The sequence below is a fragment of the Pogona vitticeps genome, chromosome 4, assembly GCF_051106095.1.
Source record: "Pogona vitticeps strain Pit_001003342236 chromosome 4, PviZW2.1, whole genome shotgun sequence".
NCBI lineage: Eukaryota > Metazoa > Chordata > Lepidosauria > Squamata > Agamidae > Pogona > Pogona vitticeps.
In genome coordinates, this window is record NC_135786.1 from 230727890 (window position 1) to 231016247 (window position 288358).

Below are 288358 nucleotides of genomic sequence, written 5' to 3' on the forward strand. Positions count from 1 at the left end.
TTAACAGGTGTTCTCACTTTATTTAGAGCCGCCATCACCTGGTCCTTTATTTCAGACTCTCCTCCTGTTTCTTCAACAACAGACAAGAGAATTCCAACACATGAAACTGTTCTGCATCCTTTTCACTTCTCCGGAGAGGGAAAAAATGTTCACCTTTCTGAAATTCAGCCCATTAGGCTGCTGGGGAAGGACAAGACATTGGCCTAGGAAATAAATAAATGGATGGATGGATGGAAGGAAGGAAGGAAGGAAGGAAGGAAGGAAGGAAGGAAGGAAGGAAGGAAGGAAGGAAGGAAGGAAGGAAGGAAGGAAGGAAGGAAGGAAGGAAGGAAGGAAGAACAAGATAAGATGCCAACCCTCTTTGTTCTAAAGGAGAAGAACGGGCAGCAACTGGTGCTTTTTGGCAAGAACTTTCCCTTGGAAGAATTTGCTCATTATCAAGTTCACGATGAAGTTGCCAGAGTGTGCCTTGAAAACAATTAGGCATGTGAGCTGGCGTTTGGAAGGCTTTTTCTTCCTAAGAAGGAGACGTGCAGAAGGTCACACAAGGCATTCCCCCTCTGCCTTCCCTCCCTCTTGCGTACACCCCACACCCACCCACCCACACACCCACAAGGCAATCCACCGCAGGTTGTGACTCATGCTCGAATTTGGTTTTGAAGCGGGAGAGAAGGCACCCACAAGAAAACCCAAGCTTTTGGGGCAGAAGAACCGGTTGGCACAAAGGCAAAGCGGTGGGGCCACTGAGTATTTGCTCAGTACTGTATCTGCAGAGTCCTTTGGCCATTTGTCTCTCTCCTCCTCCTTTACTGTATGATGGTTTTAAAAACCCAGACTTTGCTGTTTGCTTTTCCAAGTTCAGCAGGCCTTGCAAACTGGTTGGGTAAGCTTTATCTTGAGAATTTTGCAGGATTGCCTATGCCAAACAATGGCTTGCAAGGAGAGTGAGAAAAGGAGGGGAAAGTGTATGCAGGTTTGAGGACGGGGCAGGGGCCCAAACGATTTGCTTCCCAGAAGCAGCTTGCTTTGCAAAAATCAGCAGGAGCAGGCCACAACATGGTGTTTTTTTTAAGTACAGTGGGGTCTCTACTTAAGAACGTCCCTACTTAAGAACAATCCAACTTAAGAACAGCTCCATTTGCTAAATTTTGCTTCTACTTGAGAACAGAAATCCAAGATAAGAACAGGAAAAAAACCTTTCCTGCTCTTTTTTTAAGGTCATCTTAGGTTAAAAAAAAATTCTCCTGCTAGTGGTAGAGTACGTATTAACCAGCTTTGCATTAGTTCCTATGGGAACTAATGCTTCAATGTACGAACGCACCTCTACATAACAAAAAAACAGCCAGAACGGATTAATTGGTTTTCAGTCCATTCCTATGGGAAATCTTGCTTCAACTTAAGAACGTTTCAACTTAAGAACACCATTCCAAAACGGATTAAGTTCTTAAGTAGAGGTTCCACTGTAGTTTCTCTGGACGGAAAAGAGCAGATACGGATTAAATGGTTTTCAATGCATTCCTATGGGAAATGCAGATTCAACATAAGAACTTTTCAACTTGAGAACCACCTTCCAATATGGATTAAGTTCTTAAGTAGAGACCCCACTGTATCTGATTCCTCACTTTTAGCCCTTCAAGGTATTGATTCCCTTTGATGTTCCTGTCCATTCTTCACAAGGTCAACGTCATGTGTGTATTTTCTTAAATTGCTGTTGCCGATTTCTGTCCCTGTATGAGGAGAAACACAGCGTCTGGACTGGTTATGAGAAATGGAGCTGTTATATTATCTGTTCCTGCTTCCCTGCTAGTTCGGATAGGACGATGGTGCTGATGGCTGCAAGGAGAACAAATGGAAAATAAAAGAGTGGAGATAATGTTGCTTTTGATTCACAATGGCTCCTGAGCCTCAAATTCAAGAAATGGCATTTAATCCCACCACCGCAGAGAGTGACTTTCCCAGTGAAGGCTCAGCCTGTTGAACATTATATGAATGGTTTTGCTTCTTTGAAGAGCCATGGTGGGAAAATCAGGTGGATTTGCTACCTTCCAAGTTTGCACAATGTCTCTGTGGAAATATCGGAGTGCCATTTGCTAAGAATTATTTTTTGGGGGTCTGTGGCAAAAGATTTGGATTTCTGAGAGGAACCTGGCTGGTCAAGGCCCGAAAGAGTGAAGAAGCTGTGAGAGGAGCTCCCAAATGCTCATTAACAATACTTTCTTCTTTCTTTCTTCATTCGAATCCAGAGCGTTGCACAATTTAAAATCACGGATGCCTAATGAAATATGTTGCGGCATTTTGGAACTTTTTGGTGAAGTTCCTCTAGCTGCCCAAGAGGGATTCGCAGAGCAAAATAGCTTCCAGTTCCCTAGAGTCATCCACTCCCTTTTTTCTCATCAACTGACACTTACGGTCTCACTCAGAGAATTAGTAGAAGGAATAAAAACCATTTTCTTTACATATAGCTGTGAACAGATCAAACAGCAAACTGACAAACACGTCTGCTTTCAATAACAGACCTCACTGAGCAAAGAACTGGGTCTCTCTTTGAATTCAGAGACAGGAGGGAACAATGGGTTAGTGCTGGATATACTGACAGTCATTCTGGTCGAGAAAAGTCTGTCCCAGCCACAGCTTCTACAGATAGCATGGCATAAGCATCCTTCAGTCTTGAGAGACTATGGCAACGTGCTCTGTATGGAGGACTTCGACGCTGTATGTGAAGCTGGAGTGACCTCTCCAGAGCACAAAGCCTGGGTGAAATAATATGGAGGATAGGCTGTTACCCAACCAGCAAATCCCCCCTCTCCACATCACTGAAATGGTCCAATGGAAAGGCAAGAGCCAATACAACATTCCAAGGATGTCGCAGGAGTTGCCAGAGTGACATGAACTGCCTCCGGTACTCCAGCTCCGGATTTTGCTTCGAGGTTTACTCCTGAAACCTTTTCCATCAGTGGATACAGCCACAAGGCAGTGGGGGTTTGAAGTTGGAGTTTTCCTTCTCCTAGATGGGGCTGCCTTCCCAGGCTGATGAGTCCCATCTACCCAGCCTGCTCGCTCACCGCATGGGTGATGGCGGTTCCTCCTCCTTCTCCTCACAGTGTGGGGGTTCAGGATCAGAGTTTTCCTTCTCTAGATGGGCTGCCTTCCCAGGCTAACGAGTCCCTACCCGGAGGTAGCATGTTAAGGTTGTAAATACCTCCAACTAAATATAGGTAAATTAAAAACAAGTTAAAATGTTAGAATAAATGGACAACTTTTGACCAGAGGTGAGCTACTTCAATAGTGTTATCTCAGCCATTTGCTAGATATCTCCTTTTTTTTGTACATGGTCGGGTGGGGTGGGGAAGAGAAGCCTCCCTACAGGGTGGCGACACCATTGTGAGTACACTCAGGTGTTCCCTGGGCTATGGCACGCAGCTAGCCAATCCCTCTGTTCCAGAACTGTTGCTCTGTCAACGTGCTGAGTAAAAATGACAGTATGGTCAACCAGGAAAAAGTTATTTTTTCCGACTGTGTGCGTTCTGTTCCGTCAGCTCAGAACCGACTTATAGTGACCCTAATAGGGCTTTCAAGGTCAGTGAGATATTTAAGGAGTGGTTTTACCACTTCCATCTCCCCATCGAGTTTCCATGGCCAAGTGAGGATTCGAACCCTGTTCTCCAGAGTCCTAGTCTACCACTTACCCCACTGCCTTACACTGGGAATTTTTGAACTGGTACCCCCAAATTCCCTCCCTATCAGCCAGCATGGACAGTGTGATGAAGGGGTGTAAGGGAGGGTAAGGGCCCAAATGGAGCCCATGGAAGACACGTGGCCCACCTCTAGTTTAACTCATACACACAACTCATAGGTACATAACTTTCCCAAGGTCTGGGATGGCAGAACCGATAACCCTTTGCCTTTTAGCAGTTTTAATCTTGATCAGTCCGACCCCCCAAGCATCCAACGGCTGCTGTTTCCTTTGCAGAAAAACAAATATGACAATGGTAGCTTTCCAGGCAAAGGAAGGAGGAGAGAGAAGCACATTGACTCACTGTATTAATGTTGTTCAGGGAGTCTCATGGTTTGGGCGGACTAAACATTCATCTTTCGACCAGAACAGAGCACTGACTGTCATAATTAGTTTCTTCTTGAACCTCAACATGTCAAATCCTGCCAGGCAGAGGCAGCCTTCAAACGTCTGTTTAACCCCAGCCGTTGGTTATTGCAGAAATTTTAATTTGTGGTTAAATTCCTCTAGCTGTGCAGCAGAAGTGCAGGGATTCCCACACTGGAATAGCTTCAAGTTCCAAAGAGTATTCCACCCCTTTTTCTCATCAGCTGGCACTGACCAGTCACTCTCGAACATAAGTAGGAGAAAGAATAATAAAAAACAATTCTTTGCTTACGGTTATGAACAGATCCAACAGCAAACTGACAAACATGTGTGCTTTCAGCAACAGACCTCAATAGATTCTAGAAATGGGGAAAAAGCACTGAGAAGAGGCAGGTCTCTCTTTAAATTCAGAGCTGGGGAAGGAATGATTGGTTAGTTCGGGATAGATTGACCATCACCCCGGTCCAGGAATGTCTTTCCAGTCACACCAACTAAAGGCAACATGCAAAGTTGCAAAAAACTCCAGCATAAATCAGAAGTTGCTTCACCTCACCCATCCTCCATACCTTGGAGAACACCTACGGCCATGGAAAGTGTTTCCCCTAAACAGGAGATCATGCCCTCCAGAAGTCTCAGAGGGACACTCTTTGCCATTCTTCTGTAATCTTACCCTCGTCAAACCTGCTTTGGCGAGAAAAGGCCTTATATATAAACAAAACAAAACAGGCAATCACAAAACTGTCTTTTAATGAAGGGGTGTAAGGGAGGGTCAGGGGCGACCTGGAATCCATGGAAGACACCTGGCCCATCCTTGGTTTAACTCCTGCAATTTTCTTCAAGGACAGAGAGAGAGAGAGAGAGAGAGAGAGAGAGAGAGAGAGTGACTGGCCAGGTGCTGTGCAAGTTTGGAAAGAGATCAATACAACTTTCGCCTCTACCCAAACCAGGTGGCCCCTCCTTCCCCACCTTTGCTAGAGACTGTCACATGCTTGGCTGCTTTGATTGGAATTAATGGGACCGTCACTGTGGTTTTTCCAGGCCAACCTGATGAGCAATCCTCAGGGGAATAACAAAGAGGCTGGACCTTCCTTTCCAGCCTTTCAGAATGTAGTACCTTTCAGTGACTGCCAGAGCAACCAAGAAAGCTTAGACATTTCATATACACTCACATGGGTGTGTGTCTCTGCGTGCATCTTTTTTACAGTCTGGATTTGGGCATAACTTTTGGCTCAATGTAGTCTTTGCATTTCCCCTGGTGCAGGGATGGCTTAAATCTTTTCAGTGAAGGAAAATAGGCAGGAACCCCCATGATAAATATGATGGGCTTTTAAAAAGCATTCGCATGAGTGACTTATCTGGCTTCCTTGAATCCCCAGCTCCTTGCTCGTTGCTTCAGCATGAACTCCCCCCCCCCCCCCACAATACCACTTGGTCTGTAGGGGAGGAATTTGTGCGGAAGAATACAAGTGCTTTGAATGCAGGACTCGTCAAGTGGTACCTGAGGCAGAACATCTCAGAAAAACATGTCCCCAGTCAAACCCAGTGTCACCACACTAACGCTGCCACATCAACAGTATGGGACTTCACTTGGGCTTCTCACTGCTTGTTGAGCAGCTAACGAGTGGACACCCTTCTCATATGCAGTCCTGGTATTTATCCCCTGCAATTATTTCTCAGTGTCCAAAGTTCAGAGGCAGTTTTTGTCGTTGTTGATCTGTTTGGTTGGTTGCTAGTATGTGTGCAGTAAAAAAAGCAGTATACACAAGTCTGTAACAAAAAGCAGCTGTAAATAAAGAAATGTTTTTTATTCTTTCTCCTCCAAATGTTTCAGAATGAGTTACTGAGACTTAAATGAGAAACGGGTGGGCTCTGGAGAACTTGTGGCTGTTCTCCTCTGTGGATCTCTGTACATTTGCTATGAAGCAAAAGAGAAGTTTCCCAAAAAGTAAAAACTTTGCAACAGTGTATGTGTTGTATGGTGTGTGTGAGAGAGAAGGTGAATGTTTCCCTAACCTTGTGTGCCTCTATCTGTGTGTGTGTGTGTGTGTGTGTGTGTGAAAGACCTATGTGTGTATGAATACCCACTTGCATCCCCAAATTCACTCACCCCATGACCATAGTAGACACCAGCTGCCACTGATGGTACTGTGTCAGACTACAGGGCCACCTATGGGGCCCAACCCATGGGACCTAGAGGCCCTCAACAGCAAATCATTCCGCCGCCACCCACTTCGCCCCATAGCACAGCTGATTATGCTGGCTGCAGGAGAAAAGTTCACTGCTGCAGAGATTGGTGGCGCTTGAATAAGAGGTCTTCTTCAGAGCCAGGCTGGTTGTGGATGATGGGTGATGTAATCCAATCTGAAGAGCATCAGATGGGAGGTTGCTTTTTTTAGCCCTGGCTCTCCAGTCTTGTTCCAAAGAGCCTATAGACAGTTCTCTTTGTGAGCGGGATTCCCCACGCTCGCTCTGTGAAAGATCTCAGCTTGCACATAGAAAACAATACCCATCTAAACAAGAGCATTCCATGAGGATAAAGGTGCTCCTTGCAGTGAAAAATCTGCCAGGAGTATTAACAGTGACCTTTGCACTTTCTTCCTGGCTGACATTTCCTCTCCATGGTGCTAGGAAAACAAGTGCATGCTGGAATGAGCTATTGCCTCTCATTACAGCTTCATTGTTCTTATAGCATGTTTTTAATAAGCAACCAAACTGCAGTTTTCAGCAAAAGGCAGGGTTGGGGCAGGGAGGGCTCACCTTGAGTTAACCCGTACCCTTATCCTGAGTGCTGTGCTTAAAAACACAAGGAGCAAAATCTGGACCCAGAACAAACATGGATATCCCAGAATTTTTTTTTTCAAGCAGGCTAGGGGAGAGTCCCCTGGACTGCGAAGAGAACAAATCTATCCGTTCTGAAGGAAATCAACCCTGAGTGCTCACTGGAAGGACCGATCCCGAAGCTGAAGCTCCAATACTTTGGCCATCTCATGAGAAGAGAAGACTCCCTGGAAAAGCCCCTGATGTTGGGAAAGTGTGAAGGCAAGAGGAGAAGGGGACAACAGAGGACGAGATGGCTGGACAGTGTCACCGAAGCGACCAACATGAATTTGACCCAACTCCGGGAGGCAGTGGAAGACAGGAGGGCCTGGCGTGCTCTGGTCCATGGGGTCACAAAAAGTTGGACATGACTTAAAGACTAAACAACAACAACAAGGGGAGGTTCTAGTGTGGAATAATCTTTTAGATCTTCAGCTAAAAAATAGGAACGGAAACTCTTGACATTATAGACACTAACATCATTCCAAAAGTGGAGCCATAGAATCAGATATCTTTAAAAATAGAAGAAAAACAACAAGAAGATCAACAAGAACAACAACAACCCCCTGTTTGCACATATTTATAACCATCCATCTTGCAGAGGTCAGTTATTTTAGCAAAGGAGGCCTGTCATAACCAGGGGCAACAGGAGGAGATGAGCTTTGGACCAGCCTGGATTTTGTCCAAAGAGCCAACTGGAAATTGAGGGACTTATGGGTAAAGTTTCTTAGCTTTTTTCCCCTTCCTTCAAAGACCCAATTTGCCTCATGAAGGAAGGAAGGAAGGAAGGAAGGAAGGAAGGAAGGAAGGAAGGAAGGAAGGAAGGAAGCCAGCCAGCCAGCCAGCCAGCCAGCCAGCCAGCCAGCCAGCCAGCCAGCCAGCCAGCCAGTGAGCCAGCTAGCCAGCCAGCCAGCCAGCCAGTGAGCCAGCTAGCCAGCCAGCCAGCACCAAAAGCAGATAGCAAAGAGGACAAAGCTTTGCATAAAAGGTGTTTGATGTATGGCCGAGTACCAGCTTCCTTTAAAACATGGGCCTGGCCTTCTGTACTCTCTCTAAAGCAGCCATTCTCAACAGAAGCCATATGGCCACATTGGGGGGCCCTGGCACATTTTAAGAGGGCCACAGACTGGAAACAATTCTTCACCCACCACCCTATAAGGTTCATTATGAGACTTATATAACCCTGTATTTATTTCATATTGTGTTTATAAAAAAGGTTCCCCTTGACATTTTTAGTCCAGCCATGTCCAACTCTAGGGGGCGATGCTCATCCCGTTTTTCAAGCCATAGAGCCAGCGCTTGTCCGAAGACAGTTTCCGTTGTCAAGTGGCCAGCGTGACTAGGGAACGCCGTTTTACCTTTCCACCGCAGTGGTACCTATTTATCTACTTGCATTTTTTACATGCTTTCAAACTGCTAGGTTGGCAAGGAGCTGGGACAAAGCGACGGGAGCTCCCTCCGTCACGTGGATTCGATCTTATGACTGCTGGTCTTCTGACCCTGCAAGCACAGGCTTCTGCGGTTTAGCCCACAGCGCCACCACGTCCCTATTGTGCTTTATAGTGTTTTTTAATTGTTTTTATAGCCATGGCCAAAAAAAAATGGTTGAGAAGAGTTGCTCTAAAAAACCAAGAACAGCCCAAGGACAGGTGACATGTAAACAACATGGGGAGCAAGTGCTACTTCGAATTTACTTGAACATTAGCACCCATCCACCCTAACTGGCATCCCTAACATTGAGGGGATGATGGGAGTTGTAGTCAAACAACATCAAGAGGGTGCACATAAAAAACATAAAATTCAAATGGCTTGTGATGACAAACCTACCTGAAAGAGTTTTTTTTTAAAAATCACCAATGACTAAGATGGGGAATTTTGGGCCTCTGAGTCAGTTGTTCTCAATGTTGGTATTGTTTGTTTCACCAATTTTTCTACCAAAGAACCTATGCCCCCTGCCCCGCACAGCCCTGGACTTTTCCAAGAAGGATATAGATGTGTTTACAAGCATTATATGACTGTATTTATCATTCAGCTTATCTCCAATCGCGGAGTCGCCTCTTACCAGTTGCCGACTAGAGATAAGGACAGTGACCTCTCTGAGCCCAGATTTGGTGGTGGTGGGAAATTTCCTGGGGGCCATAATGTCACCTATGGACTAAAAGTTGACGGTGAAATGTCCATGGGCAGGTAAACAGAAAATTCAGTGGTGGGGGAGCATGGAGGATGAATTGGACGCCACTATGTTTTCTCCCAATTTCAGCCTTTTGTCTGGTGCATAATCATTCTTGGAGTAAACAAACCACACCTTGGGAGTCATAATTCTTCTTTTCGGCCAAAGAAGGAGTCTGCGGTGTGTGCACATGTGCGCGCGCACAGAGAGAGCCAGTGGCATGTGACTGGTGCCGCAGCCCAAGAATGGCATGCCTGAGTGGGTGTGTAGACACTTTTTTTTTTCCTAGAGCCTAAAAGCAAGATACGCCTTGGGAAGAGGACTAACAAAGGGATTACTGAAGGGTGGGGTTTCAAGCCCTTTTCCTTCCTCCTTTGAATGCCCCCCACGGTCTTATTTCCCCCTCCTCAGGGAAAGTTACAGGTACCCTTCTGGGAGGTAGAAAAGACTGGATAAAAATGGTCCAGTGACTGGCAAGATGTCTGTGTGGGGGTGCATCTGAGCTTAGGAAAAATTCCTTTTTCCGAACACAACTCTCAGAATCCATAACTGGGGATTATGGGATGTGCAGTAAAAAGGTAAATCCTACTCCTCCTCCTCAAGTTCCACTGTGTAATCATCATCATCACCTTAGCAGAGCTCAGAGGGACCCCTCTGGATCCACCAGTTCAGTTCCTGTCAAGGGGCTGCCAACCTCCGGCTCCGCTCTATGTACTTTGGCTTGCCCCCGAGGTGTCCCCATGTCTCTGCAGTTCTTCCCATGGCTGACACCCACCCCACAAGTTTTCTGCATCTGGAAGGTTGCAGAGTGTGTCTGGCTCTTTCCTTGGCTGGTTACAACTCAAGAGACAGAGTCAAATCTCAAGGGGTCCTTGGCACAAAAATTTTTTTAATACATCTCCAAGAGGGAAGACAAAAGAGATCGCCCAAAAGAAGGGGAAAGATCCTCAACTGGGAGGTTTTCTGGGAGGAAATGTGGAAGGCCATCAGGAGAAGAGGAAGATCTAACATGAGATGGATGGACTCAGTAAAAGAAGCCATGGCCTTATGCTTGCATGACCTGAACAGACCTTACATGACAGAAGGTCACAAATTCATAGGATCCGCATAGGTTGGAAGCCATTTGAGGCATGTAGCAACAATAGTAAAGGAGAACGTCTAAACCTCCCGGGCTCTCTTACATGTCCAAGAAGCTCTCTGACCAAGCTTTTGAAAATCCGGAGAGCCTGGGTGGGTCGTTTGGCAGCCTTATCTTGGGAGGCTTTACTGTTCTCAGCTCATGGAAGTCCAAGCTAGATGATAACACAGAATCTAAATGTTTATAGTCACTCGTAAATCAATGACCTGCTCCTGAGCTGAAACAGAAACAAAGAAAAAGCAGCATGATCTTGAGAAGCATGCATATAGTGAAAATCTGTTCCTTTTTAACGGTTTAAAATACTTTCAACCCATTTAATCCTCTTTTAAAAATCTTTCGTATTTTTTGCTTTTCTTTGGTAGCAAAATAGAAAAGTAGGATTCTTTACCCTCCTTGTGAGGAAATGTGGAATGATCAGAGCTGGGGGAGGTGGGGAAGCTTGCTTTCCCTTTCTCTGTACTACAACTCCCAGAACTACCCCCATGGTGGCTGGAGGGTTTTGGGAGTTGTAGTTTGGGGGAAAAAATGCTTCTCAGCTCTGAAAGCTGAAGGACCTTTTAATCCTTCTGCCATAAATCTGTGGCAGAAGAATCAGAGGGGAATGAAAGGCAAAGGATAAGAAGAAGAGCTTCAGTGGGGTTTGGTTTGGTTTGGCTTGAACTTTGAGTCTGTTTTTCTTATGGCTTTGGAATTAATATAATAGGCAGGAATTGTTGCAAACCGAATACGAGTTTAGCTCTCAGTTTTTCTTCTTCCCCATCACAGTTGAAGGGATGATGTGTGGCTGGATGAAGGGCAGCCCTCCTCAACCTGGTGATCTTCCAATATCCTCACCTGCCAGCCAGGATGCATAATGGTCAGGAATGGTGGGAGATATAGCTCAAAACATCTGGAGGGGATCAGAAGGGATGGGACTGCTGCAATCATGGTGGGAAAAACAAGCTCTTTATTTATTCATATCTTTATGTCAGAACATTGCACAAACTAAAATAATAGATGTATATGAATATACATCTATAAATAAAGGGACAATTAAAAACAAATATAGGGACATTTTAAAACTAACTAAAAGGAAATATAGGGACAATTAAAAGCAAACTAATATGTTACGATAATTGTCCTGTTTTTGACCAGAAGCAGATTTCTTCAATAGCATCATATTAGCCATTTGCAAGATCTTCTTTTGTACACACGGTGGGTCATAAATGGCATGTACATAAATGCTGCATTGATTGAATGTGTGCTAAACACCAGTTCAGTAATTTTATTTCACTGTTATAAAAGGAAGAAGTTGCTGTGTTGCCTCTCAGTCAAATCAGAAAGGTTATATTTTAACGCATTATGATCCATGTCGTTGTCGTTGTCGTTGTCGTTGTCGTTGTCGTTATTGTTATTGTTATTGTTGTTATTGTTGTTATTGTTGTTGTTGTTATTGTTATTGTTATTGTTATTATTATTATTATTATTATTATTATTATTATTATTATTATTATTATTATTATTATTATTATTATTATTATTATTATTATTATTATTATTATTATTATTATTATTATTATATACATTTTGATGGATTACTCATGGTAGTTAGTGAAGTTGGAGTGCGAGCTTGTAGTTACCCTAACAGGGCTTTCAGGATGAGATATTTAAGGTGTGGTTTCACCAGTTCCACCCCGCCAACCCCAGCAAGTTTCCATGGCAGAGCCTGGGAATCGAACCCAGGCCTCCAGAATCCTAACCTCTCATTCTGTCCCTTACACCACACCGAATCAAAAAGACACAAAAACCTAGAGGAATTTGCAATACACTTTTCTCCATTAGGATTTTATCAAAATTAACCAGAAGGGAGGAAAGAGGGGTGGGAAACCTTACATTTTAAGTCAGGTCATCTGCACCTTCTTGTCTTAAGATGTGCTAAAGAGAAAGGGTCTATAGGCATTCTAGGGGGCTTATCAGAACCCAAGCTATATATTCCATATAACCTGTTATTGGAAGCCAAAATCTACTAGTAGTCTAGAGAGATATAATTCAGGGACACCTTTATGGCTGGAACAGTATACTTACTAATACAGCTTCTGCTTACCTGCTGAGGCACAGTTGCAAGACCAAACAGCTGATTTATATGGAAGGCTTCTACCATGACAGTCAGTCATCTTTCAACATTCAAGGCATTCCCTCTTCTAATGACATGCTGTTTGTATAATACAAATCGCCCCAGTGATGTGATGCTAGGGGAGTTTCATTCACAGAAATACAGTGTATTCATTGATAGTAGAAATATTAGTAAAGCTGTAATGTCCATTTTGAAAATGTAAAATCCTTTCATCCCCCCCTGTTTGGATTCCCCAGGGGCATGCCATTTAATAAACTGTTTGGAAGAATCTTGTCTTGTTCCTGAAACACATTACTGTATTTTTTCCATGTATAAGACTATACTTTTGTCTAAAATCTTTAGACTAAAAATTGAGGGTTGTCTTATACACAGAAGTAAGCTGAGGAGAGAACAAAAACAAGTGCAGGGGAAAGCAGGGATCAAAGTGATCCTGAAGCATTTTGATCCCTTTCCCCCTACATTTGCTAAGCCCCACTTAGATTTCTTAATTTTGGGTTAGAAAAGGGGGTGGGCGTCTTTTACGTGGGGGTGTCTTATACATGGAAAAATATGGTATTTTACTTACCTATGGCTAGCCAGCTGGTGGTGACCAAATGTCCCCAATCAGATAGCTGATGGAATGATGTCTTAGGAAAGCAATCTCATGACACAGTGGTTGAACTGCTGTACTGCAGTCAAGACTCTGCTTGTGACGTGAATTCAATCCCTGGTTCAGGTGGCCAGTTCAAGGCTAACTCAGCCTTCCTTCCTCCGGAGGCTGGTAAATGGAGTACCCAGCTCATGGAGGGAGGGCAATGTGTAGCCTGGATACATGAATTGTAAACAGCCCGGAGTGCTTTAAGTACAATGGGATGTATATAAACAGCACCCTTTCCTTTTTCTCCTCCCAATTCAAGGTTGAAAAGAACTGGGTTTTCTCATCCCCTGGTATTCACAGACAAGCAAATAAATCTGGAATATAAACACTGTGATCGTGTATTAGTAACGCTGGGTTAATGCTCTATAATTCCGCCAAGGCAATACTTTGGAGATGAGCCAGGAGGATCTTAATGTAGGAAGCGAAGGAGTGATGATGGTTGGGATGGAAGCTGAATGAATTGCCAGCCGAGGGATGGCAGATGTTCAGGATTGTCCTAGAAGGCACATGGGAATTGACGGCTAAGCCCAGCGACCTTCCTCCCAGATCTATCATACCCCACACTGAAATAGCAAGCAATATTCTGGATCGGTAAGACGCGAGCCTAAAATAGCATGCAATTTCCTGGCCCTGTAAGGCACAAGGCTGAAATCTGACGACGGAGGGGCTCCAAAGCTTTCGCTCATTGTTCGTGCTTTTTTGGATCAGGATGGTTTTGTTTTAAAGCTGGGGTGGGCAACTTCTGAGACGTCGCCTCTCCGAAGTTGTGCACCCCTGTGTCTCTCGCAGGGTTGTATCCCCGGCACTGACCCTTCCTAGAACAAACCTGCCGGGCTGGAATTTATTTTATTTATTTATTCTTTGTTTATTTATTTAAAATATCTTCTCTTTAAAAAGGACCCCAGCTTAAATCACAATAGCTTCAATCACAGCTTGAAAGACCACATTTAAAGCTGAGAACAATGTGTATACATAACAGTGGTTTACATCCTTAAAACACAGTATTTAAAGCTAAGAATAATGAGTATAAAAAGGCAGTTTACAACATTAAAAGACAGTACTGTATTAAAGCTAAAAATAATAGGTATACAAATATTTAAAGGGAACAAACAAATATCGCTCTGAGAAATGGTAAACACAAGTAAGACTAAAAACTCAGTCAAAGCAGTAATGCATAATCATTGATCTAAAAATCACACTCAGTTAGTGGGGGGAAGCTTGCCTGAAGAGAAAGGTCTTTGCCTGCTTGTGGATGAACAGCAAAGATGGGGCTAGCCTAGTTTCCAGTGGGAGGGAGTTCCACAGTCTTGAAACATCCACAGAGAATTAGCCATACACATGGGAAACATTGCTGGGTAGCATGGTTTGCCATTTATGGTCTAAATATGGGAATTGGGGGGGAATTTCAGGGAGACAAATTAGTGATCCCAATCCAAATTATCCTAATAATAATAATAATAATAATAATAATAATAATAATAATAATAATAATAATAATAATAATAATAATAATAATAATAATAATAATAATAATAATAATAATAATAATAATAATAATAATAGGAATGGTTGGGGCAATAGTCCCATGTTCCTCTCTATTTTCTTTTCATTTATTTATTTGATTTATTTATTTTATTTATATACCACCCCAACCGGGTAGGTGGGGCTCATCAGCCATGGAAGGCAACCCATCTAGGAGAAGGAAAACTCCAATTTCAAACCTCCACTGCCTTGTGGCTATATCCACTGATGGAAAAGGCTTCAGGAGTTAACCTCGAGGCAAAATCCGGAGCTGGAGTCCCGAAGGCAGTTCGTGTCGTTCTGGCAACTCCTGCGACATTGCTGGAACCAGTTGTATTGGCTCTTGCCTTTCCATTGGACCATTTCAGCAATGTAGAGAGGGGGGATCTGCTGCTTGGGTAACAGCCTATCCTCCATATTACCTTACCCGGGCTTTATGCTCTGGAGAGGACACTCCTCGATTTAGAGCATGTTACCATAGTCTCTCGAGACTGAAGGATGCCTATGATACCACCCCATTAGTGTAAGCACTATTCTGGGCGGTTTCCAGGTTAAAAGTTAAAACTCTACACACATTCAGCAATCTAGCAATTTGCAACTACAGTATAGGTCTATAATTCATATAAAAAGAGGGGGGAACTAAAATTAACATTACAGTTAACAGCATTTGGAAAAATCAGTTGTTGAAGTCAGCTTTGAATAATTCTGTTTTCACCAATTTCATGAACATGCGGATGGAAGGAGCCTGGCATACCTCAATTGGGTGACTTATTCCAGAGACTGGGGGCCACCACCGAAAAGGCCTTGTTCCTTGAAGTGTGTAAAATGAGTCGCTTTAATTCTTATGCTTTGACCTCTTGCTTTCTTCTCCGCTGTCTTGCTCTTGGTCAGACCGTGGAAATTTCATTTGCTGGAGAATTCTGAGGGCTTTAATCCCCCCCAAAGTATTTTTACCAAGCTTAGTATACAATGTTGTGCTGATCCCTTCTTAACTGGATTTCAAACAAAATCTGGCACTTGAAGGGAGATGTTAATGAAACAAGAGGCGGGACCAGTAGATTGCTTTAAAAGGGTGATTTGTGATTCCTAGAGGATTCCAGAATCACTTTTCCCCTCTTTTTTCTGCTGTTTTTGGTGGTTCAAAGGCATCTTGGAAGTACAAACATGGGCAGGCGGGCACTCCAGCTGTGTATTGCTGGTGAGGTCTCAAGACCTCAGCTCCCTTTGGGCTCAACAAGGTTCTGAAGGATTTCTGCCTTATCGTCCTTGTTTCCTGGTTCCAGCTTTTGAACCTGAGCAGATGAATTGTCCTCCTCTGTCACTCTCACCAGATCTCCAGACTCTTGAGAAGATGCCAGGAGTCATCTCCCATAAACCAAAATGCCATTGTTTAGGAGAGAAAACAGAACACAATGTTTTTATTTGTGACATATCCCTTCCGAGGCCAGTCATGTGCTGGACCAAACAGCTGGACCAACAGCAGGGAACACCAAACCACAAATGGATTTCGGATTACTTTCTTGTAATGAATTTCTTATATCCGCGAAAGGACAGAGCAGTGAAGCTTCCTCTGCCTATTTCAGAAAAAATCCTTGAAAATTATATCCTTGGAGCAATTTTGTACTCTGCCGTTTGATTCTTCTACCCATTGACATTTTTTCCTGATTTAGGCACATGCTCGTGTAATATATTAGACCAGAAAGCACTTAGAAGTGTAAAAATAGAACCAACTAGTCCAAATCTCTACCAAAGCAGGAAATCCACAGCTAAAGCAGTCATGACAGATGGCCATCCAAACTCTGCTTGAAATCTCCAGTGAAGGAGTGGCCACTACCTTGTGCACTTACCAGCAGAAAGTTCTTCTTAATGTTTAGTCACACTCTCCTTTCTTACGTTTTTAATCCAGTGGTTGTGATTCTACGGCCTGGAGCAGACAAAAGAAGCCGGGGTTCAAGTCTTCCTTCTGAAAAGCTATTTGCATATTTAGAAATGACGAGGAAATGCAGCAAGGAAAGAATTAGAAAAGATCATCAAGTGTAAGGCTGTGTTATCAGAGACCAAGATCAAAATCATCCACATTCTTGTATCTCCAATCATCGTGTATGACTGAAAGCTGGACTGTTATGAAAACTGACAGGAAAAAAACAACTGTGGAGCTGAAGGAGAGCTTTGTGGATATAACAGTCTGTCAGAAAGACAAGCAAATGGGCCCTAGATCAAATCAAGCCTGAACTATCTCTGGAGACAAACATGTTGAAACCGAGGCTTTCCTACTTTGGGCACATCATGAGAAGGCAGGATTCTCTGGAAAAGACAATAATGTTGGGAAAAGTGGAAGGCAGCAGGAAAAGAGGAAGACCCAACACGACATGGACTGACTCGCTAAAGGAAGCCACAGGCTTGAGTTTGTAAGAGCTGAGCAGAACAGCTGTGGACAGGGCATTTTGGAGAGCATTCATTCGTAGGGTTGCCATAAGCTGGAGGTGATTTGACAGCACATAACAACAAAAAGCTGGGCTCCACTCACTGTTTCCACAGGGCTTGGTTTCCAGACTCATTGTGGCTCTCCCAGCTTTCTAAACAACCAAACAGCCTTTACAGTGCCCAGAAATGACCTAGAACGCCAAATGATTTAATAGATATACCCTATTTTCCAGAAAATAAGACCTAACCTGAAAATAAGCCCTAATATGATTTTTTTTTCAAGGAGGCTCGTCATATACGGTAAGCCCTGCCCCACAAAATAAGCCCCAGTTAAGTGAAACCCTGCCCTCCACCCTTGTGCAGCAACCAGAAGAAGGTGACATGATTGCATTTGAATAAATGTAGATTTTTGTACATGAAAAAATAAAATAAAACATCCCCTGAAAATAAGCCCTAATGCATTTTTGGAGCAAGAAATTAATATAAGACCCCGTCTTATCTTGGGGGAAACATGGCTGATGAACATTTGAAAGTAACTATTTTACTTTATGATGCAACTATTTTGGAGCCCTGTGGAGCAGCAGAGAGGAGGCACACAATGATTTTGAATAATGCTTCTTACCATAACAGGTGTTGATCGGGTGTTTGCCTAGACAGTTTGCTGCCCTCAATCTGTGGATAGGCAATTTCAAGTAGCCTTGCAAATGGTTCAGGGGAAACCAGCTTGGAGAGATGGGATGATGGGTTAATATGCCTGCTGGGCACTTTATGTGTGTGTGTGTGTGTGGGGGGAAGACCTATCCCTTTAGGCTGCAAAAATGCAAATATGTGCATTTATGTGGGAACACATTTACCAGGTTTTTAGGGTCTCCTGCTGTGTTGCAGGTCTGGAGGAAACTTAAACAAAACAAACCCCCCAACCACAAACTGAATATGACCAGCCATAGAAATGGAACCACCCCCCTTTCTCAAATGATGAACCAGAAAAAACGACAAATCAGGCTGGCTTGTCGTTCATTTGGTGAAGCTGTTCGGTGATCCCATTTTGCCAAAGCAAAAGGAATCAGCGAACTCCCCCCCCCCCGGTGCTTTGTTTTGTTCTGCAAAAGGGGATGCCCGCCCACCCATGTGCCACGACCCCCAATACCTCCCTAACTGGTCCTGTCGCAGCTGCCATCCACAGAGGCCACGGATCCAGCCTTCTTTCCCGGAGTTCACCTGCTGCCTCTCTGCATGCGTTCCCCCCCCCCCCCCCAGGCAGAAACAAAACGAAACAAAATGGGGAAAAAAACCACAAACTGTGATCTGGTTTGTTTTTCTGGGCGATCATGGTGGTTCGTGGTCTGTGGTTAAGCACAAATCATGAACCAGCCCAAATTTGTCATTTTTTTCTGGTTCACGCCCGTCTATAACCAGCAATCATATCCAACTATAAGCAGAAAAGCAAAACAAAGTAATCCTCTCCCAGGCCTATAACAAGTTTGGCCAGGAATATTATTTATTTATTTATTTGTTTATTTATTTATTTATTTATTTATTTATTTATTTATTTATTTATTTATTTATTTATTTATTTAACTTATATGCCACCCACTCTACCCAAAGGTCTCTGGGCGGCTTACAACAATTAAAATTCAATTAAAATACAATAAAAGATAAAATGATTAAAACACAATTCAAATTGCCATCATCAGGACCCACAGTTGATGTTATTTCAATTAAACGCCTTCTGGAACAGGAAGGTTTTGACCTGGCGCCGAAATGTCATCACAGTGGTCCTCACACGACCAGATAGGCGGGATATAAATAAATAAATAAATAAATAAATAAATAAATAAATAAATAAATAAATAAATAAACAAACAAACAAACAAACAAACAAACAAACAAACAAACAAACAAACGTCAGCGCCAGACGAATTTCAGTCGGGAGGGCGTTCCATAGCCTGGTGGCAGCTGCCATATATCTTACCGTGGAGAAATAAAATAAAATAAAATAAAATAAAATTGGGGATAGTCAGGGTATGGGTTTTCTTTGCATCTTACAGCTTTTGGGTTTCTATGTTATTCCACCACCTCCATCCCTGCCAGTCCTTGTGCTGCACTGCCATAAACTTAGCATGGCAGTTAATCCAGTCTTTCTTAAAACCAGCAAGTCTACCCACCAGTATTAGAGTGATGGCACATCTTCGTCCAGGGTTTGGAAATGATATTTGATATTTGTTTTTTTCACTGTCCGCTTCCAGAATCCTCCAGAGAGCAAATATGGTGGCTGGCCTGGCCAGAGGATTGTGGGAATTGTAACCCAAGAAAGTAACTTCTCTAGCGTCTCCCTTTGTCACTTTGGATATGTTTGTAGTATTCTGGAATTTTGAAATTTTGTAGTTAACTTTCTCCCAGCTGTACAGCAGAAATGCACAGAGTATAATTGTTACTAGCTCCCAGATAATCCACACCTTTCCTCATCTACCCACTTACATTCTCAATGCCTCACTCTGAGATGTTAATAGTATAAAGAATAAAAATGTCCCATTTGCCTAAAATAGTGAATATATCAACAGTGAACCAGTTAATGACATGGCTGCTTTTTAATAACTCTGCTTCAGTGTACTTTGATGGGTATTTTCTGTCAACCAACATCATTCAGCAGAGAGAGGGAGGTTTTTTTTTGAATACTGACACGATGGAGAAAGCTATTGGTAAATCCTGGCAGATTGACAATCCTTCCCAGTGAAACAAGCTAGAAGGCAGCGCGCGACAGTGTAATAAAGTCCAACATACAGTCCATAACAGCTATGCTATATTTGCTTGCGCACTCACAGGAAGGACAGATCCTGAAGCTGAGGCTCCAATACTTTGGCCATCTCATGAGAAGAGAAGACTCCCTGGAAAAGACCCTGATTTTGGGAAAGTGTGAAGGCAAGAGGAGAAGGGGACGAGATGGATGGACATTGTCACTGAAGCGACCAGCATGAATTTGATCCAACTCTGGGAGGCAGTAGAAGACTGGAGGGCCTGGTGTGCTCTGGTCCATGGGGTCATGAAGAGTCAGACACGACTTGACGACTAAACAACAATATTTGCTTGCAGAGCGTTTCTCTCCCTCCCTCTTGCTCTCAGTCTCCAGTAGAATCACAACACCACAGAGGCGCCGGTCTGAAATCTCTTTCTTTTCATTTGCAGTGGCAGATAAACAGCCTCTGAAACGCCTTACAACAGGATTTCTCTCCAAAAAGAAAGATCCGCCTCGGCGAAAAGGAAGTATTACTTCCCTTCATGTTTTTTTTTTTTTTACCACTCCATAATAGGCATTGTTATGCCCATGCTTAGCCGTTTGGAGCATGTGTGGGTCTAAAGCTGGAGTCACAAGCTTTCCTCATTAGCCGGCTTGTTGAATGCCTCTTTTGATCCTCCTCAAACGAATGCAGCGTGGGAGCACACAAGCGAATTGTTATCCCTCAGGCGGACTTGACTCTGCTTGGTGGTAAGGAGTCTGTTGTGGGAATCCTGAGGAGACCAAGACATCACCTGCTTTAAAGTTCCCTCAAGTTTGTTGCTTTTTAAAAGAACCCACCTCCTCCTCTTTTCTATTTCAAGTGCTGGCTGAGTTGCCAGGCAGTGACTGCCAATCTAGACTCAACATCCTCCCACTCCCATTCTCTTACATTGTCTTAACACAGTCTCTGAAGCAACGCCTGGGGTACCTGAGGCTTGACCCACATTCTGTGGGAGCCTCTTGGTTCCACCACAGCCTTGCACGACCGCAGTGTGAGGTCAAAAATGCAACCGATTGAGAAACCCAAGTATCTTTGCCTCTTATCAGTCTTTGCCCGGAAAAGATCAGGATGTTCCAGTTAAGAGGCCAGAAAGAACTGTGTCTTCACATGAGAGGTAAAATAAGATTCCGGGATGTTTTAAAAGAAGGTGTTTCTCCACGAAGCCCTGTGCCACTCAACTCTGGCTACAGGAAGCTATTCAGGAGTCTGAACTACGTAGAATTTTACCTCAGCCAAGATTGGACTAAACTGAGTCTTTTGAAAGTGTAGTCTGAGGCTTGGAATGCCTTTGGATGCAAGAGTTCTGTGGTTTCACGACAGGAAAGTACCTCAAAGGGACTTAGCCCGTTACTCCCTTGGAGACTCCATAGTTCTCTCCTCAACGGAGAGCACGGAAAAGCTAGATTCTTTTTTCATTTACTGAAAAGGGGGAAAAAAGAGGACCGTTTTCTATGACGTCCTCCTATCACTCCTCTGTGAGGAACAGGAGAAAACTGGAATTCTGCCCCTCATTCATTGATAAGTGACCTATCACTTCATTGTTATGTCAATCAGGTAGCACTGAACTGTTTTTTTTGGGGGGGGAATATATGCAAAATACATCATGCGAAAGGCTGGACTGGAGGAATCCCAAGCTAGAATTAAGATTGCCAGAAGAAATATTTGTCAGCATATCCGTTCTCCTAAAAGAAACAGACAGTGCTGGAGGAGGCTCTTGAGAGTCCCCTGGACTGCAAGGAGAACAAACCTATCAGTTCTAAAGGAAATCAACCCTGAGTGCTCACTGGAAGGACAGATCCTGAAGCTGAGGCTCCAATACTTTGGCCATCTCACGAGAAGAGAAGACTCCCTGGGAAAGACCCTGATGTTGGGAAAGTGTCAAGGCAAGAGGAGAAGGGGACGACAGAGGATGAGATGGTTGGGCAGTGTCATCGAAGCTACCAAGATGAATTTGAGAGGCAGTGGAAGACAGGAGGGCCTGGCGTGCTCTGATCCATGGGGTCACGAAGAGTCGGACACGACTAAACGACTAAACGACAATGACAATCCTACCAGTCAATACCAGTGCTTACACATAGAGATGGACACTTCACACTTTGTACACCTTCGTACAAAACACAAAGCACTGTACCACCGGTTCCATCTCCCTCCCTCCCCAGGCTGGCTGCTCCACTAACCAGGATCTGCATGCTGCTGGGGTCCTTCCTTGGCAGCATTGCAAGAGTCTAGGCAGGAGCCCATCCAGCCTTTCACCGCCTCCTCAGGCAGCCAACCACTCTGGCAAGGAGGTGGGATGGGGAGCACAAAGTGCCTGCCTCTAATTAGAGATGTCAAAACCAGAACTAAAACGGACTGATCCTACCTGCACGAAACCCCCAAAAGAAAACAGTAGCACCTGCCAGGTGACCCCAAAAGGTGCAGACAGACATGTGGTTGCTTAAGAGTTCAGTTCGTTTGCAGTTGCCTTTATATCATGTGGTACCGACTTACCAGATGGGCAGGATATAAATCAAATAAATAAATAAATAAATAAATAAATTGCTGGAAAAAGGAGCAAACAAGCCCATCTCCTAACCAGACCAAGCTGTGGGACAAATCCTCACCAGATCACACCCCAGGTCTTAGATCCTGACAATGTTTCCTGCTTCCCCTGTCAAGTGCCTGGAAATAGGCATTGTCTTTACAGCTGAACCCCCAGGATTTTTTTTAATGCCACGAAGTTGCAGCTAAGCAGAAAACGACAACGTTAAATGTCTAAGTTGGAGATAAGTCTAAAGATCTCAGCAGAACTGTTTTGCTTACAAGTGGGATTGTGGCAGACGATTTCAACAAATGGACAAAGACACACACACACACCCATCTTTTTTTCATCATCCTTGCTACTCTGTTTCCTAGTATAGGGGAAAGTGTAGTGGTTATGTTTCTAGTTGCTGGCAGATGCCATTTTATTAACATGCATGGTTATAACCACCACCACCGCCTTTGAACTGCAGAGTTGGAAGGGACCCTATGGATCACTGAGTCCAGACCTTCTCAAGGAGGCAGAGCAGGGAACTGAACTCCCAATGCCTGGCTGTGCAGCCAGAGACCTAAGCCACTGAGATATGCAGCAGTTCTATAGTAGGGATGGGCACAAACCACGGGTTCAGCAGTTCATGCTAGTTGGTTTATTGGATGAACAAGTGTTCAGTGTTTCAAAGCCCTGCCTCCTCCAGCAGGCACCCACTAAGAGGCAGTGACTGGAGGAGGCAGAGCAGGGAAGCTGCAAGTGGGTATCTACCAGAGGAGGTGGATCTGGGAAATGTCAAACACCTGTTAAGCCAATAAACAAACTGGCATGATCCCCCAAAGTGGCCATTAGTACCCATCTGTATTCAAGAGCAGCATTGCCCTCACTCTGACTTGGCTTTATGATGTCACATCCTCATAGCATTCTGCTCCAGCTGTCAGTGTTAGAGTAATGCTTTCAGCCCTTCCTTTGGATTAGAGCTAAGAGAAGTTTCTTTTTTGTACTGGAACACTCAGAATCCCCAGACTAGCACGGGCAGCTGGGGAATTCTGGAGTTACACTCCTGAACATAACTTTGTCCAAACAGTGAATGTCTGCTACGGAACATGAATGCTTCATCTTATCCTGCATTCTGTTTCATTTGGGGGCCATAAGAACCTTCAAAAGGAAGGACTGGATATTTCCAAGATTTTGGAGAGAAAAACGACCTTCAAACTGAGCAAAGGCTGTTGATTTTCTGGGAGTGGAAGTAATCCCCGCTGGAAGTAAAACAGTTGGTGAATATGGTATTATTTAGAAGGGATGACAGGAAGGCTGGGGAGGGTTATCACATTTCATTCATTCATTCATTCATTCATTCATTCATTCATTCATTCATTCATTCATTCATTCATTCATTCATTCATCCATCACACCATAAGAGCACGGCACTGTTCTAGACAGTGTATATGTAAAATTTTGAACAGAAAAACATAACAGTGTGATCAAACCTGATAACAATCAAAGAATAAACAAGCAAAAACAGACAATATGTTCAGCCCAGATGGCACGGTGAAATGAGCAGCAATAGAAGATGGGCAAGTTCGAGGGAACCACCACCAAAAACGTCTTGGAAGAGATATGTTTTCAGCAGCAACCTAAAATGAGAGAAGGAAGGGGCCAGGCATAACTCCATCAGAAGACAGTTCCAAAGAGTTGGTGTCACCCCCAAGAAGGCCTGGCTTCTTGTCGAAGATTTTCTGGTTCTCTTTGGGGTGGCTATTTGAAGGAGCAGAGCCTGTGAGAGTCTGGTGGTGCAGGCAGATGACCTTGAGGAGAGATGCTCCATCAAGTAACAAGGCTCCAAACCATGAAGGGCTTTATAGGTGAGCGTCAGTACCTTCAGCTTGATCCAGGATGCAACTGGTAGGCAGTGCAGGTGAGCCCAGACAAGGGAGATACGAGCACATCTGCTTACACCTGCCACAAGCCTGTCTGCCACATTCTGGACCCACTGCAGTCTCAAGGGAAGCCCCACCAGGATAGCACTGCAGTAGTCAATCTTGGATATCACCAAAGCATGCACCAACATCCCGAGGGCATCCTTGTCGAAGTAGGGACAGAGCTTGGCCATTAAGTCTTGGTTGATTAAAGGCTGACCAAAACTGCCACCTAGGAATCCTAAGAGAAGCCGGATCCAGGATTATTTCCTGGTTCCAGACTCTTGTCCTGGATTCTCTGCTTTAAGTCCCTCTCTAAACACTTCATATGCGGAGAGAATCCAGAAAACGGCACCTGCCAAAGAGAAAAACATAATCAGATATGATTGCATAGCAGCAATAATGATAATCTTCTTAACACTTTCAATCGGTTTATATTTCTTCTAAATTAAAAGGATTTCCTCTTCTAAACCAAAATGTGTTTAAATGTTGCAAATGAGCTGGGTTTTTGTTTTCAACTGAACCTTTGTTGTGGCTCTTTGCTGGGGTTTAAACGGGTTTACTAAGCAAGATTTTATACGGCTCTGTGAAGGGGCTCATAACAGGGCCTTGATGCGGGTTCCAAATGAGGTGTTATAGACAATATATCATTGGAGCTGAAATCTAGTTAGTGTTCCAGACACGTGAGACAGATTTTCTTGTTTGAGAAATCATGCCTGCAAACAAATCCAGTGTTGAATTCCCCCTAATAAATCCCCTAATAAATCACTGGAAGGACAGATCCTGAAGCCGAGACTCCAATACTTTGGCCATCTCATGAGAAGATGAGAAGACCCTGATGCTGGGAAAGTTTGAAGGCAAGAGAAGGGGACAACAGAAGACGAGATGGTTGGGCAGTGTCACCGAAGTGACCAACATGAATTTGACCCAACTCCGGGAGGCAATGGAAGACAGGAGGGCCTGGCATGCTCTGGTCCATGGGGTCACGAAGAGTTGGACACGACGTAACGACTAAACAACAACAATAAATCACAAAACAAAGCAAGATAACTTGAAAACTGGATGTGGTCCATAAAGCTCCTGCTATGATAATCAGACATTGTCAGTGCTTAAAGGCCGCCCGTCCTCTAAGCATTGATTATATCTGTAGTGTATCTGGCCCCTAAGTAGGCAGAAACTGAGGGCAGTATTCAATAAGAGTGTTTATTGCAAGGGCCATGTCTCCCTATATGAGCCTGTCCAGGTTTTAAGATAACCAGGGAAGGTCTTTCTCTCAGTCCCACCACCTTTACTGGCATGTTTGGTCAGGACACAAGAGAGGGCCTTCTCTTTTGCTCCTTCTAGACTCTGGAACTCTCTCCCACTGGAGGCCAGCCTGGCCCCATCTTGGCTGCCCCTCCACAAGCAGACAACCGCCTTTCTCTTCAGGCAGCCTTTCCCCTAATGACCGGCTACATGGGTGGGGTTTTAAATGCTTGGTTGTGCCTTACTGCTTTGAATGTGTTTTTGATGTTGCTTTTTTTTACAGTATTTCAGTGTAACGTTGGTTTGATTCTTTTAAGGATTTGTATACTTGCTGTTTTTAGCTTTTAACTGTTAATACTGTAAGCCACTTTGGGTCCTTTTTAAGAAGAGAGGTGGGGCAAAAATATAGATAGATAGATAGATAGATAGATAGATAGATAGATAGATAGATAGATAGATAGATAGATAGATAGATAGATAGATAGATAGATAGATAGATAGATAGATAGATAGATAGATAGATAGATAGATAGATAGATAGATAGATAGATAGACAAGCAAGCAAGAAAGCAAGCAAGCAGACAATGCTGTTTATTTGATGCAGCCCATTAAAGCACACATTCTTTCCTTTCTCTATTTCTTTGCTATGATTCAACACAACCAACATTTAGGGACATGTATTCTGCTCAGGATTGTAGTCTTACCTGAGAAAAGCACGTTCGTCAGGTACAAAGCAGAAGGATGATTCTCACCTGACACATTGGCACAGATAATGATACACTCTGATGCAATCAACAGTAAAACAGGCAAACTTTTCTCGTCTGTACAAGTTTTAACTTTGCATGCATCACTGGATTATCTCCCTATATGTCTTTTTTAAAAGTTCAACAACAGGGTTTGCCTTTTTGCTGCTACCTCTTCAGAAGACTTAATCTGGAAATGACAAAGTGCTGATTTGATAAACTCCATTATCTATGTGTAGGCCTGGGGAAATTTTCATTAAGAAGTCATTGAATCGTTCAGTTCAGCTAATCTTCAGCTAGAAATGTTTGCAATAATCCACAGCAAAATATTTACTGCAGGTTAGCTGCAAGCAGGCACGAACCTGCTCACAACACACATACCCCATTTAAAGAGATCCCTAACATTAAAACAATGGATTCTGTGACCTCAGGGTTGGGGTCGACTCTGGCTTTTGAGGGCATGCTCGCTTGACATGGCTGGGAAACAGAGCTGGCAGAGAGGCCTTCCTAGGTAAGAACAGCCAGTGTACAACTACAATAGTGTGATGCATCCTGAGTTTAGAGATGGGCACCAACTGGTTCATCCCAGTGCATCCGGGATCAAGAAGGCATTCCCCTCCTCTGGCTCAATCTGTCACTCGCCAGGCCCAGCATGCTAGCTTTCTCCACCTCTGCAACTGATCTTCCAGTCGTGGCAACTCCCACTTGGACAAAAGGGAGGGGCAGAGGAGTCTGTGCTCTTGCCCATAACTGGGAGATTAGCCGAGGAGGTGGGAAAAACACACACAAACTGGGCCTGGTGAGTGGCTGGATCAGCTGATGAGGTGGGGGAGGGGAATAGCAGTCATCCGGTTCTAGTGCTTTTTGCCTGGTGAGCATAAGAAGCGATTTTCGAAAACCAAAATAAATTAAAAAAAACCAAACCAAATCAAATCTTTTTATTTGTTGCAGTTTCAGGTCATGGACGGGTGCTTCAGGTGAAAAAAAAGCCCCCCCAGCTCTGTCAAAGATTTGTATCCTTCTTTTAGAGGGATCCCAGCCTAGATTTTTTTCAAATAGAGGACACCACCTAAAATCTAAGCTAAATTCTCTGGAATAGCTAATTATGTGTTCGAGGGCTTTGTAAATGGGTTATTCCATTTTTATTGCAGAGAAAAGCATGGTGAGATCAGCCTTGTCTCACTCCTTCCATGGGGGGGGGGGATTAGTTTGGATGTTTCTTGAAACAAAACATTTTTACTTACAGTTTGGTCTAGTTTTTTTGTACATGTAGTGTGATGCTGCTTTCCCACAAGTCTCTCTCTGGGGAGCAGAAAAAAATGGAGGAAAGAGGAAGAGCAACTAATGGCAGATGCATCAGGAAGGACTGGATAGAGAAATGTGCAAGATTGCATTTTCCCAACATTGTGCATGGCCAAATTAGAAGAAAAGGAAAAGGGGAAAAAAAGGAAACACATCATTGAAAGGATATATATTTGCATGTGCTAATTTATAGCCACAGATGCAAATTCAGAAAGAATGACTCATTGAAACAGAAATGAAATAAAATACAAATGCAAAAAAAAAAAAAAAAAAGATTGAGAGAGAAAGAGAGAGAGAGAGAGAGGAGATTTTTATTTTTGATGTTTAGTCGTTAAATCATGTCCGACTCTTCGTGACCCCATGGACCAGAGCACGCCAGGCCCTCATGTCTTCCACTGCCTCCCAGAGTTGGGTCAAATTTATGATGGTCACTTCGGTGACACTGTCCACCCATCTCATCTCATTCTGTTGTCCCCTTCTCCTCCTGCCTTCACACTTTCCCAACATCAGGGTTGTTTCCAGAGAATCTTCTCTTCTCGTGAGATGGCCAAAGTATTGGAGCCTCAGCTTCAGGATCTGTCCTTCCAGTGAACATTCAGGGTTGATTTCCTTTAGAATGGACAGGTTTGTTCTCCTTGCAGTCCATGGGACTCTCAAGAGCCTCCTCCAGCACCACAATTCAAAAGCATCAATTCTTCCAGCGGTCAGCCTTCTTTATGGTCCAGCTCTCATTTCCATACATCGCTACTGGAAAAACCATAGCTTTGACTATGTGGACCTTTGTTGGCAAGGTGATGTCTCTGCGTTTTATAAACTTTTATAGACCACTAAAAATCATCATACAATCCATGAGCTTTCATCAGGTTTGTACAAAGTCCAAATGCTCATGGCATAATGGATCTTGCCAGGCTCTTTGCTCTTGGAGGTAAAGTCCAAAAAATTCTTGGCAAGCTGGAAATAGCCAGGCACGTCCTGAGACTGGTTGCAGTTTTATGGTTACAGCTTCGGCATTTGTGGCTTCATTTTCACAACCCAGTGCTCCGAACAAAGCAGTGCCAGCCATGTGAGTAGCATTATGAGGAAAGCTGCAATGAACACAACTGTATTTCGGTTGCTGTTTAGATGCTAACTTTAGATGCCAAGGTCAATGCCTCTGCGCTCTCCGCTTCTAATTTTCTGTCTTTGTACAACAGTACCATGATATCTGTGGGATCAGTATCTGTGGTTTCAGTTATCTACTACCTGAAACATTAAATCACCCTCCTTGAAGTATGCACTTCCAAGGTGTGTTATCAGGACCGGCCACTAGGGGGAACCAAAGACTGCTATACCCTGTTTCCCTTAAAATAAGACCTAACCTGAAAATAAGACCTAGTATGATTTTTCAGGATATAAGCCCTACCCCCAAAATAATCCCCAATTAAGTGAAGACCCACCCTCTATCATTGTGCAGCATTGTGCAGCAAACGGAAGATGACATGACTGTATAGATTGTTCTACATGAAAAAAAAAATTAAAAATCCCCTGAAAATAAGCCCTAATTCGTTTTTTGGAGCAAAAATTAGTATAAGACCCTGTCTTATTTTCGGGGACACACGGTATATACAGGGTTTGCCCATTCACAGTTTTCTGCATCCCCTGAGGGGGGCATGGAATTGATCCCCCGCATAGACAGCATTCCTTCTGTACCTCCTTTGCTTGAAGTTGGTTCAGCGTCGCCTCCAAGCAGCTGACTATCTCTGTCCATCTTAAATACTGGAGACACCCACTACCAAGCTGGCCACCTTTCCATCCTTCCTTCCCAAGTTCAGATGTAAATCTGGAAGTTGAGTCATGGCAACTGGGCTACTTTCTAGTTAGGTTGAAACATTTTGCTACTCATCCAAGTAGCTTCTTCAGTCTGAAGAGAGTTGGTAGGAGATACTTGATATTTCCTCCACATTGGTTTCCCTTCCCCCTAGTCAGAATAGGCTCATTAGATGGACAAAGGACTGGGGGTGAGGGATAATTCCACTTCTGCTGTCCTTCTAACAAGCTTATTCAGACCAGGGGAAAGTGAAATCAACGAGGGGGATATACCAGGGGTCTCTTACCAACTCTCCTCAGACTGAAGAAGTTACTTGGATGAGGAGCGAAACATTTCAACCTAACGAGACAGAAGCCCAGTTGCCATGACTCCAGATAACCTCTCCTGCATGACTGGGAATCTTCACAGATTCAGATGTAAATGTTCTACCAAGCTGGCCACCTTTCCAGGGCTGCTTCCTAGGATCAGATGTAAGTGTTCTTGGGGAGAAAAGCAAGAAATAAAAAAGAATGTTTAGAGAATCAGAATCCCAACATGAGGTCGTACGTCTCCTCCTACCATATATCTATCTGATGAAGCAAATCCCACTCCAATTCTTAGTAAAGCCAAAGCTTTAAAAAGTTCCTTTTGGAGTTACAACTGCAACAATCCGCTAGCTAGGGCCATGCTGGCTGGGGGATTCAGTGAGCCAAAGTCCCAAATGAGTAGCTTTTCTAGGTAAAGGTTCCCCTTGACATTTAGTCCAATCGTGTCCGACTCAAGGGGGCAGTGCTCATCCCATTTCCAAGCCGTAGAGCCAGCGTTTGTCCATAGACCATTTCCGTGGTCACGTGGCCAGTGTGACTAGACATGGAATGCCGTGACCTTCCCACCGAGGTGGTCTCTATTTATCAACTCTCATTTACATGCTTTTGAACTGCTAGACTGGCAGGCGTTGGGACAAGTGACAGGGTCTCACACCGTTGCATGGATTCGATCTTATGATGGCTGGTCTTCTGACCCTGCAGCACAGAGGCTTCTGCGGTTTAACCTGCAGCGCCACCACGTCCTTTAGCTTTTCTAAGGGGCAGCTAAATTGTATGAACAGGAGTGGAACAAGAGGAAATTGCTACTGGTGGAGGAAAACAATTCTGAAAAAGGAAATAACACGTAATTTATTTCCCATTATGTTCTCTTTTCTGCTTCTATAGTTGCTGATCAGGAAGCCAAATGGATGGGTTACATGACAAAAAAAAAGTGATCTGAAATAATACCCGTGTTTTAAGTTCGTATCCAACCCAACCAAACGCAAAACAACAGTGAATTACCCCACAGCACTGGATCACCTTTTGAAACCTTTGCTTCCCCTCGGATTTAACCCTGCAAACACCAGTTTTTCCAAGCCAAAAGCAGGCACTTTTGGCATCATCATACTTCCCCCATATTTTTAGTGGTCTGCGTGGCAGGAAATTAATTCCATGTCCCACCAACATTTGCCACCTGCAATTTAAATCAAGGCAGGGACATCAGTCATTGGAATTAACGAGGCATATTTTGGGAACTAGCATTTGCATTTCAACTCTAATCTGTGGGAACACACTCTTTTATCCATCTCCATGAATTAAGATAGATCATTCATGTTATAGACCAAAAGTAATTTTTAGCATTATTTGCTTAAAACAGAACTGGTTATTATACCCAATGGATGTCAACAGCCACTGCCTCCAGGAACATAGGCATCCTTCAGTCTCGAGAGACTATGGTAACATGCTCTGAATCAAGGAGTGTCCTCTCCAGAGCATGAAGCCCGGGTAAGGTAATATGGAGGATAGGCTGTTACCCAAGCAGCAGATCCCCCCTCTCCACATTGCTGAAATGGTCCAATGGAAAGGCAAGAGCCAATACAACTGGTTCCAGCAATGTCACAGGAATTGGCAGAATGACACATGCTGCCTTCGGGACTCCAGCTCCGGATTTTGCCTCAAAGTTAACTCCTGAAGCCTTTTCCATGAGTGGATATAGCCACAAGGCAGTGGAGGTTTGAAATTGGAACATATGGTGGGGGTTTAGGGAAACATATGGTGGGGGTTTAGGGAAAGCCCTAAAGTTTGCAGAAGTTTTCGGGGAGTGGGTGATAAACCAGTGAAGGAATGAAGGCTGACAGTGAAGGAATGACGTATAAATAAGGCTTGAGCAAGCTGAAAGCCAAAAGGGTAGTGGATCCTAACTGGGAATTGTGGGGAAAGTGGGAAACTGAGCAGTCCCACACCAGTCCAGAATGCTTGGTTTTGCTAATTGCATGCTAGAAATTGCTCATTAATTCCTCGTCTGACATTTGGCATAGAAGCAGGTCAATTTACTCTCCTCTCATTTAACCTGTTGATGGGGCCCCTTAAAAATTTTGTGTGTGTGTGTGTGTGTGTGTGTGTGTGTGTATTTGTGTATTTAGTGTGTGTGATATAAATTATATATTGCATTATTTTTAAAATTCAGCTCCTAATTGCTCTATCCTGCTTGAAAGTTATTGTTTGCATTTCATGGTGGTTGGAATGATTTCACACAGAATCACACACTGGAACTCTCTGCACAATGTGATTTGCTAGGGGCTAATTTTCAGTGAGAGGGTAAGCCACTTCAGTCTGAAGGCTGCCATTTATGTGATTGAGTGCTTTGGTAAACCAACTAAAAGAAAACAAGTCTGCTGTTCTTCAACATTTCTATTAATGGCTTGGACGAGGGGATGTAGGAAAAGCTTATCAAACTTGTAGATGATACAAAATTGGGTGGAAGAATCAATACCCTGGAAGCCAAAAACTAAATTTGATCTTGATAGGATCAAGATCTTGATAGGATCAAGCCCTGAGCTGAAAACAAAAGAATAAAATTTAAGAAGGATGAGTACAAGTTCTGCATCTAGGGTGGGGGAGGGGAAACACAGTTACAAGAAGAGGAATATTTGGCTCAATAATACTGTGAGCAATAAGTGTCTTGGAATTATTGTAGAACACAAGCTGAATACGAGCCAACAAGTGTGATGTGGCTGCAAAAAAGGCCAATGCTATTTTAGGCTATATTAACAGAAATATACTCTCCAAATCCTGAAAAGTACAAGTTTCCCTCTAATCGGCAGAATATTGTGTCCAGAATATTGTGTCCAGTTCTGGACACCAGACTTTAAGAAGGATGCTGACAAACAAATTCAGAGGAGGGCAAGAAGGATGATCAGGGGATTGGAAACCAAACCCTATGAGGAAAGATTGAAAGAATTGGATGTTTAGCCTTGTGAAAAGAAGACTGGGGGTGGGCGGGGAGAGATATGATAGCACTTTTTAAATATCCGTATTTTTCCATGTATAAGACAACTTGATGTATAAGAGGATCCCCACTTTTCCAACCCTAAATAAGAAAATTTGATCACCGCTTTCCCCTTTCACTTTCTAAGCCCCGTGAAAGCAGGATCAAAGTCTTTGAAAGTAAGGGGGGGAAGGGATCAAAGGATTGCAGGATCGCAGCCCTTTGGTCCTGCATCCCTTTCATGCTGCTTTACTCACTTCCTAAGCCCCGTGGGCTGCACAATCAAAGGGCTGCAATCCCGCAGCCCTTTCATTGCTGCTTTACTTCGGGTGAAAGGGCTGCAGGATCAAAGGGCTGCGATCCTGCAGGTCTTTGATCCCTTCCCCCCTTACTTCCGTGTACAAGACGACCCTCAATTTTTAATCTAACTATTTTAGGAAAAAGCATTGTCTTATACATGGAAAAATACAGTCCTTGGGAGGTAGTCATACAGAGGAAGGACAGGATCTGTCCCCAATCAACCTAGAGTGCAAGACACGCAACAATGGGCTCAAGTTACAGGAAGCTAAATTTAGGCTGAATATCAGATTAAAAAAAATCTTCTTAACTTCCATGTATAAGACAATGCTTTTTCCTAAAATAGTTAGATTAAAATTTGAGGGTCGTCTTGTACACGGAAGTAAGGGGGAAGGGATCAGTATGGCAATGGAACCAATTACCTTGGGAGACGGTGAGCTCTCCAACTCTAGAGACATTGAAGATAAAGTGAGACAACCCTCTGTCAAATCTGCTTTGATTTGGATTCTTGTCTTGAGCAGGGCCCTGGACTTGGCCTCATAGGCCCCTTCCAACTCTATTATTCTATGATTCTATGAAATGATTGCGAATAGATAATACTATGCTAGCATACGCTGAAGTTTTAGTCATAGTCTTGCCCATGGTATGCTAGTCTTATGTATGCTTTATCATTTGTTTGAATGTTTGAAAAGTACCTTTTTCTCCCTAATGCAAAAAACACTAGACAGAAATTGACCATCACTTGAGTATTGACACCATTTGGTGAGACCTAGAGAAGCCAAATGTGGCGTAACTGAAGGCAAGCAGCATAAAGCCACTCATTTTTTGCTCCAAGATTCAGCTTATCTAGCCACAGTCTTCCTCTTTGAATTGCACTATTTCTCTTCAAATGAGAAGAATCATCTCTGAGGATACTTATAGATTTATGTATAGATTAACGCATCCACAGGTTATGCCAAACTATGGATAGTAAAGAAAGCTGAGAAGAGGGGGAAATGATCCGTTTGAGTTGTGGGTGCCGGTCTGCTAGAAAGACAACCCAATCAAGCCTGAACTCTCTGTGGAGACAAAAATGTTGAAACTGAGGTTGTCCTACTTTGGGCACCTCATGAGAAAGCAGGATTCTATGGAAAAGACAATAATGCTGGGCAAAGTGGAAGCCAGCAGGAAAAGAGGAAGACCCCAATACAAGATGGACTGGCCCCCTAAAGGAAGCCATAGGGTGCTGAGCAGGGTTGTTGAGGAGAGGATGTTTTGGGGATTGCTTATCTGGACTACTAGATAGCTCAGGGCTAAGAGTTTGGGAGTTTGATTCCCCCCTGTGTCTCCTTATTTATTTATTGTTATTTATTTATTTATTTTATTTATATCCCGCCTATCTGGTCGGGTGAGGACCACTCTAGGCGGCTAGACAGGGGTTGGACTCTATGATGCATAGGGTCACTTCCAGCTCTGCAGTTTTGGAATGATGATGATTCATGGGTCACCATAAGTTGGGTGTGACTTGATAGCGCATAACAAAATCTTTTTGGGGGGATTTTTCCTTCTTTTTCTTTTTCTGTTTCTTTCGTCTTAATTTTTCTTGCTGCTCATGTCTAAATGGTTGAGCAATACTACAAAAACACACAGGCACAACGTAATTCCAATATAACTCATCGGTTGAATCCCAGAACTGGAAATCAAATACTTTGCTAAAGAAAACTTTCTGAGCCTCTGATGTCCCCACCACCACCACCTTTCAAAAGGAAATACTCTTTGTGCAAAATGGAATCCGTGAATGAAAAAAAAACAACAACGAATGACTGCAAAAGCAGGTGTATTTATTTTCTTCACCAGGAGGTTACTTATTAAAAAAAAAGATAAGGAAAACAGCCCAGCTTTGCAAGATAGGAGCACGTGGCTTAGAGCAGATGATAAGGATCTGAGTTACCGATTAACTCAGCTCTGCCTGTTTCTGAAACTGGTAGGATGATTAATCTGAAATGGAGTCCAAAACAGAGTTCTGTGCCAAAAAAAGGGTTCAGAAGTTTATACTAAGAAGTTGTGTTTGTTAAATGCTTCAGAGAGCGTGGTGTATTGTGGGTGGGTGGCACGCTGCCCTCCATAGAAATGCTGGCCTGTGTCATAATACTTGCTAGTTTAAGGCCAACGACTTGAATTTCAACCTCTGCTTCATTTAAGACCTTCTAGTATGAGCGAAGGAAGATGCTAGGTGGGATCTGTTGGTATGGCAGGCGCCAGGACTTCTGACGTAGGCATTCTGGAGAGGATCTGTGGATCCTCTCTCTTAGGATTGAAACAGCCACTACAGGATATTTTCTGGCACAGAGGAAATTTCTTAACTGCTGAAAAGCATCTGAGTGCAAATCAAGCACTCTTGTTTATGAGCTTGCCTTTATAAAAAAATTGGACTTAAGCCTGGGATCCCTTTGAAATCAGATTTTTCCAAGACAGAAGGACCACCTCCATTACGTCTCTCCAACATTTTGTTTCTGGCCTTAGGGAGAAGTTCCCAGGCTGAAGGTGACAGCACAACAGCATCTCCTCTGTTATGGTACTACTGTTTCTTAAACCAATCTGTCCGTGAGATCTCAGAAACGGATGTCTTTGGTCCACCTATATCCTGACTTGCATCTCCTCCTAAAATGAAGGGAGAGTACAATATACAAACATTCTGTTAAACTAAAAATACAGCAAAGTGAGCCTTAGGTCGTTCAGACTCAGACAATGTGATTAAGGTCACCTAGTGATTTCATGGCCAGGAGACATTGAAACAGGGACCTCCTGAGTCCTACCACACTGGCTGGGTCTGTGCTTTCCTGTGCAGACAATTATCAGAGGACAAGGCACTCTTTGAAAAGGTCCTCTGTTTGAAGGACTTCCAAGTCTGAATGAAGTTAAAAGAGAAAGATCCATAAGGACTTTCTCAGAGCAGGTAGACAGCCTTCCCTGCTATGCCAAGAGATGTATGGCCGTTCAACTATGGCCATTATTTTTAAACTGACACCTACATACATAGACTAGCATGGGCAAAGTTTTAGGAGATCTACGTTTCTTCTGTGGTGACGTGTACGTGGCCACGGGTTTTACAAAACTGATGCTTGAGGATGGCCTCCTCTGTCATGGGTGAAAAGTCTAGCCAGTTGATCATCTCTTTTAAGGTTGCAAATCTGTGACTTCATATCATCCGCTGCTCACTCTTTGGATGCCAGCCTGCTTGCTCGGTGCCTCTTGTTGATTTTTGGGGAGATGTTTGTGCGAAGGGGCATGCCTCCAATGGAAGAACCGCAAGCAGATGCCTCTTTGGAAATCAGAAGGCAATAAGATGCTTTCCCTCCGGTAATTGCTTGGTCAACCAAAAGCCATGCTCTTGATGAGCAATCACAAGATTAAAAAAAAACACATTAATTTGCCATTTGCAGGACTGAAAAATATCACCTAAATTATAAAGCCATGCCGTTAACCTCCCAGTGATCTCCCTTTCTGATGACATGCTAAGCGAATCATGTCTTTTGACCCTTGGTTTCGTCCTGGCCCGTTCTTGCCTGGGTGGCCTCTCCAGACAAAAGTTATATCCTCTGAGTAACCAGCATCATTGTTGGTGACATCAAAGGGGAAACAGGAAAAAGAAGTGAGGAAAAGACGCCACATCCTGGAATCCATCCTGTTGTTACAGGTGTGTTGGGAGGATTTGAATTTAGTATGCTCATTGGATACAGGGAGATTATTTATTTAAACTATTTTCTGCCTTTCTCCTTAAAACGACCCAACACAGCTTGCAACATTTAAAGGACAACAGAGGACAACGATTCAAGGAAAAGTCTATCTTTGCGTGCTTGTAGAAGGACAGCAAAGATGGGGCCAGCCTGGCCTCCAGTGGGAGGGAGTTCCAAAGTCTGGGAGCAGCAACAGAGAAGGCCTTTTCCTGTGTCCCTACCAAGCATGTGAGGATGGCGGGACAGAGAGAAAGGCCTCTCCTGATGATCTTAACACCTGAGCTAACTTATAGTGGGAGATGTAGTCTTTGAGATAGCTTGGACCCAACCCATTTAGGGCTTTATAGGTTTAAACCAGCACTTATCACTGTGCCTGAAGATGGATTGGAATTCAGTGGAGTTGCAGTAATTGGGGGGGGGGTGTTATATCATCCCTGTGCCCAGCCCCATATATATTTTTATTGATATATATTTTTATTGGCATCATGATGATGCTTCTGGATCATCTCCAAAATACTGCAGCCAGATTGCAAACTGGGGGAATACATATATATACAAATATATATATTTTAAAAATCTTGCTGGCTGGGGTGGGATGCAGGAAATTGTAATCTAAAGAATGTTTCCCCAAACTCTGACAAGAAGCCACTGCTCACCACACAGCATAGCTGAAGTCAGTGTCCAGTCTCTATCTAGAAAACCACTTTTAATTCTTCTCTCAATCACCCACCTTCCGCTTCGTGAAGTCACGATGGCCACTTCTTTCCCATCACCAGGACGGCCAAATTCAGCAAACTGGAACACAGTCCTTGTAAATCATGTTTGTTTTGTACTGGTTCAAAGAGAACAACAACAGCCAATTTGGTGTGATGGGTAGAACTTAGGAGTCTAGAATTTAGGAGACCCGGGTTCCAAATCCCTGCTTCACCAAAGGTAAAGTGGTAAACTCCTCAAAGAACATGCATAGCGCAAAAACCCTGTTAGGGTTGCTGTAATTCAGAAGCGATTTGATGGCACATAACAAGAAAGAGGAAATTGATTGTTCTTTCTTTTTAAAAAAGTAGTAGTAAAGTTTACATCTATGTTGGCTTGGGCATGTTGTGAGAATGGCTGATGGTCGGATTCCAAAATATCTCCTGTATGGAGAATTAGTGCAGAGAATCACTCCAGAGGGAGACCACAGCTGCGATACAAGGAGATCTGCAAGCGGGATCTGAACGCCTTAGGAATGGACCTCAACAGATGGGAAACTTTGACTTCTGAGTGTTCAGCCTGGAGGCAGGCAGTGCAACATGGCCTCTCCCAATTTGAAGAGACACTCGTTCAGCAGGCCAAGGCAAAGAGTCCTGAAACCAGGAAAATCAGGGAGCTGGACAGAGGATAGACTCTATTTGTCTTCAGTGTAGAAGGGATTTTTACTCTCGAATTGGCCTTCTCAGCCACACTAGATGCTGTTCCAAGTCCTCCATACAGAGCAAGTGACCATCGTTTCTCGAGACTGAAGGAGGCCTAATCAATCAAGTAAGGTTTAAGTATGTGCCAGTTTTGGACAGTGGGTGGGGCCTAGATACGTGCCTGTAAACACAAGCAAAATAGGTTGGTATTTGATTTCCATCTGCTCCAGCTGTTCTGGAGTGGATTCTGATGTGGTAACTCTCTCAGCATTCCTGTTTTTCCTGCAAATTTCAGTTACTCTTTCCAAACAGCTGGAAATCAGGGACTCTTGGTGAGAGGATTTAAAGAAATTGCAGTCTTTTCTGCTCAGAGCTCAGTAAGGGCGGCCTGCATTTGAAACACACACTAAATAGTCCAGCCCTTAGAGTAACCATAAGGGTGGAACCTTTTGCTATCACCTAGGGTGCACCAATAGAAGAGAAAGTGGTGAACCCGGGGCGGTGAACTGTTAATACTTTCAACATGCAGGTGGGGAAATCAGATTATTGAAATCTATCCCATACAAGGAAGGAAGGAAGGAAGGAAGGAAGGAAGGAAGGAAGGAAGGAAGGAAGGAAGGAAGGAAGGAAGGAAGGAAGGAGGACCAGATGAAGGAAGGAAGGAAGGAGAAAATGGAGGAAGGAAGGAATTTAGCTTTTTAATCCTTGCCTGTTTCCCACTTGAAACAAGTATCACTCTTCTGATATTGTTGGACTACAAAACCCATCTTCCTTCACTATTCTCTATTCGGGCCAGGGCTGCTGGAAGTTTAGAGATGTTCCAGTTTGAGCAGATGGTGAGCCTTATGTACATTTCACTAAACTAAACAAAAATTAATGGTCCCCATTTTTGTCTCCCCTCCCCTCTCATTCTTTTCTTGCTGTTCTTGACTATAAATAAATAAATAAATAAAAAGGTTTGCAGTTGATTCCAATGCATCACTGCTGTGCTGGAGTGGTACAAGAACATCTGGAGGAGGATGAGTTGCCCACCTCTGAGCAAACAAAGAAACAAACAAACAATGAGTAGGTTGAGCACTGCTGACCTGGAGGAAATCAGAAAGTAAAAGCAACACAGTCAGTCATGGGTCGGTCGCTCATTGGTTCTGAAGGTTGGAGAATGGTCGTTTGCATCGAGGAGGAGGGCCGACCGTGTGGCACATGTATTTTGGTCCTCCCAAAATGGGAATGGGAAAGGGCTCAAGAGGAGGAGCCGGAGGAATGCCCCTTCTTCCTTAAATCTGTTGTTCAAGCCTGTTGGTTCACTCAGCCTAATGGTAGGACCAGCCCTTACCATTATACCTGGGCCCCCACATCCCTCATGTAGGGTTGCAGAACCAGGAGCAGTCCATTCTGAGAAATTTCAAGGCCAAAACTGGAGACATAGACTTTGGCTTTTTGACACCAGGAGCAGGTGTAATTCCTATGAAATATTGGTTGTGCCCAAAGGGGGTGGGATTAAGAAAGAGCAAGACTGCGAGTAAGAGATTTGGATCCGAAAGAACGGGAGCTGTTGTCGCCACTCAGACTGCTAAGACTCTTGCCAACATGGTCAAGATATAATTCCTATATGTTTGAGTGGATTCATGTATATACAATTGAATTGATATTTTATTCTAGGGTTTTGAAGACTCTGCATGTGTAGTGGATACTGAACCCAGTTAAGTTATCTTGGTCTTTTGTCTACATATAGACATTCAAAAGGACACTGACACTTTGAAATTCTACAAGCAACTTTTGTGTTGGTGTGGTTGCCAAGGGCCTGGTTGCAAAATTGTAGCATTTTGTTATAATCGCTCATGTTGTCTGCTGTGCAGCCGTAAGAGACTTCATTTTGTGAAATAGTCTTTACAAGGCTCATCAATAGATATCTAAGTAAACCAGTAACCCCATAGAACTTCAAAAATGTTACAACTGCAGCTTGCAATAACAAAGTTGGGCCAGAAGCACATATGGATTTACTGTACTGCAGATCTCTGGTGCATCTGTAGGAGGACGTCTTGACACTCACGTGTTTTCATGAGAGCTCAACAGTTTAAGCATCTGACTGGGAAGCCAGTGGTTGTAAGTTTTATTCCCACTGGGCCTCCTTGGCAGAGACGGGATTCAATTATCTATAGGGTCCTTTACAGCTCTGCAGTTCTAAGGCTCTTATCATTACTAAATGGAAGCCGCATTCTAATACTTGAGAAGGAACCCCTAAACCTGATTTTCTGGGCCAAACCATGAGATCTAAGGAAAAGATTCCAAAACTTGACTCTTAAGATCAAAGACCGGGCCCTCTCGCTCTTGCATCAGAATGCAGAAGCTGAAAGAGCTGTCACTTTTTTCACCAGTGCAGAATGTTGGCACTTTTGAGGGCTGGAAAAAGCAACTTGACGGAAAAAGAAATGCAGCTTTAGTGGGAAAAGGAAATGCTAACACGCCATAGCCAATCAAGAGCAAAGAAGCACTGTGCCCTCTGGTGGCGTATGCCAGCTAGTTTCCTAGTCATTCAATTAAGCCCACTGTGGTGTTGCTGATAGGAAGTGTGCACCAAATAAGGGTGAAGACCTTTTTAAAGAGAGGATGGAGGACTGAAAAGTAATCTATTCTTAGAAGACTGGGGAGGAAAAAAGTCCCAAAGGCTTCTCCAAGAAATTTCAGCTCAGCGCATGTCATTCTTCAAGGTTCTGCACCTTCTCAGATGAAACTGTGGAATCGATCGGTTATACAGTGGTGCCTCGCTTGACGAGGATAATTCGTTCCGTTCAAATCGCTGTTAAGCGAAATCCTCATCAAGCGAAACAAAAAAGCCCATTGAAATGCATTGAAAACCGGTTCAATGTGTTCCAATGGGCTAAATACCTCATCGTAAAGCGAAGATCCTCCATAGGGTGACCATTTTCCGGTGCCTGTATAGCGAGGAATCCGTCCTAAAGCACAACAGGGAGCCATTTTGCACAGCGGGTGGCCATTTTAGAGCCACCAGTCAGCTGTTTTAAAATCGTCGTCTAGCAAAAAATCGGTTCCCAAAGCAGGGAACCGATCATAGTGAAGCTAATTTTTCCTATTAGAACATCGTTTTGCGATCGCAAAAGCGATCACAAAAACCTCATCAACAAACAGTTTCATCGTTTAATGAGGTAATCGCTAAGTGAGGCACTACTGTACGTGGAAGACACAAAACAAGAAATTAAAGAAAAGCATTATGACACCTCAAAGACCAATTGCTATATTTTAATGTGAGCTTTCGTGGAAGATGGTCCACTTCTTCAGACATAGGAGTGAGAATACAGAGATGACGTGGCCAAACATTTACACATGGCTCTAAGATAAAGAGGCCATGTTGGGTTATCAATTGTGTGAACCACTGTGGCATTTCATGATTCCACTGAGACTGTTCTTATTTCCAGAGTGGTGTAGCGATTTAGAGGGATGGAGTAAGACTTTGAAGACTTGAGTCCAAATCCCCATTTGACTATGGACCCCACTGGGTGCCACAGACCAGTAACACTCAGCCTAAACTACCTCACAGTGTTGTTGTGAGGATACAGGCGTACCAGTGTAACAGACAAGCAAATATTTTTTTTTAATATAAGCTAAATATCTGGCCCAGATAAATGGGCACTAAGGACATGCTTAGGAAATGGGCAGTTCTAGGGTTACCAGTTTTCACACAAAATTCATGGTAACCAGTTTTCACACAAAATTAAAAATAGACCACGTGATGTAAAACAGCAATACAGATGCAGAAGCAGGTGATACAGAGACAAATTCTAAGATGCTGTTTAATGCTCGTTGAGGGGAATTTCCACCCACTTACCCCACAAGCTGTTTACATGCTGCTCAAGAGTGCTTACCTGGCATGTATTACAACAACCATAGCCAACAAACTTTTGAAACTGCCTGAGGAAGATGGGATATATTATTACCATCAAAAGCTTACAACAATCTACTTGATTTTTCCAGTGGTTCAATAAAGGGATCACCTGCTTTTGCATTTATAACAGTTTTCACAAGTGATGCTCACCTCAAGGTGCTCTTGCTACTAGGAATGTGCCTGTAGTTCTCAGAATTCCCCATTTTGGGAGTTCCAGCTGATAGACTGCCACCTACAGACATCTAAATTTCACTCACCCAGGGAAATAGCTAGCTCAAAGGTTTCATGGCCCAGCTCCAGCCTAGCTTCCTGTTAAAAAAGAAAGCTGTCCTAGTACTTATCTCCAAACTAGTATGATGGCAGCTTCCATTTTTAACTGCAATCTAGGCTGGAACTAGGCCTTGGGGCTTTTGAGCTAGGCCGTTCTCCAGGTGAGCAAAAAGTAGGTGTGGGCCTTTCAGATGGAATTCCTAGACTGGAGAATTCTGGGTTCTGGAGTCCAAAAAAATCTAAATAGTATGTATCTAATTGCCATCTTAAGATGCTCTTTCTCTGGTATGCAAGATCGAAAGCAGGAGTGGACAATCTCAAGAAATCAAGGATCTGCTTACGGTCATTCCTTGATCGTGGAGGGCCGTGGCTGATGCCCTCCACAAGCAAGATCTCATTAACTCATGCAATAAAAAAGACACCCACCAAGCGACTTGTTACTGTAATACAAAAATTTTAATTTTAAAATCATTTGTATCATATTGAAAATATGAGCAATAAATAAGATGTCATTTAAAAAGTGTTCCTTCATTTGAAAAGAGTGATCATAAAAACAGGAATATGAGATTCATTTTTAAGAAGAAGAAGGAAAAGAAAAAGAGAACATTTCCAGAGACAAATGATCAGCAAATTTTGGAATAATGTACTTTTTGGGCTACGATTTCCAGAATACCTCAGCTGGGCTTGGGGCGGGGGGGAGATGTTGGGAACTGTATTCCCCAAAAGCAACATTTCTAAGGTCTGAAAAAAAAAAAAAACCCATCCACACTCACGGCCATCATTTGCATTGGTAAGAAAGACAGGTCAAGAGTATGAAGCTTAATTTTATATTAATTAAAATGAAAAATAAAACAAAGTAATATAAGTCCCAGAAGGAACATAGACATCAACGTATCTAGCTCAGTATTATATATAGTAATTGGAAGTGATCAGAGCCTTAATCAGGGGATTTCGCTCACAATACTGAAATGTATGGGACCAAAAATTAATATTAATACTAATACTAACAATAATAATGCTGGAAGAATGTGAACATGCCCATCCATATTTCCTTCTTGAAGGGTGTGAACCCACTTCCCTGAGCACAGATACTGCCTCCTATCACTCCTCCCCAGACAGAACGAAGCACTGCCCCCCCCTCAATGTGGAACCAATATGGCCATTGAGTGCTCAGACACTGGTGCCCCCTCTCCCCTTCTCCATTCTCTCCCCAGATACTCCAGTCTCCCAGGACCCCAAATGTAACCAATAGGACGGTGACGTCCAACGTACCAAGTCACAGGTTGAACCCGGGATGCTTGGAATGCAACATTTTATGTTTCAGGATGCTGAGCTATGATAGCCAACCATCAAGGCTTGAAGCTTTTTCCACAGCTGTGGTTCAATGTTTTAAAAACACATGAGCTTTAGCATGTCAGGGTCAAGGATGATGGGAACTGGAGTCCAAGTAAACCTAGAAGGTCACAACCTCCCCTGTGTTAAAAGAATGTGGTCTAGAAGTAAACGGCTTTTGGGTTCATGAGCAGTGAAAGGTCTTTGTTTACATGGACTCTTGAAACGCCACAAGGACGGGAGAAAACTCATAAAGCAAACTGGCCTCATCCAGCCAAATGCCCATCAGGTATCTTAGACTACAGTTCCCATCACCTCCAGCCAGCACCAGGACCAGAGACGATGGGAACCATTATCCCGTCCCTCTGGAAGGAGACATGTTTTTGGAGCCTGTCAGAGGATTGCACTATTTTTATTTAAAAAAAAAAGGAAAGAGGGACAAAGAGGGGAAAATATCCACAGTTAATAACCCTTCTTTGATTTCTGAAAATGACACTGTTTAATTTTCTTACAAAAATACTACCACAGATTCCCACTCCTCACCACATCCAGAAAGCCAGGGAAACAGCTATTTTAGAATGTACTTCAGAACTCTTATTGATGGGGGGACGAAAGGGAAGTTAATTCACCAAAGGAAAGTTTAAAATTGCCATCCTTTCCTGACAGGGCTGTTCTACCCTGACTGAAAGACGTCATCCGGGATCGCGCCCGATGGCAAAGGAAAGCCTGGCTCTCTTCCTAGATTTTTTGATTGGCATGAAACAAATAAAGATCTCCACTTGATCTCCACTCAACTAAATACTGCAGAATCTGCTGCTGGCAATACAATTTTTTTAAAACAAAAGGAAGAAGTTTTTCATTTTTGCTTCATTTTTTAAAACGGCTAACTGTTTTGGCTAAAGAAACCTTGGATTTATGTGAGAATGGGCCAGACAGTAACGGGTTCTTTGGGAATTGCATTCTACGGTCAGAATCTGTGCCTTGAACAGCATTTCCCCCATAACTGACCTCATTTTCTTTTTGACTGACCTCATTTTCTTTTTGACTGAATTTATGCACAGCATAAATTCAATGCTTGCAGGTGCCTTGAGGCTTAGGGTCCTTCCCCCCCTTTCCGTTGTCCTTCTCAGTGGTGCCAAAAACCTGCTTGAGAGAATTTCTCTCCAAAAGCAGGTTTTTAGGTCCTAAAAGGAACTCCTGGTGGGAGGGAGAACCGTCCTCCTTTCCTGCCAGCTGAGCTACATGACTGGACAATGGTTAAATTTCTTTGCTGAGAGCAAAATTAGGCTCGTTTTCAAAACTGTTATCTATTTCCACTTGTGGTTCACTTTTCAAGAAATGGTGTTTCAAAAATCCAGACCATTATTTCACAGAACCCAGTTCCTCCTGGTTCCAGCGGTTGAAGAAGATCTTTAGAAACCATTTTTTTGCTCTGGAACTCCTAGCTTCTCCTCTTGCACGCAACTTGATCAAGCATTTCAGCTTTTAGCTGCAGTTCTTCTAGTTTCAGGTTGATTTATTAAGACTTTTATTCTTGACCTACAACACGGGTTCTCAACTTTGGGTCCTGAGATGTTGTTGGACTAAAACACCCCGAAGCCTTTTCACCACTAGCTGTGCTGGCAAGGATTTCTGGGAGTTGTAGTCCAAGAACATCTGAGGAGCCAATGTTGTAAAGCACTGCCAAGGATTAAAGTTTCAGGTTAAAAAAATAAATAAAAATACTGACCCGGTCTTGTGCTTTTAATGGGAGCGTGATCTGCTGAAACTCATTTCTAATGTTGAAAAATAAATCTTCAGTTATTTGCATTTTTGTTTGTTTTTCATATTTTGGGGTGGGGGATGTGAAACTAATTTTTGTGTGCAAAAAGCTTGTATTTTGTGTCAAAAACATGTTGTTTTCTGCAAAATGCAACCTTTTCTATGGAGAAGACTGCAATTTTTTTTGGTTCAGTGGGGAAAATGCTAAACTTTTTATTCTTCAGGGGAGAAAAATATGACATCTTTTGTCATTTGTTTTTGGTATTCCAAACTGGCAATACAGCCTTTCTTTTCAGGGGCAAGAATGAATATTTGTTACCCATTAATTCTACAGAAATAGTTGATGTTCAAGGCACAAGCGTGGAGATGAGCAAAAAAGCTGGCAAACCAACCACAGAACCTAAACAATTCCAGTGCTGACAATATTGTTGCTGAAACACTGAAAGACAGCTTGAATTATGTCTATGCCACAAAATATATGAAGACGTAACTTACTGGTAGCCTGGCCAGCGTGAGCCTAGATGCCATTGTTTTTAATATATACAACAGGACCCTTGTATTCACGGAATCAGTATCTGCTGATTCACTTTTCCAGTCTGAAACCATTAAATATATTAAAAGAAAAATCCTAGAAATATGTATTTCTAAAGATGAAGTTACCAGAACTGACCTGTAGAGGGAGCCAGAGGCCTTGAAAAATATATATCTATGATGTAATTACCAGAGCAGGCCACTAGGGGGAGCCAGAGACCATGTTATATATAATATTGATTGTTAAAATAGTGTTTGCTATAATTTGCGTATTTCAGTATTCACGGATGTGGGAGTCCTAATTGATATGGTAACTGCCCCTTCTGTTCTGAAGAAAAAAAGCAACTAGAGGAGCCTGATGGAGAACAACTAATTTGGGGTGCAGCCCAATTTATAGTCTGATTGGGGAAAAAATAGGAAGTTTAAGCAGGCCAGTCTGAACAACACATTTATCATATTGGCCAAAATCCTGCCACTCAGTATAGGGAATCACATTAGAGGAGGTTGATGCAGTGAATGGAGATTGGGCGGTGGGGGGGGGAATTCCTCTGCCAGCTCCATCAATTCAAATGGGTCTACTCTAACTGCAACTTACTTTAGCTATTTGAATCAACAGAAAGTACAGAGGAGTTGATCCATTGATTCAATCCGCCTATTCAAGTGGAATTCATTATGCTAAACAACTGGAATCTCGGCCAGGATGTAGTTTGATCCTGAAAAGGAGACATTATCGAAAGAAATTTTTCAAAGAAAATTTTCTGGTAAGATTTCCAGAAAGCTTTCTTTTTCTTTTCTTATCCTCCTCCTCCTATATTTGTATATTTTATAATTCTTTTAAAAAACACACACACACACATGACACAGTCATCTAAATTCCAGGAAGAACGTTTCTGAAGAAAGACTCCCATCTCATGTTGTTCGTTTCCCCCCTCAGGGTATACTGTGTCAGAAGGTCTTATGCCGCGTATCATGAGGTAATTTGAAAATGGTTCTGTTCACACAATCGTCCTCTTAATGTTATCATGATTAATTCTTCTTGGATTGCCTTCCCAAGAACCATCTCCTCCACTTTGCCTACCACAAGATAATATTTTCCAGAGTGCCGTAGTCTTCTCTTTTTGCAGTCAAGACCTCCCCTGATGCCACGGCGCCTTGAAGACTGTTCATTATCTCGTGTTCTTTAGATGGCTAACGAGAGTGCTCTTATAGACGTCATCCAGTCCAGTGGGACTTTCTCCTGCCCTCAATCAATACGGAACTCCATCTTGAATCCAGGTGTCAACATTAATATACCATCCCAGAATTCTACACATGCTCTGCATCCAGAGCATCGTCAATGCCTCCCCCCAAACACACAACCTTTCCTTCTGCACCAACACCATCACAATGGTCAACCACAGCTGTAAAAACAGAGGAGGGGAGGAGGGAAGAAGCCAAAACCCCACCTTTAAAAAAATTAAATGTTCTTCAAAATAAAGCAAACTTGTTTACCTCTCTTTAAAAAAGGAAAGAAAACGGAAACCGACACACTGGTTCACAGTTTGAGAACATTTCAAGTAGACAGAAGAAAGGTGTGGATACAGCATGAGGTGATAGAGCAGAACTGGACTTTGGTCAGTTTACTTCCTATAAAAGAAGTTGAAGTAGGGGCTTCCGTTTCTGAGGGAGTCAGACTGACAAATTACCCTCTCCTTTCAAGGTCCAGATATTTTGTAAAGGCACATGTCAGTGACAGGCATGTGTGTGTGTGTGTGGAGAGAGAGAAAGATAAATATAAAAATAGCTCAGTCAAACCTTCTGTATTAGAAGAGAAATCAGAGATTAAGCAGCAGTCGGAAGGATATTTCAAGAAGGTAAACAATATCGACTAATTTACTCCATGATCGTCGTTTACAAACCCTTCCTGCTTTTCATCCTTGTTTATGGCTATGATGATTAATAATAATATGCTTTGCACAAAAATAATATCTGAAAATGAAAGAGTTTTGTACAAATTTTCCAGATGCCGGCAAGTGCGTGCTGGTGCCAAGGCGCCCACCAGAGAAAAATTTACAATTGGATGGCATACAAAATGGGCGCCAGCAAGCCACGCCACAGATGCTCTTGAGAGAAGATCAAGAACAAAATAAGCCCCTTTGAGGTAATCTTGAATCGAGAAAATATTTCACATCCACTGACGTCAGGATGGAAACCTTGCTAGTTTCTTTTCTCTTTCTTTCTTTCTTTCTTTCTTTCTTTCTTTCTTTCTTTCTTTCTTTCTTTCTTTCTTTCTTTCTTTCTTTCTTTCTTTCTTTCGCTTCTCTTTTGCTATGTTTTCCCTCAGAGAAAACCCAAGGTATGTATTCGGACGCTCTTAGAAAAGGAGAGGGGGATCCGCTGGCTTTCTTTATAACTTTCGTGAGGCAAAATTCCAGCTTCAAAATACCTTCCAAGAGAAGGACGGAGCAGGGACGTGTCTTTTCCAGCACCACTTTCAAAGGAGTTTTACCACATCCTTCAATCATCGGTTAAAAACAAAGGAAAATCGAGGCCGATTCATGGTGCTGAGAGACACTGCTTGCTCATTCTGATCCAGCAGTCGGTGGTGGCTTCATCAGCTGAGGCGCAAGATATTGACTGTTCCAAATCCTTGTTTCTTCTCGTAAATTTACCTGTAATCCCTGCAGGTAGAGATCACTGCTTGGCTTGCAACCAGGGTCATCTTCCCTTGAAGAAGTGTATTTTATCAATTGAGGCCAGAGTCAATGTGAGGTTAGATTCAAAGTCCCCATCGTGGACGCCCGTCTGACGAAAAGCCCCTGCCGAGGGATTGTTTTCCCAGTAATGGTGCCAGTTTCCTTTGCTGTCTGCCCCAAAGCCATATAGACTTACCTAGAAAGAGAGAGAGAGAGAGAGAAAGAATCTTTGTTAAATTCTAGCTTTTAAATGTATTTTATTGATTTCAAATATTTTTGTGCCAGCACAGATTGGAAGTCGTCATGGCGACAAAGCCATGCTACCCGTTGCTTTTGCATGAGGGGGGACATGAATGGTTCCAAATTGTCCCCAACAATACATTCTTTAATTCGTACGTAACCTCTCTTTCTACCAGCCTCAAACAAAGCATAAGCCATTTGCTTTTCGATTTTATGTCAGGCCATTTGCTCTTTTTGATTTTATTATGTTTTTCATTGTGGTTGAGTGTGTTTTGCATTTTCAGGGTTTCAGAGACCCACGGTGACTTGTGGGGACAGAAATCTGGACCCCGTACTGACAACACTCGGCTACCCCTGGTATAAAATCAAGTCTTGCACAGATTTTTGTCAAGGGTTGCCATCCCTTGACTTCAATCCAAAATACGGGATATGTGCATTTTGTAAAGAAATATTTTTAAAATGAACTGAGTGGTGGTCTATGGCTCCAGTTCCTGGTGTGTCGGGAATCCACTCCAGATGTTAGTCTGTAATTTACAGGAGGTATGTATGGTGTAGAACCTATTTGAGCAATAAGGGTTCAACACTTTGGATAAGTTCTGTAAAGTGAAGATTGAAACTCAGGGTGAATTTCTAACATCCCCAAAAGTCAAGTCACTGCAACATATACAGTATAAGATGCCCTTAATATATAGAACTAATATTCTATGCATGCATTAAAAATCACAAGCCACTTGCAAGAAAAAAAATGTGGCAGACCTCCATTAGCATGATTTATAGGGATTCACTTTCAAGATTAAAGTGCTCAAAGCCCTGAAATTCTTTCCGTTACAAGTACATTTTTGGATATTGAAATATTTTATGTAAAAATTTGAATCTGTTTCAGTTTAAAAAACGGAAACAAAACTCTCTGGCATCTGTAGTCTAGAGCAGTGTTCCCCAACCTTGGGCCTCCAGATGTTCTTGGACTTCAGCTCCCAGAATTCCTGGATAGCAAAAGTGGTGGTGAAGACTTCTGGGAGTTGTAGTCCAAGAACATCTGGAGGCCCAAGGTTGGGGACCACTGGTCTAGAGAATGAAGCTTAGCTTTGCACGCACCTCATCGCAGACATGAAGGGCAAATATGACGGACAGAAAGCCTGTTGATGGGTATCTTCCATGGTGTTGTAACCAGCTGTCATACACGTATTTTATAAAGACGGGATGATAAACCAGGATCTGCTTAGAAAGAAGTGAGATGACTTGTTAGTTTCATTGCAAATATTCAAAGATTGTGAAACAGTCATTGTTTTGAACTAGAGTTTAGAAGAAGATACCTGGCCCATCACAGAGGGTTCAAGAAAACATTTTTTTTCAACTTCTGGATGCAATCCCAAATGCAAAAGAAACTACAGTGGTGCTTTGCTTTATGATTGCCCCGTTTAACAATGAAACCGCATTACGATGAACTTTTTGCGATCCCTTTTGCGATTGCAAAACGATGCTTCCTATGGGGGAATTTCGCTTTGCAATGATCGGTTCCCTGCTTCAGGAACTGATTCTTCGCAAAACGACAATTTTCCAACAGCTGATCGGTGGTTTCAAAATGGCCACCGGGTAAACAAAATGGCCCCCCGCTGTTTTCTGGGACGGATTTCTCACTGCATAGGCAGTGAAAATGGGTGCCCTATGGAGGATCCTCGCTGGACGGTGAGTTTACAGCCCTTTGGAACGCATTAAATGGGTTTTAATGCGTTTCAATGGATTTTTTCTTTTCGTATTACATTTTCGTTCTACAGCGATTTCGCTGGAACAAATTATCGTTGTAATGCAAGGCACCACTGTATTAAAAAGATATTTGGAAGTAGATGAACTTCCCTGGATTCGAGATCACTGAACTCAAATTCATTAGTGCAGTACAATGGGACCCCTGAGGCTGTCCTTAGAACAACAGTTCTGTCTTTGTGTATTCTTCTTGCTAACCTAAAAGCTGGAATAGGCATGGCTATCGGGGCCCCATCTTCCCTCATTATGGTGATAAATCAGTGGTAAGCAGCTAGTAATTGGAAGCAAAATCAGAAGCTTCTGCCCAGTGAGTTTCCACGCATCTGAACCCAGATCTCTATGATCCTAGTCCAGCAGTCACCCCTCAAATGTATGTTGGCAAAAAATAACTCCATGTTAAATGAAGGCAAAATTGCACACATTGCTCAGTGCGAGGAGAAAATGAGGGAGGAAGAGAATTACAAGCGACACTTTGAACAAATCAATAGCAACATGTTGTTGAGCAAATCACCAGAGGTACAGTTCTCACAGCTGCCATTAGGTGGAGCTAGAGCTGCACCTTGACCTCAACTTGATCAAATTCAGCTTGCAAACTTTCCTTTGAATAAAACTTTTAACAGCTTTAGATTCAAATGGCTGGACTTGATTTAGCTTATCCTGTCTGAAATTTCACCAATATGGGACAGGAGGTGGGAAAAGTTACTTTTTTCTGGACTACAGCTGCTAAGCTTTTGATCCACTGCACCCATTGTTATGCTTGCAGGAGAATTCTGGAAGTTAAGAGTCCAAAAAGTTTTCCAGTATCTGCATGGGGCTGTGAAGGGGCAGGAACTAAGCTTCCTTCCTTCCTTCCTTCCTTCCTTCCTTCCTTCCTTCCTTCCTTCCTTCCTTCCTTCCTTCCTTCCTTCCTTCCTTCATCAGCTCCTTCCTTCCTTCCTTCCTTCCTTCCTTCCTTCCTTCCTTCCTTCCTTCCTTCCTTCCTTCCTTCCTTCCTTCCTTCCTTCATCAGCTCCTTCCTTCCTTCCTTCCTTCCTTCCTTCCTTCCTTCCTTCCTTCCTTCCTTCCTTCCTTCATCAGCTCCTTCCTTCCTTCCTTCCTTCCTTCCTTCCTTCCTTCCTTCCTTCCTTCCTTCCTTCCTTCCTTCCTTCCTTCCTTCCTTCATCAGCTCCTTCCTTCCTTCCTTCCTTCCTTCCTTCCTTCCTTCCTTCCTTCCTTCCTTCCTTCCTTGACAGATGGAGTAATTGGAAAACAGGGGAGGTTACAAGCGGGAGAAAACCTATAAAATTGAAGGATCAAAGCCTCCTATAGAAGCAATTTAAGACTGCAAGCCTTTGTTAAACCTATGACAGTGCAAAAATGCATAACATCATGGTTTGCAATCTTAGGGGGAACCACCTTAACCATAGTTTTGCTAGGCTGGATGCAAAAACTGGAAGAAAAATGAAAGCATTAAATTAAGTCTCCAGTACAGTGTTGGTACTGGTAGGAAGGAAAAGGAGGAGGAAGAGAGTACAGCCGTACCTTCGTTTATGAATTTAATGCATTCTCTGGGACATTTTGTAATGCGAAAAATACATAAACGGAAAACACAGTTTCCCATAGGGATACATGCATGGGGGCAGTGCTATAAACCTCCCAGGTGCAATGGATTCCGGGGAAACTTTCTTTGTATTGTGAAGAAAAATTGTAAACCGAGGCATTATTTTCAATGGATTTTCATTCGTAAACCGAAAATTATGTTAACCGAGGTGTTTGTAAACTGAGGTATGCTTGTACATGTGAGCAGAGAAGTGGTATATCAACCACCAGAAATTCCAGACTCTAACCAGATCAAAGCAATAACTCACCTTGTCTTTGTTTGCTTTTATTTTACGGGGAACTGGAATATATGTGCTGTTAAAGAAAGACATAGTTGAGTCAATAAAAGCTGAATGATTTGAACAAATAGTAATAAAAACATGCGGTCATTTCTAAGTTCAGGGTTTCAGTAAACATAAACTTTCTAAGTAAGAGATGAAATAAAAATGCAGAGCTGGTTCATTTCGAAGAAAAGGTCTCAACTGCTGGACGGACAGTTTGCCGCCCTGGAACAGCATAGCTGGCGTTTGCCCCAACGTCCTGGATGGGCGCGAGACTGTCCCAGGTCACGTGACTGGTTTGGGTGTGGGAGTGCGGTTATTTAAGCAAGCACTCCCACTTGATCGCCCTCTTTCCTGTTCGGGCACCCGCCCGCCCTCCCTATTTCTAGTGTGCTTTTTATGGTCGCCGGATAGGAATTTTTGACCTTCATCCTGATTGGCTTTTGGATGTGGGGATTTTTCGCCTATCCCACACTGGAAAAGGGTTGTTGGCATTTTTGGTGGTGGTTGATTTGGTCACATTGGCAGGTAATGCGAAAAAACAGCTAGTCTCGGTGTGTCCCGTTTGTAATTCAGGTAAGCCAACAGCGCATCCGACCTCCCGGCTCTGCGGATCGTGCGATTACAGGGCCGGTGTGGGGAAGATGCGCTGGGCCACTTCCGGACCAACAGCCATCAATTAAGGATGTCTTAAGGTCTGGAGGTGTTTATTAGCGGCCGGTCGGGTTCCTGCTGTCTTTAAGACTGCTGGAACCTGTGGCCGGGGACTCGCCCAATGACGGATCAGGGGGTATTTGGATTCCCCTGCCTTCACCTGTTTCCGCACTACAGCAGGCCCCCTCTTTTGATAACGTTTGAAGATATAGATTGATGTGATTTGATTTTATAGAGTGTGGCCCGTATTTAATCCATATCACTGTCTCGCGTCTTTATTCTGGGACGGAGGGGGCAAAGAAAGGAAACCTGGAGAAAAAAAAATTAATGCAACTCTAACAGGTATCTGCAAGTGAGCAATTCACCTTTAACAACTGAGTGAGCTTCTCTGCTGTCATTCAAATGTTTATACACATTGGTTTTAGTATTCTTTCTCAGCCTTTTTATGGTGAGAAACTCTGCACGTCCTGCTTCACAATAGCATTCCTATATTTGCTCAAGAGGACAGGAAAGGGAGAAGCAGGAAAAACGTTTAGGAGACAATCCTGGTGAAATTCACACTTTTTGTTAGGCCCAGAAGTGTCTTTGGCATTCTGGTCTCGATGAAGTCACTGCCAGTTAAAAAACCACCCCTCCACTAAGAGAAACCAGTGCCTCCTTAAACCCTGTCAGGAGTTCTTGAGAAAACCCCAAATCAAATCTTTATTGAATGTTTCAGTTCATGTTTATTACAATCTTTGCCTTGATTTTGTTATATTTTAAATTACTTTGCTTTCTTCAGCCATGGTTCCAGTTCATTATATTTATTTAGATTGCTCCCTTGTCCTGATGATTTTACAGGCAGGAATTTCATGGCAGAGAGTATGGATTCTCCTCTTTTCCTTGCTCCCGCTTTTCCCCCGGCCAGGAAACAAAACACAGTCAGATAATGTGCCATAGGGAGATCAATGTCTATTCCATGCATCCATTGCTATTTACAAAATCATTTTTTCCCCATGTCCCACTTGCATTAACAAGGAAAAGAAGCTGAGCAAAGTGCATTGGGAGAACATCTTTTTGTACTGCAAGGGGAATCCAGCTTAAATGGATTTTTAAAAAAGGGAACCACTGTATAGCTCAGAAGTTTAGGCATCTGATTTTAGAGCCAGAGTTTGGGAGTTCAATTCCCCACTGGGCCTTCTGAACAGGGGCTGGACGTGATGATGCATAGGGTCCCTTCCAGCTCTGCAGTTCTTAGATGACGATGGAAGTGTAATTTAAGTCACAGTTGAAATCACTATTCAGAAAGATTTGGTTTAATTGTGTGATCCCTCCCTCCAGGAAACAGTAACCTTGCTTATGCTACTTATGTCACTTAAGGCTCAGTCACACTGACAACTACTTGAATCAGGTTTTGCTTAAATAAAATCTATTTTAAAAACCTCAGCTACACGGAAGCACATATTTTTTTCTTGCCCAGGAATTGTGGTTTCTTTCTTTCTTTTAAATATCAGAAGTGAGGTATTTTACTGGGCCAACAGAAGGTCATTTATTTTAATGTGGATGTAAAATTGATTAATTTTCCATTTGTTCAGCATACGTGAATGCCTCTGTTGGTATAAACTGTATCTGTTGCCTCATGCTGGCTGCCTCCCACAGGCACTCACTGCTTCTACTATAGGCTCGCTTTTAATATTTTTTTTAAAAAAGGGGAAATTGCAATAGTCTGACATGACAGTGAAAATATGTAAGCCAGGGAAGAGAGGAAGGGTAAAAGCACTCCCTCTTCCTTTGCAAAGCAAAACTGACCAAAGAAATGTACTGTACAATATTGGAAGCCTCTTCACTTTGCTTTCACTTTGTTAAAGACTTGCCTTTTTCTACACAAAACTGCAGAAGGATATTTGCCACACTGAAAGAATCTGCATCGGGTAGGAAATTAAGTATTAGAGGAAATCTTGGATATGCTAATCAGTCCATCAATCAATGTGCCATTATTACTGGAGACACAAACTCAGTTTGAGAGCTGCCCATTTTTCTGATTCTATCCCCCCAAACTGAGTACTAGGTGACACAAAGGGATTAACCTAAATAAACAATACAGAGGACCCCACAAAAATGAGTCTCCTATCTGAGGACTAGTAAGCTATATTTGTACACTGCCACTTTTTAAGAAAAAGATTATCTGAGTGCCTAGTGTCATCACATAAAACTAGAATTTAGAGTTGCTACATTATAGTGAGAACTTTTCAGCTTTAAAATTATCAGCCAATTAAAAAAGCATATTAAGAATTAGGTTCCCTTGACATTTAGCCCAGTCGTGTCTGACTCTAGGGGGCGGTGCTCATCCCCGTTTCCAAGCCACAGAGCCAGCATTTGTCCGAAGACAGTTTCCGTGGTCATGTGGCCAGCGCAACTAGGCACAGAATGCCGTTACCTTCCCACCGAGATGGTCCCTATTTATCTACTTGCACTTTTGCATGCTTTCGAACTGCTAGGTTGGCAGAAGCTGGGACAAGCGACAGGAGCTCACTCTGTCACATGGATTTGATCTTGTGATGGCTAGTCTTCCGACCTTGCAGCACAGAGGCTTCTGCGGTTTAACCCGCAGCGCTACCACGTCCCCTATTAAGAATTAAAAGAGATTAAAATTAAAAAGCTGATTTAGGTTTTACAATCTTTAAATCTTCTTTTTCTTAATTTAACCATTGTTTTTTATCCACTCCGGACTGAGCACATCTCTGTGCGTTCTCTGGACAGATACTCTGATCTCTGTGGCTAGGGAGCCAGGTTTTCTAGTGTCAGAAGAGAAGAACTTTGGACCCATTGCAAGTAAATTCTCCCAAGTAGACAAGTTGTCCATGTCAGGAGCTGCCATTTCCTAAGCTGAGTCCCCCACCAGTGCAACCCTATCACTTCATCTCTGCACCCTACTGCCACCACCGTCGTGCATTGCGTTAGTCAGAGATGTTCAGGCTGGGCTGTGTCTTCTGATGCCATGGACAAATAGTTACATGCTAAAAATATATATATAAACCACTTCTGAGAACTCTGTACTGGGAAAACCTGAAAAAGGGTCTCCATGAGTCAGAATTTTGATGACACATGGTTATTGCTAAGGAAATGTACTACTGTGACTTATTGTTCCTATCATACTTATGGAGGAGAATGGGGACAAAACCAGAATGATCTAGGAGCTGGTTTCTTCACCTACTTTATGCACAGCCTCTATCTTTTGTTTGCTCTGTTTTGGTTGGATTAGCACCTACTCATGAAACTTTCAGAGTACAGTAGTAATGCTGGTTAATAAATTTAGGAGAATCTACAAATCACAATCAGCTGTGCCATTCCCTGTGCGGTCCACGGGTTGAATGATGGTATGCTACTGAATGCCAAGGGTACAAGGATACAATAGGTTTATCTTCTAATGTCTGGCAGGTGCTGCATTTTGAAGGCATCTGACCAGCTTCTACGGGAAACAGTCAATGGGCTGTTGATATAATCTAGGAAGGTTCTTCTCATATTGCTGTGATTTCGCTGCCTGCTTGATTTGTTGAGTTCTTCCATATTAAGTTCATGGCCAGGGAATGTAGAGATTGGTAACACAGGGAGCTGTACATTCCCAAAATATGAGAATATGGAGCTTTCTTCAGTTTTAACTCCAAGAATCCCTGGGGATACAGAGAGCTGTATTCAAAAAAACTAATTTTCCAAGTTCTGGAATTAGATGGCTTACAAGGTGCTATTGGACTGTCATTCTCAGGCTTCTTCACCATTGGCTATGACTCATCATAGGCTTATGGGAGTTCCACTCCAATAACACCCAAAGTACAGTACTCCCCATCTCTTGGCTAGGTTGATTTATTGGGCTGCCAGTGTACAAACCCTTTAATGAGAGTTAAGTTAAAAATAGCCACCCATATCTCATGACTGTACAGATAATAAAAAAGCCCAAAGCTTATATCAAGTGTCTTCCTGGTAACTACAGACAGCTGGTTAGTGTCTTACTTCAACAAAAGAGATGATTCATTTTGCAATAAGAGATCTGACCAATTTTAATCATGAAACTTTCATTTCATTTTTAATCTGGTGACCTAGCATGGCAGGATTGTCAGCAGACTGGAGAATTTCAGCAGGCTGTCCTTAGAAGAACAGTAATGTCTTTATGTATTCTTCTTGCTAACCTAAAAGCTGGAATAGGCATGGCTACCAAGGCCCCATTATGGTGATAAATCAGTGGTAAGCAGCTAGCAATCGGAAGCAAAATCAGGCCACTGGGAGAGCATCAGTTGGCCCACAACTAATGCAATGAGCATCAACTGGTCCGCTTTCATGGCTAAAAGGAGCCCGTTCCCATTTGTCCAGGTTTAGATTTAATAGACACATATTGGTTATGACCTTGGCATCTCTTCCACTTGTGGTCCAGGTCAGCTTCTGGTTTCCCTCCTAGATGTCCTAATGATCATCCACTACAAGGACAGGGCAAGGCACTTCTAAAGCCATTGGCAGTGCCAGCTCCACTGCAGGGGCAACTTGATTCCAAGTTGCAAACCCAAATTGAATTTCCCAAATTCTTTGCTGAATCGTCTCCGTCAGTCAATCCGGCTGCAATGGGTTCTCAAGGAATCTTGAGAGCCGAGGCTGTCAGGGTTAGGAAAGCAGGAAGCCCAAGACCCTGATCTTTGTTTAGTTTGTTGCTATGATATCTCATTTCACTGGAACTAGAAACACCATTTGCTGCTGGGAAAAAGTGCTTCTTAGCCCTGCTTCTAAAAGAGCTCAGCCATGATGATGGAAATGCAATGAGGAATGTGGTTGTGCAAGCCCCATGGCTACTGATTGGACAGCGCCTGTGCCATCCTGGCCATGAATAATGCACATACCCTTCTCTGGGAGTCAAACACCTCATCATACAGCATGGTCAATTTACATTTTTATGTTCTAGTGCCCAGAACCCCAGCTAGCAGGGCCAGTTGCCTTGACGGCTGGTGGATTCTGGGATTTGTAGTTCCAAAATTCACTTTACCAAGCTCTACTTCGGGAGCACTGAAGTCTTTAAGCTCCTCTTCTGCTTATCTAACCTTCCCAATTTGGCTCACTCTTGCAATTGCAGACTGCTAAAATTCTCCTGCTCCCTCTCCATCTGATATCTATTCTTTGGTGCCTCCCTGACCCTTCCGTTTCATTTACTGAGTCTGTAAAACAGCTGTGGTTCTGATCCAGGACGATTCAGACATCAGCATCTGGATGGCGGTCGTCTTCCCATTGCTAAATGAGGGCCTACCAAGCTCCACTCAGGAAATTTACAATGCAAGGAGTACAATGGCAGTCTCAGAGATGCAAACGTGGATTTATGAACCAGGGTTCCTGGAAGTGGAAAGGAGGGATGAGCAGACTCCAGGGGTCAAAGCAGATGTCAAAAACCAGAAGCGGCCAAAACCTACTGCTGGTATTTGAAAGAGAATTTTGCAAATACAATAAAATAATAAAATCATCATCCTTGTAGAGATGCAGAGCTGGAAGATGCTTTATAGAACTGCGCTTGCTGAAGATGCAATTGTTCTGTCTGGGTTGAGTCTGAATTTTTATTTGATGGGCAAATGGGATTTTTTTTGGGGGTGCGGGCTCCGGAGATAGGATATTTGGAGACCTTTGGAGCCTGCTTGCAGCCTCTGGGACATAGGTTCCCATGCCTGGGACAAGGGGAGGAGTCACCACAGTAGACACGTTCTAAATGGGCGGTATAGAAATCTAATAAATAAATAAATAAATAAATAAATAAATAAATAAATAAATAAATAAATAAATAAATAAATAAATAAATAAATAAATAAATAAATAGGGGGATGGTTCCATTTTTGGTCTCAAGTGGGCTAGAAAGGATGTGTTGCCTTCCCCAATCTGGAAGCCCTCTGGATGAGTTGGACTTCAAACCTCCCCCCCCCAATCATCCTGTCCATACAAAGTTGGTAGCTGGGGATGATGGACAATGTTGTCTACCCCATCGTCTGCATGCCAGGTTGGGGAAGGTTATAGGAATACCTATGTGCCCATGATGAGGACTGCTTAAAACAGAAGGCTACCCTCACAGATACTCATCCTTTATCTTCCTGGTGCTTTTTTGGCTATAAGGAGCGAAACCTGGAAAACTGAAATGTCCTTGTAACATACATATAGAAGTTTGAGTTAAAAGGTAGGGTGGGTCTCTTCCTTCTTCTCCACCAAGTGACTCTGAATAACTTTCTGCAAGAGATATCAGCAGGTAGACCACAGAGGTGTCTATGGGATAAGGCTCATGGCAGTTTCCTATCCCATTCTATAAGCTTCTTCTGCTCTTATCTCTGATCAGTGATCAGAGATAGGAAACTATTTAAAGCTGAGGAAGCTGCCGTATGGAACTAAGACCTCTTTTCTTTTGGGACCCATCACGTGTCCTGTTCAAGTTCCCTCCACCTCCTGTTGCGCGTGGGTGGTGGGGAAGGGTGGAGAGTGAAATACCATCGAAGACAAATTATTCAAAGCTTATTTTGAGCTATGTGAATATGGCATGAACAGTGAATGTAAAGCCAACAGCAAAAGACATTTTGTGGTGACCTTACTATGTAGAAAGGTTAATGAAAGGACAGGTGGGTGGCTCCTGTCTTTTGGATGGTTCCGCTTGAGTTCTCGGCTCTCTGCCTGCTCCTCAGATGGACTTACTGGTTGATGGTGCCCGTGGTGAGGGCGCTGGTGACCCAGCGCAAGTCCAGAGTTTTAAAAGGGATAAGGATCATGCTGACGTTCTCCCCCAGGTCTCTGTAGCTCTCTGGGTAGACAAAGTGATGCGTCGTTTTGCTTCCGACGTCCTCCTCAAAACCGACCGTTGGGGCTTTGTTCATTCTGTAGTTGAAAGGGAAGGTGGAGGGAAAGAGAAAAGGGGAAATAGGTCAACCTTAGCAATGCAATGTGGATCTTGAACGGAGATTGGAAAAGTTACTTTATTGGACAACAACCTCCAGAATCCCCCCTGGCAACATAGCCCGTGCCCATGTTGCCTGGGGAATTCTGCAAGCTACAGTACCCCCCAAAAGTAACATTTCTATGCTCTGATTCTGGATTGGTATTATTTTACCACATATGGCTATATTAGCTGAAATCCTGCTGCACAGTTATGCAAACGGCATATAATATTTAGAGGCAAATTGCTGTAAGTTAAGAAACTGGTTGCATTTAGTGCAGCTCTGTACACAACAGATAATGTCTCTGGAGATTTCTTAACTTAACAGTAATTTGCTTCTAAAAGTTGCATCATTTCCGTAACCACACAGCCATCAAATATTAAAAGTCAGAGATGGAACTCTGACTTACAAGTAAGACAGCCACGTTTCTCAAAAGCAGTTTATACTTGATCAAAGCATATACAGGAATAGCTTTCAAGAACAAGAATTTCTTTGTAGAGAAATTCCCTCCGGCCTTCAACTTAGGAACTAGGAATTGCTTAGCTGGTTCTTTTCAGCGGGGTGGAGGGAACTTTCAATTTTGACTAAGCTGCTTCCCAAGCCACCTTGAATTCTAGAATTAGAAAAACAACATTCGAAGTGATTTGAATGTGGTCAAATGGCATCTTGCCTTTTGAGTTCCCAACCACTATTTAAGCTGCTTTGTGTACGACAGGGCATGAGCCGAAGAGAAGGAGAAATTCAACTGGGCAAATGGGAGGAAACCCAGCGCCACGTTACTTAGCCTGATCACCCCATCTTTTTTTATTTTTTAATTCGTAACATAAAGGGACTTGGAATTTTTTAAAAGTGAAAACAGCATGAAAATGCCTAAAATAAATAGTAATCTATCGAAATCAATTCTTTCAGTCAAGGTCGGCCAAACAGAGTTTCCTTGGGGTCGCATTCTGCAAGCCCTCAAACAATAGCGTATTTCGGCTTTGCAGTCTTACTTCCAGTAATAAAGCCTTAGGGTTTGAGAGCTGTGGTAAATTTCCAGAATCAGGGGATGGAGTGGCGAGACCAGAGCAAGGGACACACAAAAAGCTACAAAACTTTCTGGCGATGGCTCCCTGGGGAAGGGTAGAGTGCTAAACTGAGGGGGCCTGACTGAAATCCTGAGAGGACCCACATTTTTTGCCCTGGGAACCAACACTCTCCTCCCTAACAATGCTCCTCCATTTTGAAATGTACTGGAATAGTTAACATTTGCCATCTGTCTGTCCCAGATGATCTATCTCTGGATGCTATTTGATGGCCCTATCCTAGTGCATGGGGGGCATAGGCTATATTCTTTGCCCACCTCCGCCATACACCTTTGCTTTGACAGAGCAATCATGCTGATGAACTCCATGCAGCTACTCACCTGAAGACAAAGTCGTGGCTGTTAATGTCTTGGCCATAATTTGATTGTTTAAGGTTGCCCGAGTTCCCCACTACGGCACATCGCCTGCATTGTGAGCTGCTTCTCTCCAAAAGTTGGTCTCCGTCTCCAGGAATGATCTCAAACAACTCCTGGATGGTCTCGTTGATACCTTTGGGGCTTCTTTCACCTTGCAGTTTCTGTGGAGAAGGATAGAAGAGTCACCTCAACAGCACAAAATCTTTCTCTCGGCAACTCTTGAACTTCAGTAAGCCAGATCAAGTCTCATACCAATCCCTGGTCTCCATCAAAGCTTTTGAGACAAGTCCGTCTTCCAAGCCAGAAGCTCTAGCATTTGCTCACTAGGTTTACTTTATTTATTTATTTATTTATTCACTTTATATCTAGCCTTTTTGCAAGAAATGGGGCTCAAGGTGGGACTACGAGAGATTAGGGTCTCATAAAATCTGATAGCAACATCATTATTTGCTTTTACTTTTAACAGACAATCTTCACTTTTCAACATAATGATCACAACATTGATGATGTATGTGATGCAGTATGAGCAACATTTAATTGTTACTTCAGAAATGTGACTGTTGAAATTGGAAGATTAGGGCCATTTTTAGTGATTTCCTAACAACAACAACAACAACAACAACAACAACAACAACAACAACAATGTTGAGAGTAATTGGTGTGTAATACATTATGCTTCATGTCAGTCATCAGTAACAAGAACCTGTGAAACAGATTACATGTATTTTGCTTTCTTTCTGTTTGCTTTGTTTCAACAATGACTTGTTGCATCATCTTAGGCACTCACCAATACTCCCAAGCTCACCTCCACACCTTCTATATAAGCAAATGGTTGCTATTTACTCCCATCATGATATAGTCATGGCACAGGGCTAAACTGCAGTATTGCAGCTGAAACTCTGCTCACAACTTGGGTTCAATCCCAGATCACTGTCTTGAGGTTCACTCAGCCTTCCATCCTTCTAAGGTCAGTAAATTGTATACCCAGAGGGTAATCTGTAGCCTGCATAGTTAAACTGTAAATCACCCAGAGAGTGCTTTAATCTCTATGAGGCAGTATATAAGCAGTACACTTTTGCATTTTACTGGAGGCACACTTAGTGTCCCCAACACCTTACCATAAAGTTGAACAACTTTGTACCTTTGCTTTCACTCAGAGTTGATCAATTTCCATCTCAGGACCATATGGCTCACCATATCCATGATTGCTACCTCCATGGTGTCCCTGCATTATACAGTACACTGGCAAAACAGGGCAAGCTAAGACATTGTGATACTGTAAACCCTCACCCCTGGACCTCTAAGTGACCATGTTTTGTTTGTCTGCGTCTTCCCTTACAAAATTTGAACATGTATAAACAAGCAACAAAATTTGCTCAGCAGCTGTTCTTTCCTCAAAGTCAATTATAATCAGGAATCCAAAATAAGTCAGTTGGTAAAGCCAGAGGCAGTAAAAACCCAGTCATTGCTTTTAATGGTATTGATTTTTTTAAGGAAGGGGACGGGCTGGCTTCTCGCTGTCAACATGAATTTAATAGGTCCCTTGGATGCCGGGAAAACTACAGGCGTGGAACTTTTCAAGGACGGATTGACACAAAACCAAGATCTGGTGGGGAGACAACATTCCTGTAAAACCAGGCAACTTAACTTTCTGCCTAGTTGTGGTGCGGGTCGGTTTTCTTCTTGCTGAGTTTTCTAGTTTCCAACTTGTGTTTTCACCCTCATCGTCCTTTCTCCGGGAAAGATCTCAAAGATTCCTGATTTAACCTTAGAGCCTCCCAGAATATCCCATACCAAACTTTTGTCTTCAAAAGGGTCTGACCAAGGGTGGAAAGGGGTGGGGGGAGGACTTTAACCCAAGACACCTTCCCAAGAGTGGCCACACGCTATGGAGGAAGCTATGTGCAGGCTGTTTCTGAATGCCCATTGCTGGGAAATAAGGATAGGGTCTTGCCTCCACGTCCTGCTTATACGGCTCTTGGTGGCATCTGGGAGGGGGATTTTAAGACCAGATGTAGGGTTTTGATCTGATCCAGCATGGATCTTCCTTTGTTCATTCCTTCCACGCTTAGGTCCTACACAAGGGTTATGCCCCAAGTGTGGAAATCCAGCAATCCCAAAAATATAACCCTGGGCAGCGCTCACGAATGCCGTCCTCTCACAGCTGCATGACGCATCACTCCTTGACCGAATTTGTCTGTGACAGTACAATTATAGTTTGCTACATCTCGCCTTTTCCCAAATCATTCTAGGAAGTGTATGGGGCACTCCTCTCTTCCTGCTCAAGACAGCAACCCTGAAAGGTAAGCCGGGCTGAGAAGATATGCAATTGGCTCATAGTCAGCCAGTGAGTGTCACGGCTGACTGGGAACTCGAACGGAGGTCTCCAGAGTAGAGATGGGCGTGAATCACTGGTTCAGCAGTTTGTGCTGCTTTGTTGATTGGCTGAACAGCTCTACAAAGCCCCACCTCCTCCAGTGGGCATCCATTTGGAGGCAGCGGTCGGGCCTCCCTGCCCTGTATCCTTCAGATGCTGCCTCTGAGTGAGTGCCCATCAGAGGCGGTGGAGCTTTGAAACACCATACGCCTGTTCGGCCAATAAACAAACTAGCATGACCTACTGAACCAGTGGTTCAGACCCACCTCTACTCCAGAGTCATCGTCCAATACTCTAACCCATTTAAAAAGAACATGGGGGCTGACTAGGTCTTGTGGTTCCCTTTTCTCACATGAAAGAAAACTGGAATTGGGTGTCATGGTAGCTAAATAGCTCTTTATAGGTTTAGTCTCTCCTTTTCTGGACCACCGCTCCCATGGATCTTCAACCAGCCTCCTCCCGCTCCTTCCTGCTTACCAGCCACCACTTATAGCTGTCTTCGGGCATGAAGGCATTCCGGGCGGTCAGTAAAGGTTGCATAGTTTGGTTGAACCTCTCGTCGAACCAGAGCGAGACTCCTTCTTCAGAGACGCACGTGCTGCAACCGCACGGCCTCCAGGAGTAATTCATGAGTTTTTTAAACTGCTCCGAAATTTGGTACACAAAGTGTTTGGGGTCCCAGGTGACCGTGAGGGCATTGTTCGTGTAGTTGAGCAAGAAGGAGGTGATGGTGAGGACGAAAAGTAAGGCAAATGTGAAGACTTTGAGGCTCCTCTTTCGAACGGCGAGCATCTTGTGAGGCTCTTTTTTGCCTTGGGTCAGCAACTGAGGTCAGCCAAAGCAGACGGCACTGTGCTATTTCTGCACAATCATCTTTGGCTACCAGTAGCTGTCCTAATTACTTTTAGTGTTCAAAGGAATCAATGTCATTGTTGGGCCACTGAACAACTGAAGACTCAAACATGGGTGGTCTATTTTCTCCCCTTGTGACAATAATAATATTATTATTAATAATAAGCCAACTTCAGGTATATTTTTCTTCTGCTCTTCTTGAACAGCTGCTAATTTCTCCTCTACACATTTAAACAAAACAAGCGACGGTGATTTTTCTGTTTGCCGCCCAAGGAGACAGAGAGGAAATGATCAGCAGTGTGAAATATACTTTCTCCTCTTGTTAGGTGAACTTCAAAAGAATAAGCCCTGGGTAAGGAAACACTACTTTTTTCCCCCTTGAAAATGGATTCATTAAAGACCCTCTGATGAGTTCAAATCAAGTGCGTAGAGTCCAGAACAGATGGCAGTCAAGAGTCATGGAAGGTACTGGAATGCTTCCCTTTTTCCACCTAGAAATACAAAACAGAAGGAAGAATTTCACCACAAAGTTTCGTGGGTCTTTTACGCGACACTCGTCATTGATTCAAACAAAGGGACATTACATATTTATGCAGTCCCTAACAAAGAGTCCTTACCATTTTCCCCAAAGAGTATTTATAATGCAATAAATGTCACGGATTTGGCGACAGTAGAAATACGCAGAGTTATTGAAGACACAAGTTTTTCTTTTGTTGCAAGACGGTTGTATTTACAAGAATTTACAGATATTTACAGGCAGGCATCTCAACAGCATGGCAGGAGCTCTTTATACAAACGGGCATAATGCATTGCAGCAAGTGGTAGAGGAGGAAGAGAAAGACACAAAGACACTGTCTACTTATATACATGTACATGGCATGTTTAGTCCAATCAGAAGACAGATGACTTCATCCTTTGCACCTGGTCTTCTTCTTGTTTCAAGACATTGCATCATCTCCAGAGTGATTCAGCATTCTCACATCTGTGCACAATGGCAGCTCGTTAATGAAACACTTATACATGTTCAGGCCTATAAAATTTCTATATTCTGACAATAAATACCAGAGGAATTGAAACCGATGGCCAACTGGATTCTCTGTTACACAACTGGGACACAACGTACATCCTTTTAAGTCACAGCCTACAAGCTATAACGTGTTGGCCATTATCAGCAGACAGGCCTGGGGATCCCATGATGATGGAACCTGGGAGGGCAACCGGGTCTATACCGAATATTCAAAATGTCCACTGCTTTAACTGGATTAAACACAGGGGAACAGCCACAGCTCCTTTCCAGATGCTCCACAAAACAGGTAGCCATGGATGGCTGTTGTTGAGCTGTCCTGGTTAGCATGAGCTTCTTGGGTTGGTGCTAAGTCTCTCATGAGCCAAGGGCAGCATCCTCCAGCCAAATCACCCTGCCCCTTAAACGATCCAAGCAATACTCTTCACCCTTTAGCATTGGGACCTTGTGGCTTTTGAAACCATAGTAATCTATAGTAATAAAAGAAGATGTGTTTGTGGCTGAGTTACAGCTGCAAGGCTATGAAACCCAGACAGATTCAACATGCATGCCAAGGAGACCCTGGAACTGCCCCCCTGGGGGATATTTGAGTTTTAAAATAGAACAATTTATTTATTTTATTTATTTATTTTATTTATATCCCGCCTATCTGATCAACAGACCACTCTAGGCGGCTAAATTCACACATTCTGGAGGATATACTCTAAAACAACTAGAGGACACTGAGTTCTCTATCTCTCTCTGCAGAGAAACAAGACAGAAATAGCTAAACTGTTGACCCCCAGCTACACAAAACCTTATATGAGAGAAGTAGGGTTATAAACATCCAGAATGACCAGATACAGCCTTTTCCAAGGCTGTGTAAACGTGTGTATGTTGTCCACTCTGTTCTGATGGGATTATAAACCAGTGAGGTCAATGAAAGCCACCCTCGCTCCCTCCTTACAGTCCTGCCTTTGCTCATTTTGTACTAATATAGCCAAGGTTTAAGGTCTTCCAGTTCAGAATTACTGCTCAAGCTCAAGCAACTTTCCACTCCTTCGGTGCCTTTAGGACTTCCGCTTCCCTCACACCGGAAAGCGTTTCCTTGATTTAATTCAGCTGTCCAAAGATTTTTGATTGGTTTGTTTTTAAAGAAAGGCTCACACAGGACAGAACGTGGTCCCCGTCTGAGCCTAAGCATGAAAAATGTGCAACCCATTTCATGACAAGAGAGCCAAACAGTATCTGAAAAGACTTGGAAATGGTACTCTGGCGGTTTTGGCGTCATCATATATCATTGGCAAAGGCTGAAGGTAAGGACAGCTCATAAATCTAAGCTGGGCTGCCCATTTAGCTCTGCCTGTCCCAAACCTTGAATGTCTGATACGCCCTACAGAGCGAAAACCGGCACATTCAGGCTCAGTTTAGAATTTACCAGTGTCCATTCCAAAAAAAGAAAGACCTTCACTAAATCATTGTTGTCACACTGACAATAGTGCAGGTGAAACAGAAGAGTAGCCAACGGGCTTTTCTACAGAAACCGAGATGGGTTGTGGGGAGGGCAACAGCATCAAATGAAAGGATTTATCATTGAAATTGCAGGCCAACGGTATCACACTCGCTATAATTATATAAAAGACAATTCCCAAGGTTCTGTTAGACTTGAGGGCAGGAGTGGGCAAAGTGTGGCCACAAAGGGACACCCCAAGATCCCTGAAAAGTTTTGTCTTCATATCTTAGATGCTTTCCAGGGCCATTCAGGAAAATATTTCTGCATATTTGGCCCCTCGAACCAGCTTTTCTCCCAGATGGGCCTTTTCTTCAAATCTACAAGTAGCATCACGGAAAGTTGGGCACAAAGATGTTGACAGACATGGGACTGGGTTGAAACCAACAGAATGAAATTTAATAGAGATAAGTGCAAAGTTCTTCATCTAGAGGGGAGGGGGACCAAACCAGCTAAGCACAGAAGTGAGGAGGAAGCCTGAAAGGAGGGAGGGATATGATGCCATTGTCCCGGAAAACCAAAACATCATGGCAGTTCAATGTTGCAATGGTGGGTTGCACTGGAAACAGAGAACAGCGGATGAGCCCAGGAGCACCAGAGAACACGCTGAACTAAGGTGAAGGCCAAGCCTTCCCTCCACCTTTGAGGGCAGCTGTATTGTGAGGGATTTCACAAGGGGCCTCTTGTTTAGTGTAGCCCTTCCCTTTGCATACACACTGTCATGCCACAGTGACGGCAAAAGACGGAGAGCATATGTGCAGAAGGTAACTTTCCCGCATCTGAAAAACTAACACTGTAAAGCAGGCACCTGATATCTTTTTTTATGGACAGATTAATTAGTTTACATAGACAGAAAGACTACACAAACGGACACCACTAAATATTTGAGAGATCCGGTATCTTGAGGATTAGAGCCCTGGTAAACATCTCGTCCCATTTTTATTTTCATTCTTTGTTGCCACCCTTTTGCCTGAAGGTCAGTGTAGTGATAAAGAACGGAAAAGGCAGGAACAATGAGATATAGGCAGGGAGGGTCTGGGGAAGGTACAGCATGTTGTTTATAAACCTGTCTATAAACCTTCATCATTCTTTGCAAGGATCCACCTCGTTCTGCATCCTGTTTCATTCACACTTGTATGAGACGCGACAGGCAGGAATGTGTATTTTCAGCAAAATTTTGCATTGGAGAAATCTCACAGCCCCCTATCGGGAGAGAGATCCTAGCACTTAACAGAGCACAGGACTTGTTCCCTGCCAAATCCAGTTACAAAATGGCAAATGATGGGAAAACACAACCTCAGCCTAGGACTCTCAGACAGTGACAGACAACATAGTTAGGGTACTGAAATAGTCCCTTAAAATAATAGTAGGAACCACTACATTCAGTCTGCAAGATAGACCCAGAAGACAAAATAACAGAACACTGCTAGTTGTCACCTACAGTCCACAACTGAGACCACTCACACACATCTCCAGTCCATCCTTGACAAGAACATTTAATTCTTCGAAGCTCTTGGTGGAAGACTAATAATTGTTTACAGACAACCTCCCAACCGTAAGCAAATACTAAGACACAATGGAACACAAAACAGCTACACACACAGGGGACTAAACACTGCCACAGACCCATATGCTAACTCTTACCGCACATCTATTCTGGCAATAGGACCTAACAATGCTACACGCAATATCAAAGGCACCTTCAGTTGTTCCTCAGCTAATGTGATCTATGCCGTCTTTTGCCAACAACGCCTCTCTGCACTCTACATAGGACAAACAGGACAATCCTTACAGAAACGGATGAATGGTTGCAAATCGGACATCAGAAACCACAATACACAGAAACCTGTCTCCAACCGTTTCAATCTACCAGGACACTCTGTAAAAGATGTGAAAGTCACTATTTTAGAAGAGAATCATTACAAATCAAGAATACAGAGGGAAACAGCTCAGATAATACGCACGATGAACATCCATAAAAAGGGATTGAATATAAGCCTAGGTTTCTTAAGTCATTACTAAAGTTCATACTTATACTATGATCTATTGTTATTTTCTTCACAACTACCAAGCCCATCTCTCATCACAAGGTTCAAAGGTAAAAACTGTCAGTATTGTCTACATTAACACGTGGTTCCTGTGCCATGTTATTTTCCTTTTATACATACTTTTAACTGATATCTTTATCCCTGTCAGTTTTTATCCCCCCTTTCCCCCCTCTTTTTTGCTCCTGCCTGGTATTTGTTTTCTGTCTCCTGCAGAAATGTTTATAATAGAACCCAACATCAAGCATAGGCTATAAATTACTGCATGTGAGATGTAACCACACATTCAAGACTCTTAGAGCCAATGAAATAGTTAGAACATTTTACTTGTGAAATTGGTATTTCATTCAGTATTTCATTTCCCCCCCATAGATTTGAAGAAGTGGACAGGTCCATGAAAGCTCACATTAAAATATAATGGTTAGGTTTTAAGGTGCTACATGTTTTTGTTTTGTTTTTTTTCTTCCCATTGGGCTTTAACATAGCTCCCTCTTTTTAAAATATTCAGCGAATAGTTGCTAAGAGGAACAATTTATGGCGAACACTTATAGGGAAGTGGCAATTTTTGCTCAATTGCTATAATAAGAGTTACTTATTATTAAAAGTTGATTTGTTTCGACAGCATCCGTTTCATCCAAGAAGCTTGGATATTTCTATATATGAAAAGTTAGTATAATGAGATGTTTAAGGTATATATAACAGAACAGTAGGATGATGTTCTGGAGCTCTAAGCTATTTATAATGGAAAAGGAGTAGGATGATGTTCTGGAGCTCTAAGCTATTTATATCGTAAAGGAACAGGAGGATGTTCTGGAGTTCAGAACTTCATACTACCACACAAAACATCATCCTATCAATTCTCAGTTGCATTTATTCCTCTGAAAATTAGCACATCATTGGCTAACTCTAGGGTTTAGTTTTTAGTCCAGCTAGAGGGCTAGAGAACTGGATGCTAGTTGGATAGTTCAGTGGTTTATGTATCCAGCTGCAGAGGTCGGGGGTTCGATTCCCTGCTATGCATCCCACAAGAGAAAACTGAGAAATTAACTGTCATCAATGTTTAAAATCAAAAATATTTGACTAATCAATTTGGCATTATCAACCTGTTAATTTAAATATTTGTTTAATGGCCTCTCTGTAAAGAGTCCTACCCTGAAAAAAGAAAACAGCTTATTCTTCTCTTTAGAAACATGGTTTATAATTGATAGCATTATCCTGGAACTATACATGTAATTAGAACACAAGATGCTGAAGTCTTAGAGAAAACAATTACCAATCTTGGCTTCTGAAAATTAAGACCATCAAGGAAGCCCAAGGATGGAAACCACAGATGTATAAAGGGCTAATTAGCAATTCCCAGGATATTTGCATACCACAGCATTATAAGTTCTGCCAGAGAATACAGCCCTCATCGGGCCATGTTTTAGGGACCTGCTGACCTATGTGATGCCAGGCATTTATCAACACTGTGTAGACACCATTCTTATCACACCCAAATCAGGTCAACTGCACTGACCCACAAATGGGGGGGGGGGAGAGGGAGGAAGTGGCCACAGTCTCCCGTGGATAACATTTATAAAATAATGTTATTAGCGCAAAGCCACAGTCCAGGAACCTCTGTCCAAGATGACGCTGTGATGATTTGCATGGCCCCTTGCTTATAGCTCTCCATACAGAGGAAAGGCAGATTCACATTCTGGTGAAATACTGTATACTCTTATATCTGCAAATGTGCTTGTCTGAACCGAACCAAAGAAGAAGCCATCATTTTGTGAACAAGAAAAAGAAAAAAAAATAACAAGAGCTTGTTTTCTTACTGTTGAGGCTATATTGCTGAACTGACAATAAAACAACAAAGTTGTGACATTTTGAATCCCGTTCTTTCTAGCTATTCCACAGTTGGCTGCAGAAAAACATCGTGTTCTCCCAGAAACCCAGAGAATAGCATAGACTCTTGGCTATGTTAAAGAAAGATTTGTGTTTATATATTATAAAGTATACTAGGCTGCATAGTATAGATCTGGTCTCAAAGGGAAAGATACACCCTTTTCATTTTCAGAGGAATAATACCGGCTGCCTTCCACAGACAGCGCATGCAACGAAACTTTCTGACAAGTAAAACTCCTCTTAATGTGACTTTTCTAACGCTATTTTTAAACATTTGGTTTTGAGAGCCTTTTTTTCTAGCGCTTCTCTGAAAAATCCTATTCATAACCATTCTGTCGGGGGGAGCTCTCTGTGACTCTCAAATGGTCTCCCTTTTGTGAGTTTGGGAAGCCGGGGATTGTCCTGATGAGAAAAACAAGCCGACAAGCAGGATTTACACATGGGCAAGGAGCTACTGCACACCCTTGTGTAACTGGAGCATTTTCAAAACCATGTGCACAATAGGGCCACTGCGCACATGGAGTAAAGCAACAGTAAAGCAACAGAATTCCGGTCGTTAACACGTTCATTTCAACACATTATTTCCAAGGTCCGGTTGAATCTCAGACATGTCCACCTCCAAGTTCAATGGGACTTACTCCCAAGCAAGCTATGCTTGATTCAGTAGCTCATTCTCCCTAGTAAGCACGATTAGGATCACAAACTTCAAGAACATTCTGCTTCAGACAAGGAAACCATAAAGGTCCTATCTGGAGTGTGGTTTTCAGCAGTAGATGCAAGCTGACGTCACATGCTTTAAAAGCCAGCTGGGTCTTCAGTTTTATTTCCCTGTTTTGTTTAGAAAAGGTAGAGTCTAAAAAAAGAGAAACCGATGTTGACCTTTTGCTGAAGGCTTTTAATACAATTCCTGTTTCTAGAAAGGACGTGGCACTGGATCTATATCTCAAGTTACTCAGTCGTAAATTTAAATACAACTGGAAATATATTTATTTCCAGTTGGCAAAACAGCCAGGCTGTTCATGTAAACAAACATTAGTGGCCTGAAATAGCAATATGTCTCTTTCTTTATCTAACAGAGCATACTAACCGGCATACCCCTACCTTGTCTGTAGTTCTTAAGCTACACTTTTTAGAAAATTGGTCAGATTTTTTTTTTAAAAAATTAAAAATAAATTTAAAAACAAAAGGCTAAAGAGCCTGCTGCCCCCCCCCCCCAAAAAAAAAGATTGGTACTGGTGGCAGAATTCCTTAAACTCTAAGAAGTAAAAATAAAAATAAAAGTATACATCTCTAAGGAGCAATTATGCAACATAAATTGGATCAATTTATGGAAGAACAGAAAATGTACTGAAAATGGTAATCCATAGCAACTAAGGTGTGGTGCATTTCCCTACAACTGAGAAAAGACTTTACATGTTTTTTTGGGGGGGAGGGGGATTTAAGATTAGTAAAATATTTGGTTGGGTTTGGGAAACGGCCTAGAACATTCAATCCTTGATTTTTGTCAACCTGATTTGGAGATAAGACTGGTCAGAGGAACTAAACCCTTCAAGTTGCCTTATGGAACTCAATCACAAGCATATGTTGCAAAAGTTACATTTTTCACCAGCCACGTCCAGAATCCCTCTTAGCTCAGGTAACCAGTAGTTCCGGAGGCTAGGGGATTCTTAGGAGCCGTATTCCCACCCAAGTAACTTTTTAAAGTTGTGCTTGTGGGTTATAGCCACTAGATACATAGTGTCTGAAACCCAGTAATAAGCCATCACTAGAGTAGAAGCACGGAATCAATAGAAACAGAGGAGCTGATTGACCAAATTCTCCTGATTCAGTGGGCCTACTCTAGTTGCAACTTACTACTGGATTTCACATACAAAGAATTTATTAAGCTCAGAGACCATTTTAGCATCTACAAAGAGAAATTACACAAGATAGCTACAGAGGAGTAGTAGTAGTAATGATAATGATGATGATATCTTTTTCCTCCCCATCATCATCTTAGAATGACAGAGCCGGTAGGTCAAGTCCAGGTCCTGTCAAGAAGGCACAGTGGGGAATTGAACTCCCAGCCTCTGGCTCTGCAGCCGGATACCTAAACCATCTTAAGAAAAATAAAGCCTCATGTTAGTAACAACAGGGAAATCTTCCTTGAATGCACACGGTTTACATTTTACTTCCTGAAGAACTGTCCACATGGCATGGTTTTCAAAACTAGATTTAAAAACATGACGACCTTCTGGGTAACTTTGATGTTACATCGTTCCATATATGCTAACAGCAACAAATGGAACGGCCTTCAATTGGTGTCAGGATTAGATTTCCCTTCAACCTCTTGGGAAAGCTTACAGTCCAGAAACGCATGTGTCAATATCCCCTACAGGCACGGAATCGTGAGGCAACAGGAGTCCCTTGGCAGCCTTCAAATGCCTCTTGAAAAAAGACATGTTTCCAGAAGCTTCTTTAAACTGGAGAGGGAGGGAGCCAGAGGTCGCTCCACTGGGAGGCAATTCCAGAGGGATGGTGCAACTACCGAGAAGGCCCAACCTCTTCTTGAGGGCTTTTTGGCCTCCTTTAGAGTTGTCACCTGGAGGAACATAGCCTGGGAGGATCTGATGATGTGGGAAGATGACATTGGGGAGAGACGTTTTGACAGGTAATGCAGTCCCAAGCCATGGAGGGCCAAGTATTAATAGCTCAGGCTGGCCTTTCATCTGTTGGAGCTTCTAGTGAAAACTGATATTCTGGACTCATGCTCCATGGCAGCTCTATGAGAAGATCAGATGGGGCCCCACCCTAGTTTTGAGTGATGTTTAGGACATTCTTTCAGACCAGCGAACTGGCACTTTCGTCTGGAGATCAAGGCACCATGACTCAGTTTGTGTGTTTGTGTTAACACCCTTGTCCAGATTACGAAATGGGCGAGAAGTTTGCTCCATCAAATGTTCTTTAAAAGCAGACTTAGCATTTTTCAACTGCCTTTTAAAAAATGCCATTTAATTTCCTCTTCCTGGAACTGAACAAAAAAAGCAAGTGTCATTTGTGATGAGACATGGGGAGCATCAATTGTAAATGTGCCTGTATCCATTAACGCTGACCACTTCCTCCAGTCAACCAGCTAAAGCCCCCCTGTGGTCCTCCTCCTTCACATAGCTAGCTAAGAACCAAAGTCAAGGATAGGTTAGAAAACTTCACATCTATCTTGAAAAGCTGTCAGTACACAGTTTAGCATTGTGCCGGCAGTTCATTTTCTATACATCTGATTAAACAGAATACAATGGTCATTGTGTTGCCTGGAAACCCAGTTCTTTTCAATTTGACAACTTAATTAGAGTCAAAAGAAGAATTTGTTTGCAACAGATGGGTTTATAGCTCCCTTCCTTCTTCTCCTTGTCTGCCTTTCTGAAGTTTCAGACTTACCACCCACCCAGAACTACACAATCGCACTCCCCCACTAGCTTGCTTTCCTCTTTCCCTGGAGAAGAGGTTCTTCAGCTGATCCTGCCCCATTCTAATCCACCTCTTCCTTAATCAGATTATGCCTGATTTCTTTTCAAAGAAAAATTTAAACTGTTCCTTTTTAAAGTACCCTAATGTTAACAGAATTAGGTTCTTTAGACAGAGACAGAGGAAATGTCCTCAGAAGGGGTCGGGCTGGAATAGGTTCTTCAAGTATCAAAGATATGGAAAGATTTAAAACTGATTTGAAAGAGCATGCAGCTCATCATGTTTGAATGGTAGCCTAAATCTCTCTCTCTCTCTCTCTCTCTCTCACACACACACACACACACACACACACACACACACACACAGAGAGAGAGAGAGAGAGAGAGAGAGAGAGAGAGAGAAGGTTTGCCTTGGCAATAAGAGTCAGGATGCAATACTGGCCAACACTTGAGCTAATTAAAAGGTTCAGGAAGCAGAAAATGGAAGAAAAGTTGTCCACAGAGAACCTGAGGAATGCATGCCAGTCAGAGCACTGAGTTAGATGCATAAATAGGATAAAACAGCTGGCTGGACAGCTCAGTGAATTAAGTATGTGGCTGCAGAGCCAAAAGTTAGAAATCTGATTTCCCATTGTGACTCCCGGGAGGAGAGCCAGCCTGTGTGGCCTTGGGCAAGCTGTACAGTCCCAGGACATGCCCCAGAAGGAGTACACTTCTGAGTACTCTCTACCTAGAAGACCCTAGAAAAAGTCCCCGTAAGTCAGCATTGATTTTACAGCATGTTAGTTAGTTAGGCATCCTTCAGTCTCGAAAGACTATGGTAACATGCTCTGTATGGAGGACTTGGAACAGGGTCTAGTGTGGCTCAGGAGGCCAATTCGAGAGTGACAATCCCTTCCACAGTGAAGACAAATCCAATCTGTCCCCTGTCCAGCTTCCTGGTTTTGCTGCTTTTGTGACTTCCTCTTTGCCTCGGCCTGCTGGACAAGGGTCTCTTCAAATTGGGAGAGGCCGCGATGCACCGCCTGCCTCCAGGCTCAACGCTCAGATGTCAGGGTTTCCCATCTGTTGAGGTCTATTCCTAAGGCCTTCAGATCTCACTTGCAGACGTCCTTGTATCGCAGCTGTGGTCTCCCTCTGGGGCGATTTCCCTGCACTAATTCTCCATACAGGAGATCCTTTGGAATCCGAACATCAGCCATTCTCACGACGTGCCCAAGCCAACGTAGACATCGCTGTTTCAGTAATGTATTCATGCTGAAAATTCCAGCTTGTTCTAGGACTACTCTGTTTGGGACCTTGTCCTGCCAGGCGATACCAAAAATCCGTCGGAGGCAACGCATATGGAACGTGTTCAGCTTCCTCTCCTGCTGTGCACAAAGGGTCCAGGACTCACTGCAGTACAGGAGTGTGCTTAGGACACAGGCTCTGTAGACCTGGATCTTTGTATGTGTCGTCAGCTTCTTATTGAGCCATACTCTCTTTGTGAGTCTAGAGCAGTGGTTCTTAACCTGGGCGATAATGCCCCCCAGGGGGCGATTTCATTTTTCAGGGGGGCGGTAGAACGAAAAGGGGCGGCGTGGGGGCGCTGGAGCAGAAGGGGGCGGTAGGGGGCGCTGGAGCAAGCCAAACCTGTGAAGTTGGCTGCAGCCTTTTTACAATGTGCATGAATATATATTTTCCTCCTATCTTAATTTAGTTTCAGAGTTTTCGTCTTGAAATTTTTAGTTCCTGCATTTTATGCCCTTTTTATATTTCTTTTTGAGTCTTAAAATTCGCTTGCAACTAAATCATTAAATGTTACTTTTTGGGGGCATTTCATTTTCTTGGAATTGAATTTTGTTTTCAGGGGTCATTGGATTTAAGTGTCTTAAATAAACAAACAAACAAACAAACAAACAAACAAATAAGATATAATAAGAAATAAGATGATAACTTCCTCAATGGCTCAAGGGGGCGTTTCTTTCTAGAGAACATGGTGGCTGCTTTGCCAATGCGTTTATCCAGCTCGACATCCAGAGAGAGGGTGTCAGAGATAGTTGAGCCAAGGTACACAAAGTCATGAACAACGTCCAATTCTTGTGTAGAGATGGTAATAGAAGGAGGTGAGTCCATGCCCTGGCCCATGACTTGTGTTTTCTTCAGGCTGATTGTTAGTCCAAAGTCTTGGCAGGCCTTGCTGAAACAATTCATGAGTTGTTGGAGGTCTTCAGCAGAGTGGGCAACGATTAGTATAAAACAGCTTTCTGAGCCACACGACTGTAGGGAAAAGGGCAGTGAAGCTATGGGGTGCCTCAGAGGGGGTCTTTCTTTACTCATATCAGAGTATTGCACAATTTAAAATTATGGATGTATATGAAATGTGAAGTTCAAACAAATTTGAAATGTTAAAAGCATCAGATTATTTTGGACCAGGAGCGAGCTATTACTTCAATAGCATCATCTTGGCCATTTACTAGATCTTCTTTAGTGCACCTGATGGGGCATAAATTGCATGCACAGAAGCACTGCATTGAACATCTCCATAGTTATAGAACATGTGCTGTGTATTCAAGCAGAACCATTTTACTTGATTATTCTTTGATCTCCTTACTTTGCTTCCAAGTCTATCAAGTGACCTCCAGGTAGTCCAGCCAGAATCTTGTCCCAGTGGGAGACAGTCTTCGGCATTTATCCATTCGGCAAGATAGATTGTTTTCTACCCTTCATAGATTTAGCCTAGCCTTTTCTGGTTAAATAGTTAGAGCTTCAGATATATGCAGAAAACATTTGCTGAAGTTTAGCTGTCATCATTAGGTTGGTGTCCATGAAGTGGATGGGTCTGGTGCAGTATTAACTTATTTTTGTGAAGATTCTCCGTCATCCAGGTGAGGTTATCTGGAAGGTGAGTCATGGCAACTGGACTTCTTTCTTATTAGGTTGAAATGTTTCGCTACTCATCCAAGCAGCTTCTTCAGTCTAAAGAAGAAGAAGACTGAAGAAGCTACTTGCATGAATAGTGAAACGTTTCAACCTAATAAGAAAGAAGTCCAGTTACCATGACTCACCTTCCAGATAATACCTTATTTTGTTCATTGTTTGCTAGCATCTCTTGGCGTCCTTCCAAAGAGGCAATGTCATCAATATAATTTTTTTCATTGGGGGTAAGTTTTAGGCAGCCAGTAATATTCCTGCATGACTCATTAAAAGCTACATCCACTTGTTTGGTATATGCCAATTTATATCATATAGCACTAGCATATTCTACTTTGGAGTAGCACATGGACAAAGCTGTTATTGTTTGTGAGGTTGCACCTTGGTCTGGCCCAGCCAGTTTTCTAAGCATATTACTTCTGGCGGAAAACTTACTGTTTCGCGTTTAGACAATGTTTTTTGTAGATTAGGGTTTGATCCAGAGTGATACCCAAATACTTTGGGGTAGAGTAATGTGCCAAAATCTTGATCCAAACCATGTTTCAAGCAGCCTCAAGAGGATGGGGATCACCTCTTGCAGACATGTGCCGTCAATTTTTGGACTCTCGTCCACATTTTTTTCTGCACAAACAATGTGAAGGGGTTGGGCTCAGACTGATTGAAGTGGGATTCCTCCACGACATCTTACGATTTGTCCTAAAGCGTGCCATTCAGCAGAGCTGTTCTCCGTGGGAGCGGAACCTGTTTGCTTCCCCTTGTTGAGAAACAAGACAAACACCCCCACTTTTTGACCTGTAACAATGTATTAGGGGCAGGAACTGGCAGAGCCTCATTCATCACTATGAAGAGAAAGGAAAGACACTTAGAGCTATGCACTAAAGCATCTGAGATGTTAACCATCAGAGTAAATCAATAGTTATCTCATTTTATCAGTGTACAGACTTTATAAGAGGCTGAGACCTGCTGGCAGGAGAAGAGTCCTTTCCTGCTGGTAATTTAAGCCTAACACCAGAGAGTTGACACGTTCTTATTTCTCATGTATTCAGCAGGACCGCTGCTGTCAGATCAAATAAATGGACACCTTCTATCCTCTCCTGCTCTGAAGCAGGATCTGGAAGAATTTAGATGGAATACAGAAATGTCATGGCCTGAAGAAACAGCCATCAAGTTCTTACTGCCCTCTGGTCTTGCTCACTAAGGAAATGAGCCATAGATGGTATCCATAAATGAAACTATGAAGACAATCAAGAAATTAGTCTACTTCTGTGATGACAGCTGTATGTGGCGTTTTTCAAGGGACCCGCTTAAAGCCACCAGATAGTCTCCATGCCAGACCTCCATCCAAACTAGCAGTTACTGAACAAGATGATGGCAAGTCCAGGAATATGCAGCTTGGGCATGCTTGCCCACTGATTTAGGTATGTCCCATTGTTTGGAAACAGAGCCTGGAAGAGTTAACAGTTTGGGAACTAAAACTGTCTTAATGCCCTGGCCAACGAGACCAACAGAGAAAATTTACAAACTGGGGAGGAAAATTGGATGGTCACCATGAGCATCTGCTTATCAAGAGTCTTGTCTGGAAACCCTCAGAATGATTTGTAGTATAAAAGAGAGGGCAAATTGACAGTATGGATACCCCAGCCATTTCTTTCTAGCCCTTTCCAACCTTGGGTCTCCAAATGTTTTTTAGACTACAACTCCCAGAAGCCTTTGTCACTATTTGTTTATTTATTTAATTCTGTTTCCACCCCACCATTCTAATGGCCAGGCCACTACTCTGGGCAGCTTCCAATAAGAGCATCAACAACATAAACTAAAATTCAATAATAAAGAACTAGTAAACATTAATGGATGTTAAATGATTAAGCGACAACAAACCTAGACTTTGTTTGTTTGTTCAGTCGTTTAGTCGTGTCCGACTCTTCGTGACCCCATGGACCAGAGCATGCCAGGCCCTCCTATCTTCCACCGCCTCCCAGAGTTGTGTCAAATTCATGTTGGTTGCTTCGATGATACTGTCCAACCATCTCATCCTCGGTCGTCCCCTTCTCCTCTTGCCTTCACACTTTCCCAACATCAAAGTCTTTTCCAAGGAGTCTTCTCTTCTCATGAGATGGCCAAAGTACTGGAGCCTCAGCTTCAGGATCTGTCCTTCCAATGAGCACTCGGGGTTGATTTCCTTTAGAATTGATAGGTTTGTTCTCTTTGCAGTCTAGGGAACTCTCAAGAGTCTCCTCCAGCACCACAATTCAAAGGCATCAATTCTTCGGCGGTCAGCTTTCTTTATGGTCCAGCTCTCACTTCCATACAACACTACAGGAAAAACCATAGCTTTGACTATTCGGACTTTTGTTGGCAAGGTGATGTCTCTGCTTTTTAAGATGCTGTCAAGGTTTGTCATTGCTTTCCTCCCAAGAAGCAGGCGTCTTTTAATTTTGGGGCTGCTGTCTCCATCTGCAGTGATCATGGAGCCCAAGAAAGTAAAATCTGTCACTGCCTCCATATCTTCCCCTTCTATTTCCCACTGATGGGACCAGTGGCCATGATCTTAGTTTTTTTGATGTTGAGTTTCAGACTGTTTTTTGCACTCTCGTCTTTCACCCTCATTACAAGGTTCTTTAGTTCCTCCTCACTTTCCGCCATCAGAGTGGTATCATCTGCATATTGGAGGTTGTTGATATTTCTTCCTGCAATCTTAATTCCAGCTTGGGATTCCTCCAGTCCAGCCTTCCGCATGATGTATTCTGCATATAAGTTAAATAAGCAGGGTGACAATATACAGCCTTGTCGTACTCCTTTCCCAATTTTGAATCAATCCGTTGTTCCATATCCAGTTCTAACTGTTGCTTCCTGTCCCACATATAGGTTTCTCAGGAGATGGATAAGGTGGTCAGGCACGCCCATTTCTTTTAGGACTTGCCATAGTTTGCTGTGGTCCACACAGTCAAAGGCTTTTGCATAGTCAATGAAGCAGAAGTAGATGTTTTTCTGGAACTCTCTGGCTTTCTCCATAATCCAGCGCATGTTGGCAATTTGGTCTCGAGTTCCTCTGCCCCTTCGGAATCCCGCTTGTACTTCTGGGAGAGACATCACCTTGCCGACAAAGGTCCGCATAGTCAAAGCTATGGTTTTTCCAGAAGTGATGTATGGAAGTGAGAGCTGGACCATAAAGAAGGCTGACCGCTGAAGAATTGATGCTTTTGAATTGTGGTCCTGGAGGAGAGTCTTGAGAATTCCGTGGACTGCAAGAAAAAACCTATCTATTTTGAAATAAATCAACCATGAGTGCTCACTGGAAGGACAGATCCTGAAGCTGAGGCTCCAATATTTTGACCATCTCATGTGAAGAGAAGACTTCCTAGAAAAGATCCTGATGTTGGGAAAGTGTGAAGGCAAGAGGAGAAGGGGACGACAGAGGACGAGATGGTTGGACAGTGTCATCAAAGCGACCAACATGAATTTGACCCAACTTCGGGAGGCAGTGGAGGACAGGAGGGCCTGGCGTGCTCTGGTCTATGGGGTCACAAAGAGTCGGACATGACTTAACGATGAAGCAACAACAAGAAACCTTAAACAAGAGAGCAAACAAACCTCAACTTAAATAAATAAAATCTATACTAAGATACAGGATGCTGGCCAGGATTTCTGGGAGCTGTTGTCCAGGAGCCTCTGGGTATTTTTTGAGAAAAGCGTACAGGTGGGTGGCATCTGGGAGAGGATGGCAAAACAGCTGCAGAAGCCAGAAACTTTGTCCAACCCTACTATCTTACTTAGGGTCCCCTTGGGCCTGGATTGTCTTCAGCTCGGGCTACAACATTTGTGGGTGCTGCCAACCCAGATTGCCAAGAAAGGAAATCTTACTCACATCTGGTAATTCCCTCGAATTCTAATATAGAATTCTAAATAGACTCCTAAGCCAACCTTGCCAGCTGTGGCTTTCCCTCTGCTTAGAGGTATTAAAGGAAAACAAAGTGACGCGCATTCCCACCCACAGCTTCCGTCGGCGCATCTTCAGTTCAGGACCATCTGTTTGCTGGAGTGCCAGTCTCTCATAAGCCTTAATATTGCATGTTATCTGCTCCAGAGTTCCCTCACCACCCATGAGATTAAAAAGAGAGAGAGATTGAGGAAATGCATTAGCATGAGCTGTTAGAAAATTCAGATTTTTTTAAAAAAAAAATCATGCTGAGCACTTTGAGAACATGTTGCTTTGGTAGCAATATCCTTGGGGCAGTTTCAAGTTGAGAAAGAAAGAATGGTTCTGATTTGCCTTTAAAGAAACAACAACAACAACATGTGAAATCTGTCCATTTAGTGCAGGGTGGAGAAGTTTGGGGCCTCTATATGTTTTGGTCTAAGTAGTTTCCTTTTTTAAAAATAGAAAGTTTGAGAAAAATGCTCTCTGGTTCTCTCTAGTGGGCGATTTTGACATTGCACCTTCAAAATACACACACACACACACACACACACACACACAGAGAGAGAGAGAGAGAGAGAGAGAGAGAGAGAGAGAGAGAGAGAGAGAGAGAGATGAAAGACCTTTAAGAAGAACTTTTGAAAGTAACTACATATTGTTACACTTACGCAACAGGTGTAACTCATTACACTTTTAAAATTTCAGAACTACTAGCTGCTCGTTATAAACAGAACTCGTTACATGTAACTAACTGAAATCTTGTTGCTTTGCTATCATGTGGAAGGCAACCAGTATAACATTCACTCATGTTTAGCCAGCAATGAATGAATTACTACTGGGATCTGCAGGGGTGCACACACATGCTTTCTTGGTGCGTGCTCAAGAATTGCAGCGGGGACTTGTTAATTGCCATCTACAAGCATGAGACCGCTCTGGTGTTTGCTTTCCACGTGCAACAGGATTTCAGATACCACATTACTTCTAATCAGTAACTTCCAAACTCCGTTTCTCAACAAGCTGTGCCCAAATAGCCCACCTGGAATGTGCCTCCCTTCCAGATGCATACTTTGCTTGTCCAAATCTGGCTACACTGAGCACTAATATCTTCTGAGATTTTTTATTAATTTGTAGCCCCAAGTTTCTCATCAGCGCAGACAGATTGCCAAGTGACTCGAGATGCAAATGAATACTCTCTGTGATTAGCAGTCCATCGGGGAGAGAAAGGCTCATCTAAGCCTCCTACTAAGTTATTCATTCCTCTCCACCTTCTCTTCTGTGAGAAGACTCTTGCTATCTGATCGCTTCTCACATTCCTGAGTCCATGAACCTCTTTCTAAAGTTTCACTGGAAAACTCTCCATCCACCTGTGACCTCAATATCGACAGCGTATCCTCCTGAACCACGATGGCGTTGCACTCCATTTGAGAGGCAGGGAAGGGATCTGTGGAGCACTTAGCCAATTCTCCGGCAATCTTTGTTACGTTTAGAGACTCTGTGTAAGCAGAAATGTTTTCTGGTGCAGACACGTCACTTTCCAGGTATGCAATGAGATGCAGAAAGAAAAAGCTGCAGTTTTCTAAGCATCCCGAGGTAAAAACAGAATACTTTTAAGCACACAAGGGCTTATGGGGGGGGGGGGGCGAAATTACTATCTAACGCCTCTGCAGGAGGCTGATGCTTTCTCAATCTTGTATCATGGTCTATTTATATGCCAGCCCAGGGGGGCAAAAACTTGAGGAAAAAGTGGAATGGAATGGAATCACATTTTATTACAGGGATATGGGACTTAGGGCATACAGGAACGTGTCAGAGAGATGGACTGCAGTGTACCTCAGACTTCCTCACACACATTTCAGGAAGGAATTTGGCTTGGGCATGTTGTGATAATGGCTGATGGTCAGATTTCAAAAGATCTCCTCTATGGCCCCAGAGGGAGACCACAGCTGCGATACAAGGAGATCTGCAAGTGGGATCTGAAGGGTTGAAACCTTGACTTCTGAGCGTTCAGCCTGGAGGCAGGCGGTGCATCATGGCCTCTCCCAATTTGAAGAGATCCTTGTCCAGCAGGCCGGGGCAAAGAGGCTGTCCCAAAAGCAGCAAAACCAGGGAGCTGGACAGGGGACAGGTTGGATTTGTCTTCAGTGTGAAAGGGATTGTCGCTCTCAAATTGGCCTTCTCAGCCTCACTAGACGCTGTTCCAAGTCCTCCATACAGAGCACATTACCATAGTCTCTCGAGACTGAAGGATGCCTAATCCTATTATCATAATGCCTCTCCTCATTTGGAAGTACCAGACCATTGATAAACATACCGGGGACCTTTCAGCGCTGCCCACCACTTAGTTTAAGAACAACAGGCATAAACTCTGATTTCTGTTTCTGCGGAACCTGGTAAAAGCAGCTGCTTATAAAGACATTTGGTTTCCAGTCGGGAAGGGTATCAAGAGTTGTATTATACACCAACAGCTGAGGCTACAGTACTCTCAAATCCCTTTATTTGAAATGTCTGGGACAGGGAGACAGCCTAGGGGGTCCCTCAACCAAGTGTCTACCCCCCCCCCCTTTAGTCTGGTCTGAATCTATTGTTCACCAGTATCTCTGAAGTTTGGCAGGAGGGAGGGAGGAAACCTTCTGTCGTCTCCCTTCCTTTATTCTTCACAGTGTAAACAAAAACTAAAAGAAATGATCAACCTACAAACCAATGTACTCTTGTGGTTTTAGAGATAGTTCAGTATACTGGTTAGAGTAGTGACTAAGACCCTGCGTGCATGGGTTAAATCCTCACTTGTCCTTGCAACTCACCGGGTAGCCTCAGGCCACTCCCACACTCTCAGCATGCTCTACACCACAGGGTTGTCGTGAAGATAAAGGGAGGAGGGAAAGAACTATCTATGCTGCCTTCCACTCACTGCATTCAAGACAGGAAGAAAATAAATAGATAGGTGGGCAGGCGGATGGACAGAGAGACAGATTGATTGATGAATAGAGTGATCATTGATTTATTGCTAAACCAGATGGAAAAATCTGAGGGGTGGTGGTGTCCGTGTATGATCAGACTGAGTCCCGTTTGACTTCTTCCCAGGCTGTGTTCTTGCTCTACACGTGGGAAGCACTTAAAAGGAACAAGTTTAGAATATGTTAGCAAAAAGAAAGGCTCAGCATTATCTGAAACACACAGACACACACACACACACACACACACACACACACAGAATGACATTCAAAAGGGATTTGCACACTACAAAGCCCTATATGTGGATTCTCAGCCAGGAAACCTTTAAAGCATCAAAAATATTAATAGTGAATTAGGGGGAGGATAAGAACTGAAGGTTCGAAGGGTGGAAGCACAGACAAAGCAAAAGGAGGGTAAGCATGAAAAGTCGTGTGCTGTGGGTGCAAGCTGACAGTTGTGACAGACAGTGATTTGTTTTTCCTTTTAAAAACATGAGACGTGAAGGTCTTCCATCTGGAGCATTCACTCTCCCTTGTTTTTCTTCTCCCTTAAATTCCCGACCAAGCTCAAACGGAATTTCAAAGGCTCTAGCATCCGTATGTGCACAGATTAGCGGAGAGAAGACCTTAATTAAAATGTTGCACAGAATGCTTTCCAGAGGAATAATGCTAAGAAAGTGTCTTAAACCAACGTGCCGCTTCTGATTGCGGATGCAGGAGACGAAAAACGGAGCGCCTTGTCAAAATCAGACCCATCAACCTCAACAAGTGACGGTGCAGAAGTCCTCGGCTTAACATACCTGGAACACTCAAGGGGGCAGTGGGCATATCTCAGAAAAGCTACAGCCCCCAGCTCTCTGCAACCAGCATGGCTACCATATCAACTATGTAAGAGAAGTCAATGTGGTTTTTTTCCCCATTTTTATTTATGCAAAAGAAAACGGACATAAGTCTGTAATAGAGATAAGCATGAACCAGTTTGTCCCAGTTTGTAAATGCAGCAGTACAAACCTCCCTCGCCTGTCCAGCCGATCCCCAGGCCCAGCTTGCTTTCTTTTCCCCACCTCTTTGGCGAATCTCCCAGTCATGAGCAAGAGCCCAGACTTCTCTGCCCCGCCCTTTTGTCTGATTGGAAGAGCAAGCAGGGGGGCGGGGCAGAGAACCCCGACCTGCTGCCAGGACTGGAAGATCAGTGGAAGAGGTGCTGCTGCCTTTACGAACCAGAACGAACCAGTTCGTGCCCATGGCTAGTCTATATCAAACAAAGTACGCATATAGAATTATAAAAAAAGAAAGTATCTTCTCTAGCAATGCTAATTGAGAACAGTCCATCCGACTCTAGCACAATATGTTTCAACCTTTTTCTAACCCATGATTCTTTCTGGTCAGTATAAAAGCTACATGCCTCTCCTTCAAGCCTGTGTCTGCCGATAATTTTATGTGAAAAAGTATAACTCGGATTAGGAGACGAAATGCAGAAAGGTGAGAGAGCATTTTGCTCTCCCTGAACTTAAATCTAGGACTGCCATGGAGGGAAAGGACTGGGCGATGGGAGGGGGTGAGTAAGGGGCATGAAATAATAATAGTTTTGATTGGCTGGGGGTGAAACTAGATAAGGAGGGAGGGAGAGTGCATTAGGGGGCTAATCCTGAGTCTGATACAGGGCAATCTGGGGTGGAGAGTGTGACAAACCCAGACCTACTGGGATATGTCACACAGTTACACTAAGCTGCCACCAACCATTCCCTTTAAGAAGTCACACAGACCAGGGATGGATTTTTAAACAATAAAAAGAATAAGGTTTATTTTAAATACACACAGGGAAAAATAAACAATCAGGTGAATAACATAAAGTAACGTGGCTTATTCTCACTCATACATACACACAGTTTGGTTCACCCAGAACCCTTAACTTGAAGCACAGACCCTGAACCTATCAGTTCTGGCTAACCAACAGACACCTGAACCTATCAGGTTGGTACTCTGACACACAGTAGTACCCTGTCTGACACACTGACTCCCACAACAGCTTCTTCTTCCCAGCTGCTGCTTCGTCACAACCCAGTGTCTCTCAGCATCTCATCCAGTGTGTCTCTCAGCGTCTCCCTTCACCACACAGGCATCACATATTTATACAGTACAGCCCCTCCTCCTGATGTCCCGCCTTCCACTCCCCATAGGATGGAACTTTCCCTCCAAACCCATGACAGACAGGTAACATCAGTGCTGTATGTAACACCTCCCCTCTTTAAAAGTTGTTTTGTAGGGGGAAAGCTAACGTGCTTTTCACCAAAAAACAACCTGAATAAAACATACAAAAACAGTTATACATACCATATAAGACTTACTTATCCTTACATTCTAAGTTAACCATAGCAATTAGGCATTTAAACATTTAACATATACATTACATCAATTTACCTTTATTCATACAAACCAATTCAAAACCAGGTACATTTTACTTTGTGTCATCATTATATACACATAGTCCATGTTTCTTTCGCCGTCTTCATTCTTCAGGTCTTCTTGATAAGGCGTCAGCAACACAGTTCACTGACCCTCTGACCACCTTCACTTCAAAGTCATAGTCCTGTAGGTTTAAAGCCCACCTCATAAGTTTGCTATTGTGGGTTTTCATTGTCTTTAACCATTGCAATGGTGAATGGTCAGTACACAGAATAAAATGTCTTCCCCAGATGTAAGGCTTGGCCTTCTGGATCGCGTAGACTATGGCCAAACACTCCTTCTCCACGGTTGCCAAATGTCTCTCACCTTTTTGAAGTTTCCTACTCAGGTAGGACACTGGATGCTGGTCACCATTCTCATCCTCCTGGCACAGAACTGCTCCTACCCCGCTGTTAGACGCATCGGTGTAGATGATGAACTCCCGGTCGAAGTCTGGAGCCCGCAGGACTGGACAGTTGATGAGCGCCTGCTTCAACCTCTGGAACGCCTCCTCACAGTCGCTGGTCCACGGGATGCGGTCATCAGCCTTCTTCCTCGTCAGATCGGTCAGCGGAGCCGCAATCTCGCTAAACCTCGGGATGAACTTTCTGTAGTAGCCCACCAACCCAAGAAATGATTTGACTTTTTTCTTGGTGTTGGGTCTAGGCCAATCACGAACAGCTTCTATTTTGGCCTCTAGGGGTTTTATCATTCCTCCCCCTACCATGTGACCTAAGTATTTTATTTCTGGGCTACCCAGCTGACACTTGCTGGCCTTTACTGTTAGCCCTGCTGCACTTAACCTCTGCAGCACTAACTCCAGGTGTATCAGGTGATCTTCCCAGGTATTACTGAAGATCCCTATGTCGTCAATGTAGGCCACTGTAAAGTCACTGAGCCCTGCCAAGGTCTGGTCCATCAGCCTTTGGAATGTGGCTGGTGCATTTCTGAGACCAAAGCTCAGGACTCGAAACTCGTAGAGACCAAAAGGGCTGCAAAAGGCAGTCTTTTCTTGATCCCTGGGATCAATTCTTAATTGCCAATATCCCTTTACCAGGTCCAATGATGAGATGAACCGACAACCCCCTATGGTTTCAATCAGGTTGTCTAGCCTGGGCATTGGGTAGGCATCAGGAGTGGTTACACGGTTTAATTTCCTGTAATCAACACAAAACCTAATGCTCCCATCAGGCTTGTCCACAAGGACTATCGGAGAGGACCAAGGACTAGAAGAGGGGACGATTATGTTCTCCCTCAGCATCTCGTCCAGCTCCTTCCGCACCTTGTCCCTATAGGGTCCCGTTACTCGGTATGGGGATACTGCCTGCGGGGGTGCATCCCCTGTGTGGATCCGATGCATCACTCCCTTCACTATCCCCGGCTTGTTGGAAAACACCTGTTGATATTTACTAAGCAGCATTTTTAGTTCTTGCTGCTGGTCTTGGGTGAGTGCAGGACTAATCTTTACCTCCTCTGGGTTGTATTTTACTTCCCCTCTACCCTCCCAGAAGGGTAATTCAGCTTCCTCACTCTCAGCTGCTTTTATCGCGAACAAAACCCTCTGTTCCCCTCTGTAGTAGGGTTTTAGGGCATTCACATGAACCACCCTCCTTGCTTGGTTCTCCTCCTGCTCTATTAGGTAGTTCAGGTCTGACATTTTGGAAATGACCCTATATGGTCCTGCCCATTTGAGCTGCAGCTTATTCTCTCTGCAGGGCCTAAGCCAAAGCACTTCCTCCCCTGGGTCAAAGTGTCTCTCTCTAGCTTTGTGGTCATACCATGTTTTCTGTCTGACCTTCTGAGCTTGCAGGTTTTCTGCTGCCAGCTCTAGATTTCGCTTTAGGTCATTCATCAAGGTGTCTATGTAAGTCACAACGTCTTGTGGGTCATCCTGGGTGATCTGCTCCCAATCTTGCTTGATCAAATCAAGGGGCCCTTTCACCCTTCTTCCAAATAAAAGTTCAAATGGACTGAACCCAGTGCTGGCTTGTGGCACTGATCGATAAGCAAACAAAAGGGATTGCAGCTTCTGGTCCCAATTGTTTGGATTCTCTGCCAAGTAAGCCCTAATCATGCGCATTAGAGTCCCATTGAACTTCTCAGTTAACCCATTACTTTCAGGATGATAGGCAGTGGTTTCCTTGTGCTTAATTCCACAGATTTGCCATAAGCGTTTCATGAGCTTTGATGTGAACGATGCGCCCAAATCTGTGATTATCTCTGAGGCAAATCCCATCCTGGACATGTACCCCACCAAAGCATCGGCCACTGTGTTAGTTTCAATGTTAGTCAAGGGTATGGCTTCAGGATATCTTGTGGCATGGTCCACAATTGTTAGAATGAACCTGTTCCCCCTCTTTGTGGCCTTGGGCAAAGGTCCCACAATATCCACCCCTATGCATTTGAACGGAGTGTCAATCACAGGCAAAGGGCACAACTTTGCTTTGGTCCTGTCGCGGTTATTCCCCTGCCTTTGACACACATCACATTGTTTACAGAACTCCCTGATCTGCTTCCCTATGTCAGGCCAGTAGAAATTCTGTGTGATTCTCTGCTGTGTTTTGTTCACTCCTAAGTGTGCAGCAAACATGTCAGAGTGACCCCTTTGTAAGATCATGGGGCGATACTTTTCAGGTACCACCAGCTGACTTCTGATCCCATCTCCCCCTTTTGAGATATTCCTCAGGGTTTCTCTATATAAAATCCCCTTTTTCTCCAGAAATCTCACTGGGGTTTCAGGTGTTAGCTGGGCGTCAGTCACCTGTTCAAAACACTTTTGGAGAGTGGCGTCTGCCTTTTGCTCCTGTCCAAATCTGCTGTCTGTGGTTAAGGTTTCCACCACAGCTTCTGAACTCCCCTCTGCTTCCGTCTCTGGCTCATCATTACCCCCCTGAACTGTCCCTGTGGTGGCTTGTGAGCGTGTAATCACTAGCACCCGTTTCACATGTTCAGCCAGGTCATTTCCCACGAGCACGGCTGCTGGCAGAGTAGATGAAATCGCTAGCCGCCAAACGCCCCTCCAGCCTTGAAAGTTGACAGGTACCTCAGCTACTGGCAGAGAGATTACCTGCCCCTCAATCCCTGCCACCTTTATGCTCTCATTTGGGATTATAAACTCCCGAGGAATAATATCTGGATGGCACAGGGTTACCTGGGAACAAGTGTCCCGCAGCCCCCTATATTGACGGTCAAGTATTCCTACGTCCACCCCGGCTGTCTCAAACAACTGAGAATCTGTTTTTATCAGCAAGCAGCGCTTTACCTCCACAAGAGGACCATTTTCCTCAGCCTGATCAGCAGAGGTAGCTGTTCCAGACTGAGTAGTCATGGCAACAGGCTCCCTCTGTGACACTGAGCCTTGCTCTTTCTGGACACAGAACACAGCTTTTGGCTTGGTCCCACTAGAATTCTGAGGCACCATTCCTTTTAGCTGCTTCAATTTCTCACACTCTGAGATTAGATGACCCTTTCCCTGACAGAAATAGCATTTTCTGGTGTATTTTGATTCTCTTTCATCTTGTTTTGGTTTTCCCTCCAAAATCTGAGGTCTTAATTTCATGTCTGAGGGCTTCCCTTCACCATGGGCCCCTCCCCCTTGCTGGCTTTTCCCTGGTCCCTGAGAGTACTTGCTGTAGGTTTCTTTGGGTTTACCCACAGACTTCCCCTCACCCAAGGGCTTTCTTATTTGGGAAATAAAATCCGCAATCTCTGCGGCTTGGGCCACAGATTTTGGTTTCCTTTCCCTCACCTGGAATTTCAATTCCCCATGCAGGACTGAATAGAACTGTTCCAGTGCTATCAAATCTTTAAGCTGCTCATAGGTCTCTGTTCCTTCCTGCGATAGCCATTTCTCAAGCAGCCTCACCAATTGGGCCCCCACTTGGGTAAAAGTCTGTTCTGGTTTTTTTGTGAGGGACCTGAATCTTTGTCTCAGCTGCTCTGCATTTATCCCATGTCTGGCAAACACCAGTTTTTTAAACTCTGCAAAATCTTTCATCAGTTCCTCAGGCATCTCGGCATAAACCTCAGCCAGGCTACCACTGATTAAAGATCGCATGATGGTCATCTTCTCAGTTTCCCTCACTGAGAAGTCCACAAACGCTCTTTCCACTAAGGAAAAGAACACCTCAGGACAATCTCCCTTGTGGTACACAGGGAATTTCTTCAGGTCAGCCTTAGACAATTGGCCTCCCTCAGAATCCCTATTGTTATTATTGTTCTGGTTCATCAGTTCCAGTTTTTTTAATTCAAAGGCCATTCTTTCTTTTTCCAGAGCAATTTTCTCTCTCTCTCTCTCTAATTCAAATTGCCGCTGTTTCTCCCTTTCCTCCCTTCTTTCTCTCTCTAATCTTTCTTCTCTTTCCCTTTCCTCCATTTCATATTGCCTCATCCTCAGTTCATGCTGTTGGGCTATGAGCAATTTTCTGAGTTCTGGGTTCTGCTCTCCTGTGCTGTCACCTTGCACTGAGCCAAATTCATCCTCAGAACCTTGGTCAATCTGGGGGTCTTTCACATCACTCATTTCTGCCATCTGGCTTCGAGTCAAGGGCATAATCCCCCCTCAGAACAGGCTGCTTTAAAAGTCAAGCCTCAAAATAAAACGACCACTTTTTTCCTTCTTGCCTCAGAACCAGCTCTCCCTAGAGATTGCTGCTGTTCTTCAGCACTAACTTGCAACAGTATCGAGTCAGAGCCTACCCCCCTCTGCTGGGCCTCTCAGCTGGCAAACTAGCTCACTGTTACTACGCAGTTTTGCCTCAGCTTTTTCCCGCCAAAACCAGGCTGCCTCAGAGCACCTTAATCTAAGTCTCCCCAGTTGGCACGTTCTTCCACTAGTGCACCTCCCCGTGAGGTACACCTAGAAGATTACCTACGCGCCTCAGACTGTCCCTGACTAGACCCCCCTTGCTCTGGGCACACCTGCCAAGGCTTTGCTGGACCGCTGGACAACTGGACCAGTCGTATCCCACACGCTGGACACCAATCAATGTGACAAACCCAGACCTACTGGGATATGTCACACAGTTACACTAAGCTGCCACCAACCATTCCCTTTAAGAAGTCACACAGACCAGGGATGGATTTTTAAACAATAAAAAGAATAAGGTTTATTTTAAATACACACAGGGAAAAATAAACAATCAGGTGAATAACATAAAGTAACGTGGCTTATTCTCACTCATACATACACACAGTTTGGTTCACCCAGAACCCTTAACTTGAAGCACAGACCCTGAACCTATCAGTTCTGGCTAACCAACAGACACCTGAACCTATCAGGTTGGTACTCTGACACACAGTAGTACCCTGTCTGACACACTGACTCCCACAACAGCTTCTTCTTCCCAGCTGCTGCTTCGTCACAACCCAGTGTCTCTCAGCATCTCATCCAGTGTGTCTCTCAGCGTCTCCCTTCACCACACAGGCATCACATATTTATACAGTACAGCCCCTCCTCCTGATGTCCCGCCTTCCACTCCCCATAGGATGGAACTTTCCCTCCAAACCCATGACAGACAGGTAACATCAGTGCTGTATGTAACAGAGAGATCGGGAAGAGGGTGGTTTTAGAATCTGGGGGTCTGAGAGAGAGGTGAGGACGAGGGATCATAGAGTGAAGGGTTGTGTCAAATAAATTTAAAGCCAAGGAATAAACAAGGAATTTAACACAGCAATTTTAATAAAACCTTAATTGTTCTATTTAGGCTAAGTGGTGCTGAGTTCAATAGCTGAGGGCTGGCTACATGAAGGGTGTTAGGAGGGCCTCGGTGAAGGGTTAAATGGACCCATACACAGGGACATCTAAAGTTAGGTAACAGTGAGAGAGGAAGAGAGGAAACAAGATTATTAAAGAAAACATGTTTATTCCTGTCATGATTTAAAAGGGCCATTTCCTCAATAGTTGAGTGAGAAGACAAAGGGGCGTTTGACATTGGCGTCACAGGGAAGGGGTGTGAACAAGACACAATCGCCCGGTTGAGAATCCCCGCTGTAGTATGACTGACCAAATCCTTAAGACGGGAAGCCAAAGGATTGAGAACTGTCAGAGATACAGTGAAGAACACAGGAGTTTGGTGGAATTCAGCCAGGCTCTCAAGAACATAAGAGCCTGGATGAATCACATCCAAACTTCTATCTAGGCCAGTATCTTCATCCTCTACCTGGTCAGATGACTTCAGAAGAAAACTAAGTTTTCTCCCACCACCTGTAACGACAAGCGTACCACTTCTGCATAGAGCGGCTCTATCCAGCTATCCTGTACGGCATAGGAAAATCCATGAGCTACCAAAGCATTCCAGAGCCCATGAAAAACCAAAGTGAGGCAAAGCACAGCAAAGCTGGCTGAACAGCTCAGTGGCTTAGGCATCTGGCTGCAGAACTAGAGGCTGGGAGTTCGATTCCCCAGTGTGGGAAAGAACCAGCCTCGGTAGCCTTGGGGAAGCAGTAGGGTCCTAGGGCTCCACCAGGAGAAGTAAATGACTCTGAGAAGGGTCTCCATAAGTCAGAACTGACTTGATGGCACACAATTATAAAAAAACTGCTGGATAGTCCAGTGGTTCCGGCCTCTGGCTCCAGAGCCGTAGGTTGAGAGTTTGATCCCTCATCGTGCACACTCTTTGACAGGGGCTGGAGTCGATAATCCATAGGGTCCCTTCCAGCTTTGCAGTCCGAAAATGATGATTATAAAAGAAAAAGGGGAATAAATTCAACAAAAATAACAGCTTCTGTTCCTGGAGGCCTTCACAATCTCTGCGCCGTTGCTATTGTCGCCGTTTCTTTTGGTTATTTTGCTGTATGAGTGGGCAAACAACATTGGAAACAGCCATCCAGTTAGGTTTTGCTTTACAATTGGTGGCCGGTTCCAACCTTTTTTTTTCAGACCTGGGGACAGCCTGCAGTGGATTCTGGAATACACCAAAAGACACCGGAGGCCTTTCAATGTGGCCCACCCCTCCCCCGCTTGCTAGAAGAAAAGGAAGCCAGGGTTGGACCCTAAACGGCTCAACGAGGAGCAGACACACTCAGCAACCACATGATGTTGGCTGACCATTTAAGGTCAAGAGGAAACTGGGGCAGGGAGGTGAGTGAGGAGGGAATAGAATGGAATATTCTGGAAAACAAAGATGGTTGGCTGGAGCCTTGAACAAGAACATGCTTTGCTGCAACTTTCTGTTGCAGCACTCCCTGGCCTTGAATAATGCCCATTGTTACACCTATCCTGCAGAGATGGGGACTTGAGACTTGCTGTCAAGTTGGCAACTTGACTCATTCCCCCCCCCCCCCAAAGGATTCAAACTCAACTTGCAACTTGGAGCCCAACTATCTTTCCCTTTATTCTGGGGGGTAGGGCAGATAGCTTGTTTTTCATAGGGACTTGGACTTGGTACCGAAGATTCGAAGCTGGACTTGGGACTTGGTACCAAAGGCTTGGATTCAGACCTGGGATTCGGACCTCAACATCCCTGCTATCCTTCCCCTTTTAAAGCCTTGTCAGAGTGAGCTGCTGGTGTCACAAAAGCCAAGTCTGTATTCTTAGACACTTCCTTTCTCTTGCCTTTCTGCAGTCTCTACCCAGGAGGAGGAAGGCTCTTTTGACATTCAACAGCTCCCCAGCTCTCTCTCTCTCTCTTTCTCTCCCCCTCCCCTTTCCGACGGGAGAAAATTCAGGAAGGAAGGCTCCATTACCTAGCCTGTGTCCAACTTTGCCTTGTGAGAGCACAAAGCGACCCATTTACCTTGCCAGCCTCTTTCACTCGGCCGCTTTGCAGAACACTGGGCGCTCTGTTGATGGATTTTCTCCCCTCACAAAAGGTCACTCCTTCTTCCCCTTGTTTTCGCTGAAGCCGCGCTCCGGCTTTCTTTAATTCTCCAACCGAACAGCGGCTCCTCAGCAGAGAGGATGTATGTAGGCACAAAATCACGGTCTTCTTTTAACCCTGAGGGAAAGAAGTAGAGGGCTTTATTGGATCCAGAAGCTGGCAGCTTCACCACCTCAATCCAGGAAGAGCCCAATGAAGAATCAACGGTTTGGATCAGAACGCCCATCATCCTTTCACGGCTGATCCTGTTAGCCTGGGCTAATGGGGTGGGAACAGATATCTGGGAGGTATCAAACTGAAGGAGTTTTCCTTCCCCTAAAATGTGTTATTGGGAAAAGGCTTAGGTGCAGCATGGATGTACAGAGGGAAACAACAAGTTATCCCCTTAACACTTTTCTACTTGAAACAACTATTCCTACCTAGGTTTCTTTTCCCATAGAGGATGATGTGTGGTGTAGTTATTGGAGTGTTGAAGGGTTCTGGACCCCAAGAGGCTAAGAAACATATGGGTTGACCTTGATGTTGGTTATGTCACCTCATTTCTACCCACACCGCACAGCTGTTGCCAAGATCAAGAGAGGAGAAGGACAAGCAGGTATATCGCCTTAAGTTAACCTGCAAAAAAAGTGGGATACCCACGTCACTGCTACACACCTGGCCAAACAAATCACAGGTGTAACACACAGGGATCCATCTCCCATTACTGCAGTGTCTCTTCTCGCTGCTCAACAGCACTTGCCCGTTGCTTCTGGCAGCTCTTTCGCACTATCGGTGGACAGGGCTCAGCCCCGACCCCACGAGGGTTCAGTCGGCAGGCACATCATCTCTTGTGACAAATGACCAGGAAATGGGGAGAGGCAGCATCTCCACGCCCGGATGAATCCCTCCGTTAGTTGGTTGGTGTGTTGATGTGCCGCCTGCCACTCCCAAGGTGATTCACAGTAATTAAGGCCATACAATAGCATACAAAACTCTACATTAACAACCTATGAAATGATGACAAGGGGGAAATAGCAAATTTTGAAACGTTTTCAAAAGCTTTTTAAAATATCTCAATTTCATAACTGGAACACTCCCTAGGATTGCTTGCTTAAAAGCTGACCTGAAAAGGGAGGTCTTTGCCTGATGAGAGATGGGTTAAAGTTAGAGATGGCCATGCATCTTTGGTTCGCCAGTTCGTTTAGCAACTTTCCAACCCCACCTCTATTGGCAGACACCCACTCAGAGACAGGAGCCAGGCTTCCGTGCCCCGCCTCCTTTGAATGCTGCCTCTGAGTGGGCACCCAGCAGAGGAGGCGGGGCCTGGAAGCGCCAAACACCTGCTAGGCTGCTAAACGAACCAGCAGTTCATGCCCATCTCTAGATTCGAATATAAAGCAGCTGTGATCCTGTTTCATGTACTGGATAGAGCAGTAGTTTCACAGAGTCAGGGCTTGCAGGATCAAAGTCTCCAGCCCTTCTGAATAGCACGGAGCGTGACATCATTAACTGGACTGCTCCGGCTAATCTGTTTCCTCCAGCTTAGCTAAAATCCTCACAGTAGCTGGGTGAGAAACAGTTTTTTTCTCCAAAACAGCATATTCTTGCAAGCTACCGCGATCATAATGCAAATCGGTGGCTTGCTCTCAAATTAGCAGTTAAAAGCCATTAGCTTTGCAAAAGCCTTCTCTTTATTTTATTTTTTTTCATATGAGCTAATTTGCAGAGTCCTGAGGACTGTAACAATGAGCCTCTGCAGTTGCAAATGTCCAAGTCCATCACTGGGCACGAGAAATGCCTCTGGGAAGCTTACGAACCAGAGGTAGAAGCAAGGCTGCAAGCCCTTTGGCTGGGCTGTTTCCATTGTCTGGTGTTTGACACATTTTCATTGAGCGGGGATTGCTCTCTGCTACTGGTAGGCTACTTGTGACCATCCCAGACATTCTGAGTGCTTTTCAACTTGCCATTTAGAGGATACTCTAGGGTCGGGGGGGGGGAGGCCTGTTTTATGTCTGAAAGGACTTGTTTTCAGTTCTGCAAACTGTTTTCAAAAACTACCTGTTTTCTGGTTTCAGGGGTGACAGCTTGTAGAGATCCAGAGCGTGTGTCAACCGGAGGTGGCCATGGCCCCTCTTAGTAGTTTCCCCACCCCTGCATTGAGCATTTTCATTAATCGTGATCTGGGCTCTGCTTTGGTTCTCTCCTTTTTTCAAAACCTTACAAAAACAAACTTGCAGCAGAGTTCAGCAATGTTACTCCTTTTTTGGAGGACGCAGACGGAAGATGGGACTAGAACCATGGATTTCATTCCCTATAAAGCGACTTCCTATTTCAGGTAGGATGGTTAATCCAACCAACACCATCCTAATCCTGCTTGAGCCCCCAGCATGGAGGCTGTGGTTGAAAGGGAAAACAGATGAGTCCAGGGCATTCACTCGTGAGCCTCAGAGCCTTACAGCTGTGGTCCCCAACCTTGGGCCTCCAGCTATTCTTGGACTTCAACTCCTAGAAATCCTGGCCAGCAGAGGTGGTGGTGAAGGCTTCTGGGAGTTGTAGTCCAAGAACATCTGGAGGCCCAAGGTTGGGGATCACTGCCTTACAGCACTGTGGCTTTTGGGAGTATTAAACACGATGCCAATCTCCCAGTGGCCCTCTGATAAACAGTGTTGCCCATAACAGCCGTACAGACAGAAGGAACCCAACTGCACGTCATCCTTTTGACCCACCTCTTCTGCCTTGCATTAGAAACATTCATTTTCATAACCTCCCAGGGCTGACGGAGGGAAACTACTTCCTCTAAAGAGATTAGAACAGTCTCCCCTTGCTCTGTCCTCCCGCCTCGCCATGTCTCTGCCTTTTCTTTTATATCCACTGTCAGAAAGCTCTTTGCTTTTGTAGACCGAAGAGCAGAAGTCTCCGCTTGTGCTGCGGTTGGGCCGGTGGTGGCACGTCTGTTTGCCAACGGAGAAGGCTGCCGGTTGCCTGTTGCCAAGTATGCTGGTGTCAGCACAGCAAACAAATAAACAAACAAAAATCTCTTGGCACTGAGAGAAGAAGAACAGCGTGGTAGCAGGGCGCTCGTGCTGGCAGGAGAGAGAGAGAGAGAGAATCTGCTGAAAAGCAACTGGGCTGCGATCCGTGAACCATCAACAGTCAGAGACCAATTGGGTTATATTTTCTGCATCTGATGGATAGGTGCATGAATGTGCGTGCATGAATGAGAGACAGCACATTGTTTTAAAAAAGTATTCAGAAAACTTTGGTGCGTGCTTTTTCTTTTGATGATGACTTGAGCTCCCTTTGGTGCAGAAGGATGATCCTTGTGTGTTTTAATATTTAAATAATGGTCTCAGTAATCTTCACGATACTCTTGTAAAGTACATCAGCCACACCAGCCCATATCACAGGTTATCTATATTCAGAGAGCAAGAGCAAACCCCCCATGAAGCAGGGGAGAATTTCACCCTGAACTTGGAACAATCATTTTTTTCTCTTTCTGTGTTTCAGTGCCTATCGTCCCCCACTGCTGAGTGGGAGAATCTGGGAGTTGTTGTCCAAAATGAAAGTTTCTCAAGCTTTGTGCTCTCTCAGGCAGTGTGGGATATCCTGCACAGTCCTGGGAAAGGTTCACAAAAACCATAAACGTACTGGCGAATATTTCGTGAACAATTCCAAAGCACTAAACGTAGTGACAGGCTTTGTGTGATGATTCCAGTTGTTAGACCTTAAGGGATCTGGGGCAGGGGGTTGGGATGAGATAACATGTCAGCAAACATGGCTGACCATCCTCCCAATACAATGTTGTCACTGCATGCTGATAGTTTGCTTCCTTTTGAAAGGATGCTTCGAAGCATCCAAAAACATCAATCATGGAAAAGGCAATTAATTCAACTGAAGCAATTGAAGTGAACTTGTTTCTGTGCATCACCTCAACAAGAAGGCAGCAGAAACATGTTAGCAAGGCAAGTGCAGAAGGAGACACAACCCCATGTTCCACCCGCACCACAAAGCCCATGCCCAAGTTCTCCAATACATTCAGAACTGTCTTTCTCTGCCTCTCACCTGGACCACCTTATGCCTTAGTTCTCAGCTACAGCTTCTTCTCTTTTGGACTGCTTATTCTTCCACCAGAAATCCCCCAAAGCACCAGCCGTTCGTATTTCTTCCCACAACTCATGCCAGGTGGACTGACAGGACTTTCTAGCAGCGGGAACAGCTTTTGTAGCCAGGATCCCACCCTCCCAAGAGATGTGGGCAGGCGGTGAGAGAAGGAGGGTGCTAGATCTTGCAGGGCTCATATTACACAAGTGTTTTCTTCATGTAATGCAAAGCTAATAACTACAGTGCTGAAAATTTTCTTTTTCTTTTTCTTTTTCTTTTCTTTCTTTCTTTCTTTCTTTCTTTCTTTCTTTCTTTCTTTCTTTCTTCTTTCTTTCTATCTTTTCCTTCCTTCCTTCCTTCCTTCCTTCCTTCCTTCCTTCCTTCCTTCCTTCCTTCCTTCCTTCCTTCCTTCCTTCCTTCCTTCTTCCGTCCTTCCCTTTCCTCCCTCCCTGCCTCCCTTCTGGGTTTATAGCTCTCAGAATCTTCAGCCAGCATGAAAATTAGACATTATAGTCCAGAAAAGAAAGAACAAGCAGCCGTTGTTATTTCCCAAGTTTTGTCCTAGAGAAAAAGAGTTCGGGTTTCCCAAAGACACAGGGTAATTTTTCCCTATCTACTGTCAAGCTAGTGTGTGTGCTGTTAAGTTACTTTCCAGGGTGGTTTACCCTTCCCTTCCTCTTTGGATGCTCTGGGACTCTGCAGCTCGCCCAAGGCCACTTAGGCTGGCTTTTCTCCTGGCAGGCACAGTGGAGAATCAAACTCCCAATCTCTAACTTAAACCACTGAGCTATCCAGAAAATTAATTCTGGAGGATGGCCTTAGAAAGAAACCTTTCCCCCAGCATTCTTGTTCTCATCAAAATTGTACCAGACTCTCCCCACATCACAACTGGAAGGAAGGCAGGAAGGCAGGAAGGCAGGAAGGCAGGAAGGCAGGAAGGCAGGAAGGCAGGAAGGAAGGAAGGAAGGAAGGAAGGAAGGAAGGAAGGAAGGAAGGAAGGAAGGAAGGAGAATATGGAGGAAGGAAAAACCATATATTGAAAAAAACATTTTGGGAATAAGATTACTTAAGTAATTTGAACTGGTTTCTTAATTTTCCCATTAGGGCAATATGCCACATTCTGTTTCTCCAAACATGTAAAAATAAATTACAAGTTCCCTTCCAGTTTGTGCCAATTTCCAAATGCGCCACTGACATCATAAGAAGGCAGGCTTCTTTGGAAAAGACAACAATGCTGGGAAAGGTGGAAGGCAGCAGGAAAAGAGGAAGATCAAATACGAGATGGATTGAGTCCCCAAAGGAAGTCACAAGGTTGAGTTTGCAAAAGTTAAGGAGGGCTGTTGAGGAGAGGACTTTTTGGAGATCGCGCATTTCACAGTAAGTTGGAGGTGACTTGAAAGCACACAACAACAACCAAACAGAAAATGATATCTAACTGTTTACGAAGTAGCTGTTCTTGGCTGCCTGAAAATAAGGACCATCCTCCAAGCAGCCAGCATGCAGAGATAAGGAACCAAGCGGAGACCTCGTGGAACAGAGAGTGACAAGAGGAGTCATGCGTCGGGCCAGCATTGTCTTGCAACAGCCGGTCTCTTCACAAAGCACGAGGAAACAATTTCTCCTTGAGATCATTAGCCATGCATTCAGCAGTTGCCTGGAAGTGAGGCAGGAGGACAGAGGTGGGGCAGAAGACGAAGGACTGAGGGAAGCTGAGGAGATGAAGGCAAACAAGAAGGGAGGAGGGGAGAAATAGAGGAAAGGATTGTTTTTCGAAACCTCGCAGGTGTGGCTGGTCCAAGACACTTTGGTGCCAGAGATTATGGGCCTCACAATGATTCCAGAAACGGCAGCTGACTGGACTGCCAACTGAAATGTAATCTAAAGCAACGATGAGAGTGTGGAGGTCATCTGGAGTTTTGGGGTGCATTGCCATCCGTACGTTGACCACTCCGTCTCTCCTCTATTGCCTTGGCAGTGGATCCTGTCCACTTGAGCACTGCCCTGCCTTGGTTCTGGAATGGCGGAGGCTAACACACTGAACCCAGATAAGATGGAGATCCTTCTTCTGGGAGAGAGGTCCTTCTGAGAGGTTGAAGGACTGTCTCCCTAAACTGGATGGTGTAACCCTTCCACTTAGGGACCTAGTTCGGAATATGTGCATGGACTTGGCTCTCTCATGGGATTCCCAGATTGCAGCTGTGTGCAGGCTGGCCTTCAGCCAACTGAGGCTAATCATTCAGCTCTGCTCCTACCTCAAGACAAGGCAGCCCTAAGTACATCGGTTGCAGGCTCTGGTGACCTCCAAGATGGACTGATGGAACACTCTCTATGAGGGGCTTCCCTTGAAGCTGACTGGGAAGCTTCAGCAGCTCCAGAATGAGGCTGCCGGGCTGATGTTGAGCCCTGTGGAGCAACAGTTGAACTGCTGTACTGCAGCCAAAACTGTGCTCATGATCTGAGGTTCAATTCCAGGTAGCTGGCTCAAGGTTGACTCAGCCTTCTATCCTTCCGAGGTCGGCAAAAGGAGCACCCAGCTTGCTGGGGGGGGGGCAATGCGCAGTCTACGTAATTAATTTGCAAACCGCCCAGAGAATATTTGAAGCGCTATGGGGCGGTATATAAGAAGCACACTTTTTCTATTTCTTTTTGCTTTGGTGTGAGCAAGTCTGACCACATTTCTCCAATCTTGGCTCAGCTGCACTGGCAACCTGTTAAGTTCTGGGCCAGATTCAAGGTTTTGGCTCTTGCCGACAAAGCCCTTCATAATTTGGGCCCTTGTGACTTGTTGGGAGCGAACCTCTACCTGCGTCACCAGATCTTTGCAGGCAATACTCCCAGGGATTGCCACGCTGAGGGAAGCGAGAAAGACACCGACCCGAAATCATGTCTTCTCAGTGGTGGCACCAGCCCTTTGGGATGGGCTCCCAGTTGAGCTGCATCAGGCCCCCTCCGTCCCTCCCTCCTCTCTTGAAGAGATTGCTTAAAACACGATTTTTTAAAAAGACGTTTCCCGTGACATCCTCTAAGGAAGAGGTTTGTAATTAATATGGTTGCTGTTATTTCTAATTTATGCAGCGGACCCTCGACTTACAGACCACTTGACTTACAGACTTTTTGAGTTACAGACTTCTCTGGCTGCAAAATTTAGGTTCGACTTGCAGCCTGAGAATCGACCTACAGAGCAGAAAAAAACCAAAATGGAACAAAAATGGAACACAAATGGCCGGTTACAGCATTAATTGGTTTTCAATGCATTGTAGGTCAATGGAGACTCGACCTACAGACTTTTTGACCTGCAGCCACCGTTCCAATATGGATTAATTCCGTAAGTAGAGGGTCCACTGTATGTTGTAACTGTAAATAGATAGCCCAATAATATACTGAAAAAAAATGGAGTAATAAGGTGAGCAGACCGTGTAGATATATTTGCACTTGTAACTCAAAAAATAACAACAAATTCAAGTAAATATATCACAGAAGACTCAGAAGAACACATTCATTGAACACCGCTCAAAGAACTGAGATGTTTACTTATATATACACCAGTTCAGAACTTGAATTTACAACACTTGTATGTTCGTGAAGCAAAGGAGAGTCAAAGCTGAGTCTGTGGGTGACGTACCATCAACCATGTGTGACATAGTGGTGTGTTTGAAACATATTGTTCAGGAAGGGGCTCCCACTATTTGCCAAAACACACTCACACACAAATAAAGCAAGGGAACAGAGCTTTTTCTTGCAAAGAAAACCCAACCTCCAAGTTATCATAACATTTAATTAATTTCACAATTTTTACTTGTATCTTGGCTTCCACTGTTGACGTATGTGCTTTATTCCTTTTCTCCCCACATGCCCCTAAATGTCCTGGTTTGTATCTTTGGGGGTACAGGTTGGGGATCACTGCTTAAGGACTTGCCAAATTTGTCTTCTCAGTTGACTATTTTTGTTGCCCTTGGAGTGTTTACTTTCTGCTGTTTTATTGATAGTTCTGTTTGCATTCTTTGATTATTATTTACTCTTTTCGTGTTATTATTGCATTTATTTGTTGTCAACTACCCAGAGTAGCACTCCAAGCTAACTGAGCAGTATAAAAGAGAAACGAATGAACAAACTAACGAACGAACGAACGAATGAGAGAACAAACGAATGAATCCTTCATCATATCTGGGGCAGCGGAGCAGTTTCATGAATGATGACAGCCTCTGTGGTTCCTCATGAGTGAAAAAGCTCCTAGACAATGAGGAATAACAGTTGGGGGCTGTTGCTGCTGCCCCCACAGTTTCTGCCGCCTGAAGCACCCACCTTACTCTGCTTGCAAGGAGGACTGGTCCTGCTTTCCAAGTGCCAAACTTTATTTCAGAGACACGGAACTTGGAAAAGCTATCTTTAAAGATGACAGCTTCCAGGCTGCCTCAACTGCCTAAGTCGTGATTAGAAATGGGGACGAGGTGCCAAAATGGCTCTTCGTCTTGGTTCATGGGTCATCAAACTTGAGGGCTCAGGAACTACAAATTGTCCCCCAGTGGCCCGACAAACCACGAATCAATTTGTTGGTTCGTTGGGTCATTTCTTTTTAGACAGCCCATGGGGTTATCTTTTTTAAAAAAAGCCCCCAAATGCTTGGGTCCCCATTCCCTCCTCTTCCTCTGCCTGCGCAGGCACAGGAAGATGGGAGAAGCCTGATAGATGAAGGGACGAATATAAAAGGATTGTATTTGTTTCTTCGTATTCATCAGGGTCTCTGTACCTCAAGAATATGAAGCAACAAATATCTGCTGAATCAGCAACATTTATTCAATATCACGATTAGTTTTTATATTCATCATTATTGGTTGTTGTGGGTTTTTCGGGCTCTTTGGCCGTGTTCTGAAGTTTGTTCTTCCTGATGTTTCGCCAGTCTCTGTGGTCAACATCTTCAGAGGAACAGGAGTAGGTACTCTGTCCATGCTCTGTACTCCTGTTCCTCCGAAGATGCCGGCCACAGAGACTGGCGAAACAGCAGGAAGAACAACCTTCAGAACATGGCCAAAGAGCCCGAAAAATCCACAACAACCATCAGATCCCGGCCGTGAAAGCCTTCGAGAATACAGTGTTATTGTTCCCTCTTTTTTCTTCCCTTCTTGTATATCTCTGTCATGCTTTCTCAAACTTTCTTTCTTTTTTAACAAGTAACATCTGCAGATTTTGCAACGCTCCGGAGCAAATCAGACAAAAAAGGTGAAGATGGGGAAGAAACAGTTTCAAAACACATTTTAAACATATATACCAAACTTTTCAATTCAACTGAATCCCATCCATCTCCTCCCTCTAATCTTCTGTACTACTCTCAGTGGCATCCTGGCTCTTTCTAGTTATTTGAATAGTGTAACACAGTGGTTATAACCTTGGGTCTCCAGATGTTCTTGGACTAAAACTCCCAGAAACCTTCATCACTAGCTATGCTGGCCGGGATTTCTGGGAGTTGTAGTCCAAGAACACCATCTGGGGACCACTGTGCTAGGCTTTAACCTAAGGTCCGTCAGCCCCGCCCCTCCTTCCAGGCCTTTTGCAAGTGAGGTAAGACAGAGTTTTCAAAGAAGCCTTCAGTGTAGCGTCCTTTCTCTTTGACAGTTTTTTGGTGGCCCTCGGTTGTATCATCCATCTCTGTTGTCGCCATGTGGCTTTACTGTTGCTGTCCTCATTATTTTGTTGTCATCTTATAGTTTACAATTACTGTAGTGGGATGGCTGTGTTTTTAGCGTTTGTTGTAAATCTCCCAGCGCAATGTCCTTCCACTAGATGAATGGTAGGTAGGTAGGTAGGTAGGTAGGTAGGTAGGTAGGTAGGTAGGTAGGTAGGTAGGTAGGTAGGTAGGTAGGTAGGTAGGTAGGTAGGTAGGTAGGAATGAATGAATGAATGAATGAATGAATGAATAAATAAAATAAGCAAGCTGCTCTGTTGTCATAACTATGCTGATGTTTATTCCATGATTATGATCTCATAGGATCTGATTTCACCTGGCTTTCTTCAAGATCTGTGGAACAAATTACCAAAGGGAAATGCTCTGGGTGTTGAGATATATATTCAAAATTTATATTTTCTCCTTCCATAGATAACCTTATCGCTAGGGGGAGGATTTCTATGAAATTTCCCACTTTCTCTACAACCTCTACTTGAACCCACAAGCAAGTTTAAACGTGTTTATGAGTAATCTTCTTGCCAGATTACTCATAGATATTTCAAATTCACTGATAAAAACACATTAGCACTTCACTAGGGTTGTATAAGAAAAGGCAGAGGTGAAGTAGCCAGTAACCTGATGCATATCTGCACACTATTTCAACATTGTTTCCTTCCAACCTCAGAAAGAAGACCCAATTAAAGGCTGAGTCAACACACATGAAAGCAAGAGGTAAATGTTTGAGAACGTCAATCAAGACTGAAGGTGAGAGAAATGTTTCAGCCTGCATTTCAAGTCTCTTCTCCTCCTCCCCATTTCATCTTCACATCAAATGGAAGGGGAGAACATATCAGCACCTAATTATACCTGAATACACCAAACAGCTGTTCAAGTCCAAGAAATCCTGCTGGTTCTTATCTTTAAGTGGAGTTGGAAAACAAGGAATGAACAGATCTTCCCTTGGCTGAATATTTCAGGGGGCAGCGGCTAAGTTAGGGAGAGGAAGGAGGCGGAGGATAGGCTGTGGGGGGCTGCCTATTGGCCCATCGATTAGCTGATTGGCGGGCCATAGGAAGGGGCTAGCCTTCCTTCTCTTCGTATGGGGGACAAATAAATATGGGGAAATATTCATCCCTTCGTATTTGTTGGGGTCTCGAACCCACAAATGTGAAGGGATGAATATTTAACAAATCAGCAATTTCTGATGAATATCACAATCCATTTTTTATTCATTCCCATGTCTAGTAAAGATGATGAATGCCCTTACAAGACAGCAATTGGACTGAGCTGATATCAACTATGGTCTGCACAACTTACTTTTCCAAACTGGAAGATGGAACAGAATGTAGATAAGAAGACAATTCCTTCCCTGAAGACAGATTTGGTGTCAAAGAATTTGTATTCTGGCCTGTTTCTATTTCCTCCATAAATGGAATATCTGAATGTTTTGCAATACTTGATTTATGACATTTCTCAGAGAGGAGGAACGTGTTCTTAATTCCATTACATGGTTAGCTTGGAAAAATAATTTCTGCTGGCTGAGGGGTTCTGAAAGCCACAGCGCTAGTTTTGCCAGAGTCACTTATAGGACAATGTCCCCTTCCTGGGAAAAGGGGGTGTCGGCCCAAAAACCCAGTAGGAAGAGTTCCAGCCCGTTTCTCCTCATGTTAAAGAGATGTGCCGAGAATTAGATTTTAATCAATCCGGTGCTACCTCAGCCTTGACAAGATGATCTATCACCTGAGCTTAGAGTGATACTGTGTGGAAAGAATAAACCCAGCAGAGAACAATTCATCATCAAAAATTAATCAGGGCATTAATTAAGCACTGTATCCTATTTAAGTACACCCTGGTATGAGGTTTCCAGCTCCGGGGCCGATGACAAAGGAACCGTGTGAGAAAGAGCCATCAGGGAAACAACTCCAAATGGCCAATAACAACTCCAAAGTGATCGACTGGATAATATCCAAGGCACATCTTTAATCGAGGGGGGGGGGAATGGCTTTCTTGTGTTTAGGCTTTCTTGTGTTAATTCCTCCACTGTGGATTTGTTTTAGGTAAGCCTTAAAAAAAAAAACAGAAATGAAAGGGCTCCTTTGGCCTAAAACAGGGCTGGGATATTACATTAAAATAGCAAATTGTCCCCCACTTTCCCACCCCCTCTTGCAAAGCTTCTTGGATGACTATTTTTCTAGCAAGTCAAGGAAGCGCCTGGAACACATGATAAATGCTCTCCCTCACCAACCAAGGAAGCACAAATATGGTTCCTCGACTCTATCTTGCCTCTAAGGATACGGGTGAGGTTCACCGTCTCGGTGTTCTTCTCGAACTCAGGGCTATCAGTGGAATCCCAGGTAGCATCTGTGGTCCCTTCCACTATCTTCCATCTTGGGAGGATGGCCCAGCTCCATCCCCTCCTTGACACCGGGTCCCTCACCATGTTGGTCCATGCATTGGGAGTCTCAAGATTAGACTACTGCAACACTCTCTATGTGGGGCTGCCTATGAGGCTGCTATGGAAACTTCAACGGGTCCAGAATCTGGCCGCCAGACTATTAGGCTGGGATGAACAAATACCACCACATCTCCCCTACTTGGCCACCCTGCACTGACTACCTGTTTGTTTCCGTGCCAGCTTCAAGGAAAGGATGTTGACTTACAAAGCCTTAAACTATTTGGGATCTTGATTCCTGGAAGAACACCTCTTTCCAATGAGATCTACATGATCTTCCCAGGCGGAGTGGTTGAGAAAGCTGACCCTAAGAGAGGCCTGGAAAGAGAAGACCAAAGAATAGGCCCTCTCAGTGGTTGCTCCCCATCATTGGAACAATCTCTTACCTGAAATTCACCTGGCCTCTTCACTGGGAAGCTTTAAATGATCACTGAAAAGATGGCTATTCAGGTAGGCTTTTCCAGAGTATTTAAAGCAAAGTGTGCTGCTTATATACCGCCCCATAGTGTTTCAAGCACTCTCTGGGTGGTTTACAAGTTAATTATGCAGGCTACACATTATCCCCCATCCCCAGCGAGCTGGGTACTCATTTTACCGACCTCGGAAGGATAGAAGGCTGAGTCAACCTTGAGCCGCTACCTGGGATCAAACCCCAGGTCATGAGCACAGTTTTGGCTGCAGTACAGCGGTTTAACCACTGCGCCATGAGGCTCCTTAACATCCTAATGCAATGGTTGTTTCACTGTTTTATACTATCTGTTCCACTATCTTGCCACTACAGTGGACCCTTGACTTACAGACAGCTTGACTTACAGACTTTTTGAGTTACAGACTTCTCTGGCCGCAAAATTTAGGTTTGACTTGCAGCCTGAGATTTGACTTACAGACCAGAAAAAACCCAAAATGGAACAAAAACGGCCTGTTACGGGATTAATCGGTTTTCAATGCACTGTAGGTCAATGGAGACTTGACTTACAGACTTTTTGACTTGAGAACCGCCTTCCAATACGGATTAAGTTCTCAAGTCAAGACCCCACTGTAAATCATCCTAATTGGCAGCAGCTATTAAGGTAACAGGGTGTCAGTGGGAGTGGGTAGCTAAGGTAGGGAAAAGAAAGGGGTGTGGGGGTAGGCTGTTGGGGTGGCTGGCTGTGCGTGGGGGATGGCTGCCTACCGGCTTCTGATCAGCTGATCGGTGGCCGGTAAGCAGAATGGGCTTCTGTGCCGTGTGGTAAACTCTCCTGGGGGGGGGTGTCCCAATTTGTGGGTGTATAACTCAGATGTCCGATATCCAATATTCACCAAAGTTGGCAGGCATGTTGGGGAAAGACATAGGAAGCTCCATTGTGATTCTGGAGTCTCTAAGTACCAGGGGGAGAGCTTTCCTGGGGGGTGTACTTTGGAACTATAGAACTCAGGGGTCCGTGGTCCAATGTTCACCAAACTTTCACCACGTTGTAGAAAACCATCTGAGGAAGCTTCCCTACAAATCTGTTGTCTCTAGATCCTTAGGGGCCAGTTCTATAGCAGTTTAAAGTGCAGACAAATCGATGGATCAATCCATCGAAGAATAATCGTATATTCCTATTTGTTCCACTAACTTGACAAATAACGGATCAAAACAAATTGCCTTTTTTTTATTTGCCCCCATCTCTACTGAAGACCCATCTCTTCAGCCAGGATTTTAACAATCATGACTGAATCTCTGAAGACCTTTTTAGAGATAGTTTTTAATGTTTACTGGCTTTTAATTATTCAACTGTATTTTGATCAGTATATAGTTTATTTGTTTTTTAAAAGTTTTTAATTCTATTCTTTTAAAGATTGTGAACAACCTTGGGTCCCCTTATCGGGGAAGGCAGCATATAAATAAAACAAACCAATAAATAAATTTAGGTCTGCCCTATGAAGGGGCAAAACAGGTAAGTCATTAATTGTGAGGATGAAATTAACAATGCCCTTTTCAGAAAATGAATCAATCAAGGGGAAGATGGCAGAGTTGGGAGGGCAAAGCTTAAGCCTTCTTTCCAAATAAAAAAATTTTCATCAGGAGGAAAATGTTTTGCCCACCGCCGGCGATCCCACGGCAGGTCCTCTGTGTCCCCCGTTTTGCCTCTTTAGAAATGAATGTTAATTGTGCCCACACAATTTGTCTTGCATCCAATTTTTAATAAAGCCTTACATGGACCAGAAGCAAAATGCAGTGTTCTAAAATTGGAATTTGAGACAGGTCTCTTCCTCCCAGTCAAGATGAAGCGGAGGAGATGCAAATTAATAAATCTGGCCAGGGTTCAGCAAGATCCCGCTAGGACGTAGATACAAAGAGCTGAGTCAGGATAAGTGTGGTGGTGGAAGGAGGGGGGGGGGGGAGAAAGCCTTTTCCGTCCCTGCCAGATAAAATGAATCTCTTATGAACAGCAACATCATGAGCAACAAAGATGTTCATTTGGAATCCACAGACAAGAATACCCTCTATATTTTAATGGCACTTGACCATTCCCATCAGAAGGGACGGCTGTATTGTGGGCATACAGTTTTCCCTGTTCACACTCTTCCCTCCTCAATGAATATACACAGTCATCAGGGCTTGCCATTCAAGTTGCGGTCCAGACAAATCTAGCACATCGTAAACACCAGAAAGGTTATTACTAGCTGCACACTTGCTATTTTGGCTAAGCAAAAGGAGGCATTGGGGGTAAGAGGCGACTCTTTTGTGGCTTGGTAAAAACGGTACTTTCTTTACACAGTGGTATAGTGGAACCATGAGGAGCAGACAAAAAGTCCTGGATTTTCTAACTACCAGGGTCTGTGACGTCATCTACCACCTCCATAAAACGTATTTGTGATTAACTGCATTCCTGCTAAACTGTAGCTGAGAGAGAAATGAATTTTTCCAGCATCATACAGGGTTGAAAGCTATCCATGATGCAAAGCAAAACATTTGACAGTGATTCGGTCTTGAATGGGTCATCAAGAGCCACTGAATTTACAGAACACCTGTTTTTCATTTGTTGAAATGTACTAATCCATATGTCTGTATTTTTTGACCCCCATGAAGGGGGCTGATTTGTGTGTGTGTGTGTGTGTGTGTGTGTGTGTGTGTGTGTGTGTGTGTGTGTGTGTGTGTGTGTGTGTGATTCTAAGTACTTTCATGTCAAATTTTATTGCTACACTACTGCCTTTGAACAATAAAATGTCAAATTTGGTACGAATACTCAGAACACAGTTACATTTCAAAGTGGAATCAATGGCTTAAAATCTAGTCTGGTTGACAAAAAAAGTGGGAACACAGGCTGTAAAATCCTTCTTGAGCATGAAGGCAGCATGCAGTGTATATGTCCGCAACACCAAACACCCTATTTCTAAAATTCAGGGTTGAATCTTCCTCAAACGGCCACCTTCTGCGTGGAAGCCAGAGATGGTTTTAGGTTTCAGAAAAATCCAAGATTTGTTGTGGACCAAATTTGAGGCGGGGAAACCTGAAAGTTAGAAGGATCCCCAAAATAGCCTCAAGTGGCTAGAGGATGATCAGGTCAGCTTAGCCAGGACAAGAAAAAAAAAAAAACAGGGAAGAATGAAGGAGGGCAATTAAATCCTGAACACTATATACTGCAACACTGTGTTGCAGTTCTTACTTCCTGTTGTGTTTAAATGTCAAATTTCTCTTCTCCCACCAACATATATTCAAAAGGGACAGGAAAGTGACAGTGTGTACTGTTGTGCAATTTTGTCTGTGATATTTCAAGGATGTTGGCTTAGGAAATTCAGCCTCAGTCCTTGTGTCTGTTTGCAAAACAACCGACTGACTATGAAACTCAGGGATAATTGCTACCCGGTGGGTGGAAGTGTCCAGAGATGGCATTTTTACGATTTCTAAAATAATGCTTATTCTTTCTCTTTGGCTGCCAGCTCCTTGCCCCCTTTGTCTGCAGATCTCCAGAGACGCACATGGCAGCCTTGCCAACGTCATTTGAATGGTTTGGGGTTTGTCTGTTGTTCTGGCGGTTGTTTGGGAAATCAGAAGGTTCATGGGAAACTCCACCGCCAGTACAAAACACTCTGGAGTACATTGTGACAGATGCACAACATAACACATACTCTCCAAATCCTACAAGGTCCTCACTCCCTTCTATTCAACTCTGGTTAGGCCTCCTCTTGAGTATTGTGTCCAGTTCTGGACATCACACTTTAAGCAGGATGCCAACAAACTGGAACAAGTTCAGAGGGGGCAAGAAGGATGATCAGAGGACTGGAAACCAAGCCCTAGGAAGAAAGACTGAAAGAACTGGGCACGTTTAGCCTTGAGACCAAATATCTGAAAGGTAGGGGCAGAGTAGGGGCAAGATCTGTTCTCGATCACCCTAGAGTGCAGGATATGTAATAATGGACTCAAGCGACAGGAAGCCAGATTTAGGCCGAATATCTGGAAAAACTTCTCAACTGTTAGAGCAGTACGACAATGGAACCAACGACCTCAGGAGGTGGTGAGCGCTCCAATGTTGGAGGCATTCAAGAGATAACTGGACAACCATTGGTCAGATCTGCTTTCATTTGGATTCCTGCCTTGAGAAAGGGGTTGGACTCGATGGCCTTATAAGCCCCTTCCAACTCCATTATTCTATGATTGTATAAAAGGGCTAGTTGGAATACTGCATGCATACAGAGGGAACCGAGCACTTACAGAGCACACGACCGGGCCCCTTAAATGATTTGGCGCTAATTGAGGAGAAAGACCTCCATCGATGACTCGTTTGCCGGTCATAGATAGAGCAAGCACTCTGAACCAAACTGATGAACACTAAATTCCAAGGAATTGGTGCTAACAATACCTGTCAACTCTGCCAAGAAAAAGATGAAACTGTGTCACACCTCATTGGTGAACATCTGCAGCCTTTCTGCCAGTTTTTTTTTAACTTTTGCGTGCAGGATGTGATCTGCTCCTAGTATTCCAAAGTATTTATACTTTTCATCACTTGATAGTGATTTTATAATACTTCCATTTTTAACTCTATTATGGACAGATCAATTAGTTTACATAGACAGAAAGATTCACAACTGGACACCACCAAATATATGACACATCTGGTATCTTGAGGATTAGAGCCCTGGTAAACACCTAGTCCCATTTTTATTTTCATTCTTTCTCACCACCCTTCTGCCTGTCTAGCCATAAATTGCTAGTTACAGAAAGCCAGATTTCCGTTGATTAGGAAAAACTTCCTAACTGTTAGAGCAGTAAGTCAGTGGACTTAATTACATTGAGAGGCGGGGAGCGCTCCAACGCTGGAAGGACTGAGCAGGAGGCTGGACTAGATGGCCTCATAGGGCCCCTTCCAGCTTCATGATTCTATGATTCTGTCTCTAAGGCCAAACAGAACTGGTCCTGGCCTTTTCAAGGAAGCAGCATACAGGTGTGCCAGAAATGGTATATTTGAATGTATGCATCAAACTTGAGGGAGGTGGGGTTCAGGCAAGGGTAGGTCTGAAATCAAGGGTAGTGCAGTGTTGTAGGTGCAACAGAGAGCCGGTGTGGTTTATTTATTTGTTTATTTATTGAATGTATACCCCGCACCATCTGGCAACCAGGCCACTCTAGGCTGCTAACAACAATATGAGCAATAATATTAAAACATGATAAAAAATTAAATTAATGCATAGCCAAATAAGGTAAATTAAAACAGATGGCAATGAAGGTGGTAAAAAGGGGTGATGGAGAGGATGGCAAAAAGGATGGTAAAAGGGAGGCCGAGATCTTACTGCTCCGGGAAAGCCTGGCAGAAGAGCCAGGTCTTCAGTGCTCTTTTGAACCCATCCAGCGAGGGTGCCAGGCAGATCTCAATGGGCAGGTTGTTCCATAGGCAGGGAGCGACCGCCGATAAAGCTCGATTTCTTGTTCTTTCCCTCTGGGCCTCCTTCAGGATCAAGGCCCTCAACCGCCCTGCCTGTGAATAACGGGTATTATAGACATCTGGCTGGAAGCAGGCGTTGTGATAGATACTGGGGTCCTAAATCGTTTAGGGCTTTGAATGTTATCATCATAACCTTGAAGTTGATGGGGAAAGGAACCGGTAGCCAATGAAGGGCGGCCAGAGTGGGGGAAATGTGCTGGAATTTCTTCACCCGTATTCTGGCTGCCGTATTCTGGACTAGTTGAAGTCACATCAGCCTCAAGGGTAGCCCCACATAGAGAGCACTGCAGTAGTCTATTCTTGAGATTACGAGGGCATGAATCAGTGTTGTGAGTGCCCCTACGTCTAGATAGGGACGCAGCTGGGCAATCCTCCAAAGATGGAAATGGGCTGCCCAGACCACTGACGCCACCTGGGTTTCCATGGTGAGATCCGGGTCCAGGCAGATGCCCAAGCTGTGAACCTCACTCTTTGTGGGAAGAGTCACTCCCCCAAAGGAGTTTTCCAACCCACTGATGTCAGGGCTGCCCATGTGCAAGATTTCCATCTTGTCCAGATTCAACTTCAATCCATTTGCCCTCATCCACTCCAGAACGGTCCCCAAGCAGTGTTCACTCTGGGTTTTCTGCCCACAGTGCCGAACTAAGTGTCTGGAAAACTGGATTCAAATCTCCATTCAGCCATGAAGTTTACAGCATGAACAGTTGGGGAAACCCTGAAGTACTGAGGCTCAGCATATTCTTTTTTAGCCTTATCTCCCTTGCAGGGTTGTTGTGACAAGGAAATTAGGAGGAGGAGAGCGATGCATATCACCTTCAACTTATAGGAGGAAACCCGGGGTATAAATGCGATACGTACTGTATTTCAAACGGACCGTGCAGTATTCACAGGTGGCCATGGCATTTTCTTCTCTTTGAAAGCCGAATTTTCTCTTTTTAATGGGAATGGGGCAAAGCTGGGAAAAGTTATTTTCTTGCATTGTAAATTCCACAGTCCCATAGAGCTTCCCATAATGGCTGGGGGATTCTGGGAGTTGTAATCCAAACCCAGCTTTTCCCAGTTGAGAGTATTTCCATTGTATGTAGTGTGTGTGTGTGTGTGTGTGTGTGTGTGTGTGTGTCTGTCTGTCCACACACACACACACACACACACACACACACACACACACACACACACACACACACAATGGCTGAAGTCATTCCAGGACATTCTGGGAGAATAAAATAGCACCCCCTAGTGGCCTAAACCTCGTAACTGGAACAAACGCATTGTCTTCCTTTGTTTGATCCTGATTTCAGACGATTCCTTTTCATCTTCTTCCATTCAGTTTTTCCTCACAGGTGACTTAGGCTGGTCCTAAAGTTCAACAGAGCGAGGCATCCCACTCAGGGAGCTGATCTGGGGAGCCATGCACAGACGGGGGGAGGGGAAGGCTTTTTATTTAATTCATCAAACTTTTACTCCCAAAGGAGAGAAGAAGAACATTCTAGAGTTTGCCCCGTCTGAGGCCAACATAATTTTGTCACTCAAAAGCACAAAAACATGGTGGGTGGACATAGTGGCGCTGCAGGTTAAACCACAGAAGCCTCTGTGCTGCAGGGTCAGAAGACCAGCAGTCGTAAGATCGGATCCAGACAACGGAGGGAGCTCCCATCGCTTGTCCCAGCTCCCGCCAACCTAGCCATTTGAAAGCATGTAAAAATGCGAGTAGATAAATAGGTGCCACCTCAGTGGGAAGGTCATGGCGTTCTGTGTCTAGTCGCGCTGGCCACGTGACCACGGAGGATTGTCTGCAGACAAACGCTGGCTCTACGGGTTGGAAACGGAGATGAGCACCGCTACCCAGAGTCGGACACGACTGGACTAAATGTCAAGGGGAACCTTTACCTTTTACCTAAGAACAAAGAATCCCATGGCACATTGAAGGGTAACTCATTTATTACACGGCTCTCTTTTGCCTCTTCAGAAGTTGATCAACCTTGATGACCTTGAACTTTGGCGGCGGCGGGGGGGAAAGGGATAGGATCCCCTTGCTTTTTTTGTTTCAGGCAGCAGAATGTCTTGGGATGGTCTTACTCTGTCTCCTTTTGATTTGAAGAAGGCTCCAGTCCTTTCACATAAACAACAGAGAAGCGAAAGCAGCCGCTTCTTCTCTCCAAGCGGAAATTCTTGATGCTATCAAGCTCCCTCTTTTATTCCACCTCAAGGGCCAGGTTTTGAGAAGGGTGGGGGGGTGGGGGGGAGAGAGAGGAAACTAGCTGTCATCCAGGTTGAGTAGAAGTGCCCTTGACAGAAATGGTGACACATTTACAGAGCTGGGAGGTGTTTGTTCTGCAACACCATTCCATTAACCAGGCTTTTATCTCTGGCCCAGGCTAAAGGAACAAAGCCAACACTTCAAGCTTAGCTCTCTCTCTTTTTGTATCACTTCCCGGAGAGAGAAGTAAAAAAAAACGACAAGGGGCTTGAACACCTGGTCAGCTACGCCAACAAGGACATTTTGAGCTTTTTAATCCAGAGTGGGCAAAGTAGAGGCTGCTCACCGTAAACTGGCACACAAAGAGACACAATCTGGTCACTTCTTTATATTTTTTCACCTTTTGAGCCTTTTTGACCATTTCCGAGCCCGAGGCATCCCTCGGAGGTGGGGGGGGGGAGGTTTCCTGGGGGTGAAAATGTAAAACCCCCTCAATGCCAAAGTTATCCACCTTCTGCTTGAAAAAGAGACTGAAGCGCCACAAACGTTGAGGGAGCCCCCCCCATGTGAACTGACAGCATGATCTGGAACATTTCCCAGAATTATCAGCAGGCACGCAGGAGTCTTTGATTGATTGTCACCCACAAATTAACCAGGAAAGGAGTGCCGTGAAAGTAAAGGTTATGTTTTCGTTTCGAATTTTGTTATTTACATGGAGAAGGAGAAGGAAATGCCCTGGCTTATTTATTTATTTCATTTCACTTCTACTGCACTTTTCTCTGAATTCAAGGACCCAAGGTGGCGAGTAAAATATTTAAAATAGACAAGTTCAGGCCGTTGTTTTTTTAAAAATTGCAATATTAAAAAACATTGAAAAGCGAATAAATAAAAACTAGTTCAAGACAATTCAGCTAAAAGGCAATAAAGCAATATTGCCTTTAAAGCAATAAAGCAATTGCAGTCTTTATAAAAAGCAATAAAGACTGCAATCCTCTTTCTTATGCCAGTTTTTACACTAAAAAAACATAAACAACACAAAACACATTCAAAGCAGTAAAACAGTCCGTTTAAAAAAAACCACTCGGCAGCCATTCATTCAGGGAAAGCCTGCCTGAACAGAAAGCTTTTTGCCTGCTTGTGGAAGGACAGCAAAGAGGGCCCCAGTCTGGCCTCTTGTGAGAGGGAGTTCCAATGTCTCAGGACAGCTACAGAACCATCCCTCTCCCATGTCCCCACCAACCACACCTGTGAAGGTGGCTGGACTGACAGAAACACTCAAGCAGGATCATAAAGAGAGATGTGGGCCTTGAGATAGCTTGGGCCCAAGCCATTTAAGACTTTATAGGTTAGAACCATTGCCTTGAATCCTGCCCAGAAACAGATCAGCAGCCAGCGGAGTTGCTGTAATGAAGGAGTTTTGTGATCCCTGTGACCATCCCCAGTTAATGATCTAAATGCTATATTCTGGACCTGCTGAAGTTTCTTGACACTTTCCAGAGGCAGCCCTACGTTGAGTGTGCTATAGTAATCTAGCTAGGATGCAATTACAGTCATGCCTCACAAGACGAATGCCTCACGCAATGAAAAACTCGCAAGGCGAAAGCGTTTTGCAATTTTTTTTGGTGACTCGCAAGACAAATTTTTCTATGGCCATGCTTTGCAAGACGAACAGGAATGCATTAATTAAATTTCAATACATTCCTATGGGAAACCGCGCTTCACAAGATGTAATTTTCGCAATACGAAATGACTCGCGGAACGAATTGTACACCATGTGTATGTGGAAATCTTTACCACCTTTAATATATTCACTCATTCTGCTGACAGACTGAAGTTTTAGTCTCCTCTCCCAAACTTCTTTTTTTTCTTTACTTTTTTTTTTTAAAGAAGGAAGAACAGCAAGAAATAGAGATTAATCCGATTCCACCAGAACACAGAGGGCTTTTTTTCCAGCAAAACAAGCATTTTACTAACAATAAGGGTAAAAAAAGCACCTGGAGAATATCAAAGCCACTCATCAAAGCAACCAACAAGGATTGTGTTGGTTCAGTCTGGTTGAGGGACTCAGTTGTTGCCAACAACAACAACGATGTGCTTTGGAAGAAACAACGTTACAACAACTACAACTACAACAACAACAAACAACAACAAAGGGAGCCATTTTTCCTCTTCAGTTCAAACTAATGCATGTTGTGGTGGGAGGGAGGCCATGAGTCTTAAGCTCCAAAGGATCATTTCCCTGGAAGAAGGGACCATTTCAGGCCGCTGTTTGTTCAGTACAAAAGTGAAAAGGGGGCTTCTATTAGATGCTTGGTGGGGTCTTTAGAACCATCTAGAGCAGTGGTTCCCAACCTTGGGTAATCCAGGCATTCTTCGACTGCAGTTCCCAGAAGCCTTCACTGCCAGCTGTAAAGGCTGAGGGTACTGGGATCCCCGGTACAAGACCATCTTGGTTACCCAAGGTTGGGAACCACTACCGATTTAGTGCTACAGCGCTGCAGTTCAAGAGAACTGCACTAAAGTTCTCAAGCAGAAAGTTTTCAATAACATGGATCTTATGATTCGGGAAGAGGAGGCCATGTCAGTTAAAGTGGTACCCATCCAATCCAGTCCAAAGCACCTGGCCTTTTCTGGTTGATGTTTTGGTGGTGGTGATTTAGATGCTACACTCTCCTTGGCAAGATGTAGATACATTTGTACAATGTCTGGCCGAAGGTGTTTGGAAGCTTCTGTGCAATCTGGAACCAAGCGCGATCCGAGTTCTGGACTGCAGGCTGGCTCCTCAGCAAGCAGAACCAAATGGGCTTAGAAACTCCCCATAGCTTCTTCCCACCAACACAGGTTTTGTGCTCCCACATTGAGCTCAATGAAAGTGCATTTAACAAGGGACGTCACGTTAAGCTGTTTCGGCGGCGGTGTCAGAAACCTTTCAGCTAACCGGGCAGGATGTGACTGAAGCGCTCTGTTTCGAGGGGGGTGGTGAAAACGAGGTAGACAGAATGGGCATAACAGGAAGCTGCTGAGGCGGGCAAAGCCCATCCTGTCAACCGCGGTGTCGTTTCTGGATTCAAACCATAGAGGAAGAACAGAAAAACATATGCTGGGGGGTGGGGGTCCACTTCTAAACGATGAGTCGGCAGCCACAGAGGGCCCTGGGATGACACTCATTCTATTTTCAACCCATTTAGGAAAGGCTATTTTGAAACTTCTTGAGGTTCAAAGGAGCCGCACGGTTTAGTCTTGTGACCCCCAGCAGCCTGCGCCAGCACAGTTTTCTTTCTTTTTACTGCCATTTTGGGGCTGGACGATCGGAGATTCAGACTGCCTCGGAAGTCTGCCGGTGCAGCATGGGATACGGCAGCTGCCACCCCAGATCTATGTATTAAAGAGTGCACAACAGAGTGTGGTAGCGAAACCACCAACACCAGACCCAGAAATCCTCAAAGAACCGGATGCCTCGTACAGAATGGTACATTTCCTGTATAAAGCACATTTTTACACTATTTCATGGCTATCTCCTCACCCGCCTACTGGGAGCCATAAGCACAGAAGGAAACGGTGCAGCGTCTCTTCCATCTTATTTATTATTCATTTTTTAAAAATATTTTTACCCCACCTTTCTCCCAACGAAGGTCCCAAGGCGGTTTGCCTCATTAAAAGACAATACTTAAAAGCTGAAAACAGCAAATATACAAAGGCTAAAAAGGGATCAAACAAATACCACATTAAAAGATGGTAAACAAAAGCAATCCCCCCAAAAAATGCATTCAAAGCAGTAAGGCACAACAAGCCATTTAAAAACCTCACTCCAGCAACCAGTCATTAAGAGAAAGCTTGCTTGAAGAGAAAGGTATCTGCCTGCTTATGGAGGCACAGCAAAGATGAGGCCAGCCTGGCTTCCAGTGGGAAGGAGTTCCAGAGACTGGGAGCAGTGACAGAAAAAAATTCCTCTCCTGTGTCCCCATCAGATACATCTCTGAAGGCGGTGGGGACTGAGAGAAAGGCCTCACCTGAAGATTTTAACACCTGGGCAGGCTCATAAAGGGAGAAGCAGTTCTTGAGATAACTTCCTATGGTTGGCAACAATGGGTTGCAAAAGGAAATGGGGTCACCCTTGCTCCCTATTGGTGGTCAGGGTGACAGGGGAAAAAAATCAGGGATGCATGCAAAGACAAATACTGTTGCAGTGATGTGTGACTTCAACAACCCTTGCATTGACTGGATAAATGCAAGTTGTAGCCATGACAGAGAAGAAGCATGTCTACATATGCATAAGGACCGTGCCCTAGAATGGTCGTGGAATGATCAGAAGGGAGGTCCGCCTAGATTTAATCCTGAACGGTACTCCAGATCTAGTGCGAGATCCAATTGGTGTTCAGCTGGCTAGAAACAGAGACCATTGGGCTATAAAATGTAATAGGCAGGCAAGTAAGAAAGTTCAGAGAAAATCCAATGGTTACCCTCAAAAGAGGAAACTTTTCAAAGATTAGGGAACTGATGGAAAGGAAGTTAAAAGAGAAAGCTGAGAAAGCCAAATTTCCTGAAAAACATTTGGAGAGAACATAAAATCACAGCAAGAGAAGCTCGGCTAAATTGCACACCGGGTCAGGAATGGTGTCATCAGGTCGAACAGGAGAACAGCATAGTTCACAGCGGTCTTAAAGAATCTGCCTGAGTCTCAAACACAGAAGAATAAAACAGAACACAAACGTAAAAAAAACAGAAACGCAAGCCAAGGAAGCAAAAGGTAAATGGGTTCATTAAATTTTTTTAAAGATACATTTAAGCTGTCCTAACAGGATATCATGAAGGAGTTGGCAAAGAAGCAGCATAACTTGTGGTACTGGTCTTTGCTACAGATGCTGGATAGGCACCAGAATACCCCCAGGGCCTCTTCAAGGTGGAGGAATGCACAGTAAAACAATGCATCTGGGCAGCGGGCGTCTGTCCAGCATCTGCAGCACGCTTATACTGGTAAGAAGTTGATCATGTCCAACCAAAAAAGTAATCTTGGGGTGGTGGTGGATCTCTCAAAAATAAAAATGTTGACCCTCTATGTAAAGCTGTAAAAATGCTGAAGTCCATGATTGAGATCATTAGGTAAGGAAGCCAGGAATTCTTCCAATTGGATAATGCCTTTACACCTCTACTACTACTACTTCAAATGCAGAGCTGGAAGGGACCCTATGGATCATGAAGTCTAGCCCCGGTCAAGGGGACACAGTGGGGAATTGAACTCCCAAACTCTGGCACCATAGCCAAATAAATAATGCAGGTACACTTAGCACAGAGGCTTCTGTGGTTTAACCCGCAGCACCACCACATCCCCTTATAGGGCCGAAGGTAAAGGTAAAGGTTCCCCTTGACATTTAGTCCAGTCGTGTCCAACTTTAGGGTGCGGTGCTCATCCCTGTTTCCAAGCCATAGAGCCAGCATTTGTCTGAAGACAGTTTCCGTCGTCACGTGGCTAGCGTGACTAGACACGGAATGCCATGACCTTCCCACCGCGGTGGTACCTATTTATCTACTCACATTTACATGCTTGCGAACTGCTAGGTTGGCAGGAGCTGGGACAAGCAACAGGAGCTCACTCCATCGCGTGGATTCGATCTTACGACTGCTGGTCTTCTGACCTTGCAGCACAGAGGCTTCTGAGGTTTAACCCACGGTGCCAAACCACATGCTAAATTAAACATATACTGCACAGATTCTTATCTGGAATTGTGGCTTGGTGTATGGTCCTTTAGGGGTACCCAAGAGCAATTCTGCACCACCCTGAATAGGTTTGGGACTAGCAGGCCCTTGTGGGGGTGGTTGGTTCCCTGCAGCTTGCTGGTCCCCTGCACCCCAGCTGAGTGCTGTTTTCCATGTCTGTGTTTTAACTGGTCCAGCCTACAGAAGGGTGAAAAAAAGGGGAGAGAAAATTCCATCTATATGGTTAGATTTACAGAAGGATTATTATTCCTAGATTTTCTGGGTGTGTGGGTCTCCTTGCATATCCCTTTTCAAAAACTCTAGCACAGAAATTTGACGACTAGCCTTAGACACTTGGGAAGGGCTGCAAAAACAGTGAGGGGGCATGTTGCCGACTCCAGGAATAATGCGTGTGAATCCGGAGGTCAGATCAGAAGTCAGAGACCTGCATTTGATTTCCCTGTTCAAAACCGCATGTTGTAGAGCGTCAGACAAGTCTTTGCCTCAACGAAGCCCATGGCATGTCCCTTGTAAATATAGGATGGCGGAAGACTAACAAAAAGGCCCAACTCTTTTTTAAAACATCCCCCAACCAGGGGTTCGAGAGAATCGCTTTCGACATACCCATGCACACTGGTTGAAATTCATTAGTAAGTCACAACTAGTGTAGGCCCACAGAATCAGTGGGGATTTGCAGAGTAAACTCCTCCGTGAGCTCCACTGATGCAAATAGGCCTACTCTACCACTGGGCTATTTTATGAATGCTGGTGCAGATGAGAAAATTGATGGTCTTTTCACTCTCAGGCAGGAGTAAAATACCTCACAGCAGTTGCTCATTTTTCAGCCCGGCGTCCCAATCTGTCACATCACCCCTTTTCGCTGAGGGTGACAAAACTGACAAGCACTCCTTACCTCATTATTCTGGCGTCACAGTCTGTGTGGGTCTGCTCTGTAAAAGCAACGTCACCAAGCATGTATATTCAAAAGATCACCTTCTTGCAATAACAACGTGGAACGCCAAGTCGACCATTAAACAACACCCCAAATCCCAATTAAATACAAGAGGAATATCTTTCACAAATCAGCCAAAGGAAAAGAACTGAAAACTTCTATGCCTGATGGTTGCTTGGTTTTTAAATCGGGCAGGGGGCTACGAAAGACGCCTCCCTTCCCTCCCAACAGCCTTTTGCAGCAGCTGGAGGAATCTTGTGATCCCATGTCCTTGTACACACATCTGGGGGAGGGCCGGAGCAGTGATGGTCTTGCAACACCAGCATTGCCTGTGCGCACACCACACAGATATATATGCTGTGTGTGCCAAGCCAGGAGAAAGAAATCATTTTTCTATCTAAGTACATACCTTACAGCATCCAGAAAAGTAGATACAGCCTCTTCACCGTACTCTATTCTTCTCTGTTCAGCTGTGATCTATTATGGAGAGAAAAAAAAGCACACACATATATTTTTAAAAAAACACCCAGATGTTTTAGCATTTGCAATTAAGTCCAGGTACTAAATGTCATGTTTACAAAATTTAATACACTGTTCATGGTTATAAAGGCAGGAGCTCAATTAACAGTTCAGTACAAATAGGATTGCTTTTGTCTGCTTATGTGTTATTGGTAGTTTGCATTTCTATGGGGCTCTTTGGGGCATCTCAAATGGAAGGGTTTCGAGGGAAGGCAGTGGAAGACAGGAGGGCCTGGCGTGCTCTTGTCCATGGGGTCACGAAAAGTCGGACATGACTTAACAATTAAACAAGAACAACAACATGGTAGAGATGTGTGGTAGAGTTTATCTTTTGCACAGAGATGGTACAATGTTCATTTCCCCATAATTCCAGCTGAGGAGGGTAGAAGAAAGGTAGGGGCCGATGGGGAAAGATTTCATCGGATTAAGATCCTCATGAAGGAGCCACTGTCAGATAGAGTAGGGCAGTGGTCCCCAACCTTGGGCCTCCAGATGTTCTTGGACTACAACTCCCAGCAGCCTTCACCACCACCTCTGCTGGCCAGGATTTCTGGGAGTTGAAGTCCAAGAACATCTGGAGGCCCAAGGTTGGGGACCACTGGAGTAGGGAACAGAAGGTTAGAGTCACAAAAACTCCTATCGACAGTTTATGGGCAGCACACAAAAGGAAATGAAAACGTGGAGGGAAGAGGAAAGAAAGCAAATGAGGGTCACCCATTCCAAAAATGAGATAGTTTTTAAAGGCTCAAGAAGGATGGAAGCAGTTGAAGAACGTGATCAGCTACAGATTGCTGGACTCTTTCCACTGTTAGTTGGGGCCTTCTTGTCAACCGGTAGCTTTGGGGTAGCTTGATGAGACAACCGATACCAGGTGACTGCAGAGAGAAGTAAGGCCGAATGACTTTTCAACAGGGTGATGAAATCACCTGCTTCCTACCTGTATCCCTCTCTTCAGAAATGGAAGGGTTTAGAGGGCAAGCCTTCAGACCCTTGAAAAGATACTCAAATTCTGGAGGGAAACCTGCATGTATATATATATATATATATACAGGTCACACTGCCTCTGAATGGGTGCCCATCGGGGGGGGGAGTCTGGGAAGCGCCAAACAAACACCTGTTCAGCCACTAAATGAACCGACACAAACTGCCAAGCCAGTGTTTCAGATCCATCTCTCTATATTTTTTTAATCCTGCCTGCCTCTCAATAAAGGGGGTCCAAGGCAGTGTGCAAAATAATTTAATTTAAAAAAAAAAAAAGGTAACAGCTCACGGTGCAAGATTAAAAAGCAATTAAACAGCACATGAAAAATTTAAAAAAACACCAGCTGAATTCAAGGCACACATCCTCCCAAAGCGATTTGAGCATTCCTTTTTAAAAAAAAACCACAAAATCTCTGCCTCCCCATATACAGAGAGAGATGAGTTCTTTAGGTATTGAAAAACTATTTTGGGATCAGCCAGTGACACTCCACCAGGAAGGATCACCCAGCTGAAGCTGAGGGCAGCTCAAGAGAGCTCCTCGGTGTGCAGACGTAGTATTCCCATTTTAGGTTTTGTATCCAGCCAGTGTGTGGCTGTGTACATGGCAGAGGTATGTACCACTGGAAGAGAAGTGACTCAGTGCCTCGGTTTGAGATGTGTTCCTTCTCGGGAGGGCTTACACATAGACCAGAGCGCATCAGTTTATAGCAGGAAACCTCCGCCAGCTGGATCCATAACAGAGACTCCAGCAGTGGTGAGGACTTGCATCCAGCCCCAGATTAACCATTAAGCAAAATAAGCACAATATGCTCAGGGCATCAACAAGGGAAGCAGGGACCACAGAGGGTTGGTGTCTTTTCTATCCCAGTGCTGGATTTACCATGGACCACCGTGCAAATGGTGCACATTCCTTAACAAACCACATCCATCCATCCATCCATCCATCCATCCATCCATCCATCCATCCATCCATCCATCCATCCATCCATCCATCCATCCATCCATCCATCCATCCATCGCCCTTGGTTCTCTCCCTCCCTCAAGAGTCCCAAGAAAACCACCTCTCTGCCTAAACCAACTGAGTATGAACCAGTAAAAATTAAAAAGGATAAAGACTTGCCCGGTGAGCCTCACAGCACATTGGTTAAACTGCAGTACTGCAGCCAAAACTCTGCTCACAACCCAGAGTTCAATCCTAGGTAGCCGGCTCAAAGTTGACTCAGCCTTCCAAGGTTAGTAAAATGAGTACCCAGCTCGTTTGTGGGGTGGGGGCATGTGTAGCCTGCATAATTGTAAACTGCCCAGAGAGTGCTTGAAGCGCTATGGAGCGGTATATATGCAATATGCTTTTGCTTTGCTTTCAGTGAGAAAATTCAATGTTTTGAGCGAAATGATCAATCATCATCATTGCTTGGTTGTGTTTTGTTTTGACTTACTTCTATATTTTGGGAATTTGGGTGAAAATAAGGATAAAAAGGGCTGCTGGTCCTTCTGCAAGCGGAAGAAGCAACAGCCATTGAAAAAAAATGCACCCAAAGAGTTTTTTAAGCTCTTGTTTGAGCTTTGCAGTTTACAGATTCTGACAAAATCTGTCTACACTAATCAAAACATGAAAGCTATGGTTGGAAGCCAGTAATGTGATTGTAGGTATGATTTCGTATACAATATGTCGTTCTTTTCCGCCACATGCTATACAATAAAGTTACCATATTCTCATGCATATAATGTGCATGTTATATGGGCTCTTTCGCACTGTGGGAGCCACTGCATGTTATATTCATAGGGGTCACTATAATCTTTGCAGTGCTTTCCGCCTCTAAAGGTCTTAATCCAGCCCTGCATGGGCCTCATCCTGTCCCTGCCTCCCCAGACGTCTTCTCTATCAAGTCCAGTGTGATCTACTATGGGGAGACAGAAATTTAGCCAGTCAGCCACCTATGCACATGTGCCACCCTTGTCGAAAAGTGGAGGCCTCTGTGTCAACCCCATCATTCCTCATTTGCACAAACAGAACATCACCTACCATCATAAGTTTTTGGAGGCATGACTTGCCTTCTGCATATAATGTTAGCCCCTGCAGCTTTTTTTAAAAGGGCATTTTTTAAAAAGAAAGAAATTATGGGACACTAGCCAGTCATTGCCTGTTTTTAAAAAAAGTCTTCTTCACCTGCTATATAATCTTTTCTTGTTAGGGGTGCCATAAATTGAGTTCTACACTGAAGAAGACTCTTCCTTAGCCACTGAGTACTGTATTCGTTTGAGCACACACAGGCGGCATGCTCTTTCCTCTTCCCGCTCTGTCTAGCTAATGCTGGTTGATGTTCAACTTCATCTCTGCCACTTCTTGCCAGATGGAGCTATTGTTGAAGGGCTCCCCAGAAGCTTACCCACCTGCACGACATACTTTATCTCCTGTCTTCTGCTCTTTCTCTTTTTCAAAAGCCTGGTGTCAGCCTTGGAGAGCCGCTTTTATCCGCCTCTCTTTCCCCTGCCTCTTCAGTGCTTTCGGGTTTTTTTTGATGGCGCAAAGCTTTGTTTGAGCACCGCTTTTCAAATCGAAAACAAGAGCAGGGCAAGTCCAATGTCCGTCACACAAAAAAAGAGAGCACTTTGTGGAATGCATCTGCATCATCCCCAACACACTTTGAACTGGGTGGAGGCGGGGTGGGGGGGTGGGGAGGAAAATGCACCTGGAAGTGTTCTTCTGTGTTATCAGGCAAGCTGCCAAATCCTCTCCTCTCCCCCTCAGGGTAGCTTAGAACTTGATCTGGGAGTATTAGGGCTGATCTACTCTGGGCTTGTGAAAGTTACATCTTTGAACCATTGGATGAGAGACAGAACTGCTGGATAGCTCAGAGGTTTAGGTATGTGGCTGAGGAGCCAGAGGTTGTGAGTTCGATTCCCCACTGGGGCTCCTTGACAGAGGCTGAACTCCATAAGGTCCCTTCCAACTCTGCAGTTCAAAGATTATTATTATTAAGAACCTAAGAAGAGCCGTACTGGATCCAGCCATGGGGCCCATCTAATCCAGTTTCCTGTATCTCACAGTGGCCCCATCAGATGCCTCTGGGAGCACATGGGACAACTAGAGACCTGTCTCCTGATACCCCCTCCCCTGCATCTGGCCTTTGGGGGTACCTTCAAGTCTGGAGATTCTACATCCCCACCATGGCTTGTCATCTGCGATGGACTTTTCCTCTAGAAATCTGTCCCATCCCCTTTTAAAAGCATCTAGGCCAGAGGCCATCACCACATCCTGTGGCAAGGAGTTCCACAGACTAACACACACTGGATCAATAAATCTTTTTTTTTGGTCTCTTCTCTCTCTCCCAACATGCCATTTGGGTGGATGTCCCCTGGGTTATTCTGGGTCACAAAATTAATCAAAAACAGTAACTTCCCCAAGTTTTACAGCTGTAATGGAGTTATGGTTGATGCTGTGGTATCGAGTGTGGGTTGTTCCATTCTGAAAATGGGGGGGGGTGTCATATTGGTTAAACAGTCCTAATTAAAGACATATTATAATTTTTTTAAAAAATGTTACAGTACTCCTTGCAAGTAGAAAACAAGTCATTCAGGGTGTAGGTTGAGCCAGAAATTTACTTCCTGCTTGCTTCTCTTTTTTTTCTTACAGTGTAGGAACTTTTATGTTTGTTTGTTTAAGTTTCAGGAAAGCATTAAAGATCTCATCCTGCATCCACATTCCAGAGTGTCCCCTTCTTTATCCCTTCAAGGTCCTTCCACCTCATTTTGATGCCTGTGAGGAGAGGAAGATCTTATGTAGATCTTATGGGCTCCTCTTGTTCTCCAGATGCCTCTGAAACACAACTTCCAGGAATTTTGACCAACACAATCAAGGATGAAGGATGATGGGCATCAAAACTATAACTGGCCATTTGGGCATCCAGGCTTTGCTGCTCTTTTGATTAAGTTTGGACCCCATGGGATTGGCCTATTTTTGGGGGGGGGGAACTGGGCAAGGGATGAGCATACACATTCCCCATTGAGAACCTCTGTCATGTGTTTCCTTTGGACCAAAGAAGCGCTGTTCGAGTGAACTGCGTGAACTTGAGCAGACAGGTACTCCGTCTTCGAACAGCCAACACCAAGGGGAAATACACACCTTTCCAGCAGACTATTTTTTCACCTTCTAAATTTCAACAATCTAGGTCAAGGTTTCGGCTGCCTTAGCCCACCTACTGCTCTGATGGGAGCTTCACTTTAACAACACCTGAAAGGCCATCTGTTGCCCACTACTCATATGGAACAAAGTAGGAACCATGCTAACTGTAGATACTGTTTTTATTTGCGAATGTCAAAAATTTCCCTGTGCACCACAGCAGAGAGAATAGGTTAATGTCACCTTCTTCCTGAATGGCTAGCTTGCTACATGCAGGGAAGTTGGTTTTTTTTAATATGGAGGCACAATTAGGGAAAAAAAATAAAAGTAAATCACACGCCCATACCCAGAGGGAGCAAGATGATGGAGTGAACAGAGTAGCTGATGAAAAATCCAGGACACCTTGTTCTGTGTAATGGGTTGATGGGTTCATAGTTTACAAATTGCCAGGTATTTTGGAACCCAAGGTACTTGTCCGGGATAATTTGACCCCCAGCTGTCTCGGATGTGGCTGGGATGGGTGTGGAAGAAGAAGAACTAGGCCACAGAAGGTTTTCATTCGGTTAATTCACACACGCCTGGTGCTGACGTTTCTTGTACTGAAGGCTTGATTCTGGAATCTAAGATGTTTCCTCATTCACCAGACGGGTAAACCACCACACACACAGCTTCCTTTTCATTGTTCCACCCACTTCAGCAAGAAGTAGACATGACTAAAATGTGTTTCAGCTGCCACTTGTTGGTACTAAACATGACCAGACCCGTCGTGCAACCTACAGGGATTGCAAGCCAGGTTATGGCACAGAAAAGAATAGCCCCAGTAATGTGCAGCCATGATAAGGTGTGTATGTCTTGAACAGTGCTATGTGGTGTGCGAACAGGGATGCTATCTGCACACAGCTCACAGATGCACACATATCATTTTCATCTGTGAACTACTTGTGATCATCAGCTATGTCCTGAAGCTGGTGCTCCAATCCTGTGGTGCTGGAGGAGGCTCTTGAGAGTCCCCTGGACTGCAAGGAGATCAAACCTATCCATTCTGAAGGAAACCAATCCTGAGTGCACACTGGAAGGACAGATCCTGAAGCTGAGGCTCTAATACTTTAACCATCTCATGAGAAGAGAAGACTCCTTGGAAAAAACCCTGATGTTGGGAAAGTGTGAAGGCAAGAGAAGGGGACGACAGAGGACAAGAGGGTTGGACAGTGTCACCGAAGCTACCAACATGAATTTGACTCAACTTTGGGAGGTAGTGGAAGACAGGAGGGTCTGGCATGCTCTGGTCCATGGGTCACGAAGAATTGGACATGCCTTAATGACTAAAATAACAAAATGTCAAAAGTGGGAAAGCATTTTCAGCCCATGGGCCAAATTCAGTTTCTTAGAAATGTTTGGAGCTGCAGCCAAAAATAACAATGGCTGAAATCCTGTGGCGCAATTATGCAAACTTTTGGACGTGAATTGCCCTAAATTAAGAAATCCCCGTAGACATTCTCTGTCCCACACTGAATTGCAAGACTTGGCTTCAACAGATAAGGTATACAATATGTCAGTGGTTCCATCTTTGGGTCCAGATGTTCTTAGACAAAAACTCCCAGAAGCCTTCACCATGAGCTGTGCAGGCCAGGATTTCTGGGAATTGTAGTCCAAGCACATCTGGGAACCCAAGGCTAGGAACCACACAAGTCTACATAGATATACAACACTTTGTTTCTAGAAGTTTATACCGCTTGCATAACTGCACAACAGGATTTCAGCCACAGTTATTTTTGGCTGCACCAGTGCAATGTGGCCACTCAAAACTCCTGAGAAACTGGATTTGGCCCTTGTGCTGAACGTTCTTGCTCACCTTTGATATAGCAACATGGTTTCACCCAGTGTATCATCACATAAAGTTCTTAACCTTCAAATAAACCTTAGAAGATACATTTCAGCCTTTAGACGGAGAAGGGGGGGGACCCTGTACAAAAGCCATGGGGGGGGGGGAGAAACAAGGACTAGTATCATGGCCATGGGGAACTCCAAGAGACTCACATGTGAACCCAGGACCTGAGGGTTCTCGTCCCTGTGCTTCATTTGTGGCCAGTCGCCATGGAAGAAGCATTAATTCAGTGATAGAGCTGATGTTTTGGACGGTAAAGACAGTCAAGCTATCACTCTCCAGATGTTCTAAAAACTATACTTCCCACAATCCATCACTGCCAGCCATGCTGGTTGGGATGAAGGGGGGTGTCATCCAAAGCTACTGATAACATTTAGACTGACAACACTGTGTTGCAATGGCATTACATGAGGATACAGAAACCAGTGCAGACTAGAGCGAACGAATGCAACATGTAGAAAGAAGAAGAAAAATCTTTCGCGATGTATAGTGGGTAAAATCTGGGCGAATCAGGAGAATCAGTAGTGGTTCGAATCAGGAGAACAAGGGTGGGGAGCCCATCACAGGTAAAAAAGTACAACTCCGTTTTATCTGTGAAGACATTAAAGATTAAGATGAGAAGCGTCCTATCACAGATTTATTCTGGTGCAGATGTCATGGCATAACTTGTGGTGGCAAATGGCTGCTAATTAAGAAGTCGCCACTTGTGTCCCTAGTCACATGCCGGTCACGCGACTTGGTGGCTGACTAGGATTGCAAGCTGCCACTCGTTAATTAATGGCGATTCACTGCCACTATTCACACCTCTGCACTTAAACCAGTATAAATCCGCAGTTGGATTCTGGCCAATGAATCATGGTCTTTAGATGTCGAAGTGGACAAGCATCTCAGTGGCTTTTAAAACAATTGGGGCCTTTCTGCTTCTTTCTTGAGATTTATTTCTGTTCGTGTCAGAGGACTCTTGACTCTAAGGATATGGTAATTAATTCCTCCTACTAGCTCTTGGCTTCTTGTCAAGAGAGACTGCTAGCTGCCTCAAATTATAGTCCACAATTTTGTGATGTGTGTCAGGGGGTCCATTTTCCTCTGAGGCCCCCGCAGAGCTCTTCATTCAAGCCGACTTGACTGAAGAACACATACTTTTCACACCTGCAGAGCCCCCAATAACTTCAAAGTAAAGTCGGTTCTGGCTTGGAATTCAAAATGAACGCTTTCAGTTATTCAGTCAGAAAATTATTTAGAGTGGGAAGATAAATCCCTTCCCGAAAGACATGTTTCCTTATGGGAGACCGGGCTAATCATCTACCTCTTTCCCTTTCTGCCTCACTTCCTCTTCTGCAGAAATAGGAGACAAACCAAGCCGCCTCCTTTTGTGCAAACTCTATGCCAGAAAGGTAATCAGATGCATTTTTTTTCAGGAGCTGATAACATGATAATCCTGGTTGAGCAGAAGAGTCCTTGAATAACACTTGGAATGGGTTGGGGTCCTTTAGAAGAAACTCAATCAGAAAGGAAAAAAAAGGAAAGGAAAGAACAAGCACGGCCCTTGCTGATGATTGCATGCTTGAGTGGCCATTACAGGTGTAAATACCAGAAGCAAAAAAGCACTTTTCATTTCCATTGGAATGCTTTTCATCTTGCATCCCGATGTGAGAAAACACTGAGCAACCAAGAGTTTTTGTTGCAGAGTTTTGAATTTCTGGTTCTACTTTGAATTTTACTATGCAGTAGTAGAAGTCCAGAGATTCACAGAGGTGGATAGCTTCAAATTCCCCAGATAGTCCACCCCTTTCTCATTAACTGACACTTACAGTCACTATAGGATGTGGTGGCGCTGCAGGTTAAACTGCTAAAGCCTGTGGGCTGCAAGGTCGGAAGACCAGCAGTTCTAATCCACGGGACGGAATGAGCTCCTGTCGCTTGTCCCAACTCCTGCCAACCTAGTAGTTCGAAAGCATGTAAAAATGCAAGTAGATAAATAGGTACCACCTCGGCGGGAAGGTAACGGAGTTCCGTGTCTAGTTGCTCTGGCCACATGGCCACGGAAACTGTCTACGGACAAACACTGGCTCTACGGCTTAGAAACGTGGATGAGCACCGCGCCCTAGAGTCGGACACGACTGCACAATTTGTCAAGGGGAACCTTTACCTTACAGTCTCTATAACACACTCTGAGGAGAAAAATAAAAAAATAGTTCATTATTTACAGTGAACAGATTAACAGCAAAATAACTAACAAACAACTGCTTCCAACAGACTAAAGAGAGGGGGAAGGGAACACTCAGTAAAGAGGCAGGGCTGTCTTTGAAATCAGAGCGGGGAGGGAATGATTGGTTAGTGCTGGATAGATTGACAGTCACCGCCAGTTCAGAAAAGTCCATCCCACACATAGGCAGCATACAAGGTTATAAAAATGCCAACAATTTTTTTGCCCTTCTCCAGACAAAGAAAACGAATACGACTGGAAGGCATTGCCTTTCTTTTCTTAGCCACTAGATTTTGGTGCTATCTGTAGTTAGTCACCCTATGGTAATGGTTCCCAATCTTCGGTCCCCAGATATTCTTGGACTAAAATTACCAGACCACTAGTTGTGCTGGCCAGGATTTCTGGGAGTTGCAGTCCAAGAACATCTGCCCTAGAGCAATGTTCAGCTGCCCCATCCTAGTCGCAATCCTGCCCAAAACTACAGAGAGTCCTGTGGCTCTTTTAAGACAACCACATTTGGAATAAACATCCATGGACTGCAGCCTACCTCTTCGGATGCAGCAGGTAAGATCCATATGAAGAAGGGGCCTGCAGTCCACTAAAGCAGTGGCCCCCAACCTTGGGCCTCCAGATGTTCTTGGACTTCAACTTCCAGAAATCCTGGCCAGCAGAGGTGGTGGTGAAGGCTTCTGGGAGTTGCAGTCTAAGAACATCTGGATGCCCAAGGACCACTGCACTAAAGGTTATGCCAGATGAAAACAATCTTAAAAGTGCTATGAGACTCTTTCTTACTTTTGCTATGATCTATTCATAGATCATAGCGAGAGATTTAGGGAAACCGTCTGGGAAGGTGAACAACTTGGAGGACAGTTTCAGAAAGAACGTGACAAAGAACAGTCCTCCGGGAGCTGGGTCTTCTGCAGAAGAAAAAAATTGAAAATGCTATGCAGTAGGACTCCTGTATCCGTGGGCTCAGTATCCACTGATTCATTTATCCACAGTCTGAAAATAATGAAAATATATATTTCTAAAGGTGATGTTACCAGACCTAGCCCCTAGAGGGACCCTTGGAACTGATCCTCCATGGATATGGGGGCCTTACTGTATGGTAGGGATGAGGTGGGGTCTCAGCCCCACACTCTCGCGATCCACTCTTAAAGAGCCCAGTGGTTTGTCTTGGAACATGCTCGCCAATAGGCTCAAGCATTCTTAACCTATCCCAAAGGAGAACAGCAAAACCAGCATTTGTTTTAGATGTCTATGCCCAGTTCTTCTGAAGAGAGAGATAGGGGGATGTGATCCAATCTTGCTGCTTCTAGGAGCTTCAAAATGCAGCCAGCCATGTAGGAAACAAGGGCTGCTACCCTAAACCACACACACAAGGACAGCATGGGCTTTTGGGGACAATTGCTCTCAACCTCACATAGGCATCGATTCATGCTGCCAGTTCCCCTCCAGCCTTAGAATTTCACTGATGGGAGATTCATAGCATTAAAGGGAAGAAAAATCACTAACCAAGGTCCAAGTGGCGGTAGTGTCCTTTTGACATGACAGCATGAACGAAGTGGTTGAAGCCAAAAGCAGCGATAACAGTCAACGTGTATGTGTCTTTGTTATTGTTGTTGTTTAGTCGTGTCCGACTCTTCGTGACTCCATGGACCAGAGCACGCCAGGCCCTCCTGTCTTCCACTGCGTCCCGGAGTTGGGTCAAATTCATGTTGGTTGCGTCGATGACACTGTCTAACCATCTCATTCTCTGTCATCCCCTTCTCCTCTTGCCTTCACCCTTTCCCAACATCAGGGTCTTTTCCAAGGAGTCTTCTCTTCTCATGAGATGGCCAAAGTACTGGAGCCTCAGCTTCAGGATCTGTCCTTCCAGTGTCTTAGTGCCACTATAATAATGTTGACCATGTACCATCAAGTCAGTGCTGACTTATGGATACCCTTTTCAGGTGTTTCCAGGTAGAAGATACTCAGAAGTGGTTTATCAGTCCTTTCTTCTGGATGTGCCCTGGGTCTATACAGCTTGCCCAAGGCAACACAGCCAGAGACCTAAACCACCGAGCTAGCCAGCCAGCGTTAGCACAACTATAGCCAGCCTTTTTGTAATCCATTGTGAGAGTTGCATTATTGCAAAATATCCTTTCCCCAAGAGGATTTTTTATTGTCAATTCAGCAACTGCTTGAGTTCGATCCAACTTCGTTAAATAACCAAGGACTCCTATTTCGTGTTTGTTTTTTCTGCCACACAAAGGCTTCTCTTTAGCCGTTCAGCCACCTAAGAAACTATCAGCTGAGAAATCTTCAAGGAGAAACACGAGCCAGCCACATCCACTCGTATAAAAGGCCGGCGCAAATGAAATGAAAACAAAACCAAGGAACTTATGGACTCTTTGACCCCATCTAGGCAAAGTGGGAAAATACCGACCTATAATAAGTTAGGAATTTTTAAAGTCAAGAGCTGAAACGTCCCCTTCTCAACCCCACATTGTTACTGAAGCTCTGAATGCTCCAGTAGACCTCACAAGGGACACAGCAGCAGATCATGCTAGAAACTGACAGCAGGATGGATCCAGCAGGATTGTTTCTTTCATGGAATTTCTTTCATCAGCAAAAGTGGGGGGAAAAGGCACATCTACCATATACTGGCTGGGGAATTTTGGGAAATGTAGTCCAAAAACATACCTTTCCCAAGCTCTAGTCCGAAACTTCTCCCAGCCTCTAAAGACTCTCCTTTAAAACTGGGACAGATGAATCATCATCATCAGCAGCAGCATCTTAGAACTGCAGAGCTGGAAGGGACCCTATAGATTGGTGGTCCCCAACCTTGGGCCTCCAGATGTTGTTGGACTTCAACTCCCAGAAATCCTGGCCAGCAGAGGTGGTGGTGAAGGCTTCTGGGTGTTGTAGTCCAAGAACATCTGGAGGCCCAAGGTTGGGGACCACTGCTATAGATCATCAAGAACATCCCGTCAAGGAGGCAGAGTATGGAATCAAACTCCCAGCCACTGAGCTATCCAGCATATGTCGCTTCTTGGTTCAGTACTAGGACTCATGAAGTTTTCTTATACAAATTGAGAATATTTTCCCATCTGGGCCAGAACAGACTACCTATGGCCCTATATGGAGTGGGTGGGAACGCCTTTTCAGCAACATTTGATGGGGTCACCAGTTTCCAACTCCTGCTCCGGAACAGTATGGTCTGTTTTGACTGACAGTGATTCTTGGGGGGGGGGGTCTCTCAAATAGAAGTCTTTCTTATCACCGATTATTCTAACTGGAGGTGACAAGGGCTGGCTCTTCGGCTGTATGAATGCAAAGCATGTGTTCCGCAACTAAATTGCAGTCCTTTCCCAACTGTACCCATTTGAATCTCCAAACGGCCGCGTGTTGTGTTGCTTTTTGTCCTTTTCAGGCTGGTCAAACAAATGAATGAATGATAACTTTAGAACTGAAGAGCTGGAAGGGACCCTATGGGATCATCTAGTTCAACCCCTTGTCAAGGAGGCCCCGGTGGGGAAATCCAACTTCCAACTTCTGGCTCCTCAGTCAGAGACTTAAAGCACTGAACTATCCAAGCCCTATGCCACTCTGTTGAGGCCATTTTTGTGACCCCCACTGGGTCCCCCACATTCCTGCAAGCAAAAGAAAACTGGTGTGAGGGAGGGGAAAGAATGTCCTTTTCTGCCTCCGGAAGCTTCAAGGAGGAAAACGGAGTGCTCCCGCCCCCACCTCAAAAAAAAAAAGTGTTTTAAAAGAGGAAGTGAAATTCTAGGAAACTGACTTTTTTTTCTTTTCACATTTTCATATTTTAATATGAGTTTTCGTGGACAAGTCCAAAGAAGCGGACTGGTTCACAAAAGCTCACATTCAAAGACAACAGTTAACCTTTCAGGTGGCACAATGTTTTGTTCTTCTGTATTTTTTGAAACTTTTTTGTTTTGTTTTCGCCCATCAGTTTCTGTGGCTGTCTACTTTAGTAGGAGTCATGCATCCCATAATAGCACCCAAGCACTGATCGGATTTTGTATGATCCATTACTGGAGCAGCAGGGCATGAGCAGCATCCCAATGACATTGCAGTCCAAGCTATGGATGGAACGGTCCCATTGAGTTTCACATAAACCCATAATAGTACAAATGACTAAGAAATATCTCTGAGATACGTCTAAAGGAACAAAGACTCCATTCACTGTTCTGCCACTGCTGGAACCTCATGCCGACAAGCAGACAGAGAGGTCCACGAGGAAGTTCAAGAAAGGCAGATGCACTGACTTCCCCCCCCCCCCCAAGGTTGGTAGGGCAGGGGAGAGCATCGCCACCATAGTGATTGAGAATTGAGGCTGTCCAGAATAAATCAGGTGGAAGAGAAATAATGAGGAGAGGAGAGAAAGGATGGAAGTTTGGAGGGGAAAGCAGCAAACTGACTTTGACAGCTGTATAGCAAAAGGGTTTACGTATTCACAAATGGAAGTGACAGCAGCATAATAAGAGGAGGAAGATTGAGAGAGAGAGAGAGAGAGAGAGAGAGCAATTGTTGTTTTCTTGGTGATGGAAGTGATCTTATCAAATAGTTAAGTTCCAGAGCAGCTGAGAGGCTGGGAAAAGAGATGGGTTTTGAGATGGATGAAGAAATCTCCTGATCTTTGATGCCTAATCTGAAAGACTGGAGAAGCCCAAGGTTCAAGTGGGCTTTCTGCAGGAAGCGTTCCAGATCTGCACCTCCAGAAAGCCATGTTTCAAACCTGTAGATCCAAAATACCTCCCTGGCCAAGTCCATTATTACCTGCCCCCCCAATCAGAAATTTTATCTGGGGTACAGTATTGGCGCACTTGCTCAGGTCATAAGCCTGGATCAGGGCACAAATGAAGCAACAAAAGTCAGCAGATAACTAGATACTGGAGAAGTGATTGTGTATGTGTGTGTTTTTCCAGACTGTAATTCCCAGAATTCCCCAACTGGAACGTGCAGTTGGCCCACATGCTAAGGAATTCTGGGATCTATGGTTGAAAACGCTAAATTTCCTTGGGCAATATAATCATCAAATTATAGTCTTGCAAGGCAGTGGTTAAACTACAGTACTGCAGCTAAAACTTTGCTCATGATTCAAGGTAGCAGGCTCAAGGTTCCCTTAGCCTTCTATCCTTTCAAACTGGATAAAAAAATTGGGAATCTGGTATTTGCAGTTTTGTCAAGGCAGTCTAAATTCTCTGCTCGAAAGCTGTATCGTACGTCCTTGAAATACTATTCCAAGTCCTCGACCAAACTACAAATCCCTCCACTTTACCATGGAGCCATGAGAGTATCCATTGGATACAGCTTTTTAATGCAGAAGCACCTGGTGAGATCCAGGTGCAGTTCTGAGTCACATAAGTCTGAAGTAGTTCTAGATTTTGAAAAAGTTACTTCGGGGAACTACAAAAATATGCTTTCTCACAGGGTTTCTAGGAGCTCCGGTCTGAAAAAGCAACTTTCCTAAGCATGGCTTTGGATTTGAACCCTAAGTTTGGCCACTCTTAGCAGGACACAGTTCTTGCCATGATCGCTTTTCCATCTGTGGCTACTCTACAAAAGCTCAAAGCAGCAGGCACTTCTTCTAATGGACGTTTGGAGAGCTCACGGTCACACGCCTGCTATTTCTGTCTTTTGCATGTGATTCTTTTTTTTTTAAGCAATCATATTCTCTGCAAGTACATCGAAATCATGATAGATGTCTTTCTCCAGACTCAAATCAGCTTGACAAGTCGATGCGAAATGGAGACGGGCTTTTGAAAGAACAGCAGTTTGGTCACCCGAACAAATGTTCCCCATCCCGAGTTAGTAATTTTAGAAATGACACGTTGAAGTTCTCTTTTAATGTATTATACAGATGGGCAACCAGACATATTTTTTTCAGGAGCACCTGGCAAAGTACACAGGTGCATTAACTACAACAACAGTCTATGGTCTCTCCAGTTAAGGTCTCAGTCTAAATAAGGGGTGGAAAAGGAGTGGATCTTCAGTTACTGTCAAAATGTAACTCCCAGAACTCTTTTCTTTTTGGGATTTACAAGAGCTGGATTCACTGATTTAAACCATTCATGTCTCTCCAACACCAGCCTGACCATCACCCAGACATGATAGCATCTTCTAGACTAAACACTTTGACACAAATCCGCTCTTACCTTTTTGTTCTGTCATTCTTATTTTAATTTTTACAACTGGACACAGAATCCATTTTAATGACTGTTTGGCCAGGAAAGAGTTAAAAGAGTCAGCTAATTGGGTCCTGACTGACAGGGTCAAAAGTTCAGATTTCCCCGTTGAAGACTTGTGGCAGGAGCCTGGTCTCAGAAATTCTGAGACAATGGTTACTAAAAGCATTCAAGGCTAGGACAAACACAACTGCGCAGTGCTTTTGCAATACTTTGATTATGCCTTACAAAATTGTATGCTAATTCTCTGGAGATACATGGCAGACATTCCCTTTTCAGAGGACTTTCATTCCAGAAATTTACTTTCATTAAAGCAAACATATTTTTTCACTCTTTAAAGAAAATTTGTCTACAACTCTTTATTGCCCTTCGGCCTCTCCCCTACCAAGCTGGAACAATGTGTCTACTTTGGAACACTCTTACTGGTCATCCTGTTCCACACATGATAAGTTGTAATGAAGTCACTGGTTTACCCTTCTGAAAGGCTTTTTTTTTTTGAGGTTCAGTATTTCAGCCCCTGCAGCCTGGATTCCTTCCAAACTAATAATAAAAACTAGGTGGGGCCAACCCTTCTCTCAAAACAAGCAAGTTTGATCTTTGCAATCTATTTTAATTTAGTTTAGATCTGTGGGCATTTAGGATCACCTCTTTCTGCGGGAGGGGGGAGTAAAACAGTTCTGCCTTTAAAAATCATAACTTGAAAACCCTTTGCCCAAACTTCCTCAAATTTGCCACACAGCAAAAGCAAGAGCAGACTGCTACATCAGGATCAAGTGTGTTGCTGATGTGATCCAGTTTCAAGTTTATACGTTTTTCCTTGGGCTGTCCCATGTTTAGAATTGCCTTGTATAATGCTGATTTGCTCTGCCAGCACAGTGGCACAGCTATACTACAATGCAGCTATAATACTGGTGTATATTCAAACCTTCCTGCAAAGAGAGAAGCTATTTGTCCTTCCCATCAACCTTAACGAGGATGGGGTGTCTCATAATCCAGGGGTGTTCCAGTCAGGAGAAAGGCTCATCGTTTCCTTGGCACCCGAGCGTTCTTTATCCAAGTCTTGTGCTACTGCCCCCTCCACAACTGAGAAGCCTAAGATGATTACTCAACAACTCTAGCCTTGCACTTTGCTCCCTTAATCCCTGGTTGATGTGACTTATAAACATGTGGGAGGAGTCCGTTTTAGGCACAGCTCCCAGAAAAATAATCTCTCTATCTTTTATCAGTTTCAGAAGGTTCAGCTGAGGGCATTGTGATATGGCCGGTGTTGGGATAAGAGAAAGATGGGCAAACCAAGGTAACCGAATTGCCAGAATTGAGTAGGAGCTAAATTTAAGGCCGTCTGTATTTCCTTCCACAGGTGAGTGTTTCGAGGGGTGGCTGACCATAAGCAATGGATCGCCCTTCCCCCCAGAATTCAGAACATTTCTTTTTCAGTCTACTTGGAGCACAACAAATGGGTTTGGAGTCCCCCCCCCCAATTTTACTTTTCTGGATCTGTTCTAGATCATCCCAGAGTGCAGACACATCATAATTGGCTCAAGCCAAATTTTGGCTGAAAATCAGGAAAAAAACCAATGGAATCAATTACCTTGGGAAGTGGTGAGTGCTCCAACACTGAAGACATTCAAGAGAAAAATGGACAACCATCTTTCACATCTGCTTTGATCTGGATTCCTGCACTGAGCAGGGGGTTGGACTTGATGGCCTTATAGGGCCCCTCCAACGCTATTGTTCTATGATTCTATAAGCAGTGTGACTCAGGCGGTTCCTTCTGCTTCCCAGCCAAAGCACGGTGGAGCGAAGCAGGTAAATGGCGGTTGGACAGCTCCTCCTTTGCCTTCTTCATTCTCCTTTCCCAGTGTCTGGGGGATGCTGTGACTGGAAGTCTTAGAATCCCATCCCTAATGAATTCTAACAAAGAAGCTTTCCCAAATATTGCCTCTTAAGAGTCAAAGGTAGAAATGTGGACATCTGTCAGCCTCTGCAGTCTTCCACATCCTACCTGCATGCTCAACACATCCTTGGCTCGCACCAAGTCTTTGGATCCAAGTCCCAAGTCTGAGTCTCTATTAAAAACAAGCTTTCCCCCCCCCCCCAAAAAAGGGAGGGAGTGGGTGGATTCCGAGTTGCAAGTTGAGTCTGAGTTATTGGGAGAGGGATGAGTCAAGTTCAAGTCAAGTCACCAATGCAACTTAAATCTGATTTGACAGTGATTCCCGCAACTCAATTCCCTGTCCCTGCCTATCACCTGTTGGTTGGAGGACGCTAGAACTTGTCAGCCTGAATTTTTGCAAGCTCTGGCCTCTCCCCAATGGACTTACCATGAAGTGTGGGAGCCCTTCCCCAATCCACGCTGTACTCAAGAAGGACTAACTGACAAGCCCTGTACCCATTCTGATCAACTCCAGCCCCAGATTGATGATATCTGTGTACTGCAAGATCTTCATTTAAAATGTTCCCACAAATGGGAGGCGGGGTGAGATTCAAATGGCTAGGGTGGGGAGCGACACAGTGCCGTGACTCAAAGACCCTACAAAAACCATGCTTCCACAATCACACTCACACGCACACTCACTCACACACACACACACACACACACACACACACACACACACACACACACACACACAAACACACACAAACACACACACACGTAATAATATAATGATATTTTAGTAAATGAAGCTGAGGGAGAGAAGAAGGAGAAAGAATATATACTAGTGGCTTGTCCGCTAAATGGGTACAAGTTCAAACCAATAAATCAATTTAAACATATAAATAAATATTCCAGGATACTAAAAAGAAAAAAGGAAAAGGAAAAAGAAAAGCTATCTGAAGAGTGACACAAGTCTTCGTCTTTGCCCTGCAGCTGCTGGTAATGGCTGCCAGTGGATTGATTGATTGACTGACTGACTGACTGATTGACTGACTGACTGATTGATTGGTTGGTTGGTTGGTTGGTTGATTTCTAACCCATCTTTCTTCTTAAAAAGGACTCATATGTCATGCTATGATCTCAGTTTAAGCCCCAGTGGTTGGAGAGTTGTCTTGGCAGAGGGATGACTCAGCCTTACTCGCCTTATTCTTTGTTACCAGCCACTCAATCCACCATATTCTCTTCAACTCTTTCTTTTACAATTCACATTGCTGGTCCTCTTTGTAACCCTTTGAGGTCTGAAGGGACTGCAAAGTATCTCCCTTGGTGCGGCTCCACCTTGAAGGTGAAGGGTGGGTGGCCCAGGAATTACTCCTGTTTTAGTCCTTTTCCACACCATGTACAACATAAACCCACTTGGTGAGCAAGGTTATACAAGTTATTTAGCTGTGTTTTGTGGTTATAAATTACTTTCCCACCAGCTTGCTGCCTTTCTGGGCTGGAAGTACTTTTCCTCTCTCTGGCAGCCTGCTTGTTTTCTATACCAAGCACAAAGAAAGAAGACAGTACATTATCTCTTCTTTGTCATCTGGTCTGTTCACCTGCATGGAATTCTGTGTCACCTCCAGCGATCAAGGAAGTGCTTAAATACATCACTGAAACGCTAGGGATACAATAGAGAGGAAGGGCGACATAAATGGGAACATTATCCACATTAGTTCTGCTATGCGTATAGAAACATTTCTGCTTCAAAACAACTCAACGCAAGACAGGATTCTCTCTTTCTTCGGCCGTATGAATGCAAAGCATGTGTTCTGCAACTAAATTGCAGTCCTTTCCCCCAACTGTACCCACTTGACTCTCCAGGAGGCAGCGTGTTGTGTTGCTTTTTGTCCTTTTCAGGCTGGCCAAACAAACAAATGAATGATAACTTTAGAACTGAAGAGCTGGAAGAGATCCTATGGGATCATCGAGCTTGATATATCTTAAGTGGGAAATCTAATTGAGAAGACCTAGTGCGTAAAGTTTGCCTATGACATCAAGTAAACTTATAGGTCTATAATTAGCTGGGTCCTTTCACTCTCCTTTCTTGAAAACGGACACAACAACTGAGGAGGTCGATCCATTTGGGATACAACCCTCCATATCTAGATAGGTAAAGAGAGTGGCTAAAATCAGGGCCAGCCAGTCCTGAAAAGGTTTAAATAAATGAGGAGGGATGTAATTTTCCCCAGGGGCTTTGTTGCTCTTGATTGATGAAATCAGCGATATTATTTCTTTGCGTAGTTGTAACTGGCGACCAACTAGTTAAGTCACCAGAAAATAATACTAAAGGTAGAACTGTTTCACAGCCGCCTAGAGTGGTCCTGACCCGACCAGATGGGTGGGATATAAGTAAAATAAATAATAATAATAATAGTAGGGGTTGTATTATTAAAAAGTTTAAAGTAGTACTCTTCTCAGCATTCAGCAGGTACATAAGAGTCAAAATCATGACGAAGCACTCCTTCTGCTGAGGCCAGGAGTTGCCAGAATTTTGTCATATCTTTCTGAGACAAGGCCAGGGTGAGTTCTCAATAGGAATCTTTAATTGAGGCTTTTTTTTTCTTTTTAAGGAGTTGTTTATACTTATTAGGTTAAAAAAAAGGTAAAGGTTCCCCTTGACAATTTGTCCAGTCGTGTCCGAATCTAGGGGAGCGGTGCTCATCTAGATTTCAACCCACAGAGCTAGCATTTGTCCGAAGACAATCTTCCGTGGTCACGTGGCCAGCACAACTACACATGGAATGCCGTTACCTTCCCACCATGGTGGTAACTATTTAACTACTCACATTTTTTGCATTTTGCTCGCTTTCGAACCGCTAGGGTGGCGAGAGATGGGACAAGCGACAGGAGCTCACTCCATCGTGTGGATTCGATCTTATGACTGCTGGTCTTCTGACCCTGCAGCACAGAGGCTTCAGCAGTTTAACCTGCAGCGCCACCACATCCTTCTTCATACTTATTACATAGGTCAAAAAAAGGATCTGGATAAACCAGACCAGTTTTGTTGATGCAACCTGAGGGCTCTGTTTAAGTGATGCTTCATCGTTTCACTTTCTTTATCAAACCAGGTGTTATTCGTTGGACAGCTTCTAGATGGCATTTTTACCTTCTTAGTTAGGAAGGGTCTCAGAGTATCAGTTAGTTTGCCCTATCCTGTCAAAGCAGACTTAATATTTTGGGCTGTCTCAATTTCTCCTTTCAGTTGAAGTATAGGGGTTCTATACATAATTTTGTTGCATTTCTTTCTGCAGAATAGGTGACCACTTCAGCCTAATATCCTCTGACACCAGCATTTGATCCATCAGAAGAGGGTTCTCCCTCCCCTTTTTAGTGGGGATTTGGGGCTATGCACATGAAATATAAGAGGCTGATGGTCGCTTTCTGGCTGCATACCTACTGTAAAATATAAAATATTATCTAATAAGGAAGGGGTGAGGGCTAAGTAATCGATTAAACTGGCTCCATTTTGACTGAAATATCTGAACGCTCCCAATTCATCACCTTGAAAATTTCCATTTGATATAACCAAATTAAGCTTATCGACCAGCTGCCAGAGTTTTCCCCCAGAATTATTCAGGTGAGGGCCTTTTGTATTTCTTAGCTGAATTTCTTAGCTTATAAATAAATCTATAAATCTATAAAAAATGATAGCAACAAGATGTTATCAGCGCTAAATACCTTGAAATTTCATCTCTTGAAATTGTGTGGGATTTACTTATAGCAAGGAAGTACTGTGTTAAGTTAATGGACAATGATTGCTGACATATCAGTCTGTCTACCAATGAGCTTGACAACCATGGAATCAATTTCACTGGCTTTTGATGGGGCTACCAATTTTATTTATTTATTTATTTATTTATTTATTTATTTATTTATTTATTTATTTATTTATTTATTTATTTATTTATTATTTGATTTCCACCCCGCCCCTCTAGACAGAGTCCAGCTACCAACTCCTTGAGCAAAAACTAGCGACAGTTGCCTTTTTAAAGACTGTATGTCCCAGAATCTCCTCCTTGCAACTAGCATGGCTGACATGGTTTTTATGATTTGCATCAAGATTATGGCTGGGAAAGAAGCTACTTGATATTGTAGAACAAGATATGCTTTCAGAGGGCAATACGGGATCAACCAAGACACTTTGTAAAAGAAAGCTGGAAGCTGATGTACAATTGGGTCCAGAAACAGACAGGAACTTAGGGGAAGACATGATAGTGGCGAACCAGTACTTACAAGGACCCATTTATGATATTAGATGACCTAGACGATTGTGAAATCTCTAATCTATATATGTAGTATGGATGTTTTGTTTTTGTTGCGTTGATTTTGTTGTTTTGTATGTTTGTATGTATGAATAATAATAAAATAAATGTTTTAAAAAAGATTATGGCTGGGACATAGAGGCCTACACAAACCCCTTGGTCACACTACCCAGCCAGGGGGTCCATGTGCTGGTGGTTGGCGGAAATCTTCCTGCCTGGTTACCCTCTCCCAACACTTTAAGTCACCCTGACTCCTCAGTTCTCCAGGGAGTTGCCAAAATTTACCAGGCTGCACTCTTTAACTTCCACACCAACCCTGCCAGGTAGGAATATCAAAACACTCACAAAATGTAAAATGATCTGGTAGGGGCACACAGAAAGACCCTTCTTCAGAACCAAACCCTCTTCTTCCAGAATAACCACACTGCTGTAATTTTTTTATTATTATTGTATTTGTTGCAAAAAAATAAAAAAGAAATAAAGTCCCAAGTGGTTTCAAAAAGTCAGTTCCAAAAAGTTCAAAAATAATCCAAAAGGTTGTGAAGCAAATGCATATTCCAAAGATTGAAAGCTAGGGCAATTCCAGAACAGTTCCCACAGAAAATAAGAAAGCTAACTATCCTAAACTACTTAAATAGAAACAGAACTTCAGCATAGTTCCAGAGCAAATGCAGCATATAAATCAATTAGCAAGACAGCAGGAGTGCATAACATTATCCTCAGAAAAACTAGACTAAACTAAACAAATGCTCATACCAGTGTTATACCCATCCTCCTCCTTTATAGACCTTTCCAGTGTGTTTCTCCAATCAGGTCCCAAATTGCCCCAAATCTTCCACAAGGGAGTAACTTTTGCTAAAGTAACTTTACTCCTTCCCCCTCTGCTTTTGTCAGCTGAAACCAGCTTCTCACTTGGTACAGCCTTGTGTGAGGGTTCAGTTTGTGGGGCTGTCGGTTCTTCGAATAAAGGACGAGTCGGTTGAGGTAAATCCAATGGTTCAGTATTTATTGCAACATCAACTCCAACAGGGTTCACCCCCAAAAAAGGGTTCAAGGTCTCTTGTAAAACATTGCTCGGTTTTAACAGGGTCCATAAACCATTTATAAAAGGGTTTGTCGTCTCTGGGTTCCAAGGTCCTGTTAACGAGGGCACAGTTCCCTGCCCAGGGTCCAATTCTTCTTCCAGTGATATTAACGGTAAAGTCTCTTCATCCCCACTCCACTCACCCCAGGACGACCCGTCTCCTCCTTCAATTCCCCAGGGGCCGGGTAACCCCCCAACTTCCTCAATTCGGCTATATGCCATGGCTTTTTCCTTTCCAGCTCTCGGGCTACAGCTTCCCTTTCTTCCCGGAGCTTCCTTCTCCACTCCTTGGCCTCTGTCTCGCCCCAATAAGAAGGACGAGGCTTCAGCCCAAGCTGACGGCGTTTCTCTGCCTCTTCATGTGGGACACGGACCTGCTCCCACTTGTGGGTCCACGGATCCTCCATCCAGATCCACTCCCATCCCCCCGGTATCTCCACCTGCTTTCCCCTTATATCTCCCGCCGCGGCCTCAATCTCCTCCCTCCATTTTCCCGCCAAAGATCTCCCGGGTTCAGGGGTAAGGGTTAACCCTTTCAGAGTCGCCTCCAAATCTCCTGTATCCACCCCTTTGCTTAGGGTAAGGGGCTCGGCGACCTCTTGTTCCCAATCAGGGGTCTCCACGCCTTTCTCTTCCCGACGCGTTGGGGACGGAGGTGGGGATGTTTGGGTGTGAAGGGTCCTCTTCGTGAGCGCCGGCACTCCCACTAAGGCCTCCATTTTGGGGGCCTCACACCTTGGAATTTCCTTCTCTCACACTGACAAGATGCAGCTGGCAAAATTCATCCAATTAACAGCCAATTTCTTCCTTTTCCATCTGGCTTACCCTTATCCAGCACATGCTAACAAGTCCAACTTTCAAAGGCAACTGAAACCATCCTCCCCTCATTTGCCAGTCTCCTGACAACCTGTAGTTCCAAAAAGTTACTTTCCCCAAGCTTTACATGAGACCGTTGCTCGTTTCCTGCTGTAATTGCCTGGCAACTTTTCTCCAAGGTACTGTACTACTAAAACTAGGGTCTCTCTGACACCTTACACTGCAGGTGAAACTGGCAGAAAAGAAATTCAAGCTTCTACAAATCCAGCTATAAAAGCACAAGGCCGTATTGCTTTTAAGATGCTCAATAAAGCAGAACTGAGTGGGTTCATGTATGTACACCCAGGAAAGAAAGATAAAGGTAAAGGTTGATCAACTTCTGAAGAGGCAAGAGAGAGGCCATGTAATAAATGAGATATCCTTCAATGTGCCATGGGATTCTTTGTTCTTAGGTAAAAGGTAAAGGTTCCCTTGACCTTTAATCCAGTCGTGTCCGACTCTAGGGTGCGGTGCTCATCCCCGTCTCCAAGCCATAGAGCCAGCGTTTGTCCGTAGACAGCTTCTGTGGTCACGTGGCCAGCGCAACTAGACACGGTACGCCATTACCCTCCCACTGAGGTGGTCCCTATTTATCAACTCACATTTTTACATGCTTTCGAACTGCTAGGTTGGCAGGAGCTGGGACAAGCGATGGGAGCTCCCTCCGTCACGTGGATTCAATCTTACGACTGCTGGTCTTCAGACCTTCCACACAGAGGCTATTGCAATTTAACCCACAGTGCCACCACGTCCCTTGGAAAGAAAGAGGCAGGGGGAAAAAACACATGGAGATAATAAACGCAGAATTTCCCTGCTTCCACAAGTCACTTCCCCCTGCCTGTTTCTGTATACTCCTTTTGGCCAAGACCTGCTGAAGTTAAAAGCTTAGGACAATGCCCAAGGGCATGACATGAGCCTGTAGGAGAATCTGCCGAAATAAATATTATCTGTGCAGTGGGTCTCAGTACTAAGGCTTGCTGAGATAAAAAGGGTGCTCTTACAGGGGAGATCAGTTCTGAATGGGGTGGCGAACCCCTCTGAGCCTGATTCTCTACAGCACATGCCCTCCCGTGGTTTTACAACCACCTGAGCTTGCTTCCCATTTCAGAGCTTAGCTCAGCATTCCCCAGCCTGGTGTGTTACAGCTCTCATCATCCTTGGCCATTGTCCATTCAACCCTAGCTTTCTATTTTATTTTGACAGGTGAGAAGCTGCCCTCCTAAATCCTCTAATTCCCAAGACAACACGTGGAAGTTGTTAATAGAGATGGGCATGAACTGCTGATTTGGGGGTTCAGCAGAGTTCGTTTCCTGGCTGAACCGCTGATCCACGCTTCAGCGCCCCGCCTCCCCCGATGGGCGCCCATTCAGCGGCAATACCCCGCCCTGCCTCCTTGGGCATGGCTGCTGGATGGACACCCACTGGAGGGGGCGGGGCGCTGAACCGTGGAGCAGCTGTTCGGCCGGGAAACAAACCACGCCAAATTGCCAAAGCATGAGTTTCTGCCCATCTCTCCTTAGGAATAGAAGTCTTAAGACAAACATATGTTTAAACACAAAATACACAACTCCATTTGAAACCAGCGGCAGCTACCGACCAAGATACCAAACAGAAGCCATGGGGCAAACAGGAGGCCTTTGCAAGATGGAAAGACATATACGTTCCATCAAAGTGAAATTAATGTCTGCATCCCCAACTTCAGGTGAATCATGCAAAACCAAATTATTTTGAGTCATTGACTTTTCCCCAGATTCGCAGAGCCTTTACAGAACTTAGATTTGGACAGATGGCCGCAGCATACCTCGAAGGGAGATACAGTGGGGTCTCTACTTAAGTACGTCCCTACTTAAGAACAATCCAACTTAAGAACAGCTCCATTTGCTAAATTTTGCTTCTACTTGAGAACAGAAATCCAAGATAAGAACAGGGAAAAAAAACCTTTCCTGCTCTTTTTTTAACCTTAGGTCATCTTAGGTTAAAAAAAAAATTCTCCTACTAGTGGTAGAGTACGTATTAACCAGCTTTGCATTAGTTCCTATGGGAACTAATGCTTCAATGTACGAACGCACCTCTACATAACAAAAAAACAGCCAGAACGGATTAATTGGTTTTCAGTCCATTCCTATGGGAAATTTTGCTTCAACTTAAGAACGTTTCAACTTAAGAACACCATTCCAAAACAGATTAAGTTCTTAAGTAGAGGTTCCACTGTAGTTTCTATGGACGGAAAAGAGCAGATACGGATTAAATGGTTTTCAATGCATTCCTATGGGAAATGGAGATTTGACCTGAGAACTTTTCAACTTGAGAACCACCTTCCAATACGGATTAAGTTTTTAAGTAGAGACCCCACTGTATAAAGGAAGGCCAGTTGAGGAACGAAAACGTGCCTTGGCTGCAACCAGACTGAGGATCTAACTCATTATCTACTGCTCTGTCCTCTCTACAAAAATCCTAGAGAAAGATTTCTGAGAAAGATGTATTTTAACTGTACCACCACTGAAACAGTAGTAGGATTGTTTGCTGATACATAGTTGTACATTACATGTGTTGTAGCACAATTTGCACTAGCAGCTAAGAAGCTGAGGCTTCGATTTGTCAGGGATCATAATGCCACATAAATGCTGAATACAGGGGATTGACGTTTTATGTTATGACAATATTCTTATATCAGGTTTTATTGGTTTTAATGGTTTTAATTGTTTTAAGGTAATTACCTGTTTTAATTGGATTTTATATGCTAAAGTAGTCAGTACATTGTAAAGGTCTATGTCCAGAAACAATATTTGTATGTATGTATGTATGTATGTATGTATGTATGTATGTATGTATGTATGTATGTATGTATGTATGTATGTATGTATGTATGTATGTATGCATGTATGCATGCATGTATGTATGTATGTATGTATGTATGTATGTATGTATGTACAGTATGCTCTTTTATCCATTTGTGTCCCTGCTAATGTAATTCCTATGGACTATCTGGTTTCGTCCAGTGGGTGGGGAAATCCTTAGGAGCATTTAGGAATTAGGTCTTTATCACATTGATTCAGAGAATATCAATACAGGAATGGGAAAAAGTTACAACTCCCACAGAGTCCAAAAAACAAACAAAAAACAAAAAAAAAAATCCCCACAACGTTCCCAAACTCTGATATGAAGTGAATTTTAATCTTACTACAATGGCATGCTTATATTTTATGAACAGAACTGGCCACCATAAAAAGCTTCTTTACTCCTCGTTGTGCACCCCAGTGCATTAATTCACTGAGTTTTCAGAGTGAAAGATGTGACGATTTCAAACTGAGTTCTGTCTTCACCACCACCACCACCTCCTGGTGCTTCAAAGTTTCATATGAAATATGAGTTCAGCCGCATTAAAAATAAAATAAAATAAAATGAACACAAACAAACTGGAGCCAAATCTGTCAACTTTTCAACCTTTCTCCCCAAATCCATCATTAGATATTTTCCCTCGATAAACTCTGAGCCCAGGAGGCAAATTAGTAATTGCAGACATTTCCAACAAGTACCGTCAGCGCATGACACGTTTGGAAGCATCTGTTCATGCTCCCACTCCTTGGAACATACGGGTTTTATATCACGTACACATATATGAATGGGTGAAAATGCAAGGAATTGGCTTGTGCAGAACAACGATACTCTAGTTTTCCCTGTTTTATCCCAGCTTCTCCCTCCTCTCTCCTCCGCAGATGGCTCTCATCTGCCAACTCCTCCATAGGTACCCGTTGTCCCTCCCCCACCTTGCCCACCAGGGTCCCGAGAGCCATAGTCTACCCTGACCTCTCTCAGGGCTCTGGGGCAAAGGCAGACAGTCCACCCAGGGTGCTGGCAGTGACCCCCTCTTGCCCAACTTGATGCCAAGGGAATTTTATCAAGACTCAAGGTTATTCTGTACGACACATCAGGCAAGGGGACTGACTGCCTTTGGACAAATGCACAGGTATGAAGTGAAACAACAGTATCTGTGCACTTCTATGGTATCCAGGGGGCAAACAGCAGTTCATGGAATGGATCCCCACAGATCCCTTGTGATCATTCCGGGATTCACACACTGCAGTTAGAAATGGGGGAACAGAATGGAAATCTCAGCAAGAGGGAGGAGAATATGCTGTCCTCTTTACCTTGGAAAGGAACCTTTCTGCCCCATCCTGCTGTAAAGGCGTTGATTAAATCACTAAAGTCTTGTAGCTGCGGCGCCACCAATTTCAGATCCAGGGAAGGGTGTGGACGAAGAGACAGGTTGAAAAACACAAGACCAGCAGACCCCCTGCATTTCCCTTTTAAGAAGGCATCAAAGAAGACTTGTGTTCATTGCCCTTTTAAACCCTTTCACTCACTCTCTCCCTGGTGCTTGCCTTAGGAAGCTAATTAAGGCTTTCTCCCTGTGGCTGGAAAAAAAGGCAGGAAATTTAAAAAAAATACAGTATATTCCGCTCTGCAATTGGCTGTTAGTGCCCTTCTGTTCTGTCTGCATTTAACCTATGACCTGACCTTGCTATCTGCATTTTCCTATTGACAGGAGTAGGATCATCACAGAGAAATGGAAATGCAGACATCTAGATGTTGAGATTTTGATATGAAATTGTATTCAATATTAATGTTGTATCATTAAATGTAAAACGGCTGATTTTACCTGAGTCACTGTACTGACTGTAGTCACTTGTGGGTATCAAGGTTTAAGACTTAATGTTGTACAGCTGTGTACATGATGAAACTTTGTGTAACAGAAAATGAAGTACGTAATGTATTTTCTGATTGGAACTGGATCATGTCACAGTGTCATTAAAGGACCCAAGGCAGGTTACCCTTGATGGCTGTGCCATTTATCTGGACACAGAGTGCATGTGTTTGTGTGCGTGTATGCACATGCTCCATAAAAACCCTACATAAGTGCACTGTGTTAATGGGGTGCATTAAGCTACTTAATGTGAATGTTAAGTCCACTATGGAAGAGTACTCATTGTGATTTATTCAGATGTGTCACTATCTAGATCAGAGGTGTTGAACCTGTGGCCCTTGAGGTGCTGTTGGGACTCCCATCAGCCCCATTCAATATAGCCAGTGACCAAGGATAGTGGAAGCTGCAATCTAACAACTGAAAGACCATAGGTTTCCCACCTTGCAGGAAATGGTTCTTGATATTTGCTCCTGAAGCCAGCTGTGCACAACTCTGACTGGCTTGTGCCAGTGACCACCTTACCTTCTTTGGAACATTTTCCCAGCTATTCTAGCTGTGCCTAATAAATCAATAAATAAGAACATGTACTTAATAACTTAATAAGTGCACATGCAGTGTTTCGAGTCATGGGCAGCCTGCTCAAAGAACAGTGTGACAATTTTACTGAACAAGTATGAAAATGAACTGATTAGAGCATCTGTCATTTGCATTCCATGTCTCTTCCTTCCTTCCATCCATCTGTCCATTCATCTGTTATATCACTAAACAGGGTAAGTTCTACTCTACAACACGCAGACCTGCCTCTTACTTTTTGACCATGTCCATATAATTTTCTTTTTATTTCGCTTATGTTATTCTCCAACTTTCCATTATTATATTCTGATTTTGATAGCCACATGGGACTGAAATTCCACCTGAAGCAAGTCTTTGGCTTCTGGGTTTCATCAAGCATTTGGCTTATCATCATTCATGAGGTCTAGAGTCTTTTTTTTTAAGCTGAAGTTCTGACAAAACAGAATTGTCTGCTGTTTCTGTGTTCTGGCAGAGGTGTGACAGATTTTCTTTTGCACGGATCATGACCCTGCAGCAGTGGTATACAGAGAAAAACAATAGAATTTCGTGAAGGGGTCAAAACATCAAATAATTTTAACAGCCCTATGTACAACACTCTGTGCATTAAAACCAGAAGTGAGTGACATAAAGGACACCATATGAAATGTTTTTCCTCCACCAGTTATATTCTTATTGCATTGGATCCAAAGGCCGAATAAAGGTTTTGACATTAAGCCATTGAATGAAAGAAATAAGAACAAACTTCCATTGTTCATATAAAGTGAAACAAAATGTTTAGCTGTTATAGCTTTGGAGAGAAAAAAAAGTCTGGTCCTACAATCCTAGTGCAACCTTGAAGAATTCCAAATCAGGCAGTGTTTTTAGTTCATCTCTCTTTTTTAAAAAGGATTATTTTAATCTCATTATTTTTAAGCCAGTCTCATGATTCAGGATGCAGGGAGGAGGTGAGTCAGGGTAATTGGGCACTTCAGTTTTTCTATAGCTGGCATTTTTATACATGCAATTATTTTTCCTCTTTTCCCCTCTTGAAGTCCAATACCAGGCACAACCTGAAACCAGGGCTGGATTCCTTTGTCAGGAAAACCACTTAACCTGATTACGATCAACTTCAGCTTTTTATTATTGTTATTCTCCATCTATATCCAGGTTTTTCTTTTAAACTTTGTTGGTTTCAATGAGCGCCTGCCTCAACTGTCAGTAGATGTACGCAGGGCAAAAGTTCTGTTTTACTGTGTGATCCTTTTTACCAGGGTTATAGTGAGCAAAATGCAAACTGCTGGCCTCAGTTCAGTTCCTGGGCTTTAAATAGTTCCTTCTCACTGATTAGACATACAGTGGACCCTCGACTCACGAATGGCCCCACTTACGGACTTTTTGACGTACGGACAGCTCCAGCTGCAAAATTTTGAATCGACTTGCGGCCGGAGCGTCGACCTACGGACTGAAAAAGGCAGGGAAAAAGAGCGGGACATTCAAACAGGTGGTGGCGAAGAGGCTGCTTCTTTAGCTCTTTTGCCCCAACAGTTTGGAAAAGGGAGGCTCAGCCTCCCGGGCTTCGAATGCCATCGGGGTAGCCCTTTGGGAGAAGCCGTGCAGTGTGGGAGAAAGGCCGGATCGGCTCCAGCCTTTCTCCCCACCATGCGGCTTCTCCGCTGCCAAAACCACCATCGGGGGCAGCCCTTTAGGAGAAGCCGGGCGGCGGGGAAGAAAGGTGGCGGTGGAGGCCAGGCCCGGAGGCCGTAGCCCTGGCCCAGCAGCGGGGGTTCGAGTCCGGGAGGCCTCCTGGCAGTGGTGGTCATGGCGGTGCAGGTAAGGTACTGCTTTTTGCTTTTTTTAAAATGATTTTTTTTTGCAGGGTGGGATTGGGCTGATGGGGTTATGTTTGTGTTTGTTTGTTTTTTTGCAGTCCTAGTGGCTTGCAGTGTTTTAGTTTTATTTTTATTTGGGGGGGGGGGTATTTTATTATCTTGGGCCGGAACGGATTAATTGGTTTTCAGTGCATTCCTATGGGAAATGCATTTTCAACCTACGGATTTTTCGACCTGCGGCCACCGTTCCAATACGGATTAAGTCCGTAGGTCGAGGGTCCACTGTAACTTTTAGTGGAAGATGAGTTGAGAGCCATCAAAAGGAGCTTTAGAAGGTGGATGGGGACCACCATGGCCACACCTGGCCTGGATCCACGTCTGTTTCACTATTCAGTATCTATTGATAGGAGCAAGCGGTTTCCTCTTCTGTTTTCTTTCTGTATCAATATCAGTCACTCCCCTCTGCTCCTTAAAAGCTATCTTTCTTGTAATGAGATCAGCCTTGGAGTATTTCAAGAAACGAGGTGTGCCCCAAAACTCTAAACAGCTGCCCCATCCTTGACCCCTAGAATTGCTGTGAGCAGGTACACACACACAAACACACATGCACACCATGGATCTAAAGCAACCTCACAAATTTACTCCTCCCCAAAGAGACAGGAAATCTCCAAATACTGAGGTGGCGTATCAAGAGTTCATTAACCCTCACAAGATGTGAGAAGCAAAAAAATGATTTTTTTTCCAGCCACCAAAATTCCACAATTTGTGCAGAGGTCTGTCTGCATAACTAGTGTTTCCCCTTTGTAATACACAGGATATGTGTACGCACATGCGCGCGCACACACACACACACACACACACACACACACACACACACACACACACACACACACACACACACACACACACACACACACACACACACACACACACACACACACACACACACACACACACACACACACCCCTAACAAGTACAGAAATACTGGCAGATTGATCCAATACAAACTAACCTGAAAGCGTTTCCATGTTTGGGAAGTCCACGCAACCAAACTAGCTTTCTCCAGCTACGCAGTTTGCACTCAATGACCTCAAGAGGTGGTGAGTGCTCCAACATGGGACACATTCAAGAGAAATTTAGACAAGCACCTGATTTAGACAATCATCCTTTGATTTGGAGTCCTGCATTTAGCAGGGGGTTGGACTCAATGGCCTTATAGGTCCCTTCCAACGTCATGATTCTATGATTCGTATAACTGACACAGCCCAACCGGGGCAGGCAAGCCTTCTTGCAAATGCAAAAGGTCTCCTTTTAAAAAAAAACAGGATTTATCTTGCATGGGACGAGAAAGATCTAGTGGTTTCCTCACTACCAAACATATCAAGAGTCAATTCCTGACATTCCTGCAACTGCTTCTGCAGTCCAACACATCCTCCCACTGACGTCTGACTCTTACAGGAGTTGGAGGGAGGAAAGGGAGCCAAGAAGAGATGAAGAAGCAACACACAAGGGCCAAGCAAGACGTCGGGAGGCACAAGGACAAAACCAAACAAGGGCATTCTGGTGGAACTCAGAGCACGGCCAGAAAGATTGGTGAATCACAGCATGAAATCATATGCAATCACTGCTATGTGGCCCACAGCAAAATAGGGGGCAAAAGGCAGTTTTCTTTGGAGAACAGGTACACAGGGCAATTTCAGCAATCGAACCACAGTGCTTTGTTTTTCATAAGCAGTTCAAGATGTGTATAAGCCAGGGATGTTAGCAGGTCTTTGAGTCTGAGTCCCAAGTTCAAATGTGTGTCTTTGGTACCAGATCCTGAGTCCCAACTCCGAATTCTATTAAAAACAAGCTTCCCCCCACTCCAGAAAAATGGGACAGATAGGTGGGTTCTGAGTCACAAACACTGGGAGGGGACACAACACATTGAGTCTAAGTATAGTCACCCATGTGACTTCAGTTCAACTTGACAGCAAATCCAAATGAAAAGAGGGGAAATAACTTCCACTATTTTGTATGCTATTTGGGGTAGATTTCTTGAATTTGTATTAGTGAAAGAAGAGGGGGAATCCTCTAAACAACAATCTATACAATTCTGGAAAGGAAGTTTGTAATAAAAATATTGTTCAATGGGGTCCCGTGGGTATGGGGTGCACGATAGAATTTAGTGTATAGCAAGCACTATTATTAGTATTTTTGTATTTTTTGTTGCTTTATCTGTTTATAAATTTTTTAAAACAAATTAAAAAACTTGACAGCAAGTCACAGAACTCAAGTCCCCATTCCTGGTACAAGCAGCTTATACAAGCAGTTCCGTTGAATGTGTAAACTGCCCTATAATAACTCAAGAATGGAACAGAAAGAAAGTGCCTTGTACGAGCACAAGGTGTAAGGGCTTTTCCCAACTCCTTTAGAACATAGGTTCTCAACACTTTTTACTCTATACAACACATGAAAATCATGTACAAGTCATTGAGAACAGGCCATCGTATTGATCCTTGTTTGAGAAAAGGGTGAATTAGCACACTGCGCTAAAGCAATCTTGTGAAAATCACAGACCTTAAGGCCTGGCCCTTGTTAGCCTACTGGATCATCCTGCACTTCTCAAAAGAGGTTTGGTTTCGTTTGGTTTTTAATCGGAAGGGGTGGGGGAAATGAAAAGTAAGAGCAAGGACAGGTACTCATCTCTGCTGTTCCACAGCCTTTTTTTGTGGGACACCTGAATTGTGCTCAAACCAACTAGCCTTTCAAGCTCCAGGATTAGATGATGTCTTTTGAAAGGCAAAAAAAAGCCCCATAACAAACTCAGCATAGGTTGCCGACAATACCGAAGTCTTCATTTTGCCCTATATTTTCTCACAGTTCCCGAAGTGTGAGTTTTAGCATCAAAACGTTGGGACTGATTGCCTTTTAAAGCTTAAAAAATAGAGTACTGGGACGTTCCTGCATGGAATAAAAATGGACATGGCTTCCGTCCTCAACTAATAGCACTCTATGCTCAATAGCTGAGTTCCTGTCACTTAGCATAGCAAGTCATGACTAGAGTAGACACAATGAATCAATGGACTCAACAAATCGCCAGGGTTTCCATGGGCTGATTCCATACTCTAACTACGACTTACGCTAACCAACAGGATTTCGGCCATTACATTACATTGCACACCACGAACGTTCCTGTTTTAATTCTAAAATTTTATTTGTAGCATTTCAGAGACCAGATAACCGGCCTTTTCTCACACATTCCTCGGCACCTGTCCCTTTTCGCTCTTTTTGTTTTAACACAGCCAGCCTCAAGAAAAGTCCTACAAAACCAGCTGATTTATTTTAAAAAAATAAGTTTTGGCTGTTTTTCAGAGCATATCATCCACCTGTATTTTGACTTTGAAAACACAAAGGGGACACTCACTATGATTTATTTATTTATCACCTCCCTTTTCTCCCACCGGAGGGGGAGACTTCCCAGTGTTCGATAAAGAGATGAATTCACTTTCAAGTTTTGTTTTTCTGGCCTCCGAAAGAAAAACTTGCAGCGTCATGAAATGTCTCTACAAAGTCAGTTTCTCTCTTAGTGTCACACTGGGTAGACCAAACACCTAGCTGGCTTTTTGATGTTGTTTTTTTTTTATGAGTTTTAGCTTGCTGGAACATCTTCCAACTTCTGAAAGCCAGTGGGGTGGTGTGCAAGAAGCCCCCAAAGGGTGTGGAATTTGACCTTCCACGTCATCAGAAGCCAGGGCATCTGGCACAGCTAGCAAAAACTGAAGAATAAAAATAGGTGTGCCTTCGGCAAAAACAATAACGTCTGTTTTTAGAGCTTTGAAAGGCAGTCAATCCCACCTTTTTATCAGTTTTGACAAACAACATCTTTCCACTCCCATCTTTATGACACTAAAGTGGAAGGGAGTGAAATCTGATTAAACCAGATCAGGACCCAAGAATAATAACAATCAAGTTTTGCAAAGCCGCTCCCTGTAGTCACATGATGGTGTGAAATATGCAGGGGTGAGGAATACAGTTGTCCTATCCAATTAACCTGGCAAGGATAGTCATCTTCTGGCATCACTCTACACATCCTCTTCTTTCAAGAGAGATGGGGGGAGTCTCATGGTTTCCTAATTCTGCTCTTTTATTCCCCCTAGACCCTTCCTCCTCCAGCCATCTCTCATCAGGATGCAGTCTCTCCTGCAGCTGCAGGAACCCCCTCCAGCTGGCCGGATCCAGAGGCAACTCACCCTCCTTCTAGCTGCTTGCTACCAGCGGGCTGGCTTGCTAGGGGTGTGCACCCTCACCACTTCACAAGATGGGAGGTGGCATATGCGCAGTAGAATCAGTGCTCCGTGTCTGCTCAGCTTGCAGGACAGCAACACCAAACTTCATAATAAGGCACCACCCCTCCACTGACACCCCCCCCACACACACAACCAGCATTCACTCATCAAGTAATGCTCCCATTTCTGGTCGAGTCGTACAAGACAGGCTAAATTTCAGCTTTGCCAGTGGTAACAACAAGTGGGATCCTGTGGCTGCCACCACCAAATCCTTGAGGGCAGGAGAGCGATGCCGATCGGTAGTCTAAAACCTGAGAAGTCCCTTTATTAATTTATCAGCCACTAAGAAACACTGAAGGGACCATCTGCTCAGTGAGAGACCAGAGCCCAATCTGTCAGCAATTTCAAGCCTTAATTGCTGAATTAGAAGACTCTTTAAAAAAATAAAGCAAGACACCAACAGAATAGCTTGTTTCGCTGCCAGAAAAATGCAGTTTTGCTTCTGTGCATGGTGTGTGTGTGTGTGTGTGTGTGTGTGTGTGTGTGTGTGTGTGTGTGTGTGTGTGTGTGTGTGTGTTGTTCCAAGCTTTACAAGCTAATTTATTCTTCAAATAAATGTGCAAAGAGCATCACAGGAGAAGAAAAGCAGCTGGCCACTTTGTAAAGCTGTGTTTTTCCACAAAAGTACACACGAGAAAAAAAAAGTGTGGCATTGTCAAGATGCACTAATGTCTCACAGAGCATGAGCTTCTGTAGACTGCAGCCCACTTCAGACACACGAAGTGCTGCCCAGATTTTCAGATATGTTCGTATGGCTAAAATCCTATTGGGAAAAGATTCAAATATCAGGGCAAGGACTCAGTGGTTCTTCCCTCTTTCTTGTCATCTGTCTCACACTGGAAGACACAACTGCTGCCCTAAAGAAGCTGGGGAATGTAACAGTACATGTAGGCTGGGCGGTACCAACAGGACGCTGGCCTTTGTATGGAGCCATACACACAGAAAGAAATACACATAATTTCAATAGAATTGTCAATAAGATAAGAGAGGAATTATGAACAGAAGGTGGCAATTCCAATATTAACACTGGCTATTCAAGGACAACAGAGGATGAGATGGTTGGACAGTGTCATCAAAGCTACCAATATGAATTTGACCCAGCTTCGGGAGGCAGTGGAAAACAGGAGGGACTGGCGTGCTCTGGTCCATGGGGTCAGGAAGAGTCGGACACGACTTAACGACTAAACAACAAATTCAAGAAACCCATCCGGAAAGCACAAATATCTTGGCACTAGGGAGGGCTGTGGTCATCTTGACCTTACTTGATCTCAAAAGCTAGAGTCAGTTAATACATAAATGACAACATTAGAGATCTGGCCAGGAATGAATTCTGGACTAGAGATGGGCGCGAATCTCCATTCGGAGGTTTGTGCCAGTTCACAAGTACAGCACCAAAGTTGCTGTCCATTCCCTTCCCTCGCCACCCCAGCCAACAACCCACTCACCAGTCAGAGCATGCTCCTCTCCTGCTCCTCATCAGCGGTTTAACCAGTCTCTGGCAGGAGTGTGGGTTTCCCTGACCCACCCCCTTAGCTGATCACCCACTCAGACGGGGAGGCGGGGTAGGGAAGCCAGGGACTGGCTGCACTGCCGAAGAGGAGGAGGAGGAGAGGAGCGCGCTCTGACCGGTGAGTGGGTCATTGGCCGTGGAGGTGGGGGAAGAGAACGCTCAGCCAGCACGAACCTCCGAACTGAGGTTCATGCCCAACTCTATTTTGGACAAACATAGCCAATTAACACTGATAATGCCAGATTAAATATGAGAGAATTTTCTTTGTAGAGAAGCTAACTGGTACACTACAGTGATACAGATTCATTATATCAATTCAGACCTCTGATAGCAAGACCAGAACTTCCAAATCTGGAGTATTACCCTTGGACGTAAATGAAACCAGCTTTCTATCTGTATAACAACTGCCAAGAGAGCCGCACTCATCTAAAGAACCTTAGATGACTAAGGCTAACACTCTACCCCTCTGATAGTGGGTCCTAGGCCACCAAAGAAAAGAAGAATTTCTTAAACACTGAAATTTTAAAGGTGTTTCAAGATTTTTTTGTCACTCTTCCTAACTGCGGACACAAATGTTCTGTCCTGACAATATTCAATAAATGCTTTCAAAAGGATTAGAAACTTTCTGTTGAAGGGAATAAGTTAGGAATGTAGGAATATATGAATCTACTTTTTACTGAGCCAGGCTGTTTGTCCATCTCACCTAGTCTCGCCAGCTCTGTCCGGCACCAATCGTCCAGGGTTTCAGGCAAATCCTCTCCTAACCCTACAGGGAAGTTACTGCAAATGAAGGATGTTCTCCCCAGAGCTATGGCCCCTGTTAATATGTGGTTTCCCATCAAATTCTGCTTAACTTCTGGAATCAAACAAGGCCAGCTTGGTGAGGAGACATATGTTCTAAAAAAGACCAGCATTCTCGAACTGGCTTATTTTTTTTTAATTTCATTTAAAGGCCACCCCTCTCCCTATAAGGAGGCCCTGAGGAAACTGCTTGCATTCTTTGCTAATATTATTTATTTGTTAGACTTATATACCGCTCCATAGCGCTGCAAGCACTCTCCGGGCGGTTTACAATTTAATTATGCAGGCTACACATTGCCCCCCCAGCAAGCTGGGTACTCATTTTACCGACCTCGGAAGGATGGAAGGCTGAGTCAACCTTGAGCCGGCTACCTGGGATTTGAACCCCAGGTCGTGAGCACAGTTTCAGCTGCAGTACAGCGGTTTAACCACTGCGCCACGAGGCTCTGCATGCTCTAACTTCTCTGCATGCAACAGATAAGGTCTTTTTGCTCATCAGCAGGTTGTTCGTGATGAAATTTACAGAAGTAACCGACAGGCATTTTCCTGTTATCCTCACAAACACATGTGCACATGCATGCTTGTTCTTTCTCTCCCTCTCTCTCTTAATGAACATGCCTATTGGCTCACTGCATGCACCAGCGGTGAAGATATACCGACAGTGTCCGAGCCTGGAGAAGACGAGGCACTCGGGTGCCAAACCCACTTCCACAAGCTGTCGCACCCTCTGCCCTTATCCAAAATCCCAGGCATGCAAGGGTTGCTTGGAAAAACAGAAAAGCACTCTGCACATGGCCAAGGGCTTATGGGGCTTCCCAGCCATGAAACATCAAGCAACTCTCCTTCCAACAGGATGTGAAAGCCTCTTGCTATAATTACCCCAAGTAAGATGAGGAGATTACTGGCATGAAGGTGCAGCTGTGCCCACACCTTACATGGCAAGAACTACTGAGGAGGAACTGAAACCAGAGCACAGTCTCTCCCTTGAGTGGCACAGAGCCTGGGTGGGTGGGGGGGTTTGTTATCTAAAGCCGGGCATAATTCTAGCAGGGGGAAGAGCGCTCCGTTTTCAAGTGCCCCTTCTCTACATTACAAAACTGGCATTGATTAGATTGTGAAGTTACATTACAAATGTTCCCTCTGCAGGACTATCAGCTGTTGGCATGAACAGGATAAATGACCCATAGTCCAAAGAGAGAATTTGAGTCTCATCGGTGAAAATGAGCTAGGAGCAGGAACTAGAAAGCATACGCCCATCTGAACTAATCCCTGCTTCTCTAGCGACTTTCGGAAGGGCCAGTCATGTTCGTCTGTCATAGCAGCAACCACAGGCTTTTGGTGGCATCCTAAAGATTGTCACGTTTCACACCGCCCTGGGCTTTTGCAGAGTGCAGCCCTGGCTTTTAAGCTATGGCCTGTAAAGGTAAGAGGTATTGAACCGCTGAAAAAGTCACAGCCGTTCCAAGCCCAGGCTGTGAATCGCCATTTCATGGACAGTGCAGAAAAGTATTCTCCCCAAAACAAAGGATGTACAGCCTGAAGAAGTGGGATACTGACCCACGAAAGCTTGCAATTTTTTAAAGTGGTTCAATAAAAGTATTGCCTGACTCTTGCATTTGTGTAATCCTGAAACACACACGGCCTTTTCTTAATTCAAAGGGTTACACCAAACAAAACTTTTCCATCAATACGGTAACACAAACCTCTTTGTTGTTCTGTGTATTGTCACTCTGCAAGGAGGCCAGGTCCTGATTTGCAATAGTTCCATTTATGTACGTATGTGCTTTTTGGGTTTTTTGTTAATATCCCTACCAGTGTAAGTGGCTCCCCACCCCTCTCTTTTGCCTTACAACTGTCCAGCAAATTAATAGTACAATAGACTCAATGTAAATCAATGAACAGGGATCTCAATAAGAACCCATTCCTACTAATTTTGAAAGTGAGTGTGGTACAGATAAAGTGTCTGACTGGGATTTCAGAGTACAGTATTTATATACTCACTGTTGTTAGCCTTAGTATTGTCTCTTAACGATGTAAGCCACCTTGGGTCCTTTTAAGGAGAAAGGCGAGGGAAAAAATATTTTGAATAAAATAAAGAGTACACTGAACCACTGGTTTCATTTTCTTTTCTTTGTTACCAACAGTGTTTAATCGATATTTGAAAAAGCTACTATTTGAATACTTACAGTCCCTTAAAGACAATGTGTAGAACTGTGTTCTAAGAGTTACTAAAATCTAAGTTGCTCTTCAAAATGTTCTTGAAGGCTTTCACAGCTGGGATCCGGTGGTTGTTGTAGGTTTTTGTGGTGATCAGGGTGTTTTTTTGTTATGGGTGTATCTCATATACACTCCTCTACACCCTGACCACCATAATCACCCAATCTCTTGAAAAGGACAAAAAGCTGATCCCACATCTACAAATACTCAACTATCCCACACACTACACCAGAACACAGACAGAGTTCTGACTCCTGTCCTCTGAAGATGCCGGCCACAGAGAATGGCAAAACGGTACGAAGAAAAACCTCCAGAACACGGCCAAACAGCCTGAAAAACCTACTACAACCAGGCTCTTCAAAAGTTGGAATTTCTAAGTCTGGTTCAACCACAGAGATCATATGAATCTATTCTATGACCCTATTAGAATTAAATGAATATGAAAATATGTCTCCAACCTATTACTTTGAGCAATACATTTTGAAAAACACTATTAGATATTTTCACTAAATTGCCCAGAGACAAAGGGGAGTTGAAATTTTTGATAGCAAGACAGGAACATGACACACCCTCCCCTCATTCCAGTCAACTGTGAACATGTGCTTTTAGGACAGCACCAAAATATCTTATTTGAAATTCAGATTTACAGACTAAGACCCTGGAGACCTGGATTCGAATCCCTGCTTGGCCATGGAAACTTGGGGCAGTGGGCAAGATGGAACCGGTAAAGCCACTCCTTAAATATTTCACTTTCTTGAAAGCTCTATTAAGGTCGCTCTAAACCTGTCCTGGCTTGAAGGAACATAACACACTCACTCATGGAAACCAGCCTTGCCTTCCAAATATATTTTAGACTTTCCTGGTTTCTTTTTTTAAAAAGTATCTTTCCTTTTAACAAGGTTATCCCTTTATACAAGCAACACGTTGTGGCGTCTTTGAAAAGACTGAGATAAGCAGTTGCAAACAGTTTGTTTTCGTGAGCTTCAAAGCCCAGATCATGCAGGTGACTCTCTCTCAGTCCCTGATCCAGGATGATTTCCACACGGAGCTTAAGGAAAGAAGTTAACTAAGGCTCTGACACGTGTTTCGTCCATCCGTTGAGGCCATTTGATTGCTCCAGGCCACCTCTGGAGACTTTTACACCATCAGCAGAATTGCCAAGATGATTTACACAGTGGGCGTCGGGGATAGGATAAAAGGCATAAATAAAACATCACAGACAACAACTTGTTAAAAGAACACTTTAAATATTGGCTGCATTATTCACCACCATCAAGGCACAAAAGGACTGCCCCTCTTTTTACAAACTCAGCTAGCCTTTATTGTTGTCATGGGCAGTCAAGCGGCCTCTGACATAGGGTGACCTTATGAATGGGAGATTTCCAAAATATCCCGTCCTCAACTGCCCTGCTCAGATCTGTCAGATTCAAGCCCACTGAGGAGTCAGTCGCTCTCATATTTGGGCTTCCTCTTTTCCTGCTGCCTTCCACTTTACCCAACATTATTGTCTTTCCCAGGGAATCCAGACTTCTCATGATATGCCCAAAGTAGGATAGTTCAGTTTCAACATTTTTGCCTCCAGATATACTGCAGGCTTGATTTGATCCAGGACCTTCTTGTTGTCTATCCCAGTTTAGGATATCTGCAAAACTTTCCTCCCGCAACACATTTTTCAAATAATCATTCCCCCCCCCCCCCCGGTCAGCTTTCTTTACTGTCCAGCTTTCACACCCATTCATGGTGATCAGAAATATAAGAATGTGGATGATCTTGGTCTTGAACTGGATAGCTCAGTGGTTTAGGTATCCGGCTGTGGAGTATGAGGTTGGGAGTTCGATTCCCAACTTCTGCCAGGGGCTGGACTCGGGTGACCCCTAGGGTCACTTCAAGTTCCTCCGTTTTAAGATTATACAAATTCAATATTGACAACAAAGGAATTGGTCTCCAGTAACACATCGTTGTCATACAGCACACGGATTAAGTTATGTTTGCATCGTGCCATTCCTTTAGTGGACTCTAGGTGGCATCCATGGCTGTCTTTCTCCCCCTTTATCACCACAACAAACTTGCAAGGTAGGTCAGGCTGAGAAACAGCAAGAAATCCAGGGTCACTTGATGAGTTTCATGGCTTGGGGGGGGCTAAAACTTGGGTTACCCAGCTCCCCAATCAATGCGCTAAGTACTGCAATGTCTATTGGCAATCCAAAGGATAAGGAACTCATTCACAGAACCAGCCTGTGCTAGACTGCCCTCCCCCTTCCTGAGAATGACAGGCACCTGAATATTATAGAGTCCCTATTAGAGGAGGTCCAGTGAATGAGTGAGACTACCACTATGGGAAAGCAATTAAGAATGGATAACTGTGACTCATAAGACCTGGGTTCAAATCCCCACTCAGCCTTGAAAATCCCTCACTGGGCCTTTCACACCCTCTAAGCCTGAAATGCCTCAAAAGGTTGTCATCCAGATAAAGCATGAACACAAGGAACCGGTATATCCAATGGTATCAGAAATCAGAATGAGAGACTAAGTCTCAGGATGTAGAAAAATATAAATACTGTAATCTGTATTCTGGTTTTAAAATGCTCTTTAAATCAGAATAAAAATTGCCTACATTTTTTCTACACCCTGAGACCAAGTCTCTCATTCTGATTTCTGTAGTCCAGATAAGGCAGGAGAGAGGAGAGACCTATACACCCCTCCAAGCTCAAAGGAGGAAAGGCAGGCTAGAAAGTCAACTAATACATGAAGAAACCAGATCAATCAAAACTTCTGCAAGTCCCATGGATTCAGAGGGGCTGAGGAGGGGGGTGTCTGTCCCGTTTGCTCAGTTCTTTATTTTGAAGCATCTTGCTCATTATTATTATTTTGCATTCCTTTTTTGCATCACACTTTTGGGAGAAAATGCAGAGCAAAGCACGGACCCAAAGGATTGTCTGAGACACTGAGGTTCGGAAGGCACGTTAGGAGAAACATCGAGGCTCAAGGCAGGGTGCAGAAGTTTGCAGAAGAAAAAGGAAAGGAAACAGCAAGCAGGTGGTCTATCTCTAAAGCGCAGAACTTCCCTTTCCGGCCAGGCCAGGCTACCCGGAATGCTCTTAGCAGGGATGTTTTGCTACCCTCCGCCCATGATCCCAACTGCTTCTCCCAGGGGAGGGTGAGAAGAACAAAGTGGGAATCCCTGCCTCCCCTTTTTGAATGCCCCCCTGCTCCAACATCTGGAAAGGTTACTTTTTGGAACTTTTTTAACAGACCAGTTGGGAAGGGTACTTGGCTGGACTACAACTCCCATAGCTGTCTGGGGGATTCTGGGGAGGGTAGCCTTCAAGATCAACGTGTCCAGGCTCTTGCAAAGAGCCTTCAAAGCAAAGGAGAGGGGGGCTTGTGGTCTCTCCTCTGAGCGACAGGGGTGGAGGAAGAGATAAGGAAAGTGAGAGATAACCAGCCAGCCAGAGGGAGGCGCCGCTCAGACGCCAGGCTGATTCATAGCTACTAGTGGATTTGGGCGAGGGGGGTGGCGGACGGCAAACGGGCCAGATCCCTCCCCAAAATCCGTTCTCAGGTTCAACATGTAGGCGCAGAACTTCCAGGGAGCGTCTGGAGGCAGATCTTCCCCCTCCGCTCAGTTCTGGCCACAAATTTGCTAGCTTCTTGCACCGAAAACGCACCCTTCCAACTTCGGAAGCTAAGCAGGGTCTGCCCCGGAGACTCCTTGGATGGGAGAGGCGTTGGGATGAGTAGAAGGGAATACCCCGCATCGCCTCCAGGTAGGGAAGGGAAACGAATCCTGCCGGGAACCCCGGAGAGCCGTTCCTGCCCGTCAGCGGGATGAGCCGATGGGGTGACTCAGTGCAGAACCCGGGCGACAAGCCAGGGAAGCTTTCTCCCAAATAAAGGCGCTGGCGTTTTTTCCTTTTTTAAAGGTAGCCCGAGGCTGTTGGCTGGTTTCCGAGGGAACCCACCGAGGAAGCCGCCTCTGATCCGAAGTTTGAGCCTCCTTGCCCTCCACCAGCTCTCACGCCCAGGCAAACCTTAGAGGGGGGAAAGAAGCCTCGTCCCTCGCCCCTCCTTCCCTCCGCTAAAAAACTTCCTACAACCCAAAAAAAAGACAAGCCGGGGGGAAATCGAAGTGTCCGGGGCTGGCAAGAACTCCTGAAAGAGACCCAGAGGACACCGACTCCGCTTCCGCGGCGCCCGATCCTGTGGCTTTCGGGGGAGAGGGGTTCAGAAGGAGTCGGGCCACGTCTCCCTCCGGGGCAGCTCCCCTCCCCACGGATCGATCCCTCCCGCTGGCCCCAATCCACGCTGCCCTTCCTTGGTAAGGCAACCCACTGACACACACACAAACGCAAACCCAAACTGTTCTTGCAAGCAAGCGATCCCCAGCCCGCCGGGGAAGCGGCGCGGGAGGGCGAGGGCGCGGATCCAGCCCTCAACAGCCCCGGGTTCCTCGACCCCGGAGTCCCCCTCCTGCCCGCCCGGCGCTCCCTTTCCCCCGCAGCCCCTTCCCGTCTCCGCTCCGGCCCTTCTTCCTGCCACGATCCGCGCGCCCCGGCCAGGGTTTCTCCCACCCCCCCTGGGAGACCCCCACCGCCACTTTTCCCCCACCCCCCCAAAAAAGAGGGAGGATCTCTCATCCTCGGCTTGGATCGGACCCGGACAGGCGAGGGGTCCTCCTGCGCAACGCCAGCCGGCCGGCCACCGGCGCGCTCGCTCGCTCACTCACCGCGTCCGGAGAGGCGAGCGCGGCTCGTCCCGCTGCAGCTGCTGCTGCTCCTGCCACCGCCGGCGCTTCTCGGCGGATCGCATCCCCGCTGGGTCCACACCTCCGCGCCGCCTTTTTCCCCCCGGGGCTCCTTTGTCCGTCCGACTTGCCTGCCAAAGCGAGCCGGCCAGCGGGATGCCCCGGCGCGGCGCCCGCCCCCCGATCCTCCCCCGAGCGCACGAGAGAAGCCCTTCGGATCTTGCGCTTCCTGTGGGCGGCGGCGGCGGCGGCGGCGGCAACAATAGTGTGGCTGCTGCTGCTGCTGCTGCTCCTTCCCCGGGAAAGCCACGTGGATGTGGAGACGGGGGGGGGGATAGGCAGAGCGAGCGAGCGAGAGCGCAAGACGCGCGCCCACCGGGCAAAGGGCGCGCAGCGCAGGCTTCTTCGGGATCGGAGGGAGGGAGGCGGGATGGAGGGGGTTACATGGGGGGGGGGATCGACCGTCCAGAGCGCCCGGCCGGGCTCCTCCAGCGGCAGAGCTGGAAAGGTGCTGAGAGACCCTCCCTCTCCCAGGGAGGAGAACAGAAAACCGGCGAGGGGAGCGCGGCGCGGGGAGGGGGCGCCTCTGGCCAAAAATAGAGCCGGATCCGAGCGAGGCACAGATGGGACGGAGCAGGCTTATGACGTGGGCGTGAGCGAGGGGGAGAGACGCCCTCCAGCACACAGATTAAACAATACACACACACATGCACACACACACCGTTAATCTCGTTTAATTATTCCACGGGCGGGCGGGCCCTGCGGGAGAGGGAGGGAGGCAGGGAGGGTGGAAGTGGAAAGTTGCTCGTGGAAGGCGATCCCTCCCTTCGCCCACCCTCCGGCTGGATCCGGTGCGCGATCCGCTCAGCAGCCAGAGCTGGCGGAGCGGATCTGAAACTGACCAGGTCCTCAGGGGCGCCTCTAGTCAGTTTCACAAGCCGGGCTTCCCCCGCGGCGGATGGGCGATGGCGGGTGTGGGTGGCGGTGTCTCCGTCTGTCCGCCAGCTGTTCGGTGGGAAAAGGGAGATCTCCTCTCCCTCTCCTTGGGCTGGGATCCTGGGTCGGTTTGAGATCCCCCCCCCAAGCCCTCTTCCGTACCGCCGCAGCCTAAGTTGCCAAATCTCAAAGAGGGCGAATTGGTTCCTTTTCTTTTCTCAGTTGCCCGGTAGCAAAGCGGGCCGGGAGATGCACAGGGAGACAGATTGCCTCTCCCCCCCCCCAAAAAAAAGAAACAAGGCAACAAAACCGGCAAACAAGATCCTCCTCGGGGAAGCCAGACAGAAGCAGGAGAAGCGACAAAACCGTTAAACAAACACACGCAGGCAGAGCGGAGGAGGTGTCGCCTGCATAATTAACTTGTAAACCGCCCAGAGAGTCGCGCTTTAAGCGCTACGGGGCTTTGGAGAAGTAGCACGCTTTTTTTAAAAAAAAGGCTTACCCAGCAAGAGTCGCCATCTGAACACCGCCGCGAAGTTAAAACTGCTTTAAAAAACTAGAGATGGCGCGCCCAGTGTCCGGTCCGAGGGGCCCGGGAGGTTGGTTTCCTGCAGGGAGGCGCGATTGTGTCTTGAGAGCCGCGTTTCTAACAAGGAGGGAGGAGGCCGGGTTGGGAGGGAGAGGAGACCCTCGGAAAAAAGATAGCTGCAGGGCGTCCTGTTCGTAGGGGGCAGCAGGAAAAGGGGGGCGTGTTGTGCTTAGCGGTGAAGGGAGAGGCAAGGGATGGGGGCGCAGGGGGGGCGCCCGCTGGGCCAAAGAGATGGGCCAAAAGGGAAGAGGTGGGACAGAAAAGAACTCCGGTGGGTGTGGATGTGGGTGTGGGTGTGGCGATCTTACTACAAGGAAGGGACTCCCAAGAATGTTGTGATAAAGATTCGCAAGCACCCCCTTTGCTTTTCTGGGGAAAGCTTGCGCAATCTTTCAGAGATCTCAAAAGCTTTCAGAGATCTCAAAGCGGACGACTTCCTCAGAAACCCATTGCCTCACCTGGCGGATGATTGGGGGGGAGATGATGAAGTCAGTGAAAAAGAGCTTAAAGACTATCACTACAAAAACGGTTCCTGAGCAGTGGGTGGTGTGGGGAAGCAGTCCTGATTGCATTGATAAGGTGATTAACAACACACAAGGCTGAGTAAACGCCCTGGCCTCTGTCCAAGCCTCAAGAAATGAGAGCTGAGATCTTGATAAATTTGGGTGGGTGGGTCAGAAGGTGAGTGTGATGCTACCGGGGCAGGTCAGAGGAAACAGAAGTGCAAAAGTATCATCATGAGATTTCGTTTAGTGGTGGTTTTCCCCCATTAAAACCCCAAGGGCCATCTGTTGCAAATGGATCAAGAACCAGCCAGCGGGAGGCTTATATAAATTTAAATCTATGGCCAGAATTCTATTACCTACCCACCCCATCACAAGTCAAACCGCATAAACCATCCATGGACAACTGCCATGAGTTAAGAAGTCAACTCTTGTATTCCTTGTTGCATCCCAAGCCACATATCACCTGGCAGGACAAAGTTCCAAATAGAGTAAACCTAGCACGAGCTGGACGGGACGTGGTGGCGCTGTGGGCTAAACCGCAGAAGCCTGTGCTGCAGGGTCAGAAGACCAGCAGTCGTAAGATCGAATCCACATGACGGAGTGAACTCCCGTTGCTTTGTCCCAGCTCCCGCCAACCTAGTGTTTCGAAAGCATGCAAATGCAAGTAGATCAATAGGTACCACCTCGGTGGGAAGGTAACAGCGTTCCGTGTCTAAGTCGCACTGACCATGTGACCACGGAAGATTGTCTTCGGACAAAAAGCTGGCTCTATGGCTTGGAAACGGGATGAGCACCGCCCCCTAGAGTCGAACACTGGACAAAAATTGTCAAGGGGACCCTTTACCTTTACCCTTAGAACAAGCTGGAATTTTTACCCTGTATACATTACTGAAACAGTGACGTTTACATTGGCCTGGGCATGTTTTGAGACTGGCTGATGGTTGGATTCCAAAAGATATCCTGTATGGAGAATTAGTGCAGGGAAATCGCCCCAGGGGGAGACCACAGCTGCGATAGAAGGATATCTACAAGAGGGATCTGAACGCCTTAGAAATGGACCTGACATCTGAGTGTTCACCCTGGAGGCAGGCGGTGCATTGCGGCCTCTCGCAATTTGAAGAGACACTTGTACAGCATGCCGAGTCAAAGAAAGTCGTGGAAGCAGCGAAATCGGGGAGCTGGACGGGACAGATTGGATTTGTCTTCAGTGTGGAAGGGATGGTCACTCTCAAATTGGCCTTCTCACTGCTTCATGTCCTCCATACAGATCACATGACCATAGTCTCTCGAGACTGAAGGATGCGTAACTAAGATTAGAAAGACAAGTGCCGACTTCTTAACTAGCCGCCATCCATTGCTTTGAGTTACCCCATTTGGCTTACTCTGGTGCATGTAAGCAACAGGATTCTGGCCTATATAGGTCATTGCTATGAATCACTGATAAAAAGAGTCTAATTTGCATTTAACAATGAGAAATTAGAGAGCCATGCAAATCTACTGCAAGTCATCCATGTAATTAAAGAGTCCAATTCTCCATGGCCACTTGAGTCGTTCTTTGAAACTGGTGCTCTTGGAGGCAGGAAGCCTTCACACACGCTGTCTTCCAACTTGTTACTATTGTCCTGGGACCTCTACTTTAGTATCTATTGCCTGGGGCAACTGCCTCGCTCAGCCTCAACTAGCTTGCTTTCTAGAGTGATGACAAGATCTATCCCATTGCTACTGCTGAAGTCAGAGTCACCTTCCAATTCAGTCTGTGCCTTATCTTTTGCCTTAGGTGGCAAGATGTCCTGTGCTACCCCTAATCAGAAACCACGTATGCAGTGTGACATTGCTTAAGCATCTAGTATGGTTTGCTTGGTGCTGGAGGAGGCTCTTGAGAGTTCCCTGGACTGCAAGGAGAACAAACCTATCCATTCTAAAGGAATTCAACCCCTAGTGCTCCCTGGAAGGACAGATCCTGATGCTGAGGCTCCAGTACTTTGGCCATCTCGTGAGAAGAGAAGACTCCCTGGAAAAGACCCTGATGCTGGGAAAGTGTGAAGGCAAGAGGAGACGGGGACAACAGAGGACGAGGTGGTTGGACAGTGTCATTGAAGCTACCAACATGAATTTGACCAAACTCCGGGAGGCAATGGAAGACAGGAGGGCCTGGCATGCTCTGGTTCATGGGGTCACAAAGAGTCGGACACGACTTAACGACTAAACAACAACAACACAGGCATCAAGGGAGACTAGATAGCCATGTTTGTTAAATGAAGCTACCATGTTCAGGGGCAGTTTATCCCTCATTATCTAAGAGTTACCTGCCAGGGACAAATGGCAGGTGGTGGCCACTGATGCTGCCATGGCCCACTTGCAAGCTGTTGGAAACAACTGGATTAGGTGGACTTTGATCTGCTCCAAGGATTAGATTGAGGTGAGTAATCTCCAGAAGTCTGTGAGGTGCCCATACACATCCCTGATGACTAGCCTCAAAACCCAATTTTTTTTTCCTTACAAACATGTTTAAAAACAAAATGAAAAGATGAAAAGACCCCCCTTTTTGCCTAATTGTCCTACATTATTTTTTTTAAAAAAAAAACAAATAAAAATATTGAGATGTAAGGGCTTTCAAAACCTAATAAAGTCCCTCTTTTATTCCCTAAATTGCATAAGCGAATCACCCAGTGTCAAGGCCGGGGGTACTGGAAGGTGTATTTTATTCCCAAGGGCCTTGAATTGCCCATCCCAAATTAGATGGACCTTGATTGAATCCATTGAGCCATTTATTGCACACCCAGATTTTTCCCATTTCCCCCCCTAAGTGGTTTAGAACAGCATACGTACATACTGTGCTGATATTTAACAGGCACTTAGGTTTTTGGTTAAAACTTGTATCTGTTATATAAATACTCTGTTTCCCTGAAAATAAGCTCCAGTGAAGTGAAACCCTGCCCTCCACCCTTGTGCAGCAACCAAAAGAAGATGACATGACTGTAAAATAAACATCCCCTGAAAATAAGCCCTAATGCATTCTTTGAAGCAAAAATTAATATAAGACCCTGTCATATTTTCAGGGTAACATGGTACCAGTCAATGTTTTTACTAACTGGTGTATAATAATGATAATAATGATAATGATGATGATGATGATGATGATGATGATGATGATGATGATGATGATGATGATGATAATAATAATAATAATAATAATAATAATAATAATAATAATAATAGAGTGCTGTCTGTCGACTTATGATTACCTTTTCTAGGGTTTTCTGTGTAGGCAATACTCAGAAATGTTTTCCCATTCCCTTCTTCTGGGGGTGCCCCTAAGTGGTTAGTTCCGAAAGCAGAATTACCAGGTGTTGTTTCCTTTGGATGCCAGAGCACTCATTTGGTATCTCTGCAATATAGGCATCATCATCATCATCATCATCATCATCATCACCACCACCACCACCACGATCATCATCGTCATCATTATTGATGATGATGATAATGATGATAATGATAATATTAATATTAATATTATTAATATTATTAATGTTAATATTATTTCATTCCACCTAGTGGAGGCAAGCCGCCTTCTATAGCATGCGGCACCATTCATAATCCTTCACCATATTCACTGAGTGTATCATTTGCCTTCTCCTTTGGCAAATTGAAACTACACACCTGAACTTTAGTGAACCTTTGGTTTTCCCCTCAAAGTTTGATGGGTGTCACCACCTAAAGGGCACTTAAAAACCACTTGCTTCTTCCAGTCCCACCCCTGGGCAAAAACAGAACAAGACACTGGTTCACTATAACCAAGACAGACTCAGACCAGCATTACTTAAAATAAGAGCTAGCCTCCAAACACTTGTCCTTCATCTGCGTAGCAGTTAAAATTCCACAGGGCTCTGTCAGTTCCACAGAACTCATTCCAAACAGAGTGCCAGAAATGGACTCCTAAATAGCTTTTTTTAAAGTGTCAACAAAACACGTTTATAGGCCATACCCTTCTCTTGTGGGCTTAAAGGTTTCTGGGTGGGGACTCTGGTTTATTTTCTTTTGGAAACTCCTTTGCATCTGGTATATGAACTGTTAGATTTTACTGCCAGATCCTATGAAGTGAGGTAGTGGAAGAAGCAATTTAAGTCGGAGCTTGAAAATACGGCTTTGTTCAGCTGCAGCTTGTGGGATCTCTTAGCAGCCGAGGGATTTAGGGAGATGTAACAGAAGAAGAAAGGAACTTTTTCCTATTCTTTTCTAAAGCACAGGATGGAATGGGGTGGGAAATTTGAGAAAAGCTGGCCAAATCGTGGTCAAATTGGCTTCTGGTTTGTCTTCTGCTTTATTGGCTTCTGCTTTACTGTATTACACTGAATTTTGTTGCGTTTGCTTTTCTACAGCTGTTCTTCAGCTAACAACAACAACAACAACAACCCCTCCATAAGCCCAGGCCTTGTTGAAGCGGAGAGGCTTGTGTGGTTCATTGAGTTTGAGAGCTATGCGGGTTGTAGTTTCTCTACCTGAAGAGTCTCTCAAGCCAAACAGGTCTCAGCTAAGAAGCCAGACCAACTGTGTCCACCAACCATCAATTATGATGAGAGGAAAGATACAGAAATCCATACCGGATCAGTTATAACCTGGGTCAACAAGGACCATGTCAGATGCTATAGCCCCTGGGCATTTGGTGACAAATCAGCCACAGGACTCAGCAGACCTGGTTGAGGAACCTGGACAGGCTGCTGCAAAGCTACTGGAGCAATGCAAATGCAGAATTCCCACCAAAAAAAGAGAAATTATGAAATATTATTGTGACGTTCACCCTCGTGGATCCTGCTTGTCTCCCCAAGCACAGAGCTCACAAAGGCAAATCAAAACCTCTTGACAGACACACTGCCACCAATTGATCTCTTTATCAACGTACTTTACTTAGAAAAGATGAAGGTCCATTCAGTACTGACTTTTTAATATAACAGGTTTATTGATTACAGTTGGTTTCTGGAACAATTCATAAGCACATTCTTCAAGTTTCATTAAGCTTCAATATTAATCTTCTATATTAATTACCACAGTTCTCACTCAAACTAATCACTCCTCAGACCCCTCCTTCTCTCTCTGATTCCTAACACCGACTCTGACTCAACTTAACTGACTGACTCCTCTCTCATGCTCTGAGAGAGCATAAAACTCATGAATATTACATATCTTATTACATAACTTAGGGTGAACGCTACAGTTATTATGAGGCAAACCCGTGGTTTTCAAAAAAGAATGGTGGGAATTTGGATGAGGAAACACCCAAGTAGTGACATAACTGAACAATGATTAAAAGATCAGAGAAGGTTTATCATCCGGAGTAAAGTGTTTTCAGAACTGGAATTGAAAAAACAAAAAAATAGAATAGGTGGCAAAAGAAAAATCAACACAGATTATTGACAGATGATGACCTGGCGATTGAAAAATCTCGCTTGTGGAGGAAACACACTTTAGTGGGCCCTGTAGTCATTGGGGCTTTGGCAACAATATCAAGAAATTTCACACAGTGCTATAAGCAGTTGCAGATCTCAGAAACCATCAGAGCTACCAAAAAGAAAGGGCAATATTGGGAACAGTGTACATACTGTGCTGATATTTAACAGATAGTTAGGTTTTTGGTTAAAACTTGTATCTGTTATATAATACAAGGCAATGTTTTTACTACCTAGTAAATAATAATAATAACAGCAGCAGCAGCAGCACGCTGTCAGCTTATGGCAACCTTTCCAAGGTTTTCTAGATAGGCAATACTCAGAAATGGTTTCCCATTCCCTTCTTCTGGGGCTGCCCTGGGATTGTACAGCTTGCCCAAGGCCACCCAGGCTGGCTTTTCCCCCTGGAGACACAACAGGGAATCAAACTCCCAACCTCTGGCTCTAAACCACTGAGCTATCCAGCCACTGTTCTGAGCAAAAGCCTTTCGCAAAGGCAAAGCTCTTGTTGCCTTTGTATAAAATCTTTCTCCCCCCCATTTTGCAGTCGTTGGCTTTCTTCCCCAGGGACGCCTCCTTTCCTTCCCTTCCCGCAGCCTCCTGTTCCAAATTAAAACGTTGATTTTAATAGACGGACAGAAATGTAAGAAGCGTGGCATTGCTCCCTGTTCTAGGAAAAGACCTCATCTGTTAACATTTTTTGCTCTGGGGCTATTTTAAAGGCACCAGAGACCCACCCTAACCAGAACCCCACCTCCTGCTTACCCTGAATCAAGAGCAGAGAGGGGACCGCTAAAACATCTATGAACATGCAAAAATTGGATGCAGAGGGAGGGAGGGTCCATCCAGAAGCCCCCACCTGTAAGAACAGGTAGAATAGGTGAGTGGGGGTTTGTCCAGTGGGTGGAAAAAATTCCGGCCTTTTTCCTGTTGTATAGATAATAAAAGACTGTATTATAGTGAATAAACCAACTTGTCTATTATTTATGGATTGCCCAGGGGCTTTTCACAGTGTCAGCAGAAGTAAAAATCTCTGTCATGTTTTAACGGTGGTGCCATTTCTACTCCCAGTTGTTCCATTCACAGCTGATTCAAATCACCAGAGGGAGGGTGCTTTATTCCCTCCCCTTCCCTCTCTGCCCTCCCTCCTTTCTTCTTTCCTAGCCTCTCCCCAAGTCAGGCTGGAAAAATGCTTGTCCCAAATGCAGGAAAATGGATGCCGGTCTGGAATGTCAGTGCTGGACAAGGTAAAATGGACTTAGCGCTAATCTGATACTCTACCCACTAACCCAAACATTTCATTCCTTTAGGGAAGCTGGCAGGCAACTTTAGACTTTATGAAGTTCAAAAACCCTTGCAAGGAACCAGGGCTTTGGACAATATGATGAACAACCAGGGAAAAAAGGAAGGAGAACATAAGTGGCTGAAGTTTTCCATCCTATGGAATCTGTGGACCACCCACCCCAACAAGAACCACACAGCCCATGGTTGACTCCTTCCTGCAGGCTTGGGGACTTGAGATAGCCATGGACTGGTTTGTCCCGGTTCATTCCCTCACCTCCTCGGCCAATCCCCAGGCCCAGCTTGCTCGCTTGTTCCACCTCCTTGGCTAATCTCCCAGTCATGAGCAAGAGCAAGGACTTCTCTGCCCCGCCCTTTTCTCTGATTGGGAGATCAGCCAAGAGGGCGGGGCAGAGGAGCCTGAGCTGTTGCCAATACCAGAAGATCAGTTGAGGAGGTGCCAGAAGTTAGCATGCTGGACCTGATGAGTGGCTGACAAACTTGGATGAACCGGTTCATGTCCATCTCTAATGGGAACACCAAGATGGGGCAGAAAAAGAAAGACCTTGATTCAGAAGGCAATCAGGGAACATGATAGGAGAAAGGTGGGGTTTTAGAGAGGAGCTTCCAAAAATGCATACCCTGACGAAAAATGTGGACTAGAATTTTCAGAGGTATGAAAATGTGATTTTTTTAAAAAAAAAGTACTTTAAAGGAAGCATTTGCGAATAGACGTGGAAATGGAGTAGATTAAAAAAAAAAAGCATTTGCAAATGGATGTGGAAATGAAGGAGATTTTAAAAAAAGCATCAGCTGTGCCAAAAACCTACAAACAGACAGTGTGTCTTCTGTCAAAGGGTGTATTCCTCTTTTTTACATTTTTTAATTCATTTTCAATGGGAATAGGATTGGGAGTAGCGGGGAATGGGGCAAGGGGAAAATAGATATGAGTGAAGGGAAAGGTAAACTTCCAGAGAGCAAGAGAGTATTTTTACATCCACTTATACAATTAGACTAAAAGAACAAGATAACAAAAAAGTTTTACCAGAATTGCTATAGTTACTAATCTCTCCGTTCCCCAGTTGGACCGTCACATTCCTCTTTTATCTGTGTTTTCCAATCCATATTTCAAGTCCAGTTATAAAATCGTTGCCAGTTTTTGAGTTCTTTTTATGATGACCTCTCGTTTAGTGCTCCTGTTAGTACATCCATCTCCGCCACTTCCAGTATCTTCTCTGTCAGCTGTTCTAGGGACGGTATTTCTGCTTTTTTCCAGTATTTCCCATATACATACTATCCCAGCTGCAGTAATTACATGTATTATCAAATGTCTCATTTCTTTATCTACAATCTCAGGCATAATATTCAAATATTCAATAGAAACAATTCTGGTTTAAATGGTATTGCACAAGATACATTTTTTTTCAACATTTCATGTATTAATTTATTTATTTTATTTATTTATTCAATTTCTACCCCGCCCCTCTAGACAAGGTCTACTCCCAGTAATTAATCTCCCAGTAATTTTTTTGCTTCCCTACAAGTTCACCAAACATGATAGAAAGTACCCCTCCTGTATTTTACATTTCCATCACTTGTTGGAAGTACATTTTCATATATTTTAGAAAGTCAATTTGGAATCATATACCATCTGTAAAACATCTTATATATATTCTTAGGAAACTACTGATTTTGTAAGTTTAATATTATTCTGCCAAATTTGTGTCCAATATTCAATCAATATTATGACCAATATTTTGTGCCTATTTGTCTCCCCTTCATCTTCCATTTTCATGTTTAAGAGATATTCATACATTATTTTAATTATTTTATCACTTGTCCTGAGGAATAGTTTATCAAATGTTCTTTGTTCTTCATAAAAGCCCACCTTTTACATACCTCAAACAAAGGGTGCATTTCTTAAAATTAAAGGGTGTATTCCTTTAAGAATAATTTGCTGGAGGGGATCTATTCAGCTATAATGGCTGGAACTCAAGCCAGGGGTAGCCAGACAGTCTAAAGCAGTGGCTCCCAACCTTGGGTGCCCAGATGTTCTGGGACTACAACTCCCAGAAATCCTGGCCATCACAGCTCGTGGTGAAGGCTACTGGGAGTTTGAGTCCAAGACCACGTGGGGACCCAAGGTTGGAAACCACAGGTCTACAGAAAGCAAGCCAAGCTGTCTTTTAGCTTCTGCCCCTGTCTTTTCTCTTTCCTCCTCTCCAGATCCCCCACTCTCTTTCTTTCCTCCCTCTCCCTTCCCATTCCACCCACCTGGGAGTGGAATGGGGCCTGACTTGGAGCCATTTTGGATAATATGTATATTTCCTCCAGTTTGTATCCATTTGTTTCAGTACCTGTCAGTATTCCCAGGGTAGCTTGAAAAGCTAAGGTTCCCCTTGACATATAGTCCAGTCGTGTCCAACTCTAGGGCATGGTGCTCATCCCTGTCTCCAAGCTGTAGAGCCACCGTTTGTCCGTAGATAGTTTCCGTGGTCACGTGGCCAGCGCAACTAGACACGGGACGCTGTGACCTTCCCTCTGTGGTGGTCCCTATTTATCGACTTGCATTTTTACATGTTTTCGAACGGCTAGGTTGGCGGGAGCTGGGACAAGTGACGGGAGCTCCCTCCGTTGCATAGATTCGATCTTACGACAGCTGGTATTCTGACTTGCAGCACAGAGGCTTCTGCAGTTTAATCCGCAGCGCCACCAGGGTAGCTTACAAAGAGATAAAAATGATAGGATGGAATACAGTTGCAAAACAGCACCCTGTTGGGATACTGTGACATTTTCCAGAAAAGATCAAGGGTGCAATGCCTTCTCATGCGAAAGTGCTGGCTGATAAAGGAAAGGCGATCATCTTGGTGTTGCAACTTGAAAAGAAATTTATGTTTGCACATCTGCTTGTGTTTCCCTGAAAGAGCGATTGGGAGGGTGCAAACTGTTCAGGAAATGTGTTTTACTTGGCAGGAAAGGTCACAGGTTAATAAAGTAATATACTGTATGTCCCAGATTCAGTCTATGGTATCTCTAGGTAGGGATGGAAAAACATCTGGAGAGCCACTGCCAGTCACTGCCAAAATGAAATAATGTTCTCACACAGTATGAGTCAGTTTCCTCTATTCTCAAGGAATAATAATAATAATAATAATAATAATAATAATAATAATAATAATAATAATAATAATAATAATAATAATAATAATAATAATAATAAAAAATGTGTTTTGAATGGGCTGTGCTTTGATATATTGAAAAACTCTACTTGTTATTGGAGATTCTGTTTTAAATAAAAAAGGTTGTAATAACATTAATGAAACAAGTAGAAAAACAAAGTTTCCCATTACATCAGTTAACAATGTTACAGCTTTGAGGTGAAAGCAAAATGAAAACACATGATATGATTGCTACAGTGTATCTTTAAAAAATTGACATCGAGTGCCTTGAATTCACTGGAAAAATAATCAAATTAGATGATGCCAATGAGAGGCGCCGCCATCGTCCTCCATGCTGTGAGGGAACAGGCCGGGTAGATGGGACTCATTCAGCCCTGGAAGGCAGCCCACCTAAGAGAAGGAAAACTCTGACTTCAAACCTCCACTGCCTTGTGGCTATATCCACTCATGGAAAAGGCTTCAGGAGTAAACCTTGAGGCAAAATCCGGAGCCGTAGTCCTGGAGGCAGTTGGTGTCATTCTGTCAACTCTGCGACGTTGCTGAAACCAGTTGTATTGGCTCTTGCCTTTCCATTGGACTATTTCAGTGACGTGGAGAGGAGGGATTTGCTGCTTGAGTAACAGCCTATCCTCCATATTATTTTACCCAGGCTTCGTGCTCTGGAGAGGACATTCCAGCTTCGCGTACAGCATCAAAACACTAGACACTGTTCCAAGTCCTCCATACAGAGCACACTACCATATTCTCTCGAGACTGAAGGATGTCTATGAATCATCATCATCATCATCATCATCATCATCATCATCATCATCATCATCATCATCCTTGGTCCTCTTGTGGAGGGTTTTTGAAGTCAGCTGGACAGGCACAGATCACCTGCAATTTGATAATTTTTCTGGACCCGACACTCTCAATTGAGTGGCCAATATGGTTTGCGGCTAGGACTGCTTTTTCACAGCTTCATCAGTTGATTGCCCAATTGTGCCTTCATCTAGGCAGGAAATCCCTAACAATGCTGGTATGTGAATTGGTAAGCTCAAGAATAGACTACTGTACTGGTCTCTACATGGGGCTGCCCTTGAAGATGGTACGGAAACTCCAGCGGGTCCAAAATGCAGCAGGCAGGCTGATTGCAGAGATCAGTGAATTTGAACATATTACCCCAACCTTAACTTGGATTGCATTGCGTCCTTGTTAGTTTCTGTGCCAAAGTCAAGGAGCTGGTTTTGATGAACATGCCTTTGAACATCTGGAAGTTGAGTCTTGCGTCCTCAGTCTCACTTGGATGAGTCGTGAAATGTTTCAACCTAGTAAGAAAGAGGTCCAGTTGCCATGACTCAAATTCCACCTGGATGACTGAGAATCTTCACAGATATACAGGTATGCATCTGAACAGTTTGAGACCTTGTTACTTTTCAGAACCTCTCCAAAAAGCATCAAATCATTTCACTCATTCCTCCTGTGCCTTGCTGTTGAAGGTGGTCACACCAAGAATGGTGAGGATGGTGTCATCAAGGAATTGCTATTCCAAATCAATCCCACAGTGTTTTAAGAAAGGCTTTCAAATCCCCTATGATTCGATTATTAATTTGTTTGTTTAAAATATTTTTACTCCTCCTTTCACCTTGAAAAGGACTCAAGGCGGCTTACAACAATGAAAGACAATTTTTAAAGTTGAAAACAATGATTACACAATGGTGGTTGACATCATTCAAAGACAATATTTTAAAAAGTACAAACAAGGAATAAGGAGCCATCTTACATCATTAACAGGAAATATTAAGTCAAAGATCAGTAAGTATACATTTTTTTTTTAAAGTGAAATGGGAAACCCAAAATGGGAAACACAAGTAGTACTAAAAATCCAGTCAAAGAAATAATGCATAACAATCTATTTAAAAATCATGCTCCGGTAACTGAGTGAAGGTTTGCCTGAAGAGAAAGGTCTTTGCCTGCTTGCAGAAGGACAGCAAAGATGGAGCCAGCCTGGACTCCTGTGGGAGCAAAGTCTGGGAGCAGTGACAGAGAAGACTCTCTCCTGGGTCCCCATCAGACACACCTTTGCTTACTCCAAATAACTGCAGCAGTACTGTAATAGTTCCCAGTGTGCTGTAGTGGATAGAGGAATGGTTTAGGACTCATGAGACCTGGGTTCGAATCCCCACTCAGCCATGGTAACTCACTGGGGGGGGCGGTGGAACTGGTAAAGCCACTCCTTAAATATCTCACTTATCTTGAAAGCCCTGTTAGGGCTGCTATAAGTCAGTTTTAACTTGATGGACCAGAACACACACATACACAAAAACGTCTAGTTCGCTTGCCTTGGCTCTATGGCTAGCAGAATAAGAAAACAAAACCACAGGCGGATAGGAAATCCCAACAGGGCTGTGGGTGGGATAGAGGAACACACAGAAATACACACCGTGTGAAAGAGCACACTCTGACTTCCTGCGTGCTCTGCAGGGACAGGCATCAAACCCCACGGTTCCCTTTGCTGAAACGTTGCAAAGTAGAAGCACTCGCTCTACATTGGTGACCTGGATTCTTGCATTCCTGTGACCGTCTTCAGAGGAACCGGGGGGCCTGCAGGAGGCAAGCCAGTCACCCGAAGGAAGAGCCGATTCATGTCGGAATAGGTCTCGGAATTAGCCACCCCAAAGTCCATACAGTCAGAAGATACTGGCAGGAATCATACCTTTCTGCGCTTCACTTCTAATATCATCTTGTAGGAAAATGCATCAGTTTTGCCCTCAGTGTGGAAGGGATGGTCACTCTCAAATTGGCCTTCTCAGCCACACTAGATGCTGTTCCAAGTCCTCCATACAGAGCATGTTACCATAGTCTCTTGAGACTGAAGGATGACTAATCTTTGCCTTCAAAAATAAAGAATGCCCATAGCTCAGGCCTTCTATCAGCGCGTGCACTTGTATGAAATAATGATGCAATCTAGTCTTTAATACATGCTTAGCCACAGTTCTGTTGTGGCTCAATAGCTCAGTGGTTTAAGTATCAAGACCTTTTGTTTCAATTTTTCCTTTTGTTGTATGGCTATTGTAGCAAGAATAGAACGAGCTGGAATTTTTAGCATGTGTACATTACTGAAACAGCGCCGTCTATGTTGGCTTGGGCATGTTGTGAGAATGGCTGATGGTCGGATTCCAAAAGATCTCCTGTATGGAGAATTAGTGCAGGGAAATCGCCCCAGAGGGAGACCACAGCTGTGATACAAGGATATCTGCAAGCGGGATCTGAAGGCCTTAGGAATGGACCTCAACAGATGGGAAACCCTGACGTCTGAGCATTCAGCCTGATGACAGGTGGTGCAGCATGGCCTCTCCCAATTTGAAGAGACACTTGTCCAGCAGGCCAAGGCAAAGAGGCAGTCCCGAAACCAGCAAAACCAGGGAACTGGACAGGGGACAGATGGTATTTGTCTTCAGTGTGGAAGGGATTTGTCACTCCCGAATTTTTAAGCAGTAAGTTGTCTCAGCGATGCTAGTTTTTAATTTAGGTTAGGCCTTCTTCAGTCTCGAGAGACTATGGTAACATGCTGTGTATGGAGGACTTGGAACAGCATCTAGTGTGGCTGACAAAGCCAATTTGAGAGTGACAATCCCACACTGAAGGGAATTGTAATTTACAGATTCACAAATGTTTTAAAATTGTTTTCAGTCTTTGTTTTTAATCTTATTATAGGTTTAATTAGTTTGTAGTATGATATTTATATAGTATTTTAAAACTGAGTTTTTAAATCTAGTTTCATCTGTTGTGAGATGCCTTCAGAGAAAGGCAGCAAACCAACCAACCAACAATTCTACTACTGTGGGATTCTTCCATTTTATGTGATAGACTCACTTCTCTGGTCTATGTACCTTGACTTTCTATGTACCTTGACTTTCTATGGGATTCCACTTGCTTTTTTGTATCAGGCAGCAAATAACTTAAGCAGAGCCTGAAGAGGGCATATGTGTTAAACTATTTATCTTCCATCTCCTGGTAACAAGAATTCACCCGTAGTAGTCAAGCAGTACTTATGAGAGAAGTGGTTTCCGCTTCCTTAGTTCCCTGCAAGCAGAGTACAACACATTCCCAGCTGCTTAGCACTCATTCATAACATGGAGCCAATACATGAGCATCCTAAGGAACGACAAGCGGGATACACCCATGTTTTCATTGGCTCAGGATGGGTTAATCTCATCTGAGCACACAAAGCTTCCTTGTACTAAGTCGGACCATTCTCTATCTGCCCAGTAATTCTGAAGCTGATTTTTCTCTCCATTTCCCTTTTACCATCATATAATAATAATAATAATAATAATAATAATAATAATAATAATAATAATAATAATAATAATGATGATGATGATGATGATGATGATGATGATGATGATGATGATGATGATGAAGAAGAAGAAGAAGAAGAAGAAGAAGAAGAAGAAGAAGAAGAAGGTGGTACTGAGGTACTGTCAAGTCAATTCTGACTTATAGCAACCCTTTCCAGGGTTTTATAGGAAGACTATACTCAGAAGTGGCTTACCATTCTCTTTTTCTGATGATGATATTCATTATGCAGCTTGCCCAAGGCCACCCAGGCTGGTTCTTCTTCCTGGAGGCACGGCGGGGAGTCAAACTCCCCCTAAACCACTGAGCTATCCCATCAGCTTATCATCATCTGACCTCCTTTGAACAAAACAAAGCAAACAAAAAAGCAATCCACAATTTAAAATAAAAATAATACAATTATATTATATAAATTATATTTATAACTAGATAAAAAACACATACAATTTCTTTGTCATGAGAAATCCTAAATTCTTGCAATGGTATCTATCACCAAAGTTCAGTTAAGCTGATAAGGAACACAAAGTCACTAACCAATGCCCTTAAGAATTTCTTTGTGCTCCCCCACCCCATGGGGAACCCCCCCCCCCCCCAGTTTTGGAACTAATCATCTGGCTCAGTGTTCCTGACACAGATAGGCAATGGCTGTTCAGGGTTTCAGGAAGGAGTTTTTTTGAGATAGCAGAGACTGAACCCACCATTTTCTGAATGCAAAATAGGTATTACGCCCAGGGGCTGCAGCCCTTCCCTAAATACCAACTATGAGCAATCTAATAATAAATTAAAATATTTTGTCCCTGCTAACCCTTGAATTGTGTTTTGAGTTTTTAAGAAATATATTAAGAGGCCAATGCAATAGACAGTTATTGCGAAGTTTATTCCAATATAGAAAACGCTGACGATGGTCCACGGACCTCACTCCCCTTCATATTCATTAATCATCTCATTTTGAAGCCATTCCTGTAACAGGAAGACTGTTCCTTAGAAATCCAGCATTTTAAAAGCCCCCTTGGAGGCTGGCATTAAAAATGCATCTTTTAAGGTTCCTCTATGTGTGGAATTTGTCCGCATGCACTACAGCTTATACCACAAAGCTCTCCCCTCCCCCTGCATCTTTTCAGACTGGTGTCTTGTCATTTGCTGCTGAGAAACCAGAGTACCCTTTGTTTGCAATAATAAGGGACCTTCTGGGAATGCAGTGTTTTTTTATTATGAAATACAACACCACCCTGCTGTGTGCCAATCTTTGTGTATGGGGTAGCCAGCTTAGAACATTTTATTGTTATGGAGACAACACTCGGACCAGAGAGGAGTGGTTATACTGCAGGGAGCAGAAAGTTCACAGATATATTCGGATTTTCTCTGCTTCTCGGGCCAAAGACTAAGGGCAGGGAAAAACAAGTATTAGAACTGATCCAAATGCCACCAAAGTATGCAGATTTCTGAGTTCTGCAGAGTTCTTTGACAGGCTAGGCAGTATAAAGAGTTGCGGATGGGGGAGGAGGAGAATCCAAAAGACATCTTTTTGAGAACCAGAAATGTCTCTAAAAAGAAAACTCTGTAACTATAATCTTATAAATAACCATGTGCCGTCAAGCCAATTCTGACTTATGGTGTCCCCTTTCAGGGTTTTCTAGGTAGAGAACGCACAGGAGTGCTTGACCATTCCCTTCTCCTGGAAGCTCCCTGGGACTGTACAGCTCGCCCAAGGCTACATGGGCTGGCTCCACTCACAGGAGACACATTGGAGAACTGAACTCCCGACAATATCTAACTCACTGAGCTATCCAGCCAGTGTAATACTGGTGTCCAGTCAAACCAATTCTGACTTATGTCTTCCCTTTTCTAGGTAGAGAATGCACAGAAGTGGTCTACCATTCCCTTTGCAGCTTGCCCAAGGCCACCCAGGCTGGCTGTCCTCCTGGGCACAGTAGGGAATTGAACTCCCAGCCTTTGGCTTCCTAGCCAGATACAGTGGACCCTCTACTTAAGGAATTAATCCGTATTGGAACGGTGGCTGTAAGTCGAAAAGTCTGTAGGTCGAATTTCCATTGACATACAATGCATTGAAAACCAATTAATCCCACAACTGGCAGTTTTTATTCTATTTTTGTTCCATTTTGGTTTTTTTCTGGTCTGTAAGTCGATTCTCCGGCTGCAAGTCGAATCTAAACTTTGCAGCCAGAGAAGTCTGTAACTCGAAAAGTCTGTAAGTCGAGGGTCCACTGTACCTAAATGAGCTATCCAGCCTTTCCAACGGTTAACATTAACAAACTATTTTCTAGGAACTGTAGAGTCATCATGACTCTAATAATTTATTTTAAAACATTGCACTCCAAATCCACAATCGTATTTCTATCGAGCCAGTATTCCTGACATACAACAGAGGGTTTTTTTTAAACGCAGCCTCTCATCTAATTTCGTCCAGATTTATGGGATTTTAAATGGGCCCCAATGTGGCACTCTTTTTGAAGATAACCGTATTAGAATTATGAACTGCACTGGCTGGCAGAGATCAAATGCACCCAATTCATGTGAAAAGGAGAGAAAACAAACCCCAAATACATTACATTCAAACACGAAGAGCAGATGACAAAATAACTAAATTCAACCTGGCAGTGATATAGTTATTGGTGCTGTGAATGAGTTGAATTAAATCTTGAGCCCCACTACTGCCTCTAAAGAAAGCAAGAGGAAGCTAAGGTTTGGCTTCGTCTGCACGAACGCTCTACTCCGAAAGAATCAGCCTCGCTCAAGGAAAAAACTGAAGCAATCCTGGGGGTTTTAAGGGGAATTTCAAACCTTTGCAACATTGTGTTATGCAGAGAAAAGCAAAGGCTTTTGGAATAGCTGGAATCAGAGATGAAAATAGGGCTGATCGGGTCTGTTCTTTCTCATTTCCACGTTTGTGAGGACAAGGTTGGGAGAAATATCTAGTTTCGGCCCCAGGGCAGCCATGCTCTTCGTTCCTGGGGGGGGGGGGAGATGGTGCTCAGCAGACTAGAGGCTAAAGACTGTGCAACACAGACCGACCATAGTCAGAACCACCACGCGAGGAGATCCTTGACATTTCCCCCTGGGGGGTTCCTAGATTGTGCCATGCCAATAGAAGTGGGTCCCACCAAATCAGTGGGTGGGGTCCCAAGAGTTACATCATGCCAGCTAGCAGAAGAGCGCCCCCTGGAGGAGGAGTCAGTCAATGGGAAGCCGGGAACTGGGGACTGTGCCATTGATTTCCCACATGGACTCCGCCACTTTGCATCGTGTATGCAGAGCTGTGTGACAGGATTTCAGTTGTTGCCTTATAACACAATGTATATGCCATATTTTTCCATGTATAAGACTATACTTCTGTCTAAAATCTTTAGACAAAAAATTGTGGGTCGTCTTATACACAGAAGTAAGCTGAGCAGAGAGAAAAACAAGTGGAGGGGAAAGTAGGGATCAGAGCAGATCCTGCAGTGCTTTGATCTCTTTCCCCCTACACTTGCTAAGCCCCACTTAGATTTCTTAATTTTGGGTTAGAAAAGTGGATGGTGCCTTATACATGGGGGCGTCTTATACACTGAAAAATACATACTGTATACCTACATCTATTTGGCCCAATACAATCTGACGTACGTTTTCTCCTTGGCATTGCAGACTAACCGTGTTAAATCTTTGTAGAATACTGCATGACTAAAATAGATATTTGATATATTACAGTTAAAAAACAAACAAACGTAAATAAGACCTTCAAGTAAATAAGAAAGGAACATCTAGCACAAAAGCTAAAATATGTGCAAACATTCTTTATAAAGATTTAAAGCGGCTGAGAGTAAACAGAATGTGGTACAGCTCTTCACACACATCATCGTTCCTTAGAATGCTTTGTAGCCAAACAGTTCTAGACCATATGAAAGAGCAGTTAAGTGTTTGAAGGATTTCTCACTATTGTACATTAGTCAGCTTTAAAACCTTTGTACTAAGAATGTTTGCACATATTTTTGTCTTTTGTGGAAGAAATATAGCTTTTCAAAGGTTTGTTGGTTCTTTTCTTATGTTCTCAATAAAGCTGAGGGGAAAGGTGGATGAGGATGGTTTTAAAAAAGAAAGACGAAAAATAGGGTTCACATTTTAGTTAGTAGTTAACAACACTAGATCATGCACCGGGATATGGGGTTGTGATGTTTAGCTACAATGCAGAAAGCTGCACAGAATTTTGCCCCACGGCTTGGTATGGTCAATTTATTCCTGAAAATAAAATATGTTTTACTGTCACCTCTGTTTATTTATTTATTGTTTCTCAGGCCACGGGGGCTCTCCAAAGTAGTGGCTGATAGCAAAAAGATTTATTTTGAAAGCATTCAACAGAGCAGCAGCGTAGGCGAACAGATAGACTAAAGGCTTTTACCCCACTAGTCTTTTGTACATCTGTGTTTCATGTTTAGATTCATACTGTTAGGCTTCCTTCCTTCTTGTCTTTCTCTCAGATCCCTTGCAGTTTCGAAATGGATTTCCCGAGTCAAGAAGTCAGGGGGGGTTCCTCCTTCCCACCATTTTCCTTAAATGCCGGTAGCATTTAAGGAAAAATGTTTAATGTCACAAACAGAGCAAAAGCAAAGCAAAGCAGTCTGCTGCTTATATATACCTCTGCATAGCACCTAAATTACTCTCTGGGTAGTTTACAATTTAATTATGCAGGCTACATGTTTTCTCCTGCCCCCACTGTTGAGCTGGGAACTCAATTTATCAATCCTGGAGGGATGGAAGGCTGAGTGAACCTTGAGCTAGCTACTTGAGCCCATTGGGTTCAAACTCAGGTTTTGAGTAGAGTCTTGACTGCAGAACTGCAGTTTAACCACTGTGTCACAAGGCTCCTGCACTCCTAAGCTGCTGCAACTCTGCCAGTGTGGCTACCAAACAATCTAAACAGTTCAGAACCCTGCTAGTATTCTGTGAAATTATTTGATCAATCCATCAATGAATGAAAAAAACAAATATTAGATTAGAATAGGAATATGCTACCTGGTTTGTATCAGGAAGAAAGATGGGGTGGGTGGCTGGGTGAATACAAAATTACTATGTCCGTCATGGCACCAAAATACCACCAGTGGCAGAAGTCCTTCTAGAGATGTAGCCCAGCCATTTCTCTCAGCTGGTGGTGATCTCTTCAACTTGGCTGGAATATACTTTGACAATTGTACAATTCCCCTCCACCATCTCTCTGTACTATCAAGTCTTTTCGAGAGGACTCCAGCAATGAGGATGAACCTCGTGCTCCAGAAGTCATCAGGCCATCCCTACAGACCCGGGTTCTTCAGGGAGCCAGGGCCCCTACCTGAAGGTATTGTGTTTGTTTGTTTGTTTGTTTGTTTGTTTGTTTGTTTGTTTGTACTTACTTACTTACTTACTTACTTACTTACTTACTTACTTACTTACTTACTTACTTACTTACTTATTTCCAGCCTATCTGGTCAAATTACAACCACTCTAGGCAGCTAGGTAACAAGGTACAGCCAATATCTGCAGCTGAGCACCAGAAACAGAGGTCCATGAGAACAGCCAAACCAGAATCATGCATGGTGGAAGTGTAGACAGCAATAATTTTAGAACTGCAGAGCTGGATGGGACCCTATGGATCATCAAGTCCAGCCCCTCTCAAGGAGGCACAGTGGGGAATCGAACTCACAGACTCTGGCTGCCTAACTCACCGAACTATCCAGCAGTTCAGATATTTATTTTATTTATTCATTCGATTTTTACCCCGCCGCTCTAGACAATGATATGGGTTGCGCTACACTGCAAGTCACTAAGAAAGATTCTGAACATTCCCCTTGAACTCTCGGTGGCTTTTCTCGTGAGCTAAACAGGCAGAACAGCAGAAGGAGGTTAGCTTCTCACAAAGCAATTGAACACAGTCACAGACACACAAGGAAGAAGAAAATAAGGCATACAAGTAGAAAAAAGGCGGAAACTCCCTCTAAATAAAGAATAAACGGAAGTTAAAAGGGATGAGCTAGGAATTCAGTAACAAATAGCTTCATGAGAGAGAGAGAGAGAGAGAGAGAGAGAGAGAGAGAGAGAGAGAATATAAAATTTGAGTGATTAAGAAAGAATCAAGATGTAAACTTTGATGAAAACGGACCAAATCTCCAGGTAGGGTATCTGCGTACATTTGTTGCCTACTATGCCATATGTTCAAACACAGAATGAGTGATAAGGTCCTCCATCTGTGAATTAATGGTGGAGGAGCACTTGTTATTCCACTGTTCCAGAATCAGTCCTTCGACACCGTCGGTGGCCAAACAACTGGTACTCTGGTCATGAAAGTATAATCGGTCACTTCCCAGTCATTGTATCCCAGGATTGCTTTTTAAAGAAAGCTGCTTTGTGGATGAAGTCTTCTGTCTCTCACCTCTTCCTTTTACCCCCCCCCCCCTTTCTTGGGGTTGCTATCCTTTCCTCTTTCCTGCAAAGTTCTGTGTCCCGCTCCTCCCGGAGTTCAATATTCACCTTGATGTTCGTTTTGATGTTTGCCTTTCCTCGCACTCTCTATGGCTTCCTTTGATCTTCCCCTTCTTCCTTTTTTGCTCTGGCTTCCTCCTTGATCCTCCACTCCTCAAGATGTGGCTGCTTGTTTTATGACCTCTCTCTTGTCACTGAATGGATCACGCCATTCCTGCCCCTCCTCATCTCAGCCTCCCCGTTCTTCTTTAATTGCCAAAAGGCACCTTCATTTTCAGCGCAGGGTAGCAGAAGCGTTTGGAGTTCACTAGCCCTTCCAAGACCTCAGCAAAAGGTCATGTTGAGGGTCTCAGGGTGCCTGGCGGAAGCCTCTGGGAATGGGCAACAAAGCCCACAGGCAGGGTAACAAAACTCAAGAGTGAGCAGCGATGAAGGAAGAGAAAGTTTGATTTATGTCTCTGAAGTGGCTTTGAAGTCTGGACATCCTCCTCCACCCATTCAAGGTAAAGCCAAAGCCACATTTGGCTGGTTATGGGTTAACAATTGCCATTTGGCCCAGTTATGGCTTAAGACACTAGATATGGACGAGGTTGGAAACTATTATGTACAGTGGTGCCTCGCTTGTGTTTAGTCGTTTAGTCGTGTCCGACTCTTTGTGACCCCATGGACCAGAGCACGCCAGGCCCTCCTGTCTTCTACTGCCTCCCGGAGTTGTGTCAGGTTCATGTTGGTTGCTTCGCAGACACTGTCCAGCCATCTCATCCTCGGTCGTCCCCTTCTCCTCTTGCCATCACACCTTCCTAACATCAAGGTTTTTTCCAAGGACTCTTTTCTTCTCATGAGATGGCCAAAGTACTGGAGCCTCAGCTTCAGGATCTGTCCTTCAAGTGAGCATTCAGGGTTGATTTCCTTTAGAACTGATAGGTTTGTTCTCCTTGCAGTCCAGGGGATTCTCAAGAGCCTCCTCCAGCACCACAATTCAAAGGCATCAATTCTTCGGCGGTCTGCTTTCTTTATGGTCCAGCTCTCACTTCCATACATCACTACAGGAAAAACCATAGCTTTGACTATTCGGACTTTTGTTGGCAAGGTGATGTCTCTGCTTTTCAAGATGCTGTCAAGATTTGTCATCGCTTTCCTCCCAAGAAGAAGGCACCTTTTAATTTCAGGGCTGCTGTCTCCATCTGCAGTGATCATGGAGCCCAGGAAGATAAAATTTGACACTGCCTCCATATCTTCCCCTTCTATTTCCCAGGAGGTGATGGGACCAGTGGCCATGATCTTAGTTTTTTTGATGTTGAGTTTCAGACCGTTTTTTGCACTCTCCTCTTTCACTCTCATTACAAGGTTCTTTAATTCCTCCTCACTTTCTGCCATCAGAGTGGTATCATCTGCATATCGGAGGTTGTTGATATTTCTTCCGGCAATCTTAATTCCGGCTTGGGTTTCTTCCAGTCCAGCCTTCCGCATGATGTATTCTGCATATAAGTTAAATAAGCTGGGGGACAATATACAGCCTTGCCGTACTCCTTTCCCAATTTTGAACCACTCAGTTGTTCCATGACCAGTTCTAACTGTTGCTTCCTGTCCCACATATAGGTTTCTCAGGAGACAGATAAAGTGGTCAGGCACTCCCATTTCTTTAAGAACTTGCCATAGTTTGCTGTGGTCCACACAGTCAAAGGCTTTCGCATAGTCAATGAAGCAGAAGTAGATATTTTTCTGGAACTCTCTGGCTTTCTCCATAATCCAGCGCAAGTTAGCAATTTGGTCTCGAGTTCCTCTGCCTCTTCGGAATCCAGCTTGTACTTCTGGGAGTTCTCGGTCCACATACTGCTTGTAGGATTTTGAGCATAACCTTGCTAGCGTGTGAAATGAGTGCAATTGTACGGTAGTTGGAGCATTCTTTGGCACTGCCTTTCTTTGGGATTGGGATGTAGACTGATCTTTTCCAATCCTCTGGCCACTGTTGAGTTTTCCAAACTTGCTGGCATATTGAATGTAGCACCTTAACAGCATCATCTTTCAAGATTTTAAATAGTTCAACTGGAATGCCATCACCTCCACTGGCCTTGTTGTTAGCCAGGCTTTCTAAGGCCCACTTGACTTCGCTCTCCAGGATGTCTGGCTCAAGGTCAGCAACTACATTGTCTGGGTTGTCCGGGATATCCAAATCTTTCTGATATAATTCCTCTGTGTATTCTTGCCACCTCTTCTTGACGTCTTCTGCTTCTGTTAGGTCCCTCCCATTTTTGTCTTTTATCATGTTCATCTTTGCGCAAAATGTTCCTCTAATATGTCCAATTTTCCTGAACAGATCTCTGGTCTTTCCTTTTCTGTTATCTTCCTCTATTTCTTTGCATTGTTCATTTACGTAAGAAGGCCCTCTTGTCTCTCCTTGCTATTCTTTGGAAGTCTGCATTCAAGTTTCTGTAACTTTCCCTAAATCCCTTGCATTTTGCTTCCCTTCTCCTCTCTGCTATTTCTAAGGCCTCGTTGGACAGCCACTTTGCTTTCTTGCATTTCCTTTTCTTTGGGATGGTTTTCGTTGCTGCCTCCTGGACAATGTTACGAGCCTCTATCCAAAGTTCTTCAGGCACTCTGTCCACCGAATCTAGTTCCTTAAATCTGTTCTTTACTTCCACTGTGTATTCATAAGGGATTTGGTTTAGATTATACCTGAGTGGCCCAGTGGTTTTTCCTACTCTCTTCAGTCTAAGCTTGAATTTTGCTATGAGAAGCTGATGATCAGAACCGCAGTCAGCTCCAGGTCTTGTTTTTGCTGACTGTATAGAGCTTCTCCATCTTTGGCTGCAGAGAATATAATCAATCTGATTTCGATATTGCCCATCTGGTGATTTCCATGTATAGAGTCGCCTCTTGTGTTGTTGGAAAAGAGTGTTTGTGATGACCAGCTTATTCTCTTGACAAAACTCTATTAGCCTTTGTCCTGCTTCGTTCTGAACTCCAAGGCCAAACTTCCCTGTTGTTCCTTTTATCTCTTGGCTCCCTACTTTAGCATTCCAGTCCCCTAGAATGAGAAGAACATCTTTCTTTGGTGTCAGTTCTAGAAGGTGTTGTAAATCTTCATAGAATTGTTCAATTTCAGTCTCCTCAGCAATGCTGGTTGGTGCATAAACTTGGATTATTGTGATGTTGAATGGTCTGCCTTGGATTCGTATTGACATCATTCTATCATTTTTGAGATTGTATCCCATTACAGCTTTTCCCACTCTTTTGTTGACTATGAGGGCTACTCCATTCCTTCTATGGGATTCCTGCCCACAATAGTAGATATGATAATCATCTGAGCTGAATTCGCCCATTCCTGTCCATTTTAGTTCACTGATGCCCAGGATGTCAATGTTTATTCTTGCCATCTCCTGTTTGACCACCTCCAGCTTCCCAAGGTTCATAGATCTTACATTCCAGGTTCCTATGCAGTATTTTTCTTTACAGCATTGGACTTTCCTTTCACTTCCAGGCACGTCCACAGCTGAGCGTCCTTTCGGCTTTGGCCCAACCACTTCATTAGCTCTGGAGCTACTTGTACTTGTCCTCCACTCTTCCTCAGTAGCATGTTGGACGCCTTCCGACCTGAGGGGCCCATCTTCCAGCGTCATATCTTTTAGCCTTTTGTTTCTGATCATGGGGCGTTCTTGGCAAAGATACTGGAGTGGCTTGCCATTTCCTACTCCAGGTGGATTGCGTTTAGTTGGAACTCTCCACTATGTCCTGTCCGTCTTGGGTGTCCCTGCACGGCATAGCCCATAGCTTCTCTGAGTTACTCAAGCCCCTTCGCCACGACAAGGCAGCAATCCATGAAGGAGGATTGTGCCTCGTTAAGTGCCTCGCTTAACGATTTTAATTGGTTCCAAAAAAAAATCGCTATGGGAAAACATTGTTAAGCGAAACACGTTTTCCCATAGAGATGCACTGAAAACCGGATAATCTATTCCAATAGGAACGGATTGCCGTCCTTAAGCGAAAATCGCCATAGGAAACATCTTTAAGCGAAACACGGTTCCCCAATTGAAATGCATAGGTGAATGGTGAATGCACCTATTCAATGCATTTCAATGGTGAAAAATAATCACAAAAAAATTAAAAAGACTCAGAACAAAGCCAAATTAATTTAACGAAGGTTTTATTAGGTGCACTAACGATTCCAAACATTTTAAACATTTTTAAACATTTTAGAATATTTTAAAAATAGCAAAAAATGGGGCTGTCAAAAAAAAGTTAAGCAAAACGGGGGACCTAAAACCAAAAACGTTAAGCGAAACATGGTTCCAAAATCGCTAAGCGAAAATTGCCCATAGGGAAAATCGTTAAACGGAGCGCAAGATCGCTCCGAAAAAGCCATCGTTAAGCAAATTTTTTGTTAAACGAAGCAATCGTTAAGCGAGGCACCACTATAGTTCCATTAAAGAAGGGTCATTTGAGGAGGTAGGGCTGTTGAGCAGGACAATAGGCTTCAAACACGCAGATTCTCACGTACCATTTCTCCAACACAGTCCCTTCCTGTATTCAAGCCACCTGTTGTCTGCTGTGGCTTCCCATTAGCCTACTGGACTCTTGTGGTGGTGAGATTATCCTGCCCTGCCCCTCGGCTATGGGAAAGAGCCCATGATTTAAGCCTGGTAGGGCCAACTGCAGAAATGGACGCCGTGTGCTTTCCTTGGCACACAACTGCTATGGCTATTGGTCCCTTGCTTAACTTACAGATCTTTGAAGTCTTAGCTGGGAATATAGGACTGCGTTACACTTGGTCTCTGAAACTCAAACTATTATGGGGGCTCCTTCACAACAATGAGGTAACCACTGTTACCCTCTTCGTTGGGGTTGTTCCATGAGAGATCACCACCATTTTTTTTTTTTTTAAAAATATAGACTTAAATTGCTTCTTGGTTCGGAGCTTCATGACAGTTCCTAAGGGCGACACCACAGGTGCCACGCATTCCCTTTCCCCACCTCCCCGGCTGGATCCCCCACTCACCAACTGGCACATGTTCCTCTCCTTCTCTTTGGCTGTTCAGCCAGTCCCCAGCAGAACCAGGGGCTTGCCTGTCTCATCAACTTGTCTAAGTGAGTGATCAGCCAAGGAGGCGGGACAGGCTAGCCCATGCTCCTGCCAGGGACTGGCTGAACAGCTGAAGTGGAGGAAGAGAGCAGTCCACTCTGGCTGGTGAGTGGGGCATTGGCTGGGGAGTGGGGAAGGAAGCTGGGGTGGTGTGGTGCTGCGCATACAAAACCTACACAAATCCACAAACTGAGGTTCATGCCCATCTCTATTCTGTGGCCCCTCCATGATTAGGGACCTTGAAGAGTTAGCTTCATTGGTTTCATAGGAGATCCATCTTCAGTGGCAAACCACTGAAAGCCTTCAGTGGCAAGCCACTGAAACCAAAGGAAAAGTTTGCTTCATTTCAACTCACCACTCAGCTCTCTCAAAGGAGGAATTCAGAGCTTGTCCACACCATAGTGTTGTCTTGAGTCATTCTGGGGTTGTTCTGGTTTGTTGTTGCTGCTGGTTGGAATAGATCACCCTCGTATTTATGTGCACATGTAGGGAAGGTATTTTTTTGCTTGAGATCCTGATGCACTGGGTTGTCTTGGTACCACCTGTTCATACACACCAGCATGTGCTCCCTGATGCCTTTGTTTCATACACAGATTGCCTTCCCCGTGATCCATATTCCCCACCCTCTCACCTTCTTCTCTCATCTCTCCTTGTTTGATCTGTCCAGGGGGCATGGATGGGGTAGCGACTGACGAGCAGAAAATGCCCATAAGGAATCATCATACAATGGCACACACAAAGTATGTGGATCACCATGGCGCAACACAATGCTCGGGTTTGCATGAGCTGATCCTGCAGTGGAACAAACTAGAGCAAAGGAGAACAGAAATACCTGGGATGCAAGACTTTCTGTCCTCCTTTGATTCCCTTCAGCCCTGCATTATGTGTACGTTAATATGCAGTGCTGGCATCGTAGGTGCGAGGATGGTTGAACAAAGGTCAAACGTGGAAGGGTTGCACATCTTCAAAGTAACAAAGGCAGAGGTCAGCAACTTGGGGATATGTTCAAACACTGGATGAGTGGTAAGGAGTGGCTCTCCCCATGCGTGTGCAAGTCTACCCCCTGCTCAGGGTTCCACCATGACCAGAATGGTCTTAACCGACCAGATAGGCGGGATATAAAATCAATCAATCAATCAATCAATCAATCAAAGGGGCTGGAAATACTCACTATGGGTGCGTGGAGGAGGAGGAGGAGCGTTGTGTGGATGGGGGGTGCATCAATGAGTGCTCACACAACTGTGCACCTTAGAGGAAACCTTGATCATTGCAGATCCTGATCCAGTCCACAGAAATTGCCCCATCTGTTTTGATTTGAGCTCAGATCTGAATCAACTCGCAAGTCTCCCATTTGTTCATATTTATTTATTTAAACTATTTTTATCCACCTTTCTCCTTTAAAATGATCCAAGGTAGCTTACATCATTAAAAAGACAAGACTTCAAGACTTGACTTGCATTGCAAAACCAAAACACCCACAACTTATTTGAGTCAGCACTAATATGCATGAAATATTGAGATGCCGTAGAGCAAAGCAAGGGAACGTACCTGCCAAATTTCAGACAGCAATCTCCAATGATTCTCAAACTAGACACTTTGAGATTTGCTTTTTAAAAAATGAAAGAAAGGGAAAGGTTGGAACAATTTGTGCCCCGTTCAATTTGACTGTGCTCCAGACATAAATTGATTTGTAAATTCACTTTGTTCTGGTTATTCTCCTTTATTCGAGACTTTGCACAAACTGGTCCAGACTTATTTGGTTAGGAATTCAGGATGTGTTTGTATATAGCCAGTGTACAGTCCCCATGGGGAGGAGAAAACATGTTCATGTTGCAGCCACACAACTTTCTTCCAGTGACTTAGCAATCAGAATGTTAGTTAAGCTGATGCTCTAACACTAAACAAAGAATGCTAATTTGCAAGTTCTGGGTGAACCAAAAAAACTAGTGGGGTTATGGTCAAGTGCTTTTAAAACACAAGGAACAGCCCTTTCTTGCAATGAGTGCTCTACACTCCCTAGTAGAGACAGGTGCGAACTGAATCTCGAACCAGAAAAACCAACCAACCAGGCTGGTTTGTGGTTCAGTTCGTGACCCATTTTGGGGATCCCGTTTTGCCAAAGCAAAATGAAACACCAAACTCCCCCCCCTTTGCACTTGGTTTGCTTTGCGTAGCCCCCTCCACCAAGCACAAACTGAAAACCGAATTGTGAGCGAATTCGGATTTCTGGTTGGTTCGTGGTGGGTTGTGGCTAACCACGAACCACCATTTTTTTCAGGTTCCTACCCATCTCTAGTCCCTAGTTCAGATCCTAATCTCTATAACAGTGGTTTTCAAACTGGGCTATCCAGATGTTCTTGGACTAAAACTCCCAGAAGCCTTCACCATGAGCTGTCCTGGCCAGGATTTCTGGGAGTTGTAGTCCAAGAACATCTGGAGATCCAAGATTGTAAACCACTGCTCTAAAAAGTAGAAAGCCATATGCACCAGCCAGACTAATTTCCTGTTCATCAAAGTTGAAGCCTCCTTGCAGTTTGGTGAAAAACAGGAAAACAGAAGGACAAATATTTCCTGTAGTTCTTTACGCTTATTGGCAGACTATTGTTTGCAAAGGTTCTGGCATGATTTTCACAAAAAGCAGATACAAAAGACAACCTTTTGGAGCAGTGGATTTTGTGACAGCCAGGCATGAGAAAAGTGTAAATTAGATCAGGGCTGTGTGTTGTATTTTTCCTGCTGAAGCAAAGAAGGCAATCTTGATTATGAAATACAGTAGAGTGGATGGGAGGCAATCTCTATTATGAAAATAGCCTGCTGGAGCAGGGGAGGGGAGCTAAAAAACCACTCTAGATTGATTCCAATCTTCTTGCAGTTATTGCTGGTATAAGTTGTTGCCACAACACGCATATTTAGCCCTGCATCTCTCAATTTTGTTTCCTTCTCTTTAGCAGTCTTGCACTCTGCAGAAGCATTTGCAGCCACAGTAGCAATGTCGGCATGTGAAGGAGGTGTCAGAAAACCTGAGAGGGAACCCCGTGTTTGCAGAAGAATCAAGGGAAAACATGCTTTGAAAAGAAAACCCTTTAACATGAATTAGCTCAGCAAGGATAGCATATGCTTGGCGGGCAGAGAATGGTGTCACATTCCATCAAGTTGCTTCTGACTTACGGCAATTGTATGAATTAGAGACCTTCAGAAAGGTTCTGTTGTTAAATCTCTGGCTTCATTTCAGGTCCTCCCATCACAGAGTTTTCAAGGTAAAAAATCCAGCAGTGGTTTACACATTGCCTTCTTCTACACAGTACTAACAAGAGTTAGCTTCAGTGATGCTGCTGTTGCCTATGAAAGATGCTGTATCAGTGGCACCTCCCATTACTGCTGCTGTCCTCTAGTCATCCTTCAAGAAGTCCTCCACTCTCATCACCACAAGGCTATCCATTTTCTTCTATATTGTAATCTTTGTGGGTCTAGAGCCAAGCAGGCCTGGGAATACTGTACTATGTCTTCTTCCCTTAACCTGATCATTTTTAACTGTGAATTGTTATTTCTCCCTTTTCCTCATTTATTGTTCATTTTCAGTGGTTTAGTTATTAACTGATGCCTTGATAAGGTCCCAAGTCTCCTTTATTTATTTGCATTAATTATTGTTTGGAATTCAATTTATTACTTTGCTCAGGGGGCTTTTTCACTGTAATAGCAGGGTGAGGTCAAAAGGAAAAATTAGGGTTGCAGTCTGAGAGCCCTGAGTAATTATTGTTAGTTTTCTGTTTTTCTTTTTATTTCTTGTTTACTTTTTTGATAAGATTAGGCTGTGGTTTCTGTCTGAAGGCTGTGCTGGCTGTTGATTAAACACGGAGGAATCGAGGCGGAAGGTGATCTCTGTCATAATGGGGGGTGGGGAGAAAGAGACACAGAGGAGAGGACATGCCGTTACCCAACGGTCTGTTATCTGTCCCGTGTTCTGGTCTTCCCTCCAATGGTAACCTTATAAGCCTAACCTTATCAGCCCTCTGCTGATTTGGCTGATAAATGCCAGGTCAGTCTAAAACAAATCTGAACTGCTTTTGTCATTTGATAGCAGATGAAAAAGGCTAGCCTGACTTGTATAACCAAAGCTTTGAAAGGGGGAGCTGCTCTCCCAGATCTGCCCCCCACCCGGGGTATTCCATCCAGCACCTGTAGAAGTCGAAGGAGTGTTGCCATGGTCCATAACAGTTCTACGAAGATCATCAGACTCTCTGCCTTTGTATGGCCAGGTCTGGTGTGCCTATGACCAACGTTGGACCAGCGAGACAGGCTAGAAGATAGCCTTGGTGTCCTGCTCTCCCGGCTCCACGACTCAACACTTTCACCACCCTGGCTAGACTTCATCTCTACTGCATTGCTGAAATCTTCCAGACTCTTCCTTCAGGGTGACTTCAACATCCATGCAGAGACCCATGTGGCCAGGGTAGACTTGGAGTTTGTGGACACCGTTGTGTTCATGGGCCTGTTCCTGCAGGTTACTGGCCCTCTACCCATGGTAGAGCATACTTTGGATACGGTTTTCACATCCAGGCAGAGAGAAGAACCTTTGAAGGAAGTCAACCTTGTGTCTTGTGCCATGTCAGGGTCAGAACATCATCTGCTGAGAGGTAGACTTTGCCCAGCAATTTCCCTTGACGGGGAGGACGGACCTGTTAGAATCGTCTGCCCCTGAAGGCTACTGGATCCATTTGGTTTCTAGAATGCCCTTGGGGGTGGCGGGAGGTTCTAGCTGATCTGGTCGGTGCTTCTGCCAAAGTTGAGCTCATAAATTGGTACTCAGAGGTGACCCAGAGGGTGGACATGATTGTACTTAAGCACCCTCTCTGTTGTGGGGCCTAGTAAAAGCCTAGTAAAAGTAAAGGTAAAGGTTCCCCTTGACATTTTCAGTCCAGTCGTGTCCGACTTTAGGGGGCGGTGCTCATCCCGCTTTTCAAGCCATAGAGCCAGCGCTTGTCCGAAGACAGTTTCTGTGGTCACGTGGCCAGCGCGACTAGGGAACGCCGTTTTACCTTCCCACTGAGGTGGTACCTATTTATCTACTTGCATCTGCATGCTTTTGAACTGCTAGGTTGGTGAGGAGCTGGGAGAAAACGACGGGAGCTCACTCCGTCGCGTGGATTTGATCTTACGATGGCTAGTCTTCTGACCCTGCAGCACAGAGGCTTCTGCAGTTTAGCCCGCAGTGCCACCACATCCCCATGTGGAGCCTAGGGATGGGGAACTAAGTCCCAGGACTTGCTGTCAAGTTGGACATAATTCGCACCAGTGGCTCGACTCAAACCCAACTTCTCCCCCCCCAATGATGCTGACTTAACTTATGACTTGGAACTCACCCAGCCCTTCCTCTTTTTTTCTGGGGGGGGGATTTGTTTTTAAGAGGGACTTGCAGCTTGGGACTCGGGATTTGGTACCAAAGATTCAGAGCTGGGAGTTCGGCCCTAAAGATTTGCCAACCTCCTGATAGACTGTGAAGGGAAAGACCAGAAGTACCGGGTCTTTCTGGTGGAGCCGTCTCTCATAAAGACTTCCAAACAAACTCAGACTAGTCCACCGACTACCCTAAGTCGTAAAAGAGATCAAGGCTCAGATACTCGGGATTTAGAAGAGGCAAATCTGCAGGGGCAAGAGGTGTCAAAAGCAGTGGACACCCGAGAGCTGGAAGAGAGATGGAAAGGGTTAAAAACAACTAATCCTTTAAAGGAAGAATTGGCAGGAAGGAAGGAGGTTCATGAGGTGGTGGAAGAAGGGGGGCTGGGGGAGATCCAGGCAGAACGGGACAACATTCCTGGAGGTTGGGAATGGATATGGTTGCAGGACCCGCGGACGGGAAAATGGGAACAAGTCCGGGTGCCTAAAGCTGAAGCGGAGGATCGGAGGAAGAAAGGATTACCCCAAAAGCCATCGTTATTGGGGTGAGTCCGAGACTTGTGAATGGAGAAGGAAAATCAGGGAACAGAAAGAAGCCATCGCCAGGGAAAAAGAGGCTCGCCGGGAATGGCATTTAGAGGAACTGAGGAAGATGGGATGCTTCCTGGACCTTGGGGTGAACAGACAAGAGAGGGGGACCCGTCCTGGGGATGGATGGGAGATGAAGTTGCTTCTAAGTGCAACTGACCACAGTTTGGGAACTGAGGGTCAGGGACAAGTTTGTGCCGGTCCATGGGACCAGAGTTTGCGAAACGTTCTGGAAGAAAACTTTTTGGTTGCCCTTGCGAGAGCTGTTGCTTGAACAAGTGTCTACTTTAAACAAGCATGTTATGGTTAAAACCCCATTGGGTGAAGCAACAAATGACCACAAGTTATTTGATAAACCGTCTGATGGTGTTTTATTGAAGACAAAGGAAGCCCAATCACATGACCCTTCACATAGACCCCAACCCTCATCATGGCTTAGCAATGATTTGAGTGGGGTGAGGCTGGTAGGGAGACGGCTAGAGCGCAGCTGGAAGGAAGATCTCCATGGAATGCAATCTTCCTGCAGCCAGGGAAATATCTGGAAAATACTGCAATGTGATTAAGGCAGCAAGAAGAGCTTATAATAACCTAATTAATGAGGCTCCCAATGAAAAGGCGGAACTCTTTCAAGTTATCTCTAGCCTCATCCATGCTGGACAGATCACTCAATCGGCTGAATAGCTCAGTGGTTTAAGTCAGAGGTTGTGAGTTCGATTCTCCACTGTGAGGACAGCTAGCATTTCCCTCCCTGTCATCCTCATGAGGTTACCAGGTCAGCAACATCCCATGCCCTGAGATTTCAAGGCCAAAGGGATTGAAAAGACTTGGTAGATGGGAGCAGAGGAGTACAAGTTTTGGGATAGCTCAGTGGTTAAGTTCTCTGGCTGCAGAGCCAGAGGTTGGGAGTTGGATTCCCCACTGTGCCTCCTTGTTAGTGGGCCTACACTTCTAAGATGGTTTCGTTCGTTATTTGTTACAAAAAAGTGTAGAAAATTGCAATTGGCTAGCAGCATTTTTCAGATCTGATATTGAAAGCACCCAGTGGGATTCCTCTTTCAGACCAGCAGATCAAATCAAGATCTCTAATGCAAGCTTGATTGGATCGGTTTCAATGGGCGACACCTAATGATGTAGACAAGGCATTTGCATGCTGTAAATCGATCACCTCTTGTGTAGATCTTTGTCCATCTTCTCGTCAAATTCTGAGCTGATCTCGCATTGCCCGTTGAATGATGTTATTCCTATTTGTAGAGCATCAGCAAGGAAAGAGAGCCATCGACATAAAAATATTAGTGCATTTCTGGGAGACTGGCTTTGTCCCACGCGTTAGATTTCTGAACGTGAATTAAGAATATATTTCATATTAATGCACCTCTCTAAACATAGTTTCTCTGGAGCAAGTCCTATTAATTTTTGATGGGAGTTACCATTCAAGACCGCAAGCTTGGCATTAAAAGTTTCTTGTAATTACTAGTTTATGATTCAGTTATAATTTCCAGGTGCTGGCAGAAGTGGGTTTTTTCCCCACGCCCTGAATTAAATGAATAATAATGGAAAAATTCTGTCTCATTTCTGCCTGGGAAAAGTGTGTAAAGGAGCAAATCGGTCACCCTTTCCCCACTTCCTTTAGGAATGGCGAGACAAGCATCTGGTGAGATCACCAGTGGTTTGAAACAGAACCTGCTGTCCTCCTTCTTACAATAAATTTTCTATAACCCAAAAGACCCCCTTTGCCCCACCCCATATATTATTGTTGTTATATGCTGTCAAGTTGCCTTCCAACCCACCCGTGGTGACTTAATGAATGCATGACTTTCAATATGTCCTATCCTTTACAGTCCTACTTAGGATTTGAAAACGTAAGGTTGTGGGTTCTTTTATTGGGTCAATCCATCTCGTGTTGGGTCATCCTCTTTTCCTCCTGCCTTCAGTTTTTCCCAGCATTATTGTCTTTTCTGGTGAGACTTGGCTTCTCATGATGCATCCAAAGTACAACAGCCACAGTTCAATCATTCCCCCACTTTATACATATACATATATGTGTGTGGGTTTGTGTCTGAATACGTGAAGAATGCCGTTTCCTTTAAGTAACCATCACAGAGGTACTGTACAGAAATGGGGAAGACATGAACAACTGTCAAGAGAAGAAATGTCACTGTTTTGGACTATCTTTCCAGAATCTCCAGACACCACAGCCATATGCATGCTCTGGAAAGAAAATAAGTTGTGTAATTTGGATTCATCTCCTTTAAAAAGTAACTTTTCCAAGCTTTAATCTAGAACAATGCTTGCTCCTACTTTCTCCTGCTCTGTCACCATCTGCAAACAAAGCACAGAATATCTGGTTAACATGGGATCTTAACACCTTATACATGCTACACAAAGTTGACAAAGCAAAAAAATATTGCAAAATTTTGAATTTTTTGGTTTAATTCCTCCGAACAGCAGAAGGCAGGGATTTACAGAGCAGGATAGTTTCAAGTAATCCCCAGAGTCATCCGCTCATTTTTCTTATTAATTCGCACTCACAGTCTCAATAATGAGCTCTGAGACAATATGAAGGGGGGGGGAATAAAAGATTTCATTGCTTACAGTTGAACAGACCAAATGGCAAACTTACAAACATGACTGCTTCCAACAACGGACTTCAACAGAATCGCTGCTTCCAACAAACTAAAGAGAGAGGAAAAAGTCTAACAGTCTTACTGAATAGTTACATGCAGCTGTTTTGCAGGACTGTTCCACGGGGCTGTATCAAAATAATTAGTTAAATAAATAAAATAAAATAATGTCTGACAGCCATTGTTTTCCCATGCTAGGAAAGAGAAGGAAGGGAAATTCTAGAGGTGTTGGCAAACATAGTAAGAATCCTAGAATTCTAGAATAATTGACTTGGAAGGGGCTTATAAGGCCATCGAGTCCACACACACACCCCCCGCTCAATGCAGGAATCCAAGTCGAAGCAGATCTGACGGATGTTTTTCTGATTTTCCCTTGAATGCCTCCAGCTTTGGAGCACTCACCACCACCTAAGGTCATGGGTTTCATTGTCGTTTTTCCTGATCTTCAATCTAACTCTGGCTTCCTGTAGCTTGAGCCCATTATTGCATGTCTTGCACTCGGGGATGACTGAAAACAGATCATCTAAGCAAATAACGCACTGTTAACTCATTATGGCTGAATACTTCCCAGATATCCATACCCCAGACAGACTGGATTGGTGTGGGAAGAATCACTGAAAATAGTCCATTTATTTGCTTGTTTGTCCTGGAAAGACAAACAAGGCCACAAGGAGTTCTATTCCCGACTTCAGCCTAACAACCCTGTAAGGTAGGTCAAGGCTAAATGTGTGTGGCTGGCTCTACATCACCCAGTGTGTTTCATAGTTTGAGCCCAGGTCTCCTGAACCTTAGGGTCAAACCATATGTTACAAATGCTGAAATCCCATTTGTGTTCCAGAGACTTGATTCTGGCAGATCTTTGTGTGAGAGAGCCATCAATTATATGCAAATATAGCCTGTGTTTATCTTTCAGTGACCAATCACAAAACAAAACAAGCTCAGCTGCAAACAACAGGAGGTGTGAGAAAGATCTTTCTGTGACAATCAGATGTCTTTCAGCACTTGAGGAATTGCTTCTTCTAATGTTATGCTATCTGGAATGTGTAATTTGGCTCTTAGCCAGGCACTCTAAAAAAACTATGCCACACGGGCTCACAAATCAAAAGAAAGAACAAAGGAAAAGGGCAAAAGTCAGGGCAAGAAAATATGTATTTCTGGAAGAGATAAGGGGTCAAATAAACAATGAATAGAACATTGTTGTAAAATGTTTGTATATGACATATATATGTGTGTGTGTGTTTGTGTGTGCATGCACATGTGTGTTATTGTATTAATGGATGGTCCATGGGATGAGGGATACATGCATATAAACTTTATTGTTTCTGGCCATAGACCTTGACTACTGTAGCATATAAAATCCAGTTAAAACAGGTAATTACCTTAAAACCATTAAAACCAACAAGGGATACACTATTGCTTTATTTTGTTTATGGTTTTGTTCTTCTTGTATGTAGTAAAAATATATTAACATTAAAAACAAATTTCAAGAAAGCTTGCACAAGGAGTTCAGTGACTTGAAAAGGTTTGGGGCGACCACAATTTAAAGGAATCCTCTCTCTTTCTTTATGGCAATCCATTTGACTTCCCCAACATTCCTGATATGGAAGCCATATTAGAAAGCTGACCGCTAGCAGTGGCTCCAGGAGCACAGAACCACAGCCATGCATTGACTGCTGCTCGTCTTTGCTCCCACAGCCTATTCGTAGCTCCTGAACTATCCTGACCCCACTTAATCTTCTTTTCTCTTAGCAAAACCACCACCACGGCTTCTCCCCCTTCGTGAGCCTCACATGCTAACACCTTCGTTAGGCATTTGTGGACGACTCAGCAAACGAGCAGCGATCTCTCCGATACCCATTTTGTAAAAGACCTATGTGCGATTCTGACTTTCAAACCTGTAGAAAAGCAAAGGAAAGAGGGGAGGGAAAAGTCTTTTCAAGTGGAAGGGTAATTTGTAGACACATTTGCAGGGCACCTGCAGGTAGAGCAAATTTACTTTCATTAGTGCGACTATTTATAGCACCCACGTAAGTATGGGCATATTGCATTGATAGGATCATTCTTGGCTATTCGCGGCATGCTGCAAATGCCGGGGATTATGAAACTATTAATCTTTATTCGGTATTATTTTTAACCACCTGCTTCAATCCGATACTTAACTTCCTGCCGGCAACCCTCTTATGGGGGGTCTTTCCTCCAGAGCTCTCAGTTGGCTCGGGTGAAGAGTTCAGGTGTTTCTAATCACTTCAGGCGGAAATACTAAACCACTAGCAAAGCATCCAGATGTTTTCTTCCAATTAAATTCTCTTTGCATCTGTTGAGGAATCTGGAAGAAGAAAAAACAGCATGATGGCATTCTTGAGGATTGTAGCCTGGTATTTTTTTTTTCAGGAGGTAAAAGGTCAGGTTCCACTGTGCCATTAATACAAGACTTTCTGCCATCAGAGTAGTATCATCACTCTAAAAAGAGTGAAACACAGGTCCTTTTTACTCAGATTTGAAGTCTTCCAGTGAAAAATTGGCTAGTCGCCATTTCTCCCCTGCTAAAAGTCTCACTAGCTGAGACACCGGTCCCGTCTCTAGAAGGAGTGCTCCTTCACATGTCAAACAAGGTGTGATTGGGAAAATATGTTAAAAGAGCAAATGTGCCTGTGATCCTCACTAGAATGCAAATATGGCTTTCTTTGCTTGTCTAATTGCAGAGGCACAATATGACAGAGGTGATCATGTTGCTGGGGAGAAACAGTTATAAGCTGAGATGCTATTCCATGAATATGTGTTTTCACCCTTATTAACTCTTTCTCAGCTGTCAGAATTTATGGAGCTCAGTCTCCTGCATGAAGAGCTATGAGGAGTCAGTGCTGTATCTCATAGCTGTACATTCCAAGCTGTACAGCTTAAGAAGTGAGAATGGGAAGCATGTAGTTAGCATTGAGAGTGTATACCGAGTGGCAATCAGATCTCCAGTCACATATTTCCCTACTATGGTAAGATATTTCTCTTCTAGAAGCTACCTTCAAACCTATGTTTAGTTGTTAAGTCGTGTCCGACTCTTTGTGACCCCATGGACCAGAGCACGCCAGGCCCTCCTGTCTTCCACTGCCTCCTGGAGTTGGGTCAATTTCATGTTGGTCGCTTCAATGACACTGTCCAACCATCTCATCCTCTGTCCTCCCCTTCTCCTCTTTGCCTTCACATTTTCCCAACATCAGGGTCTTTTCCAGGGAGATATCTCTTCTCATGAGATGAGTATTGGAGCCTCAGCTTCAGGATCTGTCCTTCCAGTGAGCACTCAGGCTTGATTTCCTTCAGAACGGATAGGTTTGATCTCCTTGCAGTCCAGGGGACTCTCAAGATTCTCCTCTGGCACCACAATTCAAAAGCATCAATTCTTTGGTGGTCAGCCTTCTTTATGGGCCAGCTCTCACTTTCATACATCGCTACTAGAAAAACCATAACTTTGACTATGCGGACCTTTGTTGGCAAGGTGATATTTCTGCTTATTAAGATGCTGTCAAGGTTTGTCATCGCTTTCCTTAGAAGCACATATGTCAGCAATTAGACTTGAACTTTAATCCCATGCTTCTCTTCCAGTGGTCATTCACAGGCATGCTAAATGCAAAATACATAGGTGAAGAAAATAACGAGCTCTGGCATTCAGGTGCCTGCCATTATGCGAAAACAACTCTGCAAATGATATTGTTGTTGTTGTTGTTGTTGTTGTTGTTGTTGTTGTTGTTGTTGTTGTTGTTGTTGTTGTTGTTGTTGTTGTTGTTGTTGTTGTTGTTGTTGTTGTTGTTGTTGTTATTATTATTATTATTATTATTATTATTATTATTATTATTATTATTATTATTATTATTATTATTATTAACTTCAGTCTCCTGCATGTTACATCCTTTTACTTCACCTGCCTTTGCTTGGGGCTATCTGCCCTTCAGTGTCTTTGGCCTGTATAAAATTTAAATCCTCCAACAGGGATAATTGCTGGTAAGTAAAGAGTTCTTGGTTTGGTCTCAGAGGTCACCTGGCTTGCCTGAAACTGGTGCACAATTAGCCTCATTGTGTGTGAGATGAATGAGCTCTGGGATCCAAGCAGGGACTCTTTAATTACTGGCAAACTCTCCCTGCCAGTGACATTATCACCCTTATGGAGGCATCATGGACACAACAGGATTTGGGTCATTGTTTTAAATCAAGAACGACCAACTCTTATAGTGTTGCAAACAATATTTTTTGTGTGAGTGATATGGTCCATCATGACCTTTCAGGCCCTTCACATTATGGAAGTTCTTGGTTATACTGCCGAGCTTTGCTTTTAACAAAATGAGCTTTAAAAGGGATTTTATTTATTTTTATTTTTTTTTGCTGTAATGCTGATGGCTACCAGCAGCACTATGGAGCAGCCTCTTGTGATCCAGGCCAACAACCTTGGCATGAAATAAGTCCATCAGACCTGAAACAATCATCTTCTAACGTAGCGAAATCAATCTTTCCTTGCGGGTGCGTGCGGGACAGTAACTCACGAAAGTATTTATAAAATTTCAAGCATTCATTTCCCCACCCAATTCATCTCTTTCTTTGCTTTTTGTTTTGAATGCAAAGGTCTTTTCATTACCCTATCGGCAATACTGTGTCTGCGTCGCCATGAAATTTGGAAAACAGGAAAAAAAAATAGAGATACGAGGAATACTGGGGGCCGTTGCCAAAAATGTTATTGTTTTTCAGCGTGGGAAAAATCAAGCCTGCTTTTTCAGGCATCTTAATCCTTTAATCTTAGCTTTGCTTCTTGCAGTATGTTGCAAATTGTTTTACAAGTTTGTCCCAGATAAGAGGAAAATAGCAAGAAAAACTAAAAATGAAAAAAGAGTCTACGCAGAAATGTTCCAATGGGGACATGTTCTCAAGCCCCTTTCTCTTGTTTTATTATTATTGTTATTGCTATTGTTATTGCTATCGCTATTGTTATTGTTTCTCATCCCTGGCCTTAAGCTGCAATCTGAAATGCAGCTGTTTGATGAAAGAAAATAGAATTCCATGGAACATAGCTCGAGGGAAATGTGCATAAAAACAGGAGGGCAATTTGATTACCGAAATCATATCAAAGTGCGTAGATTCTGGCAAACACAGACATGCAGAGGGCTTTTTTTTTCTTAGATAGCTGGTGCAGCACAGAGGACTGGAAGCTGAGCTGTGATCCCTGCGCTAGATCGCACCTCTGCTGCGGATTCATTCTGTGTAACTGGGCAAATCGCTCTCACTCAGCTTCCTTCTCTCCAATACAGAGATGCTGATCCTGGCTTAATTCACAGGGTTAGTGGCCGGGTTACATCTGAATGTAGAAGAACAAGGTGACCTGAGATACCTCGTTCCTCTTATTTTTCTTCTTCTGGTGACCGTACCACACGAGATATTTACAAACATTGCACAGGATGGTTGTTGTGGGTTTTTCAGGCTCTTTGGCCGTGTTCTGAAGGTTGTTCTTCCTAACGTTTCGCCAGTTTCTGTGGCCGGCATCTTCAGAGGATAGCACTCTGTGCTCTGGTGCAGTTTGTTTGGGAGTTGAGTATTTATGGCTGTGAGATAGGCTTTTGTCCTTTTCAGGAGATGGGTGATTACTCCACTCCCAAGCAAGCTACACCAGAGCACAGAGTGCTGTCCTCTGAAGATGCCGGCCACAGAAACGTTAGGAAGAACAACCTTCAGAACATGGCCAAAGAGCCTGAAAAACCCACAACAACCATTAGACCCCAGCTGTGAAAGCCTTTTACATAGGATCTCAAAAGTCTTTGCTTATTTTGTCTTTTATCAGAAGTTTCCCCCCTTGCTGGGCCATTTTGTTACATTTTGTCTTCTTTTGCAGTGATAGAACCTTTTCAGAAGTTCTTTTTTTACAGACAAAAGCACTTGTATTTGGCACAGCTGGTTTTTCCCCCCTTTGCACAAATGCAAGTCTTTACAAGCATAATGCATAGCTTGTACAGTTTGTGTGTTGTGCTGCTGTGTAGTTGATGGGAAAAGTCTGTGGGTCTTCCCACTCTCATGCAGGAAGGGCGAATCTCACTGGTTGCTTTGATCCTCACAGGCTGCGCCTTGTGGTTTGAGGGACTGGGAGGGGCTTTTCCGGGCTGGAGTGTCTGTCAGTCTGTCCACCGCTAATCAATCCCACCTCTAAATTCAAAGAGAGCCCAGCTTGTTGTAGTTAATCTAATAAAAATTTAAAAATTAAAAAAATTAATTAAAAAGAAGTAGTATTAGTATTAGTATTAGTATTAGTAGTATTAGTATTAGTATTAGTATTAGTATTAGTATTAGTATTAGTAGTAGTAGTAGTAGTAGTAGTAGTAGTAATAAAAATAATAATAACAACAACAACAACAATAACAATAACAATAACAATAACAAACCTGACCTGATATTATTATTATCATTGACTGAAAACATTTGCAAAAGTATATATTTTTTCAACTAAATCAGCCTTTCCCAATCTGTCACCTTCAGGTGTGTTAGAATAAAACTCCCATCATTCCTACTTCGGAGCTTACTGCTAGTAGGAATATGGCAGACAATTATATACCTCCACATCACTTTTTATTTTGTGTATTGAGTACCAGCTAGGGATAGGTATGCCCCAACCTTCCAGCAGCTTAACTTCTCTCTGCTGCTGGACATATATTGCCTCCCCATCTTCAACTCTTCCCGCCAGTTGATCAGCGATACGGATTCCTCTGCTAATCACTGTGAAATGCTCTGGAAACCATCTTGGCTGCCATGTCCTGCCTGCCTGTTGGATAATATCCTACTAAAAATGAGCTCAACTCTTTTCAAGCCTGCTGGATCTTTTATTTGTGCGAGATCACCAGCCTTCCGATCTGAGTGGGAGTACGCGACTCTTTAATGAGCATTTATCAAAGGCGACGGGTTGCAGTTTTGTACCCTAATTAAACAGAGTATTATACTAATAGCAGTTTGATAGCTTCTATTGAGCTGACTCATCAGCTGATTCATCCGTTAACTTGTTTCTTGCTCCTTCTTCATGACTGCGGGCCAATCAAACTGGAAATGCAGAAATTTTGCCTGTCAGAGTTTTACATGCCATCTTTTTTTCAGCAGAGGGAGAGGAAGGCAGAGGGTCACTACAGGAAAAGGGCACCAGCTGCCAATGTGGGTGTTCAGCGTTCCCCAGATCCATCTCCTCTGGCGGGCCTGCCTTCCCTGACCCACCTCCTCTGGACACAGCCTCTGAGTGAGCACCCCACTAGGGGAGGTCGGGTTAGGAAGCACTGAAACCTATTCAGTTGGTAAACGAATTGGCACGAACTGTCAAATGGGTGGGTCGTGCCCATCTCTAGTTCCTACATGATTCCACCCCCTTGTTGGTCAACAAATTCATGCACCAGAAGGGCTGTGCATTGAGGAAACAGCTTGCATACATTGTGTCTCCTTGGGGAAATTGCAAACAAATGTGCATGCTAAGGAAAGCTGCATACAAAAATTTTACATATCAGGAAAAATGCATTCCAAGTTGTACCGTATATGGATGTCCATATTTGTAGTTTGATGTAGACACCAGGTGGGATCAACTACCACATCAAAAATTTGAATGTTGGGGAATGTGAATTTTTTTTTGTGAACCGTTCTTTCTTTTATTGCATTATTTTGCTTAAATCTACTTCATGTTCCATCTCTGCGTATGGGTGATACAGAAGAAGACTTGAAGAAACCAAAGCAGCTGAAGGTGGCGGTGAATTGTCCATGTATAATACTTCTGATGACATTGGAAAATAAGGAGAATAAAAAGAAACAACAGCTAATTCTTAATGTGTTGGCTCACTTTGGGAACGAGACTGGCTCAGGCAGAATTCCAAGGTCCAGCAAGAAATTTGGAACAGAAGACTCTACAAAGCTAAATTTCTCGTTCATTCAAGTGCAAACAGAATGGCGAGGTCTCTCTTGCAAAAGGGATGCAGTGACAGAGAAGTGAGCCAACCTGGTTGACATCTGTGGTTTCTGTGCCCCTGTGATATTTGGGGCGGTGCAACTCCGTGAGCGACTCAGACTTCACTGACCGTATCTGTTTCTCGCTCTCCCTGTCAGCCGAAGAAGTGTCGCTCCAGGGACCCCGTCAACACTCTGCAATACTGAGATAGAGGACTAGCTCACCTTTGGGGCAGGTTTGACATGTTATGATGGATGAGTCGCTTGCCTCTTGGGTGGATTTGTTAGGCTCATTTAAATGGGAAGCTGCCACACTTCTGTCCATTGCCTGTTAGGGAAAAATATATCTGCAGGAAGGAATACTTGCATCTGGATAATGTTGAGGCATTGGTCCAGGTTGTGCGGTCTCTTCTACACATGCAGAGTGGCAACAGGTTGTCTCCGCGGGAGGCTTGCCAGCAAAAGGACTGTGTCTAAAGGTCTCAATGGGCACTGATAAGGACAAAGGCATAGCTCTGGCATTAACAGGCAGCGGCCAGGATCATATTGCTGTTCAGGTTGCGTGTGCATAACTTTCCGTGGCTAATTGTGATTAAGTGATGGGCTGCATCTCAGTTGTGAAATTGGGTACTTATCCAGGCATGTGCACCAATACCTTGTCAATTAGTCACAATTAGCGGTGGCAAGTCATGCAGATCTCACATGATCACCAGTAGGATTCAAGCAAGTGACTGAGTGAGAAACACAGACATCCTCAATGTACATTTTGCTTATGGTGGCGCTGCGGGTTAAACCACAGAAGCCTCTGTGCTGCAAGACCAGCCGCCGTAAGATCGAATCCACGACACGGAGTGAGCTCCCGTTGCTTGTCCCAGCTCCTGCCAACTAGTGTTTGAAAGCATGCAAATGCAAGTAGATAAATAGGTACCACCTCAGTGGGAAGGTCACGGCATTCCGTGTCTAGTCGCGCTGGCCATGTGACCACGGAAGATTGCCTTCGGACAAATGCTGGCTCCATGGCTTGGAGACGGGGATGAGCATTGTGCCTTAGAATTGGTCACGGCTGGACAAATAGTCAAGGGGAGCCTTTACCTTTACCTATAACTACTATGGAAACTAGTATTCTTCAGTATCACTCCCATCCTAATCCCCTGCAATATGAGGATGACAATACTTGCCAACCTTATATGGTTGCTGTTATTGGGATAATGAATATGGGGCTGGGACCAGACTTACTGCAATTACAGGGATCCCACTGAAATCCATGGGACTTAACTTAGTGATTGGTTCCAGTCCTCCTGGTTTCTGTGAATCTGTTCTAGGCATAGCTAAGTCTGGGCACTACTCTAGGGCAAAATGGGCTGAATCTGGATTTCATGCTGAAATCAAGGAAACTACCTAAAGACCCACAAATTTCAGTGGCACCTTTTTCATTGATAGGTTTCTTTCACAGGGAGTTTTCAGCTTCTTCATCATCATCATCTTAGAACTGAAAAGCTGGAAGGAACCCTATGGATAATTGAGTCCAGCCCCTATAAAGGAGGCACAATGGAGAACTTTGCTGACCTAAAATGAAAACAAAGAAATTTGCCTGAATTGAGGAAAACCAAGTTAGCTGGTCTATACTGGACTGCAAGGGTATCTCCAGACTTCAGGGCTAATTTGGTGTATCATTAGAATCCTGAAGTCTAGCAATGAGAGCCAAGGTGGGAGGAGGTCACAAGTGGGGGACCCCACAGCTCAGTCCTGGGCCTGGTGTTTTTTCAGTATTTTTTATTAATGACTTGGATAAGGGAGTGCAGGAACAGCTTGTCAAATTCGCAGATGATACCAAATTGGGCAAAAGACAAAAATAAAATTCAAAATGACCTTGATGGGCTGGAGCACTGGGCTAAAAGCAACAGAATGAAATTCAACAGGTATAAGTGCAAAGTCCTGCACCTCGGAAAAGGAAACCAATTGCACAGTTAGAAGATGGGGGATGCCTGGTTCAGCAAAACTACAAGCGAGAAGGATCTTGGAATTGTCGTAGATCACAAGCTAATTATGAGCCAACAGTGTGATGTCGCTACAAAAAAGGCAAATGCTATTTTAGGTTGCATTAATAGAAGTATAGTTTCCAAATCCCGTGAGGTGCTAGTTGCCCTTTATTCAGCACTGGTTAAGCCTCACCTTGAGTCTTGTGTCCAGTTCTGGACACCACACTTCAAGAAGGACGCTAACAAATTGGAACAAGTTCAGAGGAGGGTGACAAAGATGATCAGGGGGCTGGAAGAAAGGCTGAAAGAACTGGGCATGTTTAGTCTTGAGAAAAGAAGACTGAGGGAAGATAGGATAGCACTTTTCAAATATCTGAAAGGCTTTCATACAGAGGAGGGGCAAAGTCTGTTCTCGATCATCCCAGAGTGCAGGACACACAACAACGGGCTCAAGTTAAAGGAAGCCAGATTTTGGTTGAATATCAGGAAAATTTTCCTAACTGTTAGAGTAGTACGACTGTGGAACCAGTTACATCAGGAGTTGGTGCGTACTCCAACACTGGAGGCATTCAAGAAAAACTTAGATAAGAAACCAGATGCAGTACACTTTCATTGTATTCCTACATTTAGCGGGGGGTTGACTTGATGGCCTTGTAGGCCCCTTCCAACTTCACTTTTCTATGATTTTATGTAAGAGTGGGGATATGGAATTATTTGCAATATATTAGCTCAGAGGCAGAGGAGATATGAACCTATCGAAGGTCTTTAGATAATTTACTTTTGCAAATGACAGCTTCCAGAATCAGAGGTTATAGTCTAGAAAACTAACTTTCCCAAGCTCTTTGAACTAGCTAGTCTGCTTTATCAGTTATACACTGGGATGAGCTATATCTGAATTACTGCAGAGCAGGGATTCTAGTAGCCAAATTGCATTTTTTTTTGTTAATCTTTATGGCAAAGATTTTAGGTTAATTTACTGCAAATGATGTGACCATCTCCCAGTAGATCCAGATTTATCTTCCTCTGGATCCTGACCTACAATATTCATCTTTGTACAAGAAGATATGTACAGTATATTTTCTGCTATGACATAAAACCCAAGTTTTCACCTTGGAGGTGAACAGAACCCTGGACTGTATCATTTCAGACTACAAGTGATTTCACATATTGTGCTAGTATAACATCTAGAAAGGAATGCAATAATGGCCAAATAACTGGAAAAAAACACTTGGAAAATACTCCTGGTTTATCTGGCCCTTCTATCCAATAATGATCTGAAGTGAGATGTGGAGTATAACCACAGCAGCCTGAGTGATGGCTACACAACAAGTGTCAACACGGGTCTGTCGGTTGTATGCGGTCACACCTTTATTTTGTGGCTTCCCATAGCACCTCCTTGGCGCCCTAAGCACCACACCACTTTGGGTATCGAGTCTGCATAATGGGTTAGGCAGGGAGCACATGCTTTGTTGTGAGTGCAACGGACATTCCCATAAGTGCCCTTGTGTCTTAAAAGAAGGGGGTGCCCTAATCAATGGTCAGGACTTTTATTCAACACAGATTCCTCACCCCACCCCATTTTTGCTGCTATGCACTACATTCTTTGTTCTCATTGATTTCGGCTATCTTGATTTGATCAGACACCTTGATAAGGAATTTCCCAAGTGAGAATAATACATAGAGGGCTTCTTCTCCCCCCCCCCCCAAATAAGTGAATTCTCTGTCCTCACTGACATTGGCGCCATTTAACCTGGCTCTTTCAAAGGGCAAGTGTTGAGGTACCTCACCTTCTCAGACAAGAATGAGACACGTGGAGTTTATCCCTAGTTTGGACAAACTCTGAGAGTGATCTAAAACTATTTTTCAACCTTTTTCCTTTCAATATGTATCCAGCGCTTGGTGCTACTTTTACCGCATATGGGCTAGTGTGAATAAGCCCATTTAATAGAAATTCTGCCAAAAACATTCCTTTCTTAGAAGATTATTGCCTTAACAGTTTCTCAAAAAATCTCCTGGAAAACACCACAAGGGTATTTCTCTCCCTCTCCCAGCTGGTGAGCCAAGGAGACAAAGTTGAAGAAATAAGAAGAAAGTCAAACAACAGGACACATTTTTATTACTGAGATAACAAGTGGAATCACTTACAGAAAATTTAACTCTTTGCCAAAAATAAAAAGGTAAAGGTTCCCCTTGACAATTTTTGTCTAGTCGTGTTCGACTCTAGGGGGCGGTGCTCATCCCTGTTTCCAAACCATAGAGCCAGCGTTTTTGTCCGAAGACAATCTTCCATGGTCACATGGCCAGTGCGACTTAGACACGGAACGCTGTTACCTTCCCACCGAGGTGGTCCCTATTTATCTACTTGCATTTGCATGCTTTCGAACCGCTAGGTTGGCGGGAGCTGGGACAAGTGACGGGCGCTCACTCCGTCACGTGGATTCGATCTTACGACTGCTGGTCTTCTGACCCTGCAGCACAGGCTTCTGCGGTTTAGCCCAGAGCGCCACCACGTCCCTTTGCTAAAAATACTAAACATCTAATTATCGTACACTGTATCTACGTGACCATGCAATCAGTGTATTTCGGATTTTTGTATAAATGTGTCACAGCTTGTCACAAGGCTGCAAACATACCATCAAGGTTGTCTCAAATATTCAAGACATTCACTCTTGTGATCTCTGCTTGTTTTGGGATAAGTTCCCTAGAAAAGTATGTTTTTCTTTCTTCCCCATTGAGATGAATTGATCTGGGTGTCCGCCCTTTTTGGCTCCAGTCTGCAGACTCTTTCCAATAAACCAAACCCTATATTTTGTAAAAAACCATCTTGCATACGTTGGTGGTATTTTCTCTCCCTCTCACAGGGACCCAAAAAGTTGGATCTGCCAGAGGAAAAAGACCAGAATTTTTACTACAAAAGCAGACATGACTATGAAGAAAGGTAATAAGAAAAGAAAAGCTTTAATGGATAAAAGTCCCGACCATTACTTGTGCTGACTCCATATCTTCTATTCAGGCCATACAAAAGATCCTGAGAACCTGAGCTGCAACAATCAGGCTAGGATTTACTCACATCTGGTATCTACAGTTGTGGTTCCTGGTCTTTGGGCTCCAGATGTTCTTGGATCATTTCCCAGAAGACCAAGCCATGCAGTAGTGGTTAAGAGCTGCCTTGGGTCCTTTTAAGGAGGACGGTGGGGTAAAATGAACGAACGAACGAACGAACAAACGAACGAACGAACGAACAAACGAACAAACGAACGAATGAACAAACGAACGAACGAACGAACGAACAAACGAACGAACGAACGAATGAATGAATGAATAAAGTACTGCAGTTACTCCTGGATCCTTCATGCACGGGAGGAGAGGAAGCTGCACATGTTCCATATGTGTTGTCTCCAATGCATTTTTGGTATCACCTGGCAGGACAAAGTTCCAAATAGAGTAGTCCTAGAACGAGCTGGAATCTTTAGCATGTATACATTACTGAAACAGTGACGTCTACATTGGCTTGGGCATGTTTTGAGAATGGCTGATGGTCGGATTCCAAAAGGTCTCCTGTATGGAGAATTAGTGTAGGGAAATCACCCCAGAAGGAGACCAGAGCTGTGATACAAGTATATCTGCAAGCGGGATCTGAAGGTCTTAGGAATGGACCTCAACAGATGGGAAACCTTGACCTCTGAGCGTTCGGTCTGGAAGCAGGCGGTGCATCACGGCCTCTCCCAATTTGAAGAGATCCTTGTCCAGCAGGCCAAGGCAAAGAGGCAGTCCCAGAAGCAGCAAAATCAGGGAGCTGGACAGGGGACAGATTGGATTTGTCTTCAGTGTGGCAGGGATTGTCCCTCTCGAATTGGCCTTGTCAGCCACACTAGATGTTCTTCCAAGTCCTCCATACAGAGCATGTTACCATAGTCTCTCGAGACTGAAAGATGCCTAATCTAAATAAATAAATGAATAAATAAGTAAGTAAGTAAGTAAGTAAGTAAGTAAGTAAGTAAGTAAGTAAGTAAGTAAGTAAGTAAATAAATAAATAAATAAATAAATAAATAAATAAATAAATAAATAAATAAAAATGGGGGTGAAATTACAATAAAATTTGGTGGCTTTGGTGGAAGTGGGGCAATGAATCTGATCAAAGTTTCCTCTCAACTCTCCAGGAACTTTCCAAGCTGCTTCGACCCCAAAATAGGATGCCTGACACTGGAGCCACCTCCCTCCACAAATTTTATAGTCCAAGAACAGCCGAGACCCCAAATTTAGGAACCACTGATCTAGACCCTCAGCATCACCTTCTGCAAAGAACTGTTCCGGGGTGCAGAGAATCTAATGTCTGCATTCTTTTAAGCAAGGCTTCAGCCACTGCTGGAGCATGAAGCCTCATTCTGATGCTGGGCGGTGGGGGGGGGGAGAGGAAATAAGGAAACAAATCTTTCTCACATGCACTTGCACATCACGCATCAGAGAAGCTCTTGGGGGGCATTTCCAAGCATGCAGTTTATAATTGCGCCAGCATGGTGCTGAACGCCCCGGCAGTGCATTCGTTTTTTTCCTCTCCCATATTTCTCAGGAGTGTCACCGATGAAAACGAATAGAAACAAATCACTCGTATGAAAACAAATGGAATGGAAAACCCTGCAGTTGGAGAGCCCGAGTGTGCCTCTAAGGCAGCAGGAGGTGCCTATGGTATTTTTTTTAACTTGCAAAGAATTTCATTCATATCTGATGGCTAATTTTCCAAGGTGGGTGAGAGAGCAGGTGAGCCTGGCCCTGGCAGATACACGGACAGACCATCGTCCATCATTTTCTGATTTATTGCTGCATTTTCTCCTGTACTGAAAAAGCAGGCGTGCATGCTGGCTCTTGACAAAAGTGCAAAAATTAAACCAAGCAGGATGTTTGTGTGATTCTGAAGCAACAACAGGTGAGTATAAGGAGACACTCTTCAACATTGGGGCTTAGCAACAGAGAGGTTTGGTTTCTCATGGAGTGTTTACTCGGCTTTGAAGCTGGAATTGAAGACAGAAATGTAATGCAGTAGATGCCAACAAACCGGAGCAAATTCAGAGGAGGGCAACCACGGTGATTAGGGAGCTGGAAACTAAGCCCTAATACTGAAAGAATTGGGCATGTTTAGTCTTGAGAGAAGAAGACTGAGGGGAGATAGGATAGTACTTTTCAAATACTTGGAAGACTGTCATACAGAGGAGGGGCAAGATCTGTTCTCAATCATCCTAGAGTGCAGGACACGTAATAATGGGTCCGAGGCACAGGAAGCTGGGTTTAGGTTGAATATCAGGAAAAACTTCTCAACTGTTAGAGCAGTACAACAACGGAACCAAATTACCTCAGGAAGTAGTGAGAACTCCCAACACTGGAGGCATTCAAAAGAATGCCTCTAGTGTTGGAGAAATTGGACAACCATCTGTCAGATCTGCTTTGATTTGGATTCTTGCATTGAGCAGGGGGTTGGACTTGATGACCTTATAGATCCCTTCCAACTCAGTTATTCTACTCAGCATCTATGATGCTGGCACTGAAGGAAAAGTTGAATGGCAGTTGAACCCTGTGTCCAACCTTTAGGAACAGAATATCTGAAAGAAAGATTTTTTGGTTGTAGTAATTCTTTTTTAATGCCAGTTACCCTTATTTCAAGTTAAAACCTTGCTGTCCACCCAAGCATTTCGAGTCTATTGAGATCATGGTTTGGTTTCCAATCTATCAGTCTGATGATTTTGCTTGCTCCGAATTTTTTCCACTGTTTTAAAGGGTGTGAATTTTTTAAAAATGTTTTAAAGGCGATTTTCCTCTTTGCACTCAACGTGAGACCTTCCAACACAGAGCAAGGCAGAAATTAATAAACCAATACTTTTAAAAACATATAAACATATAAACACTTTAAAACACTACCGCTAAAACAGACAAGAAGGCAAAGTGTTTTAAAAAAACAATTAAAAGAGTTACAATATTAAAGCATGATGCAATTAAAAAGCAATTTAAAACCACGTTAATAATGAGCATAGAAGCCATCTGTCAAAAGCCCGTTTCTCATCAGCCAGTCAATTAATCAAAGCCTGTCTGAATAAAAAGCTCCTTGCCTGCCAACAGAAACAACTAAACAAGGTGCTAAATGAACAAACAAACGAACGAACGAACGAACGAACGAACGAACGAACGAACGAACGAACGAACGAACTAACTAACTAACTAACTAACTAACTAACTAACTAAATAAATAAATAAATAAATAAATAAATAAATAAATAAATAAGTGGTACACAACTGAATTATAAAGCAAAACAAAGTGTTATGCTTATAATACCACCCCACAGAGCATACAGCACTCTCTGGGCGGTGTATAATTTAATTCAATTCTTCCAAAAAACCTCTCGTTTATGAATGTGGGATACTGTGCTTCTGTACTAACGATCCAAAAAGTCAAGAAACAGCCCAATAGAGTTGAATAATATTGTGCCCATGTTGCCAGCAGGAGAAACCATTGGATGGCCTTTTCTCACCTAGCTGAGGGCAGCCTGAATGTTGACAACACCAATGGCAGCTGTCAAGATGGTCTACAGGATCCCCTCTTCTGCTCTCTACCTTTCACAAAATGACATCACACAAAGAAAAATCCCAGAAGCTGGCCCTCTTTTTTTTTTTCATCAGTTAAACACTTCTCTCACCCAAACCCAAAATAATTTTCAGGACTGTTTTTCAACGTGTTTTCGTTGCTTCTTCTGCATACTTTGGGTCCAGGGAGATCATCAGCACCATCCTAGAACTGCAGAACTGGAAGGGATCCTATGGATCATCAAGTCCAGCCCCTGTCAGGGAGGCACAGTGGGGAATCGGACTCTCAAGCTCTGACTCCACAGCCTCTCACGGCTTGACTTTCGACCTGCCTTTCTGGCAGCCCGGCAGGCTTCTGTCTCTTGCAGCCACACTCCCAAAAGCCTTGCCAGTGGTTGGCATACCAGAATCTTCTGCTTTACTTAAAGAGAGATGGATGTGTCAGAAAATGACATTTAACATTGAAGCTTTTACAGCTAAATGCTACTGGAAAAGTGAATTAGATCATACTGATAGGTTCTGGCCAAAAAGCATTGGCTGCTTGTTTTAAACTAATATGTGAGCTTCTTCAGCCATGTGTGCTTGAAGCCTTCTGCCCATGTTCTTTTCCAGCTTTCCTTTCCCCTCCAGAATCACCTTGTAGTCTTCTCATCCCCAGGCCCTCAAAGCATTCCTTCCTTTGATTTCTCAGCTCCTGTCCTTCTCCTGCCTTCTGAGCCCTCTTTCCTCCTTTCTCCGTGCCCTGCTTCTTCTATGTCTGTTTCAGTGTGCTCTTCTTGCTGGGATGCTCCTCTGAATGCTCTGAGCAGTTTAGCCAATGACGACCAGAGACCTCTGTGACATCAGAAAAGGCCACCCAATGGTTGTCAGAGGTTGTGGGTTCTCAGACACAAGTGCATTTTACTTTAGTTTTGGGGGCACCTTGAAAGTGTTGAGTTTTTGTGAGTTTGCACACAACGGATCATGTACGAGAGTATATATAAAAAAATCCCTGCACAGATTATGAGTAGTATTCTGTCTTGAGATATACCATATTTTTCTGTGTATAACACACACCCTTGTATATGACGCCCCCCACTTTTCTAACCCAACATTAAGAAATCTAAGTGGGGCTTTCCAAGTGTAGGGGGAAAGGGATCAAAGCCCTGCAGGATCACTTTGATCCCTGCTTTCCCCTCCACCTGTTTTTTCTCTCCTCAGCTTACTTCCATGTATAAGACGACCCTCAATTTTTAGTCTAAGGATTATAGACAAAAGCATAGTCTTATACACAGAAAAATATGGTATGTGTGTGTGCCAGCAGATTAAAATAATATTGAGTCATAGTAAAGAGCATTTACTGCAAAAAAAAAAAACATGTTGAAGAATAAACTATCAGTAATTGAACATTTGAGTTGGTATAGATTTGGTTTGTGCTTGACAGACCTATTACAGTTTCTTGACAGACACTTATCAGTTTCCTAACATCTTTACTAACTTACCGACATTAGCCATCTAGAAGCAGACAGTGCTAACTGGAAACTAACACAGCAACAGACAAGCCAAGTGAAACTTTTTCTCATAGCTGACTGTTAACCCTCTAAGCACCTGTTGGCTGATACTAGACACATTCTGATTGGTTACACATGTTCTATTATGCAAATAATATATCTCATTCATTCTTATATTCACATACACATGTTCGGTTGCATAATACAGTGGTGCCTCACATTGCGATGTTAATTTGTTCCAGCGAAATCGCTGTTGAATGAAAACATCACAATGCGAAATAAAAAAGCCCATAGAAACGCATTAAAATGCGATTAATGCGTTCTTATGGGCTTAAAACTCACAGTTCAGTGAAGATCCTCCATAGTGTGGCCATTTCTGGTGCCTCTTAAGCGAGGAATTCATCCCAGAAAACACTGGGCGGCCATGTTTTTTTCCAGCAGCCATTTTGAAACTGCCTATCAGCTGTGCAAAAATGGTGGCTTTGTGACGATCGGTTCCCTAAGCAGGGAACCGATCATTGCAAAGCGAAATTCCCCCATAGGGAACATTGCAAAGTGATTGCTGTTGCGATCACAAAAAGTTTGTCGCTATGCGATTTCATTGATAAATGGAGCACTCGCTAAGCAAGGCACCACTGTATATACATACCATATACACATTCTAATAGAAGGTAGCCTGTACATCACCAGAAATGAAGACATGAGACTTAACTCAGGCTAAATGGATGCAACTTTATCAACAGAACACACAGTTGACCAATGTGTGGCCCTCCAGATGTCACTGGGGTATATGACTCCCATCAGTGCTGGCCAGCACAGTGGCCAGTGAAGGATGATAGGAGTTACAATTGAGCAACAGCTGGAGGGCTACAAGTTGCCTAATCCAGAACTAGGCCAATGTCTGGAGGACTTTAAATTACCCAACTGCCCTCAACTTTGGCAGAGATGAAGCTACTGTGAAGAAGATGCTTCGTCCATCTTCAGCAGAGCATCCCCCCTCGCTCCACACCCACCAGTGGACCCTGGTGGCAAGGCAAGAGGAAGGTGGTGAGAGACAGAGAGAGGTCTCAGGTGGAAGGAAGAAGATGGAGGCAGGTGAGCCACACCTAAGTGAGGGGCTGTTGACCGGGCCAAGCTGGCAGGACCCTGTCTTAATGGAGAAGGAAGAGGACTCATTGTCCTTGAGTGAGACAGATGGGGAGGAGGTGGTAGAGGCAGCAAAAGGAACTTGAACCCATATTCCCATACTCTGGGAGAAGACAGTCTGCTGATGGTTGAGAAACTTTGGACTGGTGAATGGGTCCAGATTCATCCCACTGAAGGATGAGGCCATGGGGGAGGTGTGTCTCTCTTCAGGCCTCCACTGATTCCAGCACCCTAGGGCACCCAGGCCCCAACTCAACCCAGAGAAGGTGGAGGAAGCACCAAAGAAGCAATTTGGGCAGAGCCACTCAAGGCAAAGAAGAACATGGAGGACCTGGTATCCAGTAAACGTGTGACCTCCTTAAAGAGTAGCAGTCAGCTGGGCTCAGTGTGGACAAACTAGATCACAACCATGGATTGTAGACTGCACTAGTCCAGTAATCAGAACTGAAGCCCAGAAGAGAACTGGAACAGGTGGAGATAACTCAGCCCCTCTGCACATTCTCGGGAAAAGGGTGTACCAGGCACTTAACCAAACCGCGCACCTGTTCCCCCACCTTTAAAAAGTCCACTTCAAGCAACACCAATCTGATCTGTTGATCGTAATAAAGTATTATTATTAGAAGCAACACCAACAGTCTTGGCTTCATGGATGCCTCGGCTGAAGAGGCCCTCTCCTCTGTCCTTACCCATTTCACCATGCACATCGATGCTCTTGCATAGGGAAGGGTAAGGATGATGGAAACAATAGTCCTGAACCCCTGGAGGACACCACTAGAGAGAAGTGGATCTACTATCAAAGCTTAGTAAATTGATTTTCCCACCTCACGTGTCCAACATTTCTCCAGCCAACATGCTCGCTGGAGGATGCCAAGAAGTGCAGTCTGTAAAATTAACTTCTAACAGTTATGCGTACTGCTACTGACAGAGTAAGGCTACTTTATGAAGCAGGCACTTCAGATAGCTGATGGGTTGGGAGGAGACCCTATTTTAGAAGAGTGCCAGCTCCATTTTGCTACCCCCCACCTCACATCCTCCTTACTTCTGTACTGCTAGCTTTGACAAACCAGTGGCTTCCTGCAGCTTTACTGATTCAACATCTCTCCCTCCTGTCACGTTCTCCAGCTGTCCTGCAAATAACCATTTCCACAGCCCTGTGGTTTCTTTTGTGTCCGCCAATCTCTAGTGCCTGTAGTGACGAATGCAGTTGGTTTTTGATGGCCAGACGTATGAGTTTGCAAGCCATGGTGAGAGAAAAAGTAAACACATACACCTATTAATATCCCTCGTTGTGTTTTCTCCCAGGGAATAAAACTTGCAAATAAATAAAATGTGCGCTTGAAAAAAAATTCCCCATGAACACCCACAACGGCCATCATTTGGAAGCAGTGCTGAAGATAGGTGCTGAATCACTGAGGTAAGTCATTTCTCTGTGTGCTTTGGCAGGCATCCGAGTAATGTCTCTTCTTGCTTGTAGAGAAGTGGAGTAAACAGACTCCAAAACCTCCTCCCCCCGCCTGCCGCCTTCCCTTCTTTGCCAATGACTGGACACTTCTGTTTATTTATTTTCTGCTGATGAATCAGAAAACACTGGAGGAGGAAGAATACATTATCTTGTGAGATGGAAAGGAAAGGCAGAAGGCAGCATATTTTGGGGTCAGCTTCAACAAGGCAATCTTTAAAATTTATTAAGGTATTACTTAGGTTGCTTCTCTCCAATGAGCTACCCAACATGAGCCAGCTATAAGCAGTAATACTTGGTTATCTGACCTACCTGTAGAGCCTCCTCTCTTTGGCCATGTGGTCAAGCTGAGACGGTTTGGAAACATGACATTTTTAGACTTCAGCTCCCAGAAAGCCACAGCCAAGACGCAGTTGGAGTTGTTGTCCAAAAAATGTTGCCATGGGGGATTCTGGGAACTGTAGTTCCAAACATTTCCAAGCTCTGGGCTGAGGCTACGTCAATGACCTGATGAGGGAAATTTTAGTTAATTGATCCTAAGTTTATTAAGCTATGGATGCATGGTGGCAAGATATCTTCTATCTTTATCTGAAGGATGAAGTGGGATTTTACTTTCCATGTCATGTACAAAAACTGGCCACTCAGTTTTTCTTGTATTCTCGAAGGCTTTCACAGCCAGGATCTGATGGTTGTTGTGGGTTTTTCAGCCTCTTTGGTTGTGTTCTGGAGGTTGTTCTTCCTAACGTTTCACCAGTCTCTGTGGCTGCCATCTTCAGAGGACTGGAGTAGGAACTCTGTCCATGCTCTGTTGCTGTTTGTTGGATAGTGGAGTATTTATAGCTTTGGGAACAGCTTTTGTCCTTTTCAGAAGATTGGGTGATTATGGTGATCAGCGTGTTTTTATTGTGAGTGTATTGTTGTGATAAGGGGGGGAGATGATCTGTCACTGTGATTGATGGGTGTCGTTAGCTGGTCTTTTGTGTGCAGTTTTTCTTCATCATCATTTTGGTTGTAATCACCTTCGTCAGTGTCATCATCATCATTTCTACTTTGCATTAGACAGACAGACAGACAGACAGACATGGCAACTGACAAGTAAATATCTTTTTAAACAATCATTAAAACTACCTACAGAAATAACAAAGCTGTGGGGAAAAACAACAAAAATGTGTGCATAGTGAGCTAAATACTGGGCAGCAAAAGGAGAGTCCATGTGCCTTTGATCCTACAAGATCTAATGTCGCAGAGTAAGTTATTGAGACAGTAGGTGCCAGTTAGTGAGAAAAGAGGTGGACTACTCCAGGGGATTGGAGCTACTGTATTCTGCTCTGTGAATCCCTGCACTTTTTCTGAACCAAAGATTCAAAACACTGTAACAATACATGCAAGTAGGAAGGAAGGAAGGAAGGAAGGAAGGAAGGAAGGAAGGAAGGAAGGAAGGAAGGAAGGAAGATAAAAATGCAAGAGTTGGAGTACAGAATAAGCAAGCCCATTTCAGACTGATGAGAATAACGTGCAGATTGCTTAATAAAAACACCAATTTGTAATTATTTGCTTGAGCCAAGATGTGTTAGGTTCACATGTATCAGGTGAAAAAGTTATTTGCTTTTTTTCCAGGCAACAATGCTGAGAGGCAAAGATGTGAAGAGAGCCTTATCTTTCTGCCTGAGGTCTCCCTTCACTTTTCTTGTCCTTGTAGCCAACCTAGCAGATTCAGTGAAAATTGTTCATTTCTTTTATCAGTACCAGATTGTACCTGCAAAGCTCAAAAGTCTAGCAGAACCGAAGAAGAGGAAATTATCCACAGTCAGACAGGAAACGAGCAAGACCGAAATCAAAATTCTTTATGCAAACTAGCTCCAGATTTTGAAGAAACCAGATAAGCAATGAAATACGCAACTACGGCAAAGAAATAACTCTATTTTATCCTCAAAAAGGTCTAATAGCATTCAAATGCTTAAAATTCAAGCAACCAATCTCTGGCATGAGGAGGAATTTGCATGAATTGCAAAAAAAGCTGAGCGTTCTGTTTTCTGGAATATGCTGTACAGCAGCTCCAGGTCTTGTTGTGCTGAAACAGGATTTCTTATTAATCAGAAACAATGACATAATTTGCCACCCCACCTCTCTGACTTCCTTGCTGGAAGTCCGAGTACTAACGTTCTGTAAAAGCAGAACTGAAGGAACAGCGTGCGAATAAGCAGATTGATAGCTGAGTGAACTGTGGATTGTAATCGTCTCACATTTTCTAGAACTACATGTAGATTGATGCTTTTTAGGCCTCCTTCCCTCATTAATGTTATTCCCTGCTCCTTCATTTTGATTTCCAGACCAATGTGGTTTCTTCAGGATAGCTGAGCAAACCTGTACAAATAGAACTTTAGGGGATCTTATAGCTAAATTTAGAGCCCTTTCTCCTGTACTATCTCTGAACTTAGTGAACTCATAAACGTTTTTTATTTTAATTATCATCATCATCATCATCCAGGTTCTTCGTACAGGATACCACTCACATCTAATAGCCATATGTTCAGCACCAGCAGTCTGTTCAGTACAGTGGTGCCTCGCTTAAGGATTACCTCGTTAAACGAAGAAACCGCTTTGTGATTAAGTTTTTGTGATTGTTATTGCGGTCGCAAAACAATGTATCTATGGGCAAAATTCACTTAACTATGATCAGTTCCCTGCTTTGGGAACCGATTTTTTTGCTAGATGATGATTTTAAAACAGCTGATCGGTGGCTCTAAAATGGCCGGCCACTGTGGAAAATGGCTCCCCGCTGTGCTTTAGGACGGGATTCCTCGCTTTACAGACACCGGAAAATGGCCGCCCTATGGAGGATCTTTGCTGGACGCTGAGGTATTTAGCCCATTGGAATTTATTTATTTATTTATTTATTTATTTATTTATTTATTTATTTATTTATTTATTTATTTATTTATTTATTTATTTATTTCCCACCTATCTAGTCATTATGAACCGGTTTTCAATGCATTTCAATGGGTTTTTTAATTTCGCTTGACGAGGATTTCGCTTAACAGCAATTTGAATGAAACAAATTATCCTCGTCAAGCGAGGCACCACTGTATTCAGAACTGGTTTCCCATTCCCTTGTTCTGGGGTGCTCTGGAACTGTGCAGCTTGCCCAAGGTCACCAAGGCTGGCTTTTCTCTTCAGCCAGAGACCTGAACCCCTGAGCTATCCAGCCAACATGACTTACTTGCTTATTTGATTTATAGACCACCCCATTAGTGCGAGCCCTATTCTGGGCTATGGACAGGTTAAAACACAAAATCCTCAAGACCCCACACAACAACATTACAGTAAAAAAAAAATATGGCAATGCACAACATTAATTGAACCATACATATAAATAACCTTATGAAATCTATAATTCATTCCAAAACAAAGTTATCGGCATCTAGAAGATCCAGTTGCTAGAAGCAGCTTTAAAGAATTCTGTCTTTACTAAATTCCTGGGCCTGTACTACATCACTAGTGGTGTAGAAGAGTTGAAATAAAACACGAACTTTGATACTATCCACGTTTCTGGACAACACTTTACAGCTCAATCCAGTGCATAGTTACATTATCTTGACATGCTTGGCTGAATCGGTCTGTTTGTGCAGGAAGAAGGTCAAACATTTATTTTCTCCCTCTCTTTCTTTTAAAGGAGTCAATGAGTGGAGCTTATCCTTTGCCTTTACTAAACAACCGTAGAATCACAGAGACTTTATTTTACTCTCCAGAATCTAATATCAAAACGTAACAACGGCTTAATGAGGAGAGACAATTGTTGAGAACAACGTCATTCTGTGAGGAGGTAATCCAGTTTGTAAACGGATAATGTACAACGGGAAAGGGATTATACCTTCAATAAGGAAACTGGATTACTATGGGTGAGAGAGGAAAAGAGGGGAGCACTCCTTAATTATTCCTGATTAGACTAAAACTCAAAGTGGATAGACGCACACAAGATTTCAGCTCCCAGAACAGTTATTCTGCTGGAAAGAAAATACTGTAGGAGCCAGAAACTAATTATTATTATGCAGAGAAGAAGGGACAGACTTGGCATTTGAAACAATGCAGATGGGCCCAGAAAGCAGGAATAATGACAGGATAAGGGAGCTCTCTGTGGAACTGATTTTCCTCCCTCAGACACTGTGCCTTCCTGTAGAAGCCAAAAATCTTGGGGTGTTTAAGTTCCAGATACCTGTGCCTTTTACACCCTTTCCTCAACCCAGGATATTGCATGGTTTAGCATGTTCTGTACACATCATCCATAAAAAGGAAGCAATCTAAGAATTGCAGTTAAAGATCCAAAATGACAGAGCAGAGTGTGTTGATATGCTGCATCCAGTTATGGTCACCACAATACAAAAAAAAGACGCTGAGGCCCAGGAAAGGGTGTAGAGAAGAGGAACAAAGATGATAAGGGGACTGGAGGCTAAACCCTATGAAGAATAACTAAAAGAGATAGGTATGTTTAGTTCAGGGACGTGGTGGCACTGTGGGCTAAACCGCAGAAGCCTGTGCTGCAGGGTCAGAAGACAAGCGGTCGTAAGATCGAATCCACGCGACGGAGTGAGCGCCCGTCGCTTGTCCCAGCTCCCGCCAACCTAGCGGTTCGAAAGCATGCAAATGCAAGTAGATAAACAGGGACCACCTCGGTGGGAAGGTAACAGCGTTCCGTGTCTAAGTCGCACTGGCCATGTGACCACGGAAGATTGTCTTTGGACAAACCCTGGCTCTATGGCTTGGAAACGGGGATGAGCACCACCCCCTAGAGTCGAACACGACTGGACAACAATTGTCAAGGGGAACCTTTACCCTTTACCTATGTTTAGCTTTAAAAAGTGAAGACTGAGGGGAGACATGACAGCAGTCTTCCAATATCTGAAGGGTTGCCACAGGGAAGAGGATGGTTTATTCTCTGTTGCTCCTTAGGGTAGGACAAGAGCCCATGGGTGGAAACTTGTCAGAGGGAGATCCAACCTGGAAATAAGGAGGAATTTCCTGATGATGAGAACCATGAAGCAGTGGAACAGCTTGCCTCCCAATGTTGTGGGTGCCCCATCGAAGGAGGCTTTCAAGAAAAGATTGGACAGCCATGTTGTCTGGGATGGCTGCCCAATCTTTTCTCGAAAACCTCCAGTAATGTAGAATCCATAACGGTTCACATTTACACCCCTTAATGTGACCTATGGCTTCAAGGAGCTGAATTAGAGGCCGATTTTATAGCAGACTGTGCGGTTTCATGGTTTTTTTCTGAGAAGAAAGTATGAGGAAGTCCAAACTTCACTTCCTCAACGAGAGTGAGGCATTCACTTCTTGACACATAGGAATATTTTATGTCATTGCTGTAGCAGGGAGAGTTTGGTGACCCAGTTAAATAAGGCCATAGGAAATTACATGTACAAGAAAGCCACAACATGTTGCAGATGCGAGAGAGGTGGAAGGATCTCTATGTCTTCTATCCCTTGCTATATATTTTTATCTGTGGCTGTCATCATGTATGTGATTAACAAGCCTTGCTCCTTAATATCTTAACAAGACAACTGTTAACTGGGAGCTAAAGGTAAGTTCTCCACATGTATAGCCGGAGCCAATTCCATCCCCCCCGAACCCTCTGGAAGACACACACATTCTGACCCAGCACACTACCAAAATTTGATCCGGAGGTAACAACTGCAGTGCATTTCTAGGTTGAAATAAGATTGATAGGGAATGCTTCTTCTTGTTCATCATAGCCATAATTTGCAAACTGCATTGACAAAATTTGAAATTCCCTCTCCGAAACACAAAAACATCAGAGAAGGACATTTCTTGGGTGTGGAAAAACGACACAATGCTTTGCTACACCAGAAAGCAAAGCTGGCTAGTTATGCACGCTACACTTTCTGGGAACACCTATGTTTTGGGACATTCTAGGGCCCAAAGCCTAGCACTCCCAATGAGTGTGGCTAGAAGTGGCCGCTGGCTGTACATCCTGCTGTTTCACATTGTTGTTGTTGCTTTTATGTGCCATCAAAACATCTCCAACTTGTGTTGATCCTAGAAACGAGTGGCTTCCAAAATGTCCCGTCCTCAACAGCCCTGCTCAACCCTTGTAGACTCAAGTCATGATTTCCTTTAGGGAATTGATCCATCTCATATTTGGTATTCTTCTTCTCCTGCTGCCTTCAACTTTTCCTAGCATTATTGTCTTTGTATTCGCGAAGGCTTTCACGACTGGGATCCAATGGTTGTTGTGGGTTTTTCGGGCTTCTTGGCCGTGTTCTGAAGGTTGTTCTTCCTAACGTTTCACCCGTCTCTGTGGCCGGCATCTTCAGAGGACAGCACAGTTTGCTGTCCTCTGAAGATGCCAGCCACAGAGACTGGCGAAACGTTAGGAAGAACCACTTTCAGAACACGGCCAAGAAGCCCGAAAAACCCACAACAACCATTATTGTCTTTCATAGAATCTTGCCTTCTCATGGTGGTTATCACATTGTCAATCTAATAATTTAGTAACCGGCCTGAAACTGATGGAGAACCAAGTGGTGGTCTGAAAGAAGAGAGAGGAAGACATTGTACTGTTTGATTTTAAAAATGCAAGTGCCTTGTTTAAATCTTTAAACAACAACAGCAACGTACAGTAAAAGGCAGCTATTGCAAAGGCTGGAATAACAAACCATACTTTAATATCATGAATTGTCTCAATTAGGAGATGCGTACAGTCCTATAGGATGTAACAACTGGGTTGTTTTGGTACACAACGTTATGTTTTCTTTTTTGACATTATCTTTGCAGTCTGCGGTACTGTTGCCCTTCCCCCTTCCCAACCGGGATTGTTATTTGAAAGATGTAATTCGTTTCTAATTTCCACAAAGGGGTCATTCAATAATCCCCATCCCCAAGTTACATTTATAGTTTTAAAAGCTAATTCTTTACCTTCGGGGTATCTCTGTTTTTAAAGAATAACTCTCAAGGCATACTTTTGTTTTACATATTTAAACATATTTGAACACTGGCCTTTGTATTAATTTCCAAAGAAGTAGCCGCCTTAGTCAGCCCCAGACACACACAAAAAAAAGCCATTTATTTCTTAATTTAAAAAATCTATCCTGCCCAAACTCTGGCTTGTAGTAAAAAAAACCCATTGCTCCTCTATCATCCAAACACACACAACAGGGTACAAATCAGTGGCACAAGGCTGAGTGATCCAGTGCTTAAACCATGTGATATTTCCCTTTCATTGTTAAGAAAGACCACACTCTCATAGGCAAGGAAGCAACCAATGGGCACAAACTATTGGTTCATACAGGTTTGCACTTCAGCCAAACAGGTATTCATTCGGTGCTTCTCAGCCCCGCCTCCTTCTGTGTGTGCCCATTCAGAACCGGTGTCCTGGCTTCTTTGCCCCGCCTCCTCCAGGTGCTGCCCCTGAGTGGACACTCTCTGGAGGAGGCGGGGCTGCGAAGAACGGAACACGTGTTTATTTGAAGTACAAACCAGCATAAACTGCTAAACTGGCCGGTTCATGTTCATCTCTAGAAGGCAACTAAAAAGTTACTATGACATCCCAAAAAGGAATTTTTTCAGTAAATTTCAATTACAATATAACTTCATTTAGGGGCTCAAAGAATTAGCAAAGATATTAGACAAGAACAAACAAAACGAGAACTTAAAAATAATAAAAATGTTATGGCATCTTCAAGAATACTATTGTCTTTTCTTTTCACAGCAAGGTTGTTACTTGCATGTATATATATATTTATGAGAAATCTCACAGGATTTTTCTGATGTTTTGTGGCCTTTTTTGTTTGGAAGAAACACCAGTCAGAATTATTACAATTTATTTGCAAAGTTTCCTGGGAAGAGCATTATTTGGCACTGTCTTGTGCAAAAGTACAAGTTAAAAAAAGAAAAGGAGAAGAGAAGAACCAAGACCAGCGCTCTCCATTTTAATGGGAAGTCAGGAAAGATTGATAGGAAAAGAGGGGGGTCTTGGTGAAGAGCACAGCAAGATTCAGAAAAATCTCTGAGAATGAGAATTTTTTCAACTACTCTCCACATCCCTGACTTAATGATGCTTTAGTTACTGGGGGAAAGGAAGTACTTGCATTTATAACGAGCTTCTTCCGAACTCTCATGGCAGCCATTTTCCCAAGCATGTCATACAGAGGATATTTCCAATTTCTATTTCCTTTTGATTCTGCCTCAGCTGTCCGTGTCCCAAACCAGTACCTTCTGCTTGGCCGCCATCCAAAATTAACACGTCACTGAGTGAAATGTGGAGACTCGTCCTTGTCTCAGTTTGCACTCAATCTTCAGCAAAGCGTGTCTTATTGCCTTTTAATGGGAACACAGCGTAGAACGACATATCAAATGAACTTGCCTTTGAAGGGAAATAACTTACTACAAAGAGGCTGGCTTTGTTGTTAACTTGGATGGGCATTTCCCTAAGGAATGATGGCTTTAGCAAGCTGTATAATCTATGCTTCATAAAATGCAACCAATTATCTAACATCCGGTTTGGTTCAGTTTTCAGGAACCCAGAGAAGTCCAGTGGTGTTTCTAGAAGCTGGGGCAGCCCAAGAAAATGACAATGAAACGAGGGATAATCTTTAATGCTAGAATGTGCCTCCATTAGTATCCAAGTGTACACTGTCTACTGATCCAGAATCCCTATGGAGTAGATGTGATTAATGAAAATATCCTTTGTTCACACAAATAAATAGACTTTTAGCCATGTAGTTTCTTGCTGCATGGATAGCTGCAATTAAAGTCTGCTATATAAGCTTTGGGAGATGTCACCTTGCCGACAAAGGTCCGCATCGTCAAAGCTATGGTTTTTCCAGTAGTGATCTATGGAAGTGAGAGCTGGACCGTAAGGAAGGCTGACCACTGAAGAATTGATGCCTTTGAATTGTGGTGCTGGAGGAGACTCTTGAGAATCCCCTGGACTGCAAAGAGAACAAACCTATCCATTTTGAAGGAAATCAACCCTGAGTGCTCATCGGAAGGACAGATCCTGAAGCTGAAGCTCCAGTACTTTGGCAATCTCATGAGAAGAGAAGACTCCCTGAAAAAGACCCTGATGTTGGGAAAGTGTGAAGGCAAGAGGAGAAGGGGACAGCCGAGGACGAGATGGCTGGACAGTGTCATTGAAGCGACCAACATGAATTTGACCCAACTCCGGGAGGCAGTGGAAGACAGGAGGGCCTGGCATGCTCTGGTCCATGGGGTCATGAAGGGTCGGACACAACTTAACGACTAAACAACAACAATGAATATAACCTTGCCTTCAAATGTGAGGAATCTGAGATATGGACTCCAGTCAAAGTTTTGCGTTCATCTCAGTTTAGAGATGGTAGAACAAAGAGTAGCCAAACCAGATTTCTTGATGGTAATGCTTTCCAAATATATTGGATTCCCTCTATTAACATCCCCAGTGCTGGTCATGCTAGGTGACGGATAATGGTAAACCATGGAAATAGTTGTTGAATGCATTGGGAGAGCATCATAGGGAAACCTGAAGGGAGAATATGTAGAGATGGTTTATATTTTCTTCTCACCTGAGCAAGGAAAGAGACTCTCTGATGCAACGAATCCTTGTGACATGGGCTGGGTAATTCTGGCTGGTAGAATGACTGTGGCTGGGTAATTCTGGCCAAACATAGGCTACAGCTCTTTAGAAAACCTACTCCATGGCAGGTGGAGCAGTGAGGAAACCATTTTTTTCTCTGCCACTGTTGCATCTGCACAGAGTCACCCAGCAGAGCTTTCTTCAGCGTTCAGGAAAATCTTACAGTCTGGTCCACAAGAAGAGAATGTGGACCTCTTGAAAGCCTATGGTGAACAATTTGCACAAGGCTTTTGAGGGCAAAACACATGTCTTGGATGTTGTTGTTGGTACAGTTATGATGGATGTAACTTTAGCCCCTGCTTTTCCAGTGCTAATACATATTTCTCAATAGGTATAACCTGAGGTTACAGACAGGGTCCTTGTCAAGGTGAGGGATGTCATATCTTTATACTAGACCTCTGCCCTTCCTGGCTTGTAAAGCAGCCAAGACAGATTAACGGAGCAGATACGGGGAGTTGTTAATGCCTCCTTGAAGCACGAGACAGCGGTAGCTCTGCTTTATCACCTTGCCCTAAACAACGCTCCCATTCTTGAGCAAGGCATCAGAGCATGTGGTGGCCTGTTAGCTCCAGGGATTCCTGACTGGGAAGGATTGTCTATCTCTAGTTCAGTCAGGCCTGGCCATGAGAGAAAGAGATAGTTTTGGTTGCATTGATGGATGACATTGGATGGGCGTTTTACATGTGTGTATTCGTTTTGTTGGACCTGTTGCTCAGAAGGATGCCCTCACAGGTGATATTCTTTTGGACTTTCTCTTAGGATGGGGCTGGGAAGCTCTATTTTACTCTTCCTCTTGTCTTTCTCAATGGAGGGACATGGTGGCGCTGTGGGCTAAACCGCAGAAGCCTGTGCTGAAGGGTCAGAAGACCAAGCAGTCGTAAGATCGAATCCACGCGACGGAGTGAGCTCCCGTCGCTTGTCCCAGCTCCCGCCAACCTAGCAGTTCGAAAGCATGCAAATGCAAGTAGATAAATAGGGATCACCTCGGTGGGAAGGTAACAGCATTCCGTGTCTAAGTCGCACTGGCCATGTGACCACGGAAGATTGTCTCCAGACAAACGCTGGCTCTATGGCTTGGAAACGGGGATGAGCACCGCCCCCTAGAGCCGAACACGACTGGACAAAAATTGTCAAGGGGAACCTTTACCTTACCTTTTACCTTTTCTCAATGGAGTGAGTGAAAAAGGTGGTGCTGGTCACTGGTCTGTGGGGCACTCAGGATTCTATTCTACCATACAAAAATAAGGTTAAGAGGGGACATGATAGCCATGTTTGAATATTTGAAGGGATATCATGTCGAGGAAGGGATAGGTTTGTTTTCCACGGCTTCAGACACTAGGACAAGGAGCAATGGTTTCAAAGTACAGGAAAAGAGATTCCACCTGAATCTCAGGAAGAATTTCCTGACAGCCAGAACCGGTCAGCCTGACAGTCAGAGCTGGCTGGCAGTGGAACAGGCTGCCTCAGAGTGTGGTGGGGTCTCCTTCTTGGGAGGTTTTTAAGCAGAGGCTGGATGGCCATATGTCGGGAGTGCTTCGATGGAGTTCCTGCATGGCAGGGCAGAGGATTGGACTTGATGACCCCTGTGGCCTCCTCCAACTTTGTGATTCTTTGGTTCTATGACAGACCTGGAACTGTTGGGAGAAGTTATCTGGAGTTTTAGACCTTTGGTTCCCCCTGTATGCTGATGGCACCTAATTCTCCTTTGCCATCTAAATTCAAAGAAGCCCTATTGGTTCTCAATCAGCGTCTGGGGGTCTGTAGTGAATGGGACAAAATTCAAATCCACAGCTTGGTTGTACTCCTGGATTTATCCTTGCCACAGAGTTTGCAAAGGCCAGGAGTGTCTTTGCATGGTTAGTGGCCACGTGCCTGCTATACCCACTCCTGGAGGAGTTTACTCTGGCCATGATGCCATTCGCCTTAGTCCAAGATGAATGCCTAATTGCCATGGCCACTGCACACAGCCTGGGGTCTTCTGGGGGCTGTAGATCCCCTCCAAGCTGTGGTGCTGGTAAACTACAAGTGTTATTCCTGAGACCGGGTAGCTAGCTGGCGGAAGGCAATGGTAGGATGGCCAGGCTTTTACTGTGGCCTGGATGACCATCAACATTTTGTTTATGTGAATAGCATACATGGTGGTTTTCTAGGACTCCTGAGCTGACATCTCCTTTCACTGGTGTGGCCCACACTGTTTTGAGACACTCCAATCTGTGGCTTTCTTTCCTAACTTCCTGTTGAAAGGACTGCCTGTGCTGTTGAACCGGTGGGCTGAATTCATGAGTCTTGAAACCTGGCGTTGTGTTTTTACAGTCATCTTTGGGTGGCCAGCTAGCAGCTGGTTAGTAGCCAGGAAAACCACAACAGCAACACATTGAAAGGGGGGAGGCATGACAAAACCCTGGAATTTTTAAAAAAGTTAAATAGAAGAAGAGCTGCATTATTCATGAGGTGTCATTTTTGATTTGCGTCAGATGACGTATTTCCTTTCATTTTGTCCTAATTATACTATTCTGTGGAACAGAATTGGGGTGGGTGGGTGGGCTGTATGTTTACTGCCTGTCAGACAGCATATTTATGTCATTCCACATAATTATCAATGTGTGAAACTACATCATTGCTACTTCTGGAGATGTCATGTTGAATTATTTGGAAAATATAAATCTGCAAAACGCAAGGGGCTCAGGTTGTATTAATTCATTAAAAATGTACTGCAGAGGTTCTGCGGATAGCTGCTTTTTTTTTTTCAAAGAGAGAGAGAAAAAAAGAAACCATCCAGATGTTTTTGCAATTATTTTGTCCCCAACAATGTCTTATTGTGTTGATGTGGTTGCCCACTTAAATGCTGATGGTTTTTCTGCACTTCCCATGGTGGTATGTTGCAGAGTTTATTTGTAGCAGCGAAGCTGTATAGATAAAATGGAAGCCATCCCTTGGATGACAAACAAAAACAAATGAAAACCAAACCTGAATCTGTGCTATCAACTGAACTATAGTACCAGTTCAAAGAATCTCCTTCCCCTCAGATTTCCCTCATGCTGTCTCACAATATCATCAAAATGAGACTATGGCTTGGAAGGAACAGGTACAGAGAAACAGCAGAACCTTTTCTGTGGTAGCCCCTGTGTTCTGAGACTCTTTCTCCCCAAGACGTTTGTCATGCTAAAAATGCTGTTGTGGACCCATTTTTAATTTTATTTTTAGGAACATTTGAAGGACAGATTCTACTTCTTTTTAGTCTTCTATGGAATCATTGTGTGTTGAGAGCCAGCATGATCCAGAGAACAAAGTCCCGCAGGATTGAGGAAGACCTGGGTTCATATTCCTGTTCAACATGACACCTAATGTATGTCATAAAAGGGATGAAATGGGGAATGCTCTGTTTATGCTATTTTGATCAATGGTTCCAGCAACGTGCTAGCAATCTTTAAAATATCCAGTCCGGCAGCTTTAATTCAAGTGAGCAGGGGCTGAAAATCAAGTCAGTTTTAAAACAGTTAAGTCACAGAGCTGGGAAAAGTTATTTTTGAACTGTAGTTCCAAAATAAACTTATCCAGGTTCTTTAAAAGGGGGCAGGTGTGTATGTCTTGTGTGGATGTCCCAAAGAGATAGAACCACCAATTTTTAAAGAGCTCTTCCTCTTCCTGTGCCTATCATATACTTCGAGGTTGGTCTGTGGAGCAGAGTTTCTGCAGTCCATCTCATCTACCTGAGCAACCTTCCTAAGGGGAGGGGGAGTGCGTGGCATTTAGGATAAGCCAAGGAATAAGAGAACTTCAGCAGGAACAGCAAAGACTATTTAGAGCAAAGCCAGGCAACCATCTTGACATGATTATATTTTGTGCCAATATAATGAGTCCTTTTCAAGAATCTTTCGGCATTGTATTCTGGCTCCAGGTTACACAATGGCAGATAAAAAGCTGGTAATTTGTACTATATCAAAGCTCCCGTTCTTTGGCCAAGGTCCCTCCCACCCTCCCGAAGTTGCGAAGCAAAGAGCGCGTTTTAGGAACGAGGCGCATCAGAATCAATGGCTGTGAGATAATGAGGCTGCGATTCTGCCACGGGGCCCGAGGCTGGCCGGCAACAAAATTGGACCAAAGATAACGACATCTTATTGTACTTAAAGCTGGCAAGAGCAATGATTTGATCTTCCATTACGTTGGCTTGTGCTCTCGGCTTGATAGTTAAGGGTTTTAAAATAGGCACAAGGCGGTCAGTTCAGCCTTGGTTTCAAAAAGATTCCAGGTGCTTTTCGTACTGTCTCCCAGCAGGATTGTGCGACTGACCCACAATGTTTTGCCACCTCAGGCAAAAGGCAAAATGGCACCTCCATCTGGAAGCTGGCTGTTGAGCTCAACACTAAAGTCTGTCACAGGTAGCAGGCTAACATGGCTGCCTAATGTCCTTTTAGCACGGTAGGAGAGGCTGTGTGGGAACATTCTCACTCCGAATATACTAGGAAATGCACAATTCAGGAATAGGTGGGCAAAGAATGGATAGCTGCATGCTGAGAAACTACAACTCCCAGCATTCCATACCAGTGGGCTATAGCAGCAAAGGCTGATGGGAAATGCAGGCCAAGAGTCTCTGAAGAGCAGACATTGCCCAGCCTTCTGTGATCATAAAACAGAGCTATGGGACATGTTTTGGACTTCAAGGCCCAGATGCCCGAGTCAGCATGGGCTATGCTAAAAGACTGTGTGGGTTTTAGTCCCATAACTCTGTTGAGTCTTAGGAGTAAAGGACTCTGTCTTCTTGTCCAGTTTCCCTGTGTACAGTGTGTGTGTCCTTGTGGGAAAACAGAGTTACCTCCTAATGCCTTTTCATAAGAGATTTATAAGAGATATATAAAAAATTATTCCTATTACTTGCTGCAGTGTTTAAAATTTTTATCTGATCTCTTGATCGTCATAGTAAAGGAATCACAAGTGTTTAAAAATCAGTCCACTGCTGTTACTTATTGTTTTGAAAAGGTAACTTTTATATTGTTGTCCCACTCATTTTAGTTTCGTTACTTTTCACTTCTTTCTTTTTTTGAGAAAAAAAGGAAACAGCATAAAACTTGAAAATGTCCTGTCTTAATGTCTTACAGTGCACCTCAAAAGTAACTTTTGGAAGTAACTGTAACACGTTCTTTGTTGTGTCGGTGGAATACCTTTGATCCTGCTTGTTATATTACTTCAGAAAGGTAACTTCATTCCATCCTTCTCACCAACAAAATAACGATGCAGCTTATTCCTTCAGAGGATTTGTAGTTCATTAAAGCAAAGAGACAAATTCTGTCCAGAATTCTTGACTCTGTCTCCCTCTTGTCTTTTGTTTCGGAGAGCTTCTTCTTGGGCACTTTGAGCCTGCACAGACCTTAAGGTAAAGGTAAAGATTCCCCTTGATATTTAGTCCAGTCGTATCTCACTCTAGGGCGGGGTGCTCATCCCCGTCTCCAAGCTGTAGAGCCAGTGTTTGTCCATAGACAGTTTCCATGGTCACACGGCCAGCGTGACTAGACACGGAACGCCGATACCTTCCCACCTTGGTGGTACCTATTTATCTACTCGCATTTTTACATGTTTTCGAATGGCTAGGTTGGTGGGAGCTGGTACAAGCGACGGGAGCTCACTCCGTCTCGTGGATTTGATCTTACAACTGCTGGTCTTCTGATCTTGCAGCACAGAGGCTTCTGCAGTTTAACCCACAGAGCTACCACATCCCTCTACACAGACCTTAAAAAAGCACTAATCCTGAACAGAGAGCTTTCTCTCCTTTTTATACCCTGTTTGTTGTCCATTCTGTGCAGGTGGACAGATTAAATACAGTGGTTTTTATTTTCATATGTGGCCGGAAGAATGCCCGCACCCCCAAGAGTAATCTCTCTGGCTGCAACGTGTCCAAAAGCAAACAAGCCCATGCTATTTTTGATGGTGGTTGCTCTGCTGATGTGCTAATCCCACTGCTAGGGTTACTATTTTAATATTTGCATCCCTTCGTCAGGCTGTGTATACATGCAGCATTGTCTGCAGACAATGGACACCCTGTGTATGCTGTGTGAACGTTTTCTGGGAAAGCATCATTTCCTGTAGGATGTGCTCATTCTAGACCACCCCTGTAGCTGGCTGTTCAGAGATAATCTCAGCCTTCAGCGGCCAACTTTGACCTGGGGATCCCAGTGGGTGACCAGTTATTCTCTGCAAAGTAAATGTAAGGGAACCTGTTACATGGGGAGATTGGAAATGGGAGAGAACATTGAATGCACTAGTTATCACCTGCGGTCCTTTGCTGACAGCTCCTGTTCTCATTTACAATGGTGCCTTGCTTAACGGCGATAATGCGTTCCAGGAAAATCGCTATTAAGTGAAAACATCGTAAAGCGAAAATAAAAAGCCCATTGAAACACATTGAAAACCTTTTAATGCATTCCAGTGGGCTTAAAACTCACCATCCAGCGAAGATCCTCCATACGGTGGCCATTTTCTCTGCCTGTATAGCGAGGAATCCGTCCCTAAACACAGCAGGGAGCCATTTTATTTACCCAGCGGCCATTTTGAAACCGTCATTTTGCAAAGAATTGGTTCCCGAAGCAGGGAACCGATCATCGCAAAGCGAAATTCCCTCATTTAGACCATTGTTTTGCGATCACAAAAAGATTGTCGTAAAGCGGATTCATCGTAATGTGGGACAATCGTAAAGTGAGGCACCACTGTAATAGGAACACAGGAATGCAAAAGAGTTGTGTTGGTTCAGATCGAAGCCCCATTGAGTCCGGCATCCTGGCCAATCAGAGGCCCATACAAAAGCTCACAAGCAGCGCATGAGCATACTAGTACAGCTCCGCTTATGTTTCCACATAGGTCAAAATCGTGTTGCTTAACATAGTAAGTCACACTGGAGTAGGCCCATTGAATCAGTGGGAATTTAGTGAGTCAGCTCCTCCATAAGTTCCACTGATTTCAAATGGGCCTATTCTAGCTGGAACTTAGTCTGCTAAAATAAGTAGCTGCTAAAGTGGGCTCATTTGAGTCGATGGAATGTACAGAAGAGTTGATTGACCAAATCCCCATGGAGTCATACCAGCCTGCTCTAGTGTAATATACTATGCTAGGAAACATATGTAGTTTTGGCCGTAGCACTACAGCACCAAAATTTGGAGGGCAGGAAAAAAAACCTTACCTGGGCACCTGTTTATTCCTTGAATGTATGAGTCTCATACCTTTTGTTACCTTTCAAGGCACCACACAGGTAGGTGTCCTCTTTTTGTGTCCATCACCTCCAACCCCCAAGTTCACAACCCTTTCTTTTGCTCAGTGGGCTTGGCTTGAATGGTGTTTGCAACGTCGCAACCGTGACCACAGTAGGAGGCAGAGAATCAGCAGTGGAGTAGGGAAGATTGCAAAGGCCTGCCACATTGCTATGATGCAGTCCTATGTAATGTGCTGCAGAGTTTTTAATTACTGGTTAATTTCTCTTTCTGCTACCCCATAGAAATACAGAGACCCACAGAGTGAAATAGCTTCAAGTTCCCAAAAGTCAACCCCTTTCTCATTAACTGGCACTTAAAATCTTGCTAACTCACTCTGAGGCATTCTGTAAAAGAAAGAATAAAAAACATTTCTTTACTTAGAGTCGCTTGAAATGACAGATTTGTGTACACCGCTTTCTTTACTGCACATGCACTAGCAACCAACCGAACAAATCAACAGCAAACAAACAACTGCCGTGAACTGACAAAAGAGAGGGATAGAGCAATCAGCATGGCTGTCTTTGAATTTCAAAAGGCTGGAAGGAACAATTAGTTAGTGTTGGATAGACAGATAATCATCCCAGTCCAGAAACGTCCCTCCTATTCACTCAAACTACAGACAGCCTGAGAGGCTGTGAAATAAAACTCCAACACAATGTGGAGCAGTGAGGAGAAGAAAGGTTTAGCATTCGCTTTTGCCTGTGCTTTTCCTCTTCATTTTCATTGGGGGCATCCTTGGCTCCCATTGTAAAGGTCATGATTGCTGTTGAATGTAGTTTTAATTCCCCGTAGTTGAACTACATCCTAATTAAACTATAGTGTTCAAAATCATGCTGAATATGTCCACACACAGAAGAGGCTCTCCGTTCAGAAAATCAGCCCGTGTGCAGGTGAACAGCAGTAAAAATACAGGTGGAAGGGAGAAGCCGAACACAATTTCTTCCCAATTTACTGGTCTCACTTTGAATGCCTGAATCTGTCAGGGATTTGGCGACAGGAAAAATACGCAGAGTTATTGAAGACACTTACAAGTTCTTTTGTTGCAAGACGGTTGTATTTACAAGTATTTACAGATATTTACAGGCAGGCATCTCATCAGCATGGCAAGAACTCTTTATACAAACGGACATAGTGCATGGCAGCAAATGGTGAAGAAGGAAGAGGAAGATACAAAGACACTGTTCACTTATATACATGAACATGGCATTTCTAGTCCAATCAGAAGACAGATGACTTCATCCTTTGCACCCGGTCTTCTTCTTATTTCCAGACATTGCATCATCTTCAGAATGATTCAGCATTCTCACATCTGTGCACAATGGCAGCTCGTTAATGATACATTTATTCAGGTTCAGGCCTACAAAATTTCTATATTCTGACAGAATCGTTCTATAGTCATATAAAAATGCCAGTTCAGAACTTTTTTTAAAAAAAGTGATTATAACAATCATATGCTAATTGTAAAATCTCCATGTCCCCTTATTTCTTTTCTCCTTTGTGTCGTATCTTCTTAGTTTCTAACCCTGGTTTTTCTCCAAGTCATTCCAGGAGCTCTTTCTATGTCTAAATTGTAGGATTTTAACTAAAAATAAAGTGCTCGAAACATCCTTTAGTGTGACTAGAGAGAAAAATTATGGGTGTGGTTGTTCTCAGTGTTCAAAACCTCAATCCCAGCTTAGTAGGTAACCAGAATACCAGTCGCAGTTGTGTTCTTTTTTGGAGAACGAGAAAACTGGTCACACAAGGAAAGCACCATTCAAATTGCTGCAGCTTTTTGAAGAGTGGAAAACGAATCATAAGCAAAAAAAGGGCCAGGCTGATTTGCATGGACCTTTGCATGGTACGAATAATTTTTTTTTTTAAAAAAAATCTGAATTTGTCTGTTCTACGTGGGCAGCAAATCCTCTCCTATTTGCCTATGTGGTTGCAGTTGGAATCCCAGGAAGAAGAGAGAAGAGAAATGGGAATTTGGATGAAGGAGTCAGAAGAAGCAAGACCTGATTCCCGTGTGATACAGAAGGTGATCTGCCACGTCGATCAAACCTGGACAAGGAAGAGATGGATTTTCACAAATAGGCTGTGGATCCAGTGGCTTTTGTGTGTAGCCACACCTTGAGGTGCCACAAAACCCCCTGGTAGCCCTCCAGAGCTGCCCATGGAGGTGGCAAACACTCTTCCTCACCTACAGGACAGTTCATATCTAGGTTGGTCCTGCTCACGTCCCTGGCACTTTGATACATAGTTCCTTTTTTTAAAAAAAATCGTGGTGCTTTCTTTTATTTGCTATTTGATACAGCATTTCTGCTGGGAGATTTTAAGCATGTTTTTAAATAAATGAATCGGGTTTCATGATTTATGCTGCTTGATCTCATGCATCTGGAAAGTGAAAGGGTCGCTTGGGGGAAGCTGCAACTCTATCCATACATGGCTCAGAGTAAATCCCACGGGATACAGTGGGACTTGCTTCAGAGTAACCTCCATAGAATTAGGCAAGTTGTTCTGCAGGATTCTCTAAGAATATTTGAGCAGATGGTATCAATGATTGATGTTGCATGTGCAAAAGACTTTTTTTTAAAAAAAAAAAAAGCCCAAGTATATTTACAACACAAAAAAAGAATTCAGAGAAAAATTAGATGAAAAGTGAAGGGGAAGATTGACTATACATAGAGCCAGGGATGGGGATAGTCCACAAGCCTCAGACCTCCCCACACACACACACACACCTCACACAGAACTCACTCACTCTCCCTTTTTATTCCTGGGAAAGAAGCTTGTTTTCAATAGGGACTTGGACTTGAGACTTGGGACTTGATTCCAAAGACTTGGAACTTGGATGTAATTCTCTCTGAGACACTTAGAAAGTTCTATTTACTCCCATTTCTGAACAGAGAAAAAACAAGCAACAGTCTATATAAAAATAATGATTAGTTACATGAAGAGAGCTTAACTGACTAGCTAGCTTCATAACTAAGGGTTGACGCAAGTCACAATTGACTTGATGTCACACAATTAATTATGTGGAGATGTTACCCCAAACTGGGTTCTTGTTCTTTATATCCTGGGGAGAGGGACCATGAGAGGAGAGAGAGAGAGCCCAGCCAGATTACTGACAAGAAGACCACACAACAACAATTTTGGATTAAGCACTATTCATGTAACATTTATTGATGAGGCATAAGACGTAGGATATAAGACAAAAGATACCAAGAGGCCTCTCTTTCATACTTCCCATTCACACAAGATACTCACTCATCCAGAAGGCCCTTCTCTGAGGGTGATCAGTCCTCAGAAAGGGTGATGGGAGTCGTTCCAGCGCTGTTCCAAAGCCCACCTGCCTCTTCCTGGGTCATCCTCCTTATAGATCTTTTTGTTGTGGGCTGTGTTAACGGGCGAAACCTGGGCTAGCATAAGAACATGGGGAGGCAGACCTTGGCTTCCTGGGCAGATACGATCTGTCATGCAGGAATGCTTCCTTTCACATGTACAGTCTGTTCCATCTGCCACAGACTTGGCTTCATCGAGGCTGCTTCCTCTTTCTTAAGCTTGCTTTCTCCAGTTTTAGTTCTATTTGGACTTCTTGCTCCAGTTCACTTCCTTCTTGTCTGGGCCCAAGAACTGCAAAAATCCAAACCTTTGCCCACACATCGACCTCTTATTAATAGCGAAACTGTCTCTGTCTGTAACTTGCATCTTCTTTTGAAGCCCAATATCCCATCTTCCCTTGCGATTTCTCCATCTTCTCCTTGTCAGGTCTGGGGTGCTGATCTTTCTGGAAGCCCCATACACACTGTCACACTCTGTCACTCATAAGAGAGAGCGACTGGAGCAGTCTGGGGGCATCCCGGGACTGTGCAGCTTGACCGAGGCCACACAGACTGGCTCTTCCATGATGCACAGTGGGGAATTGAACTCCCAACCTCTGACTCCACAGCCAGATACCTAGCTCACTAAGCTATTCAGCCAGCCTAGTTTCCACATAGGCCCTTGTAATTCCATAGGCTCTACATAGGCCCTGGTTAAACTGACAATGCTGTTTACAGCTCCATGGTGGGGCTGTTACATGCAGGCCTTCAGCAGGAGCTTTCGCATGTTAAGAGAAGAGAGGGAGGACAATCTGGAAACATGTGTACACAAAAAGGTAGTACACATGGTTAATTTGTCATTGCTTCAGCCTTATAAGATGCAGGCATGTGGGTCCTGGATATGTTTATCTTCAGCTGATAAATCCGTGTGTTCTTGTAGCTTAAATGTGAAATTGTTTCTGCCTTCCTGTGCAAGAAATGTAATTATTTAATGAAGACCGTAGGTACAAAGATATTGATTGTCTTCCAGTGGCTATCCTCTGAGATTGATCCTGGGCAAGAGACAATTGAGTTGAATCAAAGCTCAATCATGGTTAGAGCCGACCCATTGAAATCAATGAGACCCGTGAATCATGATTATAACACAAATCCTGTTGATTTCAGTGTGTTGCTTCCAGGCACAATTAAGTTTGAACCCAGCACATTGTCTTCTAAATTGTGTGAATTAGGTGTAGATGAACGAACGATGTTTCAGAGTTTCCTAAGCTTCAAGAATTCTGGGTCCACTGATCACAAGACGTTCTCCACTCTCCAGGGACCAGAGGATGATTAAGGAGATGCACATTTCTAGGACATGCTCTGTAGTTGACAAATTATTTCCCTACTTGGCTTTAACATATGCATCTGGCAGCTCAGTTCCCCCACGTTGCTCCCTTTCCTAGCACCAACAATGACCTTGGCGAGGGCATTTCCTCAAGACTAATGACCAACTGGGATTAATGGTTTGACGCTGCATCGGAGGCCATCAGTATTTCCCAGCTGGTCACTAATCCCATTATTGCTTAATAGATCGGTTGCATCAAGAGTCTCTGATGTTCGACTCTCTACTGCACAAGAGGAGACACAGAGGTTATGACTATAATAAGACAGGCTCATTTAATTAACTGATAAACCGACTTCGGGTCCTTTTAGAAAGGAGGATTTGGAAAACGATGCGGAAAGCCATAAGTATTTATAGGGCTGGTTGTTTTCTGTAATTCCCTTCCTACACTCCGCCTCTCTACTGTCAAAAATCTATACAAACTCCCTCACCCTGAACATAATTGTGCTGGATCTGCACAATCTATTACAATTTCAGAGTGTGTTTTGTTTCTTTGTTTGTTTTTAAGAGAGAGAGAGAGAGAGACAGATAGACAGAGAGAGCGCAATCCAGAACCATTTAGTAAGGAATACAGAGACAACATAAATAGAGATAGAAGTGAGCAGTGTACAGTATAGGGAATACAATGAGCAAAGAGACCAGGGTTGTAACTACACTGTAGGAGAAAAAACAGATTGAATCCACAGTGGCTTCTGTTGGATCACACAATGTCCAGCCCTACTGTGATTTAAAATGATGCACAGTGCTCCATGCTCAAGAACCCATGGGTGGAAACTCATCAGAGGGAAATCCAACCTGGAAATAAGGAGGAATTTCCTGATGGTGAGAACCATGAAGCAGTGGAACAGCTTGCCTCCCGATGTTTTGGGTGCCCCATCACTGGAGGCTTTCAAGAAAAGATTGGACAGCCATCTGTCTGGGATGGTAGGAGGTCTCCTGCCTTGGGCAGGGGGTTGGACTAGAAGACCTCCAAGGTCTCTTCCAACCCTACAACAATGCTATGATTTTATGATTTTACACATGATCTTCAGATTCAGGTGGTACAGGACCACCCCTTTTCTCTTGCCAACCATTTGCCCATTCCTTCCCTACCTCCCCCATACACCGCCCCCTAACTCATATCTGCATTTGAGACTATTTATAACTTCTGGATAAAAGAGGTTACTTAAGACAAAACAGAAGGAGCGCCATGCTGTTCATGGTGGCTGTTTGGCACAACCACCATGGAGCTCAGGATCCAGGCTGTGGATTCACTCCACTCCTTCCACACTTTCTTCATTTACCACCCCCTTACTTTCCCTTGACTGTGACTGTACATTCATTTTTCCCTCCTTTTCTCCTCCATTTGTATGTGCAGAGGTGTGGTTTTTCAAACCTGGAATTAAATAATATAGCCACCCCCCAACTTTGGAAAGCCCTCTCTATAGAGATCCGCCTGGCTCCAACACTTTTGGCTTTTCGGCGCCAGGCAAAGACCTTTCTTCTTAGCCAGCATTTTAATTAAATAGTATTCTTTAGCTGGCCATATGAGCTGCAGGATTTATTAATATTAATGTTTTATGGATTGCTTTTAATATAGGATATTATTATCATAGTGCCTATTTTAATGGTTTAAATGTTTTTAAAGTTTTAATATTGTTGTACGCCGCTCAGAGGCCACTGGTAATGGCACGGCTTAAAAAAAATCTTGTAAATAAATAAATAAATAAATATTCTAACTTCTTAATTGTAAAAACAGCATAAGAATGGATCCAATCACCTCGAGAGGTGGTGAACACTCCAAGGCTGGAGACATTCAAGAGAAAATTGAGCAAACATCTTTCAGATCTGCTTTGATTTGGATTCCCTGCCTTGAGCAGGGGATTGGACTCAATGGCATTATAGGCACCTTCCAACTCCATTATTCCATGATTCTAAAAACACACAGTTAGAGAATTACTGCTTAGGAAACAATCTTTCTTTCCTAAGCTCTTCTGAATGCCACTGCTTAGTTATGGGTAGCTTCAGCATGATGTTATTTCCTTTCCTCTTCAAAGGAGACTCACCAAATCCTGTTCCCACTCAATCAACCCTTATGGGGAATGTTCAAGAGAACGTTCAAATATTATCTGACAGCACTTTTTGGATACTTGAAGGTAGTCATATAGAAGAGGGGGAGGATCTATTGTCCATCATCTCAGATTGCAGGACACGTAATAATGGGCTCAAGCTACAGGAAGCTAGATTTTGCTTGAATAGCAGGAAAAACTTCTTACCTGTTAGAGCGGTATGACAATATTGTAGAAGCAATTATTTCGAGAGTTGGTGAACACTCTTAACGCTAGAGGCATTCAAGATAAAACTGGACATTTACCAATGGTAAATACCATTCCCTCAGATTATTGCCATTATGTAGTTCTAACCAGGAACAAAATTATAAAGCGTTTGTTCGTGGTATAAAAGGGATATGGCCCCTTCGGCCCTTAAACTGATCTGGGCTTCCTTGGTTCCCTAAGACAAGTCACTGGTTCTTAACCTTGGGTTACTCAGGAGTTTTGGACTGCAACTCCCAGAAGCCTTCACTACCAACTGTGCTGGCTGGGGTTTCTGGGAGTTGCAGTTCAAAAACATCCGAGTAACAAAGGTTAAGAACCACTGCCCTAAGTGACCTTCTGGGATTCCTCAGGTGACCATCACCCCTTTCTCATCAGCATTTGGTAGTTTCCCAGTTTTTCTCCCAGTTGTACTCCCCTCGTTCTACACAGAATATTTCTCCTAAGGCTCTGTTACTGGCAGTAAAAACTCTAGGCTACACTAGACTGATAATTTGGCTCATTTTTTTTCCTTTGGTGTCACACCCTAACTTTTCTGAAACTGAATTGGTCCCTTTGGCTTAGATTCCCCACCCGTGGTATAGATTCTGTACTATAGAATTTAACCCTGCCTTCCCATTGTCAATCCTGCACCTTCATTTTTTTCCTCAGCTTTGTTGTTGTTGTGTAATAGTTAAGTCATGTACAGCTCTCCGTGACCCCATGGACCAGAGCATGCCAGGCCCTCCTGTCTTCCACTGCCTCCCAGAGTTGAGTCTAATTCCTGTTGGTCGCTTCGATGACACTGTCCAATCATCTCGTCCTCTGTTGTCTCCTTTTGCCTTCACATTTTCCCAACATTAGGGTCTTTTCCAGGGTTTCTTCTCTTCTCACGAGATTGCCAAAGTATTGGAGCGTCAGCTTCAGGATCTGTCCTTCCAGTGAGAACTCAGGGTTGATTTTTTTGAGCTTTACAAGTAGCAGTTCCTTTTTCCAAAACCTTATGCAGTTTCTTAGGTTGGATGGAAAAAAAAATAACCAGAACAAGGTGAGGAAAAGGCAGAACATCAGGTTTTATTTTGGAATAAAAGTGAGAAACTCACCCAGATTAAAATAGTCATTTATGCACCATAACAACAATATTAAATAATTTAAAAAAATAAAAAGAGGAAATACATTACCCTGAAAAAATGAGGGGAGAAAAAGAATGGAGATTGGCATAAAAATTGCATTTACAGATTCTATTGATAGATGCAGATCGAAAAGTCTTGCTTATATATGTGTTTGTCTCCCCACCACAGCTTTGCTTCTTTTGCTGGAAGTGACACTTTGCTCGGCGGTAGGGCCAGCCCTGGTTCCATCATAGGTACAGCCATAATCTTTCCACAACAAGTCGTCTTTGGCAGCTTTTTTGAGGAAAGTTAGACTATAAACATGTTTTATTTATAGGTCTCTGAAATGTAGCGGGTAAGGTAGTGAAGATGGGATTTGACAGGTAACATCAAGAGACAAGTTATCTCTCCAATTTTGCATTCCTTTCTCTGTAAGTGATGAGTGGAACAATGCATCACTCTGAATGTTTCTTCACTAACCTATAATCTTGGCTTAATTTTCTTGTCATCTTAATAGATGCAAAACTGCTAAATAAGGCATGGAAATAGACTTCAGATCTATCTATCTATCTATCTATCTATCTATCTATCTATCTATCTATCTATCTATCTATCTATCTATCTATCTATCTATCTATCTATCTATCTATCTATCTATCTATCTGTCTGTCTGTCTGTCTGTCTGTCTGTCTGTCTGTCTGTCTGTCTGTGCGTCCGTCCGTCCGTCCGCCCGTCCGCCCGCCCGCCCGTCCGCCCGTCCGCCCGTCCGCCCGCCCGCCCGTCCGCCCGCCCGTCTGCCCGCCCGTCCGTCCGTCCGCCCGCCCGCCCGCCCGCCTGCCTCTCTCTCTCTCTCTCTCTCTCTCTCTCTGTCTTGTAAATGATCTGTCTCAACAACTGACTTTGTGATGTAATATTTTATTGTCTCTTATACGACTATCCTTTCCTCCCTGCATGTTTCATGAGGAGATTTTTGCAACTTTTTCTTCTGTGCTTGTTTTTATTGTCCAATCTCATCCTTCCTACGAGGAATTGCCTATAAATAAAGGATGTAGTACATTCAGGACTTCAGATTGATTGTTTTTAATACCTGGTTTGTGCTAGGATTTTGCAAATTAAAAAAGAAGGGAGATGTTTCCTTGAAGAGCAGCATCATCACAAAGCCTGCCACCTTCATACGCTCCTGTCAATAGTCTCACGGTGAAACACATCCTGTGAATTAAAGTCGACAGGGCAATCTCTGTTGAATTCTAGTCAGTTTAGATACACTAAACTCTGTTAAATGGAATGTACAGGCATAAAAGTCTTCCCCAGATCAAAATGTTAAGGTACATGTATTACTACTACTATGATGAAAATGAAGATGTTGATGATGAAGATAAAGTAGCTGAAACTGAAGGCCTGCCTGGCCTCATTTGGGCACAAGGTTAAAACCTGACTCTCTGCCCAAGGTTTTGAGACCAGAGGTAACACCTTCACTCTGACCTAATGCATTGTAAGTTTCTGTTAATTTTGCTGTTTTAATTTATTTTAATTATTAAAGTAGTTTCATTGGGCTAAATCAAGCTGTTAGTCTCAACTGCAGTAAAGCCAATGAATGAATGAATGGGACTTCTCAATGCAACACTGATGTAAAAGCCATTGCTCGAACGGGGCAAATGAATGGGCTTAGCCCATTTTTTCTGCCCTGCTTTGACATTTTTAAGTAGAAGACCATGCATAAATATTTTAATTAATCCGGGGGGGGAATTTAAAGGCATCAAAGAGTGGTGCTCACCTGGACCAAAACAAGATACATCACAGAGCTGTGGTTTTGAGGAGGCAGGTGGGCTTGTCTGTGATCTGACTTCCCTTGTTTTACTGGGGTAGAGATTAGAGATGTGCATGAATTCCCAAAATGGTGGTTTGTCTTGGTTTGTGGTAGTCCACAAATCATAAATTCACAAATTTCTCCCGAATGAACCATGAATTGGGTCATCAATTTGTGTGGGAATTTTTCTTTTTTTGATTGTCCGGTGGACCGACGGCCTCCATGCCCCCACAGCCTGCCCCGCGCTCCCTTCCACTAGCTCCGTTGCCTCCGTTCCCTCGTCCTGTTCCTGCCTTCTCCTCTTCCTTTGCTGCCATCTTGAGAGGCAGTCGGCTCCTGCAGGCCACTGGCCTCTGTCCATGTCCTAGCCTCTCAGCTGAGAGTCCGGGACATGAGCAGAGCCCCCCCCCCGACAACTGTCAGGTTGGCGGCCGGGAGAAAATACAAGCAAACATTATTATTATTATTATTTTAGCTGCCAGCTGACTCCTGGCTGGCTGCCTATGTGCAGGGGGCCGCCTCTCAGCTGAGAAGTGTGCAGACGCACAAATGCAGAGTTAACAGGCATGGCTCCCAGAAGGAAAGCTGGGGCACTGTCTCTCTAGATGGTAGCGGCAGGACAAGGTAGGGAGACAACGGGCTCAGTGGAAAGGGGGCAGGGGGCAGGCTGTGGGTGGGGAAAACCAACTACGAAATACATTAAATCAGGAAAAAGTTCATTCGTTTGAGAAAGTTCGGACTCTCTGGTTCAGAAGCGACTCGAATCAATCAGCTGGCGATTGATTTGACAAACTTCCTGGTTTGTTTGTTTGTTTTACTCGTGCCCATCTCTAGCAGAGATCATGAACAACTTTTTGCTTTGAACCAAAGATTTCCCCCCTCTGTGGCGAATTTGAACAAATATGGAGAAGCACATGGGTGGGAAATGTAGATTTTGGGAAAACCCATGTAAAAAAAAAAAACCCTCACTGGTAGGAAATTCTCAACAACCTCAGACCCTCAGGAGAAATTCCACTCATGTTGGAGGAAGGTGAGGGAGGGGTTTCTTTATCCCTCCATGTCTCCCCTGCAGCTCAGCACGGTTGTAGAACTCCCTAGGATACCATGAGGGATGAGCCTAGACATCTGTTATCAAGGAAAGGAGCTTCTTCAGTGCTTGCTTTCCTCTACCCTCCTCGTTCCTTTTTCCTTTTTTATAGCATGTGTTCACTTCTGGGCCTATTGGCAAAAACTGGCTTCTCTTGCAATGGCTTATATTGAAAAGGGAAACAACTCTACTTACCTAGGATGGAGCTCATTAAATACAGGGTGATCTTCCCCCCAAAAAATATATGGATCAAGTAGATTGGAGTAGTAAACATTATTTAAGGTAGATAGCAACATGCTTTAAATCTGCTAGTGTGGGCCATTTTGGAATGGCTGATCTGATTAGGATGATATAATCAGATCCAGTGGAACACACAGAAATCACTCCTGTCAATATTGTGAAGTTGCTTCACAAGTGAGCCACTTCAGGATATTGGCCAGTTTATATCTTCCTCTGATCCTTGGCAGAAGGGGCAGAGGAAGTGATTTTTAAAAATTCTATAATGCATTATTGCTGATGCATTGCATCCTCTATCTCTATTTCCTTTTCTTTCTCTTAAAAGGCAAGTCAAGAAACTGTCTGCAGACAAAGCCACTGCTATGAATTTGACTGTGGGTGGTTTCTCATCAGGTCCTTTAAGATCAGGCAAGGATTTTTTTTTTTAAAAAAATAACAGATACAGTGTATTGGCAATAGTCAATTACATAATAAAAAAATAACTTCCTCTGATAGGGCTCAGAAGGATACAGAAAGGATTGGTCTGCAGATGGGCTGATCCACTCCAACCAAGATGCCACCTTTAGGAGTGGACCAGCCGGTTTCTACAGTCCACCAAACAGTGGGCTTAAAGGCCCATGTAGTAAGCCTCTATGCTTCTTCAGACATCCTGGATCTAAGTTGTGTAGGGTTTAGATCCAGATGCAGAGTCATTTTAAACTAACATCCCACACAAGGATCGACTACAGGCTATCAAGAACACAGCACATCTATCCACTAAACTCTGTGACTTTAGACTTAGACATAAATATTTCTCCTTGGCAACAACAGATACTGTATTTCCAGATCAATGACACAACTATGAGCACTCTAATGGTATCACTTCCATGCAAACAGAGTCATGGCCAACTTGGAACAACAGTTTCTTAGCTGCAGGAGAAAGTACAATAATTGAGAATAGCTATTCTGCTTTCCTTCTTTGGCAAAGATGCTTTTTCTGGGTGTAGTTCCTGCTGCTGAAACCCATCTATCTGTGTGTGGGGGGCCAACTCTGGATTCACCTTATCCAGATGTTGGAAAAGGGAACTCCGTTTCACTACACAGTTGAAAAGCTCCTACACTGGCTTTCACACGAAACACTAGCTAAACACAAAGCATCTGGCACTATAATGATATAGCCTCTAAGCATGTATAGAGAATTTCCCCTTCATCAATGGGTAATTATAGTCACCAAGCATTTGGGATGAAGGTCAAGGACTTCTCTTGAAAAGCAAGGATTCTCGAGCAAATGCTAGGGACAGGATATATATTTCAATGTAACACTTTCTACTCAAGCTATCAAATTATTTCTGGGACTCCTTATGGCAAGAGGTCCTAGTATTGAAACATCCTGTTTATGACAAATTACTCCAGTCCCAAGAGCTGAACTCTGCTGCTCCCACCATGATTAACCACTGGTTGCCTTGTAAAGTTCTCGGAAGATACAAAGTGCTAGATAAGCACCACTAAGCATTATTAGGAATCGTAGCTCAGCCAAAAGAGTGGGCCATCTGTCTATGTCAAGGGACAAGGCCTCTGGAACAGCACGTCTTCTCACCCCCCTCTTGGTGCCGGGCAAAAGAATCTCCATTGCGCAACTCACAACTCACAAGAGGAAGGGGGGGATGCCATCAGTGGGTTTGTATTTTGGGGAGAAGGGGGCTAGAAATTTCTATGCAAAGAGACACATCTTATTACATTGGAGATGACCCTTTATTACTAATCATTTATTTATTTGTTTGGTGCATTGATATGCCACTTAGTGTCGGAAGGTTTCTAAATGGCTGGAAAGAAAATCTAGAACAATGTCAAATCACTGGAAAATGATGTAATATCAATAACCATTAGATTAACTGAGTTCTTCCCTCCCCTAGCAAAAATAAAATAAAATTCTTTGAGTTTCAAAAAAGGAGAGGGAAAAGGGGAGTGGGTGGGACACAGATCGTCTGACCTTTAAGAGATGGGCCATAAATTGCAAATTTCTACCTGAGGAGGAGCTTGAAACCAGCTTTCATACAGTAGCTATTCCCAGAGGTTGGGAGTTCAGTTCCCCTCTGTGGCTCCCCGAGAGAGGCTGGACTGGATGATCCATGGGGTCCCTTCCAGTTCTGCAGTTCTAAGGGTATTGTTATTATCGAAGAAGCGAACCTGGCCTCAGCATTTATCAACCACATGAATTTGGGACATTAATAAAAGCATATACTGTATTTTTTCCGTGTATAAGATGACCTAATGTATAAGATGACCCCCACTTTTCCAACCCCAAATAAGAAATTTTGATTGCTCCTTTTCTCCTCCACATCCTAAGCCCTGCAAAAGCAGGATCAAAGAGCTGCAGATATGGAGGGGGAAAGCAGCGATCTTAGGAAGTGGAGGGGTAAAGCAGCAATCAAAGGGCTGCAGGATCGCAGCCCTTTGATCCTGCAGCCCTTTCATTGCTGCTTCACCCCTCCATTTCCTAAGCCCCACAGTGTGCATGCACACCCCAGTCCGGATCCACCTGCAGGTGAGGAGAAACAGTGCCCACTGCTTCAGATCTGCAAAGCGGAAACAGAGGGGTTGGGTCCTGGCACGGAGGTGCCTCCAGACCCCACTGATGAGGACAGAGAAGGCAGTTTTGCTACCGTGCGGTTTTCTCCTGGGCTTACTTCCATGTAAAAGATGACCCTCAATTTTTCCTCCAATGATTTTAGGAGGAAGTGTCATCTTTTACACAGAAAAATACAGTAAGTTTGGAGCTACCCACAAGAACTTGATGCACAGCCTGGAAGAAGATGATATATATGTGTTTGCAGTCTACAAACACAGCAGTCATTATGAGCTATATGAACTGGCTGGATAGCTCCGTGCTTTAGGTATCTGGCTGCAGAGGCAGAGATGGGGAGTTTGATTCCTCACAGTGCCCCATAAAAATAGAGACAGCCTGGGTGGCCTTGGGCAAGCTGCACAGTCCCAGGACACCCCCAGAGGAAGGGAATGGTCAACCACTTCTGAGTATTCTCTATCTGGAAAACTCTGAAGAGGGTTGCCGTAAGTCTGAATTGATGTGATGGCACACGGTTATTATTAGGGGCGAAAATAAGGAATTTTGAATAGGTGTTAAAAGAATCAGCAAAGTTGCTGTCTCTTACATGGCAAAGTCCAGAGTGCTGCTATCACTGAACGTTTTGTTTGTTGTGGGACACATTTTACTGGAAGCTGTTGAGAAATCCATGGCATATAAACAGAATAGTTAAATATCCTTCATCAGAAGAGACAGATCATCATTGCCCTTGGAAACTCACTCAACCCCCCACAGGCAGAGATACTGGGCTGTCGATCTGCCTGTATTCTTTGATCTATTCTGCATATCACCTAAAACTGTAGATTTAAGAGCTGGCGATTGCTGATTTCAAGAGTTGGCTGGCTGAAACATGAGAAGAAAGAGAGCAAAAACATAGAATATTTGTAAATCGACAGAACACACAAACTCTCTCTCTTTTAAAACAGAACCATGACCAAAAAGCTCTTTTCACCCCCTCCAACTACTGCATCTGGGAGATACGCAAATCTGTTTGGGAAGAAGAAACGGTGTACCACCAGGTGAACTATAATTGTAAGTGCCTCTAATTAACGTTTTCATAAACTGCTAATCCCTTCTCTTCTAAGCCTGAGTGCCACTTGAAAAGCGTCACAATCATTTATTTTGAAAGCATTAAAAGGCTCCAGTTGGGAAATCAGGTGGATTGTTCCTATTGGCTCCTTTTGTCAACACAGATTGCTCAGAGCATCTGAAGAGGTGAGAGGGAAACTTTAATGGAAGAACCGAATAGATGCGTATGGTGACAAAGGACGAAGAGGATGGACAGGGCAGGCTGCCTTTCTTCTCAACCTGCATGGCATGAGCTGAATGCTTTAAAGGAAGCTCCCTCCCGCCTCTCCAAGTGCTAGAACTTGGAGATATCCAGGGTAGTTAATTGGATGTAGAAACAGGACAGATAAAAGAAAGCACTTCTTCGCGTTAAAATAAGAGCAGCCACTTTGGATTTCATGTAACCTGTGGGGCAGTAAAGTGGAGATGGGCCCGAAATAAACTTCAAAGCAAAAGAACCCCATTAATCAGGCCGTTTCATGGTTCTTTTGGAACATCTGGGGAAATCCGCCTGACCCAAATAAAATGAAATGCCCAATTACGATCAGAACGGATTGTGCAATTTGGGACTTACAGTAGAATGTGTCAGAAATGACAAACCCACAGCAGGTTTTCGGGGTGGGTCTCCTTCCAACCCCCTCCAAGTTTGGCAAAGAATGGATTTGGGATGTCCAAGTTATAGGCGCCCAGGAAAGTGGTCTTTAGCAGCCATCCTACCACTCCTGAAAGTCCCAAATTGCATAAACTACAAAATGATTCATTTCATTGGAAGGGTCATACAAATTTCCTAGGTTTTAGTTTCTGAGTAATGATGAACCACAAACCATCACAAACCTCTGTTTTCCTGGTTCATGCCCATCTCTACAGTAGACTAATAAGTAAACAGGTTTCAGCATCTCATCCACCTTGACTTTTGCAAAGCTTCTAAGCTTTATTTCTATTTTATCCCGAATGGATGTCTTGGAAAAATAAACAAAAGTTTTTCCATTTACTTTAGAAAGAGCATCCGGAGTGATTTCTAAGCAAAACCATAAGCTCACCTTAGTTGCTGCACTCTACCTACATGATTACTATGGATTCCTACATTTCAGACAACTTAGAAATTTAAGAAACATTCTACTGAGTAGGACAATTGATCCACCACTCCCAGAATTGTCAACTCTGACAGGCAGCAGCTGCCCAGCATTTTAGGCACGATGTTCTCCTACCCTAATCCCATCTAAAGAAGTTTGGGACTGAACCAGGAAAACGTCTACATGCAGGGATAAGTAGCTAGGATGTCCTAGGGATTCCATAGGACATACTATCTACTTATTCACTTCTTACACTTTGCTTTGAGCTATTTTAAAGCCTAATTCACTTTCCCGGTCACTTAATATATTATTGGCCAAATATATATTCAGCTAACAAGTTCATCTCCAACTGCTTAATCTGACCCATAGTGTCCATGACAAGCTGAAGATGTCTACATACCTTTATCTCTGAAACCAGACATGGGAAGAAACCACATTTTAGCTGCCCAAGCCTCATCAGTTTCATGAGAACTTGACTGTTTAGAAGGCTTTGGGCATTAGTTGAAGAATTTACCAATGGCTACACAATGGGACCCAGATCGCCTACACTGGCCTCTTTGTTGTGACCTTTAATAAGAATTAATTGACTACCGTGACATTACACATTCCTCTTTGATTTTGGCTTGTAGCCTGGCCCCACTATCTCTGAAGAGAGCCCTCAACAGTGGCCGCTATTGTTTATTAAGTAATGTGAATATTTATCTTAAATGAGGCAGAATAACCCCGTCTGGATTTGCTTCAGGTCAAGAGAGAGGGCAGCTGCATTCCTGTTAGACTGTACTGACACTGTCTGGAGCCACACGCTGGGCCGTGCAGTAATCCACAGGAGCAATTAAGCTAAAGAATCAGCAGTATGTTGATGGATGACTTTGGCAATATGGATAGAGACACAGTGACTGCATCAATTTACAGTGTACATTGCGAAGGCTAGTTGAATATTGAGCTACAATGGCTGCTAAGAAGATCAGTCCATGTGTTTGTGTCTACAGACCGCTATGCATTGTGAGCCTGTGCTCACAGTTAACACCACTGAGTTCAGTGGGGCTCACCCCAAAGTATACAATCATAGAATCATTGAATTGGGCAGGGTCTATAAGGCCATCAGGTTCAACCCCCTGCTCACTGCAGGAATCCAAATCAAAGCAGATCTGACAACAGTTCTACAATAATTCCAAGATCCTTTTCACTCATAGTATTACTGAGCTGAGTATCCCGCACCTTGGAACGGTGTGCTTGTTTTTGTCCCCCCGGTATAGAAAATTGCACTTATCCCTGTTAAATGTCATTGTGTTGTTTTCAGCCCAGTGCTCAAACTGATCAAGATCTTTTTGAATTGTGTACCTGTCTTCCAAGGTATGAGCTGTTCCATCTAATGTTGCATCATCTGCAAATTTGATCTGGATTCCCTGCACATCCTCATCCAAGTCATAATAAAAATGTCAAACAGCACTGGGCCCAGGAATGAGCCTTGGGGTACCCCACTTGTTACCTCCTCTCAGTTTGAGAAGGAGCCATGGATACGCACTCTCTGAGTAGGATTCTGTAGATAACTTAGAGTGGTCGTATTGACCAGATAGGCGGGGTATAAATAGAATGAATGAATGAATGAATGAATGAATGAATGAATCAATCAATGAATAAATAAATAAATAAATAAAATAACATTGTATTTTCTGCCAGTTCTTCTATCCGCACCTCGTAAGTGTAAATCGGTTGTAGGATAGCACTCGTAAATAGAGTAGGGGATGTGTTAATGGGAAAATGTTTAGCATCACTATCAAGAATTGTGTAAAAAGAGAACTTCCGGAAAAATCCGAAGCTTGGGATTGTTCACCGAGTCTCCCAGTGGCCATTCTGGCTGATGGATTTGGGGAGTTGTAATCAACCATGCAACTTTCCTTAGTTCTCACTTTCCTTTTAACAAGCCACCCGTTCTTTGTTCACTACAAGGGCTAGTGAAATGTGTTGGCTTGGGGCAAAATGACATGTTACACTTAAGTGTGTGCAATGGAATCTATGTTGCAAAAGCACCGTTTCAGTGAGGATGACTGAGAAGAGAGTAATGTGAGAGTGGCTTCTATGCAGGAACCTGGACTGGACCCCTAATGCTATTGACAGGGAAACTTGGGGGAATCTAGAGCTAAAAAACCCCCATGTGAAAATGGGTAAGTACACCTTCCTTCAGAGATAATGGAGATCTTACAAACCTATGGTGCAACACAGATGTTTTGCCTCCAGGGTTCAGCAAGCTTTTTGAGAGAGCTTTGCTTTGTCTGGAGAGCTTAAAGTCCAGATCTAGTGAGAGAGGAAGTAAATGGATGCCTTTGATATGTTTTCTTTTAAATCTGAGAGTGCTTAATTATATGGGATGGGAGGCCTAAGCTCTCTCTGATGGTTGTACCAGGAAACTGTGTTTGAGAGTTTAATTACCAAATCACAAGCCCTGCAGTAAGGAACTGACTTGGTTTGCACAAACTTCTGCTCTGTTGATGAAGTTGGGCTCAAAAAGGTGCCATATTCTCATGGTGTATAGACCCAGAGTATCCAACTCACCGTGTAGGGTCCTTTTCTTAGGGAAGACATACATGAAGATTAGTATGCACAAAGAGTCTCCAGATGGATAAACGTGGCCAGTTTATCCAGAGGGCAGTCTTGGAAAAAAAAAGATTCAGAGCAAAAGGTGATCATTTGTTGAAGATTTCCAAATTCCACAGTGCAACAGGCTCAACTCCCATAAGGCAGTTCCTGGGCTCCATGTTAAATTTCGCACCCCTCTCCCCTAGAATGGGAACTTGTGTGTGGCCAGTCGAGAGGAGATAAATCACCAGAAGAGAAGAGGACAAGAAGGGACAGAGATTTACAGGAAGTTGTATCTTCAAACTTTATATATTTAATGAAAGACTTGAAACAGAAATACAAGGTACCTATCTCACCACTGGAAACGAATATAGACCTGGTGGTCTGATTGCATCAAAATGACCCTTTTGGTGGGTTTTAAGCCAGACCTTGGCTGAACAGCCCATCAAATCGAGGACTTAATCTAAGGCAGGACTTTATTCTGATGTGCCTTTAAATAGGGGATTTACATTTATAACTCCTTCATGGATATAAACTCCTTCATGGATTGCGGCTCCTTCATGGATTGCGGCCTTGTCGTGGCGAAGGGGCTTGAGTAACTCAGAGAAACTATGGGCTATGCCGTGCAGGGACACCCAAGACGGACAGGACATAGTGGAGAGTTCCGACTAAACGCAATCCACCTGGAGTAGGAAATGGCAAGCCACTCCAGTATCTTTGCCAAGAACGCCCCATGATCAGAAACAAAAGGCTAAAAGATATGACGCTGGAAGATGGGCCCCTCAGGTCGGAAGGCGTCCAACATGCTACTGAGGAAGAGCGGAGGACAAGTACAAGTAGCTCCAGAGCTAATGAAGTGGTTGGGCCAAAGCCGAAAGGACGCTCAGCTGTGGACGTGCCTGGAAGTGAAAGGAAAGTCCAATGCTGTAAAGAAAAATACTGCATAGGAACCTGGAATGTAAGATCTATGAACCTTGGGAAGCTGGAGGTGGTCAAACAGGAGATGGCAAGAATAAACATCGACATCCTGGGCATCAGTGAACTAAAATGGACAGGAATGGGCGAATTCAGCTCAGATGATTATCATATCTACTATTGTGGACAAGAATCCCGTAGAAGGAATGGAGTAGCCCTCATAGTCAACAAAAGAGTGGGAAAAGCTGTAATGGGATACAATCTCAAAAATGATAGAATGATGTCAATACGAATCCAAGGCAGACCATTCAACATCACAATAATCCAAGTTTATGCACCAACCAGCATTGCTGAGGAGACTGAAATTGAACAATTCTATGAAGATTTACAACACCTTCTAGAACTGACACCAAAGAAAGATGTTCTTCTCATTCTAGGGGACTGGAATGCTAAAGTAGGGAGCCAAGAGATAAAAGGAACAACAGGGAAGTTTGGCCTTGGAGTTCAGAACAAAGCAGGACAAAGGCTAATAGAGTTTTGTCAAGAGAATAAGCTGGTCATCACAAACACTCTTTTCCAACAACACAAGAGGCGACTCTATACATGGAAATCACCAGATGGGCAATATCGAAATCAGATTGATTATATTCTCTGCAGCCAAAGATGGAGAAGCTCTATACAGTCAGCAAAAACAAGACCTGGAGCTGACTGCGGTTCTGATCATCAGCTTCTCATAGCAAAATTCAAGCTTAGACTGAAGAGAGTAGGAAAAACCACTGGGCCACTCAGGTATAATCTAAACCAAATCCCTTATGAATACACAGTGGAAGTAAAGAACAGATTTAAGGAACTAGATTTGGTGGACAGAGTGCCTGAAGAACTTTGGATAGAGGCTCGTAACATTGTCCAGGAGGCAGCAACGAAAACCATCCCAAAGAAAAGGAAATGCAAGAAAGCAAAGTGGCTGTCCAACGAGGCCTTAGAAATAGCAGAGAGGAGAAGGGAAGCAAAATGCAAGGGAGATAGGGAAAGTTACAGAAACTTGAATTCAGACTTCCAAAGAATAGCAAGGAGAGACAAGAGGGCCTTCTTAAATGAACAATGCAAAGAAATAGAGGAAGATAACAGAAAAGGAAAGACCAGAGATCTGTTCAGGAAAATTGGAGATATTAGAGGAACATTTTGCGCAAAGATGAACATGATAAAAGACAAAAATGGGAGGGACCTAACAGAAGCAGAAGACGTCAAGAAGAGGTGGCAAGAATACACAGAGGAATTATATCAGAAAGATTTGGATATCCTGGACAACCCAGACAATGTAGTTGCTGACCTTGAGCCAGACATCCTGGAGAGCGAAGTCAAGTGGGCCTTAGAAAGCCTGGCTAACAACAAGGCCAGTGGAGGTGATGGCATTCCAGTTGAACTATTTAAAATCTTGAAAGATGATGCTGTTAAGGTGCTACATTCAATATGCCAGCAAGTTTGGAAAACTCAACAGTGGCCAGAGGATTGGAAAAGATCAGTCTACATCCCAATCCCAAAGAAAGGCAGTGCCAAAGAATGCTCCAACTACCGTACAATTGCACTCATTTCGCACGCTAGCAAGGTTATGCTCAAAATCCTACAAGGTAGGCTTCAGCAGTATGTGGACCGAGAACTCCCAGAAGTACAAGCTGGATTCCGAAGAGGCAGAGGAACTCGAGACCAAATTGCTAACTTGCGCTGGATTATGGAGAAAGCCAGAGAGTTCCAGAAAAATATCTACTTCTGCTTCATTGACTATGCGAAAGCCTTTGACTGTGTGGACCACAGCAAACTATGGCAAGTTCTTAAAGAAATGGGAGTGCCTGACCACTTTATCTGTCTCCTGAGAAACCTATATGTGGGACAGGAAGCAACAGTCAGAACTGGTCATGGAACAACTGAGTGGTTCAAAATTGGGAAAGGAGTACGGCAAGGCTGTATATTGTCCCCCAGCTTATTTAACTTATATGCAGAATACATCATGCGGAAGGCTGGACTGGAAGAAACCCAAGCCGGAATTAAGATTGCCGGAAGAAATATCAACAACCTCCGATATGCAGATGATACCACTCTGATGGCAGAAAGTGAGGAGGAATTAAAGAACCTTGTAATGAGAGTGAAAGAGGAGAGTGCAAAAAACGGTCTGAAACTCAACATCAAAAAAACTAAGATCATGGCCACTGGTCCCATCACCTCCTGGGAAATAGAAGGGGAAGATATGGAGGCAGTGTCAAATTTTATCTTCCTGGGCTCCATGATTACTTCAGATGGAGACAGCAGCCCTGAAATTAAAAGGCGCCTTCTTCTTGGGAGGAAAGCGATGACAAATCTTGACAGCATCTTGAAAAGCAGAGACATCACCTTGCCAACAAAAGTCCGAATAGTCAAAGCTATGGTTTTTCCTGTCGTGATGTATGGAAGTGAGAGCTGGACCATAAAGAAAGCAGACCGCCGAAGAATTGATGCCTTTGAATTGTGGTGCTGGAGGAGGCTCTTGAGAATCCCCTGGACTGCAAGGAGAACAAACCTATCAGTTCTAAAGGAAATCAACCCTGAATGCTCACTTGAAGGACAGATCCTGAAGCTGAGGCTCCAGTACTTTGGCCATCTCATGAGAAGAAAAGAGTCCTTGGAAAAAACCTTGATGTTAGGAAGGTGTGATTGCAAGAGGAGAAGGGGACGACCAAGGATGAGATGGCTGGACAGTGTCTGCGAAGCAACCAACATGAACCTGACACAACTCCGGGAGGCAGTAGAAGACAGGAGGGCCTGGCGTGCTCTGGTCCATGGGGTCACGAAGAGTCGGACACGACTAAACGACTAAACACACACACACACATTTATAAAACACAGGACTTATTTGTAAACTATTTTGTTGTCTGAGGTACAGCAGCAAATGGAGGTGGGTCTCAAGGTTACCGAACTGCCCGCCAAGTTATTCTGTGAACTGAGCGTAACAATTCTCAAGCACTTTCATAGTAACAAATAAGCTAATGCTAATTTAAATAACTAACCTTTTGGTGCTCTTTCACAATATTCAGAATTCAAATGTGTGACACAGCTGCCTCATGATGCCATGGGCCATCCTAATGCCCTGTACAAGTATTTCCTCAGAGTCAGCACAAGCGCCTCAGGATTTTAAATCATAATACAAATTATTGACTAACCAGAGCTGGGAAGGAACAAGTTACACATAATTTTCAATTAATTCCTTTTTCTCTTCAAGTGGAAAAGTATAGCTACAGGACATTAGATGGGTAAATTCATGAGGAAGTTATCTGGAAGTTGAGTCATGGCTCAACTTCCAGATAACTGCACTTGGATGACTGAGAATCTTCACAGATATAATGAGGAAATTATTCTTTTTGCAGCGTAACCAGAATTGTTACCATAATATGTAGCCATAATGTTTACTGTTCTAGTTACAGTGGCAGGCCTAAAGGGTGGAGAAGGTACAGTGGGGTCTCTACTTAAGAACGTCTCTACTTAAGAACAATCCAACTTAAGAACAGCTCCATTTGCTAAATTTTGATTCTACTTGAGAACAGAAATCCAAGATAAGAACAGGAAAAAAAAAAACCTTTCCTGCTCTTTTTTTAACCTTAGGTCATCTTAGGTTAAAAAAAATTCTCCCCCTAGTGGTAGAGTACGTATTAACCAGCTTTGCATTAGTTCCTATGGGAACTAATGCTTCAATGTACGGACGCACCTCTACATAACAAAAAAACAGCCAGAACGGATTAATTGGTTTTCAGTCCATTCCTATGGGAAATTTTGCTTCAACTTAAGAACGTTTCAACTTAAGAACACCATTCCAAAACGGATTAAGTTCTTAAGTAGAGGTTCCACTGTAGTTTCTATGGACGGAAAAGAGCAGATACGGATTAAATGGTTTTCAATGCATTCCTACGGAAAATGCAGATTCAACATAAGAACTTTTCAACTTGAGAACCACCTTCCAATACGGATTAAGTTCTTAAGTAGAGACCCCACTGTATAACAAACAGCTCAAATGCTAGCTCATGGTGTGTGTGTCTCATGCTCTGTTTTGAATATTGTGGTGGTAGCATGACAGCTACAAGGGGAATATGTTTCATTCCACAGATCAATTATTAGTATTTGGACACTTTCCCCCCCCACAAAGCGAAGAAGGAAAACGTGAAGGCAGAGTTCCTTTTTAAAACTGTAACTAGGAAAGCAACTAATTACTTTTTGAGCGCTGGAACTATGATCAATTAGTTTTGAAAATGGTCTTTCCAACATACAAAGCAGACTTTTTCTTAAAAGACAAAGTAGATTATACCCTAATAACAACATATGCTGGCAGGCTTATTCATGAACAGTTCAAGAAATAACACTGTGAAATGGCAAGCTTTTGAATTTTAAAAAAAACACAACAGCGCTGGGTAAGCAATGCTCAACTCTTAACCTGGAGGTCAAATGGAATCCTTCTACAAACAAAAGCAGGCTGACAAATCCCGTTCTATTTACCTTGAACATGTTCAAACTGTTTTTAGGAAATAATGCTTTCTCTTCAGCAAGCTGTTTTCACAGCTTCCAGTCAAAGAGCTGCGTCAGCCTTTTAACCAGAAGTGATCATGCGCATTCGGCAAAATGCTATCCTTCCACATTCCTACAGGCAAGCAGTCAAATATTTATACCTCAGCTGCCCTACCCAAAGGCCCCTTGCGGCCAACGCTGTTCGCTCTGTGTCAGAGCAGGACTCTTACAGCCATGGGGTTAGATCGTTTGAAGGAATTATCTCCAGTTTTCTCTTAGGACTTGGGGAGTGGGGGAATGCAGCACGACCAGGGGAGCAGCGTTCAATTTCCTGAGATTTAGGACCAAAACGTGAGGTCAGGACTTTTAGTTGCCATGTCTTCCCTGGGTCCTAATGGACCTTCACCAGCTCTGCGTGTTCCTCTAAGAGGAAAATAACATCTACCTTTGGGCTGGTAGGATAGCCCAGTGGTTTAGTTATGGGGCTGCGGAGTTCAATTCCCCCATTGCCTCCTAGGAGAAAAGCCAGCCTGGGCCGCCTTGGGCAAGCTGCACAGTCCCACAGCGCCCCTAGAGGAAGGGAAGGGTAAAGCACTTCTGAGGATTCTGAGTTCTACATCATCTGTATCAAAGCAGAACAGCTGTACATGATATTCAGGACGAAACTCAGGGAATTCACAGCTTGTTTTGTGACCAAAGCAACACAAACTAGATAGGACACAAGTTGCTTCGGGCAGTTTGTTGGGAGTGGGTGGGGGAAGGGACAAAATTAAAGGAACAACATGTACTTCAGCTATCTGTCTGAAGTTTGGAAGGTTTGCGCCTCTCTTTGGGATGGGTTGTGCCTTCAAATTTGGAGAACAACGATGCAAAACCAAAAAAAAGGGTTGAGCCATCTTGGTTTCCAAATAAAGTCCATGTAAGTCTGTAACCCCTATGAAATATTGGTTCAGCCTAAAGGGGCAGGACTAAGAAAGAGCAGGGCTATGAGTAAGATCTTTGAATCAGAAGGAGCAGGAGAGCTGAAGAGACTGGAGCTGGTGCTGCCACTTCGACTGCTAAGACCCTTGCAAACATGGTTTAGATATAATTTGTATACGTTGGTGCTGGAGGGATGATTCCACATAATGAATTTATGAATTACATACAATTATATCAATATTTCATTTTGGGTTTTGAAGATTCTCCTGTATTATAGATACCCAATCCAGCTGATGAAGATATCTTGGATTTTTGTCTGGCTTTGAAATCAAAGGGACACTTGAACTTTGCAAATTCAACCAGCAACTCCTCCATTGGTGCTGTTGCCAAGGGCTTGGCTGCACAAACTGATAATTGTGATAATTGCTCATGTTGTTTTTTATATAAATGCAAAAAAAAATCATGTTGTGAAATTGTGTTTGCAAGATTCATCAACAACAAGCAAATAGCTCCATAGAACTCAAAAGTGTTACAAGGCGTACACACACATTCGGTTCTGGAGAACAAATGGATCAGATGGGATGTGCATCATTCCAATCAGGATATTTTTAAAGCTATGGACTCCAAATTGGTTTGGAGGACCTGTGCAAAGATTTAATTGTGGTCTGCTACATTGATTCACATTTAGGTGATTCTCTAGAAGAGGGTCAGTACAAAAGTTTCCATCAAGAAAGTCCTCTGGCCTAATTGAGATGTTGTGATGGAATGTGAGATGAAATGACGCTTAAGACACTCAGGGCAAGCCTGCTTTTATCCATTTGTTTTTGGTGTAACCTATCATTCTAAGGGACGTGGTGGTGCTGCAAGGTCAGAAGACCAGCTGTCATAAGACTGAATTCATTTGACAGAGGGAGCTCCCGTCACTTGTCCGAGCTCCTACCAACCTAGCAGTTCGAAAGCATATAAATGTGCGTAGATAAATAGGTACCACCTCGGTGGGAAGGACACAGTGTTCCATGTCTAGTCGCGCTGGCCACGTGACCACGGAAACTCTCTATGGACAAACGCTGGCTCTACGGCTTGGAGACAGGGATGAGCACCGCGCCCTAGAGTCGGACATGACCGGACTAAATGTCAAGGGGAACCTTTACCTTAACAATCTAAACTTCAGGTCTTCAGTCGGCTACTAGCCATCCACCCCATCTTCCCAAGATAAATTATTGACATATAATGCAGTAAAAAGAGGTATCTTATAAGTTTGATGTAAATGATGGGTTCAAGGGCCATGTGTTCAACTGCTTCTTGATTAACTTTGTATTAGCTGATTGCTTTGTGCTTCTTTGAATGCTGAGTGCTTCTTTTTGTCAAGTGATTTTTAGTTTCCCGTTAGGTATCTTTGACCTTTTGTTCTCATCAGTAGCTATTGTACCATTCCCTTTTTAACCCACCCTCAATTTCTTTTGCATTCACTGAATGAATCTCTTGCCCAATTGTATTTTATGGCAATACAAAAGTTTATTCAAATTTTATTCTACACAAAAGTTATTCTCTGACACTGATCCAAGGTTAGTTCATACTGCCAGGGGCACCAAGAGGACAAGGATGGAGAACAAGATTCCAGCAAATGTGAAGACTCATTCTTGGGTATATTATTTGAGATTAAATTTCCAAAACTAATGGATTTAGAAGGACATTATTGATGTGTCTGATTTGATTTGGTGTATATCTCTATGTTCTCCCCCAAATGAGGATTCAGGTTGATCATAAGATTAAAAAAAACACAAGTTTATGCAAACACAAAATGTGATAATATTAAAAAGCAATTATTACAAATTAAAGACATTAATATTAAACAAACAATGGTGTTGGGAACTCTAGTTAGGTCTCTTTTTGAGTACTGTGTCAAATTTTGGATACTACACTTTAAGAAGGATGCTGAAGTAAGGGAAGAGGTTCAGAGAAAGGCAACCAGGCTGATCAGGGGACTGCAAACCATGGAAAAAGAAGACTGAGGAGAGATAGGATAGCATTTTTCAAATACTTGAAAGTTTGTCATACAGAGGAAGGGCAGGATCTGTTCTCAGTCAGTCCAGTGCGCTGAATATGTAACAACAGGCTCAAATTAAAGGAAACCAGATTTCAGCTGAATATCAGGGAAAACATCCTAACAGTTAGAGCTGTACAACAATGGAACCAGTTACCTTGGGAGGTGATGAGCACTCCAGCGCTGGAGGCATTCAAGAGAAAGTTAAATAGCCAAAGTTAAATAGGTCTCTTCCAATTTGTTGTATGCACATAGAATTTGCAGACATGAATGAGAAATTATTATGCATGAGTCAAACAAGCTCACTGGTTTAAGTCTCTAGCTGTGAAGCCAGAGGTTAAGAGTTTAATTCCCTGTTGTGCTTCCTTGACAGGGGCTAAACTCAATCCGTAGGGTCCTTTCCACCTCTGAAGTTTGGAGATTGTTTCTCTTGTTATTAAAAAACAATATTTTTTTTGGAAAGGCATTCTATAGAACAATATGAGAAAGAAACTTACAAGGGCACAAAGAAAACCAGAAACTCAACCTATTTGAATAATGTATTTTTATTGGTTTTATTTGGATTTTTTTTTCTTGTTCATTGTCCCTGTAGAAGGATGATGTAGTGATCTTCAAAGATCAAATCATCATCCACCTGCGGAGGTCTAAGACTGACCCAATGGGAAACGGAAGGATAATCTATTTGGGCAGATGTTTGTTACCAAAAAAGTTATGGCTGTTTCATGTCATGCAGGACTATATGCAGGCAAGGGGTGAAGCTGTTAGTGAGCTCTTTTGTCATGGGAATATGTCACCACTGACAAAATATCAGTTTTGGACGGTTACTTTGCAGGCTTTGCTGAGGGCAGACATTGTAAATTGGAAATTTGGGACCCATTCCTTTCACATTGGGACCCATTCCTTTCGCATCTACAGCAGCGGCATTGGATTATGGAGAGGAGCAAATAAAGAATGTGGAAAGGTGGTCTTCCCAAAAGTTTAGACTTCACGTTTGTTCTTTACCTCAGTAGGTACTCATGTTGCTTCTCCTTTTTCTTGCAGATTTTGAATTTCCAAGGAGGAGATCCCGAGTTCTGTTATATGGCCATAGTTTTATATTCTGGGCGGCCAAGCATGTTTCCCAGACCAGTTGGGGTTTGAATCTGGACCTGGGAGCATGGGCCACGCTTGAGTGGAAAGGCCAGAGAGGCATGCTATGGGATAGGCTCTTGAAGTGGCATCAGAGGATGCTTTGCATATGCCCCCTGATATATTATTGGTTCACCTGGGAGGCAATGACTTGGCTCTACGCATGAGCAAGTCGCTTCTTGTACAAGGGATTGAGGATTTCTGGGCCATTAAGGCCAAAGTCCCTGGAGTAAAGCTGATATGGTCAAATATACGCCATGGTCCCCAACCTTGGGCCTCCAGATGTTCTTGGACTTCAACTCCCAGAAATCCTGGCCAGCAGAGGTGGTGGTGAATGCTTCTGGGAGTTGTAATCCAAGAACATCTGGAGGCCCAAGGTTGGGGACCACTGAAATATAGTACTAAGAATTATATGCGGGTGGATTGTGACCACAGATGTATTGACCATGCCAGACGGGGAGTCAACTGAGAAGTTGGTATAGCCATAAAGGCTGGCCTGGGGTCTGTAGTGGCACACCCAGATATACGGGTGCAGCGGCCTGAATTGTTAAATAAATAAATATATAAATAAATTGTACAGAGACGGGGTGTACACCTGGTGGAGTTGGGATTGGACCTATTTCTCCAGGATTTACAAGGGGTCCTTTGGGCCAAAATTTTCAGCAGCGGCGGCAGGCATGGGGCATATGAATAGCCCCTTTGCAAAAAGTAAGAGATTTGGTGAGTTCCTTTGGCACACCTGAGGAGGGTGTCCCATTTCCCTGATTGGTAGAACAAGGAGTATATGAAGGGGAATGGAGTTGAAGGAATCTCCCGGGCAGCAGTGCACTTAGGGTTGGTGATGGAAGCCGTGGGAGGATTCCTGCAGATAGGCGCCTGATGATGTGCTAGTCAGAGGCAGCCGGCGTCAGCAATTGGAACTCACTCTTGGTGTCCTGCTCCGGTTGCGAATGGTACACTGGATTCAGATGATAATTTTGCACTATGCTAGGTCCCTTTGTGAAAGGGGAATTAAAAGTTTAAATAGGTTAACAAAGTTGTGGCCCTAGTTTTATCCAACACCCGTGTCTCATCTCTTGGGCGGGCAATGCTATCTGGGGCCTTTGAAATCTTCACCATACCCCTTCTGCAATAGTGATTAAATGGACCTTTGTTTTCCCTGGAAGCTTCCATTCATTCTAACTACCTCATTGTACACCTCAAGTATCTTTTCATCACTGGGTACCTATGGCCCACCACATTGAAGGCTTGTCAGGCCATATATGGCCCGAGGCACCGAATTCTACCCCTATAAGCAGAGGAAGAAACATCGCCAGTGACCTTCTTAAGGTGTTTTGCTGGAGACAATCTCCCTCTTCTCATTAAGTTGCTAGAAACTCAAGAAGTTTCTCAAATGAGGAGACACACTTGACACTCAGCCTGTTACTCCCCAGTAATAGGGCACATGGTTGGTTTCTTTTCTCTGAGAACAAATACCTGCTATTTTCTAACCTGTCAGCTTGTATCCCATCTCAGGTGAAAGAGAAGCTCTTTGCAGCTTTGACTGTCAGGTCAAGTTACCTCGGTGCTGTGACACCTCCCTCCCCTTCCCCTCCCTGCCTCTATTTGTAACTTGTTCCTTTCCCTAGATTTTGGAAGGGAACACAATACCATCTGCAGCTCATTTGGCAAAACATTGCTGCATTAAAATTGTTTCAGGCCTTTGGTTTCTTTTTCCTTTGATCCTTAGAAAGCGTTTCTTGATTTTTCCTGTCTAGATTTTATCATTGAAACAAGGTTTCCCCATGTCTTATTGATCCCCATTTCTGAAAGGCTTGGCGTAGCCAATTTGGAGTCTGAGAGACATTTATAGTTCTAGGCAAGGTAAGAGTGGGGGGGAGGGGAGAGAGAAAATACACATAGGATTCGGAAAGGCTTTAATATCAGCAATTTGACCTACATACTTCAGGGGATCCATTTGCAAAGAAGTAAAGCTTATTAGGACCAAATTGCAAAAATTGTATTATAGTAGTGGAGGTTGGCCTTAAATGTCTGAGAATGGTCTTCTTCTTCTGCTTCTGTTGAAGACTGTGTATGTGATCCTGGCCAAGATGCTGCCTTACTGGGATAAACTCAGATCTTGGAAAAATTACTTCTGGGGACTCTGTTGCTGCTGCCAAACTCTGGAACTCCCTCCCACTGGAGGCCAGACTGGATCCATCTTTGCTGTCCTCCTCCAAGCAGGCAAAGACCTTCCTCTTGAGGCAAGCCTCAGTAACTAGCTACCTGTTTGTGTTTTTTTAGATGGATTGTTGTCATGCATTACAGCTTTGACTGTAGTTTTAGTTCTAAGAGACAACTGGAGAGTTTTAGTGTTTTCCATTTTCGTGTTTTCATTTTTCAGAGTGGCATTTAAAAAAAAGTATAGTTGTTCTTAGCTTTAACACTGCCTTTTAAAGATGCAAGACGTGTCTTTATTCTTAGCTTTAAATATTGTCTTTTAATGATGTTAACTACTGTCGTTTACTCATTGTCTTCAACATTTCATATTGTCTTTCACTGTTGTAAGCCACCTTGGGTAAACTAACTAACTAACTAACTAACTAACTAACTATCTAACTAACTAACTAACTAACTAACTAACTAAATAACAATAAAATGGAATGACAGAAAACAGGCATGTTGTGCATCCTTTTAAGACAAATACATTAATTTCGGTGTGAACATTTTCCTCGCATTCACACTGTGATCATAGAAACTATACAGTGTGTATTGTACGGCTAAGTTTATGTTGTGGTCCAAACCTCACACTGGGTCCAAACTGGGTGGAATTTGTAGTGATCCCCGTTTCTAGAAAAAATGCAAGCCTTACTGCAGTTTAAAAAAGGGAGCGGATCTTCACTTTTAAAAATGGCATTAGGGCTTCTGTTGCAGGCACTGTGACCAGCCGGCCAGTGCTGGAAGGCATCCCAGCTGTTGATAGTGTCCAGGTGGGGACAGCAGAGTCCTCATCGTCTTGTGTAGGCATCCTTCAGTCTCAAGAGACTATGGTATCGTGCTCTGTATGGAGGTCTTGGAACAGTGTCTTGTGTGGCTGAGAAGGCCAATTCGAGAGTGACAATCCCTTCCACACTGGAGACAAATCCAATCTGTCCCCTGTCCAGCTCCCTGGTTTTGCTTGTTTCGGGACTGCCTCTTTGCCTCGGTGTGCTGTACAAGTGTCTCTTCAAATTGGGAGAGGCCATGATGCACCGCCTGCCTCCAGGCTGAACGCTCAGACGTCAAGGTTTCCCATCTGTTGAGGTCCATTCCTAAGGCCTTCAGATCCCTCTTGCAGATGTCCTTGTAACGCAGCTGTGGTCTCCCTCGGGGGCGGCTTCCCTGCACTAATTCTCCATACAGGAGATCTTTTGGAATCCGACCATCAGCCATTCTCACGACGTGCCCAAGCCAACGTAGATGGCGCTGTTTCAATATTGTATCGTCTTGACTGGCCACAAAAACAGAGCTGTTAGAGCTGACCGTTGGGCAAAGCAAGCTTATGTCTGCCCAGAGTTTGGATTTCAGCACTAGCTAGCTTGTGATGTTGTTGTTGTCCAGGACGGCAGTTCCAGTGGCTCTGTTTTCACTCCATGTTGAGCAAACAAGGACAGTGATCTCTGGCCCCAACCCCATCACTTTCTCTAGTGGCTGATGGGCAATGTCAGTTAGAACAACACATCCTGCTTCAGTGTGAGTTGTGTTGAAACTGAGTATGTGTTGCAAGAGGGCTTGTTCCCGTTTGCAGGCAATAATAACCATCCTATACCATCAAGTCAATTCTGACTTATGATGACTATTTTCAGGGTTTGCCAGGTAGAGAATACTGTAGCACCTGTGTATTTGTGGGATCAGTATCTGTGGTTTCACTTATCCATGATCAGAAAATACTAAAAATATTTAAAGAAAAAAAAAATAGAAATATGTTTTTCCATTATTTAATTCTCAGAGCTGGCCACTCCAGCAAGCTAGAGACCATGCTGTATAGAGGAGTTACTATTATCCACAGTTTTTGGCATCTGCAGGGGGGAGGGGCTTCAAACAGATTCCCCATGAATACAGGGGTCCTACTGTATTCTGATGTGGTTTACTATTCCAAACAGGCCACGCAGACTGGCTTTACTTGCAGGAGGCACAGTGGGGAATTGAACATTCAACCTCTGATTCTGCAGTAAGATACCTAAACCACTGAGCTATCAAAAAACAACAACTTTGCTGCGGATTCTTGCAAATGTACAGTTGCGGCTTGTGTTTAAGGAAGTGGATTATGCAATCCATAAAAGCTCAAATTGAGATAAATACATCAGTTTTAAAGGTGACAAAACACTTTGGTTGGTGTTTCTTTTTCCCTTCTTCTTCTCTTTTTTGGATCACAGGAATCTGGCTGTCTTTGTTAAAGCAGTGGTCCCCAACCTTGGGCCTCCAGTTGTTCTTGGACTTCAACTCCCAGAAATCCTGGCCAGTAGAGGTGGTGGTGAAGGCTTCTGGAAGTTGTGGTCCAAGAACATCTGGAGGCCCAAGGTTGGGGACCACTCTGTTAAAGGGTTCTGGAAGTTGTAGTGGGGAAAAAAAGACTCCCTAATGGTTGTAGATCCCGGCCGTGAAAGCCTTCGCAAATACTCCTTCTTAACTTTTGAGGAAATTACATATTAGATTTAAACCCTATGTCATGTTAGTCCAACCACTTCGGGATGGGGTGCTTTTCCACAGATAAGAGAATTGCCGACTTTGATATCCACAAGGGATATGTTCCTGGCCCTGCGAATGCTGAAAATCGTGGATATAGAGAACCTCATATATATCGCATAGTTTCTGGTTCTCTCTAGTGACCAGTTTTGGTAATACATCTTGGAATTATGTATTTCTGGGGTTTTTTAATTTATTATTTTCAAGCAGCGAATAAGTGAAACCATGAGTACTGATCTTACGGATACAGTGGTCCTAGTGTATTCTACTCCTTGACATTACAGGAGTTAAACCTGAGGCCACCTGAGGGGGTGGACATTTCTGATGTCACAGGGTAGTCCCTTGTGATGTCACGGAGGCAAGGTAAGGCAAGAGTTTCGAAAGAGATTTCTCCCTGCCCTCAGGTTTTCCACCCCTGATGCCACAAGATGGCTCTTGACTTGTGATACCAGTTCTCCATTCTGTGTTTTCCTCAGAATGATATAAGTGGTCCAGGCTTGATATGCCAAAAAGCCAGGACTAAGGAGAGAAAAACTGTGGACAAACCTAACAGACATAAGCACTTGAGCCCATGAGGCCATGTGAAACAACACAAAAACACTGTTGGGCTGACTCAGTGAGGACTGCACCAGTTAGGAGCTGATAGAGATGAGAGAAGCCTAAAAGTTACCCCACATTCCAAATCTATTCCTCCATTATTCTCCATAGTGAAACGTGTACCCCCAGCTGGAATCCTGGAGAACATGGACATTTTCTGACTCTTTAGCGTTTATTGCTCAGTGGCTATGCAGAGGATTCAAGTGCAAATTAATCATGGTTGAGAGAAAGAAACAATTCCAAACCAGGCTTCTCTTTGAAAACATAGTTGATTTATAACAACTTGCACAATACTTGAAAAATGACAAACTCATTTAAAACAAGGGAGGGAGGAGGGGGGCGCCATGTGTTTACTTCGAAAAGAAATCTATACGAGAAAATTATCTCATTTTCCTGCAATCTTTGAAAAATGGCTTTGTCATCCAAACAGTTTAATATAGCATCCTTCAGCCTTGTGCCTCTCAACAATTCTCACAACTGTAATTGTCTGTGGATGATGAGAGTTTTAGTCCAACACAACTGGAGTGCACCAGGCTGGAGAAGGCTGACCGTCAACTATGTACAATGATTTTAGAACATCATGTTAAGAGCAAACATTGTTATTTTTATTTTTTGCAAGTCATTCAAATGACTAACAGTGTGCCAGTGGGGGAAGATTTTGTTATGTTTAAGTGTCTGTAATGAACCATGAGAGTTTAGTAGGAAGAAAGGCGGGGTGCCAGCACGATCATTCCTACCGCAAAGCTTGAAAAGTTACTTTTTAAGATTAATACTCCCAGAAGCGACAGTCATATAACATACATAGGCCTATTAATGGCTAGCACCCTGTTCCCTAACCATGTATTGGAATGGAAATCATGCAAGCACGCATGCTGCTTCAACAGGCTCTCCACAACATGTCCACCCTCACACTGATTACAAGCTTGGTCATGCAATTCCAAGTCTACGTTGGCTTGGGCATGTCATGAGAATGGCTGGTGGCTGGATTCCAAAAGATCTCCTGTATGGAGAATTAGTGCAGGGAAAGTACCCCAGAGGGAGACCACAGCTGTGATACAAGGATATCTGCAAGCGGGATGTGAAGGCCTTAGGAATGGACCTCAACAGATATTATTTATATTTGTTTATTTATTGAATTTAAACCCTGCCCATCTAGTCAATTGACTACTCTGGGTGGCTAACAGCATATAATATAAAACAATTTAAAACAGATGGGAAATCTTGACCTCTGAGCTTTCAGCCTGGAGGTAGTTGGTGCATCACAGCCTCTCCCAATTTGACAAGACCCTTGTCCAGCAGGCTGAGGAAAAGAGGCAGTCCTGAAAGCAGCAAAATCAGGGAGCTGGACAGGGGACAGAATGTATTTGTCTTCAGTGTGGAAGGGATGGCCACTCTTGAATTGGCCTTCTCAGCCACACGAGGTGCTGTTCCAAGTCCTCCACACAGAACACGTTAGCATAGCCTCTCGAGACTGAAGGATGTCTACTGCCATGAAATTCCACTCCATGTTTAAGCAGCAGGATACTAGTCCTTACATTCAGTTATTTCCTGAACTGCATTTCTATCCCACCTTTCTCTCTCCCTCTCTTTTTAAAAGTGCTTTAAAAACATTGTTACACAAGTAAGCCATAAAACCACTGAAATTGGCATTAAAAACAGATTAAACTAACTAACAAGAACAGCAATTGATAAGTACAAGACAAAACAACAGTTTGAAAGGCAAGTTCAAAGAGATGCCTCTTCACACCCTTCGTAAATTCATGAAGAGTGAGAATTCATTGCCGCTCCAAGGGGTTTGTATTCCATAAGAAGGGAACAATGGAAGAGAACACTGCCTTCCACATGCCCAGCAAATGGATTTCTGCAGATCGTGCTGTTCTCAAGAGGGTCTATAATGTGGCCACATAAAGATGGTGTCCATGGTCCCAGGGCACATTTGATCCCCCGCCAACAAGCACTGTAGCTTAAGGTAGAGCACATGCTTTGCAAGTAGAATGTGCCAGGTTTGATCCTTACCATCTCCCAGCCGGGCAAGGAGCAATGCTGCTGAACTGTGGCAGATCCACCGCCTGTTCATATCAGCAATTCTGGGTGAGATGAGCCAATGAACCGGCCAAGTTTAAGGCTGTGTCCTGAACCAGTGCAACCCTGATGGAATACTGGGAGGTGAGAAGACGTGAGGATTTTTGCCTGAAGCTTTGGTTTCACAGATAACACCCATTGTACAACTTTCTCTAGTCCCAGCAGTTAAGATGGAGGCACAAGTTTCATGAAACGGTGTCTTGCTCTCCTTGTCATGTGTGGCATGAAAATAGAGGTAGGAATATGTGAACCTCTGTAAGGGATGTGGTCGGGAGTCTGGATCTGAAAGAGGCATCCACCTCGGAGCTTTTTATCTCCTATCTGGACCTGTACATCCAGTGCCACATCATCATCTGTCTTTCAGATGTCTCGTGGTGAACAGCAACGCTGGACCACACCAAGTGACAGATGAACTGATAACAGCTGCAAGCCTTGAACGCTGTTCCTGCAGAGCCAGAGAGTCACGGGATCTCGTACATGGAGGACAAATGTCGCTTTCTGGTGCCTCACGTCAGCCACAAGGAAATGAAACTGTTTTATTGCGAAGAAGGCTATAAAATCTTCACAAGCCCACTTTTCCCATACACCACCTAATGTTTCATGCTGTCTTCTCAATTTCTCAGTCCTCTCTCTCTCTCCCCCCCCCCCATCTCTCGTAATAGCACGTAGGTTTATTCAAGGGAAAGAAAGAAGTAAGATTACTTGTGTCGGAAGAAAACCCTCCAACACTGGATCTGAAGTGAGTGGTTTTGCAGCCCCCTTCTGCAGCAAAAGGTGCAGGCCTGCAGAAACAAGTCTTCTAAGCAGTACAGGCTTTGATGAATCAATGAATTACTTAGCAGCAGAAAAGGAAAGGAAAGGAAGCCTTCTTCACTGGCACTCGCTCAGCAGCCTGCTTGCTTTTGCACTTTTGATTTTGCTTTTTGCTTATGTACCACTCCATGGCACTTAAAGCACTCTCTGGGCTGTTACATAATTTAATTATGCACGCTACACATTGCTTTCCCTCACCCCCACCCTCATCCCAGTAATCTGGGTACTCATTTACCAACCTCTGAACAATGGAAGGTTAGGTCAACCTCAAGCCGACTCTTTGAGCCTGGGATTGAACTCAGGCGGTGAGCAGAGGCTTCACTGCAGGACTGCAGTTTAACCACTGTGCCACAAGGCTACCTTTTAACATGTTAAAACCCACAAATCCCAGATTTAAAACAAAAGATCTGTATAGGAACTCCACTCCACTACTTGGTTACTACTGGATTCATTCAATCACCCCATGGTTGGATAAATTCACTAATAAACCAGTCTATCAGTGTATCTGGACAAAGATCAGTGCATTTGGGCAAATTATTCATCCCTCTTGAATTATATTAAAACTATTGTTTTTTATTTTAAATTGCTTTTACTTTTATGTATTGCTGTTAGCCGCCCAGAGTAGACTTCGGCCTAGATGGGCGGGGTATGTATGTATGTATGTATGTATGTATGTATGTATGTATGTATGTATGTATGTATGTATGTATGTATGTATGTATGTATGTATGTATGTATGTATGTATGTATGTATGTATGTATGCATGCATGCATGCATGTATGTATGTATGTATGTATGTATAGATAAATAGATAAATAGATAGACAAATAAATAAATAAATAAATAAATAAATAAATAAATAAATAAATAAATAAATAAATAAATAAATAAATAAATAAATAAATAAATAAATCACTTTTCCTAAAGTCATTAGAGGAAAAATAGAGGATCATTTTATACACGGAAGTAAGGGGATCAAGGTGCTTTGATCCCTGCTTTTCCCCTCCACGTTTTGCAAAGTAGGGGGAAAGCGATTCCTGCTTTCCCCCTATACTTTCATTGGATAAAGCTGCTTTCCCCCTACACTTTTTGCAAAGAAAGTGTCACGGGAAAGTGATTCCTGCTTTTCCCCAACACTTTCGTTGCAAAAAGCTGCTTTCCCCCTACACTTTTGTTGCAAAAAGAATAGGGGAAAGCATTTTTTTTCCAATGAAAGTGTAAGGGGAAATCAAGAATCGCTTTTCCCCTCCAGTTTTGTTGCAAAAAGTGTAGGGGGAAAGCAGCTTTTTGCAAAGAAAGTGTAGGGGGAAAGCACTTTCCTAACAAGAAAGTTGAGGGGGAAAGCAGGAATCAAAGCAAATCCTCCTCTACTTTCTTGTAATGAAAGAAATTTTGGGTAAGAAAAGTGGGGGGCGTCTTATACACAGAAAATATGGTACTTTTTAATATTCCTTCCACCTCAGTAAAACGATGTCTCATTTGAAACCTCTGGAGATGGCATGTAATGATCCATCTCTATTGATTGCCTCTGGTCTTGTATGCATGCATGAAACCACTGGTTAGTACACCAGCAGAGTTTCTCAGCTGTTGCTTGAAGTATTTTAGGAGCCTTGTGGCACAGTGCAGAACTGCAACCAAAAATCTGCTCATAACCTGGGTTCAATCCCAGGTGGCCAGCTTGAGGTTCAATCCCAGGTGGCCAGCTTGAGGTTCACTCAGCTTTCCACCTTCTGAGGTCAGTAAGTGGAGTACCCAGTTCACTGGGTGGGTGGCCTGGATAATTAAATTGTAAATCACCCAAAGAATGCTTTAAGTGCTAGGGGGCAGTATATAAACAGTCTGCTTTTATCTTCTTGATGAAATGTTCAAATCTTCCTCACTTGTAGCAGTCTACATCTTAGGTGTTTTGAGGGTTCTCTCTTCGTCCCTCCCAACACAGAAAATTCCTCATTCAAATGTATTTTTTAAGGAGCATTTTATGACATCTTTAAACCACACATATTCTCTCATACTTTCGGATTTCCTCCAGTGCTAACCTTTTCCCAAACATTTAACATCCCTTATCAAGCTAAGCATTGTCTCCTGCTCAAGCCTCTTTGTTCTTTCATTGACCTTGGGATCAAACAACCATGTAGCTCATATTTCTCATTGTTTCACTGGAATATTTCCATTCCTTTGTGTGAGAACCTTTTTTGCCCTGAAGACTGAAGGTTTATTTTCTATGGATTAGTATGCAGGAGGCTTGTAACTTCCCCTTTCTGATGTCCAAAAGTCTGTGAAAAAATTGCATGCCTCATTTGGAATCTTTTTTGAAGTGCAGATAAGAGTAAACAAAGTGCAACACAAGTGTAGCTGGTATATTCCCTTCTGATAAGTTGGTCCAAAACCAGAAGAATCTGACACTTATCCCTCCATTAACATCCTTAACTGCATCAATCCCATAAGTCTACTCACCACCACACACAAACATGCCTGGAGATGTGAGATGAGGCCCATCAGCAGCTGTAGTTCAGTGTCTGAAAGTTGAGTCATGGCAAGTGGAGTTCTTTCTTGTTAGGCTGAAATGTGTCGCTACTCATCCAAGTAGCTTCTTCAGTCTGAAGAGAGTTGGTAGGAGACCCCTGATATATCCTCCACATTGGTTTAACTTCCCCCTGGTCTGAATTGGTGCATTAGAAGGACAAAGGACTAGGGGTGAGGGATAATCTCACTTCTGCAGTCTTTCTCCACCCATCGTCATGGGTCATTAATAGTTGTTAATGGTGGTCTTTCTGGTGGGTGTAGTCCTGATCTTTCGGGGGACAGATTGATGGGCAGGATAATAAATAGGAGACAGATTGTATCTAAGGCTTCCACCCCTGTGTATGCACATGTATGACCTCCCTGATCCCTCTCTCAAACCATCTATCTTTTCGGTCCAAAATGAGTTCCTCAGCCATCAAATGACTTCCAGATAACCACACCTACATGACTGAGAAACTTCACAGATATCTAGTTCAGTGCTTGGACAAGCCACATCACTCACCGCATCAGTGGAAGAGACAGACCACCTAATCTAAGAGGGCATCAGTGCCAGCAGATGGAAAACAGAGGGCATCTCTGCAGCAGCAGATCTCACTTGCCCATAAGACTTTGCTCTAAGAAGGAACCCTCAAAACCAGCCATTTGGGGTCTTGTTGGAGAGGAGACACAACGTGGCATAGTTTGGGCAGCAGCAACAAGGGGTGATATGGGGATATAATGACAAATGTCTGCTGGGGTTCTCCTCTTACCTCCACTGGCATATGGCCTCAGGTTGCATCAGCTGCCATTATTTTTCCAGAATGCTCCTGGGCCCCAAAGTGGGGGAAGGAACTGGGTGGGGTAATAGCTATGATCGCAACTATTGCTCCCTTGCCTTGTTATTGTTTTTCTGGAGTTGGGAGATATTTTCTAAAAAGTAAAATAATGTTAAAATGTGGAGCTAAGTTGCTGTGGTCTCCAGAATTTCTTGAACTAGGGCTGCCAGACAACAGCATCCCATTCTATGACATTTCAAAGCCAAACCTACAGCCAGAGGCAGGCCATTGTGATGTCACAGAGGCAGGAAAGGCAAATATAGGGATATAATTTTTTTAAAGGCTTTCCATCACTTCTACTAGAACTTGTGTCACAAGAAGTTCCATGAGTCATGATGATAGTGCTCCACTTCATGCCTTGTTCCTATGTCATGATGGGGACAACTTTAGCATGATACAAAACCAAGAGTAAAAAGAAAGGACTCGCATGAGAGATGATGGGTGAGATGCACTTGCCCCCACTGTGAATGTGGAAACATTATCATGCTGAGCCAGTGAGCTTTGGTGCCTGCTGGAAATGAATGATGATCAAGTGTATAAAGATTGTCTAGGTTCAGAGAGCCCTTCTACAGCTACTCAGCCACACTACCCTATTTGCCCTGGGGTGTGTCAACCCAAGAGAGTGAGTTGTGGCTAGAACTATGGAACCAGCATAGCAGGTCCTTCCCACATTTGGAAGTGCTTCCATGGGTGGGGTGGGGAAATCCACAAGGCTCGATGCTTAGGACCAGCAAGCCTACCTTGCAAGGTAGAACTGCCACTACATCCACAACAGAATCAAAACACCCAGTAAATAGTGAAGGGCAATACAGTATCTAGAATTAATATCAAGACTCTTTGCATCAAAAAACAAAATGGTCAGTTTTTTTTATTTTACTGTTATATACCATCAACTCGCCTCTAACTCATGGTGAACCCTGTCAATGAACTCTCTCTGTCCTGTCCTGCACACCAGTAGCAAACTGAAGCCTATGAGTTCCCTTGGGGAGTCAATCCATCTCATATTTTATATTTTAAAAAAAGAATGAAATGGCAAACAGATAAAAAGATTCGAACAGTTTAAAAAATCATTTAGAGCAAAATGCAATTGAGGCAAAGCTAAAGCAATCAAGAGGATATATCAGAAAATAAGAAAGCTAAATTGGTCTACTAACGCTCTCAAACGAGCATGGTTCTGAGCTATGAAGAAGTGTGTTCCTCACAGCAAGACAGCACATGAACACAGCATCTCCTGAGAGTTAAATTAAGCCAACTAAAGTAACTTCTGAACCTGTTTTTACATGATAAAAGATCGCACCCGAGACCTTTCCCTCTTGAAAAATCAGGCTTTGAGTTCCCTTGAATGTTCAAGAAGACCAGAGCATTTTCTGCCTCCACCCCTCCCATGCAGTTTAAGTCATCTCTCAATTAAAATGGAACCAAGGGTTCATCTGGGTCTGGCCTTGAAGGACTCCTTCCCAAGAAATGAGCTGCAGGTCTTTCTCCCTCCTTGTCACAAAGCAGACACTGACTGTAACAACAGCCCATTTATCAAGCACACACAGAGAAGACTGATTCCTTGAGAGGATTCCAGATTCCTTCACTGAGTGGCAGGGCTTTTCAAAGCCATTTACCAACCTATTTCATCTTCATCTTGTGCTGCAGGGAAGTCCAGCAACTCCCTGAGATGTCAGCTGGTGTCCAGAGACTTGGTGACCCATGTTCTGCTATGACATGCGTGGATCCCAGGCATGACAGCAAGAGGATAGCTGAGGGGCACAGCTTGTTGTTTCCTCTTGGTGGAGATCCACATCTATGGCAATCACACCTGCTTTGGAATGACAGATGTAAAGATATATTCCAATTTGCCAGAAGACCTGAGCTTAGACATATTAATTTTTTAGACTTTTTCATCTCCTAAGATGCCCCCGTACTATTCCCAAGTTCTGCTAAAGTTACATTTACCTGTCTATGTCTTCCAAAATCAATCCAAGGATGTTCCTGCATTCAGGCTCTTTTCTCTGTGGGTGCCAGGCGGAGGCTTCTGTTAACCGGGAACAAATATAGCCCAGTTATGACCTGGCATTTCTGGTGCCACCTCCATATGTTCCCAGATGACAAGGATTAACGGGAGACAGCCACCACACCTGGTTCTTCCGTGTGCAGGTGTTTCATGGGCAAAGACGTTCAGTCTGGAATTATGAAAGGGCCTGATGCTAAGTGGGAGTCCATTCAATATGCAAAGAGCAGCCATCAGTACTTGCTAATGATATTGATGACAATGATTGCAAGAAGCCTGCAATTTTGCTGAGTGTTTCTGGAGCAAAGGCATATGGCTTAATTAGAAGCTTTGGAGCATGAGAAAAATGTCCTGCCAAAGCCTTTGAGGAGCTAATTAAAATGGCTTGAAATCATTCCGGAGCCACATAATTAGAAATTATGTTATTTTTTATATATATTTCTTCACCCACCTAGAAGGTCTGGGGCAATTTTTTTTTTCCGGATAGCAAAACTTTACCACCTGTAGTGGTTCTGGATTCAAATTGGCTACCTCTAGATAGTGATTTATTGTGGAATCACCACAGTGGCTCCCCTCACATTTTGCACAACATCTGTACAATGTAGTTGTCCTCTTGCTTCTTGTGTTGCTAGCATTGTTTGCCTCATATCAGGGCGAGCACACATTCATTGCAAACTTTCTGGTGGGTGCCAGTTTTAATCACCAGTTTAATATTTGAATTGGCGTTTTATGGGAGGCTAAAGAACTCCCATGTGCTTTACGTGGTGGTGCTGCGGGCTAAACTGCAGAAGCCTCTGTGCTGCAAAGTCAGAAGAACAGCAGTCGTAAGATCGAATCCACATGATGGAGTGAGCTCCCGTCACTTGTCCCAGCTCCTGCCAACCTAGCAGTTCGAAAGCATGCAAGTGCGAGTAGATAAATAGGTACCACCTCCGTGGCCACATGACAACAGAAACTGTCTTCAGACAAGCGCTGGCTCTATGGCTTGGAAACGGTGATGAGCACCGCCCCCTAGAGTCGGACACGACTGGACTAAAAATGTCAAGGGGAACCTTTACCTTTACCTAAAGCACTTTTTAAAAAGTAAGTTTGAAATCATATTCCAGTGAAAGGGAGTTCTAGTATAATTGTAACAGGGATATGCCACCAAGTCTATTCCAACTCATGGTAACCCTCTACAGAGTTTTCTGGGTGTAAATTTCCATGAGTGAGTTACCAGTCCTTTTTGATGGTGCTCTAGGGCCATGTACCTCATCCAAGGCTACACAGGTGAGCTGACCTCCTGTGAGTCATAATGTGAAATTGAATTCCCAACTCCTTGCTCCAACCTACTTAGCCAACTATGACATGATGCTATAGTACTATAATAGAAAATATGATTTTTAAAATGATGTTTTTAAAAACCTTTTCCAGTCATGATCACTTTAACAAGGCAGTTAATTGTAGTCCTAAAGTTCTGTTCACCCCTTTCCTTCCTTCGTTCCTTCGTTCCTTCGTTCCTTCGTTCCTTCGTTCCTTCCTTCCTTCCTTCCTTCCTTCCTTCCTTCCTTCCTTCCTTCCTTCCTTCCTTCCTTCCTTCCTTCCTTCCTTCCTTCTAAATATAGGTGCATTAGAAATGCATAGCACTAAACCCTTATAATGCTATTTTAAAGGGGGAAATACCTGTATAAGAATAGAATTTTTATGTCTTCTTATAATTAAATATTAATTAATAAATAAATTTATTTTAATTGTAAGTATATACATAGTATACACATATAATGAAATTCACACAGACGCTCAGAGACCAGACCCACATGCACACACATAAAAAAATCCCCAAACACTATCCACCCACTAAAAATCCCCCACTAAGAACACTAAGAACTAAAATATTTGGTATAATGAAAAAATAAATCATTTCACAAAACTCTTCCCAGTCACTGGTTACACTGACCAACTTGTTAAAATGGCAGTGATTAAAAATGATCCATTTCTTCCACCATTTTATATAACTCCCTCTGCCTCCATCAATTTATAATTCAATGCATCCATTGCCAAATAGTGTACGATAACATTATAAGGTCATCCTAATCAATGGCATAAAATCAAGCCTGATTTTCCAAAAGCTCTCCTGCAAACAAGTCCCATACACTCTGGTGATAACATTCTGATCTGCTCAGAGGAGGAGTTTGCACCACTCAGCATGCAATGGGTTCATCTCTGGATGGGGTGGGTGACTATTGTCTTCCACTTCTCCCTTCCAGTACAAAGACACGGAGACGAGACTGCAAAGACTCTTTGGTTGCCCAAAGAGTTGGTTGTATATGGCAAAAAGGGTTAAGCATTTGTACAGTGCCATGTGCCTAGGACCAAGTCCAGCTGGCCTCTGGGGGTTTTGCAGTGTGTGTTTGTGTGAGTGTATTTTCCAGACATGTTGGTAAGACTTCAGGAACAAGTTCCATGTCTGATGGTGAGTCTATGGGACTGAGTCCCAAGTCCAAGTGTGAGCCTTGGGACTTGAGTCCCAAGTCCCAAGTCCAAGTCTCTGAGTCTCTGAGTCTTTGCCCCCCACAAGACATGGGACTCAGGACTTGGGCTATGCATGTGCTGCTCAGCTGATAGGCTGGCTCATGCACCGAGTCAGTGGACCAACTTCCGTTCCATTGAGTTGCAAGTCCTGCCAGAAACCCCCGAGTCAAGTCACCAGTGCAACTTGAGTCAATCTCGAGAGCAAATTAGAACTTCCAGGTCGCCATTCCTGGTATTTCTCTCTGCTGTTTTGTGTCATGCTCGTGCCTCTATCAAGAAGCCATACAGTAAACTTTCTAAGGTGCCAGTAGTCTCCATCAGGACTAAAAAAACCCAAAAGCTCATTGTTGCTCCGACTGGTTCAAATCCTCCAATTAGCACATAGTGTTTTAGTTTTGTTTCTTCCTACTTTCAGATTCTTCAAAGGTACCCTGTAGAACTGGATTCTAGACTTATGCAGAGTTGTTTTTGCATTTTCTTTAGTGAACATGTTACTTGCATGTTCACTAAAGAAAATGAGAAGGTTCTCCACAAAGATCTCATAACACTGATCTCTATACCAGTTCTGTTACAACAGAATGCAGGTGGTTGCGTTGATAGAAATATTACCACACTAAATCAGGCTGATAAATGGAATATAAAAATAGATTAAAGTATTGCTCTTGTTAATGTGCCATCAAGTCACTTCCGATTTATGTTAACACTGTGACAAAAGGTTTCCCAAAGTCTCTAGCATTATAAGAATTTCATTTATGGAGTCAACCCATTTCATGTTACATCTTCCTCTTTTCCTACTACCGCCCTCTCTTCCTGGTATTTTTTGTCTCCCAGCATTTTTGTGTCCAAAGTACAATGGGCTCAATTTTGACATTTTAGTTTCTACAAAAACTTCAAGTTTGATTTGCTCTAGAACCCACTTACTTGTCTTTCTGGCCATCTGTGGTATCCACAAGTTCTCCTCCAGCACCACTTGTTGAAGGAACCAACTTTTATCCATGCCAACTTCCTTCACATCCCCCCTTTCACATTACATTGTACTTGGAAATGCCATAGAAAAACTGACAGTATGTTGCTTGGTCCACAGTGACACATCCCTCCAGTTAAAGATCTGCTCTAGTTCCTTTGTCGCTGGTCTTCCAATTCTTAGTCCTCTTCTGATTTCTTGGCTGCTGCCTACATTTTGAGTAATGATTGAAACAAAACATAGACAAATTTACAGAGGTGTGATATACTTTCTTTCTTTAGTGAACATTAGATACATAAAAAAAACACCACTTGTGCCTCTTCTGAGAGAGCTAAATTGGTGGGAAAATGTATTATCATACCTGAAACCTGACTACCATCTCTGTTGATGAACTGACTTGTAAAAGCATGTGGCAGCCATACAGACCTCTGCTTCCCTTCAGTCATACTTTAATGCCAACTGTCAGTCCCCTCATTTGTAACCTTCTTTTCCTCTATGTTTTCCTTCTTATTTCCTTTTGTGCACAGCAGAAGAGGAAGCTGAACACGTTCCATATGCATTGTCTCCGACGCATTTTTGCTATCACCTGGCAGGACAAAGTTCCAAATAGAGTAGTCCTAGCACGAGCTGGAATTTTCAGCATGTATACATTACTGAAACAGTGATGTCTACGTTGGCTTGGACATGTTGTGAGAATGGCTGATGGTCGGATTCCAAAAGATCTCCTGTATGGAGAATTAGTACAGGGAAATCGCCCCACTGGGAGACCACAGATGTGATACAAGGACATCTGCAAGTGGGATCTGCCTTTCTAAATGGACCTCAACAGATGGGAAACCTTGACATCTGAGCGTTCAGCCTGGAGGCAGGCAATGCATCACAGCCTCTCCCAATTTGAAGAGATCCTTGTCCAGCAGGCCGAGGCCAAGAGGCCGTCCCGAAACCAGGAAAATCAGGGAGCTGGACAGAGGACAGATTGTATTTGACTTCAATGTGGAAGGGATGGTCACTCTCGAATTGGCCTTCTCAGCCACACTAGACGCTGTTCCAAGCCCTCTATTCAGAGCACATTACCATAGTTTCTTAAGACTGAAGGGTGCCTAATCTTCTTTCTTATTACCCTAACTTTAATCTGGAAACTATCTCTGTGTGTGTTTTTTTCTGTTCCTCAAAATCCAAGCTTGATGTTGAAAGTATGGAAGAGAGACATGGAGAGACAGGCAGTAGAAGATGGACAGTAGAAAACAGCCTTATTTTTCCTCATTTACTCAGGGAAACCATGCCACATGGAGCCGTTACACCTACTCATCATAGACCGTGCCTGTCAATTCTCTTGTCTTGTGTGATAAATAAAGCCCTTGCTATCTGTATGTGTCAGTAAGCCCACTGCAGAGGACACATGCCAGACAGATGTTTGTTAATTGCAGACAGTGCCTTGCCTTGAGGGCTTCTCTCCCCACCCCCCAGTACTGAGGTGGCATAAACGACTTCTTGTTTTTAAGAGCCACTGTGAAAAGAAACATGTGTCATTTTTATGAAATCCTCTCTGTGGAATCACTACGGCCTCACTGTGACATGTCTTTCATGCCACTTTCCCTCCAAACACAATTATGGGACCTAATTTGGAAGCAGGAAGGGATGTAGAGATGGCTGTTTTATCCAAATTCATGAGGGCTTGCCCGGTGGATCCCTGCTCCGATGACATTTCGCTATGGCTTGTCACCCAGTCGTTCGTGACAGAGGCGAGGATAGAGCCTGGGGCAGGGGTAGCACTAGGAGTGGCCATAGTGGCAGCCAGCCAGATACAGTTGTATATATTTCAAGCTAGTGCTACTAGGGATGTAAAGAATTAGAAGGGGTGTGAGTACTGCCCAAACCAGTTTGTATCCAAATATTTGCCATCTGTCCCTGAACTGTTCTCAAGTTTCTGAAAACATTTGTAAGCAGGTATTTCTGACTGAGATAGAAGTACCCTCCCCAAAACAATTACTGAAAATAGAAGGCTAAGACTGAAATCTGGTGATCCTTCAGCATGCAGGCAGAGCTAGCTGGCTTCCTTCCATCCTTGCTTCTCTCCTTCCCTCCCTTCTAAGAGCTGTGCTCTGGGAAAATATGTGTTAGATGCATAGATGTCCCTTTAGTGTCCCTGATCAGGAGCCTGGTTGGCTCAAGTTTGAAGGAGCCTCGTGGCACAGTAGTTACACTACTGCAGTACTGCAGTGAAGACTCTGCTCATGTCCTGAGTTCAGGTAGCCGGCTTGAAGTTGACTCAACCTTCTGTCCTTCTGAGGTTGATAAACTGAGTACTGGCTTGCTCAGGGGGCAGGGGCAATGTTTAGCCTGCGTAATTAAATTTGATACTTCCCAGAGAGTCCTTTAAGCAATACAGGGCAGCATATAAGCAGCACACATAAAGCTGAGATAAAGCTGAAGGTCGAACAAAGGGGCCCATGAAAGACTCAACATTCTGAGTTAATTGGAGAAGAGATAAAACACCTGGATCTTCATGGGTATGGAGGGTGGAGAAAGGTGTTACAGCCCCTTGGGGCTAATTGGTTAACAGCCATAAAGTATCAAGAAGAATGGAGGAGTTAGAGAATGTAGAAAATGGACGATGGGTTATGTGGGAGAAGTCCGATTCCATGATGATGGGAGAGAAAAAGAACTTAATGGTTTGAGCATGTGGCTTGAAGGAGAAACAATGAAAGTAAAGAGAAAGAAGGAGGTGGGGCTAGCCCACCTTAGCCCAACTTAGGAGTGTTTTTATTTTATTTTAATGGGGATTAGTTATTTTATTTAACTGTAATAATCTTTGAGCATGTTATTTATGCTAAAGCTTGAGCAATATAAATTGATTCTATGAAACTCTATTTTTCTAATTAAAAAATAATTATAAAAATTCTTACAAAAGGCCGGGTTTCTTGAACAGCAGGGTCTGGCTAAATCCAGGGAGTGGAGAGGGCCACAAACCAGCTATCTTTAAGAGTCCAACCTAACTGAGCTGTTGTGAATTCTAAGGAATCAGAAAGCCTATGTGCCTGTACTTGCAAAGTACTGGGTAAAAGTAAAGTGTTCTTTTAATGTCAAACTTGTTCAAAGGGCTTACGCTACGCACTGCTGAGGTCTTGGGACTTGCCTCAGCACAAAGGTGGTAGGTAAGTGGCCTGTTGAACTGTCTGACCACGTGCTAAGCGCTCTTTAGGGAGGCTTACGCACCACATCTGCACATGGGTCATGATGCAACTGGCGAAACAAGAGCAGCATGGTCAATGACATCTGGGTGTAACACTTGGGACATTTCCACAAGTGTAACTTTGTGTTACACCACAATGTGCAAGGTTTCACCCACTAATCCTTTGACCGAAATCCTCTTGCAGAA

General features: G+C 43.8%; 1 protein-coding gene and 2 long non-coding RNA genes across 7 annotated transcripts; 1 reads left to right on the top strand and 2 right to left on the bottom strand.

Moving 5' to 3' along the window:
- Window positions 1–42506: 42506 nt before the first annotated feature.
- ST3GAL1 (ST3 beta-galactoside alpha-2,3-sialyltransferase 1) lies at window positions 42507–166784 on the bottom strand. 5 transcript variants are annotated; one of them, XM_072999359.2, is made up of 9 exons: window positions 166045–166784; window positions 121755–121822; window positions 94319–94519; window positions 64098–64963; window positions 61208–61404; window positions 59564–59743; window positions 52220–52265; window positions 49707–49826; window positions 42507–48567 (listed from the first exon to the last, which is right to left on the bottom strand). In XM_072999359.2, exons 4-9 carry the CDS (start codon window positions 64410–64412, stop codon window positions 48394–48396), a joined length of 1032 nt encoding a protein of 343 aa, XP_072855460.2. In that variant the 5' UTR covers window positions 64413–64963; window positions 94319–94519; window positions 121755–121822; window positions 166045–166784; the 3' UTR covers window positions 42507–48393. The 5 variants fall into 5 exon arrangements, with proteins under 5 accessions (XP_072855460.2, XP_072855463.2, XP_072855461.2 ...); XM_072999362.2 differs by lacking the exon at window positions 166045–166784 and adding an exon at window positions 138842–138955; XM_072999360.2 differs by lacking the exon at window positions 166045–166784 and adding an exon at window positions 125237–125375.
- On the top strand, window positions 159799–205538 carry LOC140707006 (uncharacterized). Its single transcript, XR_012087013.2, has 3 exons — window positions 159799–165085; window positions 187558–187664; window positions 196817–205538. It is a non-coding gene; the product is annotated as an uncharacterized LOC140707006 (long non-coding RNA).
- Window positions 205539–240954: 35416 nt separating this feature from the next.
- Window positions 240955–243294, bottom strand: LOC140706416 (uncharacterized). Its single transcript, XR_012086058.2, has 2 exons — window positions 243172–243294; window positions 240955–241231 (listed from the first exon to the last, which is right to left on the bottom strand). It is a non-coding gene; the product is annotated as an uncharacterized LOC140706416 (long non-coding RNA).
- Window positions 243295–288358: the final 45064 nt, after the last annotated feature.

Bases quoted from the DNA above. Each gene is read 5' to 3' on its own strand.
- ST3GAL1 (XM_072999363.2), bottom strand. From the start codon at position 64,412: ATGCTCGCCGTTCGAAAGAGGAGCCTCAAAGTCTTCACATTTGCCTTA. The intron at 59,744-61,207 runs GTGAGTAGCTGC...TTTCAACTACAG, and splicing joins AGCCACGACTTTGTCTTCAG to AATGAACAAAGCCCCAACGG. The intron at 48,568-49,706 runs GTGCGTGCAAAG...CTCTCTTTCTAG, and splicing joins CCCTTCATGTCTGCGATGAG to GTAAGTCTATATGGCTTTGG.